At 43.0% G+C, this 288358-nt stretch overlaps 2 protein-coding genes across 7 annotated transcripts; one reads left to right on the top strand and one right to left on the bottom strand.

The window, feature by feature from the left end:
- Positions 1-82091: 82091 nt before the first annotated feature.
- On the top strand, positions 82092-127739 carry SGCG (sarcoglycan gamma). 3 transcript variants are annotated; one of them, XM_061434968.1, is made up of 9 exons: positions 96914-97072; positions 103991-104110; positions 104448-104642; positions 107311-107412; positions 108944-109031; positions 115910-116029; positions 117327-117399; positions 124629-124752; positions 126953-127739. In XM_061434968.1, exons 3-9 carry the CDS (start codon positions 104448-104450, stop codon positions 127124-127126), a joined length of 876 nt encoding a protein of 291 aa, XP_061290952.1. In that variant the 5' UTR covers positions 96914-97072; positions 103991-104110; the 3' UTR covers positions 127127-127739. The 3 variants fall into 3 exon arrangements, with proteins under 3 accessions (XP_061290949.1, XP_061290952.1, XP_061290950.1); XM_061434965.1 differs by lacking the exons at positions 96914-97072; positions 103991-104110 and adding an exon at positions 82092-82194; XM_061434966.1 differs by lacking the exon at positions 103991-104110 and having other exon boundaries at positions 96915-97072.
- A 1691-nt stretch (positions 127740-129430) lies between these two features.
- Positions 129431-214361, bottom strand: SACS (sacsin molecular chaperone). 4 transcript variants are annotated; one of them, XM_061434961.1, is made up of 11 exons: positions 214255-214361; positions 197809-198316; positions 174573-174723; positions 166966-167053; positions 165785-165870; positions 165010-165121; positions 160990-161136; positions 157539-159021; positions 156935-157026; positions 149549-149575; positions 129431-145863 (listed from the first exon to the last, which is right to left on the bottom strand). In XM_061434961.1, exons 2-11 carry the CDS (start codon positions 197826-197828, stop codon positions 134306-134308), a joined length of 13764 nt encoding a protein of 4587 aa, XP_061290945.1. In that variant the 5' UTR covers positions 197829-198316; positions 214255-214361; the 3' UTR covers positions 129431-134305. The 4 variants fall into 4 exon arrangements, with proteins under 4 accessions (XP_061290945.1, XP_061290948.1, XP_061290946.1 ...); XM_061434964.1 differs by lacking the exon at positions 149549-149575; XM_061434962.1 differs by lacking the exon at positions 214255-214361 and having other exon boundaries at positions 197809-198520.
- Positions 214362-288358: the final 73997 nt, after the last annotated feature.

The raw sequence follows: 288358 nt of genomic DNA, 5'->3' as shown, positions 1-288358 counted from the left end.
AATTGTATTTTGTTTATATGTGTATGTTTAACTGTTTTAAGTTGGCAGCAAAGTCGTCAAAAGGATGTAGCTACCGTGACCTCCATGTCTGGCAACACTGGATGATCACCGAGAAAGAATGCAGTGACATTTTGCAGTTTTTTTCAGTGGTCCAGTCACACCGTCCCTCATGATCACAATGTAAAACCCAAGAGAGGGAGCTGGTGCTGTTCTTTGACAATTAATAAGAAGTTAACTCTGCCTGCGGTCACTAGGACAGACTTCAGGTAGGGATGTTAAAGCATCGTGCTTCCCACCATTTATACAGAAAGAGGAAGAATAAAGCTAACCGTGGACAGTACCCGGGGCTACAGGAAACCTCCCCTTGAGCACCACCTTGTCTAGGATTACTTTAAGAAGACAAGTGAATGGACACCCAGGAAGTTCCTGGGTGACACTGACTAAAACTACACATTAAAAAGCACATGGCCTTATTCCCAGACTTCTGTTAATACTTAGTGATTATATGACTTGTTTTTCAATCACATAAGAATTAAGAAACTTTACAACAGAAATACAGCCACTGTCCTGTATCTTAATTTCTATAACATTAAATTTTCGTGAGAGCATAGAAGGGAATGTATATGAAACCAGGGAGGTAACATCACTCTAGAAATCCTAAACACGCATTGTATTGTGTGTGCGTGTTTTCTCCCCAGCAAGTACCTGGAATTAGGCTGTTAGTAACTGCTGAAGGGCAAGTTCAGCTGTTTGTTATTACGGATGTTTCTTTTCCAAAAGCCCAGGCATTCTGGTTGTGCTGCAGTTGGCCTCAGACTTCTTTTTACCTTTGCCAAGACAATTCCCTGGACTTCTGCTCTGATCTGGGTCCTGTTTCCTTGGTCCTGTGACTTTCTCTCTCTAGGATTACTTCTCAGTGGAGGGGAAGACATTTTCCAGAGTTCCCTGAGAAACTGTACTTGGCAGATCATTTTTTCAAGAACTTGCATGTCTGAAAATGTCTTTATTATCCTTGCTCTTGATTTATAGTTGGCTAGGTATGAAATTCTAAATTCCCTCAGCGTTTTGAGATTTTATTCCATGGTCTTCTCGCCGGAGGTGCTGCCGTTTGAGGAATCCAAGGCCAGCCTGGTAGTTCATTCTTTGCACCCGATCTGGTTTTCACCCTTGGACATTCCTAGACTCTGTAGACCATCTGGCTCTGAGCTCACTGCCGAGTGCTCCCACCTTTTCACTAACCATGCATCATGGGTGAACCAACAAATAACTTCTGATTCCCATTTGTAGAAGGTGTAATACAACATAATGAAAATTGTATGTAAATATTTTGCACTTTGTGAAATTTGGCTCCATGAAGAGATTGTCATTTTTTTCCCATTGAAGAAAAGTGTGACTAGAATTTATGACCTTCTCTCCATCAGCTGAAGGAACTTCTGTTGTTGTTCAGTCACTCAGTTGTATCCAACTCTTTGCATCCCCATGGACTATAGCCCATCAGGCTCCTCTATCCATGGGATTTTCCAGACAAGAATACTGGATTGGGTTGCCACCTCTTTCTCTAGGGCATCTTCTTAGACCAGGGATGAAAACTGTGTCTCCTGCATTGGCAGGTGAATTCTTTACCACTGAGCCACCAGGGAAGCCCGAAGGAACGTCTCAGGAGCTTCTAATCCCAAATCCAATAATCTTCTTGCCCGGTGGAAGCTCTCCAGCTTGAATTCATCACTCTAGTCTTCGAGTTCTCTCCATTCTGTTTCCCAGGGTTTCTGACATCTCCTCTCCTATTAGTCTTATGAGACCGTCTCTCCTTGACCGTGGCTCCTAAACATGGACATTTCTTTGGATTTTTTGCTGATATCTCTCCTATATGTGCCCTATTTTTATTGTAAGAGGCCTCATTTAACTTAGGGTATTAAATGTCACCATTATGACTGTTACTTTCAAAATACACAGTCATAACCTACTTTACATGTGGTCCTGCATTTCCACCAATTCCATCCTGGAGTGGTGCACCCAAGAAAAAGGCTAAATGGAGGTCTCATCGTAGGTGCTGACAACCTTCTTCTGTAAAGGGTCATGGAGAGTAAGGACTGTAGGCTTTGCTGGATACACAGTCTCAGTTGCAAATACTCACTTCTGCAACTGTGGTGTGGACACAATCAGAGACAGAACCTAATGAATGAGGAGGTCAGGGTTCCAATCAAACTTTATCTACAAAACAGGCAGGAAGCCTTATTTCACCCTGGGCCAATGCCTAGAGCTGTGTCTTGAATTCTACACTCAGTAGATTAGTAGTTTGACCTTAAAGAATCATTAATGACCTCAGTATTACAAAACTACTGCTTTAGAAATTATTTATTTTTAGAATTTCTTTCTTTCTTTGGCTGCTCTGGTCTTAGCTGTGGCTTGTAGAATCTTTGATCTTTGTTGTGGTATGTGGGATCCAGTTCCCCAACCAGGGATCAAACCCCAGCCCCTGCATTGGGATTGCAAAATCCCAGCTACTGGACCACCAGGGAAGTCCCTAGAAATCACTTCTTTTGACTAGGATTCTCCTCCTCTCACCCACTACCTTATGGGCCTACTAAACTCCTGTTCATTTTTGAGGCCCAGCTCAGATGGCACCTCTTGGATGAAGCCTTCCTTCATGCATGCATGCACAACTGTGTGTTAGTAACCTTGGTACCTACATTGTACTTGTTCTTGGTACCTATCCCTACTCAGAATCAGCCACACCTTCCTTTTTTTCCCATAAAGAACACATTTAGAGTCAATTAAAACACTCCTCCTATGACTTCCCAGGTGGCACTAGTGGTAAAGAAGCTACTTACAAGTCAGGAGATGCAAGACACCTGGGTTCAATCCCTGGGTTGGGAAGATCCCCTGCAGGAGGGAAGGACAACCCACTCTAGTATTCTTGCCTGGGAAATCCCATGGACAGAAGAGCTGGGCAGCTACAGTCCATGGGGTCACAAAGAGCTGGACACAACTGAGCACACAAAACACTCCAAGGGCTCAATTATAATTATGTCTCTCTTCACCCTTTGATGTTAAGCTTACCCACTGAAGCTTCAAAGTCTACTGATATTCCCTGCTATGTAATTTATGCTGAATCATTGCATGCTAAACACTTGTGCATTTGTGCAATGTCATGACCTACATGTTTCTTACCTCATCTTCCTGCTAAAAATATAATTATACTTTTTGTAAACCAAACTCATCCTTTCTTCCCAAATTTGTTTCTCCTCTTGCTGATGACATCCCCAGTCTTAGTTATCCAGGGTTTAAAATTAAATCTATCTTGGGACTTCCCTGGTAGTCCAGTGGCTAAGACATCACTCCTAGTGCAGGAGGCCTGGGTTCAATCCCTAGTTGAGGAACTCAATCCCACATGCTGCAACTAAGACCCAGCACAACCAAATAAATAGATAGATAAAATTTTTTAAAATTGAATCTGCACTGTGGTTCAGAGGATAGAACTGGTGTCATACAGAGGGGGAGCCAAGGCTCAGGGTAAGACCCTGGGTACATTATGACAGTCTCCCTCTCTCTGGAGATGAAGCTTCTCACTTGTGACACGGCCAGGTGCAGCCCAGGGTTACCATGCTGCTACTGCTAAGTCACTTCAGTCGTGTCTGACTCTGTGCGATCCCATATGTGGCAGCCCACCAGGCTCCCCTGTCTCTGGGATTCTCCAGGCAAGAACACTGGAGTGGGTTGCCGTTTCCTTCCCCAATGCATGAAAGTGAAAAGTAAAAGTGAAGTCACTCAGTTGTGTCCGACCCTCAGCGACTCCATGGACTGCAGCCCTCCAGGCTCCTCCATCCATGGGATTTTCCAGGCAAAAGTACTGGAGTGGGGTGCCGTTGCCTTCTCCGCAGGGTTGCCATGGACCTTCTATAAACCTTGGGTTTTGAATGCACAGCTGACCTTCTACAAATGATTCCTGTTATTTTTTGTTAGGTTCATTCTAACATTTCTGGTGGTGGTGGTTGTTGTTCAGTTGCTAAGTCATGTCTGTCTCTTTGTAACCCCATGGACTATAGCACACCAGGCTTCTCTGTCCTTCACCATCTCCTAGAGCTTGCTCAAACTCATACCCATTGAGTTGGTGATGCCATCCAACCATCTCATCCTCTTCTGCCCTCTTCTCCTGACTTCAATCTTCCCCAGCATCAGGGTCTTTTCTAACGAGTCAGTTCTTTGCATCAGGTGGCCAAAGTACTGGAGCTTCGGCTTCAGCAGCAGTCCTTCCAATGAATATTCAGGGTTGATTTCCTTTAGGATTGACTGGTTTGATCTCCTTGCAGTCAAGGGACTCTCAAGAGTCTTCGCCAGCACCACAGTTGGAGACCATCAATTCTTGGGCACTCAGCCTTCTTTATGGTCCAACTCTCAGATCCATACACAACTACTGGAAAAATCATAGCTTTGACTATACAGACCTTTTTGCAAAGTGGTATCTCTGCTTTTTAATATGCTGTCTATGTTTGTCATAACATTTCTGGTAGCATGACCTTTAGCAAATTTTTTAGTAAAATTCATTTTCTCTTTAACCTTTATTGGTTTAGGATTACACTGCCTGATACCCAGATCCTAACACAAGGCATCCTGGAACATTGTGTGAGAGCCAGTGCCTTCAGGGGACATACAGTCTCTCTGTAATACTCCAGGTGTATATGTTATACTAAGCTGTATAGCTAAAAATTAGTTTATAATTAAGTGATAATGCTTAATTGGATGTGACTCTCTTGGGGGGCTTCCCAAGTGGCTCTGTGGTAAAGAATCCACCTGCAGTGCAGACACACAGGTTCAATCCCCCACTCAGGAAGATCCCCTGAAGAAGGAAAGGGCAACCCACTCCAGTATTCTTACCTGAGAAACTCCATGGACAGTGGAGCCTAGGGGGCTACAGTCCATGGGGTCGCAAAGAGTCAGACACGATTGAGCGACTGAGCACAAACACAGATGACTCTTTTTTAAAAACCATGTGTTCTGTCTATAGAGGGAAAATATTTGTCTTTATACTTTCAGATGTTTTGGGAAACCCCCGTATACTTGAGCCTACAGTACCTTAAATGCATCTAAACATTTTGTGTAGCCTTTGGCTTTTAATAACTCAATGAACGATATTATTCAATCAAGCATTTTTTAAGAAGCAAGAATTTTTTCTTTCCATTTATAATCAGAAGTATTCAGATGGCTGTTCCTTTAGTGTCTGTGTTCTCTTACTCTTCCTGCATAACACAAATTCCTATTCATATTCCAATCTATATTCCTAAAATTCATTGGTTCCTAAATACCTATTTTCCTGTGTCAGGTCTTTAAATCTGTTCTGGAATATTTTAATTTTCAGTTTAATTTAGCTTTTTTATAAACTTGTGTTATTTTTAAAAAATAGATTATAAATTCTATGTATGAAATAAAATTATTTTATCAATGTTCATATTCTCACACAACCTGGTGTAATTCTGCCCCTTTTTTTCTCATCACTGTATAAGAGTAATAAATTTACAAGAAACAAAGCTGAATAAGCCTGTACGAGCCCTGTTCCATAGACTAACTGAACAAATGCTTTTTGATTTCAAATTATTAAAATGCTAGTTTGAGAATAATGTTGATTCTTTTCTTTGAAGAAAAGTCAATGAATGAAATATACATGTAATTAATCTCTCTGACTGTCTACACCTTAAGTATATACATTTGTTTAAAGCATACTACATTATGTTAGGCCTTACAAAATTCCATCTATCTTTACAAATATCTGTATAGTCATTGATGTTGTAGGATGTATACTGTGTCTTACAACCCACCTTCTTTGAAGAGATATCATCTCTGACTGAAACATCATTATGGCTATTGTTTCTTTTTGCACCTCTTTAAGAACTAAGCCACTAAGACTATGTATAAAAATTTCGAAGAGAAATACAAAAACACATAGTAAGTTTCATAGGAAACTTATCAGACTTAACATGGTAATAAATGAGGTTAAAAAATTAGGAAAATCTCAAACATAGCAACCAGCAAAACATTGAAAACAGTGCTTCAATCTTTGTCCACCAGCTCCACCATATGGCACCGTGAGAATTTACAGTTTATCTTCAAGGAGAAAGAATTTCCCCAAATATTTAAAAATACTTATTCATGGTGAATTCAGTATCTCATAACAACAACAACAACAACAAAACTATTGAAAGTAGAGTAAGAAGCAACTTTTATCAATAACAAATGTATGTCCTTTTACTTTGTTCTAAGTTTAAGAAGTTATAAGAACATAGTATTATCATCCCCCAGGAAAATAGAGCTAAGGTAAACTAACTTTGCATCTTAAACCCAAACTTTTGTCGTCTGCTTTGCAATATTATTTTACCATTTACAATGTTGGATTGAAAGTTCGTGGTTGGTTTTATTTTATCCAATATCTATTTCAGGCACTAGATTTGTAGCTCCATGAAAATCACATCACTTCATAAAATATAAGAAGACAGAAAAACATATGGTCATCCCTTTGTAAATCTAAGAAGGCTTTAAAATTAAATGAACTATTTCTTCAATTTAACTTTCCGATCTCCTCTCACACTGATCTGTGTCCTTAAGTTGGAGCATACAAGTATACTTTTAAAAAATAAATTCCACAAAAGTCTGCTGTGAGAATCAGGCTTTTGAATGTCCATCATGGGGAGGAGTCAGATAACAAAGGTGGGGCAAGAGAACAGTGTGGGCACCACAGGGCAGCTCTTAGTTCTCAGTGTCTTCTGGATGACTCAGTTCCATCTACAAATGCTGTCCTTGGACTTGCCTGCCTCAGGTGCCTGCCCTGAGCTAATCAGCTGACCCAGGGACGACTCAGTCACATCTGTTCACAGTCATTGAAGAAGGTGGTTCCTAGGCAACCATCAGGTGTAGACAACACCTGTGTGGTCCCATAACCAACACCACCAAGATGGTTCTAAAGGCAGTTGGACCACTGAAAGGAGGAGATGGCTTCCAACCCCACTTTATCCAGATGAATGACTTAACCAGTCAAATACAAATAGTGTTGCTAACTAGGTAATTCAATATTTCCAGCCCAATAGATTTAAGTCCAAATTATATTTGTAGAGTTCAGACTACAAATTGTATACATTCGGAGAATTACAAACTTCCCTCTCTCTATGTGAATTTGGGCAGATTACAGGAAGATCAGCTAAATGAAGCAGTTTGGATCATAAAGCATATGGTCCTCTCCTGTTAGGTGTTAAAGGAGGTCATGGGAATTATGACCACGCTCTGGACTGCATGGATTTTCACAGCTGTACCCCGAAAAGGCACTACTACTGCCACCAGTGAGCTTGCAGGTGACAGGGGCTCTCTGACCTTGACTCTTAAGGTCGTGTCTGCAGGCAGGGACCCATGTGCTAAAGTGGGACACATCTGCATGGGGGCCCTTCTCAAATATCTTTCATTTACTGAGGACAGTTTTTCAATAACAAAATAATTCCTCTGCCATTTCTGGGGCACTTATCAGGCCCGCATCCTCTTTACATGCACTAGCATATTTTAGTGCACATACAACAATCCTGTATGTATTATTTTTTATTATTATTTATTATTCTCTTGCAGAGAAGGCGATGGCACCCCACTCCAGTACTCTTGCCTGGAAAATCCCATGGACAGAGGAGCCTGGTGGAGGAGCAGTCCATGAAGAGTCGGACACGACTGAGCGACTTCACTTTCACTTTTCACTTTCATGCATTAGAGAAGGAAATGGCAACCCCCTCCAGTGTTCTTGCCTGGAGAATCCCAGGGACAGGGGAGCCTGGTGGCTGCTGTCTATGCGGTCGCACAGAGTCAGACTCAACTGAAGTGACTTAGCAGCAGCAACAGCATTATTCTCTTAGGCTTCCCTTGTGACTCAACTGGTAAAGAATCCACCTTCAATGCAGAAGACCCTGGTTTGATCCCTGGGTTGGGAAGATCACCTGGAGAAGGGAAAGGCTGCCCAATCCAGGATTCTGGCCTGGAGAATTCCATGGACTGTATAGTTCACGGGGTTGCAAAGAGTTGGACATGACTAAGTGACTTTCACTTTCACTATTATCCTCTTAAACAACGAGAAGGGTTTTTCTGGTGGCTCAGAAGGTAAAGAATCTGCCAGCCAATACAGGAGACTAGAGTTAGATCCCTGGGTCAGGAAGATCCCCTGGAGAAGGGAATGGCAACTTACTCCAGTATTCTTGCCTGGAGAATCCCACGGACAGAGGAGCCTGGTGGGCTACAGTCCATGGGGTCGCAAAGAGTCAGAAATGACTCAGCAACTAACACTTAACTAAACATCAAGAAACCAAAAATTGCAATCCCAAGATCCCACATCTAGGAATGATTTAAATTCAATCTACTTTGGAGCCCGCCCAAAGACAAATTTCCCTACAAAAGCATATTTAAGGCCTATGCAGTCAGTTGTATTTAACTTTTTGCAGTGCTGTGGACTGTAGTCCGCCAGGCTCCTCTGTCCATGGAATTCTCCAGGCAAGAATACTGGAGTGGGTTGCCATTTCCTTCTCCAGAGGATCTTCCCGACCCAGAGGTCGAACCCAGGTCTCCTGTATTGACAGGAGGATTCTTTACCAGCTAAGCCACTGCGGAAGCCCGTGAGAGATAAATTATCCTTTTCACAATCCTACTAAAAAGTATAGACAGTGTATAGATTCAATTGCAATATAATTCATATTGAAGGAGCAGATTTGTGCCTTGTTCTGTGTCAAACTCTAGGCCTAGAAAATAGAGTATTTCTCGTACTCCAGGATCCTAATGAGCTGACATCAGCAACCACAGAATCTCACCTGACAAGTCGCACTGAAACCACTTCTAGTTACTGTCTGATAATAACACTAATCCTGCATTGAACACCTACCATAAATCAGTTGGTTTTCCTACGTTATCTTATTTAATCTTCCCAATACTGTCAGTTTAGTATTATCATCCTCCCTTTACAGGGGAAGACGTGGTGTCCTAAACTAGGTCCTGGTAAAGCTGGTTTTCAAATCCATTTTAGGGGGGAGGTTGTTTCATTTTGTTTCAATTTTGAGGCTTATATTTCTTCCATTACAACACACAACACCTCTGGAACATCAATCTACTTTCATGTGCTTAATCTCATTTCCCTAGATATGCAGTGGGCTGAAGCTCACGCCCATAGTCCGATGAAACGCATTTTCTCTGGAAGGGCTTTTATCGGTGGGTGTTGTGGGCACCGAGGCTGACTCATCTAAACTATATTTGGTAGATCCTTTAAGTTGCTCACATCACAACACAGAGAGGCTACATGCTCTGCAAATGAGCGGCTTTCCAACTGAAGAATTTTATAATCCATCGATAATAATCTCTGCAGAATCACATAACAACTTCTGACTTTTCCATCAGAAATGTCCCTCCATCAACATTCTGTGCCACCAATCCAGGAACAGATATAATATTCCCAGAATACACTTTAAGGATGAACTGCAAAATCAGAGAGTTGGTTGAGAACTATGTGGGGGGGGGGTAGGGGGTGTGTGGGCATGTCACAGTTTTTTTTTTCCAGTATTTTGAGTTTTTTTAGAAATTTTTGAGTGTGCTTCTTTGAAAAGACCTCTGGGTTGTCCATGCCAAGACATGAGTATTTCTAACTTGAACCAAAGTTAACCATTGACCCACGTGCTGTCTCCGGAAGACCCAGGCACTGAATCACCACCAGTTATCTGCTTTCAGCATCTTTCCTCTTGCCCACATCAGCTCAAAACTTCCCAGATATTCCTACATTCATACAACTTTTCATTTTCTCAGATATCATCATTTGGTCACCAACTTTTCAATCTTTACAGTTCATCTAAGTGTTCTACTTTTGGAGAAGCACTTCATCATAGAAGGACTTTCATTTTTTCCTGCTTATAATTTAACTCTTACTTTACTTTGTATTTTTATTTGACAAACTCTTTTATTTTTAAAACATCAGTCCTTGAAATGACTCTGACAGTGTCCTGCTCTCTCCCATCCTAATGTGTGTATTCCAGAGGCAGAAACTCTGTGCTAAAGACAGCAACAGCTGTCCAGTAGCAGCAGCCACTGTACAGACACAGCGTCCATGCCGTGCATGCCACACTCGTCCCAGACGTGAGTGCTTCTCTGGTCTGGAAAGAGTCATCTGACACTACTTTTGAAGTCCTCCCACAGTACAGATGTGCATTCCCTTCAAGGTTCCTCAGCCCGTTATAAAAATGTTCAACTCAGTGATTCTCCAGGCAGGTCCTCAACTCAGCACAGCCTTAGTTCTACAAGGGAGGTTATCTTATCTAAGAATTACACTTAAGTTAGGCTGAGATGATCTTTCTTAAACAAGCTCTGTTAGCTAATACTTCATACATTATGACATTCAGGCACTAACTCTTCATTTCCCTAGGATGTGTTCTGAAGTATTTTTCTCTTGGGTTTTTTCCTATTTAAGGAAGATTCGAGCATCCTTTCCTTATGAATCCTATAGATAATAGTTAATATTTTGAAATAATGTGTTCCCATAAAGGGACATAAAATGTTAAGAATAGAAAACTGAAGAATATATATGTGTACACACACAAGGAATATGGAAAGGACAGACAAGAGTAAAACTCAAAAGCTATAGATTTCAAGTATGTGACAACTGAAAATTGTAGATACCATATAAAGTAAGTTTTGTTGGAAATTTTCCTCCCACATTTGTAAATACTTGTTATAATGTTATTTAAGGAAAACTTGAGTTGCAGAAAGCATGTTACACTGCATTTCAAATTTTAATATCTAGGTGCTGAAATAGTAGAGCCTCAGAAGTAACAGACAGCAGGGGGAATTGGTGCCATTTTCAGGACAATAATACAATTTCTAGCAGAATTCACCTAAGCCTGTGGAGATGGGGAGGGAGACCTCCAGTCTGCGATCTCATTTTAATCACCTCCCCACCCCCACTGCCCTCACCCCCACCCCCGCGCCCCAGGCTCCTGGCCAGAGGATGGTCTCAGGACAGCACAGCAAAGGCTCAGAAAGGTGTTTTCCAATAATGGACTTAGGCACAAAATTCTGGGAACAAATCACCACCACCAGACTTAGTTTACTGTTCCACTTTCAGGATATACGATCTTTCTTAGAATTTCAGCCTATATCACAGTTGACATGCGTTCAGGCAAAATTCACAAGACAATCGTTAGTCTGCCATGAAAGGTTTTGTTCAGACCCTCCTAAATTCTCCCAACCAACCTCTTCAAAGCCAGGCTGGGTTATTCTCATCTTACAAAGCAGCTGAATCTGCAGCATCTTTATACCTGCCTCCCCCCGAACCCTGAACTCCTCAAGCCTCCTCCCTTTTAAAAATCAAACTTCCCCTTTCACCCAGTTTTATTCTCCTTAGCGGGCACACTGAGACACACGCCTGAATCGTTAGCAGTCTGTCAGCACACCTCTGAACGCTGTTTAATCCACTAAGGCTTGATGAGGTGATTCAGAGAAAGTGCATAAACAGTGCCACAACCAGACGTGAAGGGTTGGTATCACCTGGACCTACTACCTTTCTGAGATTACACAGATTTATTTTCCTCCCTGTTTGATTTCTTTGTTCTGTCTGTAATGTTACAGTGATACCAAACCTACACTCCAGATGAAGTTTAATTTTCACATTTTGTGAATTTCACCGAAGCTAAATACATCTAATATCCTCCCCTAATTTTTGTACACTGGAATTAATTTGAAAAAAGGGAAATGATTAAAATGAATGAGTGTTGCATGCTCAGTCATGTCTGACTCTTCGCGACCCCATGGACTGTAGCCCACCAGTCTCCTCTGTCCATGAGATTCTCCAGACAAGAACAGTGGAGTGGGTTGCCATTTCCTTCTCCAGGGGATCTTCCCAACCCAGGGATCAAACCCAGGTCTCCTGCATTGCAGGCAGATTCTTTACCACTGAGCCACCTGGGGAAGAGTTAAAATCAATACACTAATATCCAGAGATAACAATTAAATTCTTCATAATACTTTCACTATTTTGTCTATATACTTATTTATACCCAAATTAGCATATGGGCACTTGGTGATGTGCTTGTTAACTAATAAGTTAATAATTTTTACAACTAATGGACAACTGTGCATGATAAAACATTAAAAACAAAATGACAAAAAATGTTATTCTTAAGAGTTGCATAATAATTTTTGGATGTACTATGAATTCTTTGTCCATTCCTTTGAAAACCATTCTATGATTACAAACTGTTGAACTATTATATTGCCATTTTTGTACTTGGATCCAGATCAGATCTCTGATCATGACCTTGGATTCTGAAATGTGGAAATGTGGGCTTAAAATTAAAAACATTTTAAAACTTTTGAAACACCAAAGCCAGTGTTTTTCCTCCAATGTGTTTCTCTAGAGAGGTTTTATCAGACTTACCAGTCACCTCCTGACACAAATTAGTCATATCTTAATTGTTTCTTATTCTACATTCTATGAATGTAACTTGTGTTCTATTTATTACAAATCTATTGCACATTTTATTTGATTTTATATTGATTTGCAATTTGTTTTAAATTAGTTAACTGACCTTAGCTGATTTTTATTAGTCCTTTAATGTAGGTATTTGTTTGTTTACCAAACCTTATTATATATTACAGCAATTAATACTTTATATGGCATTTATAAAGCAAATTGTTTTCTTGCTATAACAGTTTCATTCTTTTGACTTCAGTGTGTTAAATATGTTTTATTGATATTTTCCTCTGTGACTTCAATTCTTTTCAAAATATTGATAATTTAGTGTTTTACTTTGTGTTTTGGTATATGATGTGAGATGAGAACAAAAATTGAGTTTTTCCATTCCCAGTGCCATTAATCAAACCATCCATTCTCCTCTGGAGTGTTTGTGTATTTTCCTGGTCACATACAGACAGGAGAGAGGGGCTTCCTTTCCACCTGCTTGAGCCAGCAACAGGGCCATGATGCTTAAATCTAAGCATTAGTTTATCCCTGAATGGGCTCAACTTCCCACATTATTCTTCTTCTTTATTCTCCCCATTCATTCTATTTTTCCGAAATGATATTTCTTCACTCTTATTAAGTCCTTCCCCTCAGCATCCTCACAAAACTTATTTCCTTTATCCTATGGTTAATAATTATACTAATACTCTATGAATTTAAGTTAATTCGGGAAAAAGTGAGATCTTTAACACAGTTCATTTACTTATTCAAGATCATGGCACATTTCTGTATTCCTTAAAATTCACTTTTAAGTTTATTTTTAAGTTTCCTGGTTTCTTTGTCTTGTATTTTTAACACGATTCTCTTTAGGGCTATTCTTAATAGCACTTTTGGATTTTATTTTCCTGATTGTTCTAGTTTTTATTTGCTATCATAATCTTCTCCCATCTCTATCCCAGCAAACTTACAGAGGCTACATAAGAACACTTTTAGTTGTATACTGGCATTTGCTCCCTTTACTGAATACTTGTATTTAATTTTAGGTTTTTATTCAATTGGTTCTCTTGCACTTATTAAGCATGCAATTATGTGAGTTCAAGTAATGGCAAGGTTGTCTGCTTTGCAAGAGTTATATCTCCTTTTTCTATTTCATGCCTAATCTGTTGCATTGACCAAAATGTCCAGAACAATGATAATTAGTTGTGATATGTTTATAAAAATATACATCAATAGAAATTTTGACTGTATCTCTTTGTTATATGTGCTTTGCTGTTTTATACCACAATAATACAAAGGATTATGAGAGACTACTATAAACAATAAAATAAAAAAACTAGATAACCTAGAAGAATGGTTAAATTCCTAGAAACCTACAACCTACCAAGAATGAATCAGGAATAAATAGAAAGTCTGAATAGACCAATAATAAGTAAGAAGATTGAATCAATAATCGAAAACTTCCCAACAAAGAAAAAGCCCAGAACCAGATGGTTTCACTGGTAAATTCTGACAAACATTAAAATAGAATTAATGTCAACCCTTCTCAAACTCTTCCAAATAATTGAAGAGGCAGAAATTCCTTTTATGAATTGGGATTATCCAGATGCCAAAGTCAGATAAGGACACTAGGAAAAAATAAAATCATAAATCTATACCCTTGATGAATACAGATATAAAAATATTCAATAAAATATTAAGAAACTGCATTCAACAGCACATTAAAAGGATCATACACCAAGATCAAGTGAGATTTATCTCTGGAATGCAAGGATGATCCATATACACAAATCGATCAGTGTGCTACACTACATTAATTTAATAAGATAAAAATCATAAGATTATCTCAATAGATGCAGAAAAAGCATTTGGCACAAACAAACATCCTTTCATGGCAAAAAACAAAAACAAAAAACAAAACACTCAACAAATCTGGTATAGAAAAAATATACCTCAACATAATAAAGATTAAACATGACAAACTCATAGCCAACACCATATTCAATGGTATGAAGGTCATACTCAATCTTTTCTCTAAGATCAGAAACAAGACAAGTGGCCCACTGTTACCACTTGTATTAAACACAGTCCTTACAGTTCTAGCCACAGCAATTAGGCAAGAAAAGAAACAAAAGGCATTCAAACTGGTAAGGAAAAAGTAAAATTATCTTTGTTCACAAATGATATGATGATATATATAGAAAATCCCCACAAAAAGAAAAAAATGTTACAGATAATCAATGAATTTAGTGAAGCTGCAGGATACAACATACAGAAATCAGTTACATTTATTATACGTTAACAATCAATTATCTGAAAAAAAATAAAGAACACAATCTCATTCACAATAGTACCAAAAACAATAAAACACTTAGGAATAAATTTAACCAAAAAGGTAAAGATCTTTACACTAAAACTATAAAACTTTGATGAAAGAAATTAAAGAAGATACAAGTGGAAGGAAATCTCATGTTCATGAATTAGCTGAACTAATATTTTTAAAACGTCCATATTACCCAACGCCATCAATAGATTCAGTGTAATCTCTTTCAAAATTCCAAGGGTGTTTCTTGGAATAGAAAAAATTGAAAAAAAAATCCTAAAATTTGCATGCAGCAATGAAACCCCTGAATGACCAAAACAATCCTGAAAGAGAAGACAAATCTGTTAGCATCACACTTTCTGATTTCAAACTATACTACAAAGCTACAGTAATCAAAACAGCATTTTATTACTTTTAATCACTGATTTATAATTTATTGGTTTATATTTTGGTATGAAACTTCAAGCACATTTTAATTTGACTTACAGTTTTAATCAACATACAAGGATTCTCATTTTGCTACTTACTGAACTGTTTGAATTATTAAATCTACTTTTAATATCCCTCTTCTTTACTTGTTCTCATTTAATACTGTATGAAATATCATATGAAATATCTTCTTGACTTTCATTTTACCACTGACTTTGACAAAGCCGCTAATAACCCGAAATTGATGACACCTGAAGAGTGGGGCTTGGGCACAAGGGTGGGTGGATCCTGTGTTACCCTTTCATATAGGTATTACTCTGATTTTTTTTAATTGTTAAAGTAATTAAATTAAATAGGGAAAAGGAATTAACAAAGTCACAATGAGACTTTGCCATCTGCATTGGACTTCGACTATGTCACTTTCTAGTGTTTTCCCAAGACCGGAAAAACTCTACCTTCAGATTCGTATCTGTAGGATCTATCATTGATGCCTAGCATCTCAGAGATGTTAAATAAATGCTTTGAATTAAATACATAAACCATTAATATGAAATGAACCTTCTTTTTACAGAAAGTAAGAGAGTATAAATCATAGAACAATAAAGAAGTATTAACAATACAGTGAATGGTTATCCAGACAAAAGAGTTCACCCTAAAGCCAGATCTTGTTTAAAAATCCACCTTACTAATTTGTGGAAGATTTCTAAACTTCTAATATTTGAATTTTTTCAAGCTTAAATGGTGATTATAACAGTTCACTCACACAGTTGCTATGAAGCTGAATAGAAATTACCCATATCACAGTTTGTGGATTCAGTAAATATCAGCTTCCCTTTTCAGACCAGTGATAAATGGTATAGCAGCTTTAGTGAAAAAAATGTGCCTGGATTTATATGTCCTGATGAATTAATTTATGGAAAGGAATGAGAGAATAAACTGAGGGACATGATACAGCAAATACACTGCAAAATCAATGTTAAATTTTAAAGCGAATATGTCAGGCCAACACACAGAGACAGACATGTAAATACTTCCACTAATTCTTCAGAAACTCTGGTTCCAGACACAACAATATCTCAGACTTTAACAGGAGAGTTTCATACCTGGAAATCTTTTTCTATGTTTGTACCAAAGACAGGGCTTCCTTCAGATGACCTTGGACCTTCAGAATCAGCCTGAATCAGAGACAGAATTAAAGAAGAAACAAAAGAACCAGAACTGAAACTCAGATATTTTAAAAACCAAGACTTGTTTTTACAAAGTTGAGTTTCCCAATTTCACAAGTCTGACTCTGTGCATTACACCTCCATGTTAGCTTCTCTGGTGCTAGAGGTATTTCAGGATTCAAAGAGAGTCCTAGACATGATGCATACTTCTATTGGGATTAAAAAAAAATCAAAATTCCTTAAAGTTATCTCTTATCAATTACAACTCAAGTGTTGACTACAAAGGGCAACAATTTCCCATTCAAGACTGCCTAACTCCTTTAACGAATTCATCCAATCTAAGTTAACTTCACAAAGGTCTTTAGCACCACAAGAGGGCATCCCCTCCTCCAAACCCTACCCCCAAACTCTGAAAGGCACATATATGATCTGGACAATACACAAAGGAACAAGAGGGGATTCAGAAACAAATGGCTGTTGTGATGGGAGCTCTGAGGTCCCTGATCCTGGCTTAGAGTCCAGGAAGAAGGCATCCACCAGGGGACACCAACAAGAGAGCATTGTGCCCGCAGAAGACAGCACTTTGTGTACAAGGGGGAAATCAAACGCATTGTAGACATTGCTCAATTTCCCATAACACAAATGTTATAAAACAGGGAACAGCTGAATGAGATGGCAGTTGATACAGCAGACAAGTGCAGAGCATGAAGTCTAGTTACAGTCAACAGTTAATCAAATTCAACGCAGTTTTTATCATCCTTGGCCTTTGACTCTCCGACACTGACATTCCCCACACTCTATTTAGGGAGTTTTGACTTGGATGGAATCTCTGAATTGTAATCACATTTAGCTGAAAACAGCAGGGAGTGGGGGCAATTTAATCATTTTTAGTGAAGATGGGGAAGGAAAGCATGAGAAAACCCTCTTGTTTTCCCAGTGTGGTTTAATTAGCATCTTTCTGAGTCACTTCTTAGCTGTGACAAAAACCTGAGCTTTGTGGCTGGAGGAAGGGGTATTTTCACAGGTGTGTGGGTGGGGAAGGGGCTGGAGCAGGGATGGGGCGGGGAGAAAGCAGAAAGTGGAGGTAGGAAGAGGCCCCATTTGCCTGTTGCTTTCTTGACCTACATAGATTTCCCTTTTGGGGACTGAATGAGGACACACAACTACCTGCTCTGAAAGTTGCACAAAAGAGCATCTGTTCTATTCTAAAGGTGAGAAAAATCTTTGTGCAGGAATAAATATAGCAGCAGTATGAATGTCTATATTTATTCACATCCGAGTGAAAAGGAGCTTTTCAAAGCCAACGAGAATATTTTCTATAAGCGACCTTCACGTGCCTAAAAATAATTTCACTATCATGCACACACTTCATGTCTTCTTTGAAGCAGGGAGGAGAAAAATTTCTTTTTTCCCAAATCTGTATCATGACTAATTTGGAGATAACACAAGCCCCCAAAATCTCCAAAATAAAAGTAAATCTCCTATAAACACAAAGGAAATATTTTCCACTAGCTGTTTAATTGTTTATGTTATATCCCAAAGAAGTTGTGACTTGATTGAGAATTTAATGACATGAACAGAACAGTAGTTCTGTTTATGGGTGGCCAAAAATAAATGCTTTAAACTGGTTCAGGTTGGTCACCTGGACAAGAAAATTGCAATTCCCCTGCCAGATGGTTGTAGGAGGAGATCTTGCCAGAATCTCTACCATAGAGGGAGGGGGTTCCAGTCTTCCAGCAGCCCCCCACCTGCTCTTACATCCCTGGGTGATTTCAAGTATGGCCACCCAGCAGCCTCAAAACTGCAGGGACCCTGAAGCTTGCTCCCCTCCCCACAAATTAAAACAAAACAAAGCAAACCAAAGAAGCTGAGTGCATTGAAGATCTTCAGATCATTTCATGTGTAATCATATGAATCATTTCATAGGTATTTTCAGAATCATATCATTTCCTATTATTTCCCTAGTGTTGGTACTTCTATTTCTCTCAACAAGTATTAACTGAGTATTGGGGTAGCAAGATGTCCTTCTAGGCTCCTGGGAGACTGCAGGGAACAAAATTCAGAACACCCCTGCCCACTGGAGCTTCTAGTAGAGAGAGAGAGACAGACGATACCAGTACACATAGGAACATTACATGGAAGAATGTTAGGTGGAAGTGAGTGATAGCAATTCAGGGTAACGGGGAGAGATTGTGGGGTGGAAAGGCTGATATCCTATGTAGGAAGGTCAAAGAGGCCACTCAGAAAGGGGGACGTGAAGTGAGGGTCTAAAGGAAGTAGGGGCAGGAGCCATGGTGACGCTGGGGAAAGAACATCTGTGGCTGCCCAAGCCTGCAGTGAGGTGGGAGAGGGGGAGCACAGATGTGGGACTCAGGACAGCTGGCGGGGAGGGGAAGTCAGGCCCAGGCCACAAAAGCCTTGACCCCTGTGCTGAGGGACACGCAGAGCCACTGGAAGTGTTTAGCAGAGCAGTGGCAGAACTCTCTCCATCTCAGTAGGACTGCTCTGGCCATTACGAGGTCTTGACAAGCATCCAGGTAAGGGATGAGGAAGTCATAGTGGTGATGAGACCTGGTCAGGGTTTTGAGGGGTTGGGGGTATATTTTGAAAGAAGAGTCTAAGGGATTTGCTGGTAGGTCAGAGATGGCATGAGAGGAAAAGAGGCCTAGAGGCCATGATTGCCATGTAGAAGAATAAGAAAGACAGTGGGAGGAACAGAAATGCAGGAGAGGTGCTGAGAAGGCAGCAGAGGTAAGACACAGATGGGGCTGGAGGGAGGAGTCTGAACTGAAAACATGTGCTCGTGAATGACTAGCTCATAGGAAAGGGTGATGGCCTTGGGATAAAACGCAGTTACCCAGGGAGTAAATGCAGACCACATGGAGAGGAGGGAGGCTTTGAACAGGATGTGCTGCCATGCTGGGATTCGAGATATGGAGGGGGCAGCAGAGGAGCCTGAGAAGAGCCCTTGTGAGGAAGAGCAGACAGGAGTTGGGGTCCTGGGGGACAGCTGGACAAATTGCTAAAGGGAAAGCAAGGGTTTCTCAACCAGATGCTATTGATGAAATGAATAAAGATGACAACAGGCCATTAGACTGGGTAACACAAACCAAAGTAGTTAAAGGATTTTCCTGGTGGCTCAGACAGTAAAGAATCCACCTGCAAAGCAGAAAACCTAGGTTCAATCCCTGGGTTGGGAAGATCCCCTGGAGAAGGGAATGGCTACCCACTCCAGTATTCTGTCCTAGAGAATTCCATGGACAGAGGAGCCCAGCAGGCTACAGTCCATAGGGTCACAAAGAGTCAGACACAACTGAGTGACTTTAACTTTCACTTTTCTTTCATTAAAGTAAAAGTCTATGAACATTTCTACTCCCTGTGTATATGAAAAAGTACACATGTCAGTGGATCATAATTTAAGCAAGTGGACAGAACCTAGCAGCTCTGACTCAGTCCCAGGTCAACATCCCTGAGAGGCCCCAAAGTGCAGGCAGCAATGAAACCCCAGCCCACCAGCCACTCTTGAGGGTCAGGAGAGACAGTGGAAATGTCAAGTGACTATATTCTTTGCAGTGAAGGTACAGTCTGGGGGCCACTTCACAAGGTCGTTCATTTTTCCCCAGGAGCCTCTTAGCATCCTTCAGGTGGGAAAGCCTTCCAGGGACAAGGCTGAGTTTCCCACAATGACCTCCAGCCTCAACACAGAATGAGACCCTGAGCCCCAGAAAAATGGCACTTGCATGATATACCTCCAGAAAGGAGTGATGGTGGTCCCCATCTGCATGAAGCTTGCTGTTGGGGGGGGTGGTTTGTGAGGGGACAGCGGGGCAAACACACAAACAGGGGAGACACTCAGCTTTGCTGTGCAGAGCAAGCACAGTTCTGTGCAGAGTCAGCAAGTTCTGACTCCATTCACATGGTGTGCTTTCAGATCTGCAACACGAAACAGGAGAAAAGGCTGGAAAATGAGCCACTGCAGAGCCGCTCCACAAGTCCTGGCTCAGAACAATGCCTTTTGCTTCCCCGGGTCTGGGTGACACATCCTAACAGGGCCCTGCGGGGCTGCTGCACTCTTCAGGGGAAACTGAAGATGGGTTTAGAAATACACACAAACTACCAGACATTCCTCTAAATGTACGGCAACTACCATCATGTCATATTTTAATACAAAAGAAGCCCCGGCAGCATTTTCTGCTGACTCCACTGAACTGAAAGCTGTCTTCCACACAACCTCAGTTTCCAACCCGCCCAGGAGCAGAACCAACAAAACACACATGGCAGCCAGACTCCTACTTCCATCATGCAGGTAGCCAAGATCAACAGTCATGTGAGCTCAGACTTAGCAGGAACTGATACAGGTACTTGTTCTAGTCTCAAGCCTGAAGCACCTGGCTCTCCAATGCTTTCCTGAAGGAGCCCATGCTGGTTGTCAGACCACAGGGTCTCCTGTCCCTTCAGAAGGACCACAGCTAATTTAATGCTCTTTTGATGCCAGGCATCCTTAACCCAGGGCTTCCCTGATGGCTCAGTGGTAAAGGATCCACCTGCCAATGCAGGAGATGTGGGGTCCATCCTGGGTGGGAAAGATCCCCTGGATAAGGAAATAGCAACCCACTCCAGGATTCTTGCCAGGAGAATCCTATGGACAGAGGAGCCTGGAAGGCTACAGTTTATGGGGTCGCAAAGAGTTGAATACAACTTAGCGACTAAACAACAACAAATCTTTAACATAGGAACCAGCCAACATGGTGCAGGCAAAACGTCTTCAGAAGAATTTCATCTGAGAAAGAATGGCTTTGGGCCTTTGTCTTCCTCTTAAAATGACCCATGTCTCTGCCCTCCCGTGGCCTCCAGCTGTTTTTTTCTTGAGCTCAACCATATAAGCCACTGAGTCAAAACTAACTCTAAGGGGCTCAGAGCCCTCCTTCAGGGGCCGGTCTGGGATGATGAGAACTACTCTGGGACGATGATGCTGGAAGGCCAGGAAACTGTGTGTCTGCTCCTTAGAGAAGTCCCTTCTGATGAGTCTGCATGCAGAGACCCCTATTTAGAACCACCTGAAACTGAACCTAAAATGATTGAAAATCATCTAATCTAGCAATGCTTATTGCTACTTTCAGGATGACTGCTTTTTTTAAAAGATTTTTTTGATGTGGACCATTTTTAGTCTTTATTGAATGAGTCACAATATTGCTTCTGTTTCATGATTTGGTTTTTTGTCCCTGGGGTACGTGAGATCTTAGTTCACTGACCAGGGATCAAACCCACATCCTGCATTGGAAGGCAAATTCCTTACCACTGGATTGCCAGGTAAGTCCCAGGATAACTGCTTTAAATGAAAAAATAAGAGCTTAATTTTTACTAAATATCTCAGGATCTCTAGCCATGTGTGTGTGTGTGTGTATGAATGTGTTCAGAGTTGAATTGGGAAAAGAAGGGTTAAGGTACCTTTTATTTTACTTTAAACCAATAATACCCTAGCTTTACATTGAGAAAACATTACTTACTCCTGAAGGCATAATATCAAAGAGTTTTGATATATGAATTCCTTTGTTGAGGAAGTCCATGCATGTAGGCTACACATATATTGTAGGATATTTGCTGCAGAGCTAAAGCTCACAATTCTTGTTCAGAAATTGCACTATGTCAGTGGTGCCCACAGACTCATGGCTCCAATCTCTGCCCCCATCCCCAGGCCGCATCCCTGGGAGTCTCTACATCTTCACATAAGAAAACTTGCCGTCAGATTGAGAGGCCATCTGGGTAATCTGGGATGATCTCATGCTGAGTCCCTTCATTGCATCTGCGAAGACTTGTTTTCCAAGCAAGTCACATTCACAGCTTCCGAGGGCTAAAAAGTGGACCATTCCACAGACTGCAGGGGGATAGGCTTTTGGCCGAAGGAGATAAACAAGGACAGTTTAGCACAGCTGTGCAATGATGCACAGCATTGCCCTGCGTGCAAAGAAATTGTGATATTCTCATTTCCTAAAACTAAACAGAACTTTCCCATGAGTTTCAACATGTGCCAGTGGAGATATGAGGAGAGGAACTTTAACACAGAAATCCAAGGAGAAGAGGCAAGGAGAAAGGTATCTTACATCCTTGCCTTCCCACAGCTGTCTCCCTCAACACACCCAATGACAGAGGGAGGGCTAAGGCTTCCACTCCTCCTTTATTCTGGAACAAACTTTCTCTCTGTCATATCATCCTCTCTACCAGGTGATATCTACTCTAACCTAAGAATCAAGTATTTTAGAACAAACCTAACCAAAGTGGAAAAAATACACACCCGAAATTATAAACCACCACTGAAAAAAATTGAATGAGAGACAAATAAATGGAATATGCATAGGTTGCTGCTGCTGCTGCTGCTAAGTCACTTCAGTCGTGTCTGACTCTGTGCGACCCCATAGACGGAAGCCCACCAGGCTCCGCCGTCCTTGGGATTCTCCAGGCAAGAACACTGGAGTGGGTTGCCATTTCCTTCTCCAATGCATGAAAGTGAAAAGTGAAAGTGAAGTCGCTCAGTCGTGTCCAACTCTTCACAATCCCATGGACTGCAGCCTCCCAGGCTCCTCCATCCATGGGATTTTCCAGGCAAGAGTACTGGAGTGGGGTGCCATGGTTAGGATATTTAATATTGTGAAAATGGATATATTCTCCCCCAAAATTTATCTACTAATTCAATATATTTTATTTCAAAATCCCAGGAACCTAATTTTTTTTTTTAATGTTAACAGTTTAGTTCAGTCGTTCAGTTGTGTCTGACTCTTTGCGACCCCATGAATCGCAGCACGCCAGGCCTCCCTGTCCATTACCAACTCCTGGAGTTCACTCAAACTCATGTCCATCGACTCCGTGATGCCATCCAGCCATCTCATCCTCTGTCATCCCCTTCTCCTCCTGTCCCCAATCCCTCCCAGCATCAGGGTCTTTTCCAATGAGTCAACTCTTCACATGATGTGGCCAAAGTATTGGAGTTTCAGCTTCAGCATCAGTCCTTCCAATGAACACCCAGGACTGATCTCCTTCAGAATGGACTGGTTGGATCTCCTTGCAGTCCAAGGGACTCTCAAGAGTCTTCTCCAACACCACAGTTCAAAAGCATCAATTCTTCAGCCGTCAGCTTTCTTCACAGTCCAACACTCACATCCATACATGACCACTGGAAAAACCATAGCCTTGACTAGACAGACCTTTGTTGGCAAGGTAATATCTCTGCTTTACTAAAATTCATATGGAAATGCTATAGAACCAGGAGAGCCCAAAACAGTCTTGAAAAAGAAAAACAATGTTGGAGAGCACACCATTCCTGGTTCCCAAACTTGTTATGAAACTACAGCATTTAGGATAGTGTGAGGTTGGCAAAATGACAGACATATAGTACAGTGACTATAATTCAAAGTCCAGCAATAATCCTTTCCACTTATGATTAACTGGTTTTCAAAAGGATGCCAAGACAATTAAATAGAGAAAGATTAGTTCTTCCGATAAGTGGTGCTGGGGCAACTAGATCGCCAGCACGCAAAATAACGAAGTTGGACTTCATCACAACATAAACAAGAATTGACTCAAAATGAACCATAGACCCAAAGGGAAAAGGTCAGGTATAAAACTCTTAGATGAAAACATAATAAGACTTTGTGATCCTGGATTAGGAAATGGCTTCATGGTTATAACAGCAGAAGGCCATGCAACCAAAAGAAAGATAGGTAAATTATCTTTCATCAAAATTAAAAATACTTCTGAGCTATAAAAACTGAGAAAACTTTATGTTTAAAAGACTTATATCCAAGTCCCTTTTAAATATATACATACTTTGTGTGTGTGTGTGTATATATACACATATTTATATATATAACTTCTACAACTCACTAATAAAAAGATAAATAAACCAATTTTTAGAACAAGCAAAAGTAGAAATAAAACTTTCCTAGTTCCCAAATGACATGATTTTCTATTTCTGCGTAGGAAATCCCAAAGAATCATTAAAAAAAAACCTCCTGGAATTAATAAGCAATTATAGTAAGAAGGTAAGATACAAGGTTAGTATACAAAAGCTGCTTTCTTTTATACATAGCAGTACTGAAGAAGTGGAATTTCAAATTAATACCCCAATACCATTTACATTAGCACCAACACATTGAATACTGAAGTATAAATCTAACAAAATATGTGCAAGATTAATGTAAGGAAAAGTACAAAACTCTGATGAAAGGCATCAAAGATCTAAATAAATAGAGAGAGACTTCTTATTCATGGATAAGAAGACTCAATATTGTTACGCTATCAGTTCTTACCAACTTGATCTATAGATTCAATACAGTCACCATAAAAATCATAACTTTTGAACTATGGTGCTGGAGAAGACTCTTGAGAGACCTTTGGACTGCAAGGAGATCAAACTAGTGAATCCTAAAGGAAATCAACCCTGAATATTCATTGGAAAGACTGATGCTAAAGCTGAAACTCCAATTCTTTGGCCACCTGATGCAAAGAACTGACTCATTGGAAAAGATCCTGATGCTGGGAAAGATTGAAGGCAAGAGAAGAAGGGGAAGACAGAGGATGAGATGGCTGGATGGCATCAGCAACTCGATGGACATGAGTTTGAGCAAGCTCTGGGAGTTGGTGATGGACAGGGAAGCCTGGTGTGCTGCAGTCCACAGGGTTGCAAAGAGTCAGATATGACTCAGTGAGTGAACCGACTGGTTGTATGTGGGAATTAGGACAAAATCTACAAGGAGCCAACAAGAGGTATTTAGTGATAGCCCTGAATTTATACATTCATTCAACAGTCATTGAGTCTACTACTGTTTTGAAGCAAAGAGCATTTAAGTGTAGTTTCTTCCCAAGTTTATTTCAATTTTCCACTCTTATTCAACTAAATTCAACATGAAAAAAACTGGCTGAGCTTAGTTAAATTTAATGACAGCATCACCATCTTGCTTATTCTGGTTCAGAAACTTTGGTGTCACCTCTAACTAAACTCCTTCCAGTTCAGTGAGTGAACTGACTCATTGTGAATATTGACAAATGGCTTAAAGGTTGTATGGACAGACAAAAGACATCCAACACAGGCAGCGGAGAAGAATAAAGTCAAAAAAATTGACTTACTTCTAGACTTATTATGAAGCCACAGTAATCAAGATAGTGTGGTATTGAAGAAGAAATAGGCAAGTGGATCATTGGAACTGAATAGAGTCCAGAAATAGATACACAAATATAAAATCATATTTGTATGACATGTTGGTCACTTAACTTTCATTTGCAAATGTTCAAGAAGCTAATCATGCAGATCAGTGATTGGACAGGTCTTCTAAGAAACCCTGGGGGACCTCAGAAGCACATTCCGAAATTTTGGAGAGATTGCCTTCCTGAAGGCATCATTTTAATTGTCATTGTAGTTTCTTTGACCAAGGGTATGGACCTGACAGGGAGATCATGGGTTGGCATGATAACTTGTTACTCACTCAACAGTCTTAGGTATGAATGAAAGTCTCTGAAGTGCAATTTTGAATTACAATGTGAATTACAAATGTACTTCCTTGTTAGGTTATTGTGAACCTCACATGAGCTGAAACACACAAATGGTTATCAGAACACCTGCCTGCTGCATATTATTTCACTAATAAAATTCAGTTCTACAGTTATGACCAAAGGAAAAGAAAAGGAAGTATTTGAAAGTCTACCAGTGGGCTTGATAAAATTTAGGAGAGATGGACAGGGAAGGAGTTTAGTTAGAGGTGACACCAAAGTTTCTGAACCAGAATAAGCAAGATGGTGATGCTGTCATTAAATTTAACTAAGCTCAGCCAGTTTTTTTCATGTTGAATTTAGTTGAATAAGAGTGGAAAATTGAAATAAACTTGGGAAGAAACTACACTTAAATGCTCTTTGCTTCAAAACAGTAGTAGACTCAATGACTGTTGAATGAATGTATAAATTCAGGGCTATCACTAAATACCTCTTGTTGGCTCCTTGTAGATTTTGTCCTAATTCCCACATACAAGCTTAGTCCAAAAGATCTGAAGGAGATCTCTTAACCCAAAAGATGTAACTCCTCCAAATGTGGTTGTGAAAGAGTCAGGCACTTTGATGATACTGTTAAAGTGCTGCACTGAATACACCAGCAAATTCTGAAAACTTAGCAGTGGCCACAGGACTGGAAAAGGTCAGTTTTCATTCCAATCCCAAAGAAAGGCAATGCCAAAGAATGCTCAAACTACTACACAATTGCACTCATCTCACGTGCTAGTAAAGTAATGCTCAAAATTCTCCAAGCCAGGCTTCAACAGTACGTGAACCATGAGCTTCTGGATGTTAAAGCTGGATTTAGAAACGGCAGGGGAACCAGAGGTCAAATTGCCAACATCTGTTGGGTCATCAAAAAAAGCAAAAAGAGTTCCAGAAAAACATCTACTTCTGCTTTATTGATTACACCAAAGTCTCTGACTGTGTGGATCAGAACAAAATGTGGAAAATTCTTATAGAGAATTTTCCCAGGTGGTGGGAATACCAGACCACCTGACCACCTCCTGAGAAATCGGTATGCAGGCCAAGAAGCAACAGTTAGAACCAGACATGGAACAACAGACTGGCTCCAAATTGGGAAAGGAGTATGTCAAGGCTGTATACGGTCACCTTGCTTATTTAACTTATATGCAGAGCACATCATTCAAAATGTCAGGTTGGATGAACCACAAGCTGGAATCAAGATTTCCAGGAGAAATATCAATAACCTCAGATATGCAGATGATACCACCCTTATGGCATAAAGTGAAGAACTAAAGAGCCTCTTGATGAAAGTGAAAGAGAGTGAAAAAGTTGGCTTAAAACTCAACATTCAAAAAACTAAGATCATGGCATCTAGTCCCATCACTTCATGGCATCTGGTCCCATCACTTCATGGCAAATGGATAGGGAAAAAATGGAAACAGTGAGAGACTTTATTTGGGGGGGCTCCAAAATCACTGCAGATGGTGATTGCAGCCATGAAATTAAAAGACACTTGCTCCTTGGAAGAAAAGCTATGACCAACCTAGACAGCATATTAAAAAACAGAGACACTACTTTGCCAACAAAGGCCCATCTAGTCCAAAAGTCCATCTCAAAGCTATGGTTTTTCCATAGTAGTCATGTATGGATGTGAGAGTTGGACTATAAAGAAAGCTGAGTGCTGAAGAATTTATGCTTTTGAACTGTGGTGTTGAAGAAGACTCTTGAGAGTCCCTTGGATAGCAAGGAGATCAAACCAGTCAATCCTAAAGGAAATCAGTCCTGAATTCATTGGAAGGACTGATGCTGAAGTGGAAGCTCCAATACTTTGGCCACCTGATGTGAAGAACTGACTCATTGGAAAAGACCCTGATGCTGGGAAAGATTGAGGGCAGGAGGAGAAGGGGACGACAGAGGATGAGATGGTTGGATGGCACCACTGACTCAATGGACATGGGTTTGAGTAAACTCCGGAAGTTGGTGATGGACAGGGAGGCATGGCGTACTGCAGTCCATGGGGTCACAAAGAGTCAGATATGATTGAGCAACTGAACTGAACAGGCACTTTATGCTTTCTGATGCTTTTAGAGAATTTGAATGCACACTGGATGTGAGATAATACAAAGGTATGATTTTTTATTTTTTTAATGTAAGAAAATACCTATAATTTTTGGTGGTAGAAACCAAAGTATTGTATTTGTTTTTTAAATCATTCAGCAAAAGAGAAAGGAAAAGAACATATAAACAAAATTGTGTTAATTGTTGAATCTGGGAGATAAGATTACTGTAGCTCTTTCTTTACTTTTCTTTATTTTTTGTTATGGAAAGAAAAGAAATGAGACATATATATGAAGACATATAGGGACTTCCTTGGTGATCCAGTGCTTAAGACTCTGCCATCCAATACAGGCAGTGCCAGTTCAATCCCTGGTCAGGGAACTAGGATTCCACATACCTTGTGGCCAAAAAGCCAAAACATAAAACAGAAGCAATATTATAGCAAATTCAATAAAGACTTTTAAAATGATCCACATCAAAAAAAATCTTAAAAAAAAAGAAGCATAAAGACCAAAAATCAGGATACTCTGAGAGATGGAACAAAACAGCTGAGAAAACTTGAGACTGCTCACTGCTGGAATATTAGCTACATAAATAACAAAACACCATGGTTTGAGCCAATCAGTCCTGGTTCTTGACTGTTTTCATTTGAACAATACAATTTTATGCCATTGTGAACAGAATATTGACTTCATATTTACCACGTGCTATCATGAAGTACTTTTTTCATAGTTTTAAGAGCTGACAATTCTGTGAATCCTTAAGATTAACAGAGCACATTTCCTTCTAAAACCATAGTGTTCCTTACATGGTAGATTACTCACCACTTCCAGTTCATTCAAAAAAGTGATTAAGCATTCTATATATACACAATAACGTAAGGTTTGGAAAAAGGCGCAAATAGACAATGTATGGAGGAAAGTGATCAGTTAAGGGAAGTAAAATAAATCTATATTTATGGAAACCTTTTATTTGGTATGGGTTTCAGCTTAGACACAGTCTCTCACATAAGATAAACTACAATCTATTTTCATAGGCCATAGGATAACCAATACAAAAGAAACATTATTGTTAATCCAGGTAAAGTCATGTCCTGTTTCTCATTCAGTTCAGTCACTCAGTCATGTCCAAATCTTTGCGACCCCATGAATTGCAGCACGTCAGGACTCCCTGTCCATCACCAACTCCCAGAGTTCACTCAAACTCACGTCTATCAAGTCGGTGATGCCATCCAGCCATCATCCTCTGTTGTCCCCTTCTCCTCCTGCCCCCAATCCCTCCCAGCATCAGAGTCTTTTCCAATGAGTCAACTCTTCACATGAGGTGGCCAAAGTTTTGGAGTTTCAGCTTTAGCATCAGTCCTTCTAAAGAACACCCAGGACTGATCTCCTTTAGAATGGACTGGTTGGACCTCCTTGCAGTCCAAGGGACTCTCAAGGGTCTTCTCCAACACCACAGTTCAAAAGCATCAATTCTACAGCTCTCAGCTTTCTTCACAGTCCAACTCTCACATCCATACATGACTACTGGAAAAACCATAGCCTTGACTAGATGGACTTTGTTGGCAAAGTAATGTCTCTGCTTTTCAATATGCTGTCTAGGTTGGTCATAACTTTCCTTCCAAGGAGTAAGCGTCTTTTAATTTCATGGCTGCAATCACCATCTGCAGTGATTTTGGAGCCCCCAAAAATAAAGTCTGACAGTGTTTCCACTGTTTCCCCATCTATTTCCCATGAAGTGATGGGACCAGATGCCATGATCTTAGTTTTCTGAATGTTGAGGTTTAAGCCAACTTTTTTACTCTCCTCTTTCACTTTCATCAAGAGGCTTTTTATCTGAAAGAGATGGGAATACCAGACCACCTGACCTGCCTCTTGAGAAACCTGTATGCAGGTCAGGAAGCAACAGTTAGAACTGGACATGGAACAACAGACTGGTTCCAAATAGGAAAAGGAGTACGTCAAGGCTGTATATTGTCAACCTGCTTATTTAACTTATATGCAGAGTACATCATGAGAAACACTGGGCTGGAAGAAGTACAAGCTGGAATCAAGATTGCCAGGAGAAATATCAATAACCTCAGATATGCAGATGACACCACCCTTATGGCAGAAAGTGAAGAGGAACTAAAAAGCCTTGTTTCTCGTTAGATATTTACAATTAAAGCTACATAGTCAAAATTTCTAAATATGCTTCTCCACTAAAATTTTATTCTAGCATGGCTAAGAGCATGTTTTACTTCATGTTATTTTTACATAAATATATAAATGTGCCCATGAAGAAATTTGTTTTTTTCGATATAAATGAAAAGTGCAAGTTTGGTCATAATTTTCCACGAATACAAAATCACTGGATACATGACTCTATTTAGTAGTGAAAACCAGCTACCTATATCAGCAGATTAAGCTTCTACCTAAGATGTTTTATTTGAATTGTAAATTAACCATTGTAAAATGCAATGAAATGGCAGGTAGCCTGTCCTTTAGTTTCAAGGTCACAAAGGTTTAGGTATCCTCACTTAGAATTCTGTCTTAGGCATTTTCATGCACCACTACTTTTTTTACCCACATTTAAGGAACTTCTGTGGTTGCTCTGGCATTTGTTTTTATAACAGACTATGGACACAACTGAACGCCCGGTAAATCAGGGGTAGAACAGGGGTAAAGAATCTGCCTGCGATGCAGGAGACCTGGCTTTGATCCCTGGGTTGGGAAGATCCCCTGGAGGAGGAAATAGCAACCCATTCCAGTATTCTTTCCTGGAGAACCCCATGGACAGAGGAGTCTGGAGGGCTACAGTCCATGTGGTCGCAAAAGAGTCAGACACGACTTAGCCACTAAACAACACGGTAAATCAGCAATGTATTTTACTTTGAGGTTGTTTTAAAATTTAAATGAATACATCAGCTCAAGGAAATTTAGTTTTGATAAAAATAGAACTCCAAAACAACCCACCTCTCAGCTTTTCTGGATGGGGAATATTAAAATAAGGTAATATGGAAACAGGAGCTATGGTTCAAGCGAGGAGATAATCCCTGTTTGGCTCACATACCATTTTGTGAGTATAAAAATAATCTAATTAATTTGATTGACTTGAAATATTTGCTTTATTGCAAATCATAAAACCAGATGAAGAGGAAGATGAAACAACACTGGCAGGACCCTGAATACTTCAGATTCCTCAGCAAGGCGGGGAACAAAGGATTTATTTCTCCAACTCAAGGAAGATGAGATTAATTTCCCGGTCTTCCCATTAGTGGCTGTATATCTTTCTCATCCCCTCTCGCTTCTTACTCAACTATTTGAGCTCCTCTATCACTAAACTCGTAATGTATTCCCTGCCCAGCCTTCAAAGCCATGTTCACATTCACAGATAAAAGGCCTGGTGCACCAGCCGGGGTAGGACCGCCACAAGCCACCCTGCAGTGATGACATGAGCACACGATAAACATCCTGACACAAAAACACTCTTTTTTAGAAGCAGCCACCACTCCATAAGCAGACCTTTGTTGCTCTATCTGTGAGTTAAAGGGTCGGTCCTCCCACTGAAAGGCCCTGGAGTCGACAGCAACTCCAAGTTGCTGACACCACGAGACAGAACAAAGGATCAGTCCAAGTCTTGATCTCCCGGGTCGGCGTGGGCCAAGTTCAGCCCAGCCATCTATCAAGACCCTGGAATGTGCCGTGAGAAAATACCCACATTCTGCCAAGGGGAGAGCAGAGCTGAGTCACTGATGCGCACGGGACCCTTATCTGAGGGGCACGGGCAGCCTACATCCAGGCCTGCACTGTATAATGGGTAGATTTTCAGCAAGAGCTTGGAAGACAAATGATGCTTTTATCTGGCTTCTCCCTTTTGCAGTCAGAGTTTACGTTAAACCCACTTAGCTGTCTGGAGTGCAGCCTGCGGATTACCTGTTTGTATGAATCCAGTACATTACCTGGTCATGTGACTGAGAGAGACGGGGGCGGAGGAGATTTTTGTCAAATTGGTTTTGCTTTGAAGGGATCTTCAGTGATTTCTGAAGCCTTACAAAGACAACTGTGCGTTCTGGACTCCACAACAAAAAAGGATTAAAAGTGAACAATATACCAAGTAGAGACGGTTGTCTTGTATTTCTGGTGATTTTATTAGTTTAGGCTCACTCAGTTGCAAGCTTAATATCGGCCACTCATAAGGGCAAAGTCGGAAAGGGAATAAAAACCCAGTCCCCACGACAGTCTTCCCAAGCTTGGGAGCTGAGCGTCCAGTGGATTTTTGAGATAAGGCCTCATCAGCTAAAGTGAAACAATCATCTTTGAACTAAAACCACAAGGCCCTAAGTCAGGTCGTGAAGACAGCACTGCGAGGACAGGCGTCTCAAATGTTAACAAAGTTGAACTCAAATACCTAAAATGATTAATCAACCAAACTCATGTTGAGGTTAAAGCTTTTCTGTTTCTAAAATGCATTTGATTCCAAGAAGGAATTCTTTTCACAGCCACCCTGAGTGAAGCCTCAGCTTCAGCCTCAGAGGTTTGCTTTCTTTATCTTCATTAATCTTGGTCTCAGCTGAGGACAGGTGGGGGTTAAGATGAAAATGGAAGGATGTCAGAGAATTGAATTTCCAACCTCAGTACCAATGCCCAATACCAAATTATGTACTAAGTCTTATTAATAAAACTCTCCAGTGTCAAGACTTGAAGGTCTTCTTGGAGACATGACTGAGCGGCTGAACCGAACTGAATAGAATGTCAAGACTTGATTGTCACTACCTTGAGGACCTACCACATAGGCTTTTTTTTTTTTTTTTTCCATTTTTTAAGGACCAAATGAGATAAGTGCATGTGCAACTGGTTTGGGAAAAAATATGAAATATTATGATAAACTCATCCTTAGGTTGATTTCAGAGTACATATCACTGATGTTGTTGTTCAGTTGCTCAGTTGTGCCCGATTCTTTGCGACCCCATGGACTGCAGCACACCGGGCTCCTCTGTCCTTCACTATCTCCCTGAGTTTGCTCAAAGTCATGTCCGTGAAGTCAGTGATGCCATCCAACCATCTCATCCTCTGTCACCCCCTTCTCCTCCTGCCTTCAGTCTTTCCCAGTATCAGAGTCTTTTCCAGCGAGTTGGTTTTTGACATCAGATGGCCAAAGGATTAGAACTTCAGCTTCATCATCAGTCCTTCCAATGAATATTCAGGGTTGATTTCCTTTAGGATGGACTGGTTTGATCTCCTTGCTGTCCAAGGGACTCTCAAGAGTTTTCCCCAGCACCACAATTCAAAAGCATCAATTCTTTGGCGCTCAACCTTCTTCATGGCCCAACTCTCACATCTGTACATGACTACTGGACAACATAGCTTTGACTATACAGAACTTGGTCAGCAAACTGATGTCTCTGCTTTTTAATACACTGTCTAGGTTTGTCATAGCTTTCCTTCTGAGGAGCAAGCATCTTTTAATTTCACAGCTGAAATCACCATCCACAATAATTTTGGAGCCCAGGAATATAAAGTCAGTCACTGCTTCCACTTTTTATCCTTCTGCTTGCCATGAAGTGATGGGACCAGTTGCCATGATCTTAGTTTATAGGAGTGTAAATTGAATCTAAAGTCTTGTTCTCCATTTCATTTCCAGTTTTCATCTCTTAAACAGACAAAGAAATCACTAGACTATTAACTGTATAATAGAAAATGAATTCTTCAGGACTTTCTGCCCTGGCTGCCAATCATATGTTATATAAGCTCTCAATCTGAAGCTATTTCTAATTGAGGCCAAAAGCCCAAATTTGGCCAAGACAGGAGGCATTTAAGTAATTCAAGTTTAAAATTCAGGCCTCAATTTCAAATTGACAGAGACTGATAAAGTCAAAAGAAATGATGTTTTTGAATTGTGGTGCTGGATAAAACTCTTGAGAGTCCCTTGGACTGCAAGGAGATCAAACCAGTCAATCCTAAAAGAAATCAGTCCTGAATATTCATTGGAAGGACTATGCTGAAGCTGAAACTCCAATACTTTGGCCACCTGAAGCAAAGAACTGACTCATTGGAAAAGACCCTGATGCTGGGAAATATTGAAGGCAGGAGGAGAAGGGGACAACAGAGGATGAGATGATTGATGGCATCACCGACTCAATGGACATGAGTTTGAACAAGCTCCAGGAGTTGGTGATGGAGAGGGAGGCCTGGTGTGCTGCAGTCCATGGGGTTACAAAGAGTCAGACACGACTGAGCAACTGAACTGAACTGATAGATTATTTTCTCTTGCAAATAACTGATTTTTTCCTAGCGTTTGATAAATGCTCTAATTTACAATCTAATTTACAAAAACTGAATATTTCTAAACACAGACTTCTTTAAAAAGTATCTAAATATTCTTATATATTTGTTCACATTAAAAAGGATTTACTAAGGCAGAAATAGAGACACAGACATAGAAAACAAATTTATGGACACCAAGGGGGGAAGGAGGGTGTAGGATGAACTGGAAGATTGGTACTAACATATATACACTACTATTAACATGTATAAAATAGATGGATAATGAGAGCCTACTGTACAGCACAGGGAACTCTACCTGGTGCTCTATGGTGACCAATGGGATGGAAATTTTGAAAAAAAGATTCATATATATATATATATATAGCTGATTCACTTTGCTGTACAGAAGAAACTAACACAACATCGTGAAGCACCTATACTCCAATAAAAATTAATTTTAAAAAAGCTAAAGCATAAAGAGATTTACTAATCTTGACACAGCTTTAATCATCCATGGTATGGTTTGTTTTTAGCAGCTTTATTAGATATAAATTGTACATACCATAAAGTTCACTCATTTAAATGCACAGTATACTTTCTCAGGTGGCTCAGATGGTGAAGAATCTGCCTGTAATACAGGAGACTCAGGTTTGATCCCTGGGTCGAGAAGATCTCCTGGAAGAGGGCATGGCAGGCCACTCCAGTATTCTTAATTGGAGAACCCCATGGACAGAGCAGCCTGGTGGGCTACAGTCCACGGGGTCACAAAGAGTCAGAGATGACTGAAGCGACTTACCATGCACACATGCGTGACTTATTAAAGATGAACAATGTAAAGGAGAAATTGTATTATTATTATAGTTATTACCATTATTATTATTTTGCTGAGAGTGCAGTTTTTCTTTAACATGTTGACTGTAATCTTGTTAACATGTATTTTATCTCTGCCTGTTCTCTCCTGTGATTCTTATCTGTGACTCTCCATCTTCACCTGCATGTTACCTGAGCCATGATACATGCTTTTCAAAGATGTGTCTGGGGGTCAGGGTGTTCCGGGTTCAGAAAGAAAAGGGAAGATTAATTGTGTATAGATACAGATGTATCTGTGTTGCTAGGGTGACTGGAGAAATAAGCACAATAAGGAGACTGTAAGAAAACAGCTTTATTCGTCCTTTTCATCCAAAGTCTAGCCATTCCTATCAGATCAGCCAGTCCCACTGCTTTCAATTTTAATAAAGCACATTTTTTACAAGACTGTCTTAAAGGTTTGGTATATAAAACGTAATAATCAATCCCCACTGGAGAAACCCCAGACAACTTTAGAGTATGTTGTTCACGCCTCCCTGGCACCCTAGTGTGCCTGGACCAGTGCTGGGCACACAGCAGTTCCTCAATGAATGTTTTAGAAACGAACAACCTGAGAGTGAACAGAACAGCTGAGGCCGGAGGCTAGGACTGACTCTGCAAGTCTTCAGATCGAAAGAAGAGTCAAGCGGTCATAATAGAGTGTCAGAAAGATTTCTCTGAAATTGGGGTTGAGGACAGACTTGGAGAAGAACAAGATAACAGTAGAAGTGCCTGACTATCCACACAGAGGGGAGGAGGCTGAACCACTTGCAGGAATTAAAGCAAAGGGGTGGAAGTTAAGAGGGAGCAGGGAGGGTCATCTGTGAGGCTGATTGACACTCAGATGTGGAAGGTGAGCGGAAGGTAGGCACCAGACATGCATCCAGGTGGCCCCTGGAGGTGCCTTTCACCTGGCTGGGAGCTTGCCTGGCTGGGGTTGGAGAAGAAGATAAGCTTGGCACTTACAGAGGATTCTGCCTGGATTATCACTCAGGGACCTGCAGCAGATCACAGAGGCCTGGGTTTCAGGGCAAGGAAATGGCTGGACCACACAAGACTGCAGGTCTCCAATACAAAAAGTAATAGTTTAAGCCTCCTGAGTGGATGAAATTACCAGGAAGAGAGCAAAGGAGAAAAGAAGACCACTAATGGAGCCCTAGGTAATAACAAAATTAAAGGGCAGACAAAGCCCCTCAGCATCACTAGAAGGACAGTGTGACTCAGAGAATCCATCCGTCAACCATCTCCTGTCATGAGTTGAATTGTGTCCCCACAAAATATATTGAAGTCCTAATGCTGGTTCTTCAGAATGTGCCTTTATTTGGGTGGAATGGGTTCAGATGAGGTCTTCCTGCAGTAGCTGGCCCCTAACCAGTCTGACTGGTGTCCTTTTAAAAACACCACACGAAGAAGCAGGCCTGTACACAGCAGAATGCCAAGAAGCCTGGAGTTATGCTAGCAGCAGCCGGGGAACTGCCAGGAGCCAGGAGAGAGATGCTTGCCTGCTGTTTTCCGATGGAGCACCACTGTGCAGACACCTTGACCTTGAACTTCCAGCCCCCGGAACGCAGGACAATAAGTTTGCATCTAAGCCACTGGGTCTGTGGTACTTCCTAACGGCAGCCTCAGTGACCTGACACCACACCCCGGTTGCACAAAGAAGGGCCTGTTTCTCCACTCTGTTCCAGCCTTTCTCCCGCATCCTTCCTGGATCTCACTCTTGATTCTCAGAGGTTTCTGGGGGGGCAGATCATCCCCCTTACTCACCTGGAGACTGAGAATCACGCTGTCTTGCGCATCTCGACCACTTCAGACTTTGCCCTGCTCAAGGTAAGCCAGGAGACACTGTGGCACCTCAATTTCCTTCTTTTCTTTTTTTTTAAATTTGCTCTTTGACTGGAGGAAAATTCCTTAATAATGTTATTATTGGTTCCTGCCATACAGCCAGGCAAATCAGCCCCAATTATACATACATCCCTTCCCTCTTGAGCCTCCCTTTCCTCCCTCCAAACCCACCCCTCCAGGTCATCACAGTTCACCAAACGGGGCTCCCTGTGCCATACAAGCAGCTTCTCACTAGCTAGCTGTTTCACACGTTAGCGTGTGTGTGTCCATGCTACTTTCTCCATTGGTCCCACTCACTCCTTCCCCCACTGTGTCCACAAGTCCGTCCTCCACATCCCATTTTAGAATAAGGTGCTAAGGTTGCAAGAGCGTTTTCAGCTTCAAGTTTCTACAAATAACTGGATGGAAATTAGCCTGCAGAAAAGTGAGAACACAAGTCGATCCCCTCCCCCTTCTCACCACTAAACACCCTGAGCTTTTATCTGAGCAAAGGGAGAGACACCCTCCTTTGACGTTATCAGACAAATCCCCATGATTCATCTGCCATATTTTTAAGCTTTTCTTATAAGCCTTTAAGTCTCATAACTGCATTAACATTATTTTTCCTTCATCTTAAACCTGTCCCCTTAAAGTTTCAAACATTACTGTGATTCAATGTTAAATATGATGACTTATAAAGTCGCACATATCAGACCACAATTCAAATCATTCTCAGATTCATCCCTCTCAACCATCATGCTAAACTGTTTTCATAATTTCACCACCCATGAAGCCTGTCTGATTTTTACTTCACCTCTTTCTCTGCCATCAAGAGTAAATCACCCATATCTCCATATGTTTCCTCCCCTTCTCTAACCGTATTACTCTAACAATTTCAAATTCAGTGTCTTCCATTAAGTCAAAGAAGCACCTAATAAAACAAAAGGAAACTCTTTAGTGCCGTCCTGCCTTTAGAACCTGTGCTCCCCCTAGTAAATCAAGCCTGCTCCAAACCAGTGGTGTCACTGAGTATCTTAAATACTATTTTTTTTAAATACTATTATATCTTAAACACTGGTACCTAACGTCATTGAAACTTTGTCACAGACCAACCTGAGAAAAAATGGGGTACATATTTTTGAGGTAAGACAGCAATCACAAAGTTGGCTCAAGGACTGTACCTGGGAGTAACATTTCTGTTTTTTTGTTTGTTTGTTTTGTTTTTTACTGGGGGATAATGGTAAAATGCATAACTCATAAAAAAAGTCATATTGCTTCATGAAGTCAAACTACATCATCACTTCAGATCTACTAGTAGTAGAAGGGGGAAAATGTTCTTTCCAGTCTTAGCTTTGTAAGAATTTCACATATTTTATTTTAAAACCAAAATAAAATATTTGTTCCTTCATCCACCAAGCAGAATGTATGTTGTTAAAAAATATATGTATTGTTCATTGATTCTCCAAAGGCCCAGTATAGTGTAGAATCCTATTTGTCACTGAGCTTTTTTATACCTAGGAGTCTCATAGTAAACAGAAGTGGCCCTTTAACAGTTCAGTTCAGTTTAATCACTCAGTCGTGTTCAACTCTTTGCGACCGCATGGACTGCAGCACACCAGGCCTCCCTCTCCATCACCAATTCCCGGAGTTTACTCAAACTCACGTCCATTGAGTTGGTGATGCCATCAACCTTCTCATCCTCTGTTGTCCCCCTCTTCTCCCACCTTCAATCCTTCTCAGCATCAGGGTCTTTTCAAATGAGTCAGTTCTTCACATCAGGTGGCCAAAGTATTGGAGCTTCAGTTTCAGCATTAGTCCTTCCAATGAATATTCAGGACTGATCTCCTTTAGGATGGACTGGCTGGATCTCCTTGCAGTCCAAGGGACTCTCAAGAGTCTTCTCCAACACCACAGTTCAAAAGCATCAGTTCTTCGGTGCTTAGCTTTCTTTAGAGTCCAACTCTCACATCCATACATGACTACTGGAAAAACCCTAGCTTTGATTAGACAGACCTTTGTTGGCAAAGTAATGTCTCTGCTTTTTAATGTGCTGTCTAGGTTGGTCATAGCTTTTCTTCCAAGGAGCAAGCATCTTTTAATTTCATGGCTGCAGTCACCATCTACAGTGATTTTGGAGCCCCCCAAAATAAAGTCTCTCACTGTTTCCATTGTTTCCCCATCTATTTGCCATGAAGTGAGGGGACCGGATGCCATGATCTTAGTTTTCTGAATGCTGAGTTTTAAGCCAACTTTTTCACTCTCATTTAACAAATGGTTGGCAAATAGCCTGGTATTGAGTGGGGCAGGTTCTTAGAGGAAAGGGCAGAATAGGGAGGTGCCAGGCACATCAACCGAGAGCTTTTTATCAGTGGAAACGTAATGAGAAATTTATCTCTAGACGATGCTCTGGGAATCAGGTTGTTTTATTCATTTTCTAGGAGAAGGAACTGAGTGTCCTTTCTCACAGCTTGTAAGGAGCAGAGCTGGGACCCTGTGCACCCAGGTTAACACATCCTTGTACTTCCCTTGATCAGAAGAGAAGCCGGAAGGGAGCCATCTATGTTAATGTGAAGAGCAACTTCCTTTCCAAATAATCCGATCAGACTCAATAGATTCCAGACAAACAGGGCTTTACTAATACTTTACTGTTTTCAAAACTACATTGTTGCTGTTGTTCAGTACTAAGTTGTGTCTGAGTAGAGCTGAGACTCTACCTTACTGCAGGCTAGGTTCCTTTCTGATCCTGACTTGCTAGGAAATCTACTCTAAGAAAGACCTGTCTACCCCTCTCTCTCTGTCTCTCTCGCACACACAGACACACATATTATGACCCAAGTTTAGGAAGTCGTAGACTTTTTGTTGACTCTGTATAAATCAATGGATAAAATGCACAACTTTTTTCCCTTCCTGACTTCACCATAAGTGAACTTATGGTGCCATCGTGTGGTGAGATACAGAGATTCATTTTTATCTGTTACACCAGGCTCCCTAGACTTCAATCTGTGACTTCAGCATCACGTCTTGTACCATCAATCTCTCTCTCTCTCCATAAAAGCACTGCCACCCCTGAGGGAGACATGTGTATCATTTCCACTTTTTGCATCGGACATTCAGCAGAAGATGAGGTGTTTGCCTGCTGCTTCCTAGCAGGTCAGTTATGGGATTATCTATGGGGTACTCTTTAATTGCAGCTTCACTTGCAAGGGTGTCTTTGATTACTAAGAGGTGTGAGGAAAGCCGAGTATGCTATCTGCAGGCAAAAAATAACCATCTGGAATGGAGTTAGTGACTGGTTTTCTGCAGGTAAAAAGTGACGAAAAGTGAAAGTGTTAGTCGCTGAGTCTTGTCTGACTCTTTGTGACCCCATGGACTGTAGCCCCACTAGGCTCCTCTGTCCATGGAATTCTCCAGGCAAGAATACTGGAGTGAGGAGGCATTCCCTTCTCCAGGGGAATTTTCCCAACCCAGGAATCAAATTCACATCTCTTGCATTGACAGGTGGATTTTGGGGGTATATTTTCTAATTTATGCAAGAAGAATCTGTTGAGAATGGCCCTAAACCTGGCTCCTTCACTTTAGTTTCCCATGGGTTCCTCTCCCTGGATCTTTTCCCATGGGTCCCCTCACCCTCAACATTCACGCCTCAAAGATGCGGAAGGAGAGACAGAATTTTAGCTCTGGCCTCAAACAGAAGTGAATTTCCCATAATTCTCAGGTTAGATATGTACAGTAGGCTCTTAAACTAACATTCAAAAAATACAACCTTATTACAGAAAAACTGTGTTGAACGGACATTGTTAAAAATCATTATTTACTTCTGGAAGTTAGTTGATTTTATATTTTTCAAGCAGATATAAAGATATTACCACTAGAGAGCACCATGGTTCTTCCTTAATCTATATACATATGTGTTATAGTGATCCCTAATTTTAGGGATGATGTTAAATAATAACCATCAAAATTTAAGCTGAATTTGGAAAATTCTTTTGCTCTGTTTTGGTCTTTGCCTAGTAACAATATCCAAAGGCATTTCAATTTTGTTTTTTAAAACGAAAATCAGCAGCCAACTTCTTTGAAACCAATGCCACTTGTCTTTAGTACAACACCTACAACTATCTTGACCAAGCAAATACTAGCTATTCAAATGCCTTAAACACCCTCCAGATTCACAGAATGAAAATTCATGCCTTTGGGAGGCTTATATTCTAGAGGAAAGACTGAGACAATGAATGAAGATTTTATATATGTATATATATACACACATACATATATATATACATACATACTATGCACACATATATTAATAACATTAAGGAGATATTATATATAAAATTGTATATAGTCTATATAAAACCCCTGACAAGATGTTACATATGATATATGTATTTACAAGTCTTGTCTGAAATATTATCACTAAGGTAAACTCAGATTGGGCTTCCCTGGTGGCTCAGTGATAAAGAATTTGCCTGACAATGCTGGAAACACAGATTCTATCCCAAGTTGGGAAGATCCCATGGAGGAGGGCATGGCAACCCGCTCCAGTATTCTTGCCTGAAGAATCCCATGGACAGAGGAACCTGGGGGATGGAATCCATGGGGTTGCAAGGAGTCAGACACAATTCAGTGAAACAACAATAACAAACTCAAATTGTTAATGGGCAGCTATACTACATTAATTAACATGCAGGAGAAGAAGTGTCCTTTTCTATACAGAGTCAACATCAGGACATCCCGCCCAATCTCTCTGTGTGCTCAATCTCCAGACTGCCCCAACTCTTATACAAATGTCTTGAGAGTGAGCCACAGAAAGATCGCTTTGGTTTTATTTTGGCATACATGCCATTGTACCTGTACTAATATCGTGGGATCATGACTCAGGACTCCACCTCAACAAGACTTCATTCATCACGAAATAGACTTCAGGTCAGATTCCATCAAGTGCATCTGGAGAGATACTTCCTTGGTGGGTATCCCATCATTCTTCCATGAGACATACTCAAGGACAGAGCTTTGCAGTGGCATTATCCACAACGAAATCTGCTCAGAGGTCAGGACAGATATATTGCCTTCACAAGTGGCAGTTCCATAACCCACTCAGTGCAGTGTCTGGATAGGATAACTCTATAACTCCTTGATAGGATCCAGAACAGGAATAAAACAGGTATAAAAGGACAACTGATGACATCTGAACTTGGACTGCCAATTAAGTGTCCTGATCTTCATCATTATAATTTGGCTACAGGGCTTCCCAGGTGGCTCAGTGGTAAAGAATCTGCCTGCCAATGTAGGGGACGTGGGTTCAATCCCTGGGTTGGGAAGATCCCCTGGAGAAGGAAATGGCCACCCACTCCAGTATTCTTGCCTGGAAAATTCCATGGGCAGAGGAGCCTGGTGGTCCATAGTCCAAGGGATCACAAAGAGATGGACACAACTTAGTCTGAGCATGTACATAATTTGGTTACATAATCATCTGTCCTTGTTCTTAGGAAATCTACACAAAGAATTTAGTGACAAAAGGGCATAGTATCTTCTGCTTACTCTGAAATGGTTCAAGAAAAGTGAATGTTGTCTCTATACTGAATTATCTCTATCTACTACATCTGTCTCCAGAGAGAGAATGATAAATAGGTCACTATTCTTGAAATTTTTCCATTTTTGAAATTAAATAAAATGCTGCAAAAAAGAATGCACATCAAAACAGAAAATGCACACACAAAATTATATCTTTCCTATTGTGACAGTTTCCCTCAAATTTGCACAGGTAAGGAAGCTGTGAATTATTCAAATGAATAGTGAGTGTAGGTGGAGGGTTCTGGTTAGAAATAGCAGGAATAACATTTATCCTTAGCAATTCATGGCTAAGGGCAAGGTTTTAAAAACCCTGATGCAGAAGAGATGGCTGAATGCAAAAGGTCACAGCTGTTTTTAGAAAAAGGCAAGCAAGCTATTGCACAAAACTTCCTCATGGTAAAATAGATTTTAAATGCCCTAACATTATGTATTTTCATAGAGTACTCTGATCCATAGAACTGCTATATGGCTGCTAGAAATAGGAAAGAATTTACTTCTTTCTGCATTTTATAAAATGACTGGAAATAGCAAGTTTAAAATGAAATCGTCATTTTGCTTCAATTTTCAATCCAAGAAAACCCTCTATTTTCACCCCATGACTATAAATATCTGTGCAGGCTCACAAGAAAATGCTTCAAGAATTCACACTAACACAGTTAGGATGAACCCTCTTGACTCATATCTTTCCCCCTCTTCTGTGAAATTCCTGTCCTAAGTCATTGATGGGATGCCCTTGGCACCTGAAGACTGGAGATGACAGGTCATAAAACATTTAATCTGGGAAGGACAGCATTGGATAAATACTGCTGCTAGGAGCTCCTGCTATGTGGAAGAAAGGCAGAGTAAACACAGTCGATACTAGTTACAAGATGGGAAAAATCCCTTCTGTGAAGATACATTCTAGCTTTTTTAAACTTGTAAAACCTGTAGTCAGGAAAAGGAAAACAATGGAGAGAGAAGTGTGGCATAGATATGTTACTTATTTCTCATAAAAAGCCCTCCAGGCTCCTCTGTCCATGGGATTCTCCAGACAAGAATACTGGAGTGGGTTGCCATTTCCTTCTGCAGGGGATCTTCCCAACCCAGAGACTGAACCAAGTTTTCCTGACTTGCAGGCAGATTCTTTACTGTCTGAGCCACCAAGGAAGCCTGTCTTGAGAATACTTGAGCATAGTTATGTAATGTCAACAACTGTCTGTCAACTACCTATTACCAAGTGGTCAGAGAACTAGACATTTTATCCATTTTCTTACCTCATCGAATCCTCATAACAATCTCATGATTTAAATTGCATTAGTTAAACATCACAGAGAAAAGTGAGACAGAAAAATCAGCTTGGGTAAATCCTAGCTCAGATTTAAATCTAGGCTGTTAAATGTCAAAGTCTTTGCTCTCACCTCAAGACTGAACTGGCTATGAATATGCTATAGGTCCTGATGGGGGCAGCCCTGGCTCATGACTATCATGTAGTCAGTAAAATCTATCCTTCCCTATTTTACCCACAGAGGAAAAATCATATGATCAGAAAGAGAATTCTCACCCTGCAGCATGGAAGAGAACATCCAAAAAGTGACTGAAACTCCATCTCCTGCAGGAAGATTTCTTACCACTGAGCCACCCGGGAAGCCTGATTTAGGGACTATGGCTTTTTTAAATATTCACAAAACATAAAGTTTTAAGTAATTTTATACACGACAATAATGTTATTAAATGTTCATTAAATGGTGGTGCCAATATGAGATTGGAAAAATAAACCCCCCAAATAAAGGATTAATAGCCAGATAAATCAATAAAAAAGAATCAAATAGTTTTCAGTTAAGGTTAGAAAACTTTGAAAATTAAAAGCAACATTAGAGAAGCAAAGCTTTGTATAGCACAGCAAATCACTATGTATCAGGCAGGAATGATGAAAAAAATACTGGTGACATGGCTGCAAAATAAATGCCATAGCAACGTGCCTGTACACATCAATTTCAGGAGATTTCTAAGCTCTGTAAAAGCATACTACCTACCCTACATTTATCTCTTTACTCCTGAATTACTCTTGAAAACTACTCTTGAATTATTCAGGTGCTGAGTTGCTCAGGGTCTTCAGAAACAATTTCTAACAATGGAATCATTTTACTGGGTATAGATAGATGAAACATCACTCTAGTCATAAGAGAGAATAGCATCCTTCAGAAATCGATGCATTTGTGCTTGATTTACATGCATTCTTGTGATGCCACATCAACATTTAGAAAATAAAAGAACAAATGACTTTAAGAAGCACTGCCTGGGAAGACTCTCAGATGAAGGTCACCTGGGTGGCCAGCCGCCACGCTTTCTGAGGTGGAGACAGGTGCCCACACAGACCGGTGCTACTGCCTTAAAGACAAAGTCAACACTTGCTTTGATACATTCATTAAATGTATTCTGTATTACTATGTGTGTTGTAAACAGCATATACTTTGGTTCTGTGTGTACGTGTGCATTTGTCCGTTTTAGCATGCATTTTTAATTCTCAGGCTTTTCAGGATAACTCTCTTTCTATATCATCTTGCTTCTGTTATTTTATTTTCAAAATTTATAGTTCCTTTCCAGTCGATTCCATTTTCTGTCCAGGCTACATCATCTGCTGTTATTTTGTTCAATGATACGGATGGTAGATAACCTTCTACAAATTCCATAATGGCCACCTAAGAGTTCACAAAGACATCTGTTAGCTGATTTGCCTTAAGTGTGCTTATTTAATTTTTTCTGTGATTCATTCTGATATTAAAAACTGACAAAGCATTAAATAAAATTTGAACAAACATGTAAGAACAAATAATCTCACAATAACAGGAGCTATATAGTCTGGTAGTCATATAAAAAGGGCTGTCAGATTCAGATAAGATCATGTAATTGTTTTCCACCTGAATGCCTCCCGCAGTTAGGCATCTCATTTTCCTGTCTCACAAAAAGAAGGAGGAGAGGAAAGTAACAGCAGCAGTTGATCATAAAGATGCATGATGTTTTCAAAGACACAGACGCCCTGTGAAACAGAAAGCAAAGGTCTGCAGAAGTTAACCTTGCAGGTGATCCTCTGTATGGAGACATTTCCTGACTCGGAGGTATGTCTATCATTAGCTTCAGGTTTACTACAAGGAGGTCCTTCCAGGGTCTATTGTTTTTCTTTCTTTCCTTTCTTCTCTCTTTTCTTTCTTTCCTATCTTTCTTTCTTATTTTCTTTCTTTGGGTATATAATCCAAGGGCTAGAAGGTTTCTCCGAGAACAGCCAGTTTAACACCTTAAGAAGGCTATGTATCAAGCAGACAGCTAGTGGGGAGCTGCTGTACAGCACATGGAGCTCAGCTCGGTGCTCTGTGATGACCTAGAAGGTTAGAGGGGAAGGGAGGAGAGGGAGGTCCAAGAGGGAGGGGATATATGTATACTCAGAGCTCATTCACAGCAGAAACTAACCCAACATTGTAAAGCAACTATCCTCCAATTAAAGAAGACTACATGGACTTGTCAAAGTCTCTGACATTGAACGACACAAACAGCATCTCAAGGCCAATGTTGTTCTCATCATGAGTCCTTGACTTCCTCATGTTTTGATGTTTTGTTTCTTTTTTTTTTTTTTATTTTAAAAAGAAAGTTTATGTATTTTTGTTTATTGTAAAATCTGGCTAAATTATTAAATAATTGGAAAAGATATGGATTGAAAAAGTACACATCAGATCAGATCAGACCAGTCGCTCAGTCATGTCTGACTCTTTGCGACCCCATGAATCGCAGCATGCCAGGCCTCCCTGTCCATCACCAACTCCCGGAGTTCACTCAGACTCACGTCCATTGAGTCAGTGATGCCATCCAGCCATCTCATCCTCTGTCGTCCCCTTCTCCTCTTGCCCCCAATCCCTCCCAGCATCGGAGTCTTTTCCAATGAGTCAACTCTTCACATGAGGTGGCCAAAGTACTGGAGTTTCAGCTTTATCCTACCCAGAATGAACACACAGAAGTTGCCACTGAGTGGTCTGGAACTCCTTGATACCGTTTCAATTGTGAAACTAAACCACACACACCACAGAGACAGCCCTGCCACCCCGAGTCAGAGGTCTGATGCGTGATGCACTGGGCTAGCACTGAGCGTGTTTGCCCTCCTGATCACTCAGTCCATAGAGTGATCGTAGCCAACAGGCATGAGTAAAACCAATGTAACTGAGGATGCAAGCACCATAGACAGGAACTTAAGGGTAGAAAAGACATCACTTACCTTATTACTTCCAAGGTTCAGCTAGTTTATAAGATGCATGAGGCTCATTCATTGGACTCTTATAGAAAACATTTAAGGCTAAAACAATTTTATGTAAAACACCACTGATACGTTATCCAATGAAGCACAAGAGAAAGGAAACTACCTTCCCATCTGTGGTTTCACTGCTCTCCTTCCACTCTGCCCCTCACCAGACTAACTGATAACTTGCCCATCCAAGAGGCAGTTTCTGTGGTTTGAAATCTGACCTGCTGGTGTGAGTGCCCCAAAATGTATTCTCAATGAACGTAGATTGTGAATATATAATGTGTATTCTAAACTCAAAATAATTAGAATCCAAAGGGCTTCCCAGGTGACCCACTGGTAAAGAATCTGCCTGCAATGCAGAAGATGCGGGTTCGATCCCTGGGTCAAGAAGATTCGCTGGAGTAGGAAATGGCTACCCACTCCAGTATTCTTGCCTGGAGAATCCCATGAACAGAGGAACCTGGTGGGTTACAGTCTATGGGGTTGCAGAGAGTCCGACACAACCGAGCTGCTGAGCATGCATGCACAAACCCCAAAGATGCTTACCACTGTGGAAGGTAATACATTGCTTTACACGGCAAAAGGGACTTTGCAGAGATGGGGAGACTGCCTGAAATTCTCTGGGTCAGAATCAGAGGAGGTGATGTAATGACAGAAGCAAGGGTGTTGATTGGGGAGAGAGTGGGGGCTCCTTCCTGGATGGTGTGAAGATGGAGGAGGGTCCACGAGCTGAGGAAGACTGGCAGCCTCCAGAGCCAGAATAGACACACACTTCTCCGGAGCCACCAGCAGGGGGGCCAGCCTGCTGACATGTCAACAGCAGCTCAGGTAAGCTTTTTCGGATTGCTGACATATAAAACTGTAAGATGATAAATATGCATTGCTTTGAGCCAATAGGTTTGTGGCGGTTTGTGACAGCAGCAAGAGGAAAAATACATTCCCCTCTCAGTAGACAAGCCCTACCTGACATCTTCACCGAGAGTAGGCTTCTGAGTTCGAGACCTACTTCCTGACTCCCGTTTGGCATCTCCAATTGCGTATTCTGGAGGAGGGAATGGCAACCCACTCCAGTATCCTTGCCTATAAATTCCATGGACAGAGAAACCTGGTGGGCTACAGTCCATGGGGTCGCAAAGCGTCAGACATGACTGAGAGACTGATCACACGTGCTAGTGTGCTTCAGAAGGATTTAAAGCTTAGCGTGGCTCAAAGCACACATGTTCTATGACAGTTATGGACGCTACAATAAACTCTAGTTGTGGACAATGAAAGTGTTTGTCAATTTCTATTGAATAAGATATTTCAGTGGAGTCAGACTCTTTGCAGTCCACTGGACTATGGCCCACCAGGCTCCTCTGTCCATGGGATTCTCCAGGCAAGAATGCTGGAGTGAGTTGCATGCCCTCCTCCAGGGAATCTTCCCTGACCCAGGGATTGAACCCGCATCTATTACGTCTCCTGCATTGGCAGGCAGGTCCTTTACCACTAGTGCCTCCTGGGAAGCCTAGTTGTGGAAAAGAAACTAAAATGCAAGACAAAATTGGTGTAACCTGTGTACACAGTTTATTGATTCAGGACAGACTTAGTTCCAACCTTGCAATGAATGGCCTTAATAAGAAATATTACTCCAAAAGAATGATCAGAAAGCAAATAATTAATTTGCTAAAAGACTTTGAGACATCATACTTTCTTGGACAATTACAGTGTCTCTTGAAAGACTTCAGAATTTTAATTGTCTAAAGGTTATATACAAACAGTTGGTTTAGAAGAAACTTTTCTAACATGCTCTTTCCGTTTCCTGGAAGAAAGAAGCCAAAAAGTGATTAAAATACTGAAGCTGTAAGGGATTGGCATCACTAGAACACTTTCAGTAACAAAATAAAACAAAACAACACAAAAAATAATAATTAAAACTTTGCTACACTCTTTTATATCACTGGCTTCTGGTGAAAAGTCAAACTAAACACTAATTAAACCAGGGCTTTCATTGTAGATAATGCTAGCTCTATAAAAGGGCAAGAGAAAAATAAATTATATACTGACTAGAGGTAAGTCATGAAAAGGGTAATAAGGCTTGTAACATATTAGGAATCAGGCAGGGAGAGGATTAAACGTCAGAAATACTGCTCTTTCAGAAATTATTCGATTTGGTTTTATCACTGTGAAAACCATCATACTCTCACAATACCACTAAAAATTCTTCAAAATTATCCTTATATATAGATACTTGTATACAAATACATAGAGAGATAAACAGATACAACTTACAAACATACTAAAGACAACGTCTTTCTTTGAACATGTGAGTCTGTGTAAACTGGTAGGTAGCTTTTGCAAAGTAAGTTCTACATCAAAAATTTCATCCAGTCTATGGTCAAATCTCAAACTTGAGTCCATGTCTGCATATTCAAAGTGCAAATCTCTCACCAACAGACACAACGAATCTCAGAGAAATGGACTAAAGGATGCCTGGTGTATGCATATGTACCTACCAACAAAGAGTATTTTCTGTGGTTGTGTTAGAAATCACAGCTGTGTGTGCTCGTGAACACAGTATTTCAGACTCCAGACCCCGTTTAAAGCACTGCATCACCTCCTGGTATTACAAGGCTGCAGTCCTGCAAATCTTTCACAAGATACAGCTGAGTTACCCCATGTCATCTGCCTACTGATGACGCCAAATGGGCACTGGGGCAAGCAACCCAGGCTTGGGAATATTCTAATTCAATTAACACTGTTAAAATAAGTCAAATGCCCTTTTGATTACTACTGCAAAAATTATAGAAAAATGGCACTGATGAACCTATTTGTAGGGCAGGAACAGAGACACACATGTAGAGAACAGATGTGTGCACACAGTGGGGGAAGGAGGTGGGATGAATTGAGAGGGTAGCATTGACATATATACACTCCCGTGTGTAGAAAAGCCAGTGGGAAGCTGCTATATAGCACAGGGAGCTCAGCTCAGTGCTCCGTGACACCCTAGAGGGGTGGGATGGAGGGGTGGGAGGGAGAGGACATATGTACACATACAGCTGATTCGCACTGTTGTACAGCAGAAACCAACACAACATTCTAAAGCAATTTTACTCACATTTAAAAAAATCTTATGATAAACCATAATGGAAAAGAATATTTTAAAAAGAATGTACATATAACTGTTCATTTTGCTGTACAATAGTAATTAACAACATTGTAAATCAACTATACTTCAATAAAATAAATAAGAAAATAAATTCAAAAATCCAGAAATAAAAAATTATGATGTCATATCTACTGATAAATAAAACCCGAGCTCTGTGCTAAGTGTTGTATCTACTTCTTTCCTGTAAATGTCACTGCAAACCTTCAAGACAAATATTCATTTAAAACATTTCCACAAGTGAATACACTGAGTAGAGACAGGTTAAATAACCCACAGAAATTGCATAGGTAGGCAGAGGTAGAGTTAAAATCCAAACCCAGATCTATGTGATTCCAGCATGTGCTTTTGAATAAACCATTATTTAATGTGTTAAAAATAAGTAACATATATCATTTTTGGTCATTTTAAAAAGCAATGAATATATAATAACAGACAACGTGATGATCATATGAAATTGTTACAAAATAAATTTGCAGGGTCTGCTTTAGCATAAAGAATAAGTGAAAAATAGTGTTGTTCAGTCACTAAGTCGAGTCTGACTCTTTACGACCGCATAGGCTGCAACACGCCAGGCTCCTCTGTCCTCCACTTTATATATATGTGCAAAAACACATAAATCTCATTATGTTGCCAGAAATGACCACTTATCTGGGGAAAATGTTGGCCACGTATTACATATCATATTCAAAATTAACTTCTAGATTATTTGAAGTTTAAAATATGAAAAACTTTTAAAAAGTCTAGAAATATAAAAATAAAAGCAAAAGATTTAAGTAGAATATTTTTTAAAATAATGGAACAGAGTATGCTGAAGCAGGATGCAATCATATTTTTTTACTGAGGTATAATTGACACATAATGATATACTAGTTTCAGATGTATGACATAATTTGCTATTTGTTATGTTGTGAATGACCACCTGGGTAAGTCTAGTTAACATCTGTCATCGTGAACAGTTAATTTTTTTTCTTGTGATTAAACACTTTTAAGATCTGCTCTCTTAGCAGATGTGTTTATGACTTGGAAATCTGAAAAGGAAGAGATGGGCAAAGACAGGCCATGTAACTGCTAAAAACATGAAAAATGGCTTAGAGAAATATATATTTGACAAAACTGAATACAGGACTCAAACATTGAGTGTGATGAAGGCAAATGCTTTATGTTGACAAAGGCACCTGCATTCAAAAGTCAAAAAAACTCAAGGACTGAACAGCATCGCATTGAAATACAGAAAGGAAATACTTTAAAAAAAATACAAAGAAACTGAGAAGACTAGAATTAGGGAGGAAAAAATCTGTCTCAGAAAACAGCTAAGTCATTGTGAAAAAAATAACAATATGAAGAATCTGAATATCACAAACATCCAACTTGGTATGATATACATATATCATATATATAGACAGAGAGAGAGAATTGTGTACCAAACAAATTGCAACTAAACGCTCTTTTCAAACATCATATAACAGTTGCAATAATAAGCCAGATATGACGTTACCAAAAAATGCCTTTAGAAGTCCCAAAGCAGAAATCACACAGCCCAAGTTCTGATTAAAGGGTCACAAAACCAGACGGTAAACAACTAAAGCCTATCCCCAAAGAAACTTCCTACTGAGAAATGTTGAATCGCTCTTCTAAATGACTCAAGATAAAAAGAAACTCAAAATTAAAATTAAAGGCTATTCAGAAATGAGTGAGAATAGAACACCATATATCAAAACACAGAATTTGGACAAAGCATCAATCAAGGAAAATTTGATGGTGAAGGCATTTATTAGAAATGGAGAAAAATGGGAACTACACGAGCCAAGGAGTCAGTTCAACAGAGTAGAAAGAGCAGCGGTCCAAGCCCACAGCAAGGAGCCTCAGGCAGGGAGGGGGAATGAGCACTGGGACACATTCTGGGGTGGACTCTGGCCTCCTCCTCCATCCAGCTTGGCTCTTGTTGGAGTTACTTCACCTCTCTGTTTGCTCTTCAGCAAACCAGGGCTCTCATTGTTTTATTAAAAGATTAAGTGAGATGGCGCCAGTGATAAAGAATCCACCTGCCAGTGCAGGAGTTGTAAGAGATGAGGGTTCGATCCCTGGGTCTGGAAGATCCCCTGGAGGAGGCAATGGCCACCCATTCCAGGATTCTTTGCTGGAGAATCCCATGGACAAAGAAGCCTGGCGGGCTACAGTCCATGGGCTCGCAAAGAGTTGGACACGACTGGAGCAACTTAACATGCATGCATGCCTAAGTGAGATGGTGCAGATAAAGTTCTCGGGTGAGCACCTGACCAGCAAAGCTTACCTTAAAAGGAAGACAACAGTGTGCATTAGTCAATGACTCAAGGACTCATTTATCTAAATTAGGCCATCTCTTGTATGAACATAGGTGCAAAACTCTTAAAATATTCACAAGCTAAATCCAGTCATGTATAAAGGTGGGGGTAACATGAGTGAGCCAGCTGAACATATTCTAGACACACGAAGTTGACTCACCATTGGGAAAAAATCGACCAACATTATTCATGAAGAACTCGTCAGGCTGATAGGAATAGAACACCTGCTGCCGTCTTCTCTAATGACCCTAAATTAAGACTGTCGGCATCTCACTCAGGTGAAATCAGGAGGCGTTCTCCAACTGAGTGCACCCGGGAAGAATGTCAACAGGTCGCATCTGGAGTTGTGCATCTTAATGCCAGGCCACAGGCACCTCCACAGCGCGCTGCATCTACAGCATTAAAAATATGGCTGACATCCCACAGCGTCACAGACCTACATATGTAGTGAACAACAAACATTTCCAGCCAGAAAGAATTCAATTTTATTTGAGAGCGAGAACGTTTAAAAATTCTCAAGCAAAAATTCACATAAGCACGTTTGTTCTGTTCTCCTGATTTTAAAAATAATATCTAAATTGTCACCTTAGTAAAGGAGATAACCAGATGGCAATTTTATTTCAAGAATCTTATTTCAAGAGGGTCAGTTCATCAGCATAACTCTTCAGTCTGTTCTGTCTATAGATCTGAATCCAGGAGACACTCAAAAATTATGTTTAAACATATTTATCTAAAGGACTGCCCAGGGTTTATATTCAAGGTAACTCTAAATATATAAAAAAGCATCTCTGGGCAAGAAGTGACAAAGATATCAGTAGGGCTCCCTCCTCCTCCTCCTTCTTTAAAAGAACATATTGATATGAGTAACCTAAAATTCAAGAAATGTGACTTTACAGTTGCTTGAAGGTTGCAATCCTAGAATGTCCTCTGAGAAGGTATTTAGAACTTCAACATTCAGGCGGACTGCAGACCACAGCATGAGGCTCAGATCACACCGAGAGGACAAGCATACTATGAGAATCCAAATTTAGGCAGAACATGACATGAAAATATGAGTTCAGGCGATAGCTTCTTGTCTTGGCATAATGGTTCTGCATAATCATTTTATATTTGTTTTCAGTGTATGCCACTGAATCCACATAAAATGTCTAATGTTGTTTAAAAATGCAATGAAATCAAATTGTCTTGTTAAATATTAGGAGCAATTAACTAAAATCCATTATTCTAAGTTTTAAAAGAAAAATTTTCACTTTTGTTGGAAAAAAGCAAAGTAGTACACATTTATTTTACTCTCCTTCCTGAACAAATCACCAAAACGCACAAAAAGGAGTCAAAAATAGTAAACAAAACATCACCTGCATTGAAAATAGGTTGTGGCCATAAATACGGGGTGCAAATTCATGGTCTTATTTTCTTTCAAACTAAAGAAACTTCTTCAACATTTCCTGCAGTGCAGGTGTTCAGGCAATGATTCTCTCAACTTTTGATTGTACAAGAAAGTCTGTATGTCACCTTCATTCATGAAAAGTATTTTCACTGAGCGTAAAATTTGAGTTCGGCTTTTTTCTTTTAGCATTTTCCCGATGTTTGGTCGTCTCTAAGCTAGTACAGTGTCTCACAGGGTGTTTGTTGTTATTCTTAGCTTTGTTCCTCTTGATGTAAGATGTCTTTTCCCTCTGGCTGTATGAAGATCTTTCTGTGGCTGGTTTTCAGCAGCCTCATATGGTATGTGACAGTGTGATCTTTTTGTTTATACAGCTGAGTACATCTTAAGTCTCTTGGATCTGCAGATTTAGTGTTATTAGATTTGGAAAATATCTTGGCCATTATTTCCTCAGATTTTTTTCTGCCCCTGCTTTTTGGGCCTCCAATTACACATATATTACATTGCTTCCCAGTGTCCCATGGCTTACTGAGTCTCTGGGTTTGAGAAAGATTTTTTTTTTCTGTCTCTTTTCTTTGCCTCTATTTGGATTATTTCTATTTCTATGTCTTCAAGTTTATGAGGTTTTCATCTGAAGTCATGTAATCTGCTGTTTATCCCATCCAGTTAAATCGTCACTGCAGTTGCTGTGTTTTCAGCTCTTGATGTTCCGTTTGGCTCTATTTATATATTTTATTTCTCTTGATATTGTGTTTTAATTTCCAGTTTTCCCAACACCACTTATGGAACAAACTTATTTCCCCATTGTATATTCTTGACTATTTTGTTGTAAATTAATTGACCATACATGCCTGGGTTTATTTCCGGGCTCTCTGTTATATTCCACTGATACATGCCATTTTTATGCCAATACTACACTGTTCTGATTACTCTATCTTTGTAATATAGTTTGAAATCAGGGGGCATGATGCCTCCAGCTTTGTTCTTCTTTCTCAAGATTGCTTTGGCTATTCAAGGTCTTTTATGGTTCCATAGAAATTTAGGATTGCTTGTTCTATTTCTAAGAAAAAATGTCATTGAGATTTTGATAGCAATTCTATTGTATCTGTAGATAGCTTTGGGTAGTATGGCCATTTTAACAATATTAAATCCTTAAATCCATGAACATGAAATATCCCATAAGTTTTTTGTGCAGTATTCTCATTTAGTCATCTAAATTACCAATAACTATAGTAATTTCCTCTCTACCAAACAGTTATTTTGGAGAATGTTATTCTAATTTTCAAGTGATTGTAGTTTTGTTTAAATAGATTTGTAGGATTCTTCTGTAGTTCTTTGATTAACAGGTGAGTTTTTCTGTCTGATGTGAAATTAGTTTTTTCTTCTGCATTGATCCCCTTAAGTGTTTCTTTATTTTCATATTTTTCTCATCATTGCAGTGGGAATCAGGAAATAATTAGGTTTGTGTTCAAACCATCACCTTGCTGGAAAACAATCATGGATAATGGTTCAGTTGACTGGTACTTTCTTCTTCTCCAGTGTAAACCATTCTGTCGTTTTCGTTCTCTTTGCTCTCTCCAGCACAATCAGTGTCCTGTGACTATGACAATATCAGGGTCATTTTAAATTCTGTTTGAGAGAAAAGTCACTATCTACTTAGAATTTAAAGTGAAAACCAACAGCTAGCCTCCATTGTGCCGAGCCATGATTTTTTCTGCATCGCATGATGACGGCTCTAGCAACAATAACTCAGGAGTAACTTGAAGACATGTCTTTGTAATTGCTTCACACCCAGAGCCACAGAGACAATAACTGCCCTGCAAAGGACCAAAGAGATCATCCAATTAGTAACTACAGTCCCTTGTTCTGTAGATGAGGAAAGTGAGTCATGAATAAGACTTTCCCACACCATTATTTAATGGAAAATTTGCATTCATATTTGCATGAAGAGCAATGCCTTACATAACAGAAGACTAACAACTTAGTATAATTTATGGGAACATCATTTTTAAAAGGGTTACTCATAACCTCGGTTCCTTCAGAAACTATATAGAATAGAAATGACTTTCTGTCAGCCTTTAAAACTGTTAATTTTCTATCCTAAATGTCAGCTGGTAAGTTACTCACTAGAGTCGTGCATGAACAGCACCCAAGAGACACTGGAGGTTTATATTTGAGATTTTGTATTTCAAAGTATTGGAATTTCTTGATCATGAAGACAGGCAATGTCTGTAAAACATCTATTTGCAACTTAAAGGCAGGTATACATGACTTGTCTCTATAGTGTACTCTCTACATAAAGAGTTGTCATCTACTCTGCCCTTCCTCATCTTTACTGTCATTTCTAGAACCTCCCTTCAGCCATTCCAGGAATAACATGAATAGTGATACTGATGTTATTTTCATCTTAATTTTACTTCTGATTTTAATTCCAATACTAATACTAGCTGAAGGTTATTGAGTGCTTATTAGATACCAAGCTGTTTTCTAAAAGCTTTAAAACATAGATGGTCTCTTTAACACAAGTAAGAGCCAACTATTAGGTCCATTTTTCAGACTAGGAAACTGAGGCACAGATCGCTGAGTGACTTAGCCCTACCCAGGCAGTCTGGTTCCAGAGTCTGAAGTCTGTTTTTAAATGCTGCTCTACTTCTCAGTCCCAGAGTCCATTCAGGTATTTGTCATGTCCAACTGAAAGGGGGAATTCTGAAAGCCTTCTCGCACTACAGTGGTCCAGGGAACCTGTCTTTCTTATAGAAACCACAGGTTACTTGCCTATCCTTGGCCATGCTTGCCTCAAAAGCCCGATGAGAGTCACATGCATGATGTTTCATGAGCAGGAAAACGAAATGGGCTCCATAAATCATAACTGTACACGTCTGAGAAGGAGAAGAAGACCCAGAAGTAACAGTAGACTCTATTTAGATGTTGGACAAACACTTAAATGCTCATGACCCAGTGATGAAGGGCAGGAGGCTACCACACCTGTACATGTCCCATTCAGGGGGCTGTTTCTCAGAGAAAAATGATGGCTCCTCCTTGGAAATAGTTCCTCCTCGATCTCATATTTCTTGTTAATTTTAAGGTGGTAATTTCAAATGGTTATTCCCATTTGCATCAGATGAAAACTAAAAGATTGAAAGCAGAAGGAGAAGAGGGTGACAGAGGATGACATGGTTGGATGGCATCACAGATTCAATGGACAGGAACTTGGGCAAACTCTAGGAGATAGTGAGGGACAGGGAGGCCTGGCATGCTGCAGTCCATGGGGTTGCAAAGAGTCAGACACAACTTAGTGACTAAACAACAATAACAAAGACTGAAATGTCCATCGAATTCAACAACCAGGTGGTGTGGCTACAGTAGAGCAAACCAGGGAAGCAAGGCAGGGGTGAGATGCCCAGGCTCACGGAGCCCTGTTGAAATGCTGGCTTTCATGCTGAACATGGTGGAATCATGGGCATGACTCAAGCACAGGAACGGTGTGTTCTGGCTCAAGATGTTAAAGGTTCATGCAGGCTGCAGGGTTGTGCACAGGCTCAGGGCGACCAGGCAAAACAGACCCCTTAGGAAGGGATTTTAATCATCCCAGCAAAGGAGGACTAGAAGCTTTGTGGTAGCAGGAGAGATGGAAAGGAGGGGTGGTCAGCTGGGGTGCAGGGGGAACCAGTTAGGTTTGCTGATAGATGGGACGTGGATAAGAGAGACAGAAGGTCCAAGGATGACTCCAGGGTTTTGCCGATGGCACTGGTCCTGGCTTATTGCTTGTTTGCTTGTTTTCTTGGAGTGTCTACAAAGTTGGAGTTATCAGAGGAAGTATTCAGAAGGAAGAACAGATTGTGCAATGTGTTGGTGCCATCTTATTCTACTGCATTAATTTGATCAATAAAATGCATCGAGTGTCAATTTCACGGCATGCTCTGTGCTAGATGTCAGAGACGGAAAACAGAAAGACATGCCATCTTTGCCCTCAAGGGAGTCACAGTCTAGGAGGAGACAGACATATAAGACCATGTTTCAAATAATTTCCTTCCCTCTCAAGAGGAGGAAATTTGTTACCAGGGAAGAGAAATTTATCATCTCACAGAACAGGACTAAACAAATCATCCCCCAGCCCCATTTACTAAGGTTCTATAATAATAAAAGTTTGAAATGTCCTCACCCAGAGCAGGTCCAAACAGCTTAAGCCCCAAGGACAAGTCAGTGTTAACATCACTCCCCACCACAAGAAGATACAAGATGACTTTATATGAAGAGACCTGAGCTGAGAGAATAACTATTTTTCTATTTTCAAAATTTCCTATTGTCTTGAAGCACCAACTGTGAGAACCCAGGAGCACAGAAAAAGATCTAGGAGTAAATCAATTTAGAATAAATTGGCATCCTTCTGAACACAGAGATTTGGAAAATTGGAGGAAAAGTGTCAACCAGAAAACTGAAATAGCATGTTATCACTCTGAATGCTTTGTTGGTTCTGGAATTCTTCCTTCAGCTTTTAAGATCTTAGACTGAAGGAGAACATGAGAAACACATCACAAGCTTTATTCTGAATCACTTATTTATGGTGTAATCTTTTTAAAGTTGTCATACATTGCAGACATTTTAAGTTTAGCCCCTACTCTTCAGAAATATAGAACTTTTCCTTCCAGTGTATATATATGTTTCCTACTGTGATTATATAATATTATACATATTCTTAAATTATCATTCTACTTTGAAAAATAGCCCCAGTAGTTTATAGCACAGCTATCTTGAGCCAGCATCCCTAGGCTGAGCTGATCATATTTCATTTCTAGAATTTATTAGACACAAATTCCAGGACTAAACCTAGGTATGAGCAAACTTGGGGTAAGAGCAAAGCTAACAAACCAATGCTCTGACTTTTTATGGTGACATTTCTACTGTGGTCATGAAAATCAATGTGGCTATGTGTCTATGAAATTATTTTAAATGTCAATAAAGACATACAGTGAACATTGAAGAATCTATGGAATAGAAATTTTATTTTTGGATAAGTTTTATATTTGGATCTGACTGTGGGCAGAATAACCAGAGATCAAACTGACAACATTCACAGAATCATGGAGAAAGCAAGGGAATTCCAGAAAAACATTGACTTCTGCTTCACTGACTGTGCTAAACCTTTGACTGTGTGCATCACAACAAACTATGGAAAATCCTTAAAGAGATGAGAATACCAGACCACCTGACCTGCCTTCTGAGAAATCTGTATGCAGGTCAGTAAGCAACAGTTAGAACTGGGCATGGAACAATGGACTGGTTCAAAACTGGGAAAGGAGTACGTCAAGGCTGTATATTGTCACCCTGCTTATCTAACCTACATGCAGAGTACATCATGCAAAATGCCAGGCTGGATGAATCACAAGGTGGAATCAATACTGCTGGGAGAAATATCAACTACTTCAGATATGCAAATAATACTACTCTAATGGCAGAAAGTGAAAAGGAACTAAAGAGCCTCTTCAGTTCAGTTCAGTTCAGTCACTCAGTTGTGTCCAACTCTTTGTGACCCCATGAATTGCAGCACACCAGATCTCCCTGTCCATCACCAACTCCCAGAGTTCATTCAAACTCATGTCCATCAAGTCGGTGATGCCATCCAGCCATCTCATCCTCTGTCTTCCCCCTCTCCTCCTGCCCCCAATCCCTCCCAGTATCAGAATCTTTTCCAATGAGTCAACTCTTCGCATGAGGTGGCCAAAGTACTGGAGTTTCAGCTTTAGCATCAGTCCTTCCAATGAACACCCAGGACTGATCTCCTTTAGAATGGACTGGTTGGACCTCCTTGAAGTCCAAGGGACTCTCAAGAGTCTTCTCCAACACCACAGTTCAAAAGCATCAATTCTTCAGCCCTCAGCTGTCTTCACAGTCCAACTCTCACATCCATACATAACTACTGGAAAAACCATAGCCTTGACTAGACGGACCTTTGTTGGCAAAGTAATGTCTCTGCTTTTGAATATGCTATCTAGGTTGGTCATAACTTTCCTTCCAAGGAGTAAGCGTCTTTTCACAGCTGCAATCACCATCTGCAGTGATTTTGGAGCCCCAAAAATAAAGTCTGACACTGTTTCCACTCTTTCCCCATCTATTTACCATGAAGTGATGGGACTAGATGCCATGATCTTCGTTTTCTAAATGTTGAGCTTGAAGCCAACTTTTTCACTCTCTACTTTCACTTTCATCAAGAGGCTCTTTAGTTCCTCTTCACTTTCTGCCATAAGGGTGGTGTCATCTGCATATCTGAGGTTATTGATATTTCTCCTGGCAATCTTGATTCCAGCTTGTGCTTCTTCCAGCCCAGTGTTTCTCATGATGCACTCTGCATATAAGTTAAATAAGCAGGGTGACAATATACAGCCTTGACGTACTCCTTTTCCTATTTGGAACCAGTCTGTTGTAATGAGGGTTAAAGAAGAGAGTGAAAAAATCTGGCTTAAAATTCAACATTCAAAAAGCAAAGACCATGGCATCTGGTCCCATTACTTCATGGCAAACAGATGGGGAAAAAATAAAAATAATACAGCATAGTATATACACATATATCAGAGAATAATTTCGTGAAACCTTGACTTGACAGTGGAGTAAAACATTTTGAGATGCTATTTAAAAGATACATGCAAATAAATCTATAATTATAAAACTGATAGAATTGTATTAGAAAAATTATAGTACCTCACTTAATATGGCACTTTGAGAATTAAATGGTATAATATTAATACAGGTAAAGCCTTTGCATAGTGACTGAAAACTATATGTGTACTCTGGAAGATGGGGATTCAGGAAGGACTATTGGCAGTTAAATTTGTAAAACCTTGAGAAAAGCCTGTATGAAAATTTAATGAGTTAAATAAACATTTATCAATGACCTGTTCTGCTGTGTGCATGCTCAGTCATGTCCAACTCTTTGTGACCCCCGTGGACAGTACCCGCCAGGCTCCTCTGTCCATGGAATTCTCCAGGCAAGAATACTGAAGTGGGTTGCCATTTCCTTCTCCATGGAATCTTCCTGATCCAGGGATCGAAACTGCATCTCCTGCACTGACAGGCAGAGTCTTTAACTACTGAGTCACTCAGTGACTGAGTGACCCGGGAAGCCCTATCAGTCACCTACAACACAGCAATTCTGAAGAAGTTGTTAGACTTCAAAGCATGACTAAGACATGGCTTCTGCCTCTGGTGTGTGAAGGTGAAGTAATGATAAATAATTCAAATGCAACATATAGGTGCTCTGATGCAGGTGTGTCCGAAGCTCTGGCAGGGGGTGGGGGTGCGCAGAGCAAGATGAGCGACTTCCCTGTTGAGAAGAGGACCAGGAGCTGGGGCACACAGGATTTTCACAGGGCAGAGGAGGAACGAGTTTCTAAGCGGAGAAAACAGATGCTCAGGAACTTGGCAGCAAGACCATGGGGTGGATTCACTTTAAAGGGAGAGAAGATGTGGAGTGAAGCTTAGGCAAGACAGGGAAGAGTGGTGACCTCAGACTCAAGGGCCCTTTGGGTTTAGTGTTCTTCTCCTAGGCAATGGAGCACCACCAAAATTTTGTATATGCCACAGCCTAAAAGGTAAGATATTGCAAAATACTTTGGAAATCTTCTGAGAGTTGAGCCACTGAAAAAAATATACAATAACTAGAGTTCTGAAAAATCTCAGGAGACAGAGTCTAGCCTTTCCCGGGTCTCTCTTGGGAGGAATGTGGAAAGCTGGAGTGTTACTAGCTCACTCCAGTGAATTTAAAGAACTTAATTTAAAATAAGGCATTAATGACAGCACTGGAAAGAATCCGGTCCATGGCCCCTAACCAAGGTCATTAAACAATGCTATTTTTGCATATATTACATACAAAGCTAAAATTAATCCCGGTTTTCTTATATTTCAATGTTTCATCCCAGAATTGCCCATGCAGCAGCAAGAGGAAACATTGAGCAGACTCCAAGGCAAGAATGAGAAATAGGAAGATTCTCCTGACTTGTCTCTAAATCTCTATGAAAACTACATTGACAAAGTATGTGATGGTCTTCATATATGAACTCTTCTCTTTAGAAATGAAAGTCCCTATCAAAAATTTTAAAGTACTGACGATTATGAATATAAATAGGTCTTTAAATACTATGGGCTTTATATGGTTTCTAGCCTACGTGATAAGAAAGTAAGCCTCTAATCCGAAAGTTATGTTTCAAAGGCAAGCATTTCACACTTTCTGTGTCCATTATTACATTTTATTGAGGGAAGGCAGTCAGCTTGGAATAATGCAACTCCATTTCCTACTTTTGGTAAAGAGCTGTCTTTGGACGTAGATACGGAGCTGTTTCAGTCATAGATTTTCATGACAACCACTCAGAGTTCACTGCAAATTCGATTACGTTCAAATTTGGCAACTCAGATGGTCATAGCACCGACTATGTTTCCTCTATTCCTCAAGAAGATTGGTACATGTTTTGATGGCCCCTTAGTGTCATGATGAAAAATAAGTGTCCCTGTTTTTCCTCTCCAGTGTCAACAATTTTGGATGATTATATATCTTCTGAAATTGCTGCTGTTCTAGTGTTGTTCTCAAGGTCCACTTAAGTACTCAAATCTACTCACATTTTTATGCCTGGGATGGCAATTTGGAAAAATGTAAAATACTACAGAGCAAAATGAAGGCTATCTTTACAGAGATATGGCAATCTTTATCTTCATTTAAAAGAAAGTTGGAGAGATTTTAACCAGCTCAGAAGCCCAGAGAGGTTAAATAACTCATCCAAGATCATATTATTAAATCTGGTGTCAGGTGGGTCTACCTGACACCAGATTTCAGTCTCTGCTGACATTGAGACCTCTGTTCCTACTGGTGTTAAGCTAGGATGTTTGTTTCTATTAATATATGAGTCTCCTCCACACCTGGACTTGGGCAGGTGAGCAACTGAGATGCTGTATTTTTCTGTGTTTATCCATTCAAAATATCTTTTCCAAGCACCTAGTTCCAGGTCTTATGTTTACAACAAAAAACTAAGCACTGTTCTTGGCCAGAGGAATGTTTAATCTAATTAGAGAGGAAATCTCATGAATTACAAAAATAAAGGGGTAAAACACTGCTATATATCAAGTGCTGTTAAAAAGAACATGGAATTGCAGAGAAGGAATGAATCTGCTGCCACTGTGATGAGTGTGGTAGGAGGTGGAGGAGGGGCCCAGATCCGTGAAAGTGGGCAGAAGTCAGTGTCCCCACAGTCAAAGGGAGTAGAACCCAACTCCTCTTTCAAAAATTCACATCCTGAGACAGCAGTCCCCTGACTTGCCTTTGATGGCTCATATCCATTAAACCACCCTGTCCTGCCCATGTTTTTCATGTCATGCCCTCTTTTTTAGTTCCTGTATTCTGTGCTAAGTTCTTAGCAGCAGACACAGAAAAGGAGACATCCAGCTAAATGATTCATATTTGGTGTATAAGATGGGCTGGGTCATTGTTGTAATCAAGATTTTTGATGAATACTGGAAACAGAGCTAGAAAACAGTATTTAAGCAAGTATTTGAAAGGTGCCCATTTCGTGGGGTTTTTCAAATTTTGACTCTACTGAGGTATAACCGACTTATAAAATTATAAGATATTTAAAGTATATATCGTAGGGATCTGATATATGTATACATTGTGAAAGGACTCCCCATCTAGTTAATTAACACAGCCATCATCTCCCATATATATCTTCTTTTTTAGATGAGAACATTTGAATTCTACTCTCTTAGCAAATTTCCATTATGCAATGCCATGTAGTGTTGACAGCTAAATAAAGGATTATTTGACTCAAGAAACAATGGAGTTGGGTTGGGTTGGACACCTTGGTGAGAACCAAGATTCTATGAAGATGAAAATAAAGCCAAAAATTTTATTAAGACAATAACTCGACATCTTTTCTAAGGCACAGATAGACAATGGAAACCTTAAAGTTGTCATTCACTGCATGATTCTAATAATTTAACCTTGAAAATTTGAAGCAATATCAGATAGTCTGCCACAGAGTGCAAAGGAAAAAAGAAATGTCTTAATACACACAGGAAATGAAAAAATTTTATTGCACCTGGATTTAACTTTAATAAATGCTTTTTAACTTTCTCCAAAATGACATTGGTCATTTGACTAGAAGGAATGCTGAGGGGAAATTTTAATAGAGATAATTTTAAAGGCTTAGGAAAAAAGGTGGTGCCAAAAAGATGTTAATGAAAATGGGGTTACAATTGACATTAACTTTTCTTTATACTCAGTTTTTCAAAATTTCTACAATGTATGTGAATTGGTATCACAATCATAATTACCATATACATTAAAAACAATGGGAATACAAAAGGAAAAGATATGCTCGTTCATTGCAAGATAAATGGATCTGCTTTCAAAAAGTTTCCAGATGTACAACTCTTCTGTCTGAATTTCTTGGCCAAAATACTCTGGCCATTTTTAAAAGAAAAAAAAAATCACAAATTAATAAAGATAAATTGCCTAGAGGTAGATTTTCATGAAAGTGAACTCACAAGAGCAGCGTAGTTATTGCCTTGCACTGGCAGTTTACCAGGGGCACACCTGGTACTGAAACGCACACTGTTTAAGCTGTCTGAGCACATCTGGTCTTATCTTACCAAATAACGCAGATTCAGGTGAAACTGGGGAAGCCCTCATGTCTGTGGGTTTCTGGTATAAAAACTTTCTAAACAGCAAAACACACAAGAGATACAGGAACACCTGCAGAAAAACACATTCAATCATGGGGAAATTTCACTAGGTATGTGTCAGATCATGGGAAAATCTGGAGACTGACGAGCTCGATTAAAGCCACGCTTGCTTCAGAATAATGACAGTTTTAAAATGAAAGAGAGAAAAATAAACTTATAAGTACATTCTAAGAGCATATGAGAAGACAGCTTTAAAATTTTAGTTCCTACAGAACCATACCCTTATTCATGTGTGCACCTATTTGTGAACCAAAATTTTTTATTTAGACACTCATGTGCCAACCTCTGAGAAGCCTGGTGGGTGACAGGTGAGTGAAGAGAATCATCTCAGAGTTCCAGGTAAGTGGGGAGCAGACAGCATGCTAGAACCTGGGGTGTGCTCTACAGGGAGGTCCTGATACTTCAAAGAAGCCCCCAAAGGAGAGCAATCAGGTACCCACCACGGATTCCTACTAATCCGTAACATAGCTCCTACGATTAAATCAATCAGTCACAAACTCCACTCCATGAGCAGCTAAACAGAGGTGTGGTGGATAAGCCAGCTGGACGAGGCCTTAGCCTCCTGCATGCGAACTGGTTCAACTGAAGTGTGTTGTGTATGCCTGCTCAATCATGTCTGAGTCTTTGCGACCCCATGGACTGTAGCCCTCCAGGCTCCTCTGTCTGTGGTGATTCTCCAGGCAAGAATACTGGAGTGGGTTGCCATGCCCTCCTCCAGGGGATCTTCCCGATCTAGGGATTGAACCTGGGTCTCCTGCATTGTAGGCAGATTGTTTACTGTCTGAGCCACTAAGTGAGCACCTAATAATAATAATGTTCAATGAATGAATTGTTAGATAAGGGAGTTAAGGTCTTCAAATTGCTTCTCACTGCCTCTCTTTAAGAGATTCGACAAAATTTCCTATGTCTGGGAAAACATGTGTGAAAAAAGGAAGCTATTTTTTTTAATGTCTAAAATTTGCCTTGGAAATGATTTTAAAATGTTAAGCAGTTTGAGAATCATGAAAAACTGTAATTAAGTAATTTAAATTATTGAAATTACAGATTTTGTAAACATGACGGGAAACACTGACCCAGATATTGTAAATACCACCACACAGAACTCCCTTCCCTTCCATCTGTTCTGAATCTGGAGTCTTACTCAGGATAGAATACTCCAGGAATCACTGGAAATGTCTTTTTGACACTTGCTCAGAACTTTCTCCCCTCTTTAGCATGATTTTATTTCACAAAGCAAGGATAAAATATTCTAATAAAACACATCTCTAATTTAATATTAATAGGAAAATGATTTCTCTTTCAAAGGTTATTTTTTAAAAGGTCGAAACAATTTATTCCTTAAAGCAAAGAATTATCTGTACAATTTATTTTAGAGATGCTTTTCTATCTCACATGGAATAATTACCTAACTTAACCATTTGTGAGCTCTATATTCTTAAGGATATAGAATTAAGACATGATTACTGCTACCAGTAAACTTACAACCCAGCAAGGTAAACACATAAAACAAAACAATATACTAGAAGTAGCTAAATGAATCTTGAAATATATTAGATGGCATATACCAACCAAGTCACATGATGCAGTAATTAATAAATGGCTCAGAGAATAGACCCTCAGAAAGGACTAGAGGGATCCAAGAAGACTGCACAGAGGTGTCAGCCAGGGAAGACTTGAAGAGAGAGGGTTTTGACTGACTTTGACTAAAAGTCAGTACAGATAAATGGAAATTTCCTACAACACTCTATTGCCCTTTCCATCTCCATCTAATCTGAGAAACATTAAACGAGGTATTCCATGCAAAACTGGAATTCTAGAGAGAACATATAAATATATATCATAGGCATCTACATAGTACATACCAGAAGGATATATGTGTGTGTAATATCAGATCAGGGGCTTCCCTGGTGGCTCAATGGTAAAGAATCTGCCTGCCAATGCAGAAGACGTGGGTTCGATCCCTGGGTCTGGAAGATCCCATGGAGGAGGAAATGGCAACCCACCCCAGTATTCTTGCCTGGAGAATCCCATGGACAGAGGAGGCTGGTGGGCTACAGTCCATGGGGTCGCAAAGAGTCAGACACAACTGAGAGACTACAAAACAACAAAACATCAGATAGATACATATCATATCTGATGGATGTATTTCATGCAATATATACATATATGTATCATTTCGTATCAAACAGAGGGACCCAAACCCTATCTATGAACAATGATGCTGACCCTACCTACATTCCTGACCCTCAGAGCTTTCTTTCCCCAAAAAATCCCTCAAAGGAAGTGGCTTCAGAGCCACAGTCTCAGTCCTAAGAGCTAACATCACCCCACAACCAGCTGAGGAAGCACCAGGATGTGAGATGTCCCATAGCAGGTTTGCCTGAGCCCACCATCTGGGGAGTTCTCTTCGTGTTTACTAGTCAGGAGGCTCATTAGTTCTCCAGTTGGTACCATCATGCCACCAGCCTTTCAGCCTCACTTACCACAGTTGATAACCCCCTTATCCATGAGAAGCCACATGCACTCTCTCCTTGCCTTGAAGATGGCCCACCTCCCTGCTCTTTCCTTAAGCAGTCTTTTCTGCTTTTCCTCACCCTACTAGTGTCTTTCATGTGTCCTGATCCCTTCTTATAAGGACACCAATTAGACTGGATTAGGGTGCCACCCTAACAACCTCATTTAACTTTAATTACCTCTTTAAAGGTCAGTCAAGTCTTAAAGTGTAAATATAGTTACACTTGCAGCTGGTGCTTCAGTGTATGAATTTGGGGAGGCAACATTCCATTATGGTATCATTCAGTGGTTTCCCATCTCACACAGGAAACAAGCCAGCATCTTTTCAGTAGCCCGAGAGACAGCATGTGGCATGGCCACCCTGTGGCTAGTCTTACTCCAGCTCCAGCACGCAAGCAAATCAGCTTGTTTGCCATTCGTGGAAGAACAGGCACCCTCTTTACTTGTGATTCCCTCCTTGGAAGGGTCTTTCTCTCCCTGTCACAGGGTTCTCAGGTCTTTGCTGAAGCATCTCTTCTCCAGGAGACCTTCCTGCCTAATTTACAGCTTCACCTTGAACACCACGACCCCCCTCTCCCACTTTATTTTCCATCAGGACACCTGTCATCATCTCTCCCAGTGTTGACATGACATATATTTTACGTATTTATGGGTATTTGTCTGACACCAAGCTTCCTAGTGGCTGAGGTCTTTGTTTTATTCAATGCTGGTTCTCCATCATCTTGAACAGGAACAAACATTCTCCGATCAAGGTGACAGAAATTCATGACTGTTTTCAAGGGTATAATGCTGATCAGAACTATCAACTATTTCTAGAACTTATTTGATCTTGGCCAATAAGCAACCTCTACTTTCTCCTAGTTGATAATAAACTCGTACTGGTTTTGAGATCTCTTTCTGGTGACTGACTCTGCACAGCTACCCCAAATCCATTATTATTTCTTGTTTCTTTGCTTGTATACTTAGAACATGCTGAAATCAGCACATACAAATTCATAAATTCAGACCTCAAGGGCTTTTCTATGAAAGTCCCTGGTTTATTGAGGTGTTAACATAAACCATAATCCTGCAAAGAGTTAGAAATTTTAGATGAAAGAAGAGAACATTTATTGACCACCCACTTTGAAAATGTATGATTTCATTGAATCCTTACTACAAGCCTGACTTCCCGTGGCTCAGACGGTAAAGCGTCTGCCTACAATGTGGGAGACCTGGGTTCAATCCCTGGGTCAAGAAGATTTCCTGGAGAAGGAAATGGCAACCCACTCCAGTATTCTTGCCTGGAGAATCCCATAGACGGAGAAGCCTGGTAAGCTACAGTGCATGGGGTCGCAAAGAGTCGAATACAACCGATAGACTTCACTTTCAATACCTTTACTATAAGCCTCTGTTACCGCTGTTATTAAGTCTGTTGATACTCATTAAATCTATTCATACTGTATTGTCTACTGATACTGGATTAAGTCTATTGTTAGTGTTATTAAGTCTACTGATCTGATTCTGATGTTGTTAGTAAGTCTAGTGATACTGTATTGTCTATTGATGTTGTTATTAAGTCTATTGATACTCTATTAAGTCCACTGATCTGATTGTCTCCTCCCACACATCAGAGCCAATATGGTTCCCTGAATATATAACAAAATCTACCTTTTTTTTTCCTCCTGAATATGAGGAGTTAATTCACAACCCTTAAGGATTTTGTATAACAAGAAGCTTATCTTCTCCACTGAGCTAACAACATTCTCCTGCTGGACACCCTGTGCCTGTTCTCACATGTGGAACCCTGGATACAGCCTTGATCTCAGAGGCTTGGAATATGCAGGAGCCAGGAGGGAGGAAAGGTATTGTCTTCAGCAATTCTCCAAATACAGCATAATGTACTCTATAAGAGTCTGGACTCCTGAGTGCAAAGCCCAGGTTGTCCATTGACTAGCTGTACATCTTGGGGAAGATACATTACTTTTCTGTTAAATAGGAAAGATGACAACAAATACACTGACAGCATTCATAGAGATGTTATGCCCACAGCCTGTAAGAGCTTCAGTAATGTAAGCTATTGATCTGCAACTTGCTTTTTCATTTGTACCAGCAGTCACATGTTTCCCCTGACGATACACATTTAATTTCTGATCTCTTGCTTTAACAATGCAAGTCAAACATCCTCATACATATTTCCAGAGGCTTATGTGAAAATTAGTCTAGGATATATACAGAGAACAGAGTCTGGCAAGTGTTCATCTCCAATTTGTCTGGATATCACAAAATTGTTCTCTAATGCATTTGTACTGACTTTTACTTCAGTCCCCCCACATAGCAGTGAATGATACCCTCCCATCATCTGATTGTCAGGCTTGATTGAGTGTGGCCTTCTGATGTGTGTGAGATGACCTCATGAGATACTCTGTTTTCATTTCCCTGATGGTTAATAAGGTTGGATATCTTTTCATCGTGTCGACCTTTCAGATTTCCTTTTCGGCTGATTGCTTATTCACAATCATTTCTACTACATTTTATTGATCAAGGTAATTCATAAAACCAACTTTGATTTGAGGGTAGAAGAAATAGAGTCCATTGCTTAAACAGACAGAACATCACACCACACAGTGCATTTATCAGTTCTGTGGCTTGCTTTTTGTAACTGTTTTAGTTAATTTTACTGGAATTATCTATCATTCCCAAATAATATCTTCACCCATTTAGATTATTACAGAATATTGAGGAGAGTTTCTTGTGCTATATAGTACATCCTGAATGTAAAGAGAATTTGAAAAAGGATAGATGTATATGTATAATTGAATCACTTTGCTGTGATTTATGCATCACAGATGTCGCTTCCCAGCGTGTGGCTGATCTTTTCACACTTTACAGTGTCTTCTGACTCATAGACATTTTCAGTGTTAACATAGTCAAATTTACTGTCTTTGTCTCATGAACTGTGATTTCTGTGTCTCTTTTAAGAAAATCTGTGCTCTCCAAAAGTCATATTCTGCTGTTTCTCCAAATGCCTTAAATTTAAGTATCTACATTTGGGTCATAAACCATTTGGTATTTATTTTAGTACATCATTTGGGGTAAGAATAGAATTTAATTTTACTTTTTTTCATGTAACAAGCCAATTGCCCCAGCAGAGTTTGTTAAAGAGTCTAGATTCCTCTATTTATTTGTAATATCCTTCTGCTGTATAATAAGTTTCCTTATATTTATGGTTGTATTCAAGTCCTCTCTAGCTAGAATACAACACTATTTTAACAACTGAATAAGTTAAGACTGAACATTTGATTTGATACACCTTCATTTTTTTCTCCTTTAACTTCTCCTGACTATTAATGTTCTTTGCTTTCTCATTCAAATTACAACTGGTTTGTCGAGTTCCACTTATTAGTATCTTGAATGTTATTATATCAAATTTTAAAATTTAATTACATTGTAATCAATGCAAAAATCTCATCAGGAATGTTTTTCTTAGAGACTGAAAAGATTATTCTAAAATTAATATGAAACCGTCTAGCGTGTAGGAATCTTGTCTATCCAAAGCAGTCTTTGAAAAGAATTAAGTCGAAGGACTTATACGACTTGATTTCAAGACTTATTATAAAGCTGTAGTAATCAGGATTAGTGATACTGGCATGAAGACTGACACATCAATGGAACAGAAAAAAATCCTGGAAGTAAACCCACATCTGTGCTGATGTTTGATTACCAGCAAAGTCAGCAAAGCAACAACTGAGAGGGGAACCTTTTCAAAAGGAATTGTGGGAACAATTGGACATCCATCTAGGAAAATAGACCATAACACTCTCCTCAAACCAAACACAAGCATAACTCAGCATGGATTACAGACCTACATTTCAATGCCAGAACAGTAAAGCTTCAAGAAGTTACAGGGTCCAAGTTAGGTCTTGGAATATCTGTACCAGTCCTTAACTAATTTAACAAGAAAGAGCCAAGCAATAGTAAATTGTTTCATAGCCCTGTTCCCATGAACAGCACAAAATTTTCTCTAAAACACTACACACTCCAAAACTAACATATTCAACAGCCAAATCTAATCATACTCAATATGCTTCTACCTTACTTTGTGTCAGTGCGTAAAATCCTAACAAGATTCTTTTAAAAACTCCTTATGGGAAATCTGTCACCACCTCATTTCCTGAAGCTCCAAAGTGAGCTGTTTAACTCAGCGTTAAGAAATTTCCCACATCTTTCTTTTTGTTTTCCTTCTCCTGGCTGGCACAATTTTTGATATGTAGTAGGTACTACTTTGTTTAATTTCATTTAACTGAAGATATAAAATCAAGGTTTAAATGTTCATAAAAATTTATGAGGGAAACATTTCTTTAAATTACTAAAGCTGAAGCCAATAAAATGACAGTAAAATTCTAAAACACCTATTTTCTTTCATCCAAAAAATCCCTATTCTTCTATTGCAGATTAGCTCAAAGAACTTAAAACATTTTTTTTCAAAACCAACAAAGAACAAAAGGGTAAATTTTTAAAACACAATTCAGGAGTTTGAGCAGATTCAGAATTTTCTCGTCATTAAAGGTAATGAACCTTTGACACTGTAGCTTTAATATCCGGAGAAGGCAATGGCACTCCACTCCAGTACTCTTGCCTGGAAAATCCCGTGGATGGAGGAGCCTGGTAGGCTGCAGTCCATGGGGTCGCTAAGAGTTGGACATGACTGAGCGACTTCACTTTCACTTTTTACTTTCCTGCACTGGAGGAGGAAATGGCAACCCACTCCAGTGTTCTTGCCTGGAGAATCCCAGGGACGGGGAGCCTGGTGGGCTGCCATCTCTGGGGTCGCACAGAGTCAGACACAACTGAAGCGACTTAGCAGCAGCATTCTTCTTCAAATGTGTTCATAACTATTCACAGTGAAGCAGTTTTAGGTTCACTGAATTTACATGCTGCATATTACAGAGCATGACAGCTTTGAAATTCCATAGGCAAGAAACTTGTGACTTCCAATTCATTGTTATGCTGTAAATTTATAGATATGTAATAGATATTTTCATCTACAAAGATTACAGTTGCAGTAAGAAGCATGATAACCATTTCATTTCTGCCATGTTTAGCACCAGTTTCTAAATGAGCACATCCAATCACGTTGTTATCTATTCCTTAAATATTTTAGGACCTTTCATGTTTGTTCCAGTATGCTAAGCCATGCAACTCTAAATTTCTAGTGCCGTCCAGAGGCTGCAAAACTTTAACATATTTTTGAAATCAATTATTAGAACACAAAGGTGTCTGAAGGAGAATGTGACACAGCAACTGTGGAGCTATTTTATTCACGGGACTTTTTTGAGAATCTTATAAAGATTACAGACACTGTCAGAACAAATGCATACTTTCACGAAATTTTGCTTACAACTTTAGGAATTTCAAAGAATACTTAAGTCTGATTCTTGGATCCCAGATTAAGAATCTTCACCTAGTTTAGTCCCCTTGAGTAAGTGAGTATATGTGTGCTCAGTCATGTCCTACTCCTTGCAACCCCATGAACTGTAGCCTGCCAGGCTCCTCTGTTCATGGGATTTTCTAGGCAAGAATACTGGAGTGGTTTGCCATTCTCTTCAGAGGATCTTCCCAACCCCATGTGCTGTGCTGTACTTAGTCACTCAGTCATGTCTGACTCTTTGTGACTCTATGGTCTGTAGCCTGCCAGGCTCCTCTGTCCTTGACGATTCTCCAGGCAAGAATGCTGGAGTGGTTCGCTATGCCCTCCCCCAGGGGATTTTTCCGGTTCAGGGATCGAATCCAGGTCTCCTGCATTGCAGGCAGATTCTTTACCATCTGAGCCACCAGGGAAGCCCCTTCCCAACCTATACTGGGAGCCAAAGCCCAGCACTGTGGGCCAGGACTCAGCACTTCAGTGGCCCAGCCAGTCTAAAACTCAAGCTTTTGCTGTCTGAGTTCATTACTATTTTTCTGCACAGTACTCAAATTCAAAAGAGGTAACTAGGAACAAAACACAGGATAACAATTCAAAGTTCTTATTAGATATGGAATAAAGTCTGAACAAGACAGACAAGTAGGTGCCGTAATTCTAGCATAATATATTTAGTGGTAGAAAATAATCATAGCAAGCCATCAAAAATGACATCCTAGGGACTTGCCTGGTGGCCCAGTGGTCAAGATTCTACCTACCAATGCAGGGGACAAGGGTTCAGCTCCTGGTGTAGGAAGATCCCACATGCCACGAGGCAACTAAGCCAGCGTGCCACAACGAGAGAGAAGCTTGGATGCTGCAACTAGAGATGCCCATGTGCTGCAGCTAAGACCCAACCAGCCAAATAGATTAAATAAATAAAAGTGACAGCCTAGGCATGAGTGGTCAAAGTACATCCACACAGTGAGCACAGATAACCAATATAGAGTGATCGCTGGAAGGAAGGAGGGGGAAGGGCAGAGACAAGGTGGTAAGTCAAGGAGGGGAGGGGAGAGAAATGTGTTTACCAGCACAGAATTAAACATTCATCTAAAACGTCGTGCTTCAGCTAAGGTTAACATTGTCTTATTTGTCCAGTTAAGTGAAAATGTGACCATGATATGGTGCTTCCCTGATGGCTCAGCAGGTAAAGAATCTGCCGACAATGCAGGAGATACACGGATTTGATCCCTGGGTCAGGAAGATCCCCTGGATGAGGAAATGGCAACCTACTCCAGTATTCTTGCCTGAAAAATCTCATGGACAAAGGAGGCTGGTGGGCTACAGCCCATGGGGGTGGCAAAGAGTTGGACATGACTGAGCAACTAAGCATGCACGTCATGTGACAATACAAAAGACTGCTATTAAGTAGTTATCAAACGAACAAATATTATCTCAGTTTTTTTTTAACCTTGGAGTAAGATGGATCCTGCTAAGATGGTGCTTTGTTCAGAGAAGGAGCAGGTGGGGTGGAGGAGCCTGGGAGATGGCGGGAGCTAAGATTTCAGAAGAAAGCAGAAGCCACTCTGCACAAAGAGGAAGACGTGTTTAGAACCCCTCATAGAGGGAAGAACAGAGATGGGAAAGAGGACAGGGTGCAGAGCGGGCAGGTGGCAGGAGGGCTCTGCTTTGGGAATGTACTGGAAAAGGGAAGGACTAATCTGACTCCACATCTCACCTGTTTCTTTTGCTTTAACACTGTGCTCAGTTGCCCGTGCTGAGTCACATTGGCTTTGCATCTTTTGTAAAAGAATGCTGCCCAGACCCTGAAATACACAGGGGAGTCTGTTCTCAGGGCTCTGACCTTTAAGGGTCCATCCACATAGAGATAAAAAGTTGCAGAACAGACAAGAGCACTTGTTTTATTGGAAGTTTATAGAAACATAATGACCTGACCTAACTGCACAGCTGCAAGAACAAAGGATTGCTACACCAAAACATCTGCAACAGAAAACTACCCCCCTTCCTCACCTTGCCCTTTAAAAATGTTTTGCTGAAACCCTTCAGAGAGTTTGAAGTTTGGGGAGCACAAGCCACCCATCTCCTTGCATGAGCCTACAATGACTCTTTCTCTGCTCCAAACTCTAATTTTTTTATTTGTTTGACCTCACAGTGCAATGGGCACATGAACATGCTGTTGAGAATATGAACTCAGTAACAGTATCTCTTTCTCAGAACCCCCAAATCTTGAGATTGGTCTAAAACTCAAAGAATGTTTAATATGAGTGGTCAGTTTATGGAAGACACTGAATGACCTAAACACTTTCTTTAGGGGCACCCCACTCCAGTACTTTTGCCTAGAAACTCCCATGGATGGAGGAGCCTGGTAGGCTGCAGTCCATGGGGTCGCTAGAGTCAGACACAACCGAGAGACTTCAGTTTCACTTTTCACTTTCATGCATTGGAGAAGGAAATGGAAACCCACTCCAGTGTTCTTGCCTGGAGAATCCCAGGGACGGGGGAGCCTGGGCGGCTGCCGTCGATGAGGTCACACAGAGTCAGACACGACTGAAGCGACTTAGCAGCAGCAGCAGCAGCAGCAGGGGCCAAAACAAAGCTGTTAACTCTAGCTCAAAGGTTAAAGCATTTGCCTGCAATGCAAGAGACCTAAGTTCGATCCCTGGAAGATCCCCTGGAGAAGGAAATGGCAACCCACTCCAGTATTCTTGCCTGGAGAATCCCATGGACAGAGGAGCCTGGTGGGCTACAGTCCACGGGGTCGCAAAGAGTCGGACACGACTGAGCAACTTCACTTCACTTCACTTCAACTCTAAGAAAACCCTTTCTGACAATAGAGTGTATGTCCAAAGAAGATTATAGACTCTTCTCTGGAAATGTTAATGTTGAATTAGTTATCCAAGAGATTGAAATGACGTAGGTATAAAACCAACTGAACTGAAGTTCAATCAACTAACTGAAGTTACCAAAGTCTGCTAAATATCTTCTTTAGTATCTTTTAACTCAATTTTTATGTTTCCATGATTTGCTTTCTTCAATAGTCCACATGTTTTAATATATTAGACACCATTAGAAACAAGAATTTCAGGTACTGAATTTAAATATATCTGTGAAATTCACTCATGCACATGGATTTCATTAAGTTCAGTGAAGCAAATAAAGTCTGTTGTTATGAAGAGGACCTTTGACAGCTCATAATTACATAAAAATAAGTGCATCAGTTGAGGAGTAGAACAAAATTAAGATGTCAGCATTGATGAATCTCATAACTAAAATTTTAAGAAGCACTTTAAAACTCGGTAACTTTTCCCTATTTTGTGTGGCTACATTAAAGTGGTAATAATTAATTTTGCAGCAACTTGACAGTAATTATTTAACCCAACACATCATGGAAGGTAATTTTAGAAATGATGGACTAAAATACATTAAATCTGCTTAGCTAATTAAACCATGAAAGACTAAGATTGGAATTGCAACGAGAATTCAATTTAATTCAAAACCTGAACAAAATTTATATATTAGAAGTAAATGATTGGTTCTAACACTTATAAGTAAGGATAACAATACTAAAACAAAAACAAGCTCCAGGTCAAAATGCTAGTAAGAGGCATCTTTGGCAGTGGTAGCAGCAAGATTCTTTTTGGTAAATACTGGTAGCCAACAATAGTTAGAACAGATATATGTCCAGGCTTCACTTAAAAGCTAGTCTCAGATCAAAACCCACCACACATGGTAGGTATTGCATTGAATCTGTAGACTGCCTGGGGTAGTATGGTCATTTCAACAGCATTAATTCTTCCAGTCTACAGGCACAGTATACCTTTCCATCTCTGTGTCACCTTCAGTTTCTTTCATCAGTGTCTCAGAGTTGTCTGAGTACAAGTCTTTGACCTCCTTAGCTAGATTTATTCCTTGTTATTTCATTATTTTTTATATGATTGTAAATGGGACTGTTCTCTTAATTTTTCTTTCTGGTAGTTCCCTGTTAGTGTATAGAAATACAACTATTGGCTTTGGGCTTATTATATATGACTTTATTTGAAGAAGGAAATGGCAACCCACTCCAGTATTCTTGCCTGAGAAATCCCCATGGACAGAGGAGCCTGGTGGGCTACAGCCCATGGGGTCACAAAACAGTCAGACATGATGTAGCAACCAAACAATAACAGCAACATGCCTTTATTGTGTTGAGGGATGTTGTCCCTGTAGCCACCTTGTTGAGAGTTTCTATCGTAAGTAGACATTGAATTTTGTCTAAAGCTTTTTCTGCATCTGTTGAGATGATCAATCTGTTAATGAGGTGTATTGCACTGATTTATGTGTGGATACCAAACCATTCTTGCATCCCTGGGATAAATCCCAATCATGGTGTATGATCCTTTTAAAGTATTATTGAATTTGATCTGCTAATATTATGTTGAGGATTTTTGCATCTATGTTCATTAATGATAATGGCCAGTAATGGTCTCTTTTTATGATATCTTTGTCTGGTATCGAGGTGACCCTAGACTTGTAGTATGTGTTCAGAAATGTTCTGTCCTCTGCAATTTTTTGGAATAATTTGAGAAGGATGGATCTTAACTCTTCTCTAAATGTTTGGTAGAAATCACCTGTGAAGTTATCTGATCTTGGACTTCTGTTTGTTGAGATTTTTTAAATTACTGATTTAATTTCATTAATGGTCACCAGAGCTATATGCTGTAGGGGTTCCTCCTATGTGGACTGCATGGGCCCTTCTGCTGTTGTGAGCTGACTACTGTGGGCTAGTATGCTTCTCTGACTCTTGTTTCAGTTGGTTGCCAAGCCCTGTCTTGTGCGGAGGCTGCCTGCTGTGGTTGGTGGGGCCAAGTATTGGCATGGCTGGATATAGGGCCAGGGAATCTTGGTCCATACCACCTTATTGGTGGGAGGTGCTGGGTCATGATGGGGGGTGGACTTCTGGTAGGCAGGGTCAGTTTTGTCATGGCTGACTATGGAGTCCATGGTGTCTTGGAGCTGGAGGTGGGGCCATGCCCTGGTGTCTCTAGCCCTGGGCGTCCTGGAGTCAGTGTTAGTTCACAGGTGGTGGGACGAGGGCCCAAGGGATTCCAGAGATGGTGCTGTCCCTTTGGTGTGTAGGGTTGGGTTCTGGGCCCTCTGGTGGGCAGGGCCAGTCCCAGGGCAGCTGGGGTCATAGGGGTTCCATGGCAGCCAGCTGTTGTGTGGGGCTGTGTCCCCACCCACCTACCTGCCTGGTCCGGGGTGTCCCAAGGCTGGTGCTGACTGGCTGGTAGGTGGGGCTGGGTTCTGGAACTAGAGGGAGGATTTCAAAATAGCACTCACAGCACCAGCATTCTCATCGTGGATGAGCCCCACACAATGGCTGCTGTAGCATCCACATCCCCAGGGTGAGCTTCCATTACCTCCAGTCTCTCTGCAAGTCTCTTCAGCATCAGCAAGCAGGTTTGACCCAGACTCCTTCCAAACAACTGCCTCTGCCCTGGGTCCTGGGTTCTGTGTGAGCTTGGCAAGCATGGAGTCTCCCCTTCCCACTTGTCTCTCTTTAGCCTTGACTTTCTCTGTAAACTTCTAGCTAGCCTACCATTGAGCTCTCAATTATCATGGAGCCTCCTCTCAACTGTGTATTACCAAGCTCTCCATCATTTCTGAGAGTGTCCTTAACTAGGAACTTCCCCAAGCTCTCCTCCAGAAAAATTCTGTCTCCTTAGGGAGGGCAGTGAACCCCCTGCTTCTTCCCTGGGAGAAGCTGGCCCATTGCTCCAGAGCTAAGCAGGACATGTGCTTTAGTCACTCAGTCGTGTCTGACTCTTTGTGACTCCATGGACTGTAGCCCACCAGGCTCCACTGTCCATGGGTTTCTCCAGGCAAGAATAATGGAGTGGGTTGCCATGCCCTTTTCCAGGGGATCTTCCCAACTCAGGGACTGAACCAAGTCTCTCCCTTCTCCTACACTGGCAGGTGGGTCCTTTACCTCTAGCACCACCTGGGAAGCCCAAGGACTTCAAATAACTGCTTTCAAAATAATTTTCACCACTTTTGTTTCATTGGAGAGAGTCTGCAGAGAGCCCCAGATCACCATTCCAATATGTTTTCCATTTATGTATGTTTTTACCATTCAGTTAAATTTTCTATTTGTGTTTTACAATGTAAGTAATATATTAATTTACTGCATATAATATAGTCATACATATACGTAAGTTGCAAATAATCCTACCTGTGTTGCTCAAAATATCTCCGAGAAGGCGCTCAGTCAAAACTGTATGAATGGATTTATCTCTGGGCTTTCTATTTTGTTCCATTGATCTATATTTCTGTCTTTATCCCAGTACCATACTGTCTTGATGACTGTAGCTTTGTAGTATAGTCTGAAGTCAGGCAGGTTGATTCCCTCAATTCCATTCTTTCTTTCTCAAGATTCCTTTGGCCATTCGAGGTTTTTTGTATTTCCATACAAATTGTGAAATTATTTGTTCTAGTTCTGTGAAAAATACTGTTGGTAGCTTGATAGGAATTGCATTGAATCTATAGATTGCTTTGGGTAGTATAATAATTTTCACTATATTGATTCTTCCAATCCATGAACATGGTATGTTTCTCCATCTATTTGTGTCATCTTTGATTTCTTTCACAGAGTTTTATAGTTCTCTATATATATTCTTTGTTTCTTTAGGTCAGACGTGACTGAAGCAACTTAGCAGCAGCAGCAGCATTACTAAATATTTTATTCTTTTTGTCACAATGGTAATGGAATTGTTTCCTTAATTTCTCTTTCTGTTTTATCATTGTTAGCATATAGGAATGAAAGGGATTTCTGTGTATTAATTTTATATCCTGCAACTTTACTATATTCATTGATTAGCTCTAGCAATTTTCTGGTGGTGTCTTTAGGGTTTTCTATGTAGAGGATCATGTCATCTGCAAACAGTGAGAGTTTTACTTCTTTTACAATCTGTATTCCTTTTATTTCTTTTTCTGCTCTGATTGGTGTGGCTAAAACTTCCAAAACAGTGTTGAATAGTAGTGGTGAGAGTGGGCACCCTTATCTTGTTCTTGACTTTAGGGGAAATGCTTTCAATTTTTCACCACTGATAATGTTTGCTGTGGGTTTATCATATATGGCTTTTATTATGTTGAGGTATGTTCCTTCTATGTCTGCTTTCTGGAGGGTTTTTACCATAAATGGATGTTGAATTTTGTTGAAGGCTTTTTCTGTACCTACTGAGATAACCAAATGGTTTTTATCTTTCAATTTGTTGATGTGGTGTATCACATTGATTGATTTGCAAATATTGAAGAATCCTTGGATCCCTGGGATAAAGCCCACTTGGTCATGATGTATGATCTTTTTAATATGTTGTTGGATTCTGTTTGCTAGAATTTTGTTGAGGATTTTTGCATCTACATTCATCAGTGATATTGGCCTGTAGGTTTCTTTTTTTGTGGCATCTTTGTCAGGTTTTGGTATTAGGGTGATGGTGGCCTCATAGAATGAGTTTCGTAGTTTACTTTCCTCCGCAATTTTCTGGAAGAGTTTGAGTAGGATAGGTGTTAGCTCTTCTCTAACTTTTTGGTAGAATTCACCTATGAAGCCATCTGGTCCTGGGCTTTTGTTTGTTGGAAGATTTTTGGACACCTTATCTTTGACAAGTAGGCAAGAATATACAATGGAGAAAAGACAATCTCTTTAACAAGTGGTGCTGGGAAAATTGCTCAACCATCTGTAAAAGAATGAAACTAGAACACTTTCTAACACCATACACAAAAATAAACTCAAAATGGATTAAAGATCTAAATGTAAGACCAGAAACTATAAAACTCCTAGAGGAAAACATAGGAAAAACACTCTTTGACATAAATCACAGCAGGATCCTTATATGACCCACCTTCCGGGGTAATGGAAATAAAAGCAAAATCAACAAATGGGACCTAACTAAACTTAAAAGCTTTTGCAAAATGAAAGAAACTATAAGCAAGGTGAAAAGACAGCCTTCAGAATGGGAGAAAAATAATAACAAATGAAGCAACTGATGAAGAATTAATCTCAAAAATATACAAGCAGCTCATGCGGCTCATACCAGAAAAATAAACAACCCAATCAAAAAATGGGCCAAAGAACTAAACAGACGTTTCTTCACAGAAGACATACAGATGGCTAACAAACACATGAAAAGATGCTTAACATCACTCATTATCAGAGAAACGCAAATCAAAACCACAATGAGGTACCATCTCACACTGGCTGCTATCAAAACGTCTACAAACAATAAATGCTGAAGAGGGTGCAGAGAAAAGGGAACCCTCTTACACTGTTGGTAGGAATGCAAACTAGTACAGTCACTATGGAGAACAGTGTGGAGATTCCTTAAAAAATTGGAAATAGAACCCAGCAATCCCACTGCTTGGCACACACACTGAGGAAACCAGAATTGAAAGAGACACGTGCACCCCAATGTTCATTGCAGCACTGTTTACAATAGCCAGGACATGGAAGCAATCTAGATGTCCATTGGCAGACAAATGGATAAGAAAGCTGTGGGGCATATACACAATGGAATTTTATTCTGCTATTAAAAAGAATGCATTTGAATCAGTTCTAATGAGGTGGATGAAACTGGAGCCTATTATACAGAATGAAGTAAGTCAGAAAGAGAAACACCAATACAGTATATTAATGCATATATATGGAATTTAGAAAGATGGTAACGATGACCCTATATGCAAGACAGCAAAAGAGACACAGATATAAAGAATAGACTTTTGGACTCTGTGGGAGAAGGCAAGGTTTTTGATTTGATAAAATGACTTGAAACATGTATATTACCATATGTGAAATCGATCACCAGTCCAAGGTTGATGCATGAAATAGGGCACTCAAAGCTGATGCACTGGGACAACCCTGAAGGATGGGATGGGGAGTGAGGTGGGAAGAGGGTTCAGGATGGGGGACACATGTACACCCATGGCTGATTCATATCAGTGTATGGCAAAAACCACTACAATATTGTAACGTAATTAGCCTCCAATTAAAATAAATTAGTTAAAAAAAAAAAAAAAAAAAAACATGTATGGAGAGTTCAGACCTTTCCACACTCCTGGCTTTTTCCCCACATTTCTCTTCGGATACATTTAGCTTTTCCATCAGGGAAATCATGACCAGCGCTCTGGGTCCTCTGGGCCGTCACCTTCCCCAGGAAGAAACTGTGGAGCCAAGTCGCTCTCCCACGTGGGCGAAGGGGTCAGTGAACAAATACTGATAGACACAGAAGCACTAATAGGAGAACTGTGTGCCTTAAAATCATTTCAGCGAACCTCTTCAGGCTTTAAAAAAGAAAAGAAATGAAAAGAATCGTGGTACTGCTTCTTCTCCTTTAGGAAGTAGAGGATGGGTGCTATTCCCAAGCGCAGACCCCGCGGGGCACCCCCAGCGGCCAGTCCCCGGCCCTGCGCTGTGTCCGGAGGAGCCAAGGAGGTTCGCGGGGGGCCGGCCGGGGTCCCTCCGAAGCCCGCGAAAAGCCGGGCCCCCCGCATCGACGCCCGGACACGCGCGGGAAGGGCGGCGCTGGCTGGGGTACCTCGAGGGACGAGGGCCTTGGAGGGGGACCGGCCGGTGCTCGCGGAACTCCGAGCACCGATCCGCGAGGCCACGGCGCTGGACCCGGGGTGGGAGCGTCTGGAAGGCGGGGGCCGGAGGAGGAGGGGTGCCCTGAGGCCGCGGGGCCGAGAATCGGGGAGGGGGCAGCGAAGGGCGCGCCCGTGGACTTGAGCGCGGGGCCGGTGCGAGTCCGGACCCCCAGCCACCCCGCCTCCCCGGGCGCCGGGTCCAGGGCGCCACGAGCCCGCACTGGGATATGGGCGCCCGCGGCCGGGGGAACGCCCCCCAAGCCTGGGAGCTGAGCCGCCTTGGCGGTCGCCGAGGGAGGAGGACGAAGGCGCGGCCCGCTCTGCCCGGGAGAGGCCGGTGGTCCCCTTCCGCCTGGGATGGAGGACCTGGCGGGGCCGGCACGCACCCCCAGACCCGGGGAAGCGGCTCAGGTAAGGAGCGCGGCCGCGTGCCACCGCCTCGCCCCAGTGGCCCAGTGTCCACCCCTGAACCTGCCCGCTGCTCACCCCCTCCCAGCCCTGCCCCACGAACCCCGCCGCCTCCTGCCGGGGCCCTGGCCGGCCCGCACCTGCCCCTACGCCGCTGCGCTCCGCGGAGGTGGGGAGGGGGAGCTCTGCGGTGTAGTTGGGACCCTTCTCCAGTCTTTACTCCAAAGACTAAAGGCTGAGCCGTGCGCAGACAGGACTTAACTTCGGGAGAGGGAACGGTGGTCCGTGACCCGGCCTTGCGCATCCCTCGGCGGCGGGTGGGTGGGAGCGCCCTTAGGGGCTAACCTGGGCTTCGGGGGACGGGAGGGGGACAGAAAGCCCTGAAGTGCCCCGTCTCACCCCCTCTTCACTGGGGTGGTCCCTCCATCCTCATCCACTACCCTCAAAGCACCCTTAGGTGTATGTTTACATGTTATCACTTGGTTACGTTGGGATTAATTATCAATAGGAAGTCAGTAACAGCCATCCAGCGTAGTTGCTGTTCATAAATTTCGGGACAGTAGCGTGCAGTATTTCTGGGAAGCCGCTGATCTTCAAGTGTTACCCGCTGTCTCGGAGCAGGTGATGCAGGGCTGGCGCTCCGTGTAGATGCGCGGTACCTTGGTGCAGTGCTGCTGGGTCTTCCTTAAAGCGGGTAAATCCGTGTGAAGCAGAGGAGTTGTATTTTTTTTTTTTTAAGTAAGCCTTTTAATATGGCTCTTTTCGTGCTCTTCTTCCTTTCATATGAGCAGGTTATTTTAAAACTATGAAAAGTAGATTTTACAATATTACTCAAATATTTACTTAAGCTGATCTCTTGGCTCTTGATGGTGGACTACTTTGCTGGAGGGTTCGATGTGCCTGGTATTAAAACTTCCTCGGAGAAAACAGAGCCTCCAACAGAGTGCTGTCAAGCGATATCCAGTCCACGTATACAAAACGTCTTTCAGGGAACTTTTCAAATTGTAGAACAGTCATGTTTTCAAGTATTTTACTTTCTGTGAATCCTGTGTTCTTTCCATTTTCAATGCTTGTTAGTGCTGACTCAACATTAAGCACAGTATTTAATAGATATTTCACATAAATCATTAACACAGATAATATACTTGCACTTACAAGTTTAGAAGCATAAAGTGTCCTGCATAATAGTTATCATCTATGAGATAATGTTTCTTTAATCTCAGAAAAAAATGTAGTGATGAGTTTTAACAAATTAAATTCATTAGAGCTACATAGCAGACTATGAAAGAAATAAGCAAAGCTTCACATTTAGCCAATAATTTGTTTGCTTTTTTTAAACTATAAAAGCACCTCTTTCGGAGATAATGAGACTCATTTCAATTTTAAAGACGTGTTTTATTCCTCTGGCTAGATCATATTTAAAATATATCAGATTAAATATATAAATATGTACTATTACATTTTAATCAGCATCATTTCATTATCTTGGTTCTTATTTTTCTTTTAATTTATCAGACCCTCATTTAGTCGTTAGTACTTAAGATTGTGCCCTACAAGAACTCCTGTCTTACTGTGGGTAATACATGCAAGTGTCCACAGACATAGTTACAGTTAAGCAAAAAAAAAAAAAAAGGTAATTTTTTTCTTTCTCTAGAATTGTATAGTTAAAAAGTGATTTATATGGGAATGATCATTGTAGTGTAATAATTAAACATTTAATTTTACAAACATTTAATTTTCTAGACATAGGAGGTAGTGATTTGTGATTTTTAAAAAAATACCTATTTTATTGTCTTCTTAGTTGAATTTATATGAAGTAAACACAACAGGCTATGTGCTGTCAGTTCTGCAAATGCAGTGTTCTCTGTATAGACAACCTCATTTGAAGTATATTTGCATATAAATTTCTGAGTGTAGCACTATCTAAATTAGGAAACAAAATAACTGTGTATAACAACTTGTCTTTTTAGCATATCATTCTGCTATATGTGAGGGAGATGTTTGTTGTGGAATAGGAGGCCTTGGGAAGAGGAAGAAGACAGAAAAGAGATGCTTCCTCAAGGTCGTGTACCCCTTTGAAGGTTTGGTGAGAGTTACAGGTGTGCTATCCAGAAAAATGCCTGGAGAGGTGTACCTACTTTGGATTCAGTTTCAAGAGGTTAACAACCCTCTAAGCTCAGTCTTGGACCCCAACCAAGATCACTTAAGTTAGGTTTTTAGCATGTCAGTGGGCTTGGTTGCGGCACATACAAAACCCTAAATCATTCCATTATAGCAAAACGGAGCTGCATTAATAATTACCTTCATAATAAAACAATGAAAACTGAATTGGAAAAGAAACATGAATTAGGTATAAATTTATTAAAATGTGCTTATTCTTTTTGTCTGTTTGTTGCTAAACTCTTTTTTCAAAAATAAGGTCTCTGAATGAGAAAAGGAAGAATTTTAATATGAAAATGTTAACTAAAATCATATTACACTGATGACAGAGACCTAAGGAGCAAACAGATATGAAAAAGCTAGGACTGGACACAAGCTGTGTTCTTACAGAGAATGTCTGTATGAATCATTGAGTTATTTAGGTGAAAATTCTGTGGGTTGTGTTATAAGTGAGATTCTAACCAATGATCCCTCTTGGTAGCCATGATTTCATCCTCCGTATCCTTCTCCTTTAAGATTCTTAACTCAGTCTGTGTGTTTATAATTCCTTAGTTCAAAATGCCTTGAGGGAAATATCCAATAAATTGCTGTTGAGAATCTCCTTCTCAGATGTATCCTTAGTAATTGTCTTCTGGTGTTTGCCCTCAAAAGAAAAGTGCTGTTTTGTTGCGTTGATTGAGCTCCTGCTTAAACCAGGCACTTTAGGAGTTCTACTTCATCCCGTCTTCACCAGCACCCCCTGATTAGGGCCCCTGATAATACAGAAGGAACCTGGGCCCAGAGAGGCTGTTTTTGTTTTTTTTTTAAACTTTACAATATTGTATTAGTTTTGCCAAATATCGAAATGAATCCGCCACAGGTATACCTGTGTTCCCCATCCTGAACCCTCCTCCCTCCTCCCTCCCCATACCCTCCCTCTGGGTCGTCCCAGTGCACCCGCCCCAAGCATCCAGTATCGTGCATTGAACCTGGACTGGCGACTCGTTTCATACATGATATTATACATGTTTCAATGCTATTCTCCCAACTCTCCCCACTCTTTCCCTCTCCCACAGAGTCCATAAGACTGATCTATACATCAGTGTCTCTTTTGCTGTCTTGTATACAGGGTTATTGTTACCATCTTCCTAAATTCCATATATATGCATTAGTATACTGTATTGGTGTTTTTCTTTCTGGCTTACCTCACTCTGTATAATAGGTTCCAGTTTCATCCATCTCATTAGAACTGATTCAAATGTATTCTTTTTAATGGCTGAGTAATACTCCATTGTGTATATGTACCACAGCTTTCTTATCCATTCCTCTGCTGATGGGCATCTAGGTTGATTCCATGTCCTGGCTATTATAAACAGTGCTGCGATGAACACTGGGGTACACGTGTCTCTTTCCCTTCTGGTTTCCTCAGTGTGTATGCCCAGCAGTGGGATTGCTGGATCATAGGCAGTTCTATTTCCAGTTTTTTAAGGAATCTCCACACTGTTCTCCATAGTGGCTGTACTAGAGAGGCTGTTTTTATTGGCCCAGATGGCTGCTGGACAAAACTGAGTAATAACACAGACCTGACCCCAAATCTGTGCCTCCCATCACAGACAGAGCACAGAGGGTTTTTAGGGCAGTGAAAATACTCTCTATGAATCAGTACAGGAGGAAAACTGCAAAATTCACAAATATGTAGAAGTTAAACAACACGCTCCTGAACAACCAGTGGGTCAAAGAAGAAATCAAAGGGGAAGTGAAAAAATACCTTGACACAAATGAAATGACAACACAGTATAAAATCTTTGGGGTACTGTAAAAGCAGTTCTAAGAGGAGAGTTGAAGGCAAAGTACTTATATTCAGAAAAAATAAAGATCTCAAATAAACAGTTTCATTTTACACCTCAAGGAACTAGAAAAGTAGATCAAGCCCAGCAGAAGGAAGGAAATTACAACTGTCAGAGGAGAAATAAATGAAATAGAGACTAAAAAGACAGCAGAAAAGATCAATGAAACTAGGAGCTGGCTTTTAAAAAATAATTAAAATTTACAAATCTTTAGTTAAACTTAAAAGAGAGGACTCATAAAATCAGAAGTTAAAAGAGAGTCATTACAAATGATAGTGCAGAAATACAAAGGATCATGAGGGACTACTATGAACAATTATATGCCAACAAATTGGATAACCTAGAAGAAATGATATATCCTAGAAAAATGCAACATACTAAGACTCAGTTCAGTTCAGTCACTCAGTCATGTGTGACTCTTTGCAACCCCATGAACTGCAGCACGCCAGGCCTCCCTGTCCATCACCAACTCCCAGAGTTCACTCAAACTCATATCCATCAAGTCGGTGATGCCATCCAGCCATCTCATCCTCTGTCGTCTCCCTCTCCTCCTGCCCCCAATCCATCCCAGCATCAGAGTCTTTTCCAATGAGTCAACCCTTTGCATGAGGTGGCCAAAGTATTGGAGTTTCAGCTTTAGCATCAGTCCTTCCAATGAACACCCAGGACTGATCTCCTTTAGAATGGACTGGTTGGATCTCCTTGCAATCCAAGGGACTATCAAGAGTCTTCTCCAACACCACAGTTCAAAAGCATCAATTCTTCAGCCCTCAGCTTTCTTCACAGTCCAACTCTCACATCCATACATGACTACTGGAAAAACCATAGCCTTGACTAGACGATCCTTTGTTGGCAAAGTAATGTCTCTGCTTTTGAATATGCTATCTAGGTTGGACATAACTTTCCTTCCAAGGAGTAGGCGTTTTTTAATTTCAGGGCTGCAATCACCATTTGCAGTGATTTTGGAGCCCAGAAAAATAAAGTCTGACAGTGTTTCCACTCTTTCCCCATCTATTTCCCATGAAGTGATAGGACCAGATGCCATGATCTTAGTTTTCTGAAAAAAGTTGAGCTTGAAGCCAACTTTTTCACTCTCCTCTTTCACTTTCATCAAAAGGCTTTTTAGTTCCTCTTCACTTTCTGCCATAAGGGTGGTGTCATCTGCATATCTGAGGTTATTGATATTTCTCCCAGCAATCTTGATTCCAGCTTGTGCTTCTTCCAGTCCAGCGTTTCTCATGATGTACTCTGCATAGAAGTGAAATAAGCAGGGTAACAATATACAGCCTTGACATACTCCTTTTCCTATTTGGAACCAGTCTGTTGTTCCATGTCCAGTTCTAACTGTTGCTTCCTGACCTGCATACAGGTTTCTCAAGAGGCAGGTCAGGTGGTCTGGTATTCCCATCTCTTGAAGAATTTTCCACAGTTTATTGTGATCCACACAGTCAAAGGCTTTGGCATAGTCAATAAAGCAGAAATAGATGTTTTTCTGGAACTCTCTTGCTTTTTCAATGATCCAGCGGATGTTGGCAATTTGATCTCTGAAATCCCTTGCATTCCTATACACTAATAATGAGAAAACAGAAAGAAAAATTAAGGAAACAATTCCATTCACCATTGCAATGGAAAGAATAAAATACTTAGGAATATATCTACCTAAAGAAACTAAAGACCTATATGTAGAAAACTATAAAACACTGGTGAAAGAAATCAAAGAGGACACTAATAGATGGAGAAATATACCATGTTCATGGATTGGAAGACTCAATATAGTGAAAATGAGTATACTACCCAAAGCAATTTATAGATTCAATGCAATCCCTATCAAGCTACCAACGGTATTCTTCACAGAGCTAGAACAAATAATTTCACAATTTGTATGGAAATACAAAAAACCTCGAATAGCCAAAGCTATCTTGAAAAAGAAGAATGGAACTGGAGGAATCAACCTACCTGACTTCAGGCTCTACTACAAAGCCACAGTCATCAAGACAGTATGGTACTGGCACAAAGACAGAAATATAGATCAATGGAACAAAATGGAAAGCCCAGAGATAAATCCACGCACATATGGACACCTTATCTTTGACAAAGGAGGCAAGAATATACAATGGATTAAAAACAATCTCTTTAACAAGTGGTGCTGGGAAAACTGGTCAACCACTTGTAAAAGAATGAAACTAGAGCACTTTCTAACACCTTACACAAAAATAAACTCAAAATAGATTAAAGAACTAAACATAAGACCAGAAACTATAAAACTCCTAGAGGAGAACATAGGCAAAACACTCTCCGACACACATCACAGCAGGATCCTCTATGACCCACCTCCCAGAATATTGGAAATAAAAGCAAAAATAAACAAATGGGATCTAATTAAACTTAAAAGCTTCTGCACAACAAAGGAAACTATAAGCAAAGTGAAAAGACAGCCTTCAGAATGGGAGAAAATAATAGCAAATGAAGCAACTGACAAACAACTAATCTCAAAAATATACAAGCAACTCCTACAGCTCAATTCCAGAAAAATAAATGACCCAATCAAAAAATGGGCCAAAGAACTAAATAGACATTTCTCCAAAGAAGACATACAGATGGCTAACAAACACATGAAAAGATGCTCAACATCACTCATTATCAGAGAAATGCAAATCAAAACCACTATGAGGTACCATTTCACGCCAGTCAGAATGGCCGCGATCCAAAAGTCTACAAGCAATAAATGCTGGAGAGGATGTGGAGAAAAGGGAACCCTCTTACACTGTTGGTGGGAATGCAAACTAGTAGAGCCACTATGGAGAACAGTGTGGAGATTCCTTAAAAAACTGGAAATAGAACTACCTTATGATCCAGCAATCCCACTGCTGGGCATACACACTGAGGAAAGCAGAATTGAAAGAGACACGTGTACCCCAATGTTCATTGCAGCACTGTTTATAATAGCCAGGACATGGAAGCAACCTAGATGTCCATCAGCAGATGAATGGATAAGAAAGCTGTGGTACATATACACAATGGAGTATTACTCAGCCATTAAAAAGAATACATTTGAATCAGTTCTAACGAGGTGGATGAAACTGGAGCCTATTATACAGAGTGAGGTAAGCCAGAAAGAAAAACACCAATACAGTATACTAACGCATATATATAGAATTTAGGAAGATGGTAACAATAACCCTGTATACAAGACAGCAAAAGAGACACTGATGTATAGAACAGTCTTTTGGACTCTGTGGGATAGGGAGAGGGTGGGATGATTTGGGAGAATGGCATTGAAATACGTATAATATCATATATGGAACGAGTCGCCAGTCCAGGTTCGATGCACGATACTGGATGCTTGGGGCTGGTGCATTGGGACGACCCAGAGGGATGGTATGGGGAGGGAGGAGGGAGGAGGGTTCAGGATGGGCAACACATGTATACCTGTGGCGGATTCATTTTGATATTTGGCAAAACCAATACAATATTGTAAAGTTTAAAAATGAAATAAAAAAAATAAAAATAAAACCAGCTTGAACATCTGGAAGTTCATGGTTCACGTATTGCTGAAGCCTGGCTTGGAGAATTTTGAGCATTACTTTACTAGCGTGTGAGATGAGTGCAATTGTGCGGTAGTTTGAGCGTTCTTTGGCATTGCCTTTCTTTGGGATTGGAATGAAAACTGACCTTTTCCTAAATCAGGAAGAAATACGATATCTAATTGGCCAGTAGCAAGTAGGGAGATTGAATCAAAATCAAAACTCTCCCAACAAAGAAAAGCTATAGACCAGGAAAATTCTACCTACATTTAAAGAATTAATGCAGTTTCTTTTCAAACTCTTCCAGAAGAGTGAAAATGTGACCACTGCCTTTTGAATTTTTACTTTTTAAATCAACCTGTTCAAATCATAGGAGAAACAGGAGCCAATCATTTCAAAATGGAACATGTGACCAGTTTGATCATGTGAAAGTAAAGGAGAAGTGATGAAGGGCTGGAGAAGAAGGGGCACATGTCTAGGTGGGGGGAAATGCTAACATCCTCAACTAGAGAGCAGACAGATGAAGAGATGCTCTGTCGTCAGGGACCAGGAAAGAAATGCTGACATAGACTGGAATTTCAGAGGTGACCGCGGATAAAACAACATAGGGAAAAGGAGAAGAAGGTCACTGGGTGATAATGTGCATGAACTCAGCCAATAGCATGAGTCCAGAGTTAATAAATCAAGCTACAGCCATTTAAGGTTATTTAAAGGTCAGAAGTGAGTATGGGGAAGAAGATGTAAGTAGTGACTCGGGCCAGTGGACATGGAGATTGGTAGGGAGATGCGGGAGACTTCAGGTTTCTCATAAGCCCCCCCACCTTTTTTTTAGCTGTGAGACTTACAGGATCTTAGTTCCCCGACCAAGGATTGAATGCAGACCCTTGGCAGTGAAAGCACAAAGTCCCAACCATCAGACCACCAGGGAATTCCCTATCACAAGCCCTTCTGATGGTTTTCCTCCCCAGCGTGTGTGGGTTCTGCTTTGCTAATTGCTCAGTGTTTCCTGTCATTCTGATGGGCACACACAGCACTTCCATACTCTGCCCAAAAGTCCATACTTACTGAGGCTGTAGTATCCATTTTCTGTGAATTAGCAAAGTTATATGTTCATGGAATAATGCTTTTTAATTATTGTGATGCAATTCAGGCATTACCAGTGGATAACCTTTGAAATTTCAGGTCATGCTCCACTTTCTCTTCTTAAATCTTAAAGTTTTCTGTTCCTTTTAGTCTTCCCTTTTCCTACCTCTTATTTTTCCAGCAGTCCAATGCTTTATCCTCTCTGTCTTCCCTAAAAACACTCAATTAGCCCTTGATACTGAATACTGACTCCTAAATTCCCCAAAAGTACCATGAAAAGTATAAGATACCCCATCAGGAGTCTAGTAGTTTCATTTTTATTGATTTGGAGACTCTGAAGGGACTATGAATTGTTTTTGTTAAAATGCATACACTTGGAGACTTCTCTGGTGGTTTAATGTAAAGTATCTGCCTGCCAAATGCAGGGGACATGGGTTCAATCCCTGGTCCAGGAAGATTCCACATGCCAAGGGGCAATGAAGCCCGTGTGCTACAATTACTGAGCCCTCACTCTGAAGGCCGTGCTCCACAACAAAAGAAGCCGCTGCAGTGAGGAGCCTGTGCACCGCTCTAGAGAGTAGTCCCCACCGGCAGCAACTAGAGAAAGCCCGCGTAGCAATGATGACCCAGTGCAGCCAAAAAAACAAATAAAAATAAAATGCATACACTTGGATCACCCCTATTTAAAAAGTCATCAGAGAGGCGGGTGAGAGGGCTCCGGGTAATTATATTAATAACATTCCAGATGAAAAACTTGAGTTTTCAGTTGTGTATAGAATCATTTGATCACTTCATTTTACTTACTTGAAAAGTCTGTGGCCATCTGTTTTGAAGAACTACAGCTTCAACTGAAGGAGCAAATGATTCACATGGTATTTTTTTAAACAGGTTTAAAGTTGATCACTTACAAAAGAATTTAACTTGATTTCACATTTCATTTACTCTGAAAGCCATCCTCTTACCGCTGTTATACTGACCTCTTCTGGATAATTCTTGCAATGTCATTCTGATCATATATGTTAGCTCTGTGTGTGTGTGTGTGTGTGTGTGTGTTACTGTACACTGTGGAATTGCTGCCATTAAAAAGCAGAGTTTGGTGTAACTGCAGAGTTCAACTAATTGAGGGTTTACTATATGCAGGTGCAAAGCAGGTAGTTCATGGTCCAGTAGAGAGAACAGGTTTACAAACCAATGATGGCCATGTACCTACAAGCAATTATAATAAGTTTTTAAGTGCATATAGAAGAAAAAGCAGAAAAAAATGAGCGAGAGCTCTAGTCCGAGGTCCAGTGGGCGCCTGACAGCACGGTGACTCCTGTGGTTCCTTACAGAACCCACAGGGAGAGGACAGGTGAGATGGGCAGGGCCTGACTATAAAGGGGCGTGTGCCTGTCTGGACCTGGCACCCCATTCCGACGGCTTGCTGAAGGACTTGAAGCAGGGGAGTGATAAGGACAGCATTTCCTGTTCTCAGAGTTAATGTGGCATCGGGGAGAGTAAGACACAACACAGTGTACCTGCACTCAGGGAAGCAGGTACCAGCTACACACCAGGCAGACCTTAAGGGGAGGTCCCCAGTCAGAGGGGGACCCAGGGCGGAGAGGGGGGCAGAGCAGGAGGGGCGGTGTTGATTGGTGACCGGCAGGCGGGTTAGCAAGGGGGCTTCCTCGATGTGTCTCCCTGGACTGTGTGGAGGATGGAGTCGTAAGCCAGAAAAGGAAGGATGGGCAAAGGGGCAGGTTTGGGGAAGTGATGAAAGTGTAGCCAGGGTCAGGGAGACTTTGCTGTCGATGCTGTCAGCGGCAGGTAGAGTATAAAGTCTCAGGGACCGTTCAGGATGGGACCATTGTCTATTCATCAACTTCAGCTGGACCCTGAACGGAGACTCATACATTTCACTGGTAACTTTACTCCCTACCTCTTCAAAGCAGCTACTCCTCACTTCTCTGTTCTTTCCAAAACTCGAATTATCTCATCTAAAAATTGCTTCCCTCCATGCCCTTAGCAGCTCTGACCTTGAACAACGTGGTTTACATCTAGTGGAGGGGTAGACTAGTTTTCTTTAAGGCTTCTTATAGCTTTATAATGTTATCATTCTGTTGAAAACAAATGCGATGTGTGCATGTGAGTTACAAACCTGAACTAGACCTACAGTGGATGCTTTGAAGATCTCTTTTCAATAGTATCAACTGTGGTATAAAATCAAAAGATTTTGTTTTCAAAGCCATCCTTCCAGCAGGATTAAAAGTTTGGTCGATAGTGTTAAATATATCTGTGAATGAGAATGGAGAACAGATATAGAACTTGACTAATGTGCTTACAAGACAGCCCCCAAGCTGAAAATTCATCGCTGTAACTCAGTTAATCGACTGATGAGAGGTCCCTTTGTAAGTAACTTTTAAGTGTGACATTTCAACCAGAATATTGAGTTAGGGGTTTCAGATTTTGACTATTCAGGCACCCGGTGATATTAAAATACATCTCATATTATCACTGTTAAATATAGTAGGTATTTTTGTTGAGAATTGGTGGCTTTGCCATAGTATTTTGTCCAACTGAATTGCCACGAGAGAAAAAAATAGTGATGCACAAAGAATTCATGTAAGATTTTTCAGTGTCTTATAAATAAATGTACGATTAGTTGAAGCTGTATCAGCTTTTCATTTAAGGCCTGCAGCTGTTGGTGTAAGAAGCATCAAATTTCAAAAGAAGTTAGAGCATAAATAAATAGCATGAGAAAAAGTCTCCTGAGAAGAAAATAAAATAAAAATTAAGCATCTGGATTATCATTCACATTGCTTCTCACAGTCAAGGTTTGGTGCCAAAATATCAATTTCAAGTACATAATTTAGTCAGTTTCAATTCATGCTAGAAACCAGGCTCTGTAAAAATAATGAAGAAAAAAAGATTAAGATTATTCAAAAGTTGAGTAGATTTTCTTTACACCTTATAAAAGATGAATGATCTAATTGTTCTTTTTAAAGAAACAGACTTAAATTGAGAGACTTAAATTGAAGAAAGTAGGGAAAACCACTAGACCATTCAGGTATGACCTAAATCAAATCCCTTATGATTATACAGTGGAAGTGAGAAATAGATTTAAGGGACTGAATCTGATAGATAGAGTGCCCGATGAACTATGGACTGAGGTTCTTGACATTGTACAGGAGACAGGGATCAAGACCATCCCCATGGAAAAGAAATGCAAAAAAGCAAAGCCTTACAAATAGCTGTGAAAAGAAGAGAAGCGAAAAGCAAAGGAGAAAAGGAAAGATATAAGCATCTGAATGCAGAGTTCCAAAGAATAGCAAGAAGAGATAAGAAAGCCTTCATCAGCGATCAATGCAAAGAAATAGAGGAAAACAACAGAATGGGAAAGACTACAGATCTCTTCAAGAAAATTAGAAATACCAAGGGAACATTTCATGCAAAGATGGGCTCGATAAAGGACAGAAATGGTATGGACCTAAAAGAAGCAGAAGATTTTAAGAAGAGGTGGAAAGAGTACACAGAAGAACTATACAAAAAAGAGCTTCACGACCCAGATAATCATGATGGTGTGATCACTCACCTAGAGCCAGACATCCTGGAATGTGAAGTCAAGTGGGCCTTAGAAAGCATCACTTCAAACAAAGCTAGTGGAGGTGATGGAATTCCAGTTGAGCTATTTCAAATCCTGAAAGATGATGCTGTGAAAGTGCTACACTCAATATGCCAGCAAATTTGGAAAACTCAGCAGTGGCCACAGGACTGGAAAAGGTCAGTTTTCATTCCAATCCCAAAGAAAGGCAATGCCAAAGAATGCTCAAACTACCATACAATTGCACTCATCTCACATGCTAGTAAAGTAATGCTCAAAATTCTCCAAGCCAGGCTTCAGGAATACATGAACTGTGAACTTCCTGATGTTCAAGCTGGTTTTAGAAAAGGCAGAGGAACCAGAGATCAAATTGCCAACATCCGCTGGATCATTGAAAAAGCAAGAGAGTTCCAGAAAAATATCTACTTCTGCTTTATTGACTATGCCAAAGCCTTTGACTGTGTGGATCACAATAAACTGTGGAAAATTCTTCAAGAGATGGGAATACCAGACCACCTGAGAAACCTGTATGCAGGTCAGGAAGCAACAGTTAGAACTGGACATGGAACAACAGACTGATTCCAAATAGGAAAAGGAGTATGTCAAGGCTGTATATTGTTACCCTGCTTATTTCACTTCTATGCAGAGTACATCATGAGAAACGCTGGACTGGAAGAAGCATAAGCTGGAATCAAGATTGCTGGGAGAAATATCAATAACCTCAGATATGCAGATGACACCACCCTTATGGCAGAAAGTGAAGAGGAACTAAAAAGCCTTTTGATGAAAGTGAAAGAGGAGAGTGAAAAAGTTGGCTTCAAGCTCAACTTTTTTCAGAAAACTAAGATCATGGCATCTGGTCCTATCACTTCATGGGAAATAGATGGGGAAAGAGTGGAAACACTGTCAGACTTTATTTTTCTGGGCTCCAAAATCACTGCAAATGGTGATTGCAGCCCTGAAATTAAAAAACGCCTACTCCTTGGAAGGAAAGTTATGTCCAACCTAGATAGCATATTGAAAAGCAGAGACATTACTTTGCCAACAAAGTCCATCTAGTCAAGGCTATGGTTTTTCCAGTAGTCATGTATGGATGTGAGAGTTGGACTGTGAAGAAAGCTGAGAGCTGTAGAATTGATGCTTTTGAACTGTGGTGTTGGAGAAGACCCTTGAGAGTCCCTTAGACTGCAAGGAGATCCAACCAGTCCATTCTAAAGGAGATCAGTCCTGGGTGTTCTTTGGAAGGAATGATTCTAAAGCTGAAACTCCAATACTTTGGCCACCTCATGTGAAGAGCTGACTCATTGGAAAAGACTCTGATGCTGGGATGGATTGGGGGCAGGAGGAGAAGGGGACGACAGAGGATGAGATGGCTGGATGGCATCACCAACCCGATGGACGTGAGTTTGAGTGAACTCCGGGAGTTGGTGATGGACAGGGAGGCCTGGCGTGCTGCAATTCATGGGGTCGAAAACAGTCGGACACGATTGATCGACTGAACTGAAATGAAGACTACATAAATCACCTTGTTGCTGCTGCTGCTGCTAAGTCATTTCAGTCATGTCCGACTCTGTGCGACCCCATAGACAGGCCCACCAGTCTCCCCTGTCCCTGGGATTCTCCAGGCAAGAACACTGGAGTGGGTTGCCATTTCCTTCTCCAATGCATGAAAGTGAAAAGTGAAAGTGAAGTCACTCAGTCATGTCCGACCCTCAGCTACCCCATGGACTGCAGACTACCAGGCTCCTCCGCCCATGGGATTTTCCAGGCAAGAGTACTGCAGTGGGGTGCCATTGCCTTCTCTGCCTTGTTGCTTTCATGTAATTTGTTAAACAAGATGTAATTTTAGTTTACTGAGAAAATAACTGTCATAATTTTAACATGTCGAGTCTAACTTCTCTTTATTGTAATGATCATTATTTAAGGTTTTCTCAAATATTAAAGTTTTTTCACTTAAAAGAAGTCTAAAAAAAGTGACAGTCACTCAGTTGTGTCCAGCTCTTTGCGATCCAGGGACTATACAGTCCGTGGAATTCTCCAGGCCAGAACACTGGAGTGGGTAGCTTTTCCCTCCTCCAGGGGATCTTCCCAACGCAGGGATCAAACACAGGTCTCCTGCATTGCAGGCAGATTCTTTACCAGCTGAGCCACAAGGGAAGCCCCCCCCAAAAGATCTAAAGAAAGTGATTTTTAAAGACTGTTACATAAGACTTAGCAGTTTACTTGAAAGAGAACAGTATACATTTAATACTAGCAAAGTCGCATGTGAATCTGATTTTTATAAGACTTTTGTTGACATTGGATTCCGCTGGAAATGCGTCCCACAGGCTTTTCCTGCTCATTTAAGGTCAAGTTCACTGTAGATAGTTAAAATCACATACTAGGGTCATGATTCAGGGTTTAACTGTTGGTTTTGTAGGAGGATTTTCTCCTTGGCACACTTAGTGCTGTGTCCTGGAATTGGTGCCCAGACAATTTTAAGTGTGGTATGAGCTGTTTGTGTCACGGGAATAAAATTAGATGCGCCTGTTGCTAATAGAAGGGAATGAAACATGAGACAGACCCAGAATGGGAGCCTTCCTCCGGCTGCCTGGCAAACTTGACCCCTCCCCTCTCACTGCGCGATTCCTGGGACAGCCTCAAATCCTGTCTCAGAAGCTCTGAAGGAGTACAGTTAATTCACTTTGTGCTTTTTGACAACATTTAAGGTAAGTAATCGGCTTTAACTTGGATCTTACAGAATTAGAATGTTCAACTTAAAGACCAAATAGGTATAAGGCTTCTTGATTATTTTTCCTTCATAGATGACATAATGGAAAATAAATTTAAAATGTTAAATAAATTTAGCTCAAAATGATTATATATTAAATATCAACAAAATGGAATTAACACTTCATTTCAACTTTCAAGTTTTTCCTACTACTGAAATGCTACATGATATTCTAGCATGATTATGTCCTTCTAATAGTTTTAATTTTAGAACACCATGACAGTATTTTTGTATTATCAGGCATTCAGTTGTTGCTGCTGCTGCTGCTACGTCACTTCAGTCATGTCCGACTCTGTGTGACCCCATGGACGGCAGCCCACCAGGCTCCCCCGTCCCTGGGATTCTCCAGGCAAGAACACTGGAGTGGGTTGCCATTTCCTTCCCCAATGCATGAAAGTGAAAAGTGAAAGGGAAGTCCCTCAGTCATGTCTGACTCTTAGCAACCCCATGGATTGCAGCCTACCAGGCTCCTCCATCCATGGGATTTTCCATACTGTAGTTATCTAGATAAAGAGTAATCTTTCAGATCACCTACTTCTAATTCTGGGCTTCTCTGGTTGCTCAGACAGTAAAGAATCTGCCTGCAATGAAGGAGACCCGGGTTTGATCCCCGGGTGGGAAGATCCCCTGGAGAAGGGAATGGCAACCCACTGCAGAGTTCTTGCCAGGAGAATTCCATGGACAGAGGAGCCTGGCGGGCTACAGTCCATGGGGTCAGAAAGAGTCAGACACGACTAAGCGACTATCACTTTCACTTTCACTCACTTTTCACTTCTAGTTCTACTCTTAAACTTTTGTGGTAGAAGTACATTTGCTTTACATTTTGTCATAGTTTTGTCAAAGACGTTTAAACAGAGTAAAATTCATGAGAACCAAAGCCCAGGTGGTTTGATACATTGAGAATAAGCAAAACAGAAGCAAAATGCCAGCTTCAGCTGCCCAACTCTTCTTGGATAAAAAAGGGAAAAATGTCTCTCTCCCCAAATCTGGGGAAAATAGTCTATTGCTCAAAATATGTATCAGAAAGTATAGTAAGTAGAATATGAGGTAAACGTGTGCTGTGCTTTGACCTGTTAAATGTCTGTTCTTTCTGGTGGATCCTAAGTAACATAGGCCTTTGGAGGACGTGTTTCTAAAGAAAGTCATCAAGGAAGATAATAGGGAAAAAATAGCTTGGCTGGCTGGAAAATTTGCCAGCAGAATGGAGTAACTCACTAGTGCAAAATGAACTACAAAACTCCCTGTGTTTATGTTTTGCTTGTTTTCTTGGAAACGTTTTGCAGAGATGGATACAGAGAGGCGTACTTACCACCCTGTGGTTCAAGTTGTTGTTAGTCTTAGAGGTTCTAGAATTTATCTGAGGTTTCTTTCAAAGCCAAATGAAAAGCAGTGTTTCACTATATTTAAATATAAAATTCCAAAGACTAACACATCCAAGTTTCCTGAATATGTTGGCTAAGCTTGCAGCTAAAATGCTGCAAATAAAGCTGTTCCGTGTTGTCCTTTAAAAAATAAACACTGTAGTCATTAAACTAAATTCCTACTGTTGTTTTTCAGTCACTTAAGTCGTGTCTGACTCTGTGACCCCAAGGACTGCAGCACACCAGGCTTCTCTGTCCTTCACTATCTCCCAGAGTGCTCAAACTCGTGTCCATTGAGTCGGTGATGCCATCCAACCATCTCATCCTCTGTCGTCCCCTTTTCCTTCTGCCTTCAATTCTTCCCAGCATCAGGGTCTTTTGCAGTGAGTCAGCTCTTTGCATCAGGTGGCCAAAGGATTAGAGCTTCAGCTTCTGCATCAGTCCTCCCAATGAATATTCAGGACTGGTTTCCTTTAGAATTGACTGGTTTGATCTCCTTGCAGTCCAAGGGACTCTCAAGAGTCTTCTCCAGCACCACAATTTGAAAGCATCAATTCTTTGGCACTCAGCCTTTTTTGTGGTCCAACTCTACTATACTGAAGGTGAAAATCAAATAACAATTGTAAATTATGAATGGGTGCCCATTTTGTTTAATTTTGCACATTTTGTGGGACCTGGGAGGGGTTCCCCCAGCTCCCTCTTCTACATGGCTGCTTCTCAAGTGAGCCCAGCACTGCTCGCCCCCCGTGACTTTGCTTTCCTAGTGAGGAACCTTCAGAACCCACCTCTGCTTCCTTCTTTCCTTCCTGCCTCCTTTCTCAACCTCAGGAGCATCTAGCCTTATTCTTCTCTGGACCTACTTCAGGACCAGATCGTTCTGTGGTGTTCGTGTGAGCTTTGTAGAATTCCTTACCCACTGTCTTTGCTGTTCCAGACTCCACGCTCACTTCTTGTTTCACATCTTACTGTGCCTTAGGGAATTTCCTGGGAAATAGATGCAGGAGTGTTTGGTGATCTGCAGACTTACAGGAGACTTGAGACTTCTCCCAGAGTCCTTCACAGTGTCTGAGTCCACTTGACTTTGTTCCAGCTGGTGTGCTGTGCATGCTGGTGAAGGAGCTGGCATTCCCATGGGTTGTGTGTGCCCAAAGCATGTGTGCTTCATCCTGAAGCCACTGGGATAGAATTAGTCTTGTGGGAGGTCACTTTGGTTGCCATGAAGATTGGATAAGGGGCATGGAGGGGGAGAGAGGAGCTGTAAAACATCAAAAGATGGCCTCAGCTGAGGTCTGGAAAACAGACCCCAAGGGAGAACCAGCAGGAAGAAGTCGTTGCCGTGGAGACAGTACCTAAAACCCATCCTCACCTTTGTGACTGTTTTAACTCTTACTTGAAACATTTTCAGCGAGTTTTACATGTGCAGCATCTTTGAAGAAACACAGTCTCAAGAAGCCTAGTAGGTCGCTTGAGTTGATCGGTTGACAAACTGTTTGTTCCTCAGTGGACAGAATCGATCATCACGTCACAGAACTAAGCAGGTGTGACTCTCGATTTCAGTCTGTGTTACATGATAGTGAAAGGGAAATACCTAAGATAATATGGTTGAAAAGTGAGAGTAGAAACAGCCCTTCTCTGATGCCAATCGTCTTCCCAAATCCAACTCATTTATCAAGGTAGAACTTTGCATGATCTTGAAATACACTGTTGAAATACAGAGTACTTATGGATAGACATTCCTGGTAGAAAATGAAGTAGCATGAGGTCACTAAGGTGTGAAATGCAGGACAAGTCCAGCTATAAACCTGTAGGTGCTGGTTATATACTGGTGAACAAAACAGAGAACAAAACACCCTTATTTGGGCCTTATTTCTGCTAACTTCAGCTTCTGGACATTGCCATTACTCCTTAGTCAAACATGACATAAGGACGTGGTAAAAGCTTCAGATTTCTGAGTTTATTTAATAAAAACAAGAGTAAAACACTAAGAAAACATGTTTGAATTGCTCATCTTCATAATCATAGCCCTGCTTTAAAATAGTCTCTAACTGAACTAAGAAACAAGCATGCATTTTAAAACCGCAGTTTTATGACCTAACAATTGTATGACAGTGGCTGAAAGTGTGGTTTTTTTTCCTCTTGTTACTTTTTCATTTAAATAAAGGTTTCTTCCCTGATCAGGAACGTTAGCTAGTTAAAGGGCATTTATTCTGTTGGTTTGGTGTATTCTGTAAGGAACTTTTTAAAAATGGCAGCTTGCCATTTTGTTTTAAAAGTCAGTTCTGTTGTAGAGACGAGAGAACAGTTTGATGACCTTGTAACCTGTGACTCTCTCTGTGCGTGTGTGTGTTTTATAGCAGGGGCCTTTGTGATGGTGAGAATTGTATTGATTGTGACTTTGGATGAAATTGATAACTACAGGTTGTGTACTTTGCTTTATTTTATAGTCATGCTAAGCAATTTGGCCAAAAATGAAGCAGAACTATTTTTTAAATTATTTGGTCATCCTAAATGTAGTCATAAAGTTGGGACAGGTATAGTGAATTTTCTGTTAGCTTTTCTATTATCAGAGAAATATATATAGCAAAAGGTAGATATATACAAATTTTTTAATCTGAAAAAATACAGAAAGACATTTGGGAAATGCAATTTTAAGTGAAAAAGGTAGAATATAGAGAGAAATTATTGTTAACATTTTTAAAATTTGTTTATAGTCTGTTTCTATGGGTGTATATTTTAATACGTATTTCATATTCTGTTTTTCATTCAGCACTCTACCATTAGCATTTCTCTAGGATATTCAAGATATATGCTTTCAAGCAGTTAATTCTGTTATGTTATAATAATCCAATAACTAGTTACTCTGATGTTTAAACCTTAACATTATTTGTTGTTGTTGCTTAGTCATGTCTTGACTCTTTTGTGACCCCACAGACTGTATAGCCCACCAGGCTTCTCTGTCCATGGGATCCTCCAGGCAAGAGTACTGGAGTGGGTTGCCATTTCCTCTTGCAGGGGATCATCGAACCCCAGGTCTCCCGTGTCTCCTGCATTGGCAGGCAGATTCTTTACCACTGAGCCACTAAGAAAGCCTTTACTTTCCAGTCATTCACCATTATAGATAAAGTAAAACAAATACCTTTAAACATCAGTCTTCATTTTCATTCCTGATTGTTTCTTTGGAATAAGTTTCTAGAATTGAAATTACTGTCTGTTTGAGATTCTCGGTACATAGTGCCAAATATCCTTCTAGAGGAATGGTGTTAATTTTCACTTTCAACAGCAGAGGAGTTTCATGCCCATTTTTCAAACATATCCATATGATATCACTTATGTGTGCCAATGTTGGCTAGAACCGGTTTTTAAATTTCCCTTACTGTTTGAAAACTGCCTGTGGAATTTGTGTTTGTGCTTCCTGGTGAAGTAGAATCCTTTACTGTGTGTTAACCATTTGAGTTTCTTTAATGTGTGTGCATGGTTTTGCTCAAGTTGTATTGATTTATTTATCTTTCTAAGGGTATTAACGTTGTCTTATCTTTAAGGCAAATATTTCCTCCATTAGTTATCTACTGTTGAATTTTCCTTATTGATGTACTTTTTGTCACATCTACCAAGGCGACCTCTTCGTTTTCCTAAATGTTGGCACCATGTAGGAATTATGTGAGTTATGATGCAAACAGTGACCTCCAAAACTAAAAGATAATAAGATTATCTTGGATGAAGCTAGGTTTGTGATAGGTTTACACCAGCAATAGTAAGCTCTATATAGGAATAGAAATATGTAACAATTGGAAGACATACATGTGTGTGCGTGCGAGAATGTGTATATACACTCATGCTTAGAAAACAGCTGTTTTTATTGATCTCTGACAATATTGTAAAAAATATGTGATAGTTTTGAATTCTGAGTCTCTGGCCATACCCCTCCAATCCAGTCTCAGACTCTGAGCTTATCTTTTATGGACTGTCTGAATTTGCCACCATTATTTAGATGACACATGTTTGAAATTAATATAACAGAATGATGTGATATGATGGGATTGAGTGTGTCCAGGGAAGACTTCTTGGAGGAGATGACATGTGAACTGGTGCTGAAGGTGAGGAGGGGGCCAGCAGAGGGTGTCAGGTGGGGAGGATGCCCAACAGTGAGTCCTGACCTGAGGGTTCACCTGGGCTGTTTGCAAGTAGGTGGGGCACCGTGGTAGCAGATGAAGAGGTGAGCGAAGGCTCTCATGTAGGGTTGGGGGTGCGGGCGATAGAGGATCCTCGATGTTCTCAGTGGGGAAAAGCCATGGGAAGATTTGACATTGTAGAGTGACAGGCACTGAATTTTATTTCATGTTCCTGCCGCTGGGTAGAGAGAGGCTTCCAGAAGGGGAGGAAGGGAGACAGGTTTGCAGTGGTGAAGATGAGGGACTTCGAGGGGCTGGCACCAGAGTGGTTGCCATGGAAATGGAGGGAAGTAGGCAGCCCGAGGATCTAGGCTGAAGGTGGAGTTGGTGTGGGGCTGACGTGGGGCTTGAAGGGGAAAGGGGGAAGCAAGAATGACTTCAGAGACTTTGAAGACCTGGGTGGGTGGTGATGGACTTTCTCATATAAAAAAAAAAAAAAACTGGAGGAGTCAAAGATGAGTAAGTGAAGAATGCCCTCATGAAACTGTTAATAACTGCTTGGGTTTTGAATAATGCAGATTGTCAGTCTTCAGTGTTTGAAAATACTGAGTGATGAACAGCACTGTTTTATACAATCAGTTTGAACATGGAGGAAATGCCCATTCAGTTGGAAAGAGATTTAAAGAATTATTTTAGACCATGACATTTTAAATAAGGATATCTTTAAATCATTCCTAAAAGTAAATGCATAAAAAAATCTCAGAGGAGAGTTCTTTATGTTCTGATTCATCATTTTGCTATCTTTACAATCAGAAAAGTCATCATAATTTCTAATTTTAATTTAAACAAAACTGTGCTCTTTGTGTGTGTGTGTGTAAAGAGGAGAATGAGCAACTTTTACAAATCTCTTCCTAAAGTGGAAATTGTTACTGAAACTCTTACCCTGATTTACATAAAATGATGAATGTTTATAAACATTTGTACACATCCACGTTTTGATCTTTCTTGAAGTAGGTCAGTACTTGGGACCTTTATTATAGGCAAATGTTGGTGTGATTGGTATCTTGTAAAGATAATTCTAATTTTAAATTCTGAGTAATATTTAATGGCTGAAGGAAGATGTAACCTAATTGTTTGGCATAAAACTGAGGAACTGGAATTTTTTTCACAAGACTTATAGGTACCAGCTTGATTTTCCTCCCACTGAATCTTTTAAGAACTTGATCACTTGACTGTTGTAGGTTGATGCTTCAATTCCAAAGTTAATCCTGCAGAATTTTGAAAGCTGTATATGTATTGAGTTTATTGAATAAGACCTGAAAATGTGATTGTTGTTGTAGTCGCTAAGTCATGTCCAACTCTTTTGCGATCCCATGGACTCCATAGCCCACCATGTTCCTCTGTCCATGGGATTTCCCAGGCAAGAATACTGGAGTGAGTTGCCATTTACTTCTTCAGGGAATCTTCCCAAGCCAGGGACTGAACTCTCATCTCCTGCATTGACAGGTGGGTTCTTTACCACTGAGCCACCTTGGAAGCCCTGGAAATATGATCACTGGATCTCAAATGAATTTGTTATATCTAATATGGTAAATGACAGATTATCACTGTGGCTGAAATACAATGACATGTTTCAAAGTATTCTTTAATGCTCTTTTCAAAAATCACTTAATTTTGGAGATTTGTTATTGGGGTAAAAAAATGTTTTGTTGGACTAATGGTCAGTCAATATTGACAAATTCTCTGTCTGTCTGTCTGTCTGTCCCTTTGTCCCTCTCCCCACTCCCACTTCCCACCTCCTCCCCTTTTCCCCCTCCCCCTCTTCACCTCCTACCTGTGGCAGATGGTGCGTGAACAATACACCACGATCACGGAGGGCACCCACATAGAGCGGCCAGAGAACCAGGCTGTCTACAAAATCGGCATTTATGGCTGGAGAAAGCGTTGCCTGTATTTGTTCGTCCTTCTTTTGCTCATCGTCCTCCTTGTGAATTTTGCTCTTACCATTTGGATTCTTAGAGTCATGTGGTTTTCCCCAGTAAGTGATATTTTTCCTGATAATCGTGTTCTCGTCTTGTTTGTGCTGTCAGTCCATCCCCATTGCATCAACAGAAGCTCCCTGCCATGCAGTTAGTGTTTGTCTCCTGTCTGGATAGAATGCTCAGTAGCAAAAAAAAATACATATAACATTTAAAGTAATATAGCATTTACCTTTTCTTAACCTTTTTTAACAGTTTCACTGCTAATTATACGGTGTTGATTTTACAGTGAGTTTTCATTGCAGTTTTTCCACTCATCATTATCTTTTCATGGTGGGAAAATTGGAGCTATCTTGAGTTTGGGGTTGATTGTGTGTCATGATTGCTTAAAGGATTATTTAATTCATTAACTAACAAAATTTTGCAAATTGTTTTTTTCTAATTTCACTAATTTATAAATATTTACCATTCAGATGCAACTTACTTGATTTTTTAAAAGCCCCATTCTGATATGCAATAAATTCTAGTACACATTTCAGTATTTAACAGCAAACTTAGTAACTAACGAATTCAGTTCAGTCACTCAGTCATTTCCGACTCTTTGCAACCCCATAGACTACAGCACATCAGGCCTCCCAGTCCATCACCAACTCCCAGAGCTTACTCAAACTCATGTCCATTGAGTTGGTGATGCCATCCAACCATCCCATCCTCTGTCATCCCTCCTCCTCCCGCCTTCAATCTTTCCCAGCATCAGGGTCTTTTCCAACAAGTCAGTTCTTCTTCTCATCAGGTGGCCAAAGTATTGAAGTTTCAGCTTCAGCATCAGTCCTTCCAATGAATATTCAGGACTGATTTCCTTTAGGATGGACTGGTTGGATCTCCTTGCAGTCCAAGGGACTCTCAAGAGTCTTCTCCAACACCACAGTTCAAAAGCATCAATTCTTTGGCACTTAGCTTTCTTTATAGTCCAACTCTCACATCCATACATGACCACTGGAAAAACCATAGCTTTGACTAGACTGACCTTTGTTGGCAAAGTAATGTCTCTGCTTTTGAATATGCTGTCTATGTTGGTCATAACTTTTATTCCAAGGAGCAAGCATCTTTTAATTTCATGCCTGCAGTCACCATCTGCAGTGATTTTGGAGCCCAGAAAAATAAAGTCAGCCACTGTTTCCCCACTATTTCCCATGAAGTGATGGGACCAGATGCCATGATCTTAGTTTTCTGAACATTGAGTTTTAAGCCAATTTTCACTCTCCTCTTTCACTTTCATCAAGAGGCTCTTTAGTTCTTCTTCATTTTCTGCCAGAAGGGTGGTGTCATCTGTGTATCTGAGGTTATTGATATTTCTCCCAGCAAACTTGATTCCAGCTTGTGCTTCTTCCAGTCCAGCATTTCTCATGATGTGTTCTGCATATAAGGTAAATAAGCAGGGTGACAATATACAGCCTTGACGTACTCCTTTTCCTATTTGGAACCAGTCTATTGTTCCATGTCCAGTTCTAATTATTGCTTCCTGATCTGCATGCAGATTTCTCAGGAGACAGGTCAGGTGGTCTGATATTCCCATCTCTTTCAGAATTTTCCATAGTTTGTTGTGATCCACACAATCAAAGGCTTTGGCATAGTTCACAAGCAGAAGTAGATGTTTTTCTGGAACTCTCTTGCTTTTTCCATGATCCAGCGGATGTTAGCAATTTGATCTCTGGTTCCTCTACCTTTTCTAAATTCAGCTTGAACATCTCAAAGTTCATGGTTCACGTACTGTTGAAGCCTGGCTTGGAAAATTTTGAGCATTCCTTTGCTAGCGTGTGAGATGAGTGCAATTGTGCAGTAGTTTGAGCATTCTTTGGCATCTCCTTTCTTTGGGATTGGAATGAATAATTTAGTAACCTAAAAATCAGTCATTATAAGGAATTCAGAGTCTGTTTTAGGCACTTTCACGTTCTCAAGATAGCTGGGTAATTTTATATGCTTTAATAATATTTTGTGTCCTTTTTGAAAAAAAATTCATCTAATGCAGAGTGTTTTTTACTTTACCAGATAGTCACAGTGAGAAAAGATGCAGCAATGAACATTTTTTGGAGACTGAATGAAAGTTGAACTCCTCAGGTTTACACCCCAGGGTCTGTCAGGGACACCTCCTGACTACACAGTCCTGTCTGGCCTCAGAAAGACCCTTGCTATGTGGAAGGCTGGGGGATGAGCAGGAAGACGCTGGAAAGGCCTGGAAGGGAGACGCACCCACCCGCCCCCCACCTCCAGCCCCACAACTGCTGGAGACAGAAGACTGTAACAGCCCCTGGGCACCAGGGGCCATGCGTTCTCCCAGCCACTGTGTGATCCTACAGCGTGGTTGGCGCTCAGTCAGTGTGTCCTGAAAGAATAATGATGTGCATTTTCTTAGAAATACGTGTCAATTAATCCCACAGACTTTGCGTGAACATTGTTATACTGTGAGCCCACCTGGTGCTCTTGGCTGTTTATCACAAAGTGATTATTTAAATCTTACCTGCATTTCCTAAATAGTCCTTTGTATTTACACAAGATTTAATATAACACTGAATACTGAATAAAAACAACTAAAGTTATAAATAGAGTGCGTAAGAGAAATGCAGAAAAAGGCCGATAGGAAATCTATGAAAATGTATACATAATTTAAGTTGATAATAAAAGAAGTGAAAAAGAAAGCAATAGCAGAATCTCTGCTCTTGTTAACAGGTAGGCATGGGTCACCTGCATGTTACGGCAGATGGACTTCACCTGGAGGGGGAATCTGAGTTTTTATTCCCGTTGTATGTCAAAGAAATACGCTCCAGAGTGGTAAGAAAATGAGGACATGTTTAAATAATTTGTTTTATGAAAAATAAATAATGGTTTGCGTTTCTAATGAAAAGGATGTCTGCACTGACATTGCATGGCTCCCTGGCCATGTGTCTTGGTGTGCCCGGGCACACAGTGAGTGACCAGCAGGGTCACACCCCAAACCTTGCCCAGAAACCCCAGCCCCACCCCCAGCAGGTTTTTTTCATCTCATTGACCAGAGTTGTGTCACTTGGGTCTCCCTCCCCAAAGACAGGCTGAGAAAGCAATTAGCATTTCCAGCCCCTGAGGTGGAAGCCAGAAAAAAAAAGTGGGGAGAGGGGAGTTGGAAAGCATCCATGAGACAGGCAGAGTGGTTCCCCCGACAGCTGACTGTGTCCATGCCCGGGGGTGGGCCCCGCAGCCCTGACTGCAGCCGTGTCCTCCCTTTCAGGGAGAATGATAAAAAGAAAAAAAAAACAAGGGCCTGGACGTTGGCACCTGAAGACTGGGCTCCATCATGGAACTGTGACTTGCTGGCTGTGACCGTGGGAGAACTGTCATTTAATCTCTTTGAACTCAATTTCCTCACCTCTAGATGAGGAATAAAGCTACCTCCTCCAAAGTGTGGAGGTAAATGAGAGGATGGATGGCCAAAATCTTTGGTGAATTGTTAGCTTTTATTATCATACTAGTTATTTCATAACAAAGCAAAAACAAGTAGTAAGCTCACACCATTGGATAAAAGGTGAGACGCTGGTAAACCCATGTGCTTCCACAAAGCAAATTGGAGAATTTCTAACCAGCCAGACGTCCAAAGTGCTCCTAAAACTTCTTTTCTTCTGGGAAAAAAAAAACAATGCACCATTCCTCCACAACTTTGGAAGATATTTGGTTCCCTCTGAGTGACATAAACCCACCTGAATCCAACAGCCGAATTACTGCATTCTTTTGAAGAAAACTGTTTACATAAGAGCCAGCAATCTTCTGTGAAACAAAGCCCCCATTCAGACTGTGACCCCACTTACATGCTCATAAAGCCACTTTATCTTCCAACAAAGAGCTCTAAAAGCGTAGGCATCCAGCAGATTTTAAAAGCTCTTGAAATTGTGAGAAGGCTTTTGTGTTTTGAAAATAAGTAATACAGTCTTTATTATAGAAAAGCTAAACATTCTCTGATTTATCTTTTAAAATATATCATATCCTGAACATAAATTGTGAGAAATCTTTTTGAAAAGACCGAACAAACACTGACTAAAATTTAATTGTTTCAGATCTTCACATTGAGAATGGACCTGGTGTATTATAAAATGTACATGGGCTCTGTAAACCCATGAGGTTATTTATATTTTGTGGGGAAATAATTTAATGCATTTACCCCATTCACATAATACAATCCAAGTTTAAAAAAATTTAGCCGCAGTTTATAGGCTCACAGGATCTGTGATATCAGAAAAATTATTTTCTATAAATCCTCAATTTATATACAAATGTAAAGGTATAGTCATTTTAGATAGTATACATTTGGCTCACTGTGTGAATCCATTTTTAGGACTCATCTCTGCTTCTGCAGTCTACACAGAATGTGACCATGAATGCACGCAACACGGAAGGAGAAGTCACAGGCCGGTTAAAAGTGGGTAAGTTGAGCTTCATCAGAGTGCTTTGAGTGTGTGTGTGGTCCACGAGCAGTTGTGCCAAATGGATATATTTGTTTTTCTCTTCTAAAGGGTTCAGAGTTATTTATGAGCAATCAGAGTGTGAGTTTTCTAAGTATCATGCTGTGTCGACCATAGAGAGTCACTCACCTGGTGGGAGGACAGTCTGAAGTATTTTAATTGAAGTTATTTTGATTCCAAGAAATAGAGGACCGTTTCAGGTAGTACAAGAAGCACAGTGACTACTGCAGGATACAAAACCATCTTGCAGAGACAGAGAACAGAAAACAAAGTAGTTGAGCTCAAGGAAAAAAAGACCCGGGGCTGAGAGTCAAAGTATTCCTCCTCCATCTTTCTCTCCCCATCCTTCTCTCCACCATGTTTCCTTCCTTTCTGTGTGTGTTTGCCCATGATTTTCACTTGGGTATTGTGATTACATCAGTCCTAACTCCACAGGACTCTCTGGTCCTTCCTCTGGTTGACTGTAGTTCTCAACACCAGCCAACTTAGTCTTCAGTGTCTTCAATTCTGAACTCACAACAAAGTACCCTAATTGGCCCAATCACTCTGTCCAATCAACTGCCCTTGGGTGAGCCTTGTACACCCATCTGATCAACGAATAAGATCAGAGAATATGGTCACATGGAAGCAAGGTCCCATGGAATCTTGCACAGAGAGCAAAATGATTAGAAGAATAAGTATCAATGGAAGAAATAACAAAAGAGCAAACAGATGGTGAAAGGAATATATATTTGTACTACATATATATATAATGTGTATGTATATATATAATATATATATAAATGTATATATATATATACATTTACCAGTTCAGTTCAGTTACTCAGTCATGTCTGACTCTTTGAGACCCCATGGACTGCAGCACGCCAGATCTCCCTGTCCATCACCAACTCCCAGAGTTTATTCAAACTCATGTCCATTGAGTTGGTGATGCCATCCAATCATCTCATCTTCTGTCGTCCCCTTCTCCTACTGCTTTCAATCTTTCCCAGCATCAGGGTCTTTTCAAATGAGTCAGTTCTTCGCATCAGGTGGCCAAAGTATTGGAGCTTCAGCTTCAGCATCAGTCCTTCCAATGAATATTCAGGACTGATCCCCTTTAGGATGGACTGGTTGGATCTCCTTGCAATCCAAGGAATTCTCAAGAGTCTTCTCCAACACCACAGTTCAAAAGCATCAATTTTTTAGTGCTCAGCTTTCTTTATAGTCCAACTCTCACATCCATACATGACCAATGAAAAAACCATAGCTTTGACTAGATCGACCTTTGTTGGCAAAGTATCATCTCTGCTTTTTAATATGCTGTTTCAATGGCAATATTTTAATAATATTCCAAAGAATGTACATATATAATAACTTGATTATGTTATACTCAAATATTGTAGTTAGGTTATTCTATTCAGTCATTATCACAGTTCTTAATTCAGGCCACTCATATACTTAGTAGGTGTTTTCAATAAATACTTATTGAATGAATGAATAGAGGAGTGAATGAAAGATTGTGTAGTATGGGATGGGCTGAAAAACCAGCTGGGAGAGAGTTCTAGGAGACGGACTGGGGTAAGATGGCCTGTCTAGGGAGTTCCAAAGTGCACTGGGGTTCAGGTATAAGTCTGAGCTACACCACAAGGGATTTGGGGTCATGGAGAGGATCATGGGTGGGAAACAGATTCAAAATTTAGCAGCCAAAACAGAGGAGAGAACTTCAACAAAAAAAGTCATGAATAAAAATCAAGGGGTTAGCAGCATTATGCACAACAGTCAAAACATGGAAACAGCATAAGTGTCCATCAGTGGATGATGGATAAAGAAGATGTGGCATATATGCACAATGGAATACTATTTATTCCGCCACAGAAAAGAACAAAATAATACCATCTGCAGCAACACGAATGAACCTAGAGGTTGTCATACTAAAGTGATCAGATCAGATCAGTCGCTCAGTCGTGTCCGACTCTTTGCGACCCCATGAATCGCAGCACGCCAGGCCTCCCTGTCCATCACCAACTCCCGGAGTTCACTCAGACTCAAGTCCATCGAGTCAGTGATGCCATCCAGACATCTCATCCTCTGTCGTCCCCTTCTCCTCCTGCCCCCAATCCCTCCCAGCATCAAAGTCTTTTCCAATGAGTCAACTCTTAACATGAGGTGGCCAAAGTACTGGAGTTTCAGCTTTAGCATCATTCCTTCCAAAGAAATCCCAGGGCTGATCTCTTTCAGAATGGACTGGTTGGATCTCCTTGCAGTCCAAGGGACTCTCAAGAGCCTTCTCCAACACCACAGTTCAAAAGCATCAATTCTTCGGTGCTCAGCCTTCTTCACAGTCCAACTCTCACATCCATACATGACCACAGGAAAAACCATAGCCTTGACTAGACGAAACTTTGTTGGCAAAGTAATGTCTCTGCTTTTGAATATGCTATCTATTCTATTGGTCATAACTTTCCTTCCAAGGAGTAAGAGTCTTTTAATTTCATGGCTGCAGTCACCATCTGCAGTGATTTTGGAGCCCAGAAAAATAAAGTCTGACACTGTTTCCACTGTTTCCCCATCTATTTCCCATGAAGTGATGGGACCGGATGCCATGATCTTCATTTTCTGAATGTTGAGCTTTAAGCCAACTTTTTCACTCTCCACTTTCACTTTCATCAAGAGGCTTTTGAGTTCCTCTTCACTTTCTGCCATAAGGGTGGTGTCATCTGCATATCTGAGGTTATTGATATTTCTCCCGGCAATCTTGATTCCAGCTTGTGTTTCTTCCAGTCCAGTGTTTCTCATGATGTACTCTGCATACAAGTTAAATAAACAGGGTGACAATATACAGCCTTGACATACTCCTTTTCCTATTTGGAACCAGTGTGTTGTTCCATGTCCAGTTCTAACTGTTGCTTCCTGACCTGCATACAAATTTCTCAAGAGGCAAGTCCCAAAGAGATATGGCAAATACCATATGATATCAGTTATATTTTGAATCTAAAAAAAAATTATAAAATATGACACAAGTGATATATACAAAACAAAAACAGGCTCACAGACATAGAGAACAGATTATGGTTGCCATGGGGGAGGGGACTGGGAAGAGGAATGGATTGGGTGGTTGGGGTTAGCTGCTGCTGCTTCTAAGTCGCGCTCCCCCGTCCCTGGGATTCTCCAGGCAAGAACACTGGAGTGGGTTGCCATTTCCTTCTCCAATGCGTGAAAGTGAAGTCGCTCAGTCGTGTCCCACTCTTTGCCACCCCATGGACTGCAGCCTACCAGGCTCCTCCATCCATGGGATTTTCCAGGCAAGAGTACTGGAGTGGGGTGCCAATGCCCTCTCCAGCTGGGGTTAGTAGATGCAAACTATTACCTAGAGAAGGCATGAACAGCAAGGTTCTACTGTATAGCACAGGGAACTATATTCAATATCCTGTAATCAACCATAGGGCTTCCCTGGTGGCTCAGTGGTAAAGAATCCACCTGCCAATTTGTAGGAGATACGGGTTTGATACCTGGGTTGGGAAGATCCCCTGGAGAAGGAAATGGCAACCCACTCCAGTATTCTTGCCTGGAGAATCCCATGAACAGGGGAGCTTGTCGAGCTACAGTCCATGAGGTTACAACATGAAGTTAGACACGACTTAGCAACTAAACAACAAAAACAACAATAAACCGTAATGGAAAAGAATATGAAAATGTGTGTGTGTATATATATATATAACTGAATCACTTTACAGCAGAAGTTACAATATCGTAAATCAACTCTACTTCAGTAAAATAAATTTTTAAAAACAAGGGGTTCATCCACAGTGCTGCTGTAAACAGGACTGGAGCCCTTTCCTCATTATTTAGGTCCGTGGACTCATGCGTGTAGATGTAAAAGACTAGCCTAAAGATTAGAGTCAAGCTACACAGATAAGGGTCATTGACTCCAGGCTTATAAAGCTGAACTAAATAATGCAAGATTACTCTAAAAAATTAGTAGAGTGAACTTAACTGCAGTTTTCTACTTCCAGGCCAGTATTTGTCCGGTACCATATTTGCAGCGGTAGAATAAAACCTTCCTAAAGGACTTTGTGCTGTTTGTTTTTAAATGATGCTCTCTTAAGTTAAAGCTAGCATAGTGGGGAGGGGCAACGTTAATGGGGTATATTGTGAGTTAGGGAGAATTTGATTGTGTTTTTACAAGAAAAACCCTTGGGCCAGTTTCACAAACTGAATTCATCAGACCATAAAACCTGCCTTTATTTACTTCCTTTATCTTTTATTTATTTCCCTCTTTGTTTGAAACAAAGCCTTTCATTAGAAATTTTATTTTACCAAATAGCTCTTTCTTCATCATGAAAAAAGTATTTGAGTTTTGTTTCTTAAAGGACGTGGCTGCAAATGAGGGTGATGTGTTCACCTCTAATGCACACCCACTAAGGTTATAAAATCTAGTAGACTATTAATAAGAGTTAGAAGATTTAGTTATAAACAGTTATTTTAAGAGGTGATTTATTCCTATGGCGAGCTTGTTGTCACGTGGAGAACAGTTTCTTTTGAAGTGGAAAACAGAAACATGTTTAAACACTAAACATGTTTCAGTGTCTATATTTTTTATTAAATGAAGATGGAATTTTATTCACCTCTGTGCCTTTGCTGGGTAGCCCCTCTACCTGGAAAGTCTCATTCTCCCCTCATCAGGGAGACACTGATGCTTCCAGGTCAGCCCAGACATTCTCCTCCCAGGGTGTCAGGAATTCCTTGTTGGGTTCTCACTGGACACTGTCCATGTTCGTCTCATGGCACTTATCACATTGCCCTGGGCTTACATTCTGTTGTCCTCAGTGGACTGTGAATTGCATCTGCATCTCACTCATTCATATATATTAAATTCTTAGCACAGAACTTTGAACATAAAAAACATAAAACAAATTTGTATTGAATGGGAGAGACTCACTCTCCTGCATTTTCTTTGATTTGACAGTTTGCTTGGCTCTGTTACTCATGAAAACTCTGCAGCTAAACTCATTTGTTGAATATTTCAACAATATATATGAAGTAATGGTTACAGAAAAAATAGGTCATTTAGTTGAGCCCTTTTACTTAATAAATTTCCCTCAAATTGTCATATGAACCTGCAGGGAGCTAAACAGTGAACTCTTACTGGATATATTACTCCGGTTTTTTCATCTTGATTTTAAGCTCAAATAACTTTAAATTCATCACTTAATGCAGATCAATGTTTATATGATAAATACATCAGATATATCCGTGACCCAGAAGAGATAAATAGTGACACTGAGTCACAGGGTAACTGAGTTTGGGGGAAAGCTAAGAAGAGCAAAAATACAGGCAACTAACAAAAAATAAAGCGAGCCTTCCTAAAGAGAACAGAGAAAACATAGAGGGGGAAAAAAATCACTTCCACTTTATAACATACGCATACACACACATACACATATTTAAATGAAGCATGTATGTGGAGGGTTTTGAGGTACAGATCAGAATATGTATTGTGACAATATCCAAAACTGATTAATGTATTATTGGAAAACTTCTATTTAATTTCTAGCAGGTCCCCCTCAACTTGAATGAATGCTGTGAGGGACACAGGGACACATACACAAAAGCTTTCAGTTCAGTTCAGTTCAGTTCAGTCGCTCAGTCGTGTCTGACTCTTTTCGACCACATGAATTGTAGCACACCAGGCCTCCCTGTCAAGTATCCATTTGACAATAAACTTACTTTTCTAGATAAGACTATAGAGCCAACAAAAGAATTCAGGAACACTTGAACAAATGCTGAATGCTGTGTTCTAGAGAGATTAGTGAAGTAAAGTGAAGTCACTCAGTTGTGTCTGACTCTTTGTGACTGCATGGACTGTAGCCTACCAGACTCCTCTGTCCATTGGATTTTCCAGGCAATAGTCCTGGAGTGGATTGCCATTTCCATCTCCAGGGGATCTTCCCAACCCAGGGATCCAACCCCGGTCTACCACATTGTAGACAGATGTTTTACCGTCTGAGCCACCAGGGCAGACAGGTAATCAAGAGAGATTAATCCAGCGTTAATCCTTCATGCTGGGTTAAGGTGCAGGGTTGGAAGAACAAGAAGCACAGAGAAATTAGGAGACATAGAATGATGTGCACCAATGAGGGAGACTGAACAAGATCTCACCCACCAAACGTACAGCATCACAATGCCTGGCCCTAGAAGCATCCATGAAACAAACATCTGCTGAGTCAGTCATGGGTTGCTCACAGTGGGTCTAAAGTTCATGAGAAAGGAGTCAACTTGGAGGACAAAGTGATGCCCTGTCCCTGAAATAGAAGATGTGGAGGAGACAGAAATGTCTGGGATGAAGGGGAAGGGCAGAAGTTGGAGGGTGTATTTCCATGGTGATGTCTGTTTTCTCCAAGGAGTAGGAGGTGAGGGGTAGGGCAGAGGCGAGAATCCGAGTGACTCATTGCCTGGGTTAACTTTGGTCACCGAGATGGTCTTTCACAGATCTCACATTTCAGAAAACAAAATCCTCAGTTGTTGATATGCAAAAGAATAGCAATTTAAGTAATCTGCATAGAAGAATTATATTATTTTTGGCAGGTTTTAAAAACTGGAAAAAATTAATTTTTAAATAATTCATTCATACATATATTTGATATATACTAACACACATGTGACCTAAATTAATTTTAATAAGATTTAGGGTTAAGACTTAAAATTTAATCACAGAATTAAAAAAAATAAACTATTGGTGACAAATCCTAAATGTTTAGTAATTTGGTACTACTGCGTGACAGCACATGTAAAAGTAGAGTTTGTAACACTGCATAGAGTAAACACTTTATAATAAGCTGTTTTAATTAATTCTTTAGGTCCCCAAATGGTAGAGGTCCAGAGTCAGCAGTTTCAGATCCACTCCAAGGATGGCAAGCCACTGTTCACTGTGGATGAAGAGAAAGTCATGGTTGGTACAGATAAACTTCGAGTAACAGGTAGGTATAGCTCTTAATTTTTGATTAAGGAATAATTGACAAACAACATTAGCTTCAGGTATACAGTATGGTGATTCAATATTCATATATATCGTGAAATGATCCACACTAAGTCTAGTTAATGTCCATCACCACACATATTTACAAATTTATTTTCTTGTTATGAGAACTTTTAAGATGCACTGTCTTAGCAACTTTCAAATATACCTACAGTATTATTAACTAGGGGGCTTCCCAGGTGGCTCAGTGGTAAATAACAAGCCTGCCAATGCAGGAGACTTGGGTTCGATCCCTGAGTCAGGAAAATCCCCTGGAGAAGGAAATGGCAACCCACTCTAGCAGTCTTGCGTGGGAAATTGCATGGACAGAGGAGCCTGGCTGACTATAGTCCATAGTGTCGCAAAAGACTCGGACAGGACTTAGCGACTAAACAACAGTTGCTTTCTGGTTTTAAAATAAGCCTGAGTAGGAAAGATACGTACACCCCAGTGTTCACGGCAGCACTGTTTATAATAGCCACGATTTGGAAGCAACCTAAGTGTCCATCAACAGAGGAATGGATAAAGATGAGGTATGTATATACAATGGAATCTAACTCAGCCATTAAAAAGAACGAAATAATGCCATTTGCAGTAACATAGATGGACCTAAAGAGTGTTATATTAAATCAAGTAAGTCAGACAGAGAAGAAGAAATATGATATGACATCCCTTATATGTGTAATCTAAACAGAAATGATACAAATGAACTTACTTACAAAACAGAAAGAGACTCACAGACTTAGAGAGTGAGTTTATGGTTGCTGGGGGGAGGAGAAGGATGGGGGAAAAGGATACTTAGGGAGTTTGAGATGAACATGTACACACTGCTATATTTAAAATGGATAACCAACAAGGACCTACTGTATAGCCCAGGGAACTCTGTTCAATGTTATGTGGCTGGGAGGGGAGTCTGGGGGAGAATGGATACGTGTATATGTAAGGCTGAGTCCCTTTTCTGTCCACGTGAAACTACCACAACATTGTTCATCGGCTATACCCCAATACAAAATAAAAAGTCAAAACAAACCTGGGATTTGCAACTGCTTTAAAAATCATATTTTGTTTATAGGAACCTAGTGAAATCGTGGTGTTCTTGGAAAAGCAGGAAAGCAGTTATGCCTATGTTATCCCACAACTCAAACGTCTATACAGTCAACAATCAGAACCTACACGTCCCGTAAAATGCAGTATAGAGGCTTGATCTGTTGGCCGTTGTTTACTTTTGTAAGAATGCTGCACCTTTGGTTTGTGTTTAGGGCCTGAAGGGGCTCTTTTTGAACATTCGGTGGAGACGCCCCTCGTAAGACCCGACCCACCCCAGGACCTCAGGTAAGAGTTTTGTTCAGACGCTTCAGCAGATGCTACCAGGTGGTTCCTCATTCTGATGACCTTCCACCCATGACAGGTCATTTCTGACAGAATCCAGGGGTGAACATCCTTGTGCGCGTCCCGTCTTCCCGTCTCTGAGACGCAGGCCTGGTGACCAGCCCTGCCCCTGCCCCAGGGCAGCCTGCACTGTTCTGGTAGACTAGTTCCTCCTCCAGGAAACCTCAGGGACTTGGCTAAATGGCACTATTTTATTTATTTTTTCCTAGCTTTTTTTTTATTGTGGTAAAAATACGCATATAAAATGTATCATTGTAACCATTTTTAAATGTATAGTTCAGAACATATTTATACTTTACAAACTTAAAAGTTTTGTTTTTTATTTTCTATTATGGTTTACCACAGGATATTGAATATAGTTCCCTGTGCTCTACAGTAAGACCTTTTTGTTTATCCATCCTGTATATAGCAGTTTGCATCTGTTAACCCCAAACTCCCAATCCTTCTCTCCCTCCATCACCACTCTTCCCCTTGACAGCCACAGGTCTGTTCCCTATGTTTGTGGGTCTGTTTGTGTTTAGTAGATGAGTTCATTGTGTCATATTCGAGATTCCACATACAAGTGGCATCATCGATGGCTCAGCAGGTAAAGAATCTGCTTGAGATGCAGGAGACACGGGAGATGCGGGTTTGATCCCTGGGTGGGGAAGATCCCTTGGAGGATGACATGGCAACCCACTCCAATATTCTAGACTATTGCTTGAAAAATCCCATGGACAGAGGAGCCTGGCGGTCTACAGTTCAAAGGGTCGCAATGACTCGGACGTGACTGAGCCCACAGCACACATAAGTGACATCCTATGGCATTTGTCTTTGTCTGACTAGAATATGTACTAGAGAGTAGTATAATCTCTAGGCCCATCCATACAGCTGCATACAGCATTATTTCACTCTTTTGTGTAACTGAATAATATTCCATTGTGTGTGTGTGTGTAAATATACCACAGCATCTTTATCCCTTCACCTGTCGATGGACATTGAGGTGGTTTCCACAGTTTCTGGTTACTGTGAATAGCGTTGCTATTAAAGTAGGGGTGTAAATGCAGCTATTTAAAAATGCTTCATTGACTCCATGTCAGCCATAGGAAAGTCCAGAATGCTCCCGGGGCACTTGGCCTGTGACCTAGTCTCCGTGGGGCCCCCTAGACTGGCACCCTGGGCACCTCTGCTCACTCATCCTGAGACCCAGCAGCTGCCAGCCCCAAGCTCCACACTCCCACACACCTTGTCCCACCTGACTGGGGTGCCCCTCCTGACCTTGGACACCCATGGACGTCTCCTTGTCCTCATGCTTCGGCTCACCAACCCATCGTTCTTCCCTGAAAATCATCAGCTGAGGTAAAACAATGGCACCTTTTAGAGAAAGAGAATTGTGTCCTATATGGGCTATAAAATGTCCAAAAGGCATTCTCAGAAATTTCAGTTTACATTACATTTTTAAAATATGTGCACTGTGAGTAGAGACAAGAGCATTACAAACTGAGAACGTGATGAATCCATATATGCAAAGAAATTGGAAAACTTTGATATATCTTTTTTCATCTGTGACAAAATGCACATAAATTTTACCTTCTTAACCACTTTTAAACGTACAGTTCAAAAGCCTATGGCAGGCTCATTGTTGTCAACCATCCCTACCTCCAGTCGCCAGAATTCTTTACGTCTTGCAAAACTGAAACTCCACGCCCCTTAAACACTAACTCCTGTCCCCTTCCCCAAGCCCTGCACGCCACCACCCTTCGCTCTGTGTCTATGGGTCTGAGGGCTCTCGGCACGTTGTTTAAGTGGGATCGTACAGTATGTGTCCTTTTGTGACTGGCACAATATCCTCAACCTTTGGCATATCTCTATGCAATATCAGAATGTATAAAATCACCTCGTTCCATATGTGTTTATTCTTTATACAGAGTCTCTGTGTGTGTGCCTGTGTGTATTTCACCGTATCACTGGCTACTGAATGTCCTTTACTGCTGTAACTGTTTATTCCAATAGTATATTTGTGCTTTGTAACAAAAACAAACAGTAGTTTTAAAAACAAGTGTCTTCAAGTCTACAGTGTCACTTAAAGTCACATTTAGAATTTGAACTGGAAAAATATTCAGGTCAACTAGCACATTCTAATATATTATGTATAATAGGGGAATAATGTACAGTAGGAACCCCAGCTTTACAAACAAGCCTGGTGACCTTGGCCAAACTAACCCTTTGAGGCTATATTTCATCATAAAACATTGGTAGTATTATATATCTCAGTATTCTGGGGAAGATTTAATAAGCTATGAAGTTAAAAATGTTTTGTAAACTGAAAGTGGAATACAAATAATCATTTTTATTATCATTATTATACCAACTAGATATTCATACCAAATGGAATTGGAGTTAGGAAATTTGGCATTTCACTTAACGTTAATGTCTAATTAAACATTAATCTAAAGCAAGTGAGAGTTCAATTCATCTTACCCACTTAGAGAACATTTGCAGCATAAAATTAGATTGTGACTATAATTAAATTGTAACAGTTTCATTGATTTTGATAAAGGACCATGAGATCAATATTGGGGAAGAAGAGCATTTTATCTTTGTAGGAAAGAAACATGATTCAATCTCTTAAAAAATAATGCCATGAGAAAAATTTTGTTATTAAAAATAATATAAATTGTAGAGCTGCCAAACCACTCTTTGCAGTGAACGTCACTGTTTTAAAAGTATGGGCCTCATTATTAAACAATTCGTCTTACATTTTTCCCTTTAGGAAATAAATTTTCTGGCTTCTACAGCAGGCCTTTCAGTATTCTCTGGCTTTCTAAAACGTGACACTAAGGGAACATTCCATAACCCAAGTGTTACAACCAGAGTGACTGAGAACATAATGAAATTATAAGGAATTGCTTGAGGAATGGGGTTTGGATGGAAGACATGAACTAACAGGTTTCGAATGCCTGCCACTGCCAGGAAATGCGTCTGTACTGTCACATAATTTCTCTCGTTTCCTCGTCAGCTCGACCTGAAAAGCATCAACTCAATCCCCATTTTACAAAAGAGAACACTGAGCTCAAGGTAGGAGCACATTCTAAGACACAAAGGAAAAAAGGCAGCCAACTGATGACTCAACAGCTCTGGCTCCAAAGCCAGTGTACGCTGTGTTCCCACCTTCCACCACGCAGGGGAAGCCTTTAGTGATTCACTCCCTGATTTACCTCCAGACTCTGCTGACTGAGTGCGTGAGAGCTGTACTGTCTTCTGTGAGTTTGTGCTATCACCTGTCCTTCCCTTTTTATGTCTATGTCCAGTAGGATTACTATTCCTGGCCTGAGTAAAAGGAGATCGATTCTGGAATATCTTAACTGACCTATGAAAACTTTGTGGATGTTGTTGGGTTAAGATCATGAAGATCATTTGTAAAAAGACCTCTGAAATATACATGTTTAAATATCACAATTTAAAGTTTGGTATTTGCTCAAATGGTAGTTATGAAAGCATAACAGTTATTTTCTTTAAGAAAAGTATATAATTGACTTGTATTTAAGCTAGATTTACATTTCTTAGGGCAAGGTCATCCTCAAGAGAAGCATGAACTGTAACATACCATTTTAAAGCTAATTCTCATTTATGCATGATATAATTCAATCTTTTTAAAAAAAATTCAGCAAAAATGTATAAAGTGTGTTTACGTGCCAGAGTCTATATAGATGCTGGTTCCACAGTGATAAAAGGCATGGTCCCTGACCTTAGTGAGTTTAGAGTCTGTTGGAAGAAAGAAACGTGCAAACAAGTTACAATGACATCATTCATTGTGATGAAGGTGCAAAACGATAGTGAGGAAGTAGGAGAAAGAGTGTAACTCTTCCTAGGGTGATCTGAGATGAAGTCACAGATAGGAAAGCTCTTGAACGGAAACTTAAGGAATCAGTAGATGTGGATGCAGTGGGGCAAACTGCAAAGCCCCTACAGACCAGTAGGGATGTGATGGTGGAAACCATGCCCAGGACACAGTAACAGATATGTTTCTTCATTAGATCAGTAAAATGAACAGACATGGAAGTATTTGTTCCCATTTCAAACACTTGTAAATGTTGGTTTCCTTAGTACAGTTCATAAATATAAGTAGAAACCAAGGAAGCCCATTCATTCCCAGGTCCCAGTAATCAAGTAGAAAATTCATGGTCACTGCATGTGTCACTCAGTCGTGTCTGACTCTTTGCAAACCCGTGGACTGTGACCCACCAGGCTCCTCTGTCCATGGGATTCTCCAGACAAGAATACTGCAGTGGGTTGCCATGCTCTCCTCCAGGGGATCCTCCCAATCCAGGGATCAAAGCCAGGTCTCGTGCATCTCCTGCATTGCAGGTGGACTCTTCACCACTGGCACTACCGGGGAAGCCCATGGTGGAGTGGAAGCTAAGTCAGGGGTACTCAAGGGGAAAGCAGGATTCCACGGAGACCAGGGGCTGGGACTTGAATATTTTATGGAGACTGAGATTCCAAGCTACAACCCAGTGTGTATGAAATACCCAGAGATATCTCATAGATCTTGAGAAGATATTTCAGCGTCTGGTAGGACTAAGCACACACGCGCGTGCACACACACACACGAACACACACATATGCATACACACATACATACATACACACCCTCTCAGAGTTTTTCTCTCTCACCATTTCTCTGTCTGTTCTTACTTATTTTTCCATGTTAGGTCTTTGATATCTGACCATGCTGAACGCATTCATGGAAATGTGTACTTCAGAGCATTCTCATCTTAGCCTTTTTGGTAATATGGATCTAAACCTGTGCTGAATTGAAATGTTTCATCTTCAAGGATAGAAATGATGCAGAGGGGAGGAAGTCTGCTTCTGGGAGCATCGCGTTATGAGAACATTAACAACTAGTCATTGGTCCTGTTGAGGTCACTTGTGGTTTGAGAATGACCCTGGAAATGGACTCACCTTCACCAGGGTCCCTGAAATGGGCCCAGCGGTGCAGGGTACTCACACCCTCCTCCTTCCCCTCTGCTGTCTTCCATCAGTCCAGGCAGGAAAGACGCAGGCAGTTAGCAGTGGCCAGAAGGTGCCTCCATCAGCAGACCAGGCTCAGTGTGTTTCCCCCAACACCTAAACCCAACAGAACTTGACCAATACATTCCAGGAATATCTCTGCTTCTAACACTCAAAGTCATATTTTAACATGTATAACAGGTCAGATCTTACATACTGAGAGGGACATAAGAAAAGGGAGCTTTATTTTCCATAACAAATAGTGGTAGATGAGAAAACCTGCCAATTAAAGGTAGTAATCCACCTGACTTAAAGGTTGATCAGTACCACTTAGTCATAAAAAAGAACGAAATAATGTCATTTGCAGCAACATGGATACAACTAGAGATTATCATACTAAGTCAAGTAAGCCAAACAGAGAAAGACAAATATAGGATATCACTTATATGTGGAATCTAAAATATGACGCAAATGAAACTGTCTGTGAAACACTTAAGGACATAAAGAATAGACTGGTGGGTGCCAAGCAAGTTGGGGGAGGGAAGGATTGGGAATTTGGGATTAGCAGATGCAGATTATTATATATAGGATGGATAAGCAACAAGGTCCTACTGTGTAGCATAGGGAACTATACTCAGTATTCTGTGATAAACTACAATGGAACAGAATATAAAAGATTATATATATATATATATGTATGTATGTATAACGAGTCACTTTTCTATGCAGCCAAAATTAATTAACACAACATTGTAAATCAACTATACTTCAATTAAGAAATTATTTTAAATGCCGATCAGTCACTTCAGATGCACATTCATTACCAGGCACTTCTCACCTCTTAAATGCTACCCTTTCCTTCTCCTACCACCTGCACCCTACTCTGACCCTGCAGTGGGATGGGTCCTTTTCTCCTTTTCATGGATCTTTAAACATTCCAAGCAAGTCAGCCTTTTGCCTTTTGGTTGAGTCAGGCTGGAGCAGCTGAAAAGCCTGTCCAGTGATCCTGTTGGGCCATCTGGTGGAAATGCCATCAGTCGCTTCCAGGCAGAAGCAAATAAGAGAAGTTCCCTGCTCCTGTGTTCCTGGTTCTGTATCTGTGTTTGACTAAATCACAAAGAGATGCTGCTGAATCTTACAGAAACAAGGCCTGCTGAGGCCAGTCTCAACCCTGTCTGTAAACTCCATTAGTTAATCATTCTTCCAGGAGAAATTGCTGCATGTGCCCTGTAATCTTCCTAAATGGAAAAATAAAAAAGCAGACAACAAAGTCCAAACTTTTGTGAACATGTAGCAAATGAATGTGTTGCCCTTAAATTTCTCTTTTTCCCAAAGAAGTTTGGGTTTGGGCTAAAAAAAAAGTTTTCCAGAAATATTCACCAGTAGCACTTTCTTTTGGTGTGGCATGCCAGACCACTGACCACACTGTCTGGAGCTGCCGCACAGGGCTGGGATGGTCTAACGTTTGCATCAGTTTTCAGAGGATATTAATTTCATAGATTCTCATTGATGGGAAGTTAATTTCTTTATTCCACTTTATTTCTGGATTTATCAATGAAAATCAACCCTGAATATTCACTGAAAGGACTGATGCTGGAGCTGAAGCTCCAATACTTTGGCCACCTGATGGGAAGAGCTAACTCACTGGAAAAGACCCTGATGCTGGGAAAGATTGAAGGCAGGAGGAGAAGGGGACGACAGAGGATGAGATGGTTGGACGGCATCACTGACTCAATGGACATGAGTTACAGCAAACCTGGGAGACAGTGAAGGATAGAGGACCCTGGAATGCTACAGTCCATGGGGTTGCAAAGAGCTGGACATGACTTAGTGACTGAACAGCAGCTGTTCAGTCCAACCCCATGGACTGCAGCATGCCAGGCTCCCATGTATGGCAAAAACCACAGTATTATAAAGGAATTAGCATCTAATTAAAATAAATTAATTAAAAAAATTTTTTAAAGAATGAATGAATATACTATATATCTTGCTGATATATATTCTCTATATGTCTCTATCTCTATTGGAAGATACTATGTCTTACTGATTATATTCGCTAAGATTTATGTTCTCTAAGAATATAATAAGTAAAATACATAGTATATTTTCCATTGGTTGGGAGATTCCTGAGGTGGCTGTTTTTTATGCCATTTTTTCTTGGTTTCCTTCCCTCATTTCAGACTAGAATCCCCAACACGGAGTCTCAGCATGGACGCCCCCAAAGGCATTCACATTCAAGCCCCTGCGGGGAAGATCGAGGCCCTTACCCAGATGGACATCGTTCTTCAGAGCAGTGATGGGACGGTGAGTCCATCAGATGGTGCGTGGTGGGTGCTCCCATTGTACAAGCCTCATGTCTACTAAGTAATGATGACATTCACGTCCAATAAGGCATCAGCAAATTACAGTTTGCAAAGAGACGTCATGAAAGGCATCACAGAAAATGTGAAAGAAGGAAAAAAATTAACACTGAAAGAAAAGCCAAAAAAGGTTAAAAGCAGTCTCTGTTGGATCCAGACTGCTTTCTTTGGCATTTGTACTATCAAGTCTCCTGTTGTTTTCAGCTTTGAAAAAGTCCTGGACATTCAGAGCTCGCAAAGAATGTCCATCCTGCCACTTCCTAGTGACCCTCTCGGTAGAACTGTCCCTGAGGGTCACCTGTAAGGGATAACTCTTTATTTTTTTTTTTTTTTTTTTTACCACCCAGGGTGCTCGCTCACATCAAGTCCTGGTTCAGTGAAAGTCAAATATGAAAAATAAGAGTTGCAATAAAGAAAACTCTGGAACCTCCAGTCCAGAAATAAAACATCCCTGATAAGAGTCCCTCTCAGAATGGGCAGCAAGGCACAGGCTCCCTATTATTTATTGATCCTTCTAGTGTAAAATCAATTCGCCAATTACCTGTTTGAATCAGGGACATTAACAGGCCTCTCTGGGCCTCTCTCATTTGTCAAGTACCGGAAATAGTATCTACTTCACTGTGTCACAGGGCTAAGAGACATCAATGCAGAAAGATAATTTTGAACTGATACTAATTTAACATTAAGAGAGGGTGTGGTTGAGGCTGCAGAGGGAGACCACAGGAGGCAGGTTCAGCTCTGGCTTGGCAAGATCCCCTGGAGAATGGAATGTCAACCCAAGTATTCCTGCCTGGGAAATCCCATGGACAGAGGAGCCTGGGCCCGCTATAGCCCATGCGTCACAAAGAGTCTCACACAACTTAGTAACTAACAGCAGCAGCAGCAAAGCATTAGACAATAACCTATATAGGTTCTGCTCCAAAAAACATAAGACCATTTGACTTCCTGCTCTGACGGTGACTCAGACCCCAGGGCAAAGCCTGCCTGCCATGCACTTGTACTGTCACCCTGCACTTCCCCCAGAGACGTCAGCATCCCAGGATGCCAGTGTATTCAGAGCTTGGCCTGACGGGACCAGAGCCACATAAAACAAAGGTGGGATTCAACCTTGTTGGCGAGGAAGAACATGGGAGCTTCCCAAACATAGTTTAGTTCATTCTGATGAGTGAGCATCCTGCCAGGGCTCAGGCTTGGTTGCTCTGTACTATGACTCTAATTTCTTTCAGCTGTCACAGATTTCCAAAACTCAATCAACAGCCATTTGTGTGCATCTTGGTTCAACTAAACCTCTCTAGGAACAAATCCCATGGACGGAGGAGCCTGGTGGGCTGCAGTCCATGGGGTCGCTAGAGTCGGACACAGCTGAGAGACTGCACTCTCACTTTTCACTTTCATGCATTGGAGAAGGAAATGGAAACCCACTGCAGTGTTCTTGCCTGGAGAATCCCAGGGACGGGGAAGCCTGGTGGGCTGCCATCTATGGGGTCGCACAGAGTCGGACACAAGTAAAGCGACTTAGCAGCAGCAGCAGGAACAAAAGTCCAGTGGGTCCCCTCTTATTTTAGTTGTCTGTCACCTGCTTCCTGTATCTAATAGAAGGCAACAGAGTTGCAAATAAAATTTTAAAAGCTGGAGAAATGGTTGCTAGCCATTATGATGAATTTAATTGCCTCTCCTAGGAAAATAATATCATGAGCAATTCCAGCATTCACACGGTAAAATGAATAAGATGAGTCAACTTCTGCGGCTTGTATTTTATCCTAATAGAAGGAGAAGTTGAAGGTCAAAGTGGAACACAAAGTCAATGTGAATCAAAAAATGATATTTATTTTGGCCAGATAACTCTGAAAGGTCTTCAAGGAGCGTCACATCATACACTTTCCTAGCTGGCCTAGTGCAATGAGTAAAAGAAAAAAAAAAGACTTCCCTCCAGTTCCTAAGGAATATTTATCCCCACTGCCCAGATGGAAACTAGAAATAGGCTTTGAAAGAATCAGGTCATCGTAATGTGACTTCAGCCGAGGCAGGTGCCTACTTCATTTTCTATGCAGAGAAAGAACTTGGAACATTTGGTGCATTTGAGTTTCGTGTTTGTCATGTTCCCTCCCCCTTGACCACATCTTGTCTCGCTCTCTCCCAAGCAGGTTGTGCTCGACGCGGAAACTGTGTGTTTGCCGGAGCTGGCTCTCGGGAGCCAGGGGCCCGCGGGCAGCTCCCAGGGGCTCTACGAGGTCTGTGTGTGTCTGGATGGGAAGCTCTACCTGTCTGTGGCTGGCATGGGTACCACATGCCACGAACACAGTCACCTCTGCCTCTAAACCATCAGCATCGCCCAGGGAGCACCTTCTGTGTCTCGGTACGCTCAGTAGTGCAGACCTCAGCCTTCCCAGCAGGAGCCACTCGACAACAGTGAGCTGAGTTTGCGTGTGGGAGTTTGAAAGGAGCTCAAACGTACGACTGAAAATGTTCCCATGAAACTTTGTGATCTCAGAGTGGACCTTAGACACAGAAGTCCAAGGATCAGAAGAAGTGTTGATCCCACCAGACAGGCTCGTTGCCATCATAACCAATGTGACTTTCCCTGTCCTGTGTGTGTCGGTCTGTGATGGGATGTCGGGCTGCTGTGTGGAATGGATGTATGGATGCGTGATGCTCAGCTGGGGACCTCTGACCTCCCGTGAGAGTAGTCTGAGTCCTGCCCAGCTGCCCCAGAGTTCTCTGAGGTTTTCCACTGTGTCACTCAATCCTGCAGGAGCTGTATTCATTTCAACACAAAGTGTGTCTGGTTTCAGAAGAAAATCTTCAAGTTTTAAAGGGATGTTCAGATTGATTAGTCTTTCAGAATGTGGTCAGGGAGTAAATTGTACACAACTGATCATGTTTCTTTATATAGTCCATAAGCAATAAAAATCAACCTACATTTTTCATAGACTTCACTGTGTGTGTTACTTTCTTTAATCCTCACAACTCTTTTTGAGTTCAGTACTGTTTTTCCCCCAGTTGCTGGTGATAAAAAAAAAAAAAAAAAGGTTCAGATGAGTCAAGTCACAGGTCACCCAGTATCTACTAAAATTAAACTCAACTGGACCCTAACATTTCAACATCAGTTTCCACTTTGGAAAACTTAGATCTGTGTCTCACTGCACCTGCATCACCTGTTTACCTGATACCTGCACAGACAGGCTGATGCCTACATGAAAGGTGGAGAAACTAAAGTCAAGGGGAGTTTTGTCACCCACCAAGACGGCCCCACGAGCTGGTGGGGGCTCGCCGCTGCCCAGCCCGCGTGCTCACCTCACAGGAGAGGTGAGGGACCGGGGGTGGAGTGGCGCTTCACCGAGTCACTGCTCACAGTTGCCGTCCTTGGCTGTGTGATCTGTATATGAATACAGTGGACGCACACACTGAACCCATGAATGCTCTGGTTTTGTGGTTTTACTTACACGGTGGAATGCCTTCATCACTCCGAAGGCCAGGTGTTGGTTTTGATGTCTGTTTTACTGATCGTTCCCGTTAGAATCCCTACACGGCACAAGACGTGGTGGGACCAACAGCACTGCAACTTTCCCATTAAAGGATTTATGACTAGAAATACAACATCGGTTTCATTTTCCACAGTCTCAGAACTGAGAGAAAACTGGTCTTTATTTCTAATGCTGTCTTAACAAGGTGTTAACAATGCAACCCATTCCTAACAGTTTCTTAATATTTAAATTACTGGTATTATAAACATTTGAAATTATTAATACAAAATAAAATACAAATTAAAATTTTAAAAATACAGTGTGTCCTAATCAGTTAAGAGCAAACTCAACTCTGAATATAACACTCCTAGTTTCAGGGTATTGGGAGGGTGGGGACTTAGATTATTTAAATAAGTATTTGCCTTTTCCATTTAGTTAAGTCCTGATTTTTAGAATTAATGTCTGCTTTCTTGCTGTGACACTCCTGTTGTCATAGTAGTGTTGTCATTTTTGTGTCATATTTACTCTCTTATACCATGTTTGTGCAGGAAAAAAAGTCTTCCAACCCAATTGATGTAGATGGGTTCTCATAGAATGTGTGTACATGTCCAAAAAAATCATGTCGATGATAAAGCAAAGTCAAAAAAAAAAAGAATCAAAGGACGGGGAATGAACATTTTAAATGTATAGATCAGTCTTATGGACTCCGTGGGAGAGGGAGAGGGTGGGGAGATTTGGGAGAATGGCGTTGAAACATGTATAATATCATGTATGAAATGAGTCGCCAGTCCAGGTTCGATGCATGATACTGGATGCTTGGGGCTGGTGCGCTGGACAACCCAGAGGGAAGGTATGGGGAGGGAGGAGGGAGGAGGGTTCAGGATGGGGAACACAGGTATACCTGTGGTGGATTCATTTTGATATTTGGCAAAACTAATACAATATTGTAAAGTTTAAAAATAAAATAAAATTTAAAAAAAATAAAAAATAAAAAACTGTAAACAGAAAAAAATAAATAAGTAAACATAAGACATGACATCATAAAACTCCTAGAAGAGATTACAGGCAAAACATTCTCTGACATAAATTGTACCAATGTTTTCTTAGGTTAATCTTCCAAGGCAATCAAAAATAAAAGCAAAAACAAATGGGACCTAATGAAATTTACAAGCTTTTATTCAACAATGGAAACCATAAACAAAATGAGAAGGCAACCTATGGACTGGCAGAAAATATTTACAAATGATACAACCAACAAGGGCTTAATTTCAAAAATATACAAACAATTCATACAACTCAATAACAAAAAACCAAACAGTGCAATCAAAAAATGGAATACTACTCAGCCATAAAAAGCCATAAAAAAGAGTGAAATAATGCCATTCACAGCAATCTAGATGCAACTAGAGATTATAATACTAAGTGCAGTAACTCAGAAATAGACAAATACCATGTGATATCACTTATATGTGGAATCTAAAATATGACACAACCAAACCTATCTGTGAAACAGAAGCAGACTCTCATGGACATGGAGAACAGACTTTTTGCTAAGGCAGAGGGGGATTGGGGAAGGGTTGGAGTGGGAGGTTGGAGTTAGCAGGTATAAATTATTAAATATGTGGAATGGATAAACAACAGCACCCTAATATATAACACAGAGAACTAAATTCAGTATCCTATGATAATCCATAATGGAAAAGAATATGAAAAAAAAGAATGTGTATATACATATATATGTAAAATGAAACCACATTGCTGTATAGCAGAAATTAACACAACACTGTAAATCAACTATATTTCAATTTAAAAAAAAATTTATCATATAAAATTATTAAAAATAAAAAATAAATAAATAAATAAAAGGTGTAAATCCAAACTTTTGTTTCTAGCTGCATTCTCCAGAGTGATGAGGAATTTCTCCTTGGTTACCACACAGACTTTCAGATGGGCTGTATTCTAGACTGTACTGCATAAACCTACCGTGTTAAGTACATTATACAGTGTAGTTGAAATCTCCACCGAAGGGGCGAGGCCATGCTAGGAGCACCCACAACGAGGCACATACCCAGAGAGCACTACACACCAAGTGGCTGCGACCACTGACTATCGGTTGATACTTTAGGGACCTTGAAAAACAGTCTTTATTTCTTTTCCAATTTCCGAACCGACTGAGAAGCAGACACAAGTCAAATAATGAAGATCAAAATGTCAGCTTTAATAGTAAAGTTAGATTTGCAGCAAACTAGACTTGCTAAGACCTTTCAGTGGAGCAAACGTGAACCTCTCAACCCCTCCCAGGCTCCGCAGCTCCTACAGGGCTCAGGTTCCCCCCTCGGGCACCCCCCAGGTCAGTCTCTGCCCGTGGGGGACAGGGTGGGAGCTCTTCTGAAGAGCAGAGCCATCCCTGGCATGGAGCCAGCGAGGCTCGGTTGCTTGCACTGTTTGTCCCCACCATTCCCTGATCTAACACATCACGGCTCACTGGGCTTCAGTCTTCTCTGTAACTGCCACTGCACACTGGCTGTGGTTTGAAAACCAAGTGAACTTTGGGTCGGGCATAAACAAGCAGGTGGAATAAGAGGGTAAAAAGGGCACGGAGTAGAAAGTGAATTTTGAGCTGAATAGTCAGTGCAGCTTCAGTTTTTGTCCTGGGCTTTGTATCCAGGGCCTTAACAAACACAAGAGAAAGAAGCAGAGATTTTAAGCACGTGGTTCCTCTTTTTAAATAAAATGTAACGCACGTTGGCTCTGGTATCCATGTCCCCCCAGGCTCTCCCATGCCTTGACAGCACAGGCCTGGAACTAGCTTCCTAACCAATGGAGGACTGATGACACTTTAGACCAAATGTGGCAAAACGAGATCAGTGGAGAAGCTTTAGAAGTCAGGGATTTAGGAAACTCCACCCGCAGTTAGGAAGCTCCAGCTCCTGCCCATGGGCAGGCATCCTGCGGGCATGGACTCTGGCCCCAATGGCTGGTCAACTCCTGGAAGGAGACCTCTTCCCACGTGGTGTCCGCATGTCTCCCACTGGCTCCAGGCTCTGGTGGAACCCTGAGCAATATATGACTAGCTAAGTCTTATCTACTTGCCATTCTCTACTCTCTTATCCTTGAGGTCGACAAAACGCTGAAGGACACAGGATGTCAACTGGCACTGATGGAAGGATACCCACTGGTCCCCAAAGCTAACCTGTCAACTACTTCTCTTTATTTGACTAAACGCTACGTGAACGTCTTCCCAGCATCATTCTCGGGCCTTCACCTGTTCCCCGCTGGTGGCTGCAGACCACTTGGGCCTCCTGCCCACAGGACAGCACAGAGCCCATCTCCATGGGCAGAAGGCCTGTTCCAACCCCCTCCCCGGGAGCAGCTGCTCACACACCGGTTGGCAGTCTCCAGTTTCCTTTTAATAAGAAAAGCAAAATAGGGTAAAAGGCGTAAAATAATAATAATAAAAAAAAAATAGTTCGGGTCCAAAATTCCTTACCCTGAACTTCAAAATCTAAGTTTCAAATAATGAAAACTTCCCAAATCCACCTGCTGTAAACTCTGGGCAGCAAAACCTGATCTAAGTTTAGATAAGGCTGTTTCTCAGGTCTGTGTAGTTTAGGGTGGGTGGGTGTTCATGGTTTCACTGTGTTTGATTAAAGGGAGTGGCCCAACCCCCACCCCCAATGGAAAAGCCTCATTAAACCCAGTTTATACACAGTGGTATTAACTTTCTAAAATCCAAATTCTGAAATACATTTGTATGCAAGGGCTTCATGGAAAGGACTGCAGACCTATAATTTTTCTGTTAAAGGAAGTCTAGAAAAAACACAAAACTCCATCAAGTATCACAAAGGCCAAAATTTTCTGTGTACATTTTAATATCCGAAAGCAATAAAATACATTGCAAGTGTTGAATCTGAGTTTTAAAGTAGCAATAACTTAAAAGTCCCAAATAGCTGGAGACCCAGAATTTGGGGGTCCCTGGGACAGAGAACCCCAAGTTTGTTGTGTAGGGTTTGAAAACTTGTGCCTCAGGTATAAGAGGAACATCACCCACCTGTTAGGGCTCAGGTGTGAACCAGCCCCAGCGCACAGCCCTTCCCTGAAGCAAGGTCGGCATCCATCCAGCCTCTACTACAGAATAATTCTATTTCATATATTTCCAAATACATATGTGTAATCACATATGTTGAAGTTCCAATACTTTGGCCACCTGATGCAAAGAGTCAACTCATTGGAAAAGACCCTGATGCTGGAAAATATTGAAGGCAAAAGGAGTAGGGGGCGACAGAAGATGAGATGGTTAGACAGCATCATGATTCAATGGACATGAATTTGAGCCAATTCCAGGAGATAGGGGAGGCCAGGGAAGCCTGGCATGCTGCAGTCCATGGGGGGGTTGCAAGGAGTCAGATACAATTTAGCAACTGAACAACAACAAAAATTATAAATGTCAACTAATCGCATTCCCTAAAAAGGTGAAATAAAATCAACTCTTAACAAAATCAACAAGCACCTAATAAACTGAGTATATACCAAGTACTTTATACTCAATCATAAAAAGAAACCCCTTAAAATTCCAGTATAAAATATATATGAAAGTTCTATCCTAGTATTTCCAATAAACACACATATACACAGCATGTCAAACCTTAATACAGGAAGATACTAAGTTTGATTTTCAAGGAACTTTTTCTCAAGAAATACCAGTTACAATGACTTCATATGTACATTTGCTTTATTAAAATTGTGGCACTTAATATAATAGCAGAAATCATCACATGGCTCACATCCAGAAGCAATACAATAGTGGAGGTGCAAACATTCCTTATGACCAGTACAAGTAAAAAAAGTGGTAATGTGTCCCATAAGCCCTTAATTGCATAAAATATTATACTGCACATCATTTACAGCCAGCACACTTAAATAAACTAATTATCATCTTTTATATTCTGCAAGGGATATAACGTTCATAGGACATTCAAACGATAAAAATTAAACATCAGTTCTGAATTATTCATGGGGAAGACACAAGCTGATAATTCCTCTTTTATAACCTACTGGATATTTTCACATGATTTTACAATTTTTCAATGTCTTCAGAGTGAAATCCCAAGAAAAAAAAACTCCACTAAGTGCCATGTTGAAGGACAAAAAATGTTGAGTGCAGCACCTTTAGACAGTGAAAGATCACATCCTGTCCAACCACACCATATAAATTAGGGCGTTTGTGGGAAACGTGTACAAACAAACATCAAGCAAATGCCCTCACAGGTGACAGGCATGGCTTTGGCAAGCGGTTCTCAGAAGCAATATTCACATCCAGCGAGAACAGGGGCCACCACCAGGTCTCCCGTGTGCCACCTTCGTGATCTGGGATGCCTGCAAGCCCAGGGAGGAGGACCTCCAGGAAAAGGATGTGAAGGGCACTCAGGGCACCCTAGTGGGGGCTGTCTGCAGAGTCTCAATCAAGTAGTATTCAGGATAAAATACTGTACCACGTTACACATGTGCTAAGTATCTAGTATGTAAAACTGCAACAGGCTCATAATCAGATCCAGCTGATAATGCACCCAAGAGGATCTGCTTAAAGAAACAATAAAGTTCCACAGACCTAATCCCCCTAATTTGTTTCAACCAATGATATGTCCAGTGTTTCATTAGCTCCTTCAAAAATACTGCATACATTAAAAACATAAAACTAACTCCCCCCGCCCCCCACCACCAACCAGAGACACAGAGACTCTAACAGACCGCTGAGCTTTGGTGTGTAAAGTGCAGTTCACAGAGGTGCTGGCCAGCCAGCCAGCCGCATCCAGCGATTTCAAGTTCACCACCAGCCTCAAAACACTACTCTCTCAGGTCAAGGTTCCCTGTGGACATCCACATTAGTAAGAAGGTTGAGATTCTACCTGATCAACCCCCAATGTGCTTCACCATCCCTGAATGCTGGCAATGGGGCTTAAGGAAGGACAGTGAGTCATATCTGTGCTACGACATGTCCAGGACATAGCTCCCTGCTTCTCTCCTGGTGTTGCCTCACACTTTCTGTTGTATGAAGTTTTCAAGTTTTATGATGATACAGGCAGTACATTCCATCACCCTCATGGCAACCTCAGACGTGAACCTGTCATTGGGGATCTGCGGGAAGGGCAGCAGGTCAGGGTACCTGGTCTTCAAGCTGTCCACACCGTAGGCCTCCAGGGTGTGGACGTCGTTGGTCAGGCCCTCCAGCTGCTGGCTGTACTCCTCGATCTTCTGCGCCAGGGCCGTTGGCTTCACATCCTTGTCAGATTTGCCCCGCACAGCGTAGTCGGCCGCTATGAGAGCCAGCTTGGCAGACAGGAAGCATTTGAAGCACACCCACTCGTTGGCATTCTTGTGCAGGTCATTCCTGGCAGCCGAGAAGTTGGCCCTGGCCTGGCGCAGCCACCTGCGCGCCTCCACCGGGTTGCCGACCGTCTTGAAAGTAGGGGGCACAAAGAACCTCTGGGAGTACGTCTGCCCAGCCGGTGGCGGGCCTTTCTCTTTATTTTGCTGCTGCCTCTCAGATTTGTGGCTCGTGGCCTCCTGGTTCCACGATGTGTAAAATCTCTGGAAGGAGAACTTCTCTGACTGGAACCGGGTAGCCGAGGTGGGAAACGTCCGCCTCGAGGCTCTGTCTGCATTTTGATCAAGAAAAGCCTGTTTCTCTAACCTGTTAATCTCATTCTGCAGATGCTTGAAAACCTCATTAGCCATGTCGTGGTCCTCTGGGTTTTTGTCAGGGTGCCATTTCAGGTACAACCGCCTGATAATCTTCTTCCTCTCCGACTCAGGAAGCTTCCAGGCTTGCTCCACCACAGACGTCACCTCCTTTAGAATTTCTGGGAGAGAAGTAGCCTTGAGCTTTTTGGGGGAATGATGCTTGGAAGATGGGGTCTTGAGGCCCTCTCTCCCAGGGAAGAGGGGTGGGACGCTTCGAAGACCGGGGGCCAGGAACTCCGTGGGGCTGGTAGGGGTGGAAGGGGCACTGTCTCTGCTCTGGGAGCTCTCCTCTGGCCGTGAGAACTTGTACAGATCCAGAGAGCTAACGATTTTGTATTCACTGTAGCCAATGTCAATCTGATAAATCTTTCCTAGGAAGCTCGAGTTGTCGGCGTCTTCTCTTTCGACCTCTTGTACGATGATGGCATACGTGTACGTCGGCTGGTACGACCCGTAGATGTCCCCGCCTTCGGCATCGACAAGGTACCCAACATACTCTCCCGGGTAAAAGACATTCATGGGGTCCATGAGCAGGGTGTAATGAATCTCAGCAGGTATTGGCGTGCCAGGCATTGGCAGTTCAAGTTTTGATGGTTCTGAAGAGTCGTACTTCACGCCTAGGCTGTCAAGCTTCTCACTGATCCTGTAAATGTCGTTGCATCCCAGCATAGCAATTAGGTAGGATGTGTCGGAGATCAGGTTGTCGGTCGCCGACTTCAGCGTCATGGCCAAGGCCAGCAGGAAGTTGATGTCCTTACTGTCTGAGTGTTGTATGTACAGCAGGATGACGGCATTCCCAAACCGCTTCAGGAAAGCAAAGGTCTCGCTCCTGCTCTGGGGGATGGGGTTGAAGCCTTTCACCCGTAGTGTGGTCTGAAGCTTCTCGAAGCAGGACACCTTCAGCCCTTCCCGGAGGGCCTTGCAGAGGCGGATGGCCTTCTCCTCATTGGCCAGGAAGGCATTGTCATTCTCATGCTTCATGATCCTGACGAGGCCCGCGATGAACTGCTCAGAGGACAGCAGGAGCTGCAGCCGGCCTTGGAGTGAGCACAGTGCCCCGAACTGGCACACCCTGGGGGTCTCCTCGTCCAGCTGCTCCTCCAGGATGCTGCTCAGCAGGCGCGGACGCAGTTTCTGGGGGAAGAGCATGATGAGCTTGGTGTGGAAGCCGTGGTCCTTCCCCAAGTAACACTGGCTGAGGTCCACCAGCATCTGCACCCCGATGCTGCCCTGGATCCGGCTCTTGTAGTGTGGGGCGTCATCGAACACCAGGATGCTCGACCTGACCAGCCGGCCATCCTGGCTTGGCAGGTAGAGTGCGAGGTCCCGGATGTTCTCCAGGTCGCCCCGTACCTTGACGGAGTCGTTCTGCAGACTCCTGAACAGGCCAGAAACAACCCTCTTGACAGTGCGCATCTCGTTCGGGTCCAGCTGCTTCCCTTCGGAGTTCTTGAAGATGCGGCTCAGCACCTCCACATACTGCTTGGTGGAGATGACGTCCTCAGTACCCAAATGTTTGAACAGCTGGTGGAAGGTGCCCAGCTCTAAGGGCAGCTTGTACAGATACGGCTTGAAATCGGACTCGTACTCCAGGTTGATCACCACCTCCTCCGGCTTCAGGAGCTTCCAGCCATCTTCCACCATCACAAAAGCAACACCCCGCAGCTGGAAACGGAACTCCCTCTTCTCGGCGCTGAGGAACTCGTATATGCTCCTCAGGACCTTGGCTCTAGTCCTGACCATATCTTCATCCAGTGTCGTGATGTTGCACACATTCCTGCAGTTGTTGATGACCTTGTCCACGGGGGGGTCAAGGTTCACGTTCAGCAGGCTCAGAACCTGCTCCAGCTGCTCCTGGGGGCCGAGGTCACTCCCTGCTTGCTCCCTGATGCTCAGGGGCGTGGCCTTCTCTGGGAGGATGGGGCAGGACGTCCACAGCAGCTGCAGCACATCGCACTGCTTGAACTTCGGGTTCACCTGGGCACCGCTGAACCTGATGAGGGGGAGCGTCCCGTTCACCTCCTGATATTGAGGGTGAAATCGGATGAACTCTGCGGGAGCCCGCTCTGGACACAAGAAGGGGATCAGAGACAGTTCTTTCAGGAAGTCCCCCACGAACAGATCCGTTCGTTCCTGGAATATGTGATGGAGAAGGATGTCGACCGTGTTCTGCAGCGTTTCCTTAGACCAGTTTTCTGTATTAGCTCGCACACTGATCTCCTTAGCAAACTGCAACAACTGCTGCTGAGAAAGGATGTGTTTCAGTCCAATGTTTCTTAGGAATTCTACCCAAGAGGTCATAAATGCAACTTGATTTTTGGGTTTTATAAGTTGTTCCAGTTTTTTAAAGAAGTCCTTTGGGATGAACAATTTTTCAGGAAGCATAACTTCAAAAACTCTTACAGTTCTGTCATAGAAATGCTTTGCTTGCTTTAGTCGGTTGTTAGCATCGTGGATTATCAATAAGCCTTCCAGCTTTTCAAAAAGTTGTTCCTTGATCTCAGACAGCTCCTCAACATTCGACAGTCTATTCTTGAGATAAATCAAATGCTCTAGTTTTGCATCGTAAGAGAGATTTTCAATTTTTGGTAAGAGGTGTTTCAAATATACCTCAAGATCATCCACAGGTACACAACCCAGAAGCTCATACAGTTCTTTCAGGTGTATTTTTTCTTCAAGAAATGCAGAGGACGATGATTGCGTCCATTTTTCCACTTCAGCGGAGGGAATACTTTTTGTAAGCACGTAGCATGTTCCAAACTTTGCAATGCTCATGTAGCGACCACTGATGGATTTGTAGCATGGAAGTGACTTTAAAATTTTTATGTCATCTTGAGACATCAAGTGATTCAAATTGCAGTTGAAATACATCAAAAGTGCTTCAAAGTCATTTTCCACTAATTTTTCAGTTCTAAACGTTGAGGTTTGGACCATGTAATGCACAGCCTTCAAAATGCTTGTGGGGCTCTCTATGTTGGCCGTGTGAGAGGACAACAGAGGGACAAATGCACTGTCTTTGGAGCAGATTTTGTTCAAAGCCAGCTGAATGCAGCCAGCTTTCATGAGGGCATGAAAAACCTTATCAGTCTGGGCGTTTGGGAATACAGCGATGTGCATGAGGCTCAGCGGGAGCAGGACGTCCCCCTCAGGGACCACAAGCTGGTTGGCCGACACAGTGAACTTTGTTCCGGGGAGCAGGGCCCAGTCTCTCAGGGTGTCCATGACGGCATCAAAGGCTGGCTTTGTTTCCTCTTGGTCCTCCTTCACGTTCATGGACTCGCTGATGAAATGCCAGGCATTCTTCAGCCAAGACTCACTGGCAAAGCTGTCTTTCCACTTGGTGCAGCTCTTGGTCTTGTACTCGCGGGGCAGCACAGAGGGCAGCAGGTCAGCAAAGCTGGAAATGTCAAACACTTTTGCGACTTTGCAGTTCAGTAAAATATTGCTGTACTTCAAGTACAGTGTGTTCATGAACAGGTCTTTGCGGGATGGGATCAGTTCATGGTATGTTGTTAGAAACTTGGGACGTTTTGCATCAAAAGTTTGCAAAACACTGTCCAGGGTAATGAGAAGGGGCAGGCCTTCCACTTCAAACTCACTTTCTTCTGTGTCCTTAAAACAATAATCGACTAAAAGTTTTAAACTGTGGAAAAGCTTCAGGTTGGTCTGCTGGAGACGACAGGGCAGCTTCCCAATATGGCAGTTGGTGTCGGGGGAGGAAAAGGTCATTAAGAAAGCCCGGACATCGGCAGGGGTGACGTAGCTCACAGGGATGTTGGCGTCCACAAGGCAGTGGTACAGGTTAGCAGTCTCATCACAGTTATAAACCAGGTTGAAGCCGATCTCCAAGAGCAGGTGTTTCAGCCTGTAGACGTTTTCTGCGACCGTTTTGCGTGTGGTGATGTTATAATCTGCGTTTTTAAGGTGCTGTAGCTCATCCTGCAGTAGATTGTCAAAGAACGGCCTGGTTTTATTTGAGGTGGACATGTTGACCCAGGTGATGATGACGGCGGAGTGCAGGTCGGAGCCGTCGATGCTGGGAGCACGCACCACTGGAAGGAGGCGCTTCATGTCATCGTGGATGCAGCTGTACAGCGCCTTCACCAAACAGTACAGGTCTGGCTGGAGGTCCAGCCTGTTGACGGGGAAGAATGACAGGAACTTCTTCAGCGTGTCCTTGACAACGTGGATGGGCGTGCTCTGCAGGACCGACAGCGTTGGGTCGGAGCCGGGGAAGTAGCGCTTCTTCAGCTGGGCCAGCAGCTCCACATACGCAGGCGCAATGAGTGCCGTCATCAGGCTGCTGTTCCAGTCGCTGCGCACGCCGACCCCGTTGTCATCTCGCCACAGGTTCCTGCGGGCCGAGTCCAGTGCAAAGTGGCCGTTCACGTGGAATGGGAGCCCCGTCTCTAAAGAGAGTGGCAGGAAGCAGAAGACCCTGTGGGGCTTCTTGTAGTTGTGGGTGATGCAGGCAGCCACACCCCCGCGAGGGAAGAGTGTGATGTCCTGGTTCTTGTGTGCTGACACAACGCTCTTGGACACCTTGTCCATGCTAGAGAAGCCAGACCTGTTACAGATGAGCCAGGTGGTGAGGCTCCCCTCAGAGTCCTCAGTGTCCATGGTGTAGGTGACCTGCTGCACTGGGATGTCTGGGAGCTGCCTCTTCTTTGTGACACTGTCAATGACAGACGCGTGAAACTGCTTCCTCTTCAGCCGGTCCCCGTCAGTGATGTTGCCCTTCACGGAATACAGCACGTTCAGGGCACCCGTGGCTTTGTCTATTTCACAAATAGAGATTTTTTCCATGTGGTTAAGAAACATTAACAGCTCTGCCCCATCTGACCGCAGCTTGTCCAGGAGGTTCTGGACCATCCTATCAGATGATGGAACTGATGAGATCTCCGAAACCTTTGCCATCTCTGCGTTACGGAGAGGGAATCGGAACATCGTGCAGTTGTCCAGCTTGAAGTGGGTTCCCAGGTAAAGATCCAGGACGTCCGAGAACTGAGTTCTAAAATCCGCATCCAGGTCTCTGAACATGCGTCCAGGACTGACAGATGTGGCCCCTGGTGCATACCTGGCATGAGGGTCGAAAATGCACAGGATGTCATTGCCAGAGATGAAGGAGGGGCAGTCTGTGATGTGATATACGGAGTTGAACCCCACCCCATACTGCCCGGTCTTACAAGGGTTCCCTTCCTTGGTGCCTCTGCCCAGGTTCTGGATCCCTCTGACGTCATCCTCCGTGAAAGGCTGGTTGTTGTACACACACAGTGCTGGCCCCTGCAAGGGTGCCCACTTATCATCAAATATCCTGTCCACTGGGTGCTGCCTGGGGTCAAACACAAAGCAGATCTCCGTGGCTTTTGCATCATCAGCGTTCTGAAGCAGCTCTTTCAACATTTCCTTTTCTGAAGGATAGGCATTGAGGATGCTCTTAATTCTGCTGGTCAGTTTTTCTTTCTGCCCAAACTCCGAGCCCAGCGTCGTGAAGCACACGTTGGATGCATACCGTTCCAGGGCTTTGTGCCGCTTTGGCACTGCACCCAGTTTCACGGCTACTTCCCTGGGTATGTCTGCATGACAGTACTTGACAGTGCTGTCCTTCACTTTTATCCAGGGGCAGTCATTATAGCACAGAGACTTCGCAGGGAGAAGCTTAAGGTTAGTATCTGGCAATAATATGTGGCCATAATTTTTCTCACAAAATTCTTGTTTCTTTTCTCTAATGAGACTCCATATCCCCTCACTGATTATTCGCCGGCAGAGCTGAAAATTCTCTTCTGTTACTTGTTTGGTTTCTTTTTCTTGAGCTATGGATTCCAAAACGAGGGCAAAATCTTCCACAGTGAAAGACTGCCTCACACCCACACTTTCAAAAAGTTCACGGAAATTATTTTTATATTTATTAGGCAACTGATAAAGGTATGGGGCTGCTTCAAAATTTAAATGAAAAGCCACCTTTTCTGAGTTGACATATGCATTCTCAACTAGAATGAAGCTAAAGGTTTTCAGCTTTTCAGTGACTGCCGTCTTGGTGCTGTCATTCTGCATCATCGCCTCATGGAGGTATTTGTAGCAAGCGTTGGTGATGTTCTCCTGATATAATGTGATCCCATCATCAACTGACTTTGCAACTTCTCTCAGCTGGTTCACAACCAGCTCAACTGTGGGTTTCCGGAGCAAACCCAGAAACTCCTTCACCGCCAAGGGCACAGACCCACAGCCTCTGAAGGAATGAGAATTTTCATTTAGAATTGGTTGCAAAAGACAGACTATATCCTGGTGCTCAGCTATATAGAGGTCAGTTGCTGCAAACATGGTTTCAGGCTTAAAGCTGTTGCCTTTCCAGTCCAAAGAGAAACCTGCCGGCTTCGTCAGAAATGGGAGGAAGGGGATTGTTTGATACGTTGCAGCAAAATCCTTTGCTCTTGGATCCCTTATTTTCAGTTTTTCATCAATAAGACTTAACAGGATGCTACTTCGTAGACAAGCAGCGCCGTGATCACTTTTATTAATTTCAGCTACTGACTCTGCACGCTCCAGCATGTCGTCCCACAAAATATCATCCTTCGCCATACCTAGCTGGACTAGTTTGATCAGAATAATAGGGTTTAGATAGTCCTGAGTGGAACCGTAAGGAAATCGTCCATCTTTAGTATCAAATAACTTAGCGACGCGTCCTTCAGGGTGGATTAATCTTGATGGTAAAACCAAAGGATGCCCCTCCAAAGAGCAGGGGATACATGGGGTAACGCGGAGGATCCCCGAGAACTCATCAACTTTCTCATTTAGGACAAAATTCATTAAAGGATCTCTGAGTTCTGCTTCAATTTCCTGAATATTTGGGAAAAACACTTCTGAAAAAAACTGTCTCTCTGAAAATGTATTTTCCAACAGTATCTGTTTGCAGCCAGCTTCTTCAAATCCTAGCTTTACCGAAGAAGGAAGTTCAACAGCACAAAGGTTTTTCGACCCTGTCTTCTTGAGGTATTTCAAAAATATCTTGAAGGCAGCTGGACCAACATCTCTTCTTTTAAGTATGGAGTCATCCAGAAATCTCACGTTCTTCATGGAGACCCACATGGACCCGTCGGAGAAGACCCTCGTCAAGTCCTTCCCTTTCCCATGGGCGATGTCTTCATAAAACCCTTGGCAGATGACAGAAAAGTCATCATGCACTAGGTCGGGGTCAGGCCATACAGTGTGGTAAGTGTAGTCCGTCAGCTCCCCGCTGGCAGCTAGCTCACGCAGCACGCTGAGAGCCTCCAAGTATGCTTTCACGACCACGTGCCTCATAAAGGTGGTGTTCCAGCGCCCCTTCGTGTCTGTCTTCCAGATCTCTTTCCTGTTTGAAGTAACAGCAAAGCACCCATTGATGTGAACTGGCAATCCCGTCTTTATCCGCAGGGGTAAATAGCAGAACACTTCTCCAGCCTGTGGCCGCACGGCCCACTTCTGGTCCTGGACTTCAGCAAGGAGAACCGCCACAGCCCCACATGGGACCAGGCCCAACCTTCTCCCGCTCTCACTCAGGGAGAACCTGAGTGCCTCCCCTGTGTCCATGCAGGTACAGATCAGCCATGTGGTACAATCCACAGTTTTCTGGGGCAACTCATCCGACGGCTTTTTGGATTGGCCCGCCTTAGCCATTTCAAAGAGAGCAGCCGGGTCATCTTCTGGACCTCTGAAAAGTGGTGACTGTAAGTCCGCAATCCTTCGGAACACATGGTGAAATTCCTCCACTGTGATCTGCAGGATGCAAGATGACTTGGGGGCCTCGGCGGGGAGCTTTTTGTTACTGGTGCCACAAGTTTTCATGAGCTTAGCAGCTTCTTTTAGAACACTGATGACAGGTGCGGTCAGTGCTTTGGTGGAGCATGGTTTTTTTTTTATGACTATTGTGTCCTGTGCTAAGCTGGGATTGGTCTCCTCAATCTTCAGGTACTTCAAGTACATGGAGGTTACATTCTGAGTGAAAATGATGAGTCTGTGTCCACAGAGACTAAACTCATCCACCAGAGAGTAGATGTCAGCTGTGTTGTAGCAGGTGCTGCTGACCTCGCTCACTTTGGCTTCCTGCTGGGTTCTGAAGGACAGTCGGAACAGAGTCCCGCTATAACTGTAGGGTGCCTCCACCGTCAGGGGCAACTGACAGTCAAACACGTTCATGAATGGTTTGAACTGATTAGGAAACTTCCTGAGTCTCTTCTGCTGTTTGCTCCAGTTAATTTTGATCCCAGGGTTAGACCTGTCCTTAATGTGCTTGCTAATGTGGTTGATGTTCGGGTCAAACATTATCATGAACTCTCGGCTCATAATGACAGGGATGTCAGTGATGTGGTACACAGAGTTGAACCCAAGACCAAACTTCCCAACCTTGTCAACTTCGGCCCTCTTCAGAGATTCCCCAAGCCTGGTTATGTTCACGAAGTCTGAATCCGAGAACTGGGAGTTGTTGAACGACCACAGAGCCGGCCCATGGCACGCTGCCATCCCCGGGTCCAGGAGATTCTCTCGGATGTCCATGTTTCTTCTCATGTCAATCATGAAGCTGCATTCTGTTGCATTTGCATCATCAGCATTTTGAAGAAGCTCTTTAAAGATATCTGACACCGAAGGGTACTCTTCCAGAATGTTTTTGATCCTTACCGTCAGCGGTTCTCGTTGTCCTGACTGCTCAAAGCCCATGTTCTCAGGGTTGATTAGTCTTGTACTGAGGCATGGGACTTTCAGCCACTCGGCGGTTTTCATGGGTATGTCCTCATGCACCAAAATGATAGGCTCCACAGAATCTTCCAGTAAGTCATTCAGGTCATCAACTTTGATGTCACAGTAGCAGCATTCATGAATTGGCTTCATGATGAGCTTGGAAGGGTTCTTGCTATGATGTATAGGAACCGGTGTGTTGGGGCTTGCTGGAATCTGATTGCTGTAAAGCCACCTGATAATGTTCAACATAAGATGAAGATTCTGTTTGCTTTCCTGGTCACTGAGGTCTTGGTCACTTTTGAGATACACCTTCTGAATGACCATGGAAATATGATCTGCTGTCAACTCCTCTATTGAGCCACAGGCCTTAAACAGCTGGTGGAACTTTGCCATGGTTTTAGGCACACTATGCAAATAAGGCTGAAGGTCAAGATCATGGAATGGTTTTATCACAGCTTGGGCGAGAGGACAGAACTTTTTGCCAGTCCAAACCCACGGAAATTTTAAGGCTCTGAAAGCATCTTTCCCTTCATTTAAATGATCATGCATGAATCCATAAATTTCAAGCAAAATATGTTGGAATTGGTAGTAGTCTTCATCACTAAAGGTCTTTGATGTATACCAATCCACAACGATCTTAAAGTGCTTTAAGACAGCGTTGATACCAGGTTTTGTGAGGATGCCTAAAGCTTTCTCCAAGTTTACATGTACGCTCTCCACGAGGGGAAGTGACGAGCCAACCAGGATGGCATGGGCTGCATCGCACATGTCAGGGGGTGCACAGAGCTCACAGAGGTCGCCCTTCCAGACTAAGGAGCCTGGGTAGTTTGGGGGCCTTTCCTTGCAAGCTGGAACCCATTTTATCTTCTTTAAGGTCGCCTTCCCTTCACATGAGTGCAGCAGGGCAGGGTTCTTATTTAAAACCAGTAAGAGTGTCCTGGCTTTCTTCAGGAGAGTGTCCTGATTTGGACAAGAACTGGCCTGTAAGGCTTCAATTTTTTTAGCCACTTGCACAACATCTTTCTCTTTGAGACTGGCTTCATTTTTCAAGCCAATCTGTCTTAAAGAGTGAAGGATGTCTGGGGAGGTAAAGGCCGAAGGTGGGAAACAAGCTTCCTCTTCGTCATAGAAGAGGTCCTTCAACACCTCTATGTCAGGATCGAAGAGTTCACTGGCCATCACCAGCCGCCCTGGCGGGAGCTGAATAAATTTTAGTGGTGCTAACCAATCAAGCACATTTGGGTTCTCACTTTTGAGAGAGGACAGGTTCTCAAGGACCCATAGCACAAGGTGTGTCACCTCTTCTTGAGAGTAAAATGTACTTTCTATGTCTTTTAAGATGAGCTTCAAGCAGCTGGTGGTCCTGACCTTCTCCACCTTCAGCAAGTTCGCCAGGCGGATGGTGGCCTCATCGCTGCTGTCCACTACTGAGATGGAGAGCCGCAGGCCAGCCGGGAGAGTGGCCGCAGGGTGCAGGACCCTGCAGCCCTTCAGCCTGGTGTAGGAGGACAGCCCCTGGCTGGATGAATGGTTGATGCGCTTGAATATTGTCAGCTCCTGAATTATTCTCTTCTCCTTCTCACTGCTCTCAGTCAAGTTGGCTAAGAACTTACGCAGGGCGTCTTTGTGCGTTGGAAGCAGCGATGCAACCTGGTTACACAGCTTCTGCAGAGGCATCTTCTCCATGATGTGCAGCACAGCACTCGGTGAGGGCAGGTGGATATATTTTTTAATAAGTGGGTGCTGTATGGAGGCATCTAATTTTTTAAGGACAATCCCTCCAAGCTTCTGTACCACATCCGCTAAAAATTCTGGAAGCTGTGCTTCTGACTCGTTGTCTAAAATGACTAATGAAGGAGCCCTGAGTCTGATGAGCTCCACACATGTCTGCCCTTCTTCTAGTGGGGTCCTGGGGATGAGCGGCATCTCATCAAATAAAGTCAGATCCTCTGAAAAATGTACGTAGAGATGCTTCCACACCATCCTAAGCCATGACACAGACGGGTGCTTTCTGTCTTCATCGCATGGGTACCACTGGACAATCAACTCTCTGCCAGGCCAGAATGTGTTCATTACTTCTTTGATAAGACGTGCAAAGCGATCTGTATTAAGGAGCTGAAGCTGAGTGCAGGGTCTTCCTGCAAGTCACATAAAGAGATGCTATGAGTACATACAAGTCTGCTGTCACTCATTGAACTTGCATATTCTTGCATAGTGGATAGGCCTAGAAAGTCACTTTGAGAGTTTTAAGCACACTGTAAAAATGCAACAATTTGGCATAATTGTGCTGATAGAGCCTAGAGAAGTAATATTTTTCTCTGGAAAGTGCTTACTTTATTTTTTTTATAAATTTTATTTATTTTATTTGGCTGCATCAGGTGTTGGCTGCGACACACAGGATCTTCAGTCTTCACTGAAGCATGTGGGACCTTTAGTTTGTAGCAAGTGTGATCTAGTTCCCCGGCCAGGGATTGAGCCAAGCCTCCTGCATTGGGAGCACGAGTCTCAGCCACTGGACCACCAGGAAAGCCCCTGGAAAGTGCTTATTTTAAATAAATACATAGAATGCATTTACATGCATTTTAAAAATTACCCTATAGTATCACACAAATGGAATCAACATGGAAAATAATTTTTAGTGGTGATTTGATCACAAATAAGACCATCAAAGAAAATGTAAATAAAGCTTAAAGAAGCCTCATTTTATTTAAGAATAATTTATAAGCAGGCCCTGTAAGAATTTTTCTTTGTGGTGCTCCCAGGAGCCAAGCAGCTGAAAGGATAAAGTGAGGCTCCAGGTGAGAGTATGGGGACTGGTGTCCCTGTCCTAGCTGACCCAGGCTGTAGGAACTGAGGCCGCCAGGAGCCTGGAGCTTCCTGTCTACCACGACTGGACATTTGAGAAGAGGGGGCTAGCACGGCCTCTCTGGGACTTGAGGGCTCACTGGAGAGACGAAGGGGCCGAGGTTACAGCTCTGAGATGCTCTGTGCATGTCCAGGCAGGGAGCACAGCCACGACCCTCCGAGGCAGAGTTTCACTTGTGCTTATCACCCAGGAAAGGGCATTCTTCTGGACTCTGGCCTTGGCAGCAATGCTTCAGGGATAAGCAACAGGGCACAGGGGCCAGCTGTGATGGCATCCTTTCCCCACCAGGTAGCTGCACCCTGGGACGGTTGATAAACCAGGAAGCTAGTAAGGTTTTCTCTGGGGAAAAAACATGTTTGCTGATTTTCAGCCACTGGTCTAGAAGATAACATTTTATTTCTAAGCACAGTTTGTGTTTCTGTGTATTTGTCTACAATACCAGGGATAATAAAATTTTAAAATAACATGATATACCTGTGGGTATATATTTGCCTATACAGGGAAATAAAAAGCATCTCAAATTCAATCTTATGCAAACTAACATTCCATTTTCTCCCTAGCATACATATAATATCTAGACTCTGGAAAGACTAATTTTGGAAAAAAAATATAAAAAGGGGAACACCTCAAGCCCCTTGAAATTTTGTCCATCAATATCTGTTAACCAGGGAAGGACACTCTTATTTCACAGACTCACATACCAGGGAGATGGCCTTAACTTCTACCAAGAAGATTCTCTCTCATGTTACAATAAGACATTTAAAATTACTGCCACAGAAGTTTAAGCAAGGACACACTTCTGCAACTGTTGAAGACACCAATACCCATGTCCTAATTATTGTCAGTTTCTACACTATGTGACATAGGCTGAGTCAGGCAGTAGTGTTTAAGAAGTCACAAAATCTTGTCTATAGTCTGACTAGCACAGCCTCCTTGGTCTGTGAGTCCCATTAAAATATTATTTTTTAATTCATTTTTAATTTTCTGAAAAATGCTTACTGAATTATCTATAATAGAATATCCAAATCACAAGGCAAGGATATAATATCAAAGATACAAAAAAAGAGTTAGAAATTAAAATTCAGAACACTCAAAAAACAGAAAAACCAAATGTGCAGCACACTGTGTTCCATGTTAATAACTGCCACCCAACATGCACTCTGCAGAAAATCCTGTCCAATAACCTTGCATGAAATTCAGCAGCCTATAAGCCACATACCTACCTTCAGGACAGCTGTCTAGTATCGATGTGCAAATAAAATGTCAATGATACGCACACACCACATGTAACATGCGACCGTGTGCGCCACGTGTAACATGTGATTCACGTGTACACCACACATAATGTGATTGCACACACCACATGTAACATGTGATTGACGCACACAGCACATGTAACATGCGATTAATGCCAGTCATGCTCTGATGAAACAAATCATAAAAAATAAAGGAGAGAGAAAATGTAGTAAGAGACAATTCTAAGCACAGAAGTCAATTAGACTTGGAGTTCTGATTTCTGTTTATTTTGTAGTTAAGCTTTCAGCTTTTTCCCTAAAGTATAAATGTTAACACAGAAAAATGTCTCCATGCCCTGGATTGGGGCACCCTTGAAATTGTGAAGCACCTCAACTGGTATCCATAAAATAGTTCAACAGCATTTATTGAATGACTTGTGCTTCTGTGGCCCTGCCTTTCGAATTATCAGCACTGTCAAAAGAGGTTAAGTATTTCGTGCCAGGCATGTTCCTAGAGAGAGAGTGTTTATCAGTTGTAACTATTCAGGAACAACTCTGCTCAGAGTGGTTTGTGCTTTCCTGTGGGTCAGCTCAAGGTAAAACCGTCAGCATGCTAAATCTATGGTTCAGCCCTCACTTTGAGGAAGATTTTCCATGTGGATGGAAACAGGATGCTACAGTCCACTTGAAAATAAGATGAGGTGCCAGTTAAACTGTAGGCCATCTGTCAGTCAAATCTTCAAAGGAAGAAAAAGGAAACAAAGGACAGAAAAGCAGCACACAGGGATGGAGAGGGCAGCTCGGTGGCCAGCCCGGTGCTCCCAGAGCTCTGCGAGGTCCCAGGGAAGCCTCCCTCTACTCCACAGGGCACCAGGCTGGCTCAGAACAGCACTGCGAGCAGACTTCTCAAGAAGTCGGCAGTGACACTGCAGTGCGGCCCTCGCTTCCATCCTGAACAGGAGACAGACGACAAGTCGGGCGGTGGCAGACGCCACCCAGAGCATCCCCTGCCCCAGGGCAGGCGGCTAACCATGCAGCCTGCTGACAACAAGACTCTGCCTTCCGCTCCTTAAAGATGTAGGAATACAGTCACGGTAGCTGTGAGGGATCAGCCACTTTTCCTACAAGCTAGAAAACAAGGTTAATACTTATATGAATTATCACTATAACAGTGACTTAGCTTCTAAATTAATTTTAGCTTCAAGGAATAGACTGACTCCAAATGTTTACTATAATGTTTACTATAAAAACAGTTTCTATAAAGCTAATCTCATATCCTGATTTTCCAAGGGAAACAGAAACTGGAGGAAAACAATACAAGTCTATCAAAATTTTTTATAAAAAGACAGTCAATAACTGACACTTCACGGACAGAGATCCTAGAATGGATGTCCCTCTGTCCATTTCAATCTCATCATATAACAAGTGTGGACACTCTCACCCTTCCATTAAATCCCACAGCTTAAACACCAATCTCAGCATAATTGTTTCATTTGAGACTAAATGTTCTATGAACTGAAACATGGCCTGATTGTGGCATGTGTAACAACCACCTATGTACTCTACTAGTATAGTTTCCTCTCTCCTTTAATTGTTAGCACCAGAAAATAATACTGATATAACTTCTAGCTACTGGGGTAAATGAAAAAACAGGATTCAAAGAATCAAATGAACAAAAACATCAGGCTGCAAATGAATACAACACTTAGTCAGTCATCATACCTGAGTATCCCCAGAGAAGTTGTTGTGCTAGAATATAATTAAATCCATTCTTAGAAAAAGCCGGAATTGTCACAGTTTTCACATAATGGCTACAGCAATTATTCTGAATCTTAAGATAGCACTGTTTTCAGAATCTTACACATCATTATGTAAAAGAAAAGCCATAAACAAACTCCAAACATAGCAGAATATACATTTAAGATTTAAGGATATACTTCAATATAATTGACCTAGGTTCGATTCCTGGGTCAGGAAGATCTGCTGGAGAAGGAATAGGCTACCCACTCCAGTTTTCTTGGGCTTCCCTTATGGCTCAGCTAGTAAAGAATCCACCTGCAATGCGGGAGACCTGGGTTAAATCCCTGGGTTGGGAAGATCTCCTGGAGAAGGGAAAGGCTACCCACTCCAGTATTCTGGCCTGGAGAATTCCATGGACTGTATAGTCCATGGGGTTGCAAAGAGTTGGACACAGCTGAGCAACTTTCACTTTCAATATAAACTAAATCCAAATTATGAAGCATTCCTACCATGTGTCTGATTCAACTGCTTTTCTTCTACTTCCTCCAAAACCTATTTACCTGCTCTTCTAACTTCCAAGAGTCACCCATTTACTCAAGTAACTTAATACAGAAATAACCTAGACCTGTGATAGAAAAAACAAAACAACAGAATCTTCACCCCAACTCTGAAGCTCCAGATAGTCCTAAGTCCTTCAAGCGCTTTCAGCCTCAATGTCTCTGTCCCTCAGAGGAGGATTAAGGTGGAGAACAAATAAGACACAGAAGATATGCATTTGAAAAGAAATTCTGACTCACGGCCACACTACAGGCATCTGCCTGCTTGTATCCCCGTCCCCGCAGCTCCACCCCACCCAGCCCAGCAACGGAAGCTCAGCATCAGCCTATCAACCTGGCACTGGGAACATGAAAGAGACTAATGGGTGGCTTCCTAGTCTGTCTGGCCCCGGAAAACGGGGCTGTGATCAGGCAGAAAAGATTAAAAGGGTGGCGACAGACTTGAATGACACAGGTCTGTGTGGCCTGCAGGGGCAGGGGCGTGGGGGGGTGCAGGGGCAGGGATAGCACAGAGAGCCTCTCCCTGGAGGAGACTTGTGGGTTGAAGGCAAAGAGATGAACAGAAGCCTGCAGGCAGGGTGCAGGAGAGTATTTTAAGCAAAGGGGACACTGTGTGCAGAAACACAGATGCACGAAAACCTGAATTCATGTAAAAGAAAACTTTACCAAGTGTCCACCCTGAAGCGGGCACTGTGCCACGCGGGGGTGACAAGCCTCACAGGGCTCTGCTCTCTCGGATGAAGGGAACTCTGGTCTCTTGAGGCCAGTCACGGGAGCCCCGCAGGCCACTCAAACAAGACCGGACCTGTCCAGAGTCAGGACACACACTGGAACCCATCAGCAGACGGTGATGAGATGAGACGAGCACAGCAGGGAGGAGGCCCTGGGGGCTCACAGCACAGCCGGAGAAGGGCGATGCAGAAATTCCATCCCCAGAGCCCAGAGACACGAGAACAAGGGTGGTGATGGTGCTGTGCTCACAAGGAAAGATCACACAAGAGGCGAGACAGATATGGACACAAGATGAGGACTCAGCAGGGAAAGCGTGGACTTTGAGCTCCCTGAGGAGCTCCATGGACAGAATGACAACAGTGTTTCTCATTAGCCAGGTGTCATGTTAAACTACACACTCTATGCACACCAGCTTATCTTCAGAGAAAGCCTGCCCAAACTAAAATATCACTGGAGAGGTTGTCAATAGCCTGCCTGATGGCATCATGCAAACTGGATAAAATTCAGCTGGTAGGCTGGGACTGCCTGCCATGCTCCACTCAACCCTTATTCTCATTTCATTACACTTGTAAGAAAGAAAGCAATCTTTCGTTTCATGTAGTTGAATCTCGAGCGCCCCAGATACACTTTTCTGGAAGGATGTCACTGATGAGGAAAGAGGTTCACAGAGATCAGGTAATTTGTTGAAGGTCACACAATGGAGGAATCAAGTCTGAGCCCAGATCTGTGCATTGACAGAGCCTGGGCCCATACCCACCACCCTGCACTGCACTGCGAGTCCTGAAACTGGGGACCAACAGAAGACATACAGACTACTACACGTGTGTGATCAAGGGACCTGGGTGAACAAGGAGGCCCAAAGACCAGAAGGAGTTTCTGAACTGACCCCCATTAAGGGGTCAACTAAGGAACAGAAATTCACAAATAATTCTTAAAAGCAGCCAAAGAAGTATCAGGACAACGAGAGAACCGGGGAATTAAAGATGAGTGACCAGTAGGAGCAAAGCCTCAGGGGGACCAGGTAAGAAGAACAAAACAATTTCACTGGATTTAATAATTTTTAAAAAGTCATTAACTGGTGATCTCAGTCAGGCAATTTTATTGCACTGAATGAAAAGTGCGTCTGCAGAGACAGCAGATGGTGAGCAAGTGTAGACGACAAGCACATGCCACTCCCCCGGATGCTGGACTACACAGAAAGAAAACCAAAGTCAAGGTTGGCTTTGTTTCCCCCAAATGGAGAAGACTCTGTGGATGACAACAAACTGTGGAAAATTCTTAAAGAGATGGGAATACCAGACCACCTGACCTGCCTCCTGAGAAATCTGTAACCAGGTCAGGAAGCAACAGTTAGCACTGGACATGGAACAACAGACTGGTTCCAAATAGGGAAAGGAGTACATCAAGGCTATATATTGTCACCCTGCTTATTTAACTTATATGCAAAGTACATCATGAGAAATGCCAGGCTGGATGAAGCACAAGCTGGAATCAAGATTGCTGGGATGAACATCAATAACCTCAGATATACAGATGACATCACCCTTAAGGCAGAAAATGAAGAAGAACTAAAGAGCTTCTTGATGAAAGTGAAAGAGGAGAGTGAATAAGTTGGCTTAAAACTCAACATTCAGAAAACTAAGATCATGGCATCTGGTCCCATCACTTCATGGCAAATAGATGGGGAAACAATGGAAACAGTGAGAGACTTTATTTTTTGGGTTCCAAAATCACTGCAGATGGTGATTGCAGCCATGAAATTAAAAGATGCTTTCTCCTTCGAGGAAAAGTTATGACTAAAGTTGACAGCATATTAAAAAGGAGAGACATTACTTTGCCAACAAAGGTCTGTCTAGTTAAAGCTGTGGTTTTTCCAGTAGTCATGTATAGATGTTGGACTATAAAGAAAGCTGAGCACCAAAGAACTGATGCTTTTGAACTGTGGTGTTGGAGAAGACTCTTGAGAGTCCCTTGGACAGCAAGGAGATCCAACCAGTCCATCCTAAAGGAAATCAGTCCTGAATATTCATTGGAAGGACTCATGCTGAAGCTGAAACTTCAATACTTTGGCGACCTGATGCGAAGAACTGACTCATTTGAAAAGACCCTGATGCTGGGAAAGATTGAAGGCAGGAGGAGAAGGGGATGACAGAGGATGAGATGGCTGGATAGCATCACCGACTCAGTGAACATGAGTTTGAGTAGGCTCTTGGAGTAGGTGGTGGACAGGGAAGCCTGGCGTGCTACAGTCCATGAAGTCACAAAGAATCAGACACAACTGAGCTACTTAACTGGCTGACTGAACTGAAGTGTACAACTGCAAATGAGAGGCAACAGAGTTAAATAGTGAGAGTACAGTCAGTACCACAGTACTTAGCTGAGGATTTTAGAGTGAAACAAGTGGAAGATAAAACTTCCACATGATGAGGTATTTTGTTGGGGCTACTCCCACTGCCAAAGAAAACACTTCCCATGCAACTGTGTGCAGCTGTACTTCCAAATGTGGCCAATCAGATTTTACTTACATTTAGGAAAGAGAAGCCCATGGTGCTTTGTGTCAGCAAAAGGATCACATAATCGGTTTTTGCAGCCGAAAAGATCCACTGACGTTTCACGTCTGTGACGTTCCCACCATAGGAAGGGAGCCCCAGAGATGCAGCCCTCTTGGCCTCTCTTCTCATACTCCTGCCCCACACACCAGAAAGAAGACTGGCTCATTGACTGCTCAGTGTAGGAAGAAACGCCTGCCCCTGCCCAGGGGGACGCCCAGGGTAGCTCCCGCAGCTCCGCAGTGCAGGGCGGGCCAGGAAGGAAGTCGAGGTCCCCAATGCTGCCTGTGACCAGCCTGGTAAGCTCGTCCATCTCACCCTAGAGGTCACAGTACAGGCCCACAGCATGCCCTAAGCCACACCCCCAAGACCAGGGTCACCGCAGTGACGTAGGGCTGACCAGTAAGGTCTACCAACTGGTTCCTCTCTGGGTCTTCCTTCACCAACTGGGGTCCCAGGAAAGGAAAGCAAAGGGGTCATTACTGAGTCCCCACTGGCCCTACACCATAATGCTCCCCAAGCAGTAAATCTGTTCTTGGGGATAAAGTGACATCAAAAATACATTTCTGTCTAGAACTAATGGTACAAAACAACAGGGAGGATGCCCAGGAGGCAGTCCCTTCACCAAGTGGCCAGATAAAGAAACCAGAAAGGCTAGAGACCAGGATGATTAAATAATCACAAGGGTGGCAGGCTAATACTAATACTTAAATCCAGATAAGTGACAGTGAAGACAACTCCTGAGATAACTAGCTGCACATCACGGGTGACAATAACAGCAAAGACGTCCCTTCTAGTGTAAAACCAGGAACCAGAGATAAAACACAGAGTCTGCAGATGATTCCAAAATAACAAATCAGAACTCATAGTAGATGAGAAAACGAGAACACACACAGAGTGGGAAGACTCAGCTTTACAAAGACGTCAAATTACTGAGTTAACAGTAGATAAATGTAACTCATCCCAAAAATATTACGATAGGTCCCCATTCATGCAAGGCTAGAGAAGAGGTTGTGGCCACGCCCTGTGCCACAGAGTACTTGAAAATTCGAAGTAAGACCAACATTATCCTGCTGGTCTTCTACCCTTTGAGTCTGATTTGATTCTGAATAATTTTCAACTGATTTTCAACTCCCTACCTACCTCAGAAACTAATGCACATGAACAAAAATTCTCTCTTCAAAACAAAGTGAAACAATGAAATAGCACTGCTGTGAGAAAGAACGGTCTGCAACTGCAGACACCAAGCTGGATCCCAAATTCAGGGCCAGTGACCGCAGCAGACTGTGTGCACATGGATTCCCCCCACAGGAAGCACAGGAAGCCCTGAGTCCATCTGTGCTGTCGAGAGTCAGGGTCACAGTTGCCCTTGGGTGGCCGGGACTATCTCAGAGAGGCAGCCAGTCTTCTGGTTCTGATCTGGGTGTGTTCAGCTTATAAAATTCCACTAGACCTATACGTCAAGGCTGTATATTGCCACCCTGTTTATTTAACTTATATACAGAGTACATCATGAGAAACGCTGGACTGGAAGAAACACAAGCTGGAATCAAGATTGCCGGGAGAAATATCAATAACCTCAGATATGCAGATGATACCACCCTTATGGCAGACAGTGAAGAGGAACTAAAAAGCCTCTTGATGAAAGTGAAAGAGGAGAGTGAAAAAGTTGGCTTAAAGCTCAACATTCAGAAAACGAAGATCATGGCATCCAGTCCCATCACTTCAGGGGAAATAGATGGGGAAACAGTGGAAACAGTGTCAGACTTTATTTTTCTGGGCTCCAAAATCACTGCAGATGGTGACTGCAGCCACGAAATTAAAAGACGCTTACTCCTTGGAAGGAAAGTTATGACCAACCTAGATACCATAATCAAAAGCAGAGACATTACTTTGCCAACAAAGTTTCGTCTAGTCAAGGCTATGGTTTTTACTGTGGTCATTTATGGATGTGAGAGTTGGACTGTGAAGAAAGCTGAGGGCCGAAGAATTGATGCTTTTGAACTGTGGTGTTGGAGAAGACTCTTGAGAGTCCCTTGGACTGCAAGGAGATCCAACCAGTCCATTCTGAAAGAGATCAGCCCTGGGATTTCTTTGGAAGGAATGATGCTAAAGCTGAAACTCCAGTACTTTGGCTACCTCATGCGAAGAGTTGACTCATTGGAAAAGACTCTGATGCTGGGAGGGATTGGGGGCAAGTGGAAAAGGGGACGACAGAGGATGAGATGGCTGGATGGCATCACTGACTCGATGGACGTGAGTCTGAGTGAACTCCAGGAGTTGGTGATGGACAGGGAGGCCTGGCGTGCTGCGATTCATGGGGTCGCAAAGAGTCAGTCACGACTGAGTGACTGATCTGATCTGATCTGATGTATAAGATAAGTATACTTTTCTGTGTGTACATCGTATTGCACTATAATGTTTTACATAAGAAGATAATAGAGAACTTGGGAAGTAAGAACTTGGAAAACTTTGGAGCAGAGAACGGCAGAGTCATAGGAAAGAATCCACATTAAGACTCCTCACAAGGCTCCTCTAAAGCTCCTGACACAGGCAACAGCAGCGTCCGGACGCCCTCCGGCTCACACCGCATTGCCCACAGCCTCCCTGCGCTCCATCCTGAATCAGCACCCCAAACCCCAACTCCTTTTCCTTCCATTTACAGGAATGAAGGTGCATGACCATTAGCAAGTTTTCCTTTAGCCATTACCTTTGAAAACAAACCAGCACACAGTACAAAAGACAGGTCACAAAGAGCACGCTTTACAACCTTACCTAGAACAAACCCAGAATTTTTCAGGCCGGTATCTAACTTTAAAAAAGTTCAATATCCTTCAATACAAAAAAAAAAAAAAGAGTGGCTGAAAGAATATAAACAAACAAACAAAAAAAATTCAGGCAACAGTCTTACAAAGGTGCTCACAGAAGTTGAAAGATAAGGTTAAACAGAACCATGGTGATTTTTCCCCCAATTATTCTGTCTTTTCCTAAAAAGTACTCCCGATAGAGGACACCCTTTCCTGCCTCGGCCCCCAGGAGTCCTCCCAACCCTGATGCACAGGTCTCTTCTCAACGTGTAGGTCCCCAAAGCCGCCCCAACACAACCATGTGGAACCCTGGAGGCAGGTGATGTAGGGGCAGAGCAGGCGGACCCCGTCTCCCCTTGAGTGTCCACCTAACCCACAGCAGCGCTCTCACCGCCACGAGGCCCACCAGGGAGGAGGCCGGGGGCAAAAAAGGGGAAAGAAATGGGGAAGCATGCAGGCCCGTGAGGCACTGTGCAGGGGTGAGGACCACTGCCATACCCGAACCCTAAACACAGGTTTCTAAACACAGGACCACCTTTGCATTCGGACAGACGTCAGCATCCACGACTGACACATCTCAAACCACGAGTACATGAGGTTGAACCACATGGGGCTGCTGACCAATAGGCAATTCCATACTCATTCAACTTAACAGGAAACACATAAATTGTTCACATTTTTATAATTACACTTATTTTTAAAAAGCTAAAATAGCTATAATACCTCGGGTTTGGGCAGCTTCCTTTAAAGCAGCTAGAAGGTGAGGCTTCAAGTTATCCAAAAGAAATCTTCCTTCAAGACCTGGGAAAAGGGACCTAAAAAGTGACAGAAATGCAGCAATTTTAAGTAGATAAGTTCAATGATATAATTTCAAGCCAGTTATATGTGCTCATTATTTTACCTAAATTATAAGGCACACCTCAATCACACGCAATCCTTGTAATCCAGTCCTATCCAGGTGTTGCTTTAAACCCTGAGGCAGCATGCAAACCCAGGGACAGCCCAGAATACCTTAGAGAAACATGCACTGTATTCCCTGAAATGTCAACAGGCATCCTGAGCTATAATTACCGAGTATTTTCGTGAATTTAATTTCATCAAAATAATTTCCTTTTGACTAACTTTAGTTATTACTAGCTCTTTGTAGCCATTCTTTTCTACGTTCTGTTATTAGAATTTCCAGGAACAACAACGGCTTGGACCGCTTTTTAACGCGTAAACATCTGGAGGCCCTTCTACCTTAGAACGTAATGGTGTGTTCTTTCTAACGGAGCAGCTCTGCAGAGCCCCTTAAGGCCGCACGCACACCGACGTGTGCCCCGCCTACCTGGGGTGCTCATCTGAGGCAATGTAGATCACGTCCTGGTCGCAGGCGGACGAGGAGAAGGGGACGAAGGCCCCGCTCTGCAGCGGCAGCAGCTCCAGCCCCAGCAGCTCGCTGTAGGCCTGGTCGGAGAGCACGAACTCCAGCAGATGCAGCCTCTCCGGCGCACTCGCGCCGCCCAGGCCCACCTTCCGCAGCACCTGCCGGGTCCACGCAGGCGTCACCTGCGTCAGCGGCCCGGCGCTGGAGGCCATGAGCTCCGCAGCGGCAGCCAGGTGGGCCGGGACCCGGACCACCTCCTTCCCCGAGCGCTGCAGGAAGCGGAGCACGGCCGGGGCGTAGTCCAGGCCCTCGTCCAGGTCTGAGAAGCATGCCTGCTCCAGGGGGACCCAGTGGCCGCCCAGGGAGGGCAGCACCTCGTGCTGGAAGAGCTCCTGGAACAGCGGCTCCAGCGCCGGCCGCCAGGGCAGCTTGACCTGAGCAGCGTCGGGCCACAGCCCGTAGACCCCGGCCACCGAGAGCGGCAGCCCAGGGCTGCAGCCGGCCCGCAGGCGGGCGACGGCGTCGAGGATGAGGGCGGCGTAGGCCCTGGGCACCACACTCAGCACGAGCAGCTCGTTCCACACAGCGGCCGGGTCCCTCCACTGGTCCAGCTCCCGCCACTTGATGCTCCTGCGGTTGTCCGTCAGGCCGAAGAAGCCACTGACGTGGACCGGGAGCCCAGTCCGGCTCTCCTCGCCCGGCGGTAAGGGGAGGAAGCAGAAGGCTTTCCCTGAGAATCCAGCCGCCCCGTGCTCCTCAGCCAGACCCGGCAGGGGCGTGGCGATGCCGATGACAGGGACGAAGCGCAGCTCGTCTGCCAGCGCGTCCAGCTGCGCGCTAAGGCCCCGGCCTCCCACGCTGTTGCACACCAGCCAAGATGTTTCCCGGGCGCCCTGGGCGTCCCCGTCCTCCAGGACGATGCTCACGGGGTACGTGACGCACGTGACGCCGCCGCTGGGCACCCGCTCACAGTAATCACTGAGGGCGGCCCCCAGCGCCTCCACCGCCCCTGGCCGCTCTGGCGCTGGCGCTGCCGGCTCGCGAGCCGTCACTCTGAAGACCAGCTTCTCTGAGCCGTCGGCCTCGCGGACGTGCAGAGACACGTCCTGCACATTCTTCAGGAAGAGCAGCACCGTGTCCGAGTCCGCCTGGAAGGACTCAAACAGCTCCAGTACCTTTTGCTTGTTGTAGAGGGTCCCGCTGAGCTGGGAGGGCTGCCGCCGAAGCGGGAAACGGAAGAACGTCCCAGGGAAGCTGCCCTTCACAAATGTCTCCTTGGTGCTTCCAAAAAGGCCAATAAACGGCGCAAACTGGTCTGAAAGCTCGCTAATTTCTTTGCTGTCATCTCTGAGATTCCAACACTGGCCTGATTCATGTGGACCGAAAAGTGTCTGATGAGGATCTAACATGCCAATCTGGTCACCACTAAAGATGCAAGGAACATCTGCAAAGGAAAATTCAAGTCACCATCAACTCTGACCTATACCGACACTGATAATCACAATTACACTACACAGTTACACAGGGAGAAGCATGAGCCACAGAAGGATTCTAAATAGAGTTATCTAAAAATGAACTAAGTCTTGCTTTGGAAACACAATTCTTTGAATGCAAAAAATGATTTCTCTTTAGATTCAAAAAGCACCAGGTATTGAGAGGGTTTAAGTGATTATTGTGAAAACCTAAGATGTATCTTCAAGCATTTACTAAATTAATTAAAATACATAAGGAATATTTGGATATTTACACTCTCCCTAGAGCCTTGTGAACCCAACTAAACAGAACAGAATTGTAGCCTGTGTGCAAAATAAAATTTCAACCACAGATTTTCTGAGAGAATAAGAAAGAACAAGTGATCTCAAGCATGCGTCCCAGAGCGAGTCTGAAATGGACAGTAACTTGAGGACCTAACCTTCACACAAGACCTCTATGGGGTCCACCCATGACACGCAGGGTCACCGACTACGGGCTTAGGCATCACAAGCACCAAATCCTGAGCTCTGGGGTATTTTTAGTAGGCAATGTTACGTCCACCAGCCCACCACCACGTCCAGTCAACAAGGCTGGTCCACAGCCCCTCATTGTCCACAGTCCCTTCTGCACTCCCATTACTGAAACTATGTCAGGGAGAAGACTGGTGGCTGGAGAGCAGAACTCATGACCTTGGAAAGTCCTTGGATTAGAGGTCAGCACCCAGGGAACCCATCCCACATAAGTGTGCTGGTTCTCAGACAGGGAACAAACCCACAGTGAGAGCAGATACCTGCCGCCAGGGGACTCTCTGGACAATACATCCCTGACAACAGGCTCTACACTTATGCAATGCACAAGTGTGTCCCCATAAAATTTAAAAACCACTGCATGTCACAGATGTGAGGAATAACTCACAAATAGTTGAACACATGACTATTAATATTCACATAATTGTTATATAACATAATGACTTCATCAGTTTTATTATATAATACATAATATACTTAACACAATACTATACATTATAACACTGTAAATGCAATTTTAAAAATAGATTTGCTAAAAATGGGCCATGGTGAGGATGCTTCTGCGTCCCACTTGCTCAGGGCAGTCCCAATTCGGGCCAGTGGCCAAGAATAATATCACTTCTTAACCCTCAGGACTACCCCAGTTTGGGTGATCAATTAATGTTATTCTAACAACAGCTAGAACTTTGCCAGCGCAGCCCCTTCTTCTCCTGCAAGTTCAAAATGCAAAAACAGTTCCAAATTAAGCCATAACTGGTGCTTATTTCATTAAAAAGTTTTATCTCAAAACCACAGTAAATACTAAGAACTCTGGTTCCAGAAGAACAGCCCTAAAAATTATAAGTATTTCCTAGTGTAACTGAATCAGAAACCTCATATTCTTTCTAGATTCCAAACATGACTTCAAAGTAATCATCAAAATACTCAAGTTTAAGAAGAGCAAAATTTCTATAGGGAAAGTGAGAAATCAGATCATTTTAAAGTTCTCTTCTGTGTCAGTTACGTACCATTGGATATTATATTTCCTTCTTCCTGTTATTTAAAAATATGTATAAGAAAATCTGTGAAAACCAGTTTGCCTGACTCAAAAATTTGCAGTGCAAAAGTTTTTAGAGTAACAATTTTGTATAGGCTTTCAACTGCTGATGTAGTAGGCTTTCAGCTGCTGATGTAAAGTCTCAAACTTCACATAAAGTAACTGACTATACTACATTGATTCCACCAGAAATGATGACATTAACTTTTGCATCACACGATGAAGATTTGATATGGTTACCAAGATAACTAGAGAAAACACAAGACACACTGAAATTTCATTGGCATTCAATATTGTCTCTGAAGTTTACCCAATAATATACAAAGCAGAGGCTAAAATAACTTTGAATCTCAAGACTGAAAAGCAAATACCACACCTGTGATATGATAGACAGAATTGAAGCCAATTCCAAATCTTCCAACCTTCAAAGGGTCGTCCTTCTTCCTGCTCCGCGCTATTTCCTGAATGCCGTGCCAGTCCTCCGGGGTGAACACCGCATTGTTGTACACATAGAGAGCAGGCCCTGGGGTCAAGATGCACAGGAAGGGGCTGAGAAAGAAGGGAGCTTGGACACTCACTTCTCCTATACAAACTTCCTCTATGTAATAATGCTTATTTGATGAAAAGACAGAAAGAACTGAAAACAGTGACTGATCCAGTATCACCGTTTGGTTGCTCTCACAATAAAAACAGTATTGTTGACCCAAAATCCAAAGAGGAAAAATTATAGTGCTTAGATACTGAAAACACAGCGCAAACAAGAAAATTAATCACAGTGTACTACTTTGTAAAACTTGACCCTAACATATTTACTTATATATTTTTGTAAATGGAATTACCTATAAATGTACTGAGAAGACTAAAGAAACCATGTTAAAATAATGCTTTTCACGTGCCTATGAATTCAAGCACAGATATGGGGATGCTGGTTATAATCTATGTTACAAAAATGACATGACTGTAAAATATCTGTAAAATAGTCAAAGTAGAGACATGAAAAACCCAAGCCTAAGAGGTTACTACAGGAAGGTTGACCACGTGGAGATCATGGTGTGTCCCACATAGCAGGAAGGGTGTGTGGGTGGGCTCTGGGAGCCCCTGGCTTCTGGGAGCCCCTGCCCTTCCTTCACTTGTAGCTCCTAATTAACTACACCCTTGAAGTCCTTAGTAAAGTGAGAAACTGAGGAAATCTCTTATTTTTCTGCATTGGATCTCTCTCATCAGACACATTCTGAGTCTTCTGTCTTCTCATTATATAAAAGAAACAAAAACAAGTTGAACCCAAGAGTTCTCATCTACAACACTAAGCGTCCGTAAAGGGGAAAAAACGGTAATCCAAGAAGATGACACCAGCCAAGACACCACTCTTGTCTGAATGTGAGAAAAACCACTCACACACCATGAGCACAGAGCGCCCTCAATAGACATTAGTTAAATAGATCACCAGCTTGAACATCTGGAAGTTCACGGTTCACGTATTGCTGAAGCCTGGCTTGGAGAATTTTGAGCATTACTTTACTAGCGTGTGAGATGAGTGCAATTGTGCGGTAGTTTGAGCACTTGTTGGCATTGCCTTTCTTTGGGATTGGAATGAAAACTGACCTTTTCCAGTCCTGTGGTCACTGCTGAGTTTTCCAAATTTGCTGGCATATTGAGTGCAGCACTTTCACAGCATCATCTTTCAGGATTTGAAATAGCTCAACTGGAATGCCATCACCTCCACTAGCTTTGTTCGTAGTCATGCTTTCTAAGGCCTACTTGACTTCACATGCCAGGATGTCTGGGTCTAGGTGAGTGAAAACACCTTCGTGATTATCTTGGTCGAGAAGATCTTTTTTATACAGTTTTTCTGTGTATTCTTGCCACCTCTTCTTAATATCTTCTGCTTCTGTTAGGTTCATACCATTTCTGTCCTTTATTGAGCCCATCTTTGCATGAGATGTTCCTTTGGTATCTCTAATTTTCTTGAAGAGATCTCTAGTCTTTCCCATTCTGTTGTTTTCCTCTATTTCTTTGCATTGATCACTGAGGAAGGCTTTCTTATCTCTTCTTGCTATTCTTTGGAACTCTGCATTCAGATGCTTGTGAGAGTTGGACTGTGAAGAAAGCTGAGGGCTGAAGAATTGATGCTTTTGAACTGTGGTGTTGGAGAAGACTCTTGAGAGTCCCTGGGACTGCAAGGAAATCCAACCAGTCCATTCTGAAAGAGATCAGCCCTGGGATTTCTTTGGAAGGAATGATGCTAAAGCTGAAACTCCAGTACTTTGGCCACCTCATGCGAAGAGTTGACTCATTGGAAAAGACCTGGATACTGGGAGGGATTGGGGGCAGGAGGAGAAGGGGATGACAGAGGATGAGATGGCTGGATGGCATCCCTGACTTGATGGACGTGAGTCTGAGTGAACTCCGGGAGTTGGTGATGGACAGGGAGGCCTGGCGTGCTGCGACTGATGGGGTCACAAAGAGTCGGACACGACTGAGCAACTGAACTGAACTGAACTGAAAGAGATTACCAGGGCTTCCCTGGTGGCTCAGATGGTAAAGCATCTGCCTACAATGCAAGAGACCTGGGTTCGATCCCTCGGTCAGGAAGATCCCCTGGAGAAGGAAATGGCAACCCACTCCAGTACACTTGCCTGGAAAATCCCATGCACCAAGGAGCGTGGTAGTCCGTGGGGTCGAAAAGAGTCAGACATGAACTGAGCGACTAACACTATAGTCCATGGGGTCGCAAAGAGTCAGACATGACTGAGCAACTTTCACTTTCAAAGAGATCACAATCATGTTCAGCTCCTTCTGGACATCCAAGTTTTAAAAATCTGTCTAATGTGACATCACTGACTCAGCTAAATAGCAAAAACTCCTAGACATGAAAGAGCTGAGAAGCAAAACACCTCCAGGATCTCTTCCCATTTACAGCTCTACAGGACACTCCGACCAGCAGAATGATGCCAGACAGAGAGCATGGTGACACACGCGAGCTCCTGGGACCCTCAGAGTAACTGGGGGTGGCCGTGTCCTTGCCAGTCCATGGACGAGCAGGCTGACATGCCACCAGGCTCAAGCTCCACTCAGGCCCAGGGAGGAACTCGAGGGGCAGAGCTGACACTGGGTACCAGCGCCCATGGACGTGGAGCACGGGCAGCCCCAAGCAGGATCGGGACTTAGACAGAAGTCCGTCACATCTACACTAAGTGTCTTTCAACAATGCTTATATCACAGACTCTCAGGGCCAGGAAACCTACTGGTTTCATCCTCTCACTGTAAAACTGAGCTTGCCTGAGATCAGCGAAGGTGGCAGGAGTCAAGACTAGAATGAAAACCTCTTGACATGTTACATCTCATCTCTTTATAGAATAAAAAAAAAAGCAACTTCCACATCATAAGAATAAACATATGAGCTATCATAAATGCTAAATATTTAGTATTTAAATATTTAACAGTAATGTTGATTATCCTCCTAAATCATAAAACATCTTTTAAAGAATATATGATTTACACCTCTCTAAAAAAGTATGTCCAGGGAAGTCTGACTTGATCTTCCCTTTTCTCAATGACTTTCCACCACAAACAGTCATTCACAATCATTCTGTAGACTTTAACGCTGCTCTGCAAGTGATGAATACCCTTTTCAACACGGCACTTCACAGCGCAGGGCTTCAGGAGTCCATGTGTTAGTTATGGTTCCTACTGTCTTTCCTTTCATTCTCCTTACTCTATCCTCTCTAGTATTTCTTCCCACCTCCCTTCAAAATACTCCAAGGGCACCTCTCACAGCAGAAAGTAAGACAAAAAACCACAGCCTCTCATGTGAAACAAATTGCCAGTCTAGGTTCGAGGCATGATACAGGGTACTTGGGGCTGGTGCACTGGGATGACCCAGAGGGATGGGATGCAGAGGGAGGGAGGGGGGTTCAGGATGGGGAACACATGTACACCCATGGTGGATTCATGTCAATGTACGGCAAAACCAATACAATATTGTTAAGTAAAATAAATAAATAAAACTGAGATTAAAAAAAAAAAAAAACCACCACCTCTAACTTCTTTCCAAATGCAAAGGAGTGTTCTCTTTGGAAAGCGTGCCATTCTATCTTGCTAACAATATAAAAGGCTCACAAGTTTACTGAGTAGAATAAGAGGTTTACGTATTTACACTGTTTGTTACTCTGAGTTTTAAGATTTTTATTCTTTTCTGTTCTGTAAAAATACCAACTAGCAGAGACAGTTGCCCATGAAAAGCAGAGAAAACCTCTGAAGAAGTGGAGTTAAATACGCAGAGAATTGAAGGAGAGGTGGTAATGCGACCATGCACTGAACGCTGTACTGTAAACCATGAAATTCACCTGTTAGTGCACAGAATAAAACATGCCCCTGACTAACGACTGACTCTTACCCTGATATTGTGCCATGTCTTTCGACCAGAGAGTCTGTGTTCCATACTGAGTCTCATCATACAAGAACTTAACTTCTGTGGCCCCAGCATCTTCTGCATTCTGAATTAATTCCTAGAAATACACCAGAAAGAGTAATAGTTAATAAAACAGTAATCTGCCCACCTTGTATTCACCTCGAATATGTAAAAAGCATTTAAACATAAGTAAAGGAAACCCACTATCTGGATCACGAGCTGGTCTTTGTAGGTTTGCTTGTTTAGTTTATTTAATGAGTGTATTCAAACTAAAAGGATATATCGTAAATACAAATACTGAACTAAAACAATTATCCTTTTAAATACACTCACCCAAAAAGCAAACTTCTAAATCCAGGAGTCAGGCAGGCATGGGTTCATGGCCCCTGACTGTGGGTTTAGTATTATTTTATTTGGTCAGCTGGTTGGTTTGCAATGCTCCTGCACAATGTTTTACATAAATTCACAAAATTACAATATGTAATTATATAAAAATTGCCCCAAAAAAGCATTAGTAGAGCAACACTGCTTGACTCCAGCACACAGGGGCCCCTTTGCCTCTGAACCCTCACACATTCATGCCAACTGCATCTCAAGCCGTCCTGTTCAGCACATGCACGGCAGGTGCAGAGGGAAACAGATACAGCCATTCAAATATAGACAAAGCGTTAAAATGCAAACACGAACAGGACTTCCTGATAATCTCTCTCATCTCATGGTTACCAGCATGGAGGTGCACATGCATGCCACCCTGCCCTACCTTCAGAATCTGCCCTCCTTCTGGGTACCGTCTCAAGATGTCCTTGAGGAAGTCCACAAGCGGTGGCGTCGTTTGACCAAATCGACCTAAAAGAGAGAACACGTTCCAACATGATTGTTATTAAATCATTAATAGCCTTTACAAATAATGAATACCATTTGGTTCTTAGAGACAGTAAAGCTGTGCAATTCTTACTTCACACACGTCACTGCAGCCCTCTGGTATGAAAACCTACCTGACTACACAGTTCAGTACAAAGTAGAGTAGACTCAATTTTATCAAATCTGAAACTTCTTAATTAAATTACAAATTTGGGTTTTAAAAAACACTAAAAAAAAATCCTAAATGTCACATAAGATTATTAACTCAAAAATAAAGAGCATGGGGAGCTGCTATTTTCCAAAGCAAATGAAATAAATGGCGCTATTTTATGGGTGCTTTGGAGGTGGTTTTTGTCGCTAAGTCGTGTCTGACTCTTTGTAACCCTATTGACTGCAGCCTGCCAGGCTCCTCTGTCCACGGGATTCTCCAGGCAAGAATAGTGGAGTGGGTTGCCATTTCCTTCTCCAGGGGATCTTCCCAACCCAGGGACTGAACCTGTGTCTCCTGAATTGCAGGCAGATTCTTTACTGCTGAACCACCAGAGAAGCCTTTGCATCTAAGAAGCCAGAGATGGAAGTGCCTGTCATGCCAGCCTTAATATTCTCAAATCAACCACCGTTCTCACTGTTCTGAAATGTGGCACAGGCAGCATTCCAATGGCTGCCTGGTTCCCATACCCTCCGTCTCTCCTAAACTGGAGACTTTCAGGACAGGCCAACCAGGTCACCTTCAAACAGGGGACAACAAAGTGTAGGGAGAACAGGGGAGGGAAAGTAATTTCCTATATGTACAGAAAAAAATACATGTTTATAAGCAAAAACAAAATCTGTGCTGATGACAAAACCTCAGTCTTAATTAATCTGCATCGTTCTAGTACAACGACCCACCGCCACCAAGCCCCACAGAACCCAACCCGCAGACAGCTCACCCCAAGGGAGGCTCACTCCACCCATGTGTGCTTCTCTGACCCTGACATGCCCTCATCACATCCCAGTGGTATGTACTTTCATTTCATTTTTAAAACATTATCTTTATGCAATTAAAAATGGAATTGACTCCTAGTAAAGTCAGTGGTATACCTCCCCCTTTTAAGCCTTTTGATTGAAGGTTTACAAAAAGATGACAGTTCTGGGAGGTCAGATCTCCAATCTTGATCCAGTCAGATAACTGAAAAAAAGAAAATGTATGAAAAGCAATACAGTTCCTACTTCTATAAATTCAAAACTTTACCTCATTCTGTTTCACTTAAATAATGTTTGTTAAGTGTTCTAATCAGGAAATAAGTTGCTCTGGAGAAGTGAATATTTCAGAGAACAAAATTTAGTCAAAAATTGTATTTAAAAATTTAAATGGCTCTTCCTTGTGTGCACGTGTCAGTCACTCAATCATGTCTGACTCTTTGCGACCCTGTGGATTGTGGCCCAGGTTTCTCTGTCCATGGGATTCTCTAGGCAAGAATACTGGAGTGGCTTGCTGTTTCCTCCTCCAGGGGATCTTCCCCACCCAGGGATTGAACCAGCATCTCCTGCATCTCCTGCATTAGCAGGTGGGTTCTTTACCACAGAGCCACCTGATTTTTCCTTAAATAATTACAAATAAAGAGACAGGGACACAAGCCATGGAAGAAAAGCACCGAGGCCAAGAGAGACTGTTAACACTGTTCCAGTGCTTCAGTTGGATGATGGGTTCATGGCTGTTCATTCTATTAATAATTAATTGATGACTAAAAGAGAGCTATGCATAAGCCAAGGATTAGTAGTTCAACTCAGTTAGCTAAGGTACATTTAAAGAAGAATGCCAGGAAGGGAAGCAGAAGTTTGTACCAAGGACCATGTCTCCAGGTTTTAAGGAGGACTTGAAAGGAAGAACACACGCTGTAGAAGCCTGTTAGTGACAACAGACATGACTGGCTGTGTGACTCCGACACTGGATGCTTCTGGCAGATTGTAATCAGTGGCCTATCTCAGGCAGTAATTCTCCCAAAGAGAACTCAAGCAGCAGAGAGAACCCAGCAGTGTACCTGCGTTCCCTCCTGAGCCTGCCAAGATCTGGGGGTTCTGCTTGGGCCTCTCTCTTGAGACCTTAAGTCACTCAACCAAGCAAAGCTGGTCATATCCATCTCCAGAGGCAATGAAACCTTAAAAGTTGCCGATTTCAGTCTTTGTATTTTGTTTTTAGAACAGAATGATTACAAAATAACGTGAACATTTGGGTCTCTGTTCAGGTCAGCCCTGCTGCTGCTGCTGCTGCTGCTGCGTCAAGTCAGTCGTGTCCGACTCTGTATGACCCCATAGACGGCAGCCCACCAGGCTCCCCTGTCGCTGGGATTCTCCAGGCAAGAACACTGGAGTGGGTTGCCATTTCCTTCTCCAATGCATGAAAGTGAAAAGTGAAAGTGAAGTCGTTCAGTCGTGTCTGACTCTTCGTGACCCCATGGACTGCAGCCTACCAGGCTCCTCCATCCATGGTATTTTCCAGGCAAGAGTACTGCAGTGGGGTGCCATTGCCTTCTCTGTCAGGTCAGCCCTAGTCTTCTTTAAAAACCTCAGTGATGCTCATTTTCATTTTCCATGAAACAATCATTGTGAAGCAAATAGTATAATATTAACTGCATCTGGATCTCCCAATACTTTTTCCTTTGTTCAGTTGTCAAGAGCACAAGGAGTCTCTCAAGATTCAAGGGTTGATAGGCACATTTCTGATGAGCTAAATAAAAGGTAACAGTACTTCCCACATCCCGGTTTGAGGTTCAAGCAGATTTGGCTGGAGGAGAAAGAGTCAGGAAGACACACAGTTCTAGTGAGCAGTTTTCCTCTCTTCACGGGACAGGAGGTGGAGGGAACAACGCATAGACCCCTCTTCCAGACCAGGAGAAGCGAGAGAGACAAGGAGGAGGAGGATGGCAGGGGACCTGGAAAGACTGAGGACCAAGCATTGTAAGAGCCCACTCCTAAGTCCATAACCAACCAAAACCAGTTTCTTGCACACCATGAAATATTTAGAATTCTCATCAATAATTCAAATCTCAAAAGTTCTGAGCAACACTGGATAAAGAGGAAAAGAAATTCACCTCTGTGAAAGGTTCACTTATATAACAGAGACCCTTCTTGACAGCACATGTTGGCATCACTAAGGTCACCAGTTCAGTAGAAGTCACAGCCCATCTTCTGCATCAGGAGAGAATTACACCCTCTGATTGTTTTCTGGGAGAGCTCCAAACTTGAGTTCAAAGATCACCTTTACTAGTTTAAGTTCTTCTTTGTTTTAAAGAACTTTACATTTAATTTTCATTTATTCCCAATTGACAGCCTGACAGGTTCTTTCTGGTGTGGACTTTGGAATCAGACACACATGGGTTTGAATCCTGATTGGATCCTTCATCTCTCTGACTCTTAGTTTTACTCTTCTGCAGGACGGACCAATCACAACTCTCTCATGAGGCTGGCTGTCCTGCGTAGTAAACGAGATGACATGGGCAAAGTCACCAACAGAACAGTGTGTGGAACACAGTTGACTGCCCAGCAAACATTAATCATTTCCCCAGTGAGCTTACCAAGATGCAGAAAGAGAAAGGCCCTGATCAAGTGGTTCCCAAACTCATGGCCCCAGCCCTGCCCTCTAGCCCTTGAGCTTCAGGACCAGATCCACAGCTATCTGTGGACCACCATGCCCTAGACCACTAACACAGCAGAGATCTTAGAACTGGATCGGTTCAGTTCAGTTCAGTCACTCAGTTGTGTCCAACTCTTTGTGACCTCATGGACTACAGCATGCCAGACCTCCCTGCCCATCACCAACTCACAGAGTTCACTCAAGCTCATGTCCATTGAGTCAGTGATGCCATCCAACCACCTCATCCTCTGTTGTCCTCTTCTCCTCCTGCCTTCAATCTTTCCCAGCATCAGGGTCTTTCCCAGTGAGTCAGTTCTTCACATCAGGTGGCCAAAGTATTGGAGTTTCAGCTTTAGCATCAGTCCTTCCAATGAATATTCAGAACTGATCTCCTTTAGGATGGACTGGTTGGAGCTCCTTGCAGTCCAAGGGACTCTCAAGAGTCTTCTCCAACACCACAGTCCAAAAGCATCAATTCTTCAGCGCTCAGCTTTCTTTATAGTCCAAATCTCACATCCATACATGACTATTGAAAAAACCATAGCCTCGACTAGCAGACCTTTGTTGGCAAAGTAATGTCTCTGCTTTTTAATATGCTGTCTAGGTTAGTCATAACTTTTCTTCCAAGGAGCAAGCGTCTTTTAATTTCATGCCTGCAGTCACCATCTGCAGTGATTTTGGAGCCCCAAAAATAAAGTCTGTCACTGTTTCTACTGTTTCCTCATCTATTTGCCATGAAGTAATGGGACCAGATGCCATGATCTTAGTTTTCTGAATGTTGTTTTAAGCCAACTTTTTCACTCTCCTCTTTCACTTTCATCAAGAGGCTCTTTAGTTCTTCTTCACTTTCTGCCATAAGGGCGGTGTCATCTGCATATCTGAGGTTATTGATATTTCTCCCAGAAATCTTGATTCCAGCCTGTGCTTCATCCAACTCAGCATTTCTCATGATATACTCTGCATATAAGTTAAATAAGCAGGGTGACAATACACTGCTTTGATGTACTCCTTTCCCTATTTAAAACCAGTCTGTTGCTCCATGTCCAGTTCTAACTGTTGCTTCTTGATCTGCATACAGATTTCTCAAGAGGCAGGTCAGATGGCCTGGTATTCCAACTTCTTTAAGAATTTCCAGAGTTTGTTGTGGTCCACACAGTCAAAGGCTTTGGCATAGTCAATAAAGCAGAAGTAGATGTCTTTCTGGAACTCTCTTGGTTTTTCGATGATCCAACAGATGTTGGCAATTTGATCTCTGGTTCCTCTGCCTTTTCTAAATCCAGTTTGAACATCTGGAAGTTTCACAGTTCACGTACTGATAAAGCCTGGTTTGGAGGAATTTGAGCATTACTTTGCTAGCATGTGAGATGAGTGCAATTGTGCAGTAGTTTGAGCAGTTTTTTGCATTACCTTTCTTTGGGCTAGGAATAAAAACTAACCTTTTCCAGTCCTGTGGCCACTGCTGAGTTTTCCAAATTTGCTGGCATATTGAGTGTAGCGTGTTCACAGCATCATTCCTTTAGGATTTGAAACAGCTCAACTGGAATTCCATCACCTCCACTAGCTTTGTTCATAGTGATGCTTCCTAAGGCCCACTTGACTTCGCATTCCAGGATGTCTGGCTCTAGGTTGGTGATTATACCATCATGATCATCTGGGTCATGAAGATCTTTTTTGTATAGTTCTTCTGTGTATTCTTGCCACCTCTTGTTAATATCTTCTGCTTCTGAAGGGCAGAGAAGCCCCAGCAAGATGGTAGGCGCTGGAGCGGCAGCTGCGCAGCACTTGAGCAACTGTGAGAAGATACCCTACGTGCGAGAACAAAGGAGAAGCCCCAGCAAGGTGGTAGGAGAGGAGAAATCGTGTTTAGAATCAAACCCTATACCCACCAGAGATGCTCAGAGGACTCAAACAAACCTTGTGCACACCAGGACCCAGAGACCCACAGGGACTGAGACAGAACTGTGTTTGAGCATCTCCTGTGGAGGTACGTCAGAGAAAGCAATGGCAACCCACTCCAGTACTCTTGCCTGGAAAATCCCATGGACAGAGGAGCCTGGTAGGCTGCAGTCCGTGGGGTTGTGAAGAGTTGGACATGACTGAGTGACTTAACCTCCACTTTTCACTTTCATGCATTGGAGAAGGAAATAGCAACCCACTCCAGTGTTCTTGCCTGGAGAATCCCAGGGAAGGCGGAGCCTGGTGGGCTGCCGTCTATGGGGTCGCACAGAGTCGGACATGACTGAAGCAACTTAGCAGGAGCAGCAGCAGTAGTGGAGGTATGGGTCAGCAGTGGACTGTCACAGGGACAAGGGCTCTAGGTGCAGCAGACCTTATGGCATAAGCCCTCTTGGAGGAGGTCTCCATTAACCCCACCGTAGAGCTATCAGAACTTATACAGGACTGGGAAACAAACTCTTGGTGGGCACAAACAGAATCTTATGTGCACCAGGACCCAGGAGAAAGGAGCAGTGACCCCACAAGAGACTGATCCAGACTTGCCCGTGAGTGTCCAGGAGTCTCTGGCGGAGGCATGGGTCGGCGGTGGCCTGCTGCAGTGCTGGGGGCACTGAGTGTAGCAGTGCATGCAGGGACCTTTTGAAGGAGGTCACTATTATCCTTCATTAACTTCACCATAGTCTGGCCTCAGGTCAAACAACAGGGAAGGAACACAGCCCCGGCCATCAACAGAAAATTGGATTAAAGATTTACTGAGCATGGCCTGCCCATCAGAAGAAGACCCCAGTTTCCCCCTCAGTCAGTCTCTCCCATCAGGAAGCTTCCATAAGCCTCTTAACCTTCTCCATCAGAGGGCAGACAGACTGAAAACCACAATCACAGGAAACTAACCAATCTGATCACATGGACCACAGCCTTGTCTAACTCAATGAAACCATGAGCCATGCTGTGTAGGGCCACCCAAGATGGATGGGTCATGGTGGAGAGTTCTGACACAACGTGGTCCAGTGGAGAAGGGAATGGCAAACCACTTCAGTATTCTTGCCTTGAGAACCCCATGAACAGTACAACTGATTAGAATTCATTTTATTCCACTGCTACCAGAAAAGGAAAACAGAAGTCTATCGTGTGTTACTTAATTTGGCCCCTGTTACCCACTGGTAATACAGAAACAAGATCTAGGTCACCCCCCTTTCCATGTGCTGTCCTAACTGCTTAAGTCCTGCACAAGCTCAAACACACATAAAAGCAAACTGAAACCTGGGTCACCCCCATCCACGACCTGCTCATCTCTGCCAGCTGAGAATTATCCTCCCGTCCTGCTCAAGGCTTGTGAACATCCTTGGCAAGGCCTTCCCCTTTATTCTACATCCAACACTCACCCACCACTTCTCCCACTGTTTGCACAAATACACATGGCCATTTGGTACCACACAACCCTGTCTTTCACAAAGCCCCCCATGTATCCTTTCCTTTGGGTTTAAACTCTACAGCACAGGTCTGAAAGCTCACCACTTACACGAGCACAAGGTTCCTACCTAGACTCTCCACACCCACCCACTCAGTCCGACCGCTCTGCACACCACACCCACGCCCACCACCCCGTATGGGTGCTCTGCAGAGACACATCCAGAAACGCTACCAACGGCAAGACTGAGCCACAACTGACTCTTTGGCTATGACCATACCTAGAGGATAAGATGACAAAGCAAATCCAGAGGAGCAACCAAAAAGGTAGGTATAGGACCAGGAGAGGATGTGCAGGAAGGTCAAGAGATGGAGGCGGACGCAGAGAGAGAGGTAAGGCCAAGGAGTTTTCTCCTCTGTCCTGTCCAGAGCCCTGATCCAGTCACTGACCACCACCAAACACCCTGGGGACCAAGCAGTAGGAGGACTGATCCCTGAAGGAACATAAGAACAGGCTAACCTGAAAGCTGTTTAAGCAGGCAAGAGACGGGAGGGTGCACCAGGCACCCTAAAGGCCAGAACTACACTGCGAGATTAAAAATCACAGGCACCAAGTATGTCACCGATGTCTGTACTGGTATTAACAGTAAAGAAATCCAGTACTTGAAATGCCATCCTGGGTACTCAAACAGTCCTGTGTATCTGGTTCAACTCTTAAAAAGTGAAGATATTTACGAGGATAAAATAATAAGCTAGTTTTTAGTAAAATGTCTCCATTTAACACCTCCTTTAGGAAAACTGCAGTATTTTCACCAGTCTTAAAGGTTATATATAACATGAAATACTCCTGTTTTCCAAAGTTCTGATTAAGTCATTCATTTGCATCTTACAAGCTTTCATATAAATTTACTCCTCAAAATAATGGCTTACATGTTAGAGTATGCCTGAAGACCTTCTCGGCCCTAAATTTCTGTGCTTCAAAGATGGGGGGAACTTCTAAAACATAAAAAGCTAAGTTACTGACCAAGATCCCAGTCAAATGCATAACAAAATCAGAAAAATATGAGTAATGATGAAGTCACTTCAGTGGTGATGGCTCCGAATAAGCAAACCATAAAAAAAAAAAAAAAAAAAAACCGCTTGCTATACCGCACATCAGAAAAGTATCTTAATTTCAGGAAGTGAAGATTCAGACAAAAAGGGAGAAGGGGATACAGTGCTAAAAAGACAAATCGACAGAAATCTGAGCAGTGACAGGCGCACACAGCCACCTCATCTGATCACTATTCTCAGAGAAGGATGACTTCCAGGCGGGCAGGAGCCTGGGGCCCCTGTCCCCTGCCTCTCGCCCCCAGACCCCGGTCCTCCAGTCCTCCACCTCCGCCCCTGATCCCCGCCCCCAAGCTCCGTCGTCCCAGGGCCCCGTCCCGGCCCCCAGCCATCCCTAATCCTCGTCCCCAGGCGCCCTGTCCCGGGTTCCCCCTATCCCCATCCCCGTTCCCAGACCCCCCAATCCCTGTCCCCCATCCCTGATCCCCATCCCCAGGCACCCCATTAGCTCCCCATCCCAGGCCCCCTCATCCCCTGTCGCCCCCCATTCCCGATCCCCGTCCCCAGGACCCCCGATCCCCGCTCCTCCTCATCCCCGACCCCCGTCCCCAAGTCCCCTGTCCGGTCCCCGGCCCCACCCCAGGGCCCGTCCCCGCCCTACCTGCCGGCCGCCGAGCCACAGCCTCTGTTCCGACGCGGGGAAGCCGGTCTCGGCCGCGAGGCGCCGCTTCACGTCGCGCACCGTCCAGGACGCGGGCACCGCTACTGTCCTGCAGCCCGCGCAGCCGGGCAGCACGGTCACCCGGAGCCACCTGCGTGAAGGAAAGGTCTCAGCGGCAGCCACGAGGGGCCTCGGCCCCCGCCGACGCGCGCTCACCTGTCGCCCATGGCGGGTCCTCACGGCCGTGACCACCGAACCCTAGCCATGCTCCCCGCCGCCCGCGCCGCCGGGCCCCGCCCCGCCCGCCGACGGGAGCCGCGGGAGGAAACCGCGGCCGGGGAGGGGCCCCGGAGACGCCGCCCGCGGGTAGGCGCCCGCCAGGACCGTTAGCTGAGGAGACGCCCGGCCTGCGCGTCAGGACTTGGAGGGCTGGCCTCGCCCCGCCCCCAAGCTCCGCCCCGCTCTCCAGGTCCCGCCCCTTCCTCACCTTTTCTTGAGAAACCCCTGGGCCCACCAGGCCTCACCCGCCCGTTAGGACTCGCCCCGCCCATCCGGCCTGTCCCGTTACTTCAGACGCCGCTGGCCCTGCCCCTCTCTCAGGCCCCGCGCGGCCCCGCCCCTCCCGGATTCGTAGGTGAGTTGCTGCTGGCCCCGCCCTCCCCCAAGCCCCGCCCCGAGGCCCCGCCCCCGCCCCGCCCTCCCCACGTCTCTCGCGCGGACAGCCTCCACACGAATTAGAGAAGACGTGTGTTTTCCGTGACCGAGTTCCAAAGAGCCGGTTCGTGCAGAACTAGCCCTTTCCAGGGCCTCCGTCTCCTTCAACCCTAGGAACTTGTGTCTGGAGGCATCTCCGGATGAGATCGGCGGGGGCCTCTCGGGCACCAGCGGGGAAAGAGGCGGCCGCAGAACCGTGCCTCCGCGCTTTCGTTTCCTGTTTGCTTTTAAGGCACAAAAGGACGATCTATCGATTCAGTTTCCTGCTGGACTTCCAGCCAGAAAGCCATAGATGAGAAGGCACGCGGACTTAACTCGGCAGTATTGTCTTCTGTTGTGGCCTGTTACCCATCGCACCTGCAAGCTCCTTGAAATCAGAAGCACGCTCTCAGAGTCGATGGACTCGCCCCCGAGTGACCAACGTGGCCTTGCCATTTGAAAGTGTATGTGGCTTGATGACCCTTCAGAACATGTCCTTTCTTCGGGCTAACTTCTCCTAGGTGTGGATGAGACACGTTGCAAAAAAAAAAAGGCAACATCTACTAAGGCAGCTCAGACTCTGTCGTGAACAGGTAAACTTGTGTGCTTCTTGTTTAAATACCCTTGGTAGAATTAAATTTTCGTGTTGACCCCAACGATGGCATTAATTACTGGTTTTCAATTATACTTCTCTCTCACACACACACACACACAAGAAATATTACTCAGAACTCATTATCAGTAATAAAGATACAAAACATCCCTACAGCTGTTCCAACCATATTTAAAAGTGAAGTTCCTGTAAATCATTCAGTTCTTTCTCTGCTTGGAAAGTAAGTTTGTTCAATCAATCAGAGGGAGACAAGCTAATGCAATATAAAGATCAGCTCAGAAAACTCTAACAAATATTCACTTCTTCAATCAGACAAGATGATACAAGCAAGTGTATCAGACAGAGTGAGACTAGTATGATATGCTATAGCTTATATGCAGAATCCTGATACAAATGAACTTATTTACTAAACAGAAATAGGTCTCAGAGAAGTAACTTATGATTACCAGAGGAGAATGGTAAAGGGGAAGGATAGATTGGAGTTTGGGATGGATATGTACACACTGCTATATTTAAAATAGATAACCAAAAAGGACTTACTGTATAGCATGGGGAACTCTGCACAATACTCTGCAATAACCTAAATGAGAATTTTTAAAAGAATAGATACATATATATATATAACTAATTCACTTTTCTGTACACCTGAACCTAACCCAACATTGTTAATAGACTATTTGTGCTTAGTTGCTCAGCCATGTCCAACTCTTTGCGACCTCATGGACTGTACCCCGCCAGGCTCCTCTGTCCATGGGATTTTCCAGGCAAGAATTACTGGAGTGGGTTGCCATTTCCTTCTCCAGGGGATCTTCCCAACCCAGAAATCAAACTGGGGTCTTCTGCATTGCAGGCAGATTCTTTACCAGCTGAGCTACCAGGGAATACTGCAATATAAAATAAAATAAATTTCTTTAAAAGACTGTCAACAAGTAGAATGTAAGCTCTCACTCCTCTGCTGAAGTGTCACAGTATGCACGACCCCAGGACAAATCCTTCACACCTCAATCCTTTGATAACCCCCTGGTCCCTGATTTTCTTAAGCATCTCCTAGGGAGCCAGGCAAATAGGATGTGGTGACAGAAGAATATAGATGCACAGTGAAGACTTGAGAGACAGAGAAATGACCTAAAAGGACAGGATTTCATAAGAATCAAAGCAGATTTGGCTGGGGAAGGACGCGGATCACAAAAAGCTCTGAATATCTGGGGTTCATAGTATGCTTGAAATACATGTTAAAGGATTAGTCAGCATGGGGAATGCCCATCTGGAACTCAGCAAGGTGTCAAAGCTAAGGATATAGAGTAGGGAATCATTCATTGAATCAGTGAGTATTTATTCAACCTCTCCTATGTACTAGATCAAGTCACTCAGTCATGTCCGACTCCTTGCGACCCCCTGGACTGTAGCCCTCCAGGCTCCTCTGTCCATGGAATTCTCCAGGCAAGAATACTGGGATGGGTTGCCATTTCCTATGCCAGGCCATTCTCCTCACCCAGGGATCAAACCCGTATCTCTTGCATCTCCTGCATTGGCAGGAGGGTTCTTTACCACTAGGGCCACCTGGGAAGCCCAGGTGTCTGTTTAGAAACAGACATTTCTAAATGGCAGGAATACAGCAATGAACGAAACAGAGTCCCTATCGCATGCTGATGTTTTGAGGAAGGAAAACAATAATAAACAAGTGGACAAATTATATAAATTCACATCACGAGGTCAGCCTGTTCTTTTTTAAGTGAGGGGAGGGCATCGGGGCAGTACAGGACAGAACAGGAGAGGTACTAGGGTGGTTGGAGAACTCCTACCTAAGAAGGCCCAGTGAGCAGATGCCGGGGTAAAGCACAGGGAGATGACCTTATGCAGAAAGAACCTACAAAGGGGGACAGAGAACTGGGGCAGCTAGCACTCCCTCCCCTTTCACCTGCATTCAGTGTGATCTAATTCTTTTCCCTCTGCCAGTTCTCTCTCTGATCCATGTCTCACCCAACACAAACCCAGGTTTGGAATTACTGTGTCCTTTTACTGATGGTTTCATGGGGCCTGGAAGAGGTCATCACACACAATAGGTGCTCAGTAAATACAGAGAAAGGAAGGAAGGACCGAGAGAGGGAGGGAGAAGAGAAGGAATGGGTTAATATCTGGAACATACAAAGAAGTGGAAACTCAAACATTATTCATGATTCGAATGCCCACCCAAATGCTAATGATTTTATACACTGCCATAAATGTAAGGGTTTTTAATATGATGGTAATTACACCATGGACAAATAGTATTATTCAGTATTCTTGTCACGGTGTAAACCTCATTTCTAATAATTTCCTGACTTTCCACTGCAAAGAACTATCTTAGGCCACTTAACCCAATGAATGCTTACATGGGTATTTTAATTTTTCAAAAGTGTACAAACTTCAATGAATATCTGTTCATGAAACATCACCATTATGTATGACAAGAAGGAAATTTGAAAAATATATTCTAGGAAATGTTAGAGAAGTGTGAAGTTCGCTCAGTCATGTCCGACTCTTTGTGACTCCATGGACTGTACAGTCTATGGAACTCTCCAGGCCAGAATACTGGAGTGGGTAGCCTTTCCCTTCTCCAGGGCATCTTCTGGACCCAGGAATCGTACTGGGGTCTCCCACATTATGGGGTGGATTCTTTACAAGCTGAGTCACCAGGGAAGACTTAGGAAATGTTAAGCTGAGCCTTAATGCTTTTATCAAATGCAGAACAACAAGAAACCAGAGCTTTCAGTCCCTCCTTTCAGGCTAAGTCCAAGTCAGTAAGCAAGGGGGATCATGGGACCACCCTCTGAGCCTGTTTCAGTTGTGGAGACGGGCAGATAAAGCTGTTTGATCGCACATGTTGAACTCTGCAGGACACATTGAACAATATTCCTTCTCATGACACCTGTTTTAACTTGCCCTGGTGTTTCCTTTCTCTTTCCCTGGATGTCACACCTGGCACAACACGGGCCCCAGCTTCCCCATCACTCTTAGGTGATGAAAATCTCCCAGTCCCTGCCAAACGATTCATTTTAGTAACTGAAAATCCTACCCAGGGTCATCATCAAAAAACACCAGTCCAGGGCTTCCCTGGTGGCTCAGTGATAAAAAATCCACCTGCCAATGCAGGGGATCTGGGTTTGATCCCTGGTCCAAGAAGATCCCACATGCTGCGGAGCAACTAAGCCACGCACCACAACCACTGAGCGTGTGCTCTAGAGTCTGCGAGCCACAACTATTGAGCCCAAGTGCCACAAATACTGAAGCCTGCATGCCAAGAGCCTGTGTTCTGCAACAACAGAAGCTACTGCGATGAGAAGCCCTTACACAGCAACGAAGACTAGCTCCCTGCTCACTGCAAGCAAGGAAGAGTGTGGCCATTTTTGTTGTCGTTTAGTCGCTGAGTCGTGTCCTACTCTTTACAATCCCATAGACTGTAGCCCGCCAGGCTCCTCTGTCTTTGGGGTTCTCCTGGCAAAAATACTGGAGTGGGTTGCCATTTCCTTCTCCAGGGGATCCTCCTGACCCAGTGATCAAATCTGCATCTCCTGCATTGGCAGATTCTTTACCAATGAGCTACTAGGAAAGCCCATAAATAAATGAATCTTAAACACACACACACACACACACACAAAACACAAGTCCAATCCAGTGTAAAAATTCCTAAATTTTTATTGTGGTCCATTCTCAGCCTCACACTGCAGTTTGGAAGCATAGCTCCAGGCTGAGGTTAACTTCCCCTGAAACAATTGCTTCATGACTTTATGAAGTGGAATGTTCCCGATTGTGTGTCTTTGATTCAAGGGAAACAATTAATTGGTTCCTTCTGCAGAATGTTGGCCAGTTATAAAAAGACAAAAGTGTAACAAATCATTATTCCCTTGTTTCATGAGTCAGCACAAGACTATTTAACTTGGAAACAGAAAGATGACGATATTGTGGGCACACAGTTCAGTGAAGTCCTAAAGGGTGAGTAAAACCATAAGCCAAGCAGAGAAAGGAAGACGGTGTCTAAGGGGGAGGAAACCGGACCACAAATCATGGAATAAAAATAGCAATAAAGCTGAGGAGCTTCTACAATTGCCTTTGAAAGGGTCAGAGGGTAAAAGTCATGCACAGCATGAAAAAAATAGAACCATGTGGTCATGAAGCCTCTACACCATGAACATGTGGAGTGACCGGAAGGACATAGGGAGCACCCTTTAGACTTTAATCAGGTTAGGTGATCATAGCTACATTCTACAAAGACTCCTCAGGCACCAGAGCTTAGGATGACTGAAGAAGATAAGACTTAAGAACAAAACCAAGAAAAACTGGTCTCTGTGAGATTAAGTAAAATGCTTCAAGAAGGGAATCAAGAGTGCCAAGTTGCTGAAGTGCCCCCACTTGACAACAAGCAGGCCACTCTTGACTTAGTTCTTTGCTCCAAAACCTACAGTGATCTGTAGGATCAATGGTCAAACTACCCAGCGTGGCACATAAGGCTCATCACAGTTTAGCCCCCATCAATCTTCTCAAATTCTTCTGTGGCCACCCTGCCAACCCTGATACAGTCTGTGTCCAAGATCAGCTGACACTTAATATCAGCATTCATGGAATACTCACTACATGCCAGGCACCTACTAAAAACCTTCTGTGATTCAGCTCATTCAGTCTTCCCAGCCACCCAGAGAAGCACATGAAGACCTCAATTTCAGGTAAGGAAAATGAAAGTAAACATCTTACTTATAGTTCTACAGCTACGAACGGAAGAGTCTGATTTTGAACACAGGAAATGCAGCTGCAAAGCTCCAGCACTGTTCAGTGTTAACCTAGTCAGTCAGTTCAGTCGCTCAGTCATGTCCGACTCTTTGTGACCCCATGGACTGCAGCACGCCAGGCCTCCCTGTCCATCACCAACTCCCAGAGCTTGCTCAAACTCATGTCCATTGAATCAGTGATGCCATCCAACCATCTCATCCTCTGTCATCCCCATTTCCTCCCGCCTTCAATCTTTCCCAACATCAGAGTTTTTTTCTAACAAGTCATCTCTTCACATCATGTGGCCAAAGTATTGGAGCTTCAGCTTCAGCATCAGTCCTTCCAATGAACATTCAGGACTGATTTCCTTTAGGACTGACTGGTTGTATTTCTTTGCAGTTCAAGGGACTCTCAAGAGTCTTCTCCAACACCACACAGTTCAAAAGCATCAATTCTTTGGTGCTCAGCTTTCTATATAGTCCAAGTCTCTCTGTTAACCTAGTGTTTACAAAATGTGGTCACTTCACACTGCCTGACCTTCCCCATGGGCTCACCTGCATTGTCCCACCTGCCTGCATCCTCCAGTCAACCCTCTCTTTCTGAAAATCCCTAAGTTGTAGTCCTAGATCACTACTTCCTTAACTTTTCCTGAACTTTTCAGTCTGATTCATCCTGTATAACCTGTATGTTGTACATTCACATTGGTACTATAGTGCCAATCACATTTCTGTTAATCATATTTCATTTCTATTCATTGCAGTGCGTGTCTCTTTGTACCTTAAGGGCCTAGAACTAATAAATGTTACTCAGATAGTTAGAGTTAAATGAATGGCTGCATATAAATGGATATTCATTCTACCCCTAACATCAGTCAGCAAGGTTTTATTTTGTTTTTTTGTTCTGTCCAAGATGCTTTTGGTTGCAAATAACTGATTACCTGACTAGCAGTAGCTAAACTGGTAAGGGTTTGTTTTTCTCACAGCTCAGAGGAAGGGTGCTCTTCTTAAAGATCAGCACCCCAGTGACATGGGACCTCTCCTCCTTCTCATAAAATGGCTAATACAGCTCAACATTTCCACATTCAATGAAGGAAGAAGGGAAAAGGGAAGACTCCCACCCTGTCTGTTTTATGGGAAAAGTAGAATTTCCCAAGCACACTTCTGTTTCTCTCTCATTGGCCAAAATTCTTATCACATGGACACCCTGTAGCTGTGAGGAAGCCGCAAGAAAAGTGAACACAGTTGTCCCTGGGTATGGCGGGCAGGATGGAGGTGGATTGGTTCCAGGACCTCCATGGTTTCCAAAATCCTTGGATGCTCAAGTTCCTTGTATAAAAGGACATAATATCTACACATAACCTACACACATCTTCTGCGTACTTTAAATCATCTATAGGTTTACCATCTGAGCCACGAGGGAAGTCCCTAATACTTTAGGCTGAACCAACAATTACTCATAAATTCTATATAGGTTATATATAATACCTACTACAATGTAAACACTCTGTAAATAGTTGCCAGCCTGTAGAAAATTTAAATTTTGCTTTTTGGAACTTTCTGAAATTTTTTTCTAGTATTTTCAACCTATGGTTGGCTGAACCCTCAGATGCAGAACCTGTGAATACAGAGGGTCCATGGGTTTATCTAGCCTTCCAAACATCTGTGGTAGGTTCTAGCAAGAGAGATGGAATTTATGAGTGATTGTTGGCTCAGCCTACAGCTTTGTTCTAATCTACACAGCAAAGTTATGTTTGAGTTATCTGTAGAAGTATTAGGGACTTCCCTCATGGATCAGATGGCAAAGAATCAGCCCGCAGTGTGGGAGACCCAGGTCCTATCCCTCGGTTGGGAATATCCCCTGGAGAAGGGCATGCAACCCACTCCAGTATTCTTGCCTGGAGAATTCCATGAACAGAGGAGCCTGGTGGGCCAGGGTATGGGATCGCAAATAGTCGGACACAACTAAGTGACTAACACATACTTTAGAAGTGTTAGAAAACAGTGTAACTGGTAAGACTGTAAAACCCTGAGTACTAACACGTCAAGGCACATTTTCTGAAGGATTAGGGGTAATGTTTTGTGCTCGTCACCTTTCTCTGCCTTGGGATGGTAATCAGGGCAGATTCTATGGTTTTTCTGCTCACTCTAACATAACCACAGTTCTGAGGTCTCTTTAAGTTACACAACATGATTTCACTTCTATAATTGGAACAAATCCAGCCAAAATCATTATATAAAATTTAAACCTTCAATCCTCATGCAAAGGTCAGCTTTCTCCTTGCTGAAGCCATCAGCATCCCACACTAGGGTAGGTAGTCAAAGGCTGCTGGCCTTTGAGGGGAGCACATGGGGGTCTGCTCTCTCCCGACCCCACATAGTCAGCTGCAGTTGACCCCCACATAGGCCAAAGCCCTGAGACAAGAGAGGAAGGGGGTGGGCTGTTCCTCCTTGGCTGGGTGGTCCTGAGCCCCATGGCTCTGGCAGGGGAGTGAGTTCACCCTCTCTCTTCTTACCCCCTGTTCCTGAGCATCTCTGTTTGATAAAGCTCTCCCATTTCTGCTTTCCATCAGATCGCCTGACCTTGAAGGAGCACAGAGAGTCCACTGTCTTGGGTGAGGTTTGGTGGTCGCACAGGCTTTCTCTCCCGGCTTTCCCAGGGTGCCCAGCACCTGTCCTCTGCCCTGTGCAGCCTCCACTGCTGGTGAACATCCTAAAAACCCTTTAAAATGGTGAGTCTCATGATATGTGAATTATATCTACCATAACAACAACATTGTAGTTGATGTGAAGCAAAGGCGTTCCCTGCACACTGTGTGTAGAACCCCTCTGGGCTCAAACACCTGTGAACGTGGCTCCCGTGATCTTCCTGGTGGGTCCAGTGGTTTATCTATTTAACTGTCTTCTTAAGATGTTCTGGGCCTTTTCCAGAGTGGTCGGAACAGACATCTTTGCCCTCAAACACATACGTGAACAAGATGAACTACAGACTCCTTAGGAGAACATGCGAGTTCTACTTTGCACACTCATCCACGCCCCCCCACCTCACCACTGTGCTCTCCCCGCCTTTCACCTCCCCTTCCTGGCTCTGCTCCAGCCCCATCAGATCAGCTCCCCTGCTCTCTCACGTGGCCTTTGCCTGTGTCCTTCTTCCTCCTCCAGCACCTACTCCTCCTTCAGATTCGGGAAGCCTATTTGACTTACCCCGTGTGTGTCTACTCCCTAAACTCACAGACCCCACGCTCCACCATCAAGGCCTCACACAGAGTGATCCTTACACAGAGGACCTGGTCTTCAACAAGAGAGGCCGGTGGCCCAGGCATAGCTTTTCCAGAAACCACGTTCAATAACCAATCAACCAAACAAGTGAAAAAACTTCCTTCTCTTCGTGCCGGTGTAGACACAGTAGTTTGACTTCTATTTTTAGTTCCATTCAACATGCTTTGGGAAATGATGTCATATTTCTGAATTAACGTTCCTGCCTTTGCTTCTTCCAAAGAGGGCATTATGCACCCCCTAGAGTAAAAGCATCAGGTAAAGCATGAGACTGTACACGCTTTACCTGATGCTTTTGAATCTGTTGTTAATGTGAGAGGTAGTTGTTGAGTTGCCAGAAATCCAGATTGTTCATATATAACTGGGCCAAAGCCCCATTACCCAGGAAGAGCCTTAAGTGTAGTCGTGCTTCTGAATGGCAACGGGGTAATCAGAAAGAACTTGGCATTAGAAAGGGAAAAAGTGACTCAGGCCCTCAGATTTTGTCAAGGTGACACATCTTGAGCTGTCTTAACCATTTCAGGAATAATAAAACCACGCATGGCCTCTGAATTCCTCTTCTATTATGATAATCTTTGATGCAACATCCTCTTTTGGAACATTTTATAGAAAATACAGGGACACAGCGAGCTAACTATGGCAGTAGGTACATTAAAATGAACGTACCCCATGCTAATAATTAGAGTGAACTGAACTGAATGGAGTCTCGCCCTAGACACAACAGTAAGGAAACTTTTGACATAAACCTATAAAACGCTCCATCATAAAAATTGATTACACTGGATATAAAAAAGGAAATGGTATGAGCAACGATACCATAATGCACTCTAATACACTTCTTTTTTCTGTTTCTTCTGGCTATTTACATTTTTCTTTTCTTTTAGGAAATTAACAATTTCCCTTCTGTTTTGCCCTTTATTTTACATGTTGCTTTTCTTCACTCTCCACCTGTCTCCACCCCTACCCCCTTGAAAGTGAAAGTGAAAGTCATTCAGTCATGTCAGACTCTTTGCAACCCCATGGACTATACAGTCCATGGAATTCTCCAGGCAAGAATACTAGAGTGGGTTGCCATTCCCTTCTCCAGGGGATCTTCCCAACCCAGGGATCAAACCCAGGTCTCCCACATTGCAGGTGGATTCTTTACCAACTGAGCTATCAGGGAAGCCCTCTGCCCCCTCGTGTGCAAATGAACTGATGGTCAGATTCTCGGCTCTCACACCTTTCCATGGGAGGGATGTCACCACTCCGAGCTCACCGCCTCACCTGTAGGACCCTTCCTTGGGGTTATGAAGAGGTGAAACAGGCTATCGCTGACCTGGGAGGGTCACTTGTATTCATACAATAAAAATGCACGACAACCAGGATGTCCTAGGCACTGGCACTCTGATTAAGGGGCACAGTCCCTAGAGGGATATGTCCCCTTCTATCTGGGGGGTGAGTCAGCTCACAGAAACAGCAATCAGGCAGGTACCATGAGAAGGAGGCCTCACACCCTTGTCACCTTCATCTTCCCCCGTGCTCTCCTCTCTGGCTCCGGAGGTCAGTGCCGGAAAAACCATGAAGCAGGCCAATGTGTCTCAGGTCCCCTTCAACCTTTGATCTGAACTTCACCTCCTCTCCTGACACGCTCTGTGCTTGTATGCACTGCATCCCCAGCTCTGCTGAGCTCAGTAAACATTACCCCTCCTAGGTGCAGGCTCTCTGCCAGGGGCTCAGAAATCAGACAGATAATGATCTTAATAACGGCTCCACTGCCCATTAGGAACTCAACAGCCTGTGTGCTCAGTCATTCAGTCTTGTCCGACTCTTTTGCAACCCCATGGACTGTAGCCCACCAGGATCCTCTGTCCATGGAATTTTCCCAGCGAGAATACTGAAGTAGGTTGCCATTTCCTCCTCCAGGGAGTTTTCCTGACCTAGAGATCAAACCTGCATCTACTACATTGGCACTCAGACTCTTTACCACTGAACCTCGAGGGCAGCCAAGACTAAAATTATGCAGAAACATCATTTCAACATAAAAGGGACATGCTGAAATAAAGGCAAGCTGCTGAGTGCCACAGCATGGCTTTCCATTAAAGGCTTTCCTGGACGAGCATCGAAGTCAAGAAAGAGACTGCTTTCCTGGGTGACCCTCTGTCTGTACAGAGGTCTGGTCTTCGCTTGTTGTCTCTCCTCCTGAGCATACCCAGGCTCAGCTCCCATCAGCTGCATCCTTCACACCCCCACCAGGCACACCCCTTCTGCGCACCAGGACCCCCTCCAAAGTGGCCCTGGGACTCCATTCTGGTGCATTCCCCTGTGTTCCTGTGTGTTTGGAGATATCATTTATTTTTCCTTCCATCTCTTTAACCTTCTTTGGAGAAGACCACACACACAGGGAGCTCCCAGCCAGCCCTCCCTCTCCAGCCCGAAGCACTGCACTCTGACCCCCGCTGCTTCTTCCCCCAGTAGCTCAGCAGACACTTCCTGGCTCTCAAGGGGCTGTTTTAATTTCTACCACAGTGTGGGCCCTGGGATCAGAGGGCAGGGGGAGGTGCATCACTTACTGCCTCTGAAATCCTATCCCCAAGACCATTGTTCACTTAAAGCAGTCATTGGGATGTAAGAAATGGAAAATCATGCACAATAATAATAATCCATGTGGCTAATGAAACACTTCCTAGGCACCAAACACTTGTCATTTAATCTTCACTAAAATCCTATGAGGCATGTTTATTCCTATTTTACAGATGAAAAGGAGATTCAGAAAAGTTCTAACTGCCCCAGACCACATGCAGATCCTGCAAATCATACCCTGTGCATATCCCCATGTAGGGCTGTTTATCCTGGGGAAAACGTGACTCCAGGGTGCATGCTATACTGTTCAAATCGGAGAAAGGTTTTCATGTACAAAAATTTCTGTGACTCCAGAGACAGATGTGGGGTTCACTATAAGGAAAAATATCCCACCAATTAGAACAGCGCTTGTTTGTATTTACTTATCACCAACCACATGCTGACTCTTTCACATCCACTGTCGTATTTAATTCCCAGATGAATCTAACATTATCATCCACAATTACAAATCAGGACTCAGGACCCAGAGAGGGCAAGTAATTTGTCTGAGGTTTCCTTGCAAACACCAAGTGTCAAGACCGGAACCCAGATCTCCATTCAATGTTCTCATTCTGTGCTGCACCCCAGAATTGAAGTAAAAGAGAAACATCTGCTTTGAGATTCTAAAAATCTCGCAGAGTCAGCACACCTTAAGGGGTGCATGCATGCTTGACTGCTAAGTCGCTTCAGTCATGTCCGACTCTTCGTGACCCCATGGACTGTAGCCCACCAGGCTCCTCTGTGCACGGGATTCTCCAGCCAAGAATACTGGAGTGGGTTTCCATACCCTCCTCCAGGGGATCTTCCCAACCCGGGGATCGAACCCATGTCTCTTATGTCTCCTGCATTAGGCAGGTGGGCTCTTTACCACTAGCACCACCTGGGAAGCCCATGCCTTAGGGGTAGGTGCCCTAAATTCTCTCCTAAGAGCTAATCACAATCTTGTATTCTCAAGCATGTGGCAGTTTTACAGTCTGGCCAGACCTAGGCAGCACAAGAGCCCTCGGGCACATGCTGGGAAACGCTTTTAAATGAATATGATAAATATGTGAGCATGCACTACAGAATAGAGACACAGACAATGCAGCCAAAAGGGTGTGATTGTACATTTCACTACTTCTGTTTCATTCATGATAGCCAATTGAGTTACTTGTTTAAAACTACACTCCCCTACATATTTGAGTGCCTCTGAGAGTTCTTAAAGGATAGGCCTGCTGCAGTCCATGGAGTCGTAGAGTTGGACATGACTTAGGGACTAAACAACAACATATTTAGCTGTGAAGAAGTGTTTCAAACAGAATCCCTAGACCATAATTTGATTAAACTAACATCCTCTGGTCAGAAGTATTTGAGAAATGAGTTTATTTATGAAAAACAAATGGGAATCTTCTTTATTTTGTCATATTTTATCTTTACCATTTCTTGCTTATGTTCATTAAAATTTTTTTTAAACATTTCTTATTTTATCTCATTTCCAAATGTTTGGACTTGGAGTAATAATGTCAATGAATGATCACTTCAAAAGCATCATGTTTTATGTCTATGCAGTCAGTGCCACAATAACTTGAAAATACGAATCATAGAAACTGTGCCCACAAAATTATAGATCTGTGAATTTGTGAGAAACAACTTTCTGGTTTTTTCCTTTGCGTTGTATAAAAAGGGATCATGCTACAGCCTTCCTCATATGGAAGGTTTACAAATAGCTTCATGCATTTGCTGTTTGGCAGACAATGATAGTAGTTGGCAGGCAACCACTTGGAGGGGACACAAAGGAAATGCTAGTTAGAAATAGGTCAAGAGAGAGTTTTTTAAGGAAAATTGGGAATGAATCCATAAAAACAAAAAATGACTGAATTTTATATGATTACTATAACTGAATCGACACTTCCACTGTTAAAATCCTACATTTTGCTCATTTTCCAAACCATTTCAAAATTTCTCTTGATAAGGATTTTATTGGATAAATTAGTTATAAAATGGAAAAGATATCTATTTACTAACAGCATCTAAAAAATGAATATTTCTGAAGAACCAAAGACAAAATTTTTAACAGAGAAAGCATAGACTAATAGTCATATGAACGGTTTTTTTTTTCAGAATTCATGCAAATCTAAATCTGAAAAAAAAAAAAACTATGATTGTTCACTATTTCTATAATCTTTATAAATATAAAAGCTAAGTAATTTTGGCTGATTCATGTTGATGTTTGATAGAAACCAACACAATACTATAAAGCAATTATCCTTCAATTAAGAATAAATACTTTTTTAAAAAAATAAAAAAACTCATCAGTATAAAAGCTAATAAGGGCAATTGAGTGTACTTCAGAAAACATATACTTAATGTTATTAGCAATTAAAATTTATATGTGTGTTTGTCTTTTAAGCCTCTGGTCACTTTCTTGTTTTCTAAATATTTTCGCACTGCCCCGAATCCTTTCCCCTCTGACTAATCCTGTTAATCAATTCCTGTTGCCACTGAGTTGACCTGTTATGAAGTATGACTTAGCCTCTCCCCAGCATAACAACACTCAGTCCTTCAAGTCCAAAGGCTTCGTAGACTCACCTTTCCCACCTCATCCCCACCCCTCCTTCCTGGGCATCCTCCCAGGACCCTGCAATCATGCTTATATCCTTATACCTTTTTTGCACATTTCTCTGGACATTCTGTTTTAAAGACATTAAAGAGGAAAAAAAAGCACCAACAACTAGACATGACTTAACCAGTCAACTGAGTGGACTTAATCCATGGATAATCCATGCTATGAATTTCAAGAATGGGCTAAACCTAACTAACCCTTTAACCCTTCACTAAACAGTTGTAAGTAAACTGGGTAACATTCACGGTATTTATGCTAAAAATGCATTAGCACAATTTCCTGGTCCAGAACAGGAAATAAGGATTTCGAATCATCTCTTATTGTAACATGACCTAAGAATGCAAAGAATATGATGACAAGGTACACAACTACTAAAATGCAGACATACAGATGACCCTCCCAGTGTTTGCCTTTTTCAGTGACTGTGGGCAGTGGGCAGAGAAGCCTCCAGTTCTCTGCAAGGCACGTGTTCTGCTTGCCAGCCCTCTGTCCTCTTCTTCTGGGGCTCAACTGAAGCTTTAAGTTAAGCCTTCCCTAGTTTAAAAAAAAAAGGACAGTAGAAGTGTATGATGGGTCTCTAGTCATACACAGATCCATCACATTTGCCTCCATCTTCTCCATGCATGAAAGGAACAAATTAAATAGTGTCTGAAATCTCTTCCTTTGGGACTCTGCTTTCAGCCACCACTTTCTTGCAACATGAGAAAGGTTAATTTCTTTACTTTGTTTTTTTTTTCTCTTTCTGTGGGCAGTAGGGAGCAGGTGGCTATTTAATTTTATGTCAAAATGTCAGATTGTTAGGCTGCGCCTTCCAATGCCAGTTGTCACAATCATAGGCAATCCCTTTTATACATTTTTCTGTTTTTAATATTTTCTATGATTCTTCAAGGGACGTTTTCTCTATTCAGTCTTTGAAGGCTTTTTCTACAGCACCTATCTAACTTGGTCTAGGGATGCTGCAGGTTTCAGATTGCATTTGGCATTGGCTCTGGAAAGAATTAGCATTTTGTTTCTATGTTGTTTTTCTGCGGCTATTGCTTTCAATCATAACAAACTAGAAATAAAAACCATTTATATTAAGGTATCATAAACAAATCATTTTGCCTACTGCTTAATTAAAAAAAAAATAATAATCTGAGTCAGTTGGACTAAGTTACCATTTCTATATGAGATTCCCTCTCCCTCCACCCCTCCCCCAGGAGATTCAGTAAATGAGATAATTTAAAACTGCGTTTCTTGCTGGATAATACACTAACATCATCATTATTCTCAAGGAAAAGCTATCAGTTGATTTTTCAGTGGAGTGGACCTTCCTGAGCAGTATCTAGAGGGCAATGATTCCGACCCCTGTGAATTTTCAATAACACATGTTTTTCTACAGCTGAGATAGTTCCTCGTCTCCCATCAGTGATTCTGTGACTGCACCGAACCTGTCCTGGGTCTGCACACAGGTCCTCCTTCTCCGACACTAGCCCTCCTAAAGCGGGGCAGCCCTCGGGGTTCCCCAGGGACCGCCCTGCAGTTTACAAAGCTCCCACACACACACATCTGTATCCCAGGGCTCTGCTGCGAGGACCAGGGAATATAGGACATCTAGGGTTTGCTTCAACATGAAAAGGCAAAGAAAAAGAGAGACAGAAATAACTGGCAGAATTATGACAACTGCTGAAATCTCCCCATTGGGTATAGGATGTTCACTGTAATAAACAGTTCCCTCTGCTTCTCTGGACACCTGAAATTCCTCATGATAAAATTTTTTTACCACGAGGCACAGGGGTACCAAGGCCAAGCAGAGGATTTCTGCTAATTCCAGGGGAGGGGGATGACAGCCGGCACCCTCCATATGCACCAGCACCCCACGGGAGGCCCACTCTCCACCTTCTCTGGGCCCCAGACCAGCCTGGGACCCAGAGTGGACCATCAGTGGTGTCTCCAGGATGCTCCTTGGGCCTTCTCTTTGCCTCTTGAACTTCCTGTCTGATGGCCAGTGACATGCCATAAGCCCCTCCCCAAAGAGATTCCAGAGCAGGTGGAAACAGAGGGCTGACATTGACGGGAAGTGACACCCCGCCACCAACAAGAGGGACGAGACAGACTGGTCTGCAGCTGCTCTGTAGGCTGGGGCAGCAGTGGTGGTGACCGTGGCACCCCCCAGGGCACCTGCATTGAGGACAGGTGCCCAGGTTGTGGTTGGGGCTTCGTGCAGGCTTCTGGAGGATGGAGGGATGAGAGCAGCATCAGATACAACACAAGTGTCTTACATTCACGGGCTCTCATCTAACATTTTTATGGGCATTGTTTTCCCTAAGGCTGCATGACTAGAAAATGGGATTCAGACCAAGTATGTCTGGCTCCAAAGTCTACACTCTTTCCATTACATGATTTGTTTTCTCTTAAAACAAATGGGTGTCTGTGTTTGTGGAGGGTGTTTGTGGAGTTGGTCCTGTTTTGTTTGGATGTGGAGGTGTGTGTCTAAGGAAGAGAGAAGATGTAGAAGGGACAGGATGGGACCCACCGTCCCCTCTCTGGCCACATGAGAGGGACTGGTTTGGAGCCTGTGAGGACAGAGGGTGAAGGACCAGTGCCATGAAACCCTGGGTGGGAATAAGTCCAGGCAGCACTGCCTCTCTCCCGGGAAACAAAATCAGCTCGGGCTTGGGAAGAAGGCATTCCTCTTCCTGACCTCCAGTCCACAGGTGGCAGTCACTTTGGTCTCACGGGCTCTGCTGGGTTAAAGTCTTACAGAGGCACCACCTACAGAGGTCATGACAAGTGCCCCTGACCCAGAGGCTCAAGTGGAAAGAACATAAGCAAATCCATTCCTGAGACCATAGGAGATGTCACCACCCCAAGGACACCCAGAAATAGCCAGGGAAGAAGTTAAGCCAACAAAAAGAGCATCAGGGTTAAGGTCTTATCAACAGGTGAAGATCTGGAGTCATGGAGACGTGGGTATAAATATGAATTGACCTTATTTACACTCACGAACTTCTGAAACCTAGGAGGGGCGGCATAATCACTAAAGCACTTGCTCTTTCTCTGGACTCCACCTCCCTAACTCGAGTCCTGGCTGACTGCACCACGTCCATAGCTCCATCAGAAGTCAGGGCTGGCTGGTTTGCTTGGCCCTCTACAGCCCACTACTGCTTTTCCCCACTAAGCTTAGTCTTCATACACTTGGACTCAGCTAGTCTGCCTCCTCTCCTGCTCTCTGGACCCTACTCTCTTACTTGAATCTTTACTCCTCCTACTATGGCATAATAGGAAATAAATATGTGCTCTTTGCCTCTGAGTCTTGGCACAAAACTCCTAAAACTCTCGGAATTCCCTGAGAAAAGAGTGTCTTTCATATACTGATGAGGTAGCTCAAGGCAGGGCCCGTAGATAGCTTCAGATGGGGAGGGAGGCCTCAACCCTGTGATTAGAGGGTTGGAGTTTTCTGACCCTTCTAATCTCCATGGAGTGGGAAGGACTAGAGTGAGTTCAATCAGTCGATGATGTAATCAGTCACCCCAACATGGACACTTTGCTGGGAACTTGGAAACAACCACTAAGCTACAGGAACTTCCAGGCTGGTGACCACATGGAGGTGCTGGGATGTGGGGGCCCCCGGAGAGGGCCTAGGAGCTCTACATATGCACTGCCCCCAAATCTTGACCCATGATCTTGACAAGAGCTCTTGTCTCTTCCATGAGCTGTTACAATAAACAGTAATTGTAAGTAAAGCACCCTATGGGTTCTGGGTCAGTCTAGTGAATTATTGAACCCAAGGGAAGGGGTTCTGGGAACCCCTGAATTTGTAGTTGGGGTGTCCCAGGGATCCCATTCCCACAGGCACCTGAAGTGGAGGCGATCCCGCAGGACTATCTGTGACATGGGGTCTGTGCTAACTCTGGTAAGTTAAGTGTCACAATCAACTTAACATGCTGGACTCCCAGGAGGTCCTGGAGAATTAGGGAACCGATCATTTTGGAGAGACGACTCAATCCCCATCCTCATTGGGTTGTTGACATTCATCTTAGATGTCCTGGCCACTCTGACACTGCCAGGTGGCCAGAACACTCTCCCAGCCTCAGTGGAGAGACTGACATGGGAGCAGCACTGAGAGGTCAGTGGGGGGCCTCCTCCATGCAGCCCTCCTGGCAGCCTCGTCGCTCACCTGGGTGGTGACCACAAACTGTAGTGGGCCTTCCTGCCTCTGCTCCTGTCCTCCCCACAGCAGCTGGAGGGATCCTTTTACAAAGGAAGTCAGATTATGCCTCTCCCCACAGTGGGTCCCCATCTCCTTCACGCTTCCTCTTTAACTGTGACTTCAGCTCCCTGGCCCTAAGCCCCTCCCCCGCCAGCCCACCAGCCTCCTCCCTGTTCTTGGAACATTCCAGGCAGCACCCACCTACAAGATCTACACAGTCTGGAACATTCTTCCCCTAAAGAGCTTATGACTAATTCCCTCACCTCCTTCAAGTGTCTGCTCAAATGTCACTTCCAAGAGATTTGTCTTGACTATCCTATTTAAAACTGTGAGTGACACACGTTCCTATGAAACCCCGTAGACTCCCACCTCCTTTTCATGCTCACTGGTCTTTTGTTTCATCGTGTGAGGTACGACTTAGTGACTAAACAACAACAAAAATGAGGTACCCTGTAATTTAATTATGTATTAGGTTTATTGTGTACTTTCTGTCTTCCCCCTGTTGGAGTAGAAAATTCATCAGAGTCAATACCTACATCCATTTCATTCGCTTACATATTCTAAAAGCCTGGCCTAATAAATGCCCCACATATGTTAGCTAAAGGAATGACTTTGTGATGAGCAGGACCCTATAGGGTCTTCGCAAAACAGACCTCCCTCGCTGTCTCAGCAGGTCCTCCGCCTGCCTTTGTCTGTAGAAAAACTGTAGGCTCTTATGTTTTTCCCTGAGTCCCAAAGAGTAAATTTAACCAGAAAAGTGAGAAAATGCAGGAAGAAAGGAAACAGTCAAGCAAGACAAAATAATAGTTTAGTCGCTGAACAAAGTTGAAGATCTTTAGTTCCACCTCAAGGGCTGTAGAGGATATTCTGAGCCTTGTCCTTTGAGCTGTTTTGCAACTGCTGAATGAAACCCCACCAGGTGGGAGAAGTTAACTGCACACTGTCCAGAAGCACACAGACCCCAGATGAGTTGAAACCAGGTTGATTATGCTGACCCTGATAACCTTACCATCAACAAAATCAGAAGAAAGGTCCATGAGCCGACCACACAGCCCATGTCCCCTCCTTCACCCTGTCTTTATGAACCTGTCCCTGAAAGCTTTCAGGGAGTTCAGACTTAAGCACCAGCTTGCCTGGAGTTCTCGCTTGCAGTGAATGCTGCCCTTTCCTTCACCTTGACCCCGGGGTCAGCACACTTGCCTTACTGCATATGGGACTCGCTTTACTGCGTGTGGGTTAGAGGATTTGTTTGGTTCAGTAACAGTTAGTGTGGAGGGTCCTAACTGAAAGGCTGCACTGTGGTCCCCTGGGAAGGTGGACACTGGACACCGGATGGACCCTGGCAGAAGAGAGGCTGGTCCAGCCATTCTGGGCTTGTACCTGACCAGAGCTCTGTCTCTCTCCTTGACCAAACTTCAGAAGCTCCTCTGAGCTCTCTTTTCAATGAGTCTCATCCTCGGGCTCTATCTTTGAACGGCCTGGCCCAGTTTTAGCAAGAATCCCGCTGTCAGTGTAGCGAGACCTCCTCCCCCTTGAGGTCTGAGTAGCTTCCACGTCTGACCAAAGTCCTCCCCACCCACCCATGACATCTGAGCACCCTGGCCTGCTGTCAGCAAGTCAGTTCAGCCGGGGTCCCTGCCCTTGATGTCCCATTAATTTGCCATCCACTGACTCCCCTCTCTGTGCTCAGTGGCTGTAAATACCCAGCTCTCTATGCTGTATTCCAAGTTAAGCCAGATCTCTTCCACAGTTGCAATAGGTATTAAGTCTTAAAAAAGACTTCCTTACTATTTTAATAAGTGTCAGCATAATTTTTTCTTTAAAACCCTGTGAGTTTGAACAAGTCACATAACTTCAGTTTTCTCATTTCATCTCATCAATCCACTAAGATAGGATCTTTCAGATATTGTCACCAGCCTGAATCAACCCCAAATGGACCAAGCGCTTTAGCACCCTGAACTTAGAACTGTTTCTTCAGCACCTTAGGGGACAGGTTCCCCAAATCTGGTCCACCTCTCCGTATCCTGGAATCTGCTCTTTGCACAGTAACACACTGACACTCCAGAGGTCCCCTGGACACAATGGAAGGGAACCAGTCCCAAAGTACCCTTCAACAAGGGAGACCCGGGACTTCCCTGATGGTCCACAGGGAAGGGGACCCAGGTTCCGTCCCTGGTCAGGGAACTAGAGCCCACATGCAACTTAGAGTTCACATGCCCTAACTACAGAGTTCACATACTGCAACTAAAGATCTCTCATGCTGCAACTAAGATGCATTGCAGCTAAATAAGTTTTTTTTAAGTAATACCAACTCAATTTTAAGGTTAATATTCAGATGGTATAGTCAATAATATGCCTGCTTTTATCTTGACACATTTTAAACTGCTTATCACATAGATAATCTTCTTTTCCTGAATACTCACATAAATCCAGTGGGCTGGGAAGGCTCTGCATGTTAACACAGTGGGTAAGAGCAAGCCTTACAGCCTACACACGCCCCCTGAGCACTCAGTTACAGCGCCTAAGATCAAGCCCACCCCAGATCCTTTTTAGCTTTAAAAATTATTATCTTGCCCCTTAACAAAAAGACCAGGCAATCAAGTTTTACACAGTAAGGGTCTTAATGAGACCAGTTTTAAATATCTTAATAAAAATGTGTTTATAAAATAATCTTAAGATGCTTTGATGATGAACATATACTCTGTGTATTTATAAATGCTGTTGTATGCGGTCACTGACATTTTAGCTTTAAGGAAATTATAAGTTCTGAGGAAATTCTAAAGAGCCCAAAGCCTACAGGATGTAAATCTCTGCAAAGATATTCTCAAAGGTAATTTATACCTTGTTCTAGCTAAAAATAGGCTTGAGCACCTAGTGACTGCAAAGATGATCCAATCTGTTGGGTTTTTTTCACTGTCTCTTAGATGCTTCAAGTCAATCTTAATTGTTGAAAATATATGCTTAGTGTCAGCATCAAAATGTCTGTGTCATCACTGCTATTTAAAATAAATTTATACATGAAATTATTTCTAACAAATCTACTAACTGATAAGCTGAATGAAAATGAGTTAACATTTAATTGGGAAAAAAATCTACTTTCAAAACAAGAGGAAAGCACTATATGGAAGCAGTTTGCTGCTGCTGCTGCTAAGTCACTTCAGTCGTGTCCAACTCTGTATGATCCCATAGACGGCAGCCCACCAGGCTCCCCTGTCCCTGGGATTCTCCAGGCAAGAATACTGGAGTGGGTTGCCATTTCCTTCTCCAATGCATGAAAGTGAAAAGTGAAAGTGAAGTCGCTCAGTCGTGTCCCACTCTTAGCGACCCCATGGACTGCAGCCTACCAGGCTCCTCCATCCATGGGATTTTCCAGGCAAGAGTACTGGAGTGGGGTGCCATTGCCTTCTCCGATGGAAGCAATTTAGAAGGTTAAAAAAGAAAGAAAGAAAAAATCCACAGAAAATACTGTGATATCATTTGTATGATGCTATATGAGGGTTCCTCTATCAAGCTTAAACAATTTAGTGTCAGAAATAGCGAGAAAATTCATCTCAGATGACTTCTTATAATATTAGAAATAATCAAAAGTTCCAGTTTGTCAAAACTCAAACCCATTAAGTAGTCTCTGTTCCTGTGTTATTCTCACATTTGAATAACAATCGTCACAAGTTAATCCTGATTTGTTAAGAAGTAAGTTCAATTGAAAAAGTTACTCTTGAACTTCCTCTATCTAATGAATAAAGGTTTTCAAAAGGTAAATGAGAAAAACAAATATTGGGTTTTCCCAATGTTTCAAATTGGAAAGTCAAATTTAAAAAGTCCTTTTATTCATTGATGTCATTGGATTACAAGATGTGAGGACTTACCTGGTCTCTATGGCCCTAACTTTTTGATTATTGAACACACTATTTGAATACAGCCATCAAAAATCAATGAAAGAGTTTTTTGTTATAAGAAAAAAGGAACACAGAGAAATTTAAAGGGTAATTCTACATATCACTGATACTACATGTTTTTGCATATACCCTCAAGCTTATAAAATAAGTTCCTATAAAACAGCAACTAAATTTGCGGAAAGGAGCAAATGTTATCTTTTATCTTCATAGTTTATAAAGGAAAAGCAGAGAGTCCTCTCTCTTCTCTTAGCTTATCTGATACAATTCCAGGTACTTGACAGTTGTTATTTAATATTTTCCAAATAATCACAGGCCAGTGAAAGGCACCGATACATACATTTTATGAGGGAGAAAATAGGACACATCGAGTCAACTGTCCACTGTAAGAGCCACACCAGGAAACAGAACCCAGAACCATCTGGGAAATGGAAGGAATGATCGTCAACCCACGGGGCAAGTGTTATCCGCACAATCCCCATTTGAACCAACGTGTCTGGGGTTGATTCACTTTTACCTCAAGAGAGCTTCCCTCTGTTTTTGCCAACGAATGTTTCCTATGTGAAAACCCAGCAAGCCTTGAATCTCAGTGCAAAGTGCCGTAATTTAAAACATTCACTCATTTACCTATTATCCTGGGTCTCCATTATCACTTGTCTTCGAATATCTGTCTGGGAAAACCATGAAAATATTTTTCCTCCTTCCAAGTCGTTCCCATAAGCGTGGACTCCAGTCCAGCTTGTCTGGCCAGCAGAAAGACTGTTTCCCCCTCAGCGTCCATTCATCATCTGATGTGGGAAAGCATCGCTGTGTTTGGTGTCTGCGCTCCTTACAGCAGGGCTCTCCAGTCTCAGTGTCACCTCCCTGGGTTACGCCTGCTGATCAGCAGCCCACGGGCCTTCTTCAGGTAAAACTGATCAGCTAATGGATTCTGGCTTTTTCCCCCCCAAAAAAGAGGAGCTATTTTCATCTGAGAACCTTCCTTATTTCTTTCTGCAAGAAGTGGGAAAGATGTTGTGGATGTTCTTGGGCCCCGTGCTCCTCGCCCTCATCTCAGCAGACGTACGATACTCCCTGGCGAGTGCCCTTCTTCTTGCTCTGGTGACACCTGCATCTTGGCATCACTTCTGGGATCCTGAAAGAAAAACCAAGGAAAGGTTAAAAAGGAGTAGGGGAAAGTCCTCCAGTAAAGGCACAGAGGAGGCAGCTCCTTGTGGCTGACAGCCACAGTGCTGAGCTCCAGGGACTTTCTAATTATAAGCTGCTGCTTGCGTCGGAGCCCTGCCTAGGAGCATGGCACTTGGTCTCCGCTCACCACCAGTAGATACATGTCGTAACCGCACACGGCCGTCACTATAAATAAAAACACATCCACTTAGTTTCATGTTCTCACTCCCTACGCATTTCTCCTTATCCCTGCAATTCCCTGGCTTCGTCCAAGTGGAATATGTGCTTCGCACAATGTACCTTTTCTCAGGAACAGTACCCCAAGACCCAAACCTATGACTTTATACATTATAACACATCTGAAAATGAAACATCTATGTTTAATAAAAGAGTATCTTACTAGCAATACGCTTAAGAACCATGGGTGCCTGCAAGAGTCTAACATGTTAAGAAATAAACTAGAAGGAAAAAATGACAAACTTGGACAATCAGACTAAGCCAGAGGGGTGTATGAGACTGAATTTTCTACCCACTCCTGCAAGTATCATGGTTACAAATCCTTTATAATGTCCAAGGCATGACAAGTCTTAGACATGATGGCATTTCTTTGGGGGAGACAGCTGTGTGAAAGCAGGAAACTTTCACACATCTAAGAAATAGCAACTCTGCTGGCGGTGAGGGGAGACCAGGCACCATGCTCCTAGGCAGGGCTCCGATGCAACCAGCAGTTTATAATTAGAAAGTCCCTGGAGCTCAGAACCACGGAGCTTAGAAACACCAAGCTAAGTGGCGGTATTTCAGATGCTCGACTAGAAAGTGAGGGGCGGAAAACGAGAAAACCAGCTGCTGACTTATTCTGTTTTTGCTACCCAGCAATGTTGCCTTATGGAGAAGGCACTGGCACCCCACTCCAGTACTCTTCCCTGGAAAATCCCATGGACAGAGGAGCCTGGGAGGCTTCAGTCCATAGGGTCGCTAAGAGTGGGACACGACTGAGCAACTTCACTTTCACTTTTCACTTTCGTGCATTGGAGAAGGAAATGGTAACCCACTCCAGTATTCTTGCCTGGAGAATCCCAGGGACAGTGGAGCCTGGTGGGCTGCCGTCTATGGGGTCACACAGAGTCGGAAATGACTGAAGCGACTTAGCAGCAGCAGCAGCAGCAATGTTGCCTTGTAGACAAAAGTAATGTAGAGATCATAATCTAAGCTATATTTAGATCACCATAGATTCTTGGATTCATGAAAACCCAGGGAAGAAACTGAAGACTTGCTGCAAATTCTTCCCCAAACACTTCCCTAGTGACTTGATACCATAAAAATATCCTGGGTGCCATGAGTGAGTGAGATTAATGGAAACAAACCCATCCAAAATCTTATTCCTCTTTTATACGAAATCGTATATGAAATGGGCTTCCCTTGTGGCTCAGCTGGTAAAGAATCTGCCTGCAATGTGGAAGACCTGGGTTCAATCCCTGGGTTGGGAACACCCCCTGGAGAAGGGAAAGGCTGCCCACTCCAGTATTCTGGCTTGGAGAATTCCATGGACTGTATAGTCCATGGGGTTGCAGAGTCAGACACAACTGAGAGACTATCATTTTCATTTTCTGTCATCTGGGATGTTAACTAACCTTGTATCACCTGGCACATTTGACAAACTTGCTAACAGCAAAGAGCCTCATGGCAAATTATTGTAACTTTCCTCCAGATGGACAATGGATCATCGTTACAAAAAAAAAAAATTCTTTGGGTCCTTTTTCCTAAATAACTCTGAGCTGTAATGAATGCACATCACACACGTTTTTCTGCCATCATTTCTAGCAGGATACAGCGACTTTCCCCAGCATATTACTATGGTCAGGATACCATCTTTCTCCTGACCCCTACTGAGCTGCTGTCTGAACGGTTTTGTCAAAGGGAGAAATGCACTGAAGATGTGCCCCCCTGCACCCACACTGGGACCCAAGGACCACCACGTTCTAACCACTCATGACCGCTCGCTAGCAATCCCATCTTCAGTTTTAGTATAACTTCTGTTATGAAATCTGACCCACGATTTGGAATTCCAGAAACTATTTCCCTTTTTTGGACACTGAACCATTTGTACATGTGAGTGTCCCCAGGACTTGTCTTAATCCCTGATTATTCAAAACTCACCCTCTGCAGCTGAACAACTATACTTGCCAGTGACCATGCAAGTGGGTAAGAGAAGGCAGTGAACTGCCTGGGACATCAGTTTCCCAAATGACAGTCACAAATTATAGTCATTTCATAATGTTTCTCATATTTGAGATGCAGCATACCATTCTGAGGATCTTTGGCCTACTATGTATCACCTCTTTGATTATTTACTTAATGTTTTTCTTTCTTAAAATAACTCTCTACTTAAATATAAAAGGAAACTTTCCACCCACAATATAAATGGAAACCCAGCACCACTTTCCACAAATAGAGGGTAGCTCTAAAAAGAAACAAAAGGAATCTTATTAAATTCTGATTGAAAGCAAGTGCCCACGAAAAACACTGAGGCTTTGACTTGCTCCTTCTTCATTATAGAGGGGGTTTTGTAGATTTATGGGACATTTCTTTGGAAGGAAAATTATGACCAACCTAGATAGCATATTCAAAAACAGAGACATTACTTTGCCAACAAAAGTCCGTCTAGTCAAGGCTATGGTTTTTCCTGTGGTCATGTATGAATGTGAGAGTTGGACTGTGAAGAAGGCTGAGTGCCGAAGAACTGATGCTTTTGAACTGTGGTGTTGGAGAAGACTCTTGAGAGTCCGTTGGACTGCAAGGAGATCCAACCAGTTCATTCTGAGGAGATCAGCCCTGGGATTTCTTTGGAAGGAATGATGCTAAAGCTGAAACTCCAATACTTTGGCCACCTCATGTGAAGAGTTGACTCATTGGAAAAGACTCTGATGCTGGGAGGGATTGGGGGCAGGAGAAGGGGACGACAGAGTGTGAGATGACTGGATGGCATCACTGACTCGATGGACATGAGTCTGAGTGAACTCTGGGAATTGGTGATGGACAGGGAGGCTTGGCATGCTGCGATTCATGGGGTCGCAAAGAGTCGGACACGACTGAGCGACTGAACTCAACTGAACTGATTATTTATTTAAAATATTTCTCCTGTTCCTTTCTTTCTTTCTTCTGCTGACATTTTCATCACTAGTGTGTTATGCTGCTGAACTGAACTGAACTGATGGGACATTTACTGCCTTCAATAATTTCATTCAGGAAAATGAATGACTGAAAATTAAGTATCCATTTCAAGACCTTAGAAAAAAGATTACGGGGATAAATCCAAAGAAAATAAGATTGAGAGTAGATAAGAGTAGAATTAACAAAATAGAAAACAAAGATACAATGGAAAAGTGAGTTATTTTAAAAGTCTAATAAAATTGGCCAATTTGCAGCAAGACTGATCAAGATAAAAGAAGTAATATACATAATATATACATATATATAGGGATGAAAGTGGGATGCATCAGGAATTTAAAAGATAACAGAATATTATTTTTTAAACTTCATTTATTTATTTATTTGTGGTCATGCCATGTGGCTTGCAAGCTCTTACATCTCCTACCAGTAATGGCTACATTCTGTGCTTCCCAGATGGCACTAGTGGTAAAGAACCTTCCTGTCAATGCAGGAGATGTAAGAGACGTGGGTTCGATCCCTGGGTCAGGAAGATCCCCTGGAGTAGGAAATGGCAACCCACTCCAGTATTCTTGACTGGAAAATCCCATAGACAAGAGGAGCCTGTCCAGATACAGTCCATGGGGTCTGACAGTCCATGGGGTCACAAAGAGTTGGACATGACTGAAGTGACTTAGCATGTCACCAGGAATTGAACTCAGACCCGAGCAGTGAAAGTGCAGAGTCCTAACCACTGGACCACCAGGGAATCCCCTAAAAATAACTCTAAGGTAATGAATTTTCAACTTTTGAAAATAGACTAAGTATTGAAAAAATATAAAGTACCAGACAAATTCAAGAAACAAGTCAATCCAAAATAGTTTCATTCACTGATATTTAAAATCTCTCCAAAGGGAAAACATTAGGCTAAATGGTTTTACTGGAAAGATATACCAAATATTCAATAAGCAAGGTAACTCTAAAACAACAAAGTCTACCAGAAAACATAAAAACAAACAATATGCCCAAAAATGTCATCTGTCTGATAATATTCCCAAATCCAGTTATCTAAACCAGACTGGCATAATATGGAAAAGGAAAATTACTGGCCAATGTCATTCATGAACACAGATGCAAAAATTCTAAATACATATTAGCAAGCTGAATACAGCATATATAGTATAATATAAGATAATAGTTTATGACCTAATTGATTGGGCTTATCAGAGGATCAAATTCCATACCCATTAAAGACCTTCTGTCAAATAGGAAAGAAAACAAAAAACATTTAGTAAAGAGGAAATAGATGGGAACTTCTTACTGAGCAAACCTCACACCGGGCTATCTCCATGTCTAGTAAACACTTCACTGGACAGGGACAGGAGGTGGGGGAATCATCACCTTTCACAGGTGGGACATTCAAAAAGTATTTCAGACAAGTCAATAGAATTAATGATAGAGTTGATCCAGATTACTGATAGAAGTTCAACTGTAGTTCTACACACCAGCAAAAGTTTTTTTAAGGTATTTTTAGAGACAACCATTTATAATACCAAGAAAAAAAAAGTTACCTTGGAATAATTATAACAAAAAACTTGTATAAAAAGTTTAGGTAGAAAATCTATAAACTTGAACAAAAGACACCCTTTAAAAATGGTGATATGTACATGATGCAGGGCAGGAAGGATCAATATCACTGAAATGCCCCCTCTCCTCCAATTGGTCTTTTAATTCAAAGACATTCCAATCAAAATCCCAACAACCTTTCAAAATAATATTTGAAATTCTAAAAGTTCTATGGGAAACCAAGGGGGTAAAAATAAAGACAGTCTTTCAGGAGTATGAGGGGGAAGACTTGCTTTGCTAAATAGAAACTGTAATGTAAAACTATAATACCTGAGTTGGTATGGTATTCAAACAGAAACAATCAAAGGGTATAAAGCTCAGAAACAGATCCTTGCATTAATGGAAACTTGATAGGTGACAGAGGTGTTGGTAGAGTACAGTGGGGAAAGCTGGACCATTCAAGAAATGTTACTGGGACAAGTGCTTACCCACCTGGAAATAGAAATGTATTTGAACCTCACAGTGCACACAAGTATCAATTCCAGGTGATTAAGGGCATCAGTGAGACAATCAAACCGTAAGGTTTCTAGAAAGAAATTGAACCCAATATCCTCATGACCTCAGGGTAGAAATGAACTCTTTAAACAGCAGATAGAAAGCACGAACCACAGAAGAAAAAGATGACTACATTCAAACCACATTAAAAAGATGAACATCTCAAGCTACGCACATCAGGAGAACATACTTGCCACACAAATAATCAACACAGAACTCTTGAAAATAAAAAATAAACTACCTCAAAAGAAAGTGGGCAAAAGAGTCTAATTTATACATACTCTTTTGCCCAAATTTGCTACCTCCAATTGTATCTCATTATTAAATGGTATTTCCATTTAATAATGGTAAAAATTAAATGTCTACTATACTGTGTCTCCAGCATGGGATAATGTTGAAAATACATTTATAACATGATAGAGTAGTATATAATGACAGCTTTGTTTGAAGTAGTATCTTTAATATCTTTCATTTATTATCATAATAGCTGCTCATTAAGAATGAGGTACAGATGGACTAATAGACTCAACAAACAAGGTTTTTAAAAAGAGGAAGAGGAAAAAAGGGGAGGGGAGGCAAGGAGAGAAGAGATTTGCAGAAAGGGTCACCCTTGCATTGCAACCTCATTTTTGCTGCCTTTGTGAGGAGTATCTAGAGAAGGCAATGGCACCCCACTCCAGTACTCTTGCCTGGAAAATACCATGGACAGAGGAGCCTGGTAGGCTGCAGTCCATGGGGTCACTAAGAGTCAGACATGACTGAGCGACTTCACTTTCACTTTTTACTTTCATGCATTGGTGAAGAAAATGGCAACCCACTCCAGTGTTCTTGCCTGGAGAATTCCAGGGATGGCGGGGCCTGGTGGGCTGCCGTCTATGGGGTCACACAGAGTCGGACACAACTGAAGTGACTTAGCAGCAGCAGTGAGGAGCATCTATTCCATCCCTAAACACCACTCATGCCCTCTCTTCTTATCAAGGTATGCACCCAAGGCCTTGTGAAACCACCCTGAGAACTTACTCCCCAAGCATTCAAAGTATTCCTCAGGGTTCCCAAGACCCCCTCGGTACCAAATAGATCATTCTTCATTCATATGAAATTCTGCACATGGTATTTAAATAATACTATTTATTTAATAGTATTAAATAGGGGAGAAAAATTTGCTACCTCCAATTGTATCTCTTTGGCATGAGAATGAATTTGGGCTGATAAGCCACATAGATGGACCTGGAGGTTATCATACTAAGTGAAGTAAGTCAGAAAGGAAAAGACAGATACCATATGACATCACTTATATGTGGAATCTAAAATGTCACACAAGTGAACTTATTTACGAACAGACTGATAGATGTAGAGAACAGACCTGTGATTATTAACAGAAAGGCAGTCAGGGAGGGATGGACTGGGAGTTTTGGGGTTAGTAGATGCAAATTAGGACTTCTCTCATAGCTCAGTAGGTAAAGAATATGTCTGCAATGCCGGAGATCTGGGTTTGATTTCTGGGTCGGGAAGATCCTCTGGAGAAGGAAATGGCAACCCACTCCACTATTCTCACCTGGAGAATCCCATGGACAGAGGAGCATGGCAGGCATTCATGGCATCACAACAGTTGGACACAACTTAGCAACTAAATCACCACAGATGCAAACCGTTATATATAGGATGAATAAACTACAAGGTCCTACTGTGCAGCACGGGGAACTATATTCAATACCCTGTGATAAAGCATCATGGAAAAGAATGTATGTATTTATGCATGTATAATTGACTCACTTTATCACCTAAGGACTGATTTCCCTTAGGATTGACTAGTTGGATCTCCTTGCCGTCCAAGGGCCTCTCAAGAGTCTTCTCCAACACCACGGTTCAAAAGCATCAATTCTTTGGTGCTCAGCTTTCTCTATGGTCCTTCTCTCACATCCATGCATGACTACTGGAAAATTTAGGCTGATGCTTTGTAAAGCCCCAAAGACTCAGGAAGAAGCTTTGACCTTCTCACTAACTATCTACAGGAACACAGAGCGTCTATTCCAGGATGGGCCATCGCCGTACAGAACTGTGGTATGAACTAGGCACACGGACAGGGAGGACCCTGCAGAGTCTGTCTGCTGCAGTTCGCCTGTGTCCCATTGTCACTGCCTGGTCCAGCAAACAGCCGTTTACCAAACGTTTGCTTTCCTATCTCCGGGTCAGTTGCCTTCCTCCCCTTTGAAGTCCCAAACCACTACCGCCATTACCCTGTCTTTAGCTGAAGATGGTACTTAAGTTGAGGGCTCTGGCCATTTCAGTGAATTATTCAGTCCCTGGGTCTCTCCATGTATCTGTGCTTGTCACTCAGTCGTGTCTGACTCTTTGCGACCCCATGGACTGTAGCCTGCCAGGCTCCTCTGTCCATGGGATTTTCTAGTCAAGACTACTGGAATGGGCTGCCATTTCATTCTTCAGGGGATCCTCCCAACCCAGGGATTGAACCTGGGTCTCCTGCATTGCAGGCAGATTCTTTACCATCTAAGCCAGACTCCTTAATAAAATTTTGTTTGATTTTCTCATCTTACTCCTCAGACAAAGCAGAACTTAGAAGGTAGATGAAAATTCTTCCTTATAGTTTCCTCATTTTATAGGTTAAGACACCAAAGCTAAAAGAGGTTAGGGGCTGTGCCCACAGCCTATGGGTGAGGAGAAGGGGACAAGATGACAGATGTCCTCAGGACCTGTCAATGTCAGTTACTGAGACATTAATTCTGCAGGTGGGGTGCGAGACAGCAAGTGTGTCACACCTTCAAGAGCATCTGGGGACACCAGGAAGTGACCCGCCCCAGCAGACCTCTCCACCCCACGTAGGGGATTTCAACAATAAACCAGGCTACTTTCACAGAATAACACTGAAAAACATAGAGCACATCAACGTTTACAAAGCCTCTGTTACATATTATTTTACTTATTCTCATGATTACTTTGTGCTAATCCAAGATCAAAATATATAGACAAAAGAAATATTAAAATGTCTTAATTCTCAATATGTGATTCACACACACACACTCACACCTTTATTCAATTCAACAAATATCCATTTCTTGGTGTGCAGTGGCCAAACCGTCTATATATGAAGATAAATGAACACATCTCTCCCTATAATTAAGTGTGTGTGTGTGTGTGTGTGTGTGTGTGTGTGTTAGTCGTTCAGTCATATCCAACTCTTTGTGACCCCATGGACTGTAGCCCACCAGGCTTCTCTGTCCATGGGATTCTCCAGGCAAGAACACTAGGGTGGAGTGCCATTCCCTGCTCCAAATTAAGTGTATATTTATTGCTATTTCATCCTTATTGTTTTAAACCATAGAAATGTTTTGTTCCTTGCTGACTATCACTATATAGGATTTTTATACTCTATGTTTAATGTTTCTATTGTATATAAATCTCCATCTGATAATGAATCCATTTTTGAGTGCTTCAGTATACCACACGTTTACTTCTATAAATCCTTTACAATGACAATACATGGAAGATAAAAGCTACTAGCCTTTCCTATGGCATCTAATATGATTGAACAGCAGTCTAATGCAATTTTAAACATAAGAAATATAAACATTCAAGCTATCCATACTAATAAATTTGACAGTTCCTCAATAAGAAAAATCAAATTAATCATGATATGTTAAATCTAGGGTTTTTTTTTTTTACTGCTTTCATGATAATTTTGTCTTTATTTCATTAACATGATCAAGAATATCAGAATATCCTAAATTTTGAATACAGTGGAAATGTTACTGATAGTAAAACTGTAATGTAGTGTGGTGAGATTACGTTGCAGAGGTGCAGTGTTTTTAATTTGTTAGAGTGGTTTTATAGATACTGTCTTGTTTCAGTCTCATAAGAGCCTAGTGATTTGGTAGCAAATTAAGGAAATTGGTGTCCAGGAAACTCAAGCACCATCTCAAGGACTTAAACTAAGGCTTTTACTCCATCTCTTACCTTAGTCCTGCTATTGACTGCCGGACACAATACAGACGCTGAACTATTATGTCCTCTGCCCATACATTTCCCCAAAGGGGAAGTCGGCTGCCCCTCTCATATCACTGAAGGTGGAGGCCACGGCCTGGGACTCACATAATCTCTCGTGCCCTGCCTTCCTCACGGTGGCCCAGGACAGCTGGCCCCATCCACACAGAGTCATCGCAAAGACCAGCCTGAACAACATATATAAGTACCTAATGAACTGCAGGCCAGTCCCGCACATACGAGACGCCAGTCTTTGCTCATGGAATATTCTCTAACACACGAAGGGACATGACAAGCTCATGGTCTCTGCCCACTGACCCTTGTCCTTCTCTTACGCATCAGGGGCCAAACAGTTGGTGGCCTACAGTGGCAATTAAGGAACCGGCCTGGTGGTCAGCCCTGGCCAGCTGTGGAATCCACGCATTTGGCCTCATCACCCGAAGCCACTGCCCACCGCTAATACGAACACTGTGTGTCCATCCAGCAAAAGTGCCCTGCTTTGGCAGCCCAGGCTTTCCCATGGCAGGCGGGGTTGGCACCATGTATGATCTCATTCAAGGAGCAGGAAAGAAACATGCCAGCTCCACTTACCAGGGCGAACGTTTCTTTGAGTTGCTCTACTTGAAACAGAAACAGGTCAGACACCCAGGGTTTAAATCATGACCACGTGACCGAGGGCCGTGTCTAAGGAAGTGGGGACTCGAGAGGGCCCCTCCCCCTTCACTGTTCTCAACAACCCTGAGCTCTACCTGTCTCAACCACACCAGTCTCCCTAGAAACAGTCTTTTCACCCCTTTATAGCAAAGACTCAAGCCAGAAGAGACTTCAGTGACCTCTTGCGAATAGAACACACATTTCTCTAAAGATGGGAATTAAAAATCAGTATTACTTTTCATCATGCTCAATCAGACACATTCACACACAGCTTAATCCTCTATGATGTGCTGAAAAATTCACCCTTGAAAGTCCCTAACATTACAGAAACAAGGAGCCAGTGCAGACAGACTCCTGACCCACAGGAGCCTTCACTGGAATTACCCTCGGAATAACAGTATTGCTCTCCTTGCTTTCAGAGCAAAACATGAGTCAGCACTGACTTGAAAAAGGCATCTTTGCAAAACAGAGAAGTCAGATTAATTCACCTTATAAATCAAGAACCCAAAATGTAAGACAAAGGAAGAATTGCAGCCATTCTTAATAACAGAACTGCCTGGGCATGGTCTACTGGAGAGAAGGTCATGGTCACTAGAACCATTACATGACCCCAGATAAACATCCCTGAAATGGAAGATTTACATAATACGCTTTACAGAGCCCAGACGTGGAGTTAAAGGTAACAGATACTTATTATGTAGGACGCTTGATGGTGTGTCCTGTGTGCCTGCTCGGTCATGTCTGACTCTTTGTGACCCCATGGACTGCAGGTTCCTCTGTCCATGGGGATTCTCCAGGCAAGAGTACTGGAGTGGGTTGCCATTTGCTTCTCCATGGGATCTTCCCAACCCAGGGATTGAACCCGTGTCTTGAGTCTGCTGCACTGCAGGTAGATCTTTTACCACTGGCACCAGCTGGGAAGTCCTCATGTGTGTACGTGTATGTGTGTGCAATTAAAGATTTCCAGTAGAATGTACTGCATAAAAAATACCGTATATCAAATCTAATAAGAAAAATGTATAAATTATCTGCTCAAGTGTCCCAAGTGTTCTCTTCTGTGTTATACAAACCTTCCTTGTCTTTGCAAGAAGGTCCTCCAGAATGTCTTGTTCACCTTTGCCTCCCCTGGTCAGATGCAAGGCCGTGGATACAGAAGGTATTCAATAGAGAATGAATCATATCATCACTCTGGCCATTTCCAGGTAACAAGAGACATCTGTACGTTCACAGCATGTCTTGAATCGAGCGGATCTAGTGTCAGCATTTGGTCCATCAGAGGGTGGAGCTAATTGTTGGAGACAAGGATCTGGAGGGGCTACCACTGGAATAAGCTCCCTGGAGTCTCAGATTGACCTTTAAAAGCTCAATTATCTTCCAAGTTTATACAAAATTAATATGCCGTATGGGTGAATTGTATTAGTATGTGAATGATATCTCAATAAAACTTTTACCTTTTTTTTAGATTTTTTTTAATGTGGACCGTTTTTAAGTCTTTATTGAATTCATTACAATATTGCTTCAGTTTTATGTTTTAGTTTTCTGGCCTTGAGGATCTTAGCTCCCAGGCCAGATATGGAACCCCTGCCACCTGCACTGGAAGGTGACGTCTTAACCCACTGGACCATTAGGGAAGTCCCTCAGTAAAGCTTTTAAAAATCATACATTAAAGATAGATTATATGATTGAAGCAGATCGCATTTGATATTATCTAATACTATTATCTGACTTTTTGAAGGGAAAAGTAATATGCACTCACTCACTGGAAAACTCAAGTTTCTCTAGAAGCCTTGGGGAGGGGACTTTGCCCACGTGACATCTGACAGTGGTGGGATGGGGGGAGAGGGGTGTGGCCATTGAGCATTTAAGGAGGAGGAAGTTGAGTCCATTTAAGAGGAAAATGAGTCCATTTAAGGAGGAAAATGGTCACTGAGTCCATTTAAGGAGGAGGAAATTGAGCCTCTGCAAGACGAAGCATCACAGCTAGTCTCACATGCAGTCAGTTTTAAACCATGTTATCTGACTTCAAATAAATACATTTAAAATCTTGGGTATTTTTTTCAGTCATTAGCAGGGCCTCTGAGGAACATGAGGTGACTGGGACACACTCTTCAGGATCAGAATCTTCTTAGGATAATCATGTGGTTTAAACATTTCATAGACAAAAGCTTTAGTCAATAAACCCAGGGAGATGCTTGGCATATTATACAAAATTGATGAAGACTGGATGTAATTTATATTGTAAGTTTAAAAACCTAACAAGTTAGTATCTTTATGCCCAATGAAATGAAATGAAATATTAGTTACTCAGTTGTGTTCAACTCTTTTCGATCCCACGGACTGTAGCCCACCAGGCTCCTGTGTCCATGGGATTCTCCAGGCAAGAATACTGGAGTGGGTTACCATTTCCTTCTCCAATGAAGTAACCATTATTTATCAAGTAAGGTTCTGCTTACATAAGGGTGCCAGATTTAGCAAGTAAAAATATGCCTAGTTTAATTTGAATTTCAAACAAATAATTTTTTTAGATTATGTTTATCTTATACAATAGTTTCTGTAATTCATCTGGTAACCCTATTAGGACTTTTTTAATGGTTAAATGCATCATTGCATTAAAAACAAGGAGAAAGACTGAACCTCTATTCATATGGTAAAACAGTACACAAATTCCAGATGCAGCAAAAATCCAAACTTCTCTCTAGGACTTAGTACTTTAATGAAATAAGAAGTTCTATGAAGTTTAAATCATCACCCATAAAAATATTCAAGCAGCTTTGACTTTTTTTTTTTAATGTCATTTCAGAACACGTGAAAAAGCTATGTGAACAGCAGAGCCCATATTTTCTGGACTAGATGACAGACTGGTGGTCTCAGCCAGAGCAAAATACTGAAAACAGACGTTTGTCTGGATGGAACATTGCTGTAAGTGAATCACCAATGTCCCTGACAAGACAGAGAAGCCCTGTGGCATCCTGGGCTTCACATGGCCATGACCTCTGGGTGCCCTGATGCAGGGCCCCATGGTGCAGGGGTCAGTATTCAGGGAGGGGCGCTGATCTCAGCGTTCACTGACGTCCAGTGAGAAAAGCGAAACTGGAGACTGTCCCATCAACCCCCTCTTTCTACAAATCAGGAATGGTCAGGCCTCTACTCTGTCTTAATTTTACATTTAATAATGTGCAAAATGGGCTGCCTGCTTCATAAGGCTGCTGTGAGAATGGAGAGGCAACAAGCATTAAATCGTGGAATTTGATGGAATAATTGTTATAAACTGAGTATGTCAGGCCTTGAAGGAAATGTAAAGACGGTCTACACCATACATCTCACGTCAGAGCTGAGGTTAAATGGCTCTCCAATTAGCACAGAGAGAAGCCAAGGCTGAGACAGGGCCACACCCCTGGTTCCCAGGCCGTGGCCCTTCCCACTTTGTTGTGTCTCCTGAGGCACGGGTACAATGGCCCATCCTGACTGCAGTCTGACACAAGGCGCTCAGTGCGGCGTTTCAGGGAGGCAAAGGTGGCGAGGAGAAAGGAGAAAGGCACGTAAAATAGAAACGAAAGCAGTCCCAGCATGGGCAGTAGGAAAAGCAGGTTACCACCCTGGTTGTCCACCATCAGAACCACCAGAGGAACTGTTCCCATTTCCAGTTTGGCGCCCTTTACATCATTCTCTTAGCGGTCCTCAGTTGGACTCACTGCAGGACTATTGATGTCCTCAATTCTGCCATCACTCAGGACTTAAAGGGACCTAGGGAAAGGGACGGGCCCTTCCTCCTCCAGCAGAACACGCCTGTGCCGACATGGAAATGTCTGCATCACTTTTACAAGAGATCCTTCCCTCTGCTCTCTCAGTCGTGTCCAACTCACCACAACCCCATGGACTGTAGCCCGCCAGGCTCCTCTATCCGTGGGATTCTCCAGGCACGAATACTGGAATGGGTTGCCATGCCTTCCTCCAGGAGATCTTCCCAACCCAGGGATCAAACCCATGTTATCTGCATTGGCAGGGGGATTCTTTTACCACTGAGCCACTTGGGAAGCCCTAAGGGATCCTTATGAAGTACTGAGTATGTTTTATGTACTCAGAGGTGATTAAGAAGCACTTGGTCACACGATCATTTCAAAATCCATTCCTTCAGGGACACGGTAGAGAACCCTCTTTAGCCTGCTTCCCCATTGATGGGTGGACAGGTAGCTAGAAGAATTGAATGGGAAAATGACAAAACATCCCCTGAGTAGCTACATCTGTGCCAAGGATGGTGCTGGGTGCCTTCAGACAAACTGGCTCATCTCAATCCTAGAAAACTGTGTGAACAATTGCCATCATCTTTAGCATAGGAAGGAACTGAGGCTCACAGAAGCTGAGGGGGTTTTCAGGGGTCTGCAGAGCTGAGATCTGAACCCAAGTCTTCTGATAGCAAACCCAGCGTAGAGCAACATGAGATGTGCTAATGTAAGCTGCTGCTGCTGCTGCTAAGTCGATTCGTGTCTGACTCTGTGCGACCCCATAGACGGCAGCCCACCAGGCTTCCCCGTCCCTGGGATTCTCCAGGCAAGAACACTGGAGTGGGTTGCCATTTCCTTCTCCAATGCATGAAAGTGAAAAGTGAAAGTGAAGTCGCTCAGTCGTCTCCGACTCTTCTCGACCCCATGGACTGCAGCCCACCAGGCTCCTCCGTCCATGGGATTTTCTAGGCAAGAGTACTGGAGTGGGGTGCCATTGCCTTCTACTGATGTAAGCTAACCTTCTCTTAAAGTAAGGCTGTCATGAGGCTTCCCTTCCTATCATGTGAAGAACAGAAAACACCATTTTAATCATGGAAAAGATCTCGAAAACCAAACAAGGAGCCAGGAAGATATGAGAATATGGTTGGTTTGAAAGAGAAACTGAAGGAGCCTTGACCTCGACAGAAAAGGAGCAGTTTGGCCAGGCAAAAAGCCAAAAAGGTAAAGAAAGGATGAAGGGACGGCCGCGGGAGGAAGGAGGACAAGGAACTGGGTGTCATTTGTCCATGATGAGAAAGAAGACTTTGCGGCAAGATTAGGGACAGCCAGCCGGTTAGTCCTGAGTAAAACCAGTGGGACGTGATGCCCGTGCACTAACCTAATACATGCCTGGTTATCCATGTATACAGCTTTAAGAACCAACATGCGAGATCTGCCTTCCAAGTGACAAATAAAATGAGGTTGAGGATCTATCACTCCCATCCGCACTGGAGAAGTCAGAGCTCCCTGGGTTATAACTCCAGGGAGCACATGGGGTTGACCTGCATTCCGCCTTTTATCCAAACGGGCTCTCCTCACACAGGGAAGACAAAGTCACACAAAATTCAAGCCCAAACACTGGCACGTCAGAAACAAACCTAGCCCTCTTCACCGAGGTATCAACCTTGTTTTAAGAAACAGAAAAGGAGCGAGAGATTTTTCGTTGTTGTTAAAACTGGGATACTCTTTCTAAGAATTTAAGGATCACTGATTAAAATATAATTTAATAACTGTGGAAAACGTGGTCCACTCAAAGCAGGGTGTTCCAATATTGCTATGTAAGATAACTGGGTGATATGTGTGGACTCATTTCAGGGCGTGCAGTTTCAAGAACAATTGCTCTACATCAGGCTGGAAGGCACTTGGGGGATCCCGCTTTACAATTCAACAGGACACTCCCGGGCCCACACTCCACGTTACAGCAAAGGATCCTTTGTGAGCAGACCCAGAAGCCTTGCTGGAAATGAAAATGACAAAGCCGGGCTGTCTGAGCATCTCGGCGGGGGTGGGTCGCCTCGCCCACCGCCGCAGGCCGAGGCCCAGACTAGGGGGAGAGGAGAAAGAGACCCTTCCTCACCGCGGCCAGGGGCGCTCCAGAAGCGCCCCAGTCCTCTCCAAAGACGGCTCCCCCATCGGCCGCAGGGCCCGGCGCCTCCCCCAGCCCCGCGGGGCCCGCACTCCCGGGGCCCCCTCCGGGCCCCCAGCCGGGGCCTCACACGCTCACCGGGGCTGCCAGGGCCGCGTCCGCCCTTTGTTGTCCTTGTGTCCCGTCAGCGGGTCCGGCGCGACTGACCCCGCAGCCGCGCTGGTCCAGGCCCCGAGCCGGTGCCGCAGTCAGCAGCCCGCCCTCCCCACCCGCACGCATGCTTTTTTTTTTTTTTTTTAAAGAGATAGAACCATCCCCAATCTCCGGTGTCGATAATGCTGCACCAGGCTGCCTGCTGGCTTGGGCTGGTGACACAGACCACAGAGAGCCCGCTGTCCCTTCTCTTCTGACTGCAGAGATTCATTCGGAGGGAGGCACGGCTGCAGGAGGTCATCTCCGCTGGACCCTGGGAGACCTAGCGCGTCGGTTACCTTAGACAAGTTTTTAGCGGGTGGCATTTTCCCACGGAAAACAGAGTCCCTGTCCATGTCCAGTCTGGAAATCCTGTAATTTACTAGAATCACCTAGAAAAATACCAGCTGCATACTTGCTGCTGAAATGCAATAAATACACCATGTGTGCCTTGCAGGTTCTAGCTCACACAGTGGTTTCTGTATTTTATTTGGATTTGAGTAGGAGGCCCCAAAGGTTAAAAAAAAAAAAAAAAAAAAAGGCATTCACTCAAAATACTTTGTAAACTGTGAAATGCTCTCCAGCTGTCAGAGGCGCTGTTTTCATTGTTACTGTCAGTTGAGTAATAAAAATACTGTAACAATAGATCAGATAGGATCTATCTCCTTTCTTCCTACAAGAGGGGCATGTGAAATCCCAGGAAAGTCTGTGTTTATAGACAGCCCTCCCCTCCGTGCCTTGGGTGGGTGTGCTATGCTCCTCCGTCCAGGTTTATCCATGTTCCATGCGGACCAGCCCACGTCCCCAGTGGGATCTGCATTGGAGGATTATCTGGGCACAGATGGAGCGTCCAAGCTCCGGGCTGCTTTACCCCAAAGGAAAATTGCTAACTCAGCTCAGCAAAGTCTAGAACTCTCCCTGGGGAGACCAAGCAGGCCCCCAGTGTCAGAATCAGCCCAGAGCAAAGCCACCTGCCTCTCTGCAAAGCAGCCGTGTGCAGGCTGCCCTCAGGACACCAAACTGCTCGCAGGGAGTCCTTGGCAATTTTCGCCTCGAGGAGTTAGATGTGTACATAGTGTCCTAGGACTTGATCAGGAGCGTTTGGTCCTACAATAATCACCAGGTAAGGACAGAGGACAGGCTCCTATTGGGGGAAAGCGTGACTGGGGAACCCTTTTCCCCTGATTCTCACTGTGGTGCCATGTGGGTCACCAGTCACCTCTGGAGGTAAGCCTGACCCCTCAGTTCTTTTTTTTTTTTTTAATTGGAGGATAATTGCTTTACAATATTGTGTTGGTTTCTGCCATACAACAGCATGAATCAGCCCTAGGCATACAAAGGTCCCCTCCCTCTGAAAAGTCCCTCCCACTTCTCACCAGATTCCATCCCTCTAGGTTGTCACTGAGCTCCCTGGGTTATACAGTGAATTTCCACAGGCTCTCATTTTGTGCATGTAAGTATGTTTAGTGTGCGTGTTTCCATGCTACTCTCTCCATTCATCCCACGCTGTCCTTCCCCCACTGCGTCCACACATCTGTTCTCTCTGTCTGCGTCTCCGCTGCTGCCCTGCAAATGGGTTCATTAGTACCATCTTTCTAGATTCCATACGCATGCGTTAATATACAGTATTCACTCTGTATAACAGGCTCTAGGTTCATTCACCTCATTAGAACTGACTCAAATGCCTTCCTTTTATTGGCTGAGTAATGTTCCCTCAGTACCAACAGCATCGCTTCCATGGTCACAAGATGAATGAAGCCACATGGACCATAGGTAGGTGCTGGGAAAATCTTCAATTGCTTGTTCCCCTAGGCTGATCATCTGCCCATAACTTTGAACTGTTAGATAAGCTCTAAGTGTTTGTAACTCCCCACTCCCCCACCTGCCAAAGAAAAGGGGTCCCTAAGAAGATGGATTTCTTTTGCACCAGGTAGGAGGGTGGGGACCCAAGTAGCAGAAGCTCAGAAGTGAGCCCAGTCGTACTGACCTAGCTGGAAAGTCCTCAGGAGCCAGGATCCAAGGAGAGGGAGAGCTGAGTGGTTGAGGGGAGCTGAGAGAGAGCTGTTGGGGGCCAGGCACGGGGAGGGAAGCTGAGTGTTTCTACGAGGATGGAGGCTTTGGGGAGAGACATAGAGAGTGAATTTCCAGGAAATTGTGCTGTGTGAAGCTCCTGCAGTGTCATTCTGTCCTGCCTCCCTGAAGCAGAAGCAAACCTTTGGTGAGACTGTCCCATCTCTCCTTACCCTCTGCAGTGGGTTTGGGATCCCTCAGAACCTACCACAGTACTGAGTCAGCGCCGGGAGCAAGAAAACATTGGGGTGTCAGAGATGTTTCTGCAGGGGATGTGGAATCTGTCCCCAGGGGCTGGAGACCCCCCGGCAAGGACTTCCCTGTGCTGTGGCCTCCTCCTGGAGACCCCTGCCCCTAAGCAAGTCCCTCCTGCCCTCTGACCTCTGTCTCTCCTTCTGTGTCGATATGGCCACCACCAAGAACAGACTTTCTCCACCCCGAGCCTGGTGGTGGTGGTTTAGTTGCTGCTGCTGCAGCTACTAAGTTGATTCAGTCGTGTCCGACTCTGTGCGACCCCATAGACGGCAGCCCACCAGGCCCCACCGTCCCTGGGATTCTCCAGGCAAAAACACTGAAGTGGGTTGCCATTTCCTCCTCCAATGCATGAAAGTGAAAAGTGAAAGTGAAGTCGCTCAGTCGTGTCCGACTCTTCTCGACCCCATGGACTACAGCCTACCAGGCTCCTCCATCCATGGGATTTTCCAGGCAAGAGTACTGGAGTGGGGTGCCATTGCCTCCTCCGTTAGTTGCTGAGTCCTGTCCAACTCTTTGTGACCCCATGGACTATAGCCCACCAGACTCCTCTGTCCATGGAATTCTCCAGGCAAGAATACTGGAGTGGGTTGCATTTCCTCCTCCAGGGGATCTTCCCTACCCAGGGATTGAACACAGGCCTCCCACATTGTAGGCAGTTTCTTTACCAACGAAGCCACCAAAGAGGCCCCAACTGTTTCTTTGTGTGTGTGTGTGTGTGTGTGTGTGTGTGTGTGCTTAGTTGCTCAGTTGTGTCCAATTTCTTTGCTGTATCTCAAATACATTCTTTATTCATCAAAAGTGCCTCCTCAGAGCAGGTGTAGACAGGAATCGGGGTCCTGGGCTCTTCCTGCAGTCTGTGTCTGCACAAGTGTGATCAGTTACATCAAGTCCCAGATTTTGTGCCATCGCTCATCCAGTGATAGTTTTGCAATCAAATGACAACACCTAGATTTTTTTTCTTAAATGACAATTATTGCCTTATGCTAATTAGCCAGGCAATGTGGGTTTATTTTAGAAAATATGACAAATATAACCCATTATCCTACCATCTAACATAACTGCTCTTCATCATTTGATATATTTCATATATGTTGTTGTTTAGTCACTAAATCGTGTCTGACTCTTTGTGACCCCATGGACTGTAGCCCTCCAAGCTGCTCTATCCTTGGAATTCTCCAGGCAAGAATACTGGAGTGGGTTGCTATTTCTTCCTCCAGGGAACTCCCTGACCCAGGGATCAAACTCGCATCTCCTGCATCTCTTGGATTGGCAGGAGGATTCTTTACAACTGAGTCAACTGGGAAGCCATATTTTATATACACACACACACACACATATAAATTTTGTATCTGGTTTTCCCACTTAAATTATGCTAATAGTTCCCTTTTTTTATTCTTTGAGAACATATTTGTAATGCCTGCATCATAGCACTTTTTACAGTGATAATATAACTTGATCAGTTGATTCCCTATTGTTGGATTTCAGGTTGTCATGCATAGTTTTCAGAAAGATTAAACCATTCCCCCACCTGCTCACACTGCATAAAAGGGCCCAGTGGAATCCTGGTTATGCAGAATCCACCTGAAGAAGTTTCAACGCCTCCATGAGCTTCCACTGTCATGACATTTACAGACGATTCCATGTGGTTTCATGCCCATTCTGCAGGTTCCTGTACCCACGTGGGTCAAGCGCGTGGGGACCTCCAACCCCACTGTCCAGATGCACCAGCTGTTAACTTTATGCGTTCAGTTAAACTGTTAAATTCCTGGTATGTTCATCATGTATGGATGTTGTTGTCAGAGGATTTAGACTGTGTCATAAAATGTTAAGGAATCGAAGGCTTCCAGATAATTAGTGATCATGGATCTCCTGCATTCAGGTCCATGACTGACTGTTGGTGCACACACGTCTCCACCTCACCTCAAGCTGACCCCTGGAAATGGCATATGACAGTGTTCTCTGGAGCCACCCTTGCCCAGAACCAGAAGGCTTAGCCAGAGGGGAAGCTGTGGCCACTTGTCTGGGACTTTTAAAGAGCTGGCACCACTACCCTCTGGCTTCTTCTGGAAGACTCCCAGACACGGCTCTCACCATGGTTCACTTTTCTCTCCAGCCACACTTGGGGCCCAACCCCTCTGCCCACATGGCCTGCATGGCCGAACTCAAAGTTCTATACGTGTCAGATGTGTATTGACTCGGAAACGGTCGCTCAGCCTGAGAGCTGTCTGCTCCATCTCGGCACCTGCTCATACTTTTGGAGTCTTAGCTTGCATGTCCTTGTCCAAGACTCTGCTAGGTCATCTGTGTACATGACCAGGCTTCTCGTCTCAACAGCTGCTTTTGGCAGCTTAGCAACCAGGCCTGGCTTCCCAGGGGGTGCTAGTGGTAAAGAATCTGCCTGCAATGCAGGCGACACAAGAGACGAAGTTTCGATCCCTGGATCTGGAAGATCCCTTGGAGGAGGAAATGGCAAACCCACTCCAGTGTTCTTGCCTGGAGAATCTCATAGACAGAGGAGCCTGGTGGGCTACAGTCCATGGGGTTGCGAAGAGTCAGACACAACCGAGCAACTGAGCACACAGATGGCTTCAACCCTGTAACTGAGCCAGGGTCTAATCAAGTCACCTATGCTTTTGACCTTCTGTTTCTTCATCTGTGAAATGGGAATACTACCTTCCAGTGTGGGAGTAGGCCGTCCTCAGCATATAGTTAATAATCTCTAGTTCTTCAAATTGTAGAGGTTATTAATTTTGTATATTTCCTGCTTTAAGACACTTTCCCAGTTTGAGAAGTATTACTTAAGACGTGGGAGTAAGACACTTGCCTTTAAAAACTACTATGTCAGCTCAGGTCAACTTCAGAAAATCCCCGGTTACATTTCTAAGAGCAGCAGAATGTTGCCTTGACAAGCCCTAAGAAGGATACGCGGCCCCTGAGCTGTGAGCATGTGGGGAGCTTCGGACACAGCCAACAGATCCATGACCCCGTGATCACGTGGGCCCCAGGGAAGCAGCGCCACCCACCTGGGGGGTCCTTTCAGGTCCCCACAGCCTTGGGCCACAGTGGGCATCTGGGTGTGTGGCTGGACATCTGTCCATAGCTGGACAGTGGGGACTGAAGCAAAGCACACTTCTTCCTCAGGCAGCCAATTTTTAATGAAGGTTTATTATCCCATTTCATCAGATGTATTTATAATGGCTTTTATCAACTTCTCTACTGTGGGATATTTCAGATATATCCAGATGCAGCTATAAACCTTTGTTTGCATTTAGAATGATTCTCTTGTGCTATATTCTTTGACGTTAATAGTAGATCAGACAGAATGGACATGTTTAAAGCATCTTATGTCTATATGTGCATGCGTGCTCAGTGGTGTCTCACTCTTTGCAACCCCATGGACTGTAGCCCGCCAGGCTCCTCTGTTCATGGGATTCTCCAGGCAAGAATACTACAGTGGGTTGCCATTTCCTCCTCCAGGGGATCTTCCCGACCCAGGGATTGAATCCAGGTCTCTGTATCACCTTCACTGGCAGGCAGTTTCTTTACCACTTAGCTACCTATCGTGCTTAGTCACTCAGTCATGTCCAACTCTTGTGACCCCATAGACTGTAGCCTGCCAGGCTCCTCTGTCCATGGGATTCTCCAGGCAACCAGTTGCCAAATTGGCCTCCAGAAAGACTTTACCAGCTGGCAGTCCCACCAGCAGGGGGTGAGAAGAACCACATTTATTTCTGGATGCACTGGAATCCAGGTGTTCTTCAGGACTTACTAGATATGAGGACATCGTGAAGGACTTTGTGAAGATGCTGCATCCTGTCCCCTCCCCAACCGTGGAAGGACCTCACACAGTGACGTGGGGCAATGGAGCAGGATGAGTAAGATCACGCTAGCTGTGTTCGAGCCCCCACTTCCCACCTCCCACACGGGGCCTGGCAACATGACTTGTCTTCAGGCGTCAGTGTCCTTGAATGTAAAAATGGGTGACAGCAGAGCCTGCATGCGTGAAGAGTTGTGCACATCACCAGGCCCAGCTCCCCACAAATGTTAGCCAGATATTATTCTACCAGGGCCACCTATCCGCCTAGAGCAGCTGCTCTCCTCAGAGGCCCTCGTTGGGGTCTGGGGACATGTGTCAGCCCAGGGCCAACTGCCTTGGGTCACGGGTGACGTGATTCAGCGAATCCTCGGCCGCAAGGCTGGGCAAATGGCAGTATAAGCTCACCTCGGATCTGGGCGTGGAATGTGCAGAGGGTGGCCTGGGGACATTCGGCCCCACTAGGTGATACACAAACAGCTGCAGCATCCGGGGAGCCCAGAGAAGCTGGGTGCAAGGCCAGCTCCACCCGCACAACCCCCGCACAGGGCCTCCTCCAGACCACACAGCCCTTTAGCTCAGGAATCTGGAAGTGGGAGTCGGAGCAAGGAAGCCAGTGAGCAATGAAGGTGAGACAAACAGGTGTACATGTAAGAGAAGCAAGGAGGGCAGTGTGCAGGCTGGACTGTGAGACAGCAGAGGCTGTGCTTCAGGAGAGGAGGGGGGATGGAGAGAGGGAAGCGGGTGCAGGAAGAGGAAGGTTTCCCTCGACAGGGAATCAGGAATCCTAGGAAGGAGCCTTGTGCTCGGCGATGCTCCAGTTTCAGTCTCCAGCAGATCTCTGTCTCGGATCCTCACGAGACTTCTGAAGTCTACTTAAGGTCCTTTTACCTGAGCCGGGTCGATGTTCCTGGCAACCGGAGGAGACCTGACTCGAGCAATTTCAATGTGTATTGACAGTTTTTATTGACTCTTATAAAATATTTCCCTAAGTTAGCTATGCTCTCAATACATAGTTTTTAATGGCTAAATAATGTTTTGTAATATGGATACATTGTATTGTTGCTGTTCAGTTGCTCAGTCCTGTCAGACTCTTTGTGATCCCATGCACTGCAGCACACCAGCCTTCCTTGTCCTTCACTATCTCCCAGAGTTTACTCAAACTCTTGTCCATTGAGTCGGTGATGCCACCCAACCGTGTCATCCTCTATTGTCCCCTTCTCCTCCTGCCCTCAATCTTTCCCACTATCAGGGGGAAAGAGTAGGCTCTTTGCGTGCCACAAAGTCAATTACTGCTAATGCTATTGAAATAAATCCCAGGGTACTGAGAAATGATCTAGGTGATCCAGGAAGAGCTCCAGTGTTCAAGAATCCTTTTACCCACTAGATGTGGCAACACACACATACACACACACACACACACACACACCCCAGAACTGACCATGGAGATATCTAGCATAGTATGCCTTCAAAAACAATTCCTTGGGTGCTGCTTTCCTAACTGAACCCATTACAGATGTTCTTACGAGGACACGGGGCTATTTTCCAGCCTCCATCCCCATGAGTTGTAACTCATGTCATACATAGTCCTACCTGATCTTAGCTGTGGGACAGGGAAATCCAGGCCACCATGGAGTCCAGCTGAGCATTGGACTAGATGCACAGAAACAGCACTTATACCTAAACCCTAAATCTGTCTTTTCTTTCTAACGGATCTCCTAGATTGAAAGAACATAAAGTACCATGTTGTTCTTTCTAAAGCAGAAATGGAATCACCGACGCAACAGACATGAGTTTGAGCAAGCTCTGGGAGTTGGTGATGGACAGGGAGGCCTGGAGTGCTGCAGTCCATGGGGTCGCAAAGGGTGGGACACAACCGAGCAACTGAACTGAACTGAACTGAATGGCATCAGCTCAAAAATTGGCACCAATGCTTGGTAAAACCTCAGGCCAAGAGTGAGGAATGTGGTCACCACCCTCTGTTTCTAGATAGAATATCACTGCTAGTCTTGTGGGTTTGCAGAGTATTTGGGGAAAAAGCCCATCACCCTCCCTCATGCAAACTGCACCCACATGGTAATGTGAAAGGCCTCCTGTTTCTCCTCTTTCCCACCTAAACAGGACAGTCAGCTTTTCCAGCTGGGCTTCTCCCAAGCCACTAAATTCACGCCAGTCCTCCCATGAAATTCCACCCACCCAGTTTTAGCAAATACACAAGGGAGAAAAGCCACAGCGTGATTAAAGCAGCAGGACCATCTCTGAACACGAGGAAGCCCTTCTTTGTGTGCTTTGCCATATTTTTTTCCAGTGATGTAGCTAAATCTCTTATGAGATAAGAGACAACGGCAATGTTCTAGCTCTTATTTAGGGTTACTTAGGAATGATTGTAGTCCCCTTAGGACGAAGGTTAGTTCTGAAAAAACTTGAGATGAAGTGTGTAAAACATGAAGCGTGTTTCACAAATAAAACACTGTCTTTTGCTGGAATGTCAAGTAAATAAAAAGGTTTGGTGAACAGAATACACCAGGCTGTGACAGACACCAGTTCAAGTCCGATCTTCTTGACCCCACGCGAGTCCATCCCCGCTCTGCCATTGCTCTTCTTATCTAAAACGTGGTGTTAGAGATGAGGGACTGCACCCTGCATCTGGGTTAGCTGTACTCTGTATTAGCAACGCCTCCCCCGTTAAGATGAAGAGAAGATGAAGAGAAGTTTGTGATGCACCTGCAATAAAAGTGGTCTTCATGGAGGAAAAAAAGAAAAAGACGACTTTTCCTGCCACCTTACTGAGGGTTTAATTGTTCATGCTACTCCCCTTGCTGAATTACTGCCTGGATGTGTCTCACCTGCCCTTTTTGCTCAGCATGGTGTTTCTTAAGAGGGCTCCCCCAGTGGCTCAAATGGTAAAGAATCTGCCTGCAGTGTGGGAGACTCGGGTTGGATCGCTGGGTCAGGAAGATCCCCTGGAGAAAGACATGGCAACCCACTCCAGTATTCTCGCCTGGGAAATCCCATGGACAGAAGAGCCTGGCAGGCTACAGTCCATGGGGGTCACAAAAGAGTCAGACACAACTGAAGCGACTAGGCACACAAGCATGTGTTTAATAAATAAGCATTTTTAAACATTGTCAACATTTAAAAGTTGGAAGATTTCACGTACCATCCAGGTTTCTGGCTTCTCCTGACTGGAGGGCGATCTGAGGACACGTGCCCCGTGTTCTCAAAGGACCGATGATGCAGGATAGCCCCGACCGGGAGGGCCGCCCCTCTGTATGGGGTCGAGTCGGCTTCAGTTCACGAGAGAACCCCAGAAGTGCATCTGCACATATCACCATCGGCTGTACGCGGGGACCTCGTTGGTGGAGGGCCAGGGACTCTGTGTTTCCCATTCCTTCCCACCTCACCACAAACTTCACAATGAAAGCAGCTTACATCTGAGGGAACAGGTGCTCACAGAGGACAGGTCAGGTCCACTGCCACGGCCCAGCGCCCCGCGGAGAGCGGAGGTAACGTCCATGCCTCACGTGCCAGGACACGTGTCCTGGGGTCAGTGGGGCGGATACTGACCCTGTGAGTCAGGCCCCAACAAGGGTCGTCCCCTGTTTGCTCACCCCAACAGAAGGAGGCTGAGTTCCATTCAAAAGCAAATGTGTGTGTGAAGTGGTCTGCCGTTCCCTTCTCCAGTGGACCACACTTTGTCAGAACTCTCCACCATGACCCATCTGTTTTGGGTGGCCCCACACAGCATGGCTCATAGTTTCACTGAGGGAGACAAGACTGTGGTCCATGTGATCAGATTAGTCAGTTTTCTGTGATTGTGGTTTCCAGTCTTTCTGCCCTCTGGTGGAGAAGGATAAGAGGCTTATGGAAGCTTCCTGATGGGAGAGACTGATTGAGGGGGAAACTGGGTCTTGTTCTCATGGTAGGGGCTATGCTCAATAAATCTTTAATCCAATTTTCCACTGATGGGTGGGACTCTGTTCCCTCCCTGTTGTTTGACCTGAGGCCAAACTATGGTGGAGGTAATGAAGATAATAGTGACCTCCTTCAAAAGGTCCCAAGCTACACTCAAGAGATGAGAATACGAGAGCACCTGACCTGCCTCCTGAGAAATCTGTATGCAGGTCAAGAAGCAACAGTTAGAACTGGACATGGAACAAAAGACTGGTTCCAAATAGGAAAAGGAGTACATCAAGGCTGTATATTGTCACCCTGCTTATTTAGCTTATATGCAGAGTACATCATGAGAAGTGCTGGGCTGGATGAAACACAAGCTGGAATCAAGATTGCAGGGAGAAATGTCAATAACCCCAGATATGCAGATGAAACCACCCTTATGGCAGAAAGTGAAGAAGAACTAAAGAGCCTCTTGATGAAAGTGAAAGAGGAGAGTGAAAAAGCTGGCTTAAAACTCAACATTCAGAAAACAAAGATCATGACATCAGGTCCCATCACTTCATGGAAAATAGATGGGGAAACAGTGAGAGGAAGACTGGAAACAGTGAGAGACTTTATTTTTCTGGGCTCCACAATCACTGCAGATGGTGACTGCAGGCATGACATTAAAAGACGCTTGCTCCTTGGAAGAAAAGTTACAACCAATGTAGATAGCATATTAAAAAGCAGAGACATTACTTTGCCAACAAAGGTCCATCTAGTCAAAGCTATGGTTTTTCCAGTGGTCAGGTATGGATGTGTGAGTTGGACTATAAAGAAAGCTGAGTGCCAAAGAATTGATGCTTTTGAACTGTGATGTTGAAGAAGACTCTTGAGAGTCCCTTGGACAGCAAGGAGATCCAACCAGTCCATCCTAAAGGAATCCTGAATATTCATTGGAAGCTGAAGATGAAACTCCAATACTTTGGCCACCTAATGTGAAAAACTGACTCACTGGAAAAGACCATGATGCTGGTAAAGATTGAAGGCAGGAGGAGAAGGGGACGACAGAGGATGAGATGGTTGGATGGCATCACTGACTCAATGGACATGAGTTTGAGTAAACTCCAGGAGTTGGTGACGGACAGGGAAGCCTGGCGTGCTGCAGTCCATGTTGCCTCAAAGAGTTGGTCATGGCTGAACAACTGAACTGGACTGAATTAACCTTGACCGAGCTAGAGGTCTGGGTATTTGTTTCTATTTCCAGTTTCTGATGTTTGCGCCTAATGCTGGAGCAGTTTTGGAAATGAAATATGACCTCAGGATTGTGTTCACCTCCAATGACTCAGGGTTAGTGGTGGTATAGACTTGGAGGCATGCCCAAGGTGCCTCAGGAATGCTGAGGTGTTTTCCCTTGGCTCCTGACTGATTTCCTTTACCTTATTCCAGTTGACAGCTTTCTTGCCTGCTGCCTGGGTTCCATTTAGGACCATATTTCTATAATGGGCCAGCATCTGTCCCCTCCCCTATGCTTCCATTGTCTCCGTGGTCCCAGCTGGGTCCCTTATCTGGGACTGCTTGACTACCGTCTGGAAATAGCATGACCTGCATTGTGTCTGTTCTCTGTGGCTGCTTCCTCTTGGGCTTTTGAAAAACCCGTGGCCTTTTCCTCCCTATTAGGAGCACACTGAGGAGGCTCTGGATGCTGGCCCAGGAGGTGGGATGGCCAGTATTTATTACTGACCCTTTTGAGTCGGCCTCCACAAGTGTCCTCCTGCCAGTGTCATTGGAGCCATAGAACAAGACCAAGTTTGGTTTGGAAGCAAAGGAAAGCTTTATTGTGTGATCAAAGAAAGAGGGGTTGTGTTATTTCTGCTGTACAGCAAAGCGACTCAGTTACACACGTATGTACATTCCTTTTCACATTCTTTTCCATTACAGTTTGTCACAGGATATGTGAGTGTGTATAGAAATCCTTCTCCACCAGAGGGCAGACAGACTGGAAATCACAATCACAGAAAACTAACCAATCTGATCACATGGACCACAGCCTTGTCTCCCTCAATGAACTATGAGCCATGCCGTGTAGGGCCACCCAAGACAGATGGGTCATGGTGGAGAGTTCTGACAAAACATGGTCCACTGGAGAAGGGAACGGCAAACCACTTCAGTATTCTTGCCTTGAGAACTCCATGAACAGCATGAAAAGGCAAAAAGGTATGACACTGAAAGATGAACTCCCTAGGTCGGTAGCTGCCCAATATGCTACTGGAGATCAGTGGAGAAATAACTCCAGAAAGAATGAAGAGATGGAACCAAAGCAAAAACAACACCCAGTTGTGGATGTGACTGGTGATGGAAGTAAAGTCTGATGCTATAAAGAGCAATTTTGCATAGGAACCTGGAATGTCAGGTCCATGAATCAAGGCAAATTGGAAGTAGTCAAACGGGAGATGGCAAGAGCGAACATTGACATTTTAGGAATCTGCAAACTAAAATGGACTGGAATGGGTGAATTTAACTCAGATGACCATTACATCTACTACTGTGGGCAAGAATCCCTTAGAAGAAATGGAGTAGACATCATAGTCAACAAAAGAGTCTAAAATGCAGTACTTGGATTCAGTCTCAAAAATGACAGAATGATCTCCGTTCGTTTCCAAGGCAAACCATTCAATATCACAGTAATCCAAGTTTATGCCCCAACCAGTAACGCTGAAGAAGTTGAAGTTGAATGGTTCTATGAAGACCTACAAGACCTTCTAGAACTAACACCCAAAAAAGATGTCCTTTTCATTATAGGGGACTGGAAGGCAAAATAGAAACTCAAGAAATACCTGGAGTAACAGGCAAATTTGGCCTTGGAGTACAGAATGAAGCAGGACAAATGTGAACAGAGTTTTGCCAAGAGAACACACTGGTCATAGGCAAACACCCTCTTCCAACAGCACAAGAGAAGACTCTACACATGGACATCACCAGGTGGTCAATACTGAAATCAGATTGATTATATTCTTTGCAGCCAAATATGGAAAAGCTCTATACAGTCAGCAAAATCAAGACTGGGAGCTGACTGTGGCTCAGATCATGAACTCCTTATTGCCAAACTCAGACTTAAATTGAAGAAAGTAGGGAAAACCACTAGACCATTCAGGTATGAACTAAATCAAATCCCTTACAGTTATACAGTGGAAGTGACAAATAGATTCAAAGGATTGGATCTGATAGAGTGCCTGAAGAACTATGGGTGGAGGTTCGTGACATTGTACAGGAGGCAGTGATTAAGACCATCCCAAAGAAAAAGAAATGCAAAAAGGCAAAATGGTTGTCTGAGGAGGCCTTACAAATAGCTGATAAAAGAAGAGAAGTGAAAGGCAAAGGAGAAAAGGAAAGATCTACCCATCTGAATGCAGAGTTCCAAAGAATAGCAAGGAGAGATAAGAAACCCTTCCTCAGTGATCAATGCAAAGAAATAGAGGAAAACAATAGAATGGGAAAGTCTAGAGATCTCTTCAAGAAAATTAGAGATACCAAGGGAACATTTCATGCAAAGATGGGCACAATAAAGGACAGAAATTGTATGGATCTAACAGAAGCAGAAGATTTTAAGAAGAGGTGGCAAGAATACACAGAAGAACTGTACAAAATAGATCTTCACAACCCAGATAATCACGATGGTGTGATCACTCACCTAGAGCCAGACATCCTGGAATGTGAAATCAAATGGGCCTTAGGAAGCATCACTATGAACAAAGGTAGTGGAGGTGATGGAATTCCAGTTGAGCTTATTTCAAGTCCTAAAAGATGATGCTGTGAAAGTGCTGCACTCAACATGCCAGCAAATTGGAAAGCTCAGCAGTGGCCACAGGACTGGAAAAGGTCAGTTTTCATTCCAATCCCAAAGAAAGGCAATGCCAAAGAATGTTCAAACTAACGTACAATTGCCCTCATCTCACACGCTAGCAAAGGAATGTTCAAAATCCTCCAAACCAGGCTTCAACAGTAAGTGAACCATGAACTTCCAGATGTTCAAACTGGATTTAGAAAAGGCAGAGGAACCAGAGATCAAATTGCCAACATCTGCTGGATCATAAAAAACAGCGAGAGAGTTCCAGAAAAACATCTATTTCTGCTTTATTGACTATGCCAAAGCCTTTGACTGTGTGGATCACAACAAACTATGGAAAATTCTTCAAGAGATGGGAATACCAGAGCACCTGACCTGCCTCCTGAGAAATCTGTATGCAGATCAAGAAGCAACAGTTAGAACTGGACATGGAACAACAGAGTGGTTCCAAATCGGTAAAGGAGTACGTCAAGGCTGTATATTGTCACCCTACTTATTTAACTTATATGCAGAGCACATCATGCAAAATGCCAGGCTGAATGAAGTACAAGCTGGAATGAAGATTGCCGGGAGAAATACCAATAACCTCAGATACATAGATGACACCACACTTATGACAGAAAGTGAAGAAGAACTAATGAGACTTGTGATGAAAGTGAAAGAGGAGAGTGAAAAAGTTGGCTTAAAACTCAACATTCAGAAAACAAAGATCATGACATTGGGTCCCATCACTTCATGGCAATTAGATGGGGAAACAGTGGAAACAGTGAGAGACTTTATTTTGGGGGCTCCAAAATCACTGCAGATGGTGACTGCAGCCTTGAAATTAAAAGATGCCTGCTCCTTGGAAGAAAAGTTATGACCAACGTAGACAGCATGTTAAAAAGCAGAGACATTACTTTGTCAACAAAGGTCCATCTAGTCAAAGCTTTGGTTTTTCCAGTAGTCATGTATGGATGTGAGAATTGGACTATAAATAAAGCTGAGCGCTGAAGAATCATTGCTTTTGAACTGTGGTGTTGAAGAAGACTCTTGAGACTCCCTTGGACAGCAAGGAGATCCAACCAGTCTATCCTAAAGGAAATCAGTCCTGAATATTCATTGGAAGGATTGATGCTGAAGATGAAACTCCAATACTTTGGCCACCTGATGTGAAGAACTGACTCCCTGGGAAAGACCCTCATACTAGGAATGACTGAAGGTGGGAGGAGAAGGGGATGACAGAGGATAAGATGGTGGGATGGCATCACCAACATAATGGACATGAGTTTGAGTAAGCTCCAGGAGTTGATGATGGACAGGGAAGCCTGGCATGCTGCAGTGCATGGGGTTGCAAAGAGTCAGACACGACTGAGCGACTGAACTGAACCGAACTGTGTTATACAGTAGGATCTTGTTTATTCATTCTGTACATAATAGCCTGCATCTGCTTACCCCAACCTCCCACTTCAATAAAAAAAAATAAATAAATAAAATTTTAAATAATGGAGAGGCTAGAGCTCCTAGTGTAGAGCACCTGCTTCCTGCACAGGCTGAGGCAGGGTTGCTTTCTGGGTCTCCTTGGCATGTAGGGGGCAGGGTGCTCACTGGGGTGGGCACAGCTGAGATGTTAGGCTCCAGTCCCATTGCCCAGAAGCCTCTCTGCACAGGGCCCATCACAGCTGCCATGTTGGGTTCTGTGTTGTGGGCAGGGCTTCTGCACTCTACCTGCCCCACTCCTTCCCAGTGTGAGCCACAGACTCTAGACTAAGCACAGAGGAAAAGGAAAGGTTAGGCAAATTCTGTCTGACAGGGCTGATCTTCCTGACTTGGTGGGTGAGTCCCTGGTCTGGAGGCAGCCGAGCCAGGAGGTGAGGACCGGACAAGAAGGCCACCCAGAGGCTCCAAGCATGGCCTGGGAGCTCTTCCGGTGCTGGTTGCATGCGGAGGGAAGCTGACTCTCCGGGGGGGCTGAGAAACACCCCACTTCTTGTCCTCCAAGCAAGAGGGACTCCATTGGCTGCTAGTCTTCCCAGACTGCTAACCCTGGGGTCTCTCCATTGTACTTGGCCACCAGTCTATCTAGCGAGTGCTGGTGGGTTAGGCTGTGTGTCTCTACTGACATTGGAGGCATCTGTACTGATATCCAAGGTTCCAGCCCGCGTTTCCCCAGAGTCCAGGGCACCAACACCCTTGGTGACTCTGCTTCCAACCACAGGGGGGCGCAGCGGCATCGTTAAAAAGAGTCCCAGATCAGAGCTTCTATGACACAGGGTGTGGGGAAAAGACCCTCAGTTGTGGTTTTAGTTTTTTTATTTTTTTTTTTGTCTTTGTGAAAATTATTCTGATACAGATCCCAAGGGGTTTGCTCAAAACAGAGCCTGTTCCAATCTCCTCATTTCGCAAATGAGAAAAGGAAGGCCAGAAAGTGCTGAGACTCAGCCTCCCAAGGTGCAACGGAGGCTGGTGGGGCACTCATCCTCCAGGCTCCCGCAGGTGATGCAGCCCAGGACCTACCCAGGGCCCAGGGCAAGGCGGGAGCCACTCACAGCTCAAAACACACAGGAAGGTTCAGGGACCATAGCCCAACTGCGTGCAGTGGGGAACTGCCCAGGAGACCTCAGACCACAGCCCCACTGTGTGCAGTGTAGAACTAACTGCCCAGAGGACCTCAGAAACTACAGCCCCACTGTGTGCAGTGGAAAACTGACCAGGAGACCTCAGGGACATCAGCTCCACTGTGTGCAGAGTGGAACTGCTTAGGAGACCTCAGACCACAGCCCCACTGCGTGCAGTGGAGACCTGCCCAGGAAATCTCAGGGACACCAGCCCCACTGTGTGCAGTGGGGAACTGCCCAGGAGACCTCAGGGACCACGGCCCCACTGTGTGCAGTGGGGAGCTGCCCAGGAGACCTCAGGGACCACAGCCCCACTGTGTGCAGTGGAAAACTGCCCAGGAGACCTCAAAATCACTTCCAGATTAGAGGAATTGTGATGTCATGGGAAGTCAAGGTGTGCACAGCACCCCAGAGAGGGTGGTGGAAGCACCTGGAGTCAGAAGGGCTTCCCTGGCTGCCGCTGCACCTGTGACCACCCTCCAGCACCTGCCTGGCTGCCGTGTTTGCTCAGAGAGCTCCTTCACCTCCACAGAGTTGATGAGCTGTATCTGTTCTGGAGCCATGTCTGTCTGACTGAGGATCCAATGTAAATGATTATTAGGACAAGGCAGTGCAAGGCAGCCCGCATACCCAGGGCCCCGCATGCACAGCTTGGGTGGCTGATGCAGGATACTGTTGAAGGGAACCCACTGTGGATGGACCCCAGGACTGATCATCTGGGCCAGTGTGTCTCTAACATCCAGACAAATCTACATTTTAAAATCTTATTTATAGTTTGCTGTATTTAGTCATGATTGTTCTAACTTCACTGCTGTTGTCTGCGTAATTTTATTAACTGTATTTTCTTAGATATACTTTGTGTACCTTTCCAGGGTAACACACTAAATAAAGAAGAGAACTTGAGAAACTAAAGCTTCTAAGAATGAGTCATTCCCTGGTTATCAAACCTAATCCTGTGCCAGCGTGGATGCCGTGTTCATGGTTAACCTCATAGAGAAGCAAGCTATTCCTCTCTCATTTCTTTAAAGAGGGTGCAGTCCATTTCCTCCAGGGCAAATAATCTAAAACAAAGACAATTTAGCTGGACAATAAAAGATGGTTATGGACTTCCCTGGTGGTGCAGAGCATGAGAATCTGCCTGCCAATGCAGGGGATGCTGCCTACAGACGCAGGTTCCCAGTCCGTGGTCCAGGAAGATTCCGCATGCCTGGAAGCTACTACTGAGTGCACGCTCTGGAGTCCGAGAGCAACAGTTACTGAGTCCACGTGCTGCAGCTACTGAAGCCCATGCACCTAGAGCCTGCACTTCACAAGAGAAGCCACTGCAAGGAGAAGCCCAGGCACTGCAGAGAGAGAAAGCCCTCGTGTGGCAACAAAGACCTAGCGCAGTCAAATATTTTTAAATGTTTTTAAAAACTTATGCGTTATCATTTCTATAAATCCTGCCCTTCTCCAGAGGGGTCTTGATAAAATTTACCCGAAAAAAGCATATGATAGACCCATTAAAGGGAGAATGAGAGAGAAGGGAAAGCTACAGCAAATACAACAATATTAACATGTAACATTGTTTCTATAATTGAATACAAAACATGACTGAGCTTTCTGGAGGCCAAAGCAAAAGTGGAAACAAGAGAAATGTGTAATAACAGCAGCAGACAGAAGAATGTTATCTTTTTTACAGATTTATTATCCTCCAAGCCAAATCTAAAAAGAATTGGTGTATGTAAGGATGGCTTTAAGTGAAGAAATGGTGGACAGTATCCTCCAAAAGAGTTTTTGCACAAACTACAGGGGGTAAGAATTATATTCCAGCACAACCCAGAAAGGTAATCAATCCCCAGAAAGGCTAGGCCAGCCTGAGAGAGCTTGTGAAGAAAAACTCAGAATTCCAGCAACTGGAGGCATGGGATTTAGGCCCCAGTTTTTTCTACGTCCTTGTGCCTGAAGTCAGGTGTGGATGCTGAAAACAGCGTGTTCCATATAATCTCAGATTGGTCAAAACAGGAGCCTGCGAGAATTCAGCATCTCCGATTTGAAATTATCCGTATAGATGCTTTTCAAGGGCCGTGTGTCTGGCCCCTTAACAAGTACTGGTCTCACATGCCAGGTTATTTAAGCGTGTCCTCTGGCATTTCCGTGTGCCAACAGGGGACATCAAAACTACATGTGTGATACAGCTTCATTTCATCATTTCACCTCTGGACTGAATTTTGAGCAGATGTGCATAGCTGTCTTTTTTTTTTTTTTTTTAAGTTAAAAAGCAACGAAAAATGCTGTGGTTTTGAAATTAAGTGAGCCCTTGAAAAATATCAGCTTTGTTTGGCTTCAGGTTTTGTTTTTTCCTATACTCTAAGTTTCTCTTCTTGGCAGCAAAATATCTAATTGAAAACTCAGCACGCCCACTGCCTTCCCACTCTTTAAAAAAAAAAAAATCTGTGGAAAGTTTTCACTGAGAGAAGTTTTCAGTTTGATTTTATTTTTAAATGATGGTCATTTAATCTCTTAAGCATTTGTCATAAATTAATCAATTAACACCCATGTATAATTTCTAATGTATCTAGTAGTACTCTGAGCTACTATGTGTGTGTATATATATATATTTTTTTTTTCTTTTCACATGAATGTCACAGTCTTGTTGGAGAGGAGAAACTGAAACATATGATACAGTTAGAGGACTAGTTAGGACTGCTGCTGCTGCTGCTAAGTCGCTTCAGTTGTGTCCGATTCTGTGCGACCCCAGGGACGGCAGCCCACTAGGTTCCTCTGTCCCTGGGATTCTCCAGGCAAGAATACTGGAGTGGGTTGCCATTTCCTTCTCCATACACATCAAATCGTCAAAGAAGGAGGGATCACTGTGGGAAGGAGTGATCTGGGAAGAATTTGGGGTCTTTCGTCATGCAATTATTCCTCATGCCTAAGAAAATGAAAAATATCTAAGTACTTTCCTGCTCTCAGCCCATCTTCAACCTGAAAAATATCCAGATCCAAATCTCTTCCCCAAGTTTCACTCCTTGTCTCCTGCTAGATTTTTTTTTTTTTTAATCTTTGCTAAAATGTTGAAGGCCAAATAAGAGCAAGAAAATCCTGCCTGTGGATCAGACACTGGGAACCTCTCAGAAGGCAGTCAGCTCGAGCTCATCATCTCACAGGGGGATTCCTGAGTACAGGCTCGTGTTCCACACCCCCCTACCCGATCCTCCCTTGGCGACCTTCCACTCCAACATCATCTTTTGTGCAGAGAACAAGGCACGTTTCTCATCACCATTAATCCTGCTCTCAGCCAGGTGTGTAGATGAGCCCCCAGGACGAGGCTGTCAGAGGGCTTCCTGTCCAGGCTTCTCATGGGTGGGACACTGGCCGAGTCCCTGATACAACCTGATGGCACTCGAGGCAGATGACTATAGGCTTCAAAATTGTGATCTTGTCTGAACAGTCACCTCATCAAAAACATGACAGCAGGAAAAGACATCCCTACTTCTCTCCTTTGATGTTCAGTCACTCAGTCGTGTCCAACTCTGCAACCCCAAGGGCTGCAGCACACCCGGCTTCCCCGTCCTTCACCATCTCCCAGAGTTTACTCAAAATCATGTCCATCGAGTTGGTGATGCCATCCAACCATCTCATCCTCTGTCGTCCACTTCTCCTGCCTTCAATATTTCCCAGCATCAGGGTCTTTTCCAGTGAGTCAGTTTTTCTCATCACGTGGCCAAAGTATTGGAGTTTCAGCTTCTCTCCTCCTCTCCTGGTCTATTTTTATTTTCACAGACTTTAGTGATCACTATTGAGGAAAGGAGTAATCTTGGGAATTACTAAAGCAACATGTTGATGGCTTTCACATGGGATGTTTCACATATTTCCAGTACAAGAGATCAAGATAGACACTGACTGGCCCTCACTTGCTCAGCAAACCTTTATCTCATACGTACTGTAACCTGGTTCTAGGCAACGTGGAGAGGATGTGAACAAAGGGTCCTGCCCTCTGGATGGTCACTGTTTTACAGACTGTCTCTGGTAGCGGGAAGGAATGTCTCAGAGAGGGTGGCCTTTGAACTGAATCAGTATTTAAAAATAAATTGGTCAGTAGAGTTGGAGGGAGGGAGGGAAGGATGGTTTTGGAAGATGGACCTTTCAGAAAAAGCAATTAACTTGAGCCGAGGCAAGGGCACAAAAAAGCCAGAGCCTTGGGAGAATTTTAGAACATTTTGCATGACTGAGTAGACGAGCACGAGAGGGCCTTTGAAAGTGCGGCTGGAGAGGTAATGAGGGGCCACAGCGCATGCCACACAAAGGGCTTCTCATGCCCCACAAAGGAATTGGGATTTTTTTTTTTTTTCCTTTAGGCATAAGGGAGCCATTGAAGGGTTTCAAACAGGCAGCGATGTAATCAGATTTACTCTTTGGAAATAAGACCTCCTGATTAGTTAATGAGCTCGTATTTCTTTTCTTGCATGTAAACCATTGTTTTATTATTTAGTCTTTGGACTCTATTTTTGATTGAAATAACAAAGTGGCTGGAGTTAAGAGGCTGTGCCACTTAACCTTCTGAAGTCTTGGTTTCATCTGCTTTTAAAAATAGTGGTGATATTATCTGCTTTACCACTGAGTTTGGGGTAAGAGTGACATGAAATGAAGGCAGAGAAACTGGCTGGAGATACTATGGTTATCAGTCTGCCTTCTGGACTCTGTCAGTTAGCTGGTACCAAGCAGGTTACAGATCAATTCATATTTATTTCAAAGGAAAAAGTGAAAGTGAAAGGCATTCAGTTGTGTCCGACTCTTTGCGACTCCATGGACTACAGAGTCAATGGAATTTTCCAGGCCAGAATACTGGAGTGGGTAGCTGTTCCCTTCTCCAGGATCTTCCCAACCCAGGAGCCAAACCTGGGTCTCCTGCATTGCAAGAAGATTCTTTACCAGCTGAGCCACCAGGGAAGCCCTAATGGGGTAAGGATAGTCTTTTCACTGAAAGATGCTGGAACAATTGGATATTCACGTGCAAAATATATGTATGGAGTTACTCCCTTACCCCACACCATACATAAAATACTTCCTCAAAAGGGATCAGAGATCTAAATGCTAAGCCCTAAATCTGTAAAATTTCAAAAGGAAAACATAGAAATATGGGAGAAGATCTCTGTGGCCTTGAATCAAGCAAAGGTATTTTACATATGACACCAAAGCAAAATTCATGAATTGGGTTTTGTTAAAGTCAGAACTCTAGCTTTTCAAAACATATCATTCAGTTCAGTTCAGTTCAGTTGCTCAGTCGTGTCCGACTCTGCCACCCCGTGAATCGCAGCATGCCAGGCCTACCTGTCTATCACCAACTCCCGGAGTTCACTCAGACTCACGTCCATCGAGTCAGTGATGCCATCCAGCCATCTCATCCTCTGTCGTCCCCTTCTCCTCCTGCCCCCAATCCCTCCCAGCATCAGAGTCTTTTCCAATGAGTCAACTCTTCACATGAGGTGGCCAAAGTACTGGAGTTTCAGCTTTAGCATCATTCCTTCCAAAGAAATCCCAAGGCTGATCTCCTTCAGAATGGACTGGTTGGATCTCCTTGCAGTCCAAGGGACTCTCAAGAGTCTTCTCCAACACCACACCTCAAAAGCATCAATTCTTCGGCACTCAGCTTTCTTCACAGTCCAACTCTCACATCCATACACGACCACAGGAAAAACCATAGCCTTGACTAGACGGACTTTTGTTGGCAAAATAATGTCTCTGCTTTTGAATATGCTATCTAGGTTGGTCATAACTTTTCTTCCAAGGAGTAAGCGTCTTTTAATTTCATGGCTGCAGTCACCATCTGCAGTGATTTTGGAGCCCAAAAAAATAAAGTCTGACACTGTTTCCACATCTATTTCCCATGAAGTGATGGGACCAGATGCCATGATCTTCGTTTTCTGAATGTTGAGCTTTAAGCCAACTTTTTCACTCTCCACTTTCACTTTCAGCAAGTGGCTTTTTAGTTCCTCTTCACTTTCTGCCATAAGGGTGGTGTCATCTGCATATCTGAGGTTATTGATATTTCTCCCGGCAATCTTGATTCCAGCTTGTGTTTCTCCCAGCCCAGCGTTTCTCATGATGTACTCTGCATATAAACAGGGTGACAATATACAGCCTTGACGTAGTCCTTTTCCTATTTGGAACCAGTCTGTTGTTCCATGTCCAGTTCTAACTGTTGCTTCCTGACCTGCATACAGGTTTCTCAAGAGGCAGGTCAGGTGGTCTGGTATTCCCATCTCTTTCAGAAGTTTCTACAGTTTATTGTGAGCCACACAGTCAAAGGCTTTGGCATAGTCCATAAAGCAGAAATAGATGTTTTTCTGGAACTTTCTTGCTTTTTCAATGATCCAGTGGATGTTGGCAATTTGGTCTCTGGTTCCTCTGCCTTTTCTAAAACCAGCTTGAACATCTGGAAGTTCACGGTTCACGTATTGCTGAAGCCTGGCTTGGAGAATTTAAAATACCAAGACAAGTCTCAGGCTGAGACACGTATTTGCAAGTCATATAAGTGATAAAGACTTGTGGCTCAAAGAACTCCATAACTTCATGGAGAACTTTGTAACTCCACAGAAAGAAGACAGACAGTCCACTAAAAATTGGACAAAAAGCTTGAACAAAAAAACTCACCAAAAAATATGTTATGGATAAGAAATAAGCACATGAAAGCTGCTCAATATTATCAGTGATTAGGAACTCACACATATTAGTCAAACAAACAAAATATACAAAGACAACTTTATAAATATCAGCTGTGTCTCTCTCAGGTGAGAAAGAGAAAATGACACTATCAATATTAGTCAAGTGAGCCTCAAATGAGTTAATTCAAACAATTTACATCATGTAAAATTTTAATCTAATGTATTTGTATATTTGAGGTAAATTTGGTAAATTTCTTCTTAAATTATTAGGATAATATCTCAGCTTAAGAATTTCAGAGATATTGTAGCATGCTATCTTCTCTCTTGGCTGTTAGAATGTCTGTGTGCTTTGAGAATTCAAACCTGAAGCAGTTTTGGTTCAGTACTATACTGAGCCCATGTACTCACCTCCCGTTCTTACTGAGAGCCCGGCATTTTGCACAAAGAGGAGTCATTTCATACAACAGAGAAAGTAAATGAGAAGAATTTCAGCAGACAAACCATTTCAACACATCTCCAGAAGACATAAAGCAGATGGACAGGGCAGCAAAAGAAGCTGAGTCACTAGCAAAAATAAAAGTTAAAGGTAAACACATGTCAAGTACAAGCCCAAAGGTTTTATGATTGTTAGATCTAAGAGACACAAGATGGCATTTCAATCAACGCAATCAGAACAAACAAAATAGGAGAAAAAGAAAAGAGTTACAAAAATGGTACATATTTACTTGTAGTGAGCCTTCAGTGTTGTCTTCTGCAATTGTAGCTAGCGGTCATGAAAGAAATAGTGATTGTCCACACTTTAAACCCATAAGCATTGGGTGAACATCACATGTAAAAGTGAAATATAATGAAATTTTTATTATAAAATGTGAGCCTGACTTTTGCTTTTTAATGTATTTAATCCATGTTGGATTATCAACAATACTATTTGCAGTGGATAATACATACCTAAGCCATTTCCATGTGCTTTTTAATTATTTTTTAAAACAAAATTTATACAACAAAAAAACTTACCATTTTAAAATGTACAGTTCAATGGTTTTTAGTATATTTGCAGAGTTGTGCTTTTATCACGACTGTCCAGTTCCAGAATATTTTCATCCCCCCAAATGGAAACTTGTTAATGGTCATTTCCCAATTTCATCTACTAGTAGCCTTTCTGTCTTTATAGATTTGCCTGTTCGGGACGTTTCATATAAATGGAGGTAATACAGTAAGTGGCTTTTTTTTTTGGTCTGGCTTCTTTCACTTAGCATAATGTTTTCAACATTTGTTCATGTTGTAACATGTATCAGTATTCATTCCCTTTGAGGCTGAGTAATACTTGGTTGTTGGACAGGTCACAGTGTATTTATCTGTTCATCTGTTCATGGACAATTGAGTTGTTTCTACTTTTTGGCTGTGATGCACCGTGTTGCTATTCATATTAACATATAAGCTTTTATGTCAAAATATATTTTCAGTTCTCTTGGATACATTCCTAGGAATGGAATTGCTGGGCTATACGGTAACTTATGACTAACTTTTTTAGGAACTACTGTTTTCCACAATGGTTGTTCATTTTATATTCCCATCAGCAGTGTATGACTGCTTCAATTTCTCTGCATTCTTGCTAACACCTATTATTTTCCTTTAAAAGTAGTAATTCTTATAGTGAAATGTATCTGCTGTTTTTAATGTGTGTGAAATGATAAATCATTTTGGATTTGATTTGCATTTCCCTAATGACAATGGCACCCCACTCCAGTACTCTTGCCTGGAAAATCCCATGGATGGAGGAGCCTGGTAGGCTGCAGTCCATGGGGTCGCTAAAAGTCAGGGATGACTGAGCAACTTCACTTTCACTTTTCACTTTCATGCATTGGAGAAGGAAATGGCAACCCATTCCAGTGTTCTTGCCTGGAGAATCTCAGGCACGGGGGAGCCTGGTGGCTGCTGTCTATGGGGTCGCACAGAGTGGGACACAACTAAAGCGACATAACAGCAGCAGCAGCAATGACTAGTGATGTTGAGCATCTTTTTATATGCTTATTGGTCGTTTGTATGTCTTCTTTGGAGGAATGTCTATTTAAATCACTTGCCCATTTTTAAACTGACTTATTTGTCTTCTTACTGAGTTGTAAGAAATATTTTATGTATTTTGGATACTAGACCCTTATCAGATACATGATTTACAAATTTTTTTTTTACCATTCTATGGGTTGCCTTTTTATTCTCTTTATAGTTTACTTTGATGTAGAAAAGCTTCCCATGTTGATGAAACTCAATTTGTCTAATTTTTCTTTGTTTACTTGTACTTTGGAGGTCATCTCTAAAAAACTATTGCCCAAGGTCATAAAGACTGATGTACATGTTTTCTTTTAAAATTGTTATACTTTTAGCTCTTAAATTTGGATATTTTATCCATTTGGATTTAATGTTTAAATAAGTTGTGAGGCTGCTGCTGCTGCTGCTGCTAAGTCACTTCAGTTGTGTCCGACTCTGTGCGACCCCATAGACGGCAGCCCACCAGGCTCCCCCATCCCTGAGATTCTCCAGACAAGAACACTGGAGTGGGTTGCCATTTCCTTCTTCAATGCATGAAAGTGAAAAGTGAAAGTGAAGTTGCTCAGTCGTGCGGACTCTTAGCAATCCCATGGACTGCAGCCTACCAGACTCCTCCGTCCATGGGATTTTCCAGGCAAGAATACTGGAGTGGGGTGCCATTGCCTTCTCCGAAGTTGTGAGGCAGAGGTCCAAATTTCACTCTTTGGCATGTGGTTAATCAGTTGTCCTGGCATCATTTGTTAAAATGATGTGCCACGGGGGAAACCTGAGATAATGAATACTAACTAAATTTATTGTGGTAATCATTTTCACAATATACAATAAGTCATTTTGCTATATACCTTAAACCTACTCAATGCTATTATGTCAATTACATCTCGGTAAAACTAGGAGGGGAATAATAAAAAAGAGAAAGATTACAAAGTAAATTCATTTCTTAAAAAAATTAGGAGTGCACTGATCTACAGTCTGTCATAATTTCTTTATTGTACTTTCCTATCTTTGTATTAACAGCTGAGTTATCAAAGTATTCTATGTAAACCTTAAATACAAAACCACTTTAAACATGCTAACTTGTGCTTCTCATCAATGTGTTAAAATGCTACAAAATTTTGTATATTAGCATTCTAAATTTCCCTACTTGCCTCATTGTGGACCAGTAACCAGTGGTCTGCAGACCAGCACCAGTGAAGGAGCCCACCAGGAACTCTTCCCTGAACAAAGCTGTTTCACACACAAGACTCCTAGGTCCCCTTCCATGAGGGACCCTCAAGCTACAGCCAGGCAATCCCTCACCGCCTGTTCAGAACAGTCACCTGCTTCATTCACGCTTTATTGATTCACACCTGCAGTCAATGAATGAGAATTACAGGATGAAGATTTAGAGCACCCAAAGGAAGTAAACAGAGCAAGTGACTCTGGAGTGGAAAAAAAGCAGATTTAAGGAACAGAAGAGAATTTTAGAAAAAAATTTAACTGAATTATTAAAGATTCAACAAGAGATATTAGAGCATTTCTCTAATTCAAGTAAATTTCCTTTTAAAACATAAAAAGAATGTCATGTCTTGAAAAAGAGAGCAAAGGAATGCATTTGGAAATGAAAACTATGATTGTCAGAAAAATGTTTTCAAAGGAAAGAATTCCACATTTAATCAAAATAACTTAAAGGGAAAAATTAAAGAGTGAATGAGATGGGGAAGTATTTAAAAAGAATTTAGAGAAGTAGAAACCCAAGATGTCTAATATCTGACTAGCAGGAGTTCTAATAAGAGAGAACAGAGAAAAGGAAGGACTGGAGATCATTCTTTTAAAGTGTGAGGACAAAACTTTTCTCAGGACTGAAAATGTTATGTCTTCTGAGTGAATGGGACCATGGAATTCTAAACAGGATGAAAGAAGTTAAAGGGCCCTTGACCCATCTTTGTGAAAGTTTAGAACAGTGATAATAAATAGGGGTCCTAACAGTATTCCAAAGAGGAAAAAGCAGATAATCAAGAAGCAGATTTCAGCTGGTGTCAGTTTTCTTCATCAGCCACACATACATCAGAAAATATTGAAGCCATGCCTTCAAATGCAGGGGGAAAATGATTTTACAGCTTCAAAAATTGGCACAAACAATCAACTGTGCAAGAGAAATTAAAGTGTTTTAAGTGATACCGGAAGTTCAACTCTCACAGCTGTTTTTCTCCAGGAACTGACTGGAGAATTTGGAGAAAGGGCTCCCCAGGTGGTGCTAGTAGTAAAGAACCCACCTGCCAATGCAGGAGACGTAAGAGACATAGGTTCGACGCCTGGGTTGGGAAGATACCCTGGAGGAAGGTATGGCAACCCACTCCAGTATTCTTGCCTGGAGAATCCCATGGACAAAGGAGCCTGATGAGCTACAGTCCATGGGGTAGCAAAGAGTCAGACATAACTGAGCGACTTAGCATGCATGCATGCATTGAAGGAGAAAATTCATTGCAGAAGTTATGGTAGGTCCTGGAACATTGCAAGGCAGAAGGCTCAGGAAGACAGCTTGTACATTTGTCCCAGAGAATACTTACTTAAAATTAGAAAGATTAGGGACTCTGGGAAAAGGAGGACTTTGTGAAGTTAGTGTGATAGGCAGATATATTTTGTTGTTGTAGTTCAGTTGCCAAGTGGTGTCCCACTCTTTGTGACCCCGTGGATTGCAGCATGCCAGGTTTCCCTGTCCTACTCTACCTCCTAGAGTTTGCTCAAACTCAAGTCCACTGAGTCGGTGATGCCATCCAACCATCTCATCCTCTGTTGCTGCCTTCTCCTCCTGCTTTCAGTCTTTCACAGCATCAGGGTCTTCTCCAATGAGTCGGCTCTTCACAACCAGTGGCCAAAGTATTGGAGCTTCAGCTTCAGCATCAGTCCTTCCAATGATTATTCAGGATGATTTCCTTTAGGATTGACTGCTTTGATCTCCTTGCAGTCCAAGGGACTCTCAAGAGTCTTCTCTAGCACCACAGTTCAAAAGCATCAATTTTTCGGCCCTCAAATAAATTTTAGGGTACAGCAAAGGTATGTTATGCCTTTTGCAACAAGAAGGATAAAAACAGTTTTAAACTCAAGGTGGGGGTAATGAAAAGGTATGGAGAACGGCTCAGGTGTGATGCTTGACTGTATGAGCTTTAAGCATCTACTGCAGGTACATGAAGGAGGTTCATTTGACTCTGTCGTGAGCCCCGCTTCTCTTGGACACCACCACAGTTCTGCACTGGACACGTAGATAAGGGCGTGTTACCCAGGAAACCCACCAGCTCTGCAGGAGCAGTGTTTGCATATTCATAAAGGCTACTCTTGACTTTCTACTTTTAGAATCAACCTACAGACATCAAATGTAATTATAGTTGCAGAATGAAAAGTAAAATATTATCAGCCTTAATGAAGTCATAACTGTCAGCAGTTGTCAGCGAACAAGGGGAAAGGGAAGGAAGTTGCAAGGCATTTTATATGGGGCGAGAGAGTCAAAACCATTGACAAAAGCTGATGAAACAGAGGAGCAGGACTGTGTTGCTTAACATGGCAAAACATAGCCACCGTGAGAATTTTTTGAGTATAGAATTGTCAAAAATTGAGAGAATGAAAATGGTAAAGGTGGTTCTGTAAGATAAATCTTTATATTTGTATCAGGAAGTCTAGAAGTATTGTTTTAAATGGATTGGTCACTTGTGTTTCTGGGAAATGTCCAGAGAGACAATGGGGATTGAGTGGGACTGGGGCTGAAAATGTAGGGTGACTGCAGATGGCCAGAAGGGTTTTTGGGGTAGAAATGTTCTAAAATTGGATTGTAAGGATGCTTACACAACTCTGTATGTTTACTAAAATCCATTTGATTGTACACTAAAAATAAGTGAATTTTGCACATACCTTATATATACATCAGGAAAGCTATGTTTTAAAAAGAGCTGATAAAAATAGATGGGTCAAAGGACAGATGTAAAAGCACATTCTTTAGATAATGTTAGATAATGTTGCTAGGTAACCAACAGGAGCAAAAATAGATATTTTCAAAAATCATCTAGAAGCAGTGGGACATGGTGAGAAAGTGGAGGCTATCACTTATCATTTACACTTTTCTATATTATTTTTATTTTTTATCACAAAATGTTTTAAACATTTAGATTCCTTGATGCAAAAAAAAATTCTCATTTTTAATCTTTTAGAATGTAAATTTGATTAACGTTGCCATCGCATAAATGAGCAGATTTTTGTCCTCCTAAAGACCAGAGCCAAGTGGTAGACTCTTTTTCAAGCCACCATCGGTAGCCGGATGGAGGCAGGAACTTGGCTGAACACAGAAGTGTACAGCACTCCAAAAATAGAATCTTGCAAAGGGAACAAGCAACTGACCGTTCGGGGAACAACATTTGGTACAGCTGTGCTAAGTGGTTGCCATGGATTAACAGATCAAACATAAATAATTTTCAGGGAAGCAAGTGCCCTAGAAAACGAGATGACAAGTGAACTCGCTAATGTTCTCAGCTGTCTTCATCTGTTTGTGTAAGAATGATGCCAAAATAACCCCCGCTATGCCTGGGTTCTGAGCCTCACAGGGCAGCCTTCTCAATCATACTGTAGGGTGGCTGATGAGAGACTGTCAACTCTGCAGAACAAACATCAGGGAGATTTTAGGATGCGGAGTGTTAGGTGGATCCAGGGGCTTCGAGCTACAAGCTGAGGGCCTTGCAGCTGGTCTTGTCACCAACACGCTGGGCACCACGGTCGCTACAGAGTGTGTGCGGGTATTTCATTATCATTCCACTGGGCAACCAGAGAATTCTAGAGGTGGACTTCCTTAAAGTCACGTGCTATACAACACTGAACCCACTGAGGGACAGCAAGCAGCCAAGCGGACGGAGACAGGGCGTGCTGTCTTTGGGCCAGCTCCGCTGTACGTGGTTCTCATACACAGTCTTCCTACTAACAGTCTTTGCTCATTTGTTCAGAATCCTATTTTTATTTAAAAGTGGCCTTCAGCCAGTTTGAAACTGAATTCTAAGAGAAAGCCAGTCATCAGCCTTAGAAGTTGGAGACTGACTCTCTCCTGGGTCTGTTCGTGAACCCTGGGGGTTTCTTTCTCTCAGACATGAGGGGGTACACGTGAGATCCCCACCAGCTATTAATACAAATGTTCACGTGCCAGGTGCCAGGCGGGATGCAGAGCTTCGGGGGCGTAAAACAGTGGCCTTGCAGAGTTACACAGGCATATTAATAAAACTGTAACTGGGGATGGAGACCAGCATACTGAGTCTCGTGTGCTGTGTGTGTGTGTAGTTTAGTTCTGGTCCTTTGACGTTAGGTATGGGAACCCGGCAGTGTGTATGAAGGTGTGTGTCTGGGATTGTGTGTGTGTGTCTGAGGGAGATTGTGTGTGTGTGTCCGGGGGGATGCAGATGATACTCAACATCTTAAACATTGAATTAGAAAAATGTGACTAAGACTGAATTAGTGTCGCTCTTCCCTCACTCATTTATCTCCCCTTTTCCATCCCTACCTGCCCCAGCTCAAGGTGATCACCGAGCTCAAAGATTCCACAAGCTCAGCACAGACAATGCCTCCCTGACAACGCCCCTAGTCTATCACCACCCAACTTCCCTACTGGGACACACGTTATCCAGATATAAAACCCCAAGTGGGAACTTTCCTGATCGTCCAGAGGTTAGGACTCTCAGCTTCCATTATAGGGGACACAGGTTTGGTCTCTGGTCAGGGATATAAGATTCCACATGCCACAAGGCACCGCCAAAAACAATGAGAAAAAAAAAAGAATAACAATGTCTTATCCATTTAAAATAAATAAATTAAGCTCCAAAGCAGGTGAAGGAGGTGGTCTTCCATCCTGGACCTTCACCCTTGAAAGTTACAGGAAGACACTCAAAATCTCCCTTCACCTTTGTTCCAGCCCAATCACTTAATTCTTCAAAAAAGGGAGAAGATTTGGAATAATTATCATGATTTTCTCCTGGGCTCTATTTTCTTATTTCACTTTAACTGGAAATATATCTTTTGCCTACCATTTCTTTTTATTGAAATATCTAAACAGCAAAAGTAAAAAAGACTTTTTTTCTTTTCCCTTTTCTTTAAAAATTAAAAATTGGAGTTCCATAAAAAGTCAAAGCGGGGGACAGAGACTCATCAGAGAAATGCTGCAAGAAGATTGCTCAGAACTAAGAGTCACTGGTTTCTGTATTGAAAAGGCCAACCAAGTAGCCAAGCAATTAAGAAGCATGATTATATCAGAGCATGTTGTCAAATTTTTCTAATTCCAAGACAAAGAGAAGTTCCTGAAATCTTCTAAAGATTGAAAAAAAGAAGATGGAGAAAATGGAAGCTAGAAAGCAATGGAGCAATGCCTTTGACATTCTAAAGAAAATGTTTTCATCCTGAAATTATTAACCAAGCCTAACTATAAATCAAGTATGAGGTCATAATGTATTTTTGAATGTACATACAAGTTCTCAAAAAAAAAAAAAATGAAATTTGTCCCTTATAGTAAAAAGCTATAGGCTTCTATGAGCTTTTTCTCACAAAAAGCTACCAGAAGATAATTTTCACTAATAAAGAGGAAAACGAGGAATAAATGAAATAAGAAATCAGCACATGTGTGCTCAATCATGTCCGACTCTTTGCAAACCCATGGACTGTAACCTGCCAGGCTCCTCTGTCCATGGGATTCTCCAGGCAAGATTACTGGCATGGGTAGCCATTCCCTTCTCCAGGGGACCTTCCAAATCCATGTTTCCTGCATCAGCACACAGATTCTTTTCCACTAAGCCACCTGGGAAGCCCGTAATCAGCACAGGAAGAAGCAAAGAAATGGTGGAGAGATCCCATGATGACAGCTGTGGACCAGGCCTGGCGGACAAGTGGTCTGGACCAGAGGAGACTAGAAGTTCGTAGAAAGGCTTCTCCCAAAATCTGAAATTGATAGAATGCCTGAAGTCCTCTGAAAGCCCTGGGGGAAGACTTGGACAACTTGTGAAGAGTTTGAGGTTAAATTAGCAGAAAGACAAAAAATCAAGAGAGGGGAAAAAAAAAAAAAAATACTGTTAACTCCAAGAAAAACAAAACTTTGCACAGAAAAGGGACAGTAATCATGATTTACTACATGGCTCAGCTACAGATAGCACTTACATTGTCATAAGGATACAAATACTGAATATTGAGTTCTTTATAGCATGGCTGTAATAGTTTTGGAACTGGGAGAAGAGGAAAGACATAGCTAAGTAACCATCAATAATAGGAAGATAACCTAGAGCTAAAAAATTGAAAAGTAGAAATAAAAGCATGCCATTAGAGAAATGGAGGTAGAGTAACAATTATACCCTAAAGTAGGTAAATGTGGTTATCTTGGAGTAACAAGTGAGAGGAGAGGGGGGTGAAGAAGTTTTTCATAACCAGCTTGTTGGCTTGAACTAAGGACATGTGTAAATTTGATAAATATTAAAACTAAGACAAATACATACAAAAACAATCCAGTTAACAAAGAGATTGGTGGTAAGATGAGTTAGTTCTGATACCATAAAACTGTAGAGATCTGGAGCTTCCACTGACACAATGATTATCCAAACTGGCTTCAGTTGCTAAGAAGGGGTGAATTAGGGAATGGACTTCCCTGGTGGTCCAGGGGCTAAAACTCCACTCTCCCAAGTGCAGGGGGCTCAGGTTCGATCCCTGGGCAGGGAACTAGACCCCACATGCACAACTGAAAAGATCCTGCATGCCACACCTAACACCCTGCACAGCCAAATAAAACACAAAAAAGAAGAAGGATGATGCTGGGGCTTGGCTATATGTGCTCATTCTCCGGTTTACTTCTAAACAGCGATGAAGATTGTCTAAGCTCTGGGCGTTTCCAGTTGTTCTGGACCTCAGTTTTTGAGAATGTTCAGTGAGGAAGCGATCTGGAGGGAGTCATGGACAAGGAGAAGGCTCAAGAAGAAATCATCTAGGAGACGCAGTCGGCTGGTGGCTGTGAAGAAGATGCCAGCACCACCAAGACACTGGAATTCAAAATAACAGATGAGATTTGCACAGCCTTATGTAAGGAAAATTCCATGGACAGAGGAGCCTGGTAGGCTTCAGTCCATGGGGTTGCAAGCAACTTCACTTTCCTTTCTCAGATAAGGCAGTAGAAAGGAGAAGCAGAAGACACAAAGGCTGGCCTCGCTGTGACTGGCAGATCATCCTGTGCCCATCTGTTTGGGTTTACTGAGTTGTCCTTTGCCAGCAAAGTTAGGGAAATGCATAAAAACAATTCCATCCCCTCTCAGGCAGGCAGTATAATCAGAAAGGGAATGTAATAAACCGATTCATGAAAACAGTGGGGGTGTATCCTGTAAAAATTCAAGGCCAGCACATCTAAGGCCAGGATTGACTTCTTCAGTAAAATTTTGCTGAGTTTCCCAAGACAGCATGTCTCCTTTTTGCTTCTTTCCCAGAAGCATCCCAACCCAAAAAGCCTTTGGAAATGATGTCCTGTGCCAATTTCCTAATCCCAAAACTCTACAGCAGATTATCCTAAAATAATGTCATTAGAAACGCTAGACTAGATTCTCAGTTGATTGAATTATAAGTCGATATAAAGTCAACTGCAACTATAAAATTGGACAGTAAATCCTAATCATGTCTCTTGAGCAACAGCAAAAAAAAGGTGGTGGAGGAACCCTTCAGGAAAGTCTGGGCTTCTTAGTGTCTCACAAATCATGCCGTTTGGACTTCCTGAGTAAAATAGCAAGGTTCTCCCTTGTCGCTTTGACCTCCCCAGCCACGGGTCCCAGGGCTAGAAGAGGTAACCCTGAGCCCCATTTATGTGTCAGAGCCCCCGTGGGAAACACCAGTTCATCCAAGGGCCACCACCTCACACAATGTAGAGACTCTGCACAGAGCAGTGGGGCCCCCACAGGGGGCCCCCAAGGGTTCTGAAACACCCAGAGGTGAGCAACATGAGGAAAAAAGTCAGGTTCCTCTGGGCCTGATGGGGAGGCAAGAGGAGGGTGGGTGACCAGACCCCAGTAGCTACGTTCTTAGACGGACAGTCATTACCTGAATGGTGGGGCCAACACGGGGAGCAGAGAAGGGGACAACCCCATTTCTCCCCTCCTGCGGTCCGTCCTATGGCCAGGCCCAAACTGGCTGAGAGGGAGCTGAAAAAACGGAGTTCACAGGGGTCAGTCTCCCAGGACTCAGACTGAAGAGAGGAAAGTCTAGGGAATGTGGGGAAGGAAGGGGAAAATGGGGAGAAGCCAACAGAACTGGCTTGTGAGCTGAAATGGTTTCCTTATATAACACTTGGAATTGATTTTTCAGAAGCTTGAAAAGCATGTGTATTTACATGTGCATATTTGTGTATGTAAAATAGAGATCACACACACCGCACGAATCATCTTTGTTTCTCCAAAGTGATCTCAATTTGCATATAGTCATAAAGACACGAAACAGTTTAGGTGATACAGTTATGACTGTTACAGCATCCTCTGCTCCATAAGAGGGGCCTGGAATGAGGGCCTGGGTGTTCATATTGTCAACAGCCCAGTGACCTAGTGAGTGGACATGAAGTTCTGAGAACCAGCCATTTCAATAGTCAGCATCAATCATGCTTCTCTAAGGAAAAATTCACTGAAGCAGATTATTTTCCTTCTGGTGATGAGGTTGGACCCTCAATAACCAGAAGATTTTTCCAGTAGTCATGTACAGATATGAGAGCTGGACCATGAAGAAGGCTGAGGGCCAAAGAGTTGATGTTTTCGAATTACAGTGCTGGAGAAGACTCTTGAGAGTCCCTTGGATAGCAAGGAGATCAAACCAGTCAATCCTAAAGGAAATCAATCTTGAATATTCACTGGAAGGACTGATGCTAAAGTTGAAGCTCCAACACTTTGGCCACCTGATGTGAAGAGCCAACTCACTGGAAAAGACCGTGATGCTGGGAAAGATTGAGGGCAAGAGGAGAAGCGGGCAGCAGAGGATGAGATGCTTGAATGGCATCACCGACTCAATGGACATGAGTTTGAGCAAGCTCCAGGAGTTGGTGATGGACAGGAAAGCCTGGCATGTCCATGGGGTCCATCGGGTTTGCAATCCCCATGGGGTCTGCTGCAGTCCATGGAGTTGCAGAGTCAGACATGACTTAGCAACTGAACAATGACAACATTATACAAATAATACTGAATTAATTTTAAATAAAAGATCAGATATCTTTTAGAATGACTGATACTTTCTATAATATCTAAAGCCATTTTTAATACATTGGCTCAAGTCTCATCTTGATTGAATTACAAACTACTTTTGAAAAACGAATACTGCAAAAAAATAAATAAATAAACCCTTCTGCTTTATTTTATGCACAGTGATCATCTGGATATTTCCATTCACTTTATTGAATTAAAACCAGCTCATCCTCCAGGAAGCAAAAGTAGCTGCCGTACGAGTTCGCTAGCCAAAAGCTGCATGAATAAAACCTCATGTAGAATTTCTGAAATTTTCCTTGAACTAAAAATAATCAAAGGGCTGTGGATGACTAGATTGCTGATAAGTTCACCCCGGCAGACATTCTAGAAGATCTGCAGATAATCATCTGTTCCCACAATAAATTTCATACAGTTGGCCCATAAGGAATTTCACTCTCTGAAGTGATAATTGTTTTGATTAATGCCAAAATTCTCTTTTAAAGTTCAAGTAGGAAGCACCCCCCCTGGAGGAGGAAATGGCAGTCCACTCTGGTATTCTTGCTGGAAAAGTCCCACGGACAGAGGAACCCGGCAGTCTATAACCCATGGGGTTGAAAAAGTCTGACACAACTGAGCAACAGAGCACAGGAAGTGACTAGCTGGATGACTTGAGATACTATGAAAAAATGAGGTATCGGAGTAGATGAGTCCCCATGCTTGTGACTGGTAACTAGGATGAAACGTGGTCATGGTGTCTTTTATGTGGATGAACCTCAAAGCTCTTGATTCTTAGTGGTGACATGAATGGAACCTTCCTTTAGATGCTTTCCTCTGGGGACAATGAACTGGTTCTGAACAGCTCTGGCCAGAGATAATTTACCCAGTGATAAATATTCTATCATAAGGCTTTTTATTCCCGGAGTACTGAATCCCAAGGAGTCTCTGCAGGACTGACTTAAATGACATTTGCTGAGCAAGATGCTTCCTGAATGTTTCTCCTGGGCTGAAAAATGATTTGTGGGGAGAGAGGACACTTGTGCGTCCCTGGGCAGCAAAGACCATGAGTGACTGATAAGCTCCAATCACAGCAGCTATGTCTCCATCCAAGGCATTCAGAGATGCTTTCAGAGATGCTGCAGGACAGACAGACAGAACCAGACCTAATGTCCCCAAAGTACTAAGTCATCATGGAAAAGATGAAACATTTCTGTAACTCTGATACAGCATCCTTTGGCAGTTAAGTTTTATTTCATGCTTACCATAATATAGATTTTTAAACTTATCCTAACCAAAGTATTGACTTTGTCCCCTTTTAAACATCATCCCTGTACTTCTCTCATGGTCCAGGGGTTAAGAATCCTCCTGCCAGTACAGGGGACATGGGTTTGATCCCTGGTGCAGGAAGATCCCACATGCCTCAGGGCAACTAACTGCTGAAGCCCAAATGCATTAGAACCTATGCGCTGCAACAAGAGAAGCGACTGCAAGAAGAAACCCGAGCACCACAGCTAGAGAGGGGACCCCACTCCCTGCAACTAGAGAAAGCCTGCACAGCAATGAAGACCCAGAACAGCCAGAAATAAATAATAAATTTAAAAAAAAATTTCAGCAGCTGAATCCTGTGACCACAAGTGAGATACTCTGAAAGCTGTCTCCTCATCCCTCATCAAAAGCAGAACTTCCATGGAAACGTTCACAGTTGGTTTATGCCTGCAGACAACTCAAGTGGAGAACAGGACCAGAAGCCCCCATAGGGATGGCTGAGTGCCATTTTATGTACAGAACAAAGGGTATGTGGGCGGGCTTTGGGCCGGTCCCAGGGGCAGCTGCTCTCCTGTGTCCCAGCCCTGAGGAGTTCCAGGGGTGGGTGCTCCCTTTCCATCTGGGCTTGTGGCTGAGGGGCATGCTAGCCCACGTGGGAGTGGTCTTTTCGCTTGTCTGTGTGGTGCTGCCTTCTCCTCTCAGTGCTCACAATCCGGCCTCTCCTGGAAGGGCTGATCCCTCTTTGAAATTCCGTTTACTCGGTGGCCTTGAAACCCAGCTCCCTGACGGGTTCCAGAAGAGTCCTGCTTTTGTAGATAATCTAACTTTTTGTCAACACTGGGGGAAGCGAATGATGCTCTTTTGTGGTTTTCTACTTCCTAAGTGGAAGCAGAATCACCCAGGTGATAGTTTGAACCACCACTGAGGTGTTTTGAGACACCCCCTCAGCCGTGGAGTCCTGGTTCCCATCCCTTCCTGCCTTCCTTACATCCACCCGGGGCCCGGCTCTGATCCTTTGCCAGGGTTCACATTCCAATCAAACCCATGACCTGAGCTTATTAGCCCCATGCCCGCAGCACCAGCATAACCAGTGCCCTGATGTGAAATCAGATTACACCCCGGAGGAGGACCAGAACCCCTACACAGTCACAGCCTTTTACACCAGGACTGCCTTTTGGCTAGATCCTCATGAATTCTCACAACAGACAGTTCGAAAAGCAACAGGTAAGTTTTATGTGTGCGCTAAGTCTCTTCAGCACAGTCCAACCCTGTGACTCCATGGACTATAGCCTGCCAGGCTTACACAGTACTGTACAAAGAGAAACAGAGATGAATCGCTTCTGTAATGAATGTGGAGTAATTAGATCAACAAGATCAATCCAACTAATTTAACTAGGAGCCCCTGTGACACTGGTTCTAAAGTCACCATGAATTTTCTTGGTTTTGATCAGTACCTGACAAAGTCACATTTCTTCTTGAACTTTTTGATTCAAGAAAGTATTGATATATGATAAATCTATATGGAAAATGAAGATTTGGTACCTTCCTGAAAGCTTTTTTTTTTTCAAATTATGGAGGCCATTATAACGGTATCTTTGCTAATAATTGGCTCTCTGGCTGTCTTTGTTTTCTATGTTAACTTGTCCTTGGGTGGTTACCATTTCTGATTGGTGTTATATATGTCTGGAGAAAGCAAGCAAAATGTCCATTTGATCTTTCCTACTCCAGCAATGAGATTAACACCACATTTCCTAAAGCTGCTTGAAGATTGTACAAAACAAAAATCATACTGTTTAAACTTTTGAAGTAAGTAGTCTCTAAAGAGCCTCTTGATGAAGGTGAAAGAGGAGAGTGAAAAAGTTGGCTTAAAACTCAACATTCAGAAAACTAAGATAATGGCATCGGGTCCCAGCACTTCATGGCAATGGAAACAGTGACAGACTTTATTTTTGGGGCTCCAAAATCACTGCAGATGGTGACTGCAGCCATGAGATTAAAAGACCCTTGCTCCTTGAAAGAAAAGCTATGACAAAACTAGACAGCATATTAAAAAGCAGAGACATTACTCTGCCAACAAAGGTCCATCTAGTCAAAGCTATGGTTTTTCCAGTAGTCATGCATGGATGTGAGAGTTGGACTATAAAGAAAGCTGAGTGCCAAATAATTGATTCTTTTGAACTGTGGTGTTGGAGAAGACTCTTGAGAGTCCCTTGGACTGCAAGGAGATCCAATCAGTCCATCCTAAAGGAAATTGATCCTGAATATTCATTGAAAGGACTGATGCTGAAGCTGAAGCGCCAATACCTTGACCACCTGATGTGAAGATCTGACTCATTAGAAAAGGCTCTGATGCTGGGAAAGAGTGAAGGCAGGAGGAGAAGGGGATGACAGAGGATGAGATAGTTGGATGGCATCACCGATTCAATGGACTTGAGCAAGCTGCAGAAGATGGTGAAGGAAAGGGAAGCCTGGTGTGCTGCAGTCCATGGGGTCACAAAGAGTCGAACACAACTGAGCAACTGAACAGCCACAGTCTCCAGTTTAAATAATGGCTGATGACTGCTTTTTTCCTAATAAAAAAGTTATAAATACAGTAACTCTGTTATAGCGGCCATTTTTTTGTTTTCTGAAACAATATTTTATAGTCTAAATTACAAATACCAGAAGTCAAATGTTTATCATTAAAAACTTAAATTCTGGTATCTCGAATCTCAGACTATCAGACAGGGAGCCTTTTTAACTGAGGACCTGGCTTGGGGCCCCAGCAGAGCTGAAGGTTGAAACAGGCCATGAGAGTGGTCAGGTTGAGTGTGGCCCTGCCCATGAGGGATCCCAGGGCATCCTCCCAGGAGAGGCGGGGGACAGGAACCAGCTTGGAGGTGATGGATTCCCTTGAAAGAGCAAGATTGGCAGGATCCCAGATGATAGAAAAGACCCCAGCCAACTCATCTACGATCAATGCCTCTGTGTTGCCAGAACAGAGCACAGTCTGTCTGATGCTTTTACATGCCCAGCTCTGCAAGGTTTCCTCTGCAATTAAGAATGCTAGTCCAAACTCTCCTTCAGAGAAGAGACGACAGACAATTCTACATCTAAAATGAAAAGATCGGCCAATCTTTTGTCAGATAAGAAACACATTTGGAAAGGTAGGGGGGAAAGCCAGATGGGTAGATATTTCACAAAACTAAACCAAAATATAATTAGACAAGGAATATTAGCTTTCCTTAAGGATTTATAGCAGATCTTCCAATTTTACAATCTCATTTCTTAGGCTAACTTACGTTTATTAGCTGACTATATATTTATTCTCTAATGATAAGAGTTATTTGGAATGTAAATAGTTCAAAAAATTAAAGTCTTCTTGTATTCCTTCATGTGATTTTTTCATTCATTTTATGTCATTTAAGATTTTATTGGGGCTTCCCTGATGGCTCAGCAGATAAAGAATCCACCTGCCAATGCAGGAGACACAGGGGACTTGGGTCTTCCTGGGTTGGGAAGATCCCCTGGGGGAGGAAATGGCAACCCACTCCAGTATTCTTGCCTGGGAAATACCATGGACAGAGGGGCCTGGCGGGCTACCTACTGTCCATAGGGTCACAGAGAGTCAGACATGACTGAGTGACTAAGCAAGCAAGCTTTTATTTGATCCTAATTGATTAGGAATATAACATGTATTTTTGGGAGAAAATGCGTTCCTGGCGATTACTGAACTTCTGTGTCAGTAAACTAATGAGATTTTCCACCACCTTGCATTGTTCCGGTTTGTATAAAGTATAAAATACCATCGCCTTTAATATTAGCTCATTTGTTTTGAAAGGCGCTGAGCATGACTTCATTGACTTATGATGGAATTTCATTTACTCTAAACAAGATCTGCAGCTACAAACCAAGGCAGCGTTTCCAAATGCAGGGCCTTGCGCTTTTACTTTAATGCGGCTGGTTCTCTTCACGCTGGCATCTCTTCAGGATCCGTTCGTCACATCTGTTTCATGGATTTATTTGGAAAACAAAAGGGTTATGAGAGCCTGGAAGACATTGATGTTGCCACCAAGCATGAATTCAATTCCTCCGTCTTTGAAATCGCCTCCCAGACACATTCTGTGCATTTGGCTCCATGTGGAACAGCTTAAGCAAGAGAAGACAACTTCAATATTAGATCAGAAGTACTTTTCCAGATGCCACTTTCCAGTAACAAACAGAGCTGCAGAGTTTGCTTCCAGGGGAGGCGGCATTTGAACAAGGCTTATCATTAACAGTCATCTGCTTCTGATGGTTAAAAACATAGATGTTTTTTCAAAAGGCTACTGAAATATTTTATACCCACCAAAAGAGAGTTTAACAGAGTGTATTAAATGCCCACCCTCCTGGGCCTGTGCCTTGGCAGAAGGAAACCTGTGATATGAACAAGAATTTGAGTCTGGAAAAGATACTTTGATTAGAAAGAAAGAAATGAAGTCAGTTAAAAGAAAAAATGAGGATTTGAGGGGCAGATTTCCTCTTAAGTATTTCTGTATGCTTTTTTCTAACTCCTCTAATTCACTCCTCTCCTGAGTGAATCAGCTGAAGTCATCTGCCTCTCCTTGGCATTTCAGGGACGTTTTATTTAGCTGTTCCACTGAAGGGAATGAGATTGTGGACTAAGGAGATTTGGGCGTGTGTCTTGTGTCCTAAAGCAAGCGTGAGGTTCTTTGAGGATGTGAACCTCATCTTCACTGTTATGTCTCCTCGAGTGTCTTCCAAATACAGGCCCTTCAGGTGGTAACCACTCAATAAATGTTGAGTTGAAGAGGAACAAGATGGGACGGAATGGATGGAATGGGTGAAGGAGAGACTGAGGACAAGACGGAAGGCGGTTCAAGACACTTATTCAAAATCAAAACAAGTTCCCAAAAATGTATGCAGGGAACAAAGACATTTGTTCCAATTATCTCCAGCATCAGCAGGGGTAGAGTTGAATCTGAAACAGTTATGGTGAAGGCTTCAGCCTGTTGGTCCCCTATTAATTTAGCTCAGATGTCTCATCCAGAAGAGGAAACAATTAAAAGCCAAATTCCTTCCCAAGTGGCATTATGAAAATGTCTCAATATGTTTCCCAAAATCTCACCCAACAAAGCCACTTCAAAGCTCAAGGTGGAACATGATACTCAGGGATTGTTCCAGAAATGTTTCTCAGTCACAAAAATCTACATGGTTCCTTGGCAATACACAAGCAAATACGTAAATTATGTTGCTTCAGCATTTTTAAATGGGGGCAGCCTGGAAATGCTTTCCAAAGAAAGAGTAACCTGTATGCTAGACAGGTGTACTGGGTAGACTGTCCCTCTTAATCACTGGAAATAATGCCTCCTTTCCCACTAACTTAGTCCAGAATAAGCTCGTATTATGATGACACTTTCAGAAAGAAAACACCTGTGTGTATCACCTGGCACAACTTAAAACTTGTTAACAAGGTGGTGACAAGAAGTTGGATGCAGTTCACCAGTGGGTCGCTACATGTTTGCAATAAACAAAATCCATTTTGATCTACCCAGAGCCTTGCTCACAGGGAGTTTAGATACATACATACCTTCCTTCAATCAGAGGTAGGATCACTGTTCTTTGCCAGCAGGTGGTGCAAAAACTGTACTGTAGAGATGGGCCCAGAAAACAACGGGATATCTCAAGTTGGGAGCTTAGGAGCACATGGACCTTGCTTCCAGAAGACATGATGGTGGAGCTCCTTGTGTAACGGTCGGCAGGTGCTACTTCCAAAATGCATCACCCCTTCCCACCTGAACACCCTGCTAATTCCACACCTTTGGTTGGACAAGAGTTGCTCCATTGTGGCCATCATGATAAATTATTACTGGTCAGCTCTCATCTCGTGTCCTCTGCTTTCCCCAGCTCCTTGGGGTTGATGCCAGACCAGCATGAGACTGTTAGCCGTTCCCAAGAGAGGCAGGTAATTTGTGACTCCTTCTCACCTCACCAGGCGGGGTGTCCACATGAGATCAGGGTCCCTGAATCCAGTGGACTCTTGTCTACTGAGCTTCTGTATCCGTTTCCCCACCTCACTCTCTGCTTCCAATCAGAGATGAGATTCTGCACTATTGAGACTGGTTCAAAGCAACTGACTGTCATTATTTAGTGACAGAGACAGTGAACCACAGGGTATGTTGTGAATGGACAAAACCAGTTAGAAATGTGAAGCACTTTGGAAACTAAAATGATCACTTTGATTGGTTTAAAATCTGCTTGAAATAAACTGACCCAAATTTAATTCATCTCTGTGCCAGGCACTGGGCTATATAGACTTTTGCAAATTTCAGTAAAACAGCTAGTAAGAGACAATTCCAGGACTCAAGTCCAAAATCCAGTTGTGTCTCCTGATGAGTTTCTCTTCATATCCTGATCCATAAATGCTAATTTGATCTTGGGTGACAGATCTGAGTGAAGCCACGGCTCGAACAGGACACTGAATGCGGCGGTCCTCCTTAGCCACTTAGGGCACACTGTCACAGGGATGCTGGTCATAGAAGATCCCCCTCCAGAAACACACATGGTTCACTTTAAAACACGCTCCAGTTTTGAATTACTAGAGAGACTGGACATTCTGCCCTGTGTCACAGAGATGGCTGGCTGCCTGAGAATAATCTGTTTCCTCTCAATGGAGCACTGAGTGCCCAGAATCAGGCAGGAGAGCAGACAAATTTCCCCTCATCCCCGACTCTCGAGTGATAGTCAGAGATATCCTCGGGTGACCTAGACAGGCCTTGCAGGATCTCACCGCTGCCTGGACCACGCCCACACCCCGCCCTTTTGGCTTCAGAGCTGAGGCTCCATCCCCGCAGCCCCCTTTCTTTATCTGCACCTGCATTCCAGGCCCCAGCGAGCTGGCTCCCGGCAGGCTCGCTCAGCCTGCCTCCTCCCTTCCTCTGCTCTCACCACCAAGGCTTCACAGGAGCCGCTCGGGGGACCTGAGCAGTCCTGCCCCCAGACTCCAGGATTCCCAGGTTCTCAGATGAACCCCACTTTATTTAGTTACGGTTGTGTTTGTGTGCCCTTCCCTTTCATGAGGATGTAGAGCCGTTCAGATTCATTCCCCTAACTCTAACCAAACACCAAACTTTACATGCTCCATAAATGCAGTTTTTATTTATAGGTTTTCTGCATAATCTATACACTTGCGTTAGACGGCATATTTCACATGGATTCACATTATCCCGTTGACTCTTATTGTATCGGCAGGTGTCTGACCATTAGATACATTTTGGTCATTAATAGGCTCTGATATCATGTAGATATCATGATATGAGAATGTAGGTGTTTATCTATTGCTGATTCTACTTGTGCCTAATTTTTAAATTTTGTTCCTTTCTGGTTGCGCTGGGTCTTTGTTGCTGTGTGGACTTTTTTCTCTGGTTCCAGCAAAGGCTGCTCTCTAGTTGCGATGTACAGTTTCTCACTGCAGTGGCTTCTCTTGTTGCAGAGCACAGGCTCTAGGGTGCATGCGCTTCCGAAGTTGCAGCACGTGGGCTCGGTAGTTGCGGCTCCCAGGCTCTAGAGTGCAGACTCAGTAGTTGTGGTGCATGGGCTTAGTTTCTCTGAGGCATGTGGGATCTTCCTGGACCAGAGTTTGAACCCTCCATTGGCAGGTGGATTTTCTTACCCACTATACCACCAGGGATGTTCCACTTGTGCCTAATTTTTGTACTAAACTTTTGCATTAAGTTTATCAAGTGAGTGATCCAGATGACACCAGAGTCCACCTACCCTTTATCGTATTAGCCACATTATTCAATGAGGATTTTTAAAGTATAAACCAATTATTTATTTAATGTAAACCAAGTCTTCATTCCAATCCCAAAGAAAGGCAATGCCAAAAAATGTTCAAACTACCACACAATTGCACTCATCTCACATGCTAGCAAAGTAATGCTCAAAATTCTCCAAGCCAGGCTTCAACAGTACATGAACTGTGAACTTCCAGATGTTCAAGCTGGATTTAGAAAAGGCGGAGGAACTAGAGATCAAATTGCCAACATCTGCTGGAGCATTGCTTTTCTGAAGTAAGAGAGTTTCAGAAAAACATCAACTTCTGCTTTATTGACTATGCCAAAACCTCTAACTGTGTGGATCACAACAAATTGTGGAAAATTCTTAAAGAGATGGGAATACAAGACCACCTGACCTGCCTCCTGAGAAATCTGTATGCAGGTCAAGAAGGAAGTTAGAACCAGGCATGGAACAACAGACTGGTCCCAAATTGGGAAGGGAGTATATCAAGGCTGTATATTGTCACCGTGCTTATTTAACTTATATGCAGAGTACATCATGCAAAATGCCAGGCTGGATAAAGCACAAGCAGGAATCAAGATTGCTGGGAGAAATATCAATTAACCTCAGACATGCAAATGACACCATCCTTATGGCAGAAAGCAAAGAACTAAAGAGCCTCTTGATGAAAGTTAAAGAGGAGAGTGAAAAAGTTGGCTTAAGACTCAACATTCAAAAAACTAAGATCATGGCAGCGAGTCCCATCACTTCATGGCAAATAGACGGGGAAACAATGGAAACAGTGAAAGACTTTATTTTTGGGACTCCAAAATCACTGCAGATGGTGACTGCAGCCATGAAATTAAAAGATGCTTGTTCCTTGGAAGAAAAGCTATGACCAACCTAGACAGCGTATTAAAAAGCAGAGACATTACTTTGCCAACAAAGATCCATCTAGTCAAAGCTATGGTTTTTCCAGTAGTCGTATATTGTTGTGACAGTTGGACTCTAAAGAAAGCTGAATGCCAAAGAATTGATGCTTTTGAACTATGGTATTGGAGAAAACTTTTGAGAGTCCCTTGGACTGCAAAGAGATCAAACTAGTCAATCCTAAAGAAAATCAGTCCTGAATATTCATTGGAAGGACTGATGCTGAAGCTGAAACTCCAATACTTTGGCCAGCTGATGCAAAGAACTGACTCATTTGAAAAGACCCTGATGCTGGGAAAGATTGAAGGTGGGAGGAGAAGGGGATGACAGAGGATGAGATGGTTGGACGGCATCACTGACTCTATGGACATGAGTTTGAGCAAGCTCCGGGAATTGGTGATGGACAGGGAAGCCTGGCATGCTGCAGGCCACAGGGTCGCAAAGAGTCGGACACGAATGAGCGACTGGACTGAACTGACTGAAACCAAATACAAGTCACTGAATTGACCTACAGGAAAGAAAAACATGAAAGTAACACTCTCAGCCCTCAAAGATTTTATTGCCTTGAAAAGGATACAGACTGGTGTGCACACAACTTCTGCTAAGAAGTAGAACGAGGTAAGACTACCTCAGAGGCATAAACCAAGGGATCTAGAAGCACAGATGAGGAAGAGATCTTTCTGGTTGATGGCAGGCTGGAGATCAGAAAGGGGCTGGACCAGGGGGTTGTACATCTGAGGATAACAGTGTTCCCAGCAGCCAGCTGAACAGAGGGACCCTCTAGCTTGGTGGTGGGGAGGGGGGAGCGGCGAAGAATGGCTGAAGCCACGAGGAGGCAATAGGCAGTTCCCGTGCACTGCAGCTGTGGTTGGCAAGGCAACAGGGCAGGGGTATCGACAGCACTGAACTAGAATGGCGGGTATGGATCCAAGAGGCATTTAGAGACAAATCCTCAGGTTTCAACAAGTGTCTGGTGGGCCAGCAGGACCTTGCAGCACTTTCCCCAAGCACAGGCCTTGTTGCCAGCATGTCACATGTGTTAATGCTGAGTCCTCAGGACAAACTCCCCGAGAAAATGGAGAAGAGAAGGAAATGGAAGAGGGGGTTACGAGCCCAGTTGTCACGCTCCTCCAGGGCCCTCAGAAGCCGAGATGGGACTCAGAGGCAGAGGGGTTGTGAGCTGGCCTTTCAGCAAGAATGTCTCAGCTGCACAGCATGGCAAGTGGTGGGTGGGCCCTGGAGGCTGGCTGGAATCCCAGTCTCTCACCCACTGGGTGTGTCCACTTGGGCCAGTTCCAGGTGGATAAGAGTTGGTCCTCGCTAGTCGGGCTGCAGTGAGGACTGCCTGAGTTAACACGTGCAGAGCATTGCAAGGGGGCCCCAGCAGTGCTGCACGCGCAGTTACACCTGAGCCAGGCTCCGGGCGGGTTGGACAGGCCATGCTGAAACAGGGGGGCCGGGTAGGGCTGTCAATGTCATCACCCTATTTTCACTGCTTTCCCCAACTTCTCTTACGTAGGTGTCCCCTAAGACAGAGATCTACCCCTGGTCTTCTCTTTCCTCTCTTTTCACCCTCCCTGGGAACCTTGTACATTCCATGATTTCATTTGGCAACACTCTAAAGACAACTTTTATATCCCTTTGTCAATTCAACCAAATACAGTTGAGTGTAAGTGCAAAGTGGAAAACATGTTACTTAAGGAGCTCAGTAAGTTATAGTTATATTAAGTATAAACAAATACAGTGCAGTTTAATAAATGCAACAGGGTCCATAGAGGGGGCAGCCTTTGAGCTATATCCTGAGGACCGAGAAGAGATTCACCATGGGAATAATAGTAGAGGGTAGGTCTTGTGGGCTTCTGTTTCTCCTGTGCTTGGAGAAGCACTTGAAACTGCTTCCAGCCGGTGCTGGGGGGCAGGGGGGCAAGTAGGACCATGGCATCCTCATGGGGCAAGAGTACTCAGTACTTGCTCTGTACCTCTCTTGGGTATTCCACTAGTAACCAAATTAAACACATCCCAATCTGATCCCTTCTTACCAACATACCACACACATTCTCTTCTTCCTCCAAACAGGGGTTCTTTCTTTACCAGTTGACAGTGCCCCTTACTCCTGACAACCTAACCTTAGGGATACCATCCTTGAGGCTTCTCTGGAAAGCCCAACCCTGCCAAATTCTGAGATCCTTCCTCTGAATCTCTCTTGGATCCACCCTCTCTTGGTTTAGGTCACCTCCAGGTCCCTTCACAGAAGAAGAGGCAGCTAGAGAGTGGAGCACTACATTGAATAGCCAACAGAAGAGAGTTTGTCACTGATGTCATAAGAGAGGGACAGGAGAATGAAGAAGAGCACAAGCGCTGTGGCCCCCAAGATGCTTGAAGCTGCCTGGGAGATACAGCCGGCGCTGGGGGGTGGGGAGGCGAGTAGGACCACAGCATCCTCACGGGGCCAGAGTACTCAGAAGCCAGGGGATACTGGCTCAGCCGATCCAAATTCTGAGTTCTGATGGAAAGCCAGAATGCACACACACATGTACATAGTAAACCTCAGCAGCCAACTCTGGCTTAGACAATTCAAGGTGTGACGGCCAGCACTGTGGGTCAGACAAATGCCGTCCCTGGAGGCAGCCTATTTCCAACATCTAGGTGAGAGTGAGTAGGAGGACAGGATGACTGCTGAAATGCTGTTACATGGTTAGCTGTTGTCAGAACTTGTGTTGTTGTTCAGTCGCTCAGTCGTGTCTGACTCTGCAACCCCACTGACTGCAGCACACCAGGTTTCTCTGTCCTTCACCATCTCCTGGAGCTTGCTCAAACTCACATCCATTGAGTCGGTGATGCCGTCCCACCATCTCATCCTCTGTCGTCCCTTCTCCTCCTGCCTTCAATCTTTCCCAACATCAGAGTCTTTTCCAATGAGTCGGTTCTTCGCATCAGGTGGCCAAAGTATTGGAGCTTCAGCTTCAGCATCAGTCCTTCCAATGAAAATTCAGGACTTATTTCCTTTAGGATTGGCTGGTTGGATCTCCTTGCAGTCCAAGGGACTCTCAGTAGTCTTCTCCAGCAGCACAGTTTGAAAGTATCCATTTTTTGGCTTCCACTTTCTTTGTGGTCCAACTCTTACATCCATACATGGCTACTGGAAAAACTATAGCTTTAATTATATGGACCTTTGTCAGCAAAGTGATGTCTCTGCTTTTTAATATGCTGTCTAGGTTTGTCATAGCTTTCCTTCCAAGGAGTAAGCATCTTTTAATTTCATGGCTGCAGTCACCGTCTGCAGTGATTGGAGCCCAAGAAAGTAACATTTGTCACTGCTTCTGCTTTTTCCCCTTCTATTTGGCATGAAGTGACGGGACCGGGTGCCATGATCTTGTTTTCTGAATGTTGAGTTTCAAGCCAGCTTTTTCACTCTCCTCTTTCACCCTTATTGGTTGTCAGGACAGGAGAGCACAGAAGCAAGGTACAGGGCTCATTGGTGGGTCCAGTATTGAGGGTATGGTGCCAGGACACATGGCAAGTCACGCTGCCTCGGGGTCTCTTGATTTCCTGACCAGGGAGAACGGCTGATTACAGGTGAACCTGCCTCAGAAGCAGCAGGCACTCCTTTGCTCAGACAGCATGGGGAGTCCCATGTTCTCATTTACAGAAAGCCCAGTGCAGGGAAAATGGAAGTTATTGTCTCCCTAAAAGCCTTCCTCTAATACCTGCAGGGACCAAATGGCCCAGACTGGATTTAATCAGCTAAGGTCAGACCCATTAGCATCCATTAAAGCGTTGCTATCTGGGGCCTCTTTTGAAGTTCTACGTGGCCCAGGCAGATCCTTTCAAAGCCTGCAGTGATTTTTGTTTTGGCTGCAGCCAGCGGGAAAGCCAAGACAGAGACACTGGAGACGGGGGATATGGTGCAGGGTGGGGCTGGGCCACCACCCAGCAGAGAAAGGCTCTGAGCTGGACCTTCTCGGGGAGGTGAGTCTTGCCTCTCAGAGGTTCTCTGCTCGGTCAGTTCTCCATGTAGGACAAACTGAGCGACTAGGCCATTTGTCTCTTGTTGTTGTTCAGTTGCTCAGTCGTGTCCGACTCTTTGCGACCCGGTGGACTGCAGCACGCCAGGCTTCCCTGTCCCTCACCATCTTCCGGAGCTTACTCAGACTCGTGTCCATTGAGTCGATGATGCCATCCCACCATCTCGTCTTCTGTCACCCTCTTCTCCTGCCTTCAATCTTTCCCAGCATCAGGGTCTTTTTCAATAGGACTTGGTTATCTCTCTACAAAATGGAAATGAGGGTAACCTGGCCCAGGAGGTTTCCTGCACTTATTGTAGTGCAAGTACTTTAATCAAGTACTTAATTAAAATACATGTGAGTGTGTGGGTGTTTAATAGAGAGCTTCCATCTAGTGAAAAAATTTAAAAACTGAGACTTTTTTTCTCTTTAATCCATTAACTGCAAATCACAGAAGAGATAGATGTTATACACACACACATTCAGTGAGCTGTTTACAACCACATTCTCCATCTCATTAGAGACATTCATCATTGTTCCATTTCAAAGTCAGTGCTATTTAAAGGTTATGACGTATCTTATTGGAGAGCTCCAGTAAACATATCTTATTTCACTGAGCATTTCTGGAAAATTACTTCAAAATTGTTCAGGATGGTACAGAGCAGTTTTGCTTCACTCAAAAGAAGCCAAGAGTGATTTAGTAGCTGTGGATTGAGACTAAGTAATGTTGCCAAAACAGTGCAAAGCGTCTCACTCAGGACGTTGGTAATAATTCTCATTTTCATGAAAGCTAAGTACAAACTAACACTCTGAAGTTCTCTTCTAATGCACTCTCGTTTCATTTACTGTTTCATCTTCCCAGTGCTTTGATGTTTGGATTTGTTTATTTTGTAAGCATTTTGTTCAAAGACACTCTATGATTATTTGACGGCTATGCCCATTCTTGCCATCCTTGGGATGTTAAGAACTACCTGTCACGGGCAATCACAAGGACCATTCTGCCAAGAGAGAATAATGGGATTAAAATGCCACACACATGCAAGGAATATCCAGGAACACAGTGGAGTTGATTTAAATATGCACTAAATCAAGGGTAAGTGCACGGAACAAAACAAAGATGCAAGTTCATTCAATATCAAGGCCTGTGCGTGCAAAGTGCGTGTGCAAAGTGTCTTTCCTCCAGGTAGTGCTGCTGCTGACAGAGGGCTGGCCTGGGTGGCCCAGAGATATTTGTCTCCTTTTGGGTTACTTTGTCCCTGGCGAGGAGCTGGATGAGGGCCACAGGCACAGCCCACCATTCCATCATGAACAGGGGTTGTCACTAGCTTAAGAGAAAACCCACTTCCTCTGCCCTCAGACCTCATGTCTCACCTTCACTTGCACCAGTTCATCCTTTCAGAGCAAGGGCCACCTCCCAGCAACCAGCTTCCAAAAAGGGAGGGGTAAGGGTAAGAAGGTCACGGAGAAGCTGGTGATATTCTCTCCTGGACCACGACCTTGGGATTTTACACACCTCTCATTGTTTCATTTTCACCTTAAAAATGCCTGTTATAGCCTGACTGCATCCCCCGATTCCCGTGTTGAAATTCTAATCCTCCAATATGGAGTTATTAGGAGGTGGCCTTTGGGGGCGATGAGGTCTTGAAGGTGGAGCCCTGTGAACAGAATCAGTGCCCTTTGAAAAAAGACACTTTTCAAAAGGGAGCTCGCTTGCCCCTTCCACCACGTGGTGTTTCTGCTGAGAGACAGCTGCCCATGAACATGGACTCGAGCACTCCTGCCCACAAGTCTGCCCGCTGGCGTCTTGATCTTGGACTTGCCTACCTCCAGAACTGCAAGAAATAAGTGTTTGCTGTTTATAAGCACCTAATCTATGGCATTCTGTGATAGCAGCCCCAACTGATTAAGACAACACTAGTAAGAGAGAAAGGCTTCCCAGGTGGCTCAGTGGGAAAGATCTGCCTGCCAGCGCAAGAGACGTGAGAGATGTGGGTTCGATCCCTGGGTCGGGAAGATCCCCTGGAGACGGAAATGGCAACCCACTCCAGGATTCTTGCCCGGAGAATCCCATGGACAAAGGGGCCTGGTGGGCTACAGTCCGTGGGGTCGCAAAGAGTTGGACATGACAGAGTTACTAAGCACAAACACACAGAAGAAGAGAAAACCCCATTCAGATCTCTCACAATCATGGTTTCTCATAACTGAAATTATGACGTGACAGAACATTGCTTGCTGTCCAGATGCTTTTAAAATAAAAATGTGACTTCTACAATATTATCATGATGCAATTGGTATGAAATAGAGTTAGTATAGCTCTTAATAGTCACTAAGCACGCCCCTACAGTTTAACTTGTTCAAGCCTAGAACAGAGATAACAAGCACAGACATTCTTACTGTGACACTCATCTCAGATGCAGACACTGAGGTTCAGAGACGTCTACACTTAGTACGTGTGAGAGCTGCCCTCCTTCTGACCTACAAAAAGCCATTTTTTCCCACTTCACACCATTATCCTCGATCAAAATTTTGTAAAATGACTCCTGATATGCAGCCCTGGGGCAGGTAAAGTTTCATGCCCATTTACACAGTTCCTATAAAGCTAAATCAATTGTGCTGGAAAGCCGGATTTAATTGTTCAGTCGCTAAGTCATGTCTGACTCTTTGTGGCCCCCTGGACTGCAGCACGCCAAGTTCCGCTGTCCTCCACTGTCTTCCAGAGTTTGCTCAAACTCATGTCCATTGAGTCGGTGGTGCTATCTAACCATCTCATCCTGGGCCACTCTCTTCTCCTTTTGCCTTCAATCTTTCCCAGCATCAGGGTCTTTTCCAATGAGTTGGCTCTTCACATCAGGTGGCCAAAGTACTGGAGCTTCAGCATCAGTACTTCCAATGAATATTCAGGGTTGGCTTCCTTTAGGATTGGCTGGTTTGATCTCCTTGCTGTCCAAGGGACTCTCTAGAGTCTTCTCCAACACCACAGTTTGAAAGCATCAATTCTTCATCCCTCAGCCTTCTTTATGGTCCAATTCTCACATCCGTACGTGTCTTGGTGGCCCTGTATCCCTGTATGGCATGGCTCATAGCCTCATTGAGTTACACAAGCCCCTTCCCCACAAGGCTGTGATTTACGACGGGGCTGGATATAATTGAATTCTTTAAAATGTGACAAGCACTCAGTGCACCTAAAAGAACTTGTCTTCCACATATAGAACTGAAAACGCCAGTCTGGGGACAGAGTTAGAGAATCCATGGCAGTTCTCTCTGGTTCCAACAGGAGTCCTCTGCAAACCACAGAATCCCAGCCCCCAGCATCACTCCTACTGGGAACAAGCAAGCCTGCGGCTCATGTTTCCTGACTGCTTGTTGAAACACGCGATTTTTCTCTTGCTTAACACTGATTGACATTGGATTCATTTAAAGCATTGGATAATAGACACATCATGGAGCACACAGTATATCTTTCCTGTGACTAAGCAGTATGCCCACAGATCTAGAATATTCTCCCATTTTCCTGACTTGCATTCCTCTCCCAAACAGAAAGCCTCTCTAGTGAGCTCTGTACATCCCTGAAGTCTCTCATTGTGGTCTTTTTTTTTTTTTTTCTCTATTGTCTTTGGCTCAGTTCAGTGACTTCACAATGTTGCCGATCTGATTATTTACTAAACTGCTTCTTGAAAGGCAAACTGCCTTGTTTACTTATAGGAAACAACTAGCAACAAAGTTCCTAAAGTGAGTAGAAACCAGCCAAACACTCCTGAAGCCCCTGGTGCGGCCCCTCTCTATGTAGACGCAGTGTTGCTTTTCTTGGGGTACCAGAAACAGTGATCTTTCGTCCTCTTTCATTATTTCCTTTTTCAAACATGTTCAAACCATTGTTCTCTATCCATCCTCTTACAGGAACAGACCAAACATACTCTTTCATGAGCCTCATCCGAAATGTGAGTCTAGAGCTTGGGACCTTGAACAATCCTTCCGGCTCTGAAGATGAGGGCCCACAGATAGGTGAAGGCACCTCTTTTGATTTCAAGTTGTTTCATCTAGAGAAAAAAGAAATCATAGGGATTCCTTCATCATTATATCAAGCTCTGTAAAGCCAGCCTTGCCCTTAGTAGCAATGATTTAAGATAGAAGAGGATGAATGGGCAGCCTCAGTGGTTCTTGAATGGAGAACCTCTCAGGGGATGTTTGCATTGACTAGAGATGTTTTTCATTATCTTGGCTGCCTTGGGTCTTAGTTGCCACATGCTGGCCCTATGTTGTGTCACGTGGGGTTAGTAGCCCTGTGGCATGTGGGATCTTAGTTCCCAGACCAGGGACTGAACCCACATCCCCTGCATTGCCAGGCAGATTCCCAACCACTGGACCACTAGGGAAGTCCCAAGGTATGTTGGAGGTGTTTTGCATTATCCTGAGTGGACTTGGGAGCAGCTGCTATGCTGATGTAGCAGGTAGAGGCCAGGGATGTGGCTGGAGGCTGGGCATCCTACAGGGTGGGGGACAGCCCCCCAAAAAAGACTTGTCATGTGGGATTGATCACTTTCTGACCACTACTCACCTGTGTCTGAACCACATGATTAGGGGAGTTTTCCCAATCCTGTTGCATGGAAAAAACGGATAGGCATGTGGGATTAGTCGCTCAGTCGTGTCCAACTCTTTGCAATCCCATGGACTGTAGCCTACCAGGCTCCTCTGTCCATGGGATTCTCCAGGCTAGAGTACTGGAGTGGGTTGCCATGCCAGATATCCAGGTGATCTTCCTGACCCTGGGATCGAACCCAGGTCTCCTGCATTGCAGGTGGATTATTTGCCATCTGAGCCAAAATGGATAAGGCATGTGGTGATGCTCATTCTCATTCTCTGGTCAGCTGTTGCTGAAGCTGAGGGAGAACTCAAGTGACAGGGGTGTCCTTATTCCGGGGCTGCACGTCCATCTGTCCCCTCACTGCCGCTCTTCCCTTTGACAAGACTGTGGGCAATGTGGGCTTGTGGAGGGTTTTCCGAAGACCCGTGCAATTGTAGACATTCTGATCTGAACACATTTCTTCTCTTCATTTTCTGAACTGACTTGACTATGGATTAATGTTGTCTTTACTCTGGTTTTAAGGGCTTAAGAGCAACTGCAGCGGTTTAGAGGGTATCGGATGTCATCGAGGTGAGTAACCAGGACCATCATTAGATCTGACGTGTGTTCTATCTGCCCACTCTGCCTCAAATTGTATGCTCCATAATAACTAAATTTAACTTGGACATGTTCTCCATTGTGTTTATATAACATGTTTTGACCAGCTCAGCCTAGCAGGAAGCCAGAAGAGAAAACCGTAAATAGATTTTAAAAGCTTTTCGATTCAGTGCAAACAGTAATCCACATTCAGGGTTAAACCTTGAAATTCCAGAAAGACTTAAAGGTTTTATAAGGTTTACCCACCCATTATGTTAACTTCTACCTTCTTTAGTAACTAACGTAATTGCTTTGAAAGACAATTCTTACAATGACTGGTTTGGTTTGGTTTTGTGTTTAACCAAGGTTTTGCCAAAATACATAGCTTATTTCACTAGCTCTCAAATATTTGCTGCCTTTTGGGGATAATATCTTTAAAACTGTATTAGATGACAGTAAGCCAGCGGAATACTATCTTAGGTGGGTAAGATCTCTCTGGTGGAGCTAATTATATAGGACAGTGTGTGGGGAAGTGTTTAAAATCCAGAGCCAGAGTGCAATGGCCTGGGTTGGAATCCAGCCTCCCCACTGGAGGGGAGGGGAGGAGTGTCATCATGTGACTCCATCTCTCAGCCTGTTCCCTTGTGTGTAACAGGGGACCCTCCTAGGCATCTGTCAGAAGTAAATTAATGAAGTCAGTGGTTCTCAACGTTTGGTTCACAGTCTGGGGGTAGCATCGCCTGGGAACTTTTGGAAAGGCAAACAGCCCCGCCCAGACCCACCACCTCTGAAGCCCATCTCGGTGGTTCTGATGCACACAGGAGTGTGAGAGCCACCAAGGTAAGCCACATCAGAATAAGCACTCAGTAAATGTTAGCTCTTATCATCATCCAGTCTGTCAGCCTTGGCTTTTCTGTAGCATTTTATACTCCTGTCTGCTCATTTCTTTGAAAACATCTACTTCTGACACGCCCTGGCTTTCATACCCTCCTGGCTTTTAGTCAGGCACAAGGTGACTCACCCAGACTCCGCTCTGCCCTCGCCCTCCTCCATTCTGGCCCCGGGGACTCCCCTCCACCCTGCCCACCCGTCCCCCAGTCCGCCCTCGTCTTTCTCTCTGAGTCTCGCACAGACCAGTTCTCTCTGCTCTCCCAGAGCCCACGAAGATGTGAGGAAGGGCACGTGCCCTGGTGCCAGAGAACATGAGGACACTTGGGGTTTCCTTTAAGTCCACAGGGGCCCCCAACCTCTGGGATCTAAGGCCGGATGATCTGAGGTGGAGCTGATATAACAAGAATAGAAATAAAGTGCACAATACATGTAATGCACTTGGCTCATCCCCAGACCATGCCCCTCCCCACCTTCCATGGAGGGATTTTCTTCCACGAAACTGGTCCCTGGTGCCGAAAAGGTTGGGGACCTCTGCTTGGGGACGCAATCTCCACCTTGTGGTTCGCCCCGCCACACAGCTACAGGAGGAACCGCTCACATCACGTTCCATGCCATCCTGCCGGGTGTCGTCCTAAAGGGAATTGTTAGGACAAACAAAGGGGAGAGATGATGAACTCATAGCACCAAGAACAGCATTTTTGAAGAAGTGGGGGCCCCCTTACTCCCACAGCAGAAAGGAAAAGTCTCCTTTGGGACTCAGACACCACATAGAAAGTCAAGAGGCAAGGTTATCCCAAGAGACTTCTGATGAAGAAGGCCTGGCATGATCCCAACAGAAGTCCTGTCCTCACTCAGCTCCAACAGATCAACTTAACTGACAGGAAAAAGAAGAGCAAGCTTCCTTCTCAGGAGTACAGTTCAGAGAAGGGAGGGGAGAAGGACAAACACAGCCTCAGCCAGGTGACCCGGTCACCATCAACAGCGGTAAATCATGCTGACTGCAAAGCCCTTATTTTTATATGATGTGGTGGAAAGGGCATTTTATGTCTGTGGCCTTCCTCCCAAAAACCACAGCCCTGGTCTAGTCTTGAGAGAAGTATCCGATGATCCCAACAGTGAGACCGACCACAAAATGCCTGATCAGTGGTCTTCAGGGTGTCCAGGTCAGCAAAAATAAGGAATATCTGAGAAACTGTCAGAGACCAAAATCTACTAAGGCGCCATAAGGACTAAATGTGATATGTCCTCTTCAGGGTCCTGGAACAGGAAAAAAAAGACATTAGGAAAAACTAAGGAATAGTTTATGTATGAAGTATGGACTTTAGTAATAGTAAATCAACATTCATTTATTAACTGTGACAAATGTACTGTACAAAGGTTAAGATTTTCATGATAGTGAAAACTAGGTAAGAGGCACATGGAACTTTTTTCAATATCTTCATCAGTTCAGTTCAGTCATTCAGTCGTGTCCAACTCTTTGCGACCCCATGGACCGCAGCATGCCAGGCCTCCCTGTCCATCACCAACTCCTGGAGTTCACTCAAACTCATGTCCATTGAGTCGGTGATGCCATCCAACCATCTCATCCTCTGTCATCCCTTTCTCCTCCTGCCCTCAATCTTTCCCAGCATCAAAGTCTTTCCAAATGAGTCCGCTCTTCGCATCAGGTGGCCAAAGTATTGGAGTTTCAGCTTCAACATCAATCCTTCCAATGAACACTCAGGACTGATTTCCTTTAGGATGAATTGGTTGGATCTCCTTGCTGTCCAAGAGACCCTCAAGAGTCTTCTCCAACACCACAGTTCAAAAGCATCAATTCTTCGGCGCTCAGCTTTCTTCACAGTCCAACTCTCACATCCATACATGACCACTGGAAAAACCATGCCTTGACTAGATGGACCTTTGTTGGCAAAATAATGTCTCTGCTTTTCAATATGCTGTCTAGGTTGGTCATAACTTTCCTTCCAAGGAATAAGCGTCTTTTAATTTCATGGCTGCAGTCACCATCTGCAGTGATTTTGGAGCCCCAAAAAATAAAGTCAGCCACTGTCTCCACTGTTTCCCCATCTATTTGCCATGAAGTGATGGAAGTGGATGCCATGGTCTTAGTTTTCTGAATGTTGAGCTTTATGCCAACTTTTTCACTGTCTTTTTTCCCCTTCATCAAGAGGCTCTTTAGTTCTTCTTCACTTTCTGCCATAAGGGTGATAGTTTTTCTTTAAATCACAAATATTTCTAAGAGTTAACATTTGTTAAAAACAAAACAGTAAGACTTGAGAGGATTCAGCCACTATGGAGAGCAGTATGGAGGGTCCCTGAAGACCTAAAGATAGAGGTACTATGTGATCCTGCAATCCCACTCCTGGGCACATATCTGGAGAAACCATAATTGGAATTATGCATCCAATATACTTGCATCCCAATGTTCACAGCAGCACTATTCACAATAGCAAGACTTAGAAGCAACCTAAATGTCCATCAACAGACGAATGGATAAAGAAGATACGGTACACATGTACAATGGAACACTACTCAGCCATGAAAAAGAAGGAAATAATGCCATCTGCAGCAACATGGACCTAAAGATGATCACACCGAATGAAGTCAGAAAGAGAAAGACAAATACCATATAAGATCATTTACATGTGGAATCTAAAAAAAAAAATGATACAAATGAACCTATTTACAAAACAGAAATAGACTCAGATGTGGAAAATATGCAATTAACAAAGGGGAAGGGGGGTGAATCTCCCAACATGCTTGGGAAATGTGGGCTCCCCAGGCGCAGGTAGCTACCCTTGACTTCCCTACGACATCGTGATAGTCCCAATCACCTTTGCCACTGATGGTGTAACGGTAGGGATGGTACTCATTCTGGTCAGCGATATGAGAAAAGTGGATTGGAGGGTTGTTTGCTCACATTGTCTAATGGCGACAGGGTTTCAGTTTTGCAAGATGAAGAATGTCCTGAGGACTGGCTGCACAACACTGTAAATATCCTTAGTGCTACTGTACACTGAAGATGGTTAAGATGGTAAATTTTATACTGTGTATTTTACCACAATTAATCCTTTAAAAATATATATTGAGGGCTTCCCCTTGGTGTTCCAGTGGTTAAGAATCCACACTTGCAATGCAGGGGGGCTGGTTCCATCCCTGATCAGGGAACTAGATACCACATGACATAGAGTATGGCCAAAAAAAATTTTTTTAATTAAAATATGTATATAGAGAGAGTCTTCCAATATATAAACACAGTGTATCTATTTGTTCAGGTAGCCTTTCATTTCTCACAGCAATGTTTTGTAGTTTTCAATGACCACACCTTACAATATTTGTTGCATTTATTGCTAGGCACTTCATGTTTTTGACATCACTGTAAATGGGATCATTTAAAGGCAGTTTTACTAAAAGTAAAACTTAATTTATATTTCTTCCTTCCTTCCTTTTTCTCTTCCCTCCCTACTTTTCTCCCTTCCTTCCTTCCTTTTTTGATGATGTTGAGCTCATGGAGAGACAGATGTCCTTGCTGTGTTCCCAGTCTTTGAGAGAAAATGTTCAGTCTTTCTCCATGAAATATGTTGCTAACTCTAGGATTTTCATAGATGAGCAGATTGAGGAAGTTCCCCTATATTCCTAGTTTGTTTAGAGTATTTCTTATTAGTGGGTGTTAGATCTTGTCAAATCCTTTTCCTTGCATGTACTGAGATTACTTGGTGTGTTATTATTGTTCAATCGCTCAGTTGGGTCCAACTCTTTGCTACCCCATGGACTGCAGCCAGGCTTCCCTGTCCTTCACTATCTCCCGGAGTTTGCTCAAGTTTATATCCATTGAATCAATAATGCCATCCAACCATCTCTCACCCCTTCTCCTGTCCTCAATCTTTCCCAGCATCAGGGTCTTTTCCAATGAGTCAGCTGTTCACATCAGGTGGCTGAAGTATTGGAGCTTCAGCTTCAGCATCAGTTCTTCCAATGAATATTCAGGGTTGATTTCCTTTAGGATTATCTGGTGGTCTTGTGTATTCTGTTAATATGGTGAAGTATCTTGATAATTTTTATATGTTAAGCCATCCTTAGAGCCCCAGCATGAAACCCACTTGAATTTGATGCCCTATCCTCTTCATATCTTAAGGGATTTGATTGGCCAACATGTGCTAAGGATTTCTTCCTCTATATTCACAAAATATATTTGCAAATGGCTTTCCTTTCTTGTAATGTCATTTTCTAGATTTGGTATCTGGGCAATATATTATAAAATTAAGAAGTGTTCACTTCTCTGTTTTCTGTAAGGTTGATAGAATCTGGGCAGAATCCAGCCATCCAAAACTATCTGAGTCTGAAATTTTCTTTATCAAGAGACTTAACCTCAGATTAAAATATTTAATAAGTATAAGCCTATACATATTTCCTATTGCCTCTTGAATCATATTGGTTTGTGTCTTTCAAGTAATTTGTCCATGTAATCTAAGGTGTTAAATTCATTGTCATAAAATTGTTCATAATATCTCATTATTCTTTCAGTATATGTATGATGTGTATGACGACCCACTCTTATTCCTGATATTTGTGATTTGTGTCTTTTCTTCTTAACCACTCTAACAATCACAGAAAACAGCTTCTGCTCGCACTGATTTTCTCTATTGTTTGGTTGATTCCTAATGTATTAATATGTGATCTGCCCTTGTTTTTCCCTTTCTTCTACTTTGGGTTTCATTTGTTCTTTTCTAGCCTATATAATGCTTCTAAATACTACTTAAACTGTCTTCTGCATTTACCTATATGTTTTTCATTTCTGATGTTTTTCTCTCCTTTTAAGATTCAAGTTACTAGTATGATTTTACTTCATCCTAAGGAATTTCTTTTAACATTTCTTACAATATAAGCTGGGGAAATGTCTTTCAAGATTGTTTGTCTGAAAATGACTTTCTTCTCTTTATTTTTGAAGAATATTTTCTTTCACTTGTTATAAACTTCTGTGTTCCCACTTTTGTCAATTTAAAGATGTCTTTCCATTGTTTTCTGGCTTTTACTGGCTCTGAGAAGGATGGGACATTTCTAATTTTATTCTTATGTACATAATGTCTTCACCCCTCTGGGCTGCATTTAAAATTTTCTCTTCATTCTTAGCTAGCTAGCTATGCTCTGCTCAGTCATGTCCGATTCTTTGCAACCCCACGGACTGTAGCCAGCCAGGTTCCTCTTTCCATGGGATTTCCCAGGCAAGAACACTAGAGTGAGTTGCCGTGCCCTCCTCCAGGGGATTTTCATGACCCAGGGATTGAACCCACGTCTCCTGTGTCTCCTGCCCTGACAGGTGGGTTCTTTACCACTCACACCCCCTTCATCCTTGGTTTTCAGTAATTTGAGTGTGATGTTCCTTAGCATTTTTTTTTCATGTTTTTTTCTGCTTGGAATTTATTGAACTTCTTGGATTATAGGTTTATAGTTTTCATAAATTCTGAAAAATTGTGACCATTATTTAAAAAAATTTTTTCTGCCCCCTTTCCCCTCAAATGACATGTTAAATCATTTTATATTTTCCTACATGGTACTAAAGCACTGTTCATTTTTGTTCAGCACTTTTTTTGCTCTCTGTGCTTCAGTTTGGAGTTTCTATTGCTGTGTCTTTGATTTCAGTAACTTTTTCCCTCTGCAATGTTAAATCTGCTGTTAATCCCTTTAAGTGAATTTTCTCTTTCCAGGTATTGCACTTTTCAACTCTGGAAGTTATACAATATGCACCCATCTGATTAAGTCCTTGCAGGTCTAAACCATGGGAGATGGTAGGTCTCACACTGATGGTTTCTCCTTCCTCTGGAAGCTCACTCTGTGCTCTCTGTGGTCCAGTATCTTCAAGCCATTGCTTCAAAAACCTTGTATCCTTTTCTTTCTCTTTCTTTCCTTTTTAAAAAAATATTTATTTATTTGGCTGCACAGGGCCGTAGTTGCAGCATGTAGGATCTAGTTCCCTGACCAGGGATTGAACCCGGGTCTCCTCCATTGGGAGTGCAGTCTTAGCCACTGGCACCAGGGAAGCCCTTGTCCCCTTTTCTAGTTCTCCATGGCAGGAGGAAGAGGAAAGTGAAGAAGAACTAAAGAGCTTCTTGATGAAAGTGAAAGAGGAGAGTGGAAAAGTTGGCTTAAAGCTCAACATTCAGAAAAATAAGATCATGGCATCCACTCCCATTACTTCATGGCAGATAGATGGGGAAACAACGGAAACAGTGACAGACTTAATTTTCTTGGGCTCCAAAATCACCGCAGATGGTGATTGCAGCCATGAAATTAAAAGATGCTTGCTCCTTGGAAGAAAAGCTATGACCAACCTAGACAGCATACTAAAAAGCAGAGACATTACTTTGCCAACAAAGGTCTGTCTAGTCAAAGCTATGGTTTTTCCAGTAATCATGTACGGATGTGAGAGTTGGACTCTAAAGAAAGCTGAGTGCCAAAGAATTGATGCTTTTGAACTGTGGTGTTGGAAAAGACTCTTGAGAATCTCTTGGACTTCAAGGAGATCAAACCAGTCCATCCTAAAGGAAATTAGTCCTGAGTATTCATTGGAGGACTGATGCTGAAGCTGAAGCTCCAGTACTTTGGCCACCTGATGTGAAGAACTGCCTCATTGGAAAAGGCTCTGATGCTGGGAGGGATTGGGGGCAGGAGGAGAAGGGGACTACAGAGGATGAGATGGCTGGATGGCATCACTGACTCGATGGACGTGAGTTTGAGCAAGCTCTGGAAGTTGGTGATGGGCAGGGATGCCTGTCTTGCTACAGTCCATGAGGTCGCAAAGAGTCGGACATGACTGAGTGACTAAACTGAACTGAACTGATGACAGGAGGGCAAGTCCATGACGATGATGACAACATGACTGAAAGTGGAAGTTGTTCATAAGCTTTTGACACACTACCTATATCACTTTCTCCCCTTTAGTCTCTGTTTTCTTAGTTTTTCCTACTAGCTCTTAAGTTCTGTAAGGTCAGGGAATTCAGTCTGTTTCCTTGCTGGTACTTCTCCATTACTTAGGCAATGGCACCCCACTCCAGTACTCTTGCCTGGAAAATCCCGTGGATGGAGGAGCCTGGTAGGCTGCAGTCCATGGGGTTGCTAAGAGTTGGACACGACTGAGCAACTTCACTTTCACTTTTCACTTTCATGCACTGGAGAAGGAAATGGCACCCCACTCCAGTGTTCTTGCCTGGAGAATCCCAGGGACGGGGAAGCCTGGTGGGCTGCCGTCTCTAGGGTCGCACAGAGTCAGACACGACTGACATTGACTTAGCAGCAGCAGCAGCAGCACACCATAAATATTGCTCACATTATTGAATCAATTTTTTTTCCTGCAATTTAAAGTACTTTAGCCAAGAAAGAATGGTACTATATTTGTCCTAGTAAATTCCAGCTTTGACCTGGCATATCAATGTTCACAATTATGAGTCCGCATTCAGAGGTGTTTACGTAATATTACATCAGTTGGCATGTGAGACCTCACTAATTAGCAAAATATACATGAAAAATGGGGCCTTGCTGGTGATATCAAAGGCATTCAGAATGTGGGGATGGGCTAGGGTATTTCAGAGGCATTCCTCACCCTCATAAGATGTAAGAATTCAGTGAGCCTGTAGTCTAAACTCAGTGATGGTATGAGGCTTAATCTTTAAACAATCTTGTCTCCAGCCATTTCTAGGCAAACATGCTTGCCTGACAGTGACTATGGAATGTTGTCATGCATTTTATGCAAAGCACTAATCAGAGCACCCAGATGTACAGGGAGCTGGAATTTCATCTAGATTAGAGAACCAGTTTTATGTCTACTTCCTAAACAGTACGGACTGCGCTCATGGAAGGGGGTGGAAACTGAAGGGGCTTCACATCCAGCCAGGCCCAGGGTCCACATTACTGCCTGTACCACAGGAAAGTGAGGTAGAGGTGAAAATCGTACTTCATGGATTCAGGAAAAACGTCTTCTAAGATGAAAGGGCCATCCACAACTTCCTGTGATATCCCCCACACAGGACACTGCTAAGCTTCTGCATTTCAGTTAAAATCTGAACCCTAACTTCTCCCAGGCCGAGCCTTCACCTCCAAGCTTTCACCAACTCTTCACTTGCTCACAAGTATCTAGTGTTCATTTCTCTCTGTCACCAGGTACAAGCTTCTTTCAGGTCAGGGCTATGTTTTATATCCTCTGGGTCTAAGACAACATTTGGCTCTTATTCAATTCAGTTCAGTTGCCCAGTTGTGTCCGACTCTTTGCGACCCCATGAATCCCAGCACACCAGGCCTCCCTGTCCATCACCAACTTCCAGAGTTCACTCAGACTCAGGTCCATTAAGTCAGTGATGCCATCCAGCCATCTCATCCTCTGTCATCCCCTTCTCCTCCTGCCCCCAATCCCTCCTAGCATCAGAGTCTTTTCCAATGAGTCAACTCTTCGCATGAGGTGGCCAAAGTACTGGAGTTTCAGCTTTAGCATCATTCCTTCCAAAGAAATCCCAGGGCTGATATCCTTTAGAATGGACTGGTTGGATCTCCTTGCAGTCCAAAGGACTCTCAAGAGTCTTCTCCAACACCACAGTTCAAAAGCATCAATTCTTTGGCACTCAGCCTTCTTCACAGTCAACTCTTACATCCATACATGATCACAGGAAAAACCATAGCCTTGACTAGACGGACCTTTGTTGACAAAGTAATGTCTCTGCCTTTGAATATGCTATCTAGGTTGGTCATAACTTTTCTTCCAAGGAGTAAGCCTCTTCTAATTTCATGGCTGCAGTCACCATCTGTAGTGATTTTGGAGCCCAAAAAAATAAAGTCTGACACTGTTTCCACTGTTTCTCCATCTATTTCCCATGAAGTGATGGGACCAGATGCCATGATCTTTGCTTTCTGAATGTTGAGCTTTAAGCCAACTTTTTCACTCTCCACTTTCACTTTCATCAAGAAGCTTTTTAGTTCCTCTTCACTTTCTGCCATAAGGGTGGTGCTATCTGCATATCTGAGGTTATTGATATTTCTCCCGGCAATCTTGATTCCAGCTTGTGCTTCTTCCAGCCCAGCGTTTCTCATGATGTACTCTGCATATAAGTTAAACAAGCAGGGTGACAATATACAGCCTTGACATACTCCTTTTCCTATTTGGAACCAGTCTGTTGTTCCATGTCCAGTTCTAACTGTTGCTTCCTGACCTAGTAAAAAACATTAATAAGTATTTTTAAACTAACTGTCTTTCTGGTCACCTTGAAAGCCAAGATGAAAGTTGTTTCCTAAATGTTTAAGAGGCCAAGATTCTTACCACTCTAAGATCAAGGACTAGTTCCTGTTGGAAAGTATTCCCTTCCCCAGGTACAGCATACAGCATCTTGCAATGAACCTACCAGGAGAGAAAAGTAGGTCTCTAACTTCAAAGCTTTTCAGAGTGTGAGTCTTTTACAATTCCTATGGCAGATGCCATCAGAGCAGCCTGTCCAATTGTAGCTTCCAGCAGGAAAACTCCTTGGAGAATTTCTCTGCAAATCACTCACAAACTTCAACAACTGCCTTAAGTAGCAATGTCTGCTTGGGAAAGTTTGTCATAAAGAAGTCTGGATTCTCTGGCCTGTAGCCGGATGTTTCTATTTCACTTAAGGTGACTCTGAGGGGCTGGATGTAATCTACAAAGTTCTACTGTCTAGGTAAAAATTCCTCAGAGAGCTCCCCTTTCCCTTCCACATTTTATGGTAATTACAACACTGGGCTGTGTTACTGCTTAAGAGCAAAGATCTGAATTTCAGAAGTAGGAAATTTGGCCTTGAAAAAGACAGTATTATCTTCACAATCTTCCTATTGTGATTAAGCAAACACATTAGATTAAGCAAACACAATTCTGAGTAACACCCAATCTGTCTTTTTTTTTTTTTTTTGAACAATGGAAATAGGACTAGTGTAATTTTGGGGTGGAATTGAGATACATCAATAAAAAATAAATTTGTCAAACAATACTAAAGAATTTATAGGGCTTCCCTGGTGGTCCAGTGGTTAAGAAGCCACCTTGCAATTCAGGGGAAATCAGTTTGACCCCTGGTCCGTGAAGATCCCACAAGGCCGCTGAGCAGCTAAGCCCATGTTTCACAACTATTGAGCCAGTACTCTCGAGCCCACAAGCCTCAACTACTGAAGTCCGTGCTTCTAGAGTCTATGCTCCACAAGAGAAGCCACCGCAATGAGAAGCTTGCACACGGCAACTAGAGAGTAGAGTAGCCCCCACTCACCACAACTAGAGAAAACCTGCGTCCAGCAATAAAGACCCAGTGTAGCCAAAAATAATAAACAAAAATATTTTTAAAATTATAGAGGAAAAACGGAGATAGCATAATACATAAGACATAGCTTGGAAAAGAGAGTACATGCTAGTCCACCCATCGAGTGAGAAATAGAATCAAGGGGCTCAAATTTGAGGAGCAGGTCATTCCTGTAGAAATCAGTCATTTATTCACTCAGCCACTATTTACTGGCCATCTGCTATGCCATATCCCCTGTAAGATGCTGAGAATTACTTGCAGTTACTAAAAGACATTGACTCAGTCCCTGAAGGATAATTCAGGTCTCCCAATGGTAATCATGCTTTAAAATTTCTCTGTTTCAATTGAATGCGTACATACTCATGTCTTAGTGGGAATCTAGGTCAACTATTCCTCTCCCAATAGTGTTCCTGTTTTACAGCTCATCTGTTTCAGTTGAAATGCTTGACTGGCTCCAGTAAAGCCAATCAGAAGAAAGTAGAGACAGTCCATCGGCAGATGATGACAATAAAAAAGTCCTTTCTGTTAACCGTTCCCCCCACCCCCAGGTTAACTATCCCACATTTTATGACTGTTAAAAACTTGAAAGGCCAGCTTACATAACTGTGAGCTTGAAATAACCTCAGTTACAATGAAAAGGAAAGCCTTGAGTTGGGTCAAATGCTCCAGGGGTTTACATCCCAGAGCAGCAAAGGAATATTTTCTCTGCTGTCTGCCTCACCAAAGACGATAGCGGGACTGCGCAGAGCAGCATTTGTTAACAGGAGTAAGCTGATACTGTTGAGAGGGTCCAGAGCCCGGCACCCAGATGATCAAAGGAGCTGTTTGTGCATTAAGATCAAAAGCCCTGGCAGAGTATAGACTGGCCGAGCAGTGGTGGGGGGAATGGATGCTACCTAGGTGCGCGATAAGAGTTCTACAAATATTTAAAAGGTGTTAACACCCCAGAAGGCAAGTCCTCATTTTGCTTCCTTGGGGGTGACATAATGTGAGAAATAGTAAAGGTAAAACTAAAGCAAGAACAAAGCACATAGGGTATCTGGAAAGATTTCCTACAAATAACGATTGAAGTTTTTTGCAAAATGTCCAGCGTTTGATCCATGATGCCCATAGCAGAAACGAACTGTGCAAAACTTTCCTTCCTTTCGAATGTTGTCTTTCTTACCTTGTTACCCATCATTTAAGACTTACTAATCCACCTTCCACTTGTTGCCAAAATTCTTTCATGTCCTTAAAGGTCTCATCAGTGACCTTGCACCTACTTTTTGATTGAATACAATTTATGTAGCCACATCATATAGACATCTACAAATAGGAAGCCTTTGGATGGTGGCCATCACTGATGTAATCCCTAGGGTTTTAGAAACCAGAAACAAGCTTGAGGGGACTGCTGTCATCAGAGAGGCTGGGGGACTTCTCTAAAGTGTACCAGTCTCATGACTGAGAAGAGAAAAAACCAGGTCTCGCCAACATGGGGCGAATCCCAGTCTAGAGCAATTTTGTTGTTGTTATTGTTTAGTCACTAAGTCATGTCTGACACTTTTGTGACCCTCCATGTAGCCCACCAGGCTCCTCTGTCCATAGGATTTCCCAGGCAGGAATGCTGGAGTGGGTTGCTATTTCCTTCTCCAAGGGATCTTCCCAACCCAGGGATTGAACCTGCATCTCCTGCATTGGCAGTTGGATTCTTTAACCCTGAGCCACCTGAGGAAGCCCAGGAAAGAGTGGAAGCCCACGATAGTGGAAATACAAATGATCAATAAATATGTGAAATATTGCCTAACTTCACTTGTAATTAATACAGAATGCCAAATAAGACAATGAGATAATACTTTTCACCTATCTAGTTGACAAAAAGTGGAAAATACTGATAAATTTCAGTGTGAAGCAAAGATGAAGGCTGGAGTAAAGAGGTCATGTTCGTATGCTGCTGGTGATAATGCTAAACGATCCAACCTTTTTGGAGGATACTGCAGTGATACCCTAAGACGCTGACTGCATATAACTCGACCTAGCAATGTTCTAGGAGTCTTTCCTAATGAAATATTAGCATGTGTTGGCAAAGATATTAACTATGGTACCATTTACAATAACAGAATAATTGGGAATAACTTAACATCCACTAATAAGGAAACACCATGCAAGCATTCTGATACATTTAGTGTACAAAAGGTAAGTTTTAAAACAATAGAAGGAAGGATAGCATAACCACATTTTGTTTAAAAAAAAATATGTACGTGTGTACATGGTGTGTGCACAGTGTGGTGTGTGTGCAGCGTGTGTGGTGTGTACATTGTGTGGTGTGTGCACAGTATGGCAGATGTCTGCGTGCAGTGTGTGTGGTGTAGGCATGCTATGGTGTGTGTGCACAGTGTGGTACGTGTGTGCAGCGTGTGTGGTGTGTACATTGTGTGGTGTCTACATTGTGTGGTGTGTGCACAGTATGGTTGATGTCTGCGTGCAGCGTGTGTGGTGTAGGCATGCTATGATGTGTGTGCACAGTGTGGTATGTGTGTGCCGCATGTGTGGTGTGTACATTGTGTGGTGTGTGCACAGTATAGTAGATGTCTGCATGCAGCGTGTGTGGTGTAGGCATGGTGTGGGGTTGCACATGGTGTATGTGCATGATGTATGTGTGCAGTGTGTGAACCTGTACAGACACACACTTGGAAGGGCTCGCACTGCAGGGCTGGCAGAGTCAGCCTCTGTAATTGGATTAGCATGGAAAGAAGGAGGGAGGAAAAGGAGTTCCTTTCCACTGGACACATTCAGTGTCCTTTGAATCTTTATTATAGATTCCTGTACTGATGTTCTGATCTCTGAGTCATGTTTCTCTTTTCCTGCTAGACCTTTCAAGAGGAAATGGTGCAATTTCTATTCGAATTCCAGCACAAGAGACCTTTTTCTCAGGAACCTCATTTGAGGACAGTGTCTTATTTTGCAATCCCCCCTCCCAAGTGTCAGAGACGTTCCCAATAAAGGGACTGATTGTCAGAGACATTTGTTCCCTAAAGCTTTGCTCATAGATGTGATTATGAGATAAAGCAGGGCCCAGCATTTCCTGTATTAAATATCACACTGAAGTAGCACTTCAGATCCCCACCAGAAGGTTAAACAAACAGGAGAGGAAGAACAACCTCATCAGAAACCTGCTTGCTTCTCCTTTCAGGGTTTGCCAGTAATGAAAAGCTTATTGCTTTAATCATTTAAATCCATATAATTTTTATAAAGAAGACTAAATCAGGATCATGGATGAAATGGATAATATCTTTTTACTTTGCTTTTGTGTACTTATCCAGTTTTTTAAAACAAATATATACTGTTTTTGTAATCAGGAAAAAAAAAAACAGTGCTTGAAATTTAACATTTTTAACAGGAGGACACATAAGCCTCCTGTGGGCATTTCTATAGTCCAAGAAGCCCCAGTAATTTACAGAGGCTATTAACACTTAGGTTGGCAGGACTCCCTACTTGTGAAAACTAAAGCAGGATTTTAGAAAGACATTTAATTAACAGAAAAACGGTGAAATGGTTTGATCTTGTAAAAAAACACAGCACTGGAGTCATACACTTCTGAGACTGATTTCAGCCATGTGACTGTGGAAGGCTGATGTATCTTTTCAGCCCCTTGGTCTCCTGGCCCGTGAACTGAGGGAGTTGATTATGAACCTAGCAGAGGACAAGGCTGAAGGGAGGTTGTTAACCAGGAGATGTTGCTAATAGCTCTGCAGAACGCACATGGAAACAGAGAGTTCCACTGTGTCCCCAACCTCTCGGAGACCCCAAAGGAGCTGTCAGATCATCAGGGCCTCTGAGGAGCACTGGACGCTTTTCTGCCTCTGATCACAGACTCTCGTCCTGGTGGTGTCCCAGTTACTGGGCCCCAGGGTCCTTCACTTCTGACCTTTTAGCAGTTGGACTTCCTCCATCTTTCACTGGCTGAGGTCTTTGCTATTCATCGTGCCATGTACATCCTTCCAGACCATACCCTTAGTCTTAGCACAAGAAGTTCTGTGACTTCTAGCATCTCCAGGCTTGTGCCCTCTCTCTAGGAAGCCTGTACCACTCCAAGACGGCAGACTTACAACACAAAGCTGCCCCCAACACCTAACACACAGACCACCTCTACTGTGTTCCCAGGACTCCCCCCTGTCTCCGTTGTGACTTTTGCCCTCCACCATACCCTTGACTGATGAAGGACTAGACATCCTTCGCTGACGGTGGGCATTCTGTCCCTCCAATAGGGAGGACTCACTCACTGTCTAGCTGTCCCAGTGTATGAAAATCCCTTTAATTGACTGAAATTTATACATAATATATATACTTTCACTTCTTATTTCGGGAGAACCTTGTTAATCTTATGCATTCATCTAGATTGGTGAATCCTTAACCTCTAACATGAATGAAATATCCCCCCTGAAAACTGCCATAATACGCTTTGGACTTTTTGATGGTATGATACTAAAATTTCACAGTTGTTCAGTCGATAAAAGTTGTGTCTGACTCTTTGTGACCCGATGGACTGCAGCAAGCCAGGCTCCTCTGTCTTCCACTATATCTGAGTTTGCTCAAATTCATGTCCATTGAGTCAGTGATGCTATTAACCATCTCATCGTCTGTCTCCCCCTTCTCCTCCTATCCTCAGTCTTTCCCAGCATCAGGATTTTTTCCAATGAATCAGCTCTTCACATCAGGTGGCCAAAGTATTGGAGCTAGGGAATGGCAAGCCACTCCAGTACTCTTGCCGTGAGAACCCCATGAACAGTATGAAAATACCACAGTGGCAATTTTTAAAAATCCAAGTTGTCATTGAAACATGTATAATATCATGTATGAAACGAGTTGCCAGTCCAGGTTCGATGCACGATACTGGATGCTTGGGGCTGGTGCACTGGGACGACCCAGAGGGAGGGTATGGGGAGGGAGGAGGGAGGAGGGTTCAGGATGGGGAGCACGGGTATACCTGTGGCGGATTCATTTTGATGTTTGGCAAAACTAATACAATATTGTAAAGTTTAAAAATAAAATAAAATTAAAAAGAGAGAAAAAATAAAAATAAAGAAAATTTTAAAAAAAATCCAAGTTGTCCATATTCAAAGCTATAAAACATGTTGTTTGCCAAAATGCAAAAATATCTTTTGACTTCAACGTAAGAAATGCTTAGAAAAAGCAGAATGCAGTGTGTTTTTCTCTTTCAAAGACAATTTCTTTCTCATCTGATACAGCCAGATATGACTTTTTTTTTTTTTTTTTTTTTTGCCAACACTTGAAATAGCTGGGACTCAAGGTGTGCTCCATACTTACTACATGCCAGTACTATTCTAAGGTTGACAAAAACTCTAGGGAGTAGGTAGTCTTATTGCCCCACGTTTTAAAGATAAGGAATCTGAAGTTTAAAGTGACTTACTGACACTCAGAATTTCATGTGGAAATACTGGAATTCAAGCCAGCACACCCTGGCGTGAGCAACCATTCACTTAAGCAATGTGGCTCCAGCTAACACATTAGAAGGTGAAAAGTTGACTAGAACAGTTTCTTTTTGAAAAATTCCTTATATCTACTTCCAACAATGTACGCGTCTCTTACTTGTATGGGTTCGATCCCTGGGTCAGGAAGACCCCTTGGAAAAGGAAATGGCAAACCACGCCAATATTCTTGCCTGAAAAATCCCATGGACAGAGTCTGGCAGACTACAGATCATGGGGTCGCAAGGAGTCAGACACAACTCGGCAGCTAAGAATGCACACACGCACACAATGATCTATGAAGCTGGAAAATAGAGACTAAACTCTGAGGCTCATACAACCTATAGGCTATGATCTTAAATAAAGTTAGGAAAGATCTACAATGTAGTCATTTTTCACAAATTAAAAATAGCAACTGCACAGTGTATGCTTTATTAGAAGGTAAGTGTATACCTGGGCTTCCCTGATGGCTCAGTTTGTAAAGAATCCGCCTGCAAAGCAAGAGACCCCGGTTCGATTCCTGTGTTGGGAAGATCTGCTGGAGAAGGGATAGGCTACCCACTCCGGTATTCTTGGGCTTCCCTTGTGGCTCAGCTGGTCAAGAATCTGCCTGCAATGTGGGAGATCTGGGTTCGATTCCCGGGTTGGGAAGATCCCCTGGAGAAGCGAAAGGCTACCCACTCGAGTATTCTGGCCTGGAGAATTCCATGGATTGTATGGTCCATGGGGTCGCAAAGGGTCGGACATAGCTGAGGGACTTTCACTTTATATCTAGGGAATAAAGAATACCAATTTTAAACAAACTTTCATAGAAAATGGAAGAAGATGAAACACTTTGCAACCCATTTTATGAGGCTGGCATTACCAAACAAATACATCACAAGAAAAGAAAATGAGCGATCACTATCTTTCATGAACATAAATGCAAAAAAACCCAAAACAAAACACTGAATCCAGCAAAATATTAAAAAGCTCAGACAGCACAGCCAAGTCCTACAAATGCAAGACTGACCTCATCCAACGTTTAAAAATCAACCAGTGTAATTCACCGTATAAACTGAAGAAAAACCATGCAGTCATCTCAATAGATGCACAGAAAAGTGTGTCACAAAAGTAGCCATCCATTTACGATAAAAAAAAAAAAATGTATTAGAAAAGTAAGGATAGAGGAGGCTTTCCTCAACCTGATGAGAAACAAAAGCCAGGACAGAAATCCTGACAGCTGCCATTGAACTTATTGCTGAAAGATGGATGGTTTCTCCTCGATACCAGGACAAAAGCAAGGACGTCTGCTCTCCCCGCTCCAATTCGACACCCTACCGGAAACCCTAGTAACGCAGGAAAGCAAGAAAAAGTGTGTAAGCACGAATGGTTATCCATTTACTCTACCACTTGACTTTCAATTCAGTTTTATTTTGCAGAACTACTCAATTACACTTCTTTTTAAAAATAAATTCTAAAAAAAAATAAAAATAAATAAAAATAAAAATAAATTCTATCTTTTCCTGATTTTATACAGCAATTATCATTATTCTGTGTGTATTATGCTAGGTGCTTTTTCAATTTCATTAAATATTTTGACTTTAGATCAGCATTTCTTAAAGTAGACTTCTACTTTTCTTTATCTAAAATCGTACTTCCTGATGAAGTGAAAACCTCTCTCTGGTATTATTCTGAAGACATTCCTTACTGAATCTTTCTGTATGTTCTCAACATTCCATTAGCAATCTAATTTCCTCATGTATCATGTCCAGCTTTCAACAAAAGATCATAAGGGCTGTCAAAACGCAAGATAATGCACAGTCTCAAGAGACAAAGCAAGCTTCAGAACTAGACTCAGACATGATGCAGTTTTTAGAATTATCACATAGGAAATTTAAACTAACCGTGATTAATATGGGCTTCCCAGGTGGTGCTACTGGTAAAGATCTCACCTGCCAATGCAGATGTAAGAGACATAGGTTCAATCAATGGATTGGGAAGACCCCTGGAGAAGGGCACAGCAACCCACTCCAGTATTCTTGCCTAGAGAATTCCATGGACAGAGAAGCCTGGTGGGCTACAGTCCATAGGGTAGTAAAGAGTTGGACACGACTGAAGTGACTTAACACGTGATTACTATATTAAGGGCTCTAATGGAAAAAGGAAATAAGAACAGATGTAAGCAGAGAGAGGGAAACTCTAAAAGAGAAAGGGACTTTCCTGGTGGTCCAGTGGTTAAGAATCCATCTTGCAATGCAGGGGATGGGGTTCGATCCCTGGTTGGGGAACTAGGATTCCAGATGCTGCCGAGCAACTGAGCCCATGTGCCACAACTATTGAAGCCTGCACACCAGAGAGTCCATGCATTGCAACAAAAGGTCCCACGTGATGCAGTGCAGATCCCATTTGCTGCAACTGAGACCCCATGAAAGCCAAACAAATATCTTAAAAATAAATTTAAAAATAAAACAGAAAATAAAAAAGAAATGCTAGAAATCAAAAACTTTGTAACCAAAATGAAGAATGCCTTCAGTAGGCTCATCAATACACAGGACACAGTGAAGGAAACAATCAATGAACTTGAAGAAATATCAGTAGAAACTTCCAAGTGAAAATGCAAAGAAAAAAATGAATAAAATCTTGTGGGATAATTACAAAAGGCATAACTCACTAGTGATGAGAATGTCAGCAGAAGAAAGAAAGAAAGGAACAGGAGAAATAGTTTAAATAAATAATAACCACTGAGAATTGTCCAAAATTAATGACAAACACCAAACCATAGATCAAAACTCAGAATCTACCAGTCAGGATAAACACAAAAAAATCTATGCATAGGCATATCCTATTTAAACCACAGAAAACAAAAGACAAACTCTTGAGAGACATCTAAAAACAAAAATCAAAGCAAAAACACTTTCCTTATCAAGAAACAAGGATAAGAATTACATCAGATTCTTGATAAGAAACTATGAAAACA

This window comes from Bos javanicus, chromosome 12 (genome assembly GCF_032452875.1).
Source record: "Bos javanicus breed banteng chromosome 12, ARS-OSU_banteng_1.0, whole genome shotgun sequence".
Lineage (NCBI taxonomy): Eukaryota > Metazoa > Chordata > Mammalia > Artiodactyla > Bovidae > Bos > Bos javanicus.
The sequence above is the reverse complement of the archived record's forward strand: the minus strand, read 5'-3'. Positions and strand labels throughout refer to the sequence as shown.

Coding starts and splice junctions, on each gene's coding strand:
- SGCG (XM_061434965.1), top strand. CDS start 82,141: ATGGAGGACCTGGCGGGGCCGGCACGCACCCCCAGACCCGGGGAAGCG. Junction 82,195..104,447: donor GACCCGGGGAAGCGGCTCAG/GTAAGGAGCGCG, acceptor TACCTGTGGCAG/ATGGTGCGTGAACAATACAC. Junction 104,643..107,310: donor GAGTCATGTGGTTTTCCCCA/GTAAGTGATATT, acceptor TCTTGTTAACAG/GTAGGCATGGGTCACCTGCA.
- SACS (XM_061434961.1), bottom strand. CDS start 197,828: ATGGAGACCCAGGATAATAG. Junction 167,054..174,572: donor TGTGGCTCGGCGGCCGGCAG/GTAGGGCGGGGA, acceptor TCTTTTTTTCAG/TTATCTGACTGGATCAAGAT. Junction 165,122..165,784: donor AAGGAGGGCAGATTCTGAAG/GTAGGGCAGGGT, acceptor GTGTATTTCTAG/GAATTAATTCAGAATGCAGA.